A 285774-nucleotide genomic window follows, 5' to 3' on the forward strand; every position below is an offset into this window, starting at 1 on the left:
AAAAAACAAAATCCAGAAAGCTGATTTGAAATAAGTTTCTGCTGAAACGGCATCATAAAGAAAGTTGACGTCCATCCAAACGACACTCATGAGGCTGATTTAGGAGACAGGCGGCCGAGTTAATCTACTTTACGATCGCCACAGAGGAGGATCTGATGAAGATGCAGAGTAGATCTAAAGTTGATGGCTGACTGAAGTTTATAAGGGATGATATGTAAAGCGGGCCGCTGTCTGACCAGAGAAATGGGGCTACATATAGCTTTGATAGCAAACACCATGAAAGGTTCCAGCTTTGCTCAGAACGACACAGTTCTGAGCGCAGCTTGCTAATCCATAACAGATTCTGGACAGATCAGATATGCGATATGCAACTTTGTAAGGTTTACATTGAACCATTTTTTAAGGGGCCGCTGTGGCTCAGTAGAGAGAGGGTTGTGCACTAACCAGAATGTCGGTGGTTCAATCCCCAAAACCTCCAGTCTGCAATCTGAAGGGACTTTGGCAAAGATATACCCAAGTTTCCCATGACGACTCTGAACGGTGTGTGATAAAGAAGATGCTGTGTACATTTGTATTATCAAAGCACTGTATGAATGTGTGTGTGACTTGTGCTGTTAAGCGCTTTGGGACTATTTACTTCAAAGGATACAGATTGTGACATTCACAAATCCCCTAAAACTAAGAAGAGCCTACCTCTGTCATATTCCGTTACTAATATCAACGAAAACGAGTTTGGTGAAGTATAAAGAGGATGATTTATATGCATATAACTCAGAAAACTGCTATGATGTGCATGTTTTCTCAAAGGCAACAATACATCAGCACATTACCATTGTTCCAAGAACTAAGAGATGATAGCTTCAAGTACAGCAGTCAGCGTGATTGCATTTTTCTGCAACTCTGTTATAATTTGACCTAGATTTAGATGCTAGCTTTGAAATTCAGATTTGTCTTAATGCAAGGTTTTCATTTGCTCCTGACCAATAATGTGATCACTACCAAGCACCAGGTCTAAAGATGATGATTCTAGAAGATCTATGTCCAGTTTTGCATATTCAGACTCAACCAAGGGTCATCCAGAAGTCAGGTAAACACCTTCAGACTGTTTATAAAAATGTATATTGACTCCAGGTTCAGAATGTGAAGCCAATGCAGAAGTGCCTTGAGACCTACGTTCTCTTGAATGACCGTGAGAGGCTGACTCCGCTATTCTCTAAAGAAGTCTGTTTGAAAATGGACCTACATCTCACTTCGTTTATAACATCAGTGAACATACAGAGATTATGATCAATCTTTAGGTTCAAGTCTTCTCCAATACAGCAAGATGTTCAATTCACCATTCATGGTCCAGTCTATAATAAAATGGAGGATAAGTCATAGTATGCATTGGAGCTTAGTAGTGGCGCTGGCCAAAATGCCAGACTCAAGGCAATTCACAAACCAATGAGTGATGTGACTGTGGGTGTCCACTTGGTTCCCACCCGTGACCTAGGGTGTCAGCCCCAGGGTCTTTTACTGGATCTTGGTCAGATACCAGTTCAGGGATCCGTATCGTGTCCAGGCTGACTGAAGCCCTCCCCTCAAGCCAATTTGCCATAACTAGTTGTGCTGGAAGTATTAAGATTCACTTGAGTAAAATGAAATTCTAGCAAAAATAAAAATACTTAATAAAATAATATTTAATTTTGTAAACTTACCTCAGAATAAATGTTCTGATTTACTTTCCACCTCTGATAATAATGGTGAAGAGGGAGCGCAGCCGCAGGCCAAACCACTAAATCTGGCTGCAGATGAGTTATTGCTGGATCATCTCTTTGCATCTCATCTGTAGTCATACGATTCATGGAGTGAATGAGTGGTCCAGAGAATGTATAGCCTATAGACTCTGTAATGAGGTTTTCTGTGCGGCGAGTTTACTTTAACACAAGGTGAGACGCTCAGCGAATTGAGGATTACCTCAGAGTCAATCTGACGCTTTCTCTGTATTCAGCGAATCAGCCGAGATTTCAGCACGCACCACCCCCCCCCCCCCCCACCCCCCACCCCCCCCCCCGTAAAGCTGCCCTACAGGTGCCTCGCTTCTTCTATCGCACCACCAGCCAGGCACTGCTGAGCACATGCAGGAGACACAGGCAGGGATTTTGTCTGCAAGGTGACCTGTCAGTTCCTTGGCATCACCCAGGAGCTGGAGGAAATTGATGGGTAGGAGGGCACATGGAGGAAGGGCAAAGCTGGTCCACACGTTCCACTTTAAATGTCATCAGGAAAAAAAGACTGTCCTGTCTATCCCGATGTACTCAACGGTGTCTGGCGTCATAGTAACCTCACTGGACCGTAAGGAAGGTGAGTGGAGAATGGATAAAGTTATATTCATGATGTAGTTATACTGCAAGTGGGAAAACAGCACCTCCATGAAGTCTGATGAGTTTCTCTGTTATGCTGTGACACTGCCTGAGGGAATCAGAGAGGGACACTTTACAAGTCATCAGCCTTCACAATATATTCCGGTAACTTGGCAGGAAAGAAAAGTTTTTGTTGATATAAACTGCATATAGCATATCAATATATATTTGGCATATTCTGAATAAAAAACTGTATAGGTCTGTGGTAAAAATCTGTCAAGTGTGATTGCTCCACTGACTTTCAAAATAAAACCCATGGTGCCATCTAGTGACTGCACGCAGGCCCACAGCTGATTGGCTCATGTATATAAACCGCCACTGGAGGGCAGCATTTGTTTTTCAGACAGCTCTACCAAACTTTATCTGTGTATGTGAAAAGTAAAATGTGTGGAATATATGTGGAGAGGTGTCATTTACATTTTATTCAAATCAATTTACATCCACACAAAGAGGGAAACGACATGTAGACTCAGCTCCAGGCTCCTGTGGACTCATCCTGCAGCCGGTCTTTACTCGGCTCACTGCAGGTCACTATTAGAATTCTAGAAAGAAAGCTGCTACCATCATCACCACAGACTAAGTAACCAGCCCATTCCAAACAGATGTTTTTTGTTTAACTTATTGTTTAATGATGAAAACAAATTTTTGTTAGTTTATTTAAAAAACATCATTCATGTTAAAACCTTTTCAGCAGGTCTACTGTGACGTTCTGTGCATCAAAATCTTTACTAACCTAACATGGTCATTGTGTTGTTGTGAATATATAGAAAAAATAACAATAAAATACAAAGACTCTTGTTTACTTTACTTAATGAGCATAAATCTACATATGACACATCAAACATTATACTATCAAAAAAAGTTTCATCAAGTTTTCTGCAGTCTGATGAGGTTGGTGACATAAAGTCTATCCTAGGCACAGTGGCTTCGCACACTGTCATCATGTACATACAACAACAGCAGTTGGATTACCAGTTCTTTCTTTCCCTGAACAAGTGAAGCTCACTATGACTTTTAGGTTTGGTCTCAAGACAAAGTTGATGTTTTACTTTCACCTGATGAGAAACAGCATGAGAAACAGAGGTCGGCTACAGACGTCAATCAACATCTCTAAATGAGGAGTAGTGTATATAATTGGACGAATATCTCGCTCTTATTGAGGTCTTCCCCTTGTAGAGTGTCGTGTAACATACCACAGACATAGCCAGGGACACAGTGGCTAAAAGTTAAATATCAGTTTTGGTACTTTTTGTGACTCGAGCTAGTGTGAATACAAAAAAAATCAAGAAGATAACTATATTTTAAAGCTACAGTACATCATCTCAGTCATGTATGCAGACATACATATGGCTTTGTGTATGGTACAGGACATGAAAAAGTACAGTATATATCCACAGTGTAGCCATATATGACATTATTACCTCCACGGAGGAGGTTGTGTTTTCATTAGTGTGTCTGACTTTTAGCAGGATTACTCCAAAGCTACTGAACTGCAATGACCTTTTGTGATGAACCCCAGGAAACATTTGGAAGCAGAAGGGGCCCAATCCAGGAATGTTTTTGTCATTGTCTTTAGCATGATGAGATAGTGTGAGTGGTAGAAAGCAAATAAGGCCATTTTTGAGAGCAGCAACCAGAGTGTAAAGTTGTGCGACACCTGATTCGGGTCAGATTCTCATGCTGTCTACATTACGTAGGTGGAGATGTGTTTGTGCAGCATCGTTACCATCTGTTCTGAGCCGTTTAAAGGCCAGAGTTTTCTGGCAGTATTCTATTCTTTCAAACTGCGACCGTTTCGGTGCTGAGAGCGATGTCGCTTCTCACAGGAGTTATTGACCCTCGCTCTAGAATCTGGACACGTCAGGACAGCGGTGGGACAATCCGGTTGTTAATCGCTGGTTAATACTCAGTCACGCAGTCAATCAGTGCAGTATTCTATGGAGGTATTTCTCTGGGTCCCTCTCTCCTCCTCTTCTCAGTCCTGAGCCGACCCTGACTGGTCTCCCAGAAGTCCCTGCTGGGCTGTGGCCCTCACCGAGTGCCCCCGTGGCCCCCGCAGCTCTTCCTGTGGTCCCTACAGGGGAGTGTAAAAGTGGCTCTGGACTGCTGTGTGCTCCTGCCTCAGAATCAATCTCCTCTCCTGCGTCCTTCCCCTGGCCGCTTGCCGAGCTCTCCCCAATCCTTCACAACAATGATGGGTTTGTTAAAACAATATACGAATTGTGAATGTATAAGAAATATACGTTTTTGAAAGCAGCGTTTCTACCTGAGGTGATTGAAGGAGCGTAGCCAGCGTGACTCCAGAGCATCCCTCCCGCTGCTCCTTAGCCCTCTGCGGTGGGTTCGGGACCTCAGTCCCATCAAGGCCTGAGCCAGCTCAGCCTCATCTCTTTGGCCCCAAACCAGCTCGGCCCTCTGCTCCGCATCCTGGTCCCCTGCTGCCCTGAACAGTCTCTGGAGCTGCCACAGATTCACGTTGCTGAAGATGTTCCCTGAACCGGTCTTCCTGCTCCTCCTCTCGGCCAGCCTCCACAGCGGGGGGGGGCCCGCCACCCTGGAGGACGGTGGGGAGGCTGGTCCAGGATCCATCCGGAGTAGGACAGGGGGAACGTGGCATATAATGACTCGACTCTGTGCAGAAGAAGAAAGAGTTTCAGCTTGTTAGGATTGGTTTGCGACGGTGAAAATCACAAAAACAACAACAGAAGCCAGCACGCGGTGAAGAGAACAGCACTGGGAAGGTGGGTCACCACACCAGCAGGAAACTGTCACAATGAAACACGGCCAATCAGCCACAGGTCCTCTGCTCTGATTCCTTAATCCCACTTTAGGAAGCGCGATGAGCTGTGCTTCAAAGCCTCTTAAACTGCAGAAGGGAACGTCATCTCTCTTCTCCCCTCAGAAGAGTTTAAGTGAGACATGAACAGAGAGACATTAGCTGAGTGACCATCATCACACTGAGATCACTTACACAGTCGAGGACGAACCACGATTCACATGAAATAAAATAAAACTGGAGACACTGAGGATGTAAAGCCATTGATTAACATGAATGAATCTTATCATGGGATCAGCTTGACATGAAGCCAGAAGTGTTCCCATGTCTCAGATGAATTTCCCACGTTAGGATTTCTACCCAAATTCTGAAACATTTCATTAACCCAAACGTCTGCCTTGGGATTCCTCCAGTTTTGCAATTAGAGTCTTACAGCCGTGGTAAGGCCAACTTTAAAAACACTGATTTTGCTATTCATTGTATTAGGTATTACCGTATCAATGTCACATAATTGTTATTTTAAGTTTAAAGACAGATTTTTGATTCAGAGTGAAGGTTGCTTGCAGTTCTAAACTAGTCTGTGTGAGCAGAGAATGCCGAACACCTGATAAACCTGAGGTCAGTCATGTGTTATCTTTCCTCACTGTGCTCACACAATGAATAGGCATTAAACCAATGTATATACTGGACTTTTGTTATACTGCTATTGATTAAAATAATACTACAATAATTTCTGATATTGTTTTATCGCCCGGTCCAGGCAAAAATTCACCTTATTTCCAGGTTACATATTCTTTGTTAGATAAGCTTCAGCCCCTACTTTATACATTAGACCAATTTGTTCAAGTTTCATAACTGTTATGTTAACATCCCAGAATGATGTGAACACACTTCTAATATATATTTATATCTATCCAGCAATGTGAGGGAAAACATGACAATCAACCTTAAGGCAGGAATTGATACGTTAAACTGGTTATTAGATGGCCATGCTTGTTTTGTTAAAGTACACAGCCTGACATACATTACTGCATCAGAAGTAGGTTAACACACACTAAAAGTGAACGCCACGGGCTTCTCCATTCTCCCCCTCCTGCTGCTGTTTGGTCAGTCAGCTGTTGCTGTGAGAACTGTACACAAACCTAATCCCCTGCAAAAAATAAGAACGTCCAAATAATCTCTGGAATGTTGCAGATCGTTGCATTTCGATTAAGAGCAATGCACCGATTGGACCAACTCACAGTAACCTAGATACTGCCGAGTTCCATTGTTCTGCGGGTAAAAGGCACAGAATAGAAATCACGTTGGAGTCATGTGAGGAATGGAACTCACCCGATGATCGAGCGATGTTTCCAACCAACTTTGGTCCTATCGCATGGCCGCTTCTTCTCCAACACGAAGCGACGGAATAGACTCAGGAGGTCCGTGTGTTTACCTGCAAACACTTTCTGTCCTTGAGTCCTCAGTCGATCACAAAGCAGGGTCATAGAATCACCAATCAGGGGACGGCTGTCTCCTGGTCCCGCCCCTTGAGCCTTGGAGAGACGCTTAATTTCGACCAACCACGGACAGGGATTGGAGGAGGCGGGGTTTGTGTTTAACCGAGCACGTAGGGCGTGCGCGCGCTCTGCAGTCGCTGAAATCCATTGACGTCAATTGGGCCTGGGCTGGCACGAGGAGCGTCTGTCAATTATATGAGAGGGAAACATCACGTGAGCATCCTGCGCTCACAGGATGACGCACGATGGGCCCTGAACTCACCACTGCTGGAACAGAGCTCACTGTATTTTATATAGTAATAATTATGTCTTTATATTCATGTCTATTCAAAACAGCCATTACATCGATGACGGCTAAATAGAGGTAAACAAAACACCAAGAAGCAAATCAATACAATTCTGTTTTAAAAAACACAAAAATTATATTATAGAAAATACAGAAAACAATGTTTAATTGATTTGATTTGAATTATGAAAATAATCTGGCCCTCTCTGTGAATTGTGAACCTGTTCCCCCCCCCCCCCCCCCCCCCCCTAGGTGCACCACTGATATTCAGATATTGTTGCAATTTGAAATCTCAACGTTTGAACTGAGTGAATGTCTCATATAAAGTAAAAAACTATATATATATATATATTTATATACCACAGGCCTCATGTTATTAGGACACTTGGCGGATGTCACAGTGGCGGTTGTCACAGTCACTTCCCCACTCTATGCAAATGAACACCTAATTGAGCATGGATGTTGGACATTTCATTGGCCCCTCTGTGTACATTGTGGCCCCTTTATGGCCCCTGATCTAGAAAATCCTAGATCCACCCCTGAAAGTCATATATTTAATTTTTTCTTTAATAACAATATATACTACAGATTTCATGTAATTTTGACTCTTAGTTTTGTTTCACTGTGAAGTGTGAAAACCACTAACTCCGTGTTTTGTCTTGATAGACTTTCCCCATCACTTCTTACTTATTTACATAAAGCTCAGGAGGAGGGTCAGCACAGCAGCAGAGGAGGAGGAGGGTCAGCACAGCAGCAGAGGAGGAGGAGGAGGTGCAGGCTTCAAATTACAGGCCGCCCCCTCTCTCTCTCCTTGTGACCCAGCCCCCCAGCACACATCCAACAGAGGAAACGGAAAAGACGAAACACACAAGAGGCTTTTTCATTTCAAAATCCCGGGGCTGTGGAAGGAACAGAGAGTTCATCCTTTTCTTTTAAACCCAAACGTGTCCACTTTTAAGGAGGGGGGGGCTTCATCGTCCGACCTCAACCCGGACCCTTCCTCTGGCTTATTTATTTTCCCACATCTGTTTCTTTTTCCCCCAGCTGTTTGCAGCTGGCAGAGCACCCGCCCTGTTTGGGGGAAAAAAAAGAGTGATCGGAGGAGGAGAGAGAGAGAGAGAGAGAGAGAGAGAGAGAGAGAGAGAGAGAGAGAGAGAGAGAGAGAGAGAGAGATGGCACCCCAACCTCCCCAGCCTCCGCAGGTGAGGAAGAACATGCTGAAGTTCCTCCGGAGCTTCTTGGGGATCAGCCGCATCCTGCAGATCGTGTTCGGCGCCGGGCTGTGGGTCACCATCGCCGCCAACAAGTACGAGGGCTCCATCCACTTCGTGCTCTTCGTGGCCGTGCTCTTCTGGCTCCTCACCCTCGGCCTCTTCTTCATCACGCTGCTGGACAAGCAGGACCTGGTGCCGCTGCTGGGCGGGGAGCGGTGGCTGTGCACCAACCTGGCGCACGACGTGGCCGCCGCCGCGCTCTACCTGCCGGCCATCGGCGTCATGATCTACAAGACGGACCGCACCTCGTACTGTAACATGGATGTGTACAAGCACTTCTGTCTGTACAAGGTCTACCTGACGGCCGCCGTGTTCGCCTGCCTCTGCTGCGTCTCCTACCTCCTGTCACTGGTGTACGGGGCGCGCAGGAGGTGCAGCGGCGAGCAGACGGTCATCTGATGCTGGGGCTGGAGAGGTGTGCTGGAAGAGGGATCCACACCAAGATGAGGAATAGTTCACTTCACTGTAATTCAACCCAACGGCTTCTCCAAATCTCAGATCCATCCCTTTTGTCTCCCCACAGCTCAGTGATGAGGCAGCATCAGTCTGTGGCCTTATGTGTTTCTGTGTTGCTGACATGATAACATTCCAACATCTTCTGGTAAATGGGGCCTAGATACCCAGGATGAGAGTCTGACTGGAGTTAGTTGGTCAAAGTAAAACTCTTTTGAAATGTTTGTGTCCCCTCTTGCGTATTATCGACTAACTTAATGTCTCCCCCCTCTCACAGAATCATTATAATGTTCCTGTCGGGGTTTATTAGAGTGTTTATGCAGTGAGTTTACAGCACAGTGCCTTAACACGATGTGTTTTGTAGATAACTCCTGGAATCCCAGGTTTCACACTTTAGTCTCCTCAAACCAAACCGTTATCCTTAGTGATGTGACAGCATCACTCACAATCAGTCTGTGGCCTTAAAGTCAGTGTGTTTATGGGTTTGTTGACTTGTAAACAGCCAAGCAGCTTTTGGTGAAGAGTCCTCGATACCCAGGATGAGTTTTTGTTAGGAGGGCAAAGTATTCTTCTTCTCTGTGAAGGCACAAGTCTTTGTCCCCCAGTCGTTTATCATTACTTTTATCGACTAATCTAATCTCTATCCCCTCTTACAGAATCATTATAATATCCCGGTTGGGACCTATTATAATGTGTATGCTGTAAGTCTACAGTACAACGCCTTAACATGATGAGTTTTGTAGATTTGTGTTGGTACTCAGTAGTTTTCGCAAGGGGACTATTTTCGATATCTTTATATAAATATATTTTGTATCTGTTTATATGTTTTGTACGAAAGCAAACTGAAGTGAAATGGACTAATTTGCGACCATCCTGTTGACCTTGCAGCTCTGTTTTTGTTTGGTGTCACTCTGTTGCCTACAGTTTTATCAGTGTCGTCTGTTAGAATGCTGTTTATCAACAAGGTTGTGACGACAACAGACCGATAACGTGGATGGGACTGGTGCTACGATGTCTATGCTGATCCCAAAGTATTTATCATGTAAAGCCAAAGAGCCAAAAAGAGCAAGAATAAAGAGGAGTAAGTCAGAGACAGTGAGATTTTTCTTTGGCCCTGACTGTGTTTTTATTCTTATACGTGTTTCAGACAAGGAAAATGTTTTTTGAATCCTTATATAATCCTTTTATTTGACTAGAATTTAAACAAAGAGCTGGGCTGTGTGCACAGATTGTGCGTTTGGTGGCTTTTCCCAAATGAGACACAGATTTAGAGCGACGGAAGCCCTCGAGCCCTTCCTGTTGGGAGATAAAAGCCCTGGCCAATCAACACAGATCATTTATAAGATTTACCACTTAACCACATGAAAGACACAGATCCTTTCAAGTAACCTGAGCTGCAGACAAGGGAGTCGCTCACACGTGCACATGCACATGCACAGACAACGTGTACGCATGTGCTGTACGGTAGAATATTTGTCGCTTGAGAGTAATCAAACGTGTGTGTGTGTGTGTGTGTGTGTAATCTGGGAAAGGGCTTGTTCTTACCGGAACAGTCTGTTGGGGTTCTGGAGGTGGTCTAACTCGCAGCCAATGAAAGCAAAGCCAAGCAGCAGAAGATGATTCAGTGTCTCATCTATTCCAGGCAGCGTGCAGCTCTGAAGAACATACAGCAGGACACGTTGCTGTGCAAGCACCCGAAGCCACATGGTGAAGACTCCGTTTGATCACCTTCAAGAAAGTACCATTAATGTGTGTGAACGGCTGTGTGACATTGTGTGTCTCTGCTATGCACACTTGTTGCTGGCATTGGGAACAGGATTGTGGTGAAACAGGATGCTGATTATAAAAATAACAAGTGAGCACACATTTCCTTTTCGGGGCATTTGTCAGCCGTCTTTGAAATGGAGTCACGGGTTAAAGAGTTGCATTATCCCTGCTCCAGAAACACACGCAAGAATCATAGCCGGCGAAACAAGTGTGCATAAATTACATTTTAGAAACAGCAGCAATAATACAAATATATGCAAGATAAGCGGTAAGTATCAGTATAATTACAGCTGCCCGAGAGCAAAAATAGGTAATTTTAGTGAGAGGCGTAGGGAAATAAAAACAAAATACAGGCTTTGATGCTTCCAAAAATATTTGATATCATAGACTTATTTAGTTCCACATTTTAGCCTCTAAAAATGACCAAATACAGTTTGTTCTTCAGTGATTAATCATGCTGAACTGTACATTATGTCATCCTTTATAGATAAGTGATGTCTCTATGCAGTGACGATAGTAGGGAAGTATGTGTGTGAGTGTGTGTGTGTGTGTTTGTGTGTGTGTGTGTGTTGAGAGCAAAGTGACATCTGTGCCTGGAGTTACAGGAGTGGAAGGGTTAATGTCAACCAGCTGCAGCTCCACGATATAAATCTAGCACGTCTAAAGGAGGAAAGCAGCCGTCCCCCCCAAAAAGGCTCACACACACACACACACACACACACACACACACACGCACACACACACACACACACACACACACCCACACCCTTTCCCCCTCACGCACCCTTTCCCCCTTTGAGATTTCCACAGAAGTGTTGTCCGTGTCCACGTGTCGGTGTCTGCAGAGACAGCGCTGTATACAGCCAGATGGAGACGGACAACACACGATCCAGAGAGTTTGATATTGAAAGTAACCAGGGAGGCTGAATCATTTCTTAAATGTTTGGAAAGCTCACAACAATAGCATGTGCTGACAATTAAGACCAGAAAATGATTCTCCAACTTAAACCTGAAAGTCCTTCTGAGCATGCAGGCTCCTCTATGACCACAGAGGCCATGTTTGATCAGGTTTGTCAGTTTGCTCCATGAGCCCATTTCAAATTGAACACTTGAATTTCACATCAATAAGAAACTTTCACATGGGGCTGAAATCTCCTGTTGCCTCCTTACTCCATAAGAAGGGTGTGGGCTGAAAGTGAGGCTGTTTTTCCCCTCAGCGAAACACACACAGTAAAGAAAACTCTGATACTCTAAGTTGGTATTAGGACATATAGAGGCAGGCGGTTCTCTGCAGTGCCCACTGTGTCATATTTACTTTGGTTACTCAACCAAAGAGACATTTCCTGTGTGAGCTCTCCCGCCCGTCTGCAAGAGCCCCAACGTTCAGCAGTCGTTGTGACTTCTTCAAATGTTCTCACTGGCTCTCAAAGAGAATATAGCATGGATACCGTTGCCATGGATTGATGGGAAATTATAAAGAAAAAGTCAATTCGATTCAAATGTCCCTGGCAGAAAATCGAAAAAGTCAGTTGCGAGGTCTAAATGGACAATGACATGACTGTGACTCACTGCTTTAATTAAATGGCTGGCGAGGTTGAGAAATGGCAAGAATGTCTCTGCTTCTGCTCCCGCAAAAGAAGTTGTGAAAAATATTTTTCTTTTCTTGCTTCTTCCTCCCGAAATAGTACACGACACAGTATGAGCTGCAGAACAGCATCAACAGAGCTGCCAGACACAACATGTTTGTTTTTCTTTTCCCAGGACAGATGGGGGCCGTGAAAAACTTAAATAATAATGTCATACCCATACACACTGGAAGGGTGATTGACTACTGTGAATTAATCTTTTCCTAAGTGATTCCAGTCTAAGGGATGATGAACAAAATCCAGAGCTTTTGTGCCAAATGCTCTGTGTTCCGCCCAAAGATAATATGAAGCTCACAAAGTCTGAATTAGTCAAATCCACTTGGTTATTTTAATTTACAGCATTAATTTGTGCAAGATTTCCTTTTTCTCTTTCTGTGTCTACACTGAGGTCCAACAAGAAAACACTGTGTGAAGGTACAGGGGAGATTTGCTTTGAAAACAACTAAAGCCCTGTATTTTTAATGCACAGAACCAGGACTTTGGGTTTATCCCCAATCGCTTACATTGTGTCAATGACGCCATTATTTTGAGACATCTATATATATATATAGTGCTGTATAACCTGAATGTATGACTTATACTACAAATTAAATACAGGGTAAATATGTTGTGGATTGAATGATCCCTATATAATCCCTGTTTTAATTTGCTTTGTTTTCAGCCAGAGTCGGTTGTTGCACACAGTTTACTGAACCAGGTGAGTTAGTTGGTGAGAGCCCACTCAGCCATATTGGACTGGAACAGCTTGGCCTTCTTTAGGATAGAGCACTTCCACTGGAAAATACCCACCAGGAATTTGTGTGTGGGTAATTCCCAGAGGAAGTGCCCCATCCTTCCCCAGAGAGTCTGGCTGCTTTCCTGCTGAGAGTCCGTGTCTCTCATCTAGTTTTTTGGGAGGCCAACATGTAGGCACATGAAACATGAAAACACAGACGGGCTCACGCAGCAGAGCTCTGTTAACCACACTTTCGTCCCATACTGCTGAGATGCACATTCCATTAGAGGAGAGAGGGGCTGCATGGGAAAACAGATGCAGACTGGCAGAGCGAGTGAGGGGAAGATGTGCAGAAATGCTTCATCCCAGCAGGAGCTTGAGACATTTCCTGTCTGTGTAAAGGCATAAATGGGTACAGTGTTCCAGTAGTTTGGCTCTGACACTGGTCGGTTTATAGTTTCCTAACACGGTTAGTGGGATTACATATGCTCGGATGATACTTCTGAATAGGCACAGTGTTTAAAGGTCGAGGCGGCTATGGTGGTGAGAAATCATGATGGGTATTTATAGAGCCTTGAAAACACCACAGCTTCCCTCACTCTGATCATAGCCAACATGTTGAGAGTGTGTGAGTGTGTGAAAGAGTCTGAGAGAGTTATAGAGAGAGAGACCGTGGAGGGAGGGTGTGTGTTTGTGGTCACGTGGTGGATGAATTCACTCATTTCCTGTCTGACATTTAATGATTGTTGGCGTGTAATTACCACCTATCGCCACCTCTGTTATTCATCACCTGTGAGTTAAACCTCACTACAACATGATTCTAAAGAGGGAATTTGAAGTGATATGTAAAAATCAAGATGAGGCTCATGTCAAAAAGGATAAAAGTCTTTACGTTGCAGACAGTGCATCTTCAGTCCAGTGCAGACAGACACACACTGGGAAGTAAAACAAACATTCTTCCCAAGCCTCACTGTGCAGCTTCTGATGAAATCTTTCGTGGCTCTTAACTCGTTCCCAGCAACACAGGAGCCCAATTCCTCTGTTACACCGCACTGCTGTTGTAAGGCAAAACAGACAGAGGCGTATTTTCTCATGTGCATGTCCCCTTACTTTAATCTGGCAAAAAAATAAGAAAATGTGTCCACGACACTATAGAAAATTTTTTTAAAAAAGGCCTCTGTCAGGTTCATTTAGGTAAAAAAAAATTATATTCAATTAAAAAATAAATAATTGTTATATATATATTTTTTAATGTTGGATTTTATGTTGAGTTACTGTGAGTTACATTTATTTTCCTTGTGTTTACAGACTTGATGGGTGTAGAATACTTGTGATGAGTGGGTGGACTGGATGTATGTTGGTCCATCTAGGATCGATTAAACCGTTTAACACTAACTGTGAAAGTAAAAGTACTTTTAAACCTGCTTGTATTAAACAAGTATTTATACAGACAAGATATATATGATTATACATATACTTTATACCATTAATTGGAAATTCTATATAATTATTATATTGATATATAATTCTATATATATAGAATTATATAGAGTTTCCAATTAATTAATGGGCTCTAAAGATAATACAATTATTCATCCAATACATTTAATGCTATTGTGTGAATTTCTGTTCATCAAGCGACCAAAAGTTTACATGAGGCTTTCTTTTAAACACTTTTATTAAAAGATATATGTTCAAAACTCCCCACAAAAACATGTAAAACAAATTAATCTCATTTCCCAGTGGCCATTTCAATCTCTAATATTTAAAAAATGTAGAATTAAAGAATGACCCTGACTGCCCCTCACTCACACAGCACTATGCACATAGACCCACTAGAGGGCAGCCACTCATAATAATATCATTCTCCATAGTGTGAGTAAAAATGATAAGATGAGAACATGTAAAGGGATGAAAAGCCACAGAGCACACAGATGTTAAAATTACATTAACAGCATAAAATCTATTTTCAAGCGAAAACAAACTGTGAAGAACCTTTTTTAACAATTATTATATTTGGCGTCCTCTGAAAGCCTTTCAGCTCATTTACTCAAATACTGTTAATGACCTAAACCATAGAAAGGCAGAGTGTAAATTATGAATTAACTAAAATATAAATTCAACAATTTTTCTGTTCATCTGTCTTCACTCACTTTTTTTTCACTGGAACTTTTAAGCAAGGCTTTAAAATATATGTAGTAAAGTATAAAATATTTTCTCTGAAGTGTTTATCAAAAACAGCAAAAATGACACGGACACACACACGATACTTAGTCAATCTTCTTAATGTGCTTAGTTCCTCATGGCGATCAACAGGCAGTGTGGCCTAGTCGGTTTACCGTCAAGAAGGGCCAGGGATCAAATCCCACTCTCTCCCATCTTTAAGCTGGCAATATACTGAACTCTTAAACTTTGCAAAATTTCTCAAATTAATTGCAAAATATCTTACACTATCTAAATTAAAAAATAAAAAAATATAAAAACAGGAAAATTGTATTTAATATTAAAAAAATTAATAAAAAAAATGCGCGCGCAACTCCTGCGCAATGGGCTACTGCGCAGGATGTGCAATGGGCTTCTGCGCAGGATGTGCGCAATGGGCTTCTGCGCAGAAAGTGCGCAGTAGGCTTCTGCTTCTTTTTTTTTCTTTTTTTTAATTAATTTTTCTTTTATATTTAATTTTATATTTAATTTTATATTTAATTTTTCATTATCATCATCATTTCTCCGCGCTGGTTCAGGGGTAATGATGCTGGTCTTCACAGGTGACTGACCTACGCAAGCCTGTAGCCGCCACCCTGCCACAGGAGATTATGTGCTTGTGTGTGTGTGGCAACTGCGCTTCCCGGTTCTTCCCGGCACTACGCTACCGGTGCGTACCATGGTGCGAACAACCCAAGTAGTTAACATGGGCTGCTTTTCGCAGTACTTCTACCTGCGGTGCGTCCCCGGGATTAGAGGATGATGGTGTGACGTTAATGTATTGTTTTACATTGCATGTGTCACGTCATGATAAACCAGTCTCCTATGTCGCCTGTACCAGGAGCCGCCCCTGTCACTGGTTATCTTGGCTCGCTGTCTGGCCGGTAACCAGCCGTCCGGACCGCTCCGTGAAGAAGGAGGAGGAGATGTTTCTTTACTTGGAATGCGGCCACTTTATTTCTCGGATATACAGCAGGAGCAAGACTCGGATCACCTCTAGGTGCTCCGTCACTTCTCGTTAATATACACACACTTTTAGGGTCTTTTCCCACAATGCCCAGGTGCACTACGTCACACACTACAAACTTGCCTTAAAGGGGCAGGCCATACCTGCAACACAACAGCTCTAGGTCTCTTTTACAGATGGCAACAGAAAGCAGAGACGCAGACTCAGCAACTACATCCGAGATCCGATGCACTTTATTATTATCTGAGGGATTTTTACAAACTGTCTAATAAAGATTCCGACATTAAAGGCACTGGGTAGTGATGGATAAGGTTTTCTTTAACAAGTTAAGTCTTTCATTCTCACTTTCCACCTTAAAACTATGAAATGAACTGAACTATGAACTAGTTCAGAATTTAAATGGGGAACTATGAACGTGAACTATTCATGTTTACTTGTATGAACTGAACTTTGAACTAGTTCATGAGAGTTGTGAACTTGCACAACACTGATAGATAGATAGATAGATAGATAGATAGATAGATAGATAGATAGATAGATAGATAGATAGATAGATAGATAGATAGATAGAGATACACAAAAAAAGTCAATAAAAAACAACCACAGTGTGAAGGTCGAGAGCGGTCCGGGAGGTGACGCCCACCGCTCTCATTGGTAGACCAATACAATTTTGCCCGAATCTCACTGGACGTAAAAACCAGGAAGTGAGGAGGCAACCAATCTACGTTATAAAGCTCTTGACGGTTTGACAGCAGCGAGTGGACCTGACTGCTTCTCTCACCGGGAACTTGAGACTTCAACACAGGACTCATTCAAAGAGTTATTCAGATCATTCCTCACACTATCAGGATCCATCATGGCTGCCTACAAACTGGTGCTGATACGCCACGGAGAGAGCAGCTGGAACCAGGAGAACCGGTTCAGCGGCTGGTTCGATGCCGACCTGAGCGAGACCGGGGAGAAGGAGGCGAGGAGAGGTGGCCAGGCCCTCAGAGGTGAGCAGGACTCGGGTCACTTTTCATCCCGTTCTCCGATGTGATATCCCTACAAGCTGTGGACCATGCACACGTCTGTGGTTACATAACCGACCCCGCATGAGACCACAGACCGTCCTCCCTCCCCCCTGAGCCTGTAGGATCATGAGGGGCATGTGGAAACGTGCAGAAGTGATGATGTTATATGGATTCACTGGGGCACTGTTCAAACAGCAAAGGCCGGTGGTCTGCACAGGAATGTTACACAACAAATCAGTAAACTGTATTTGTTAGATGCTGATGAATCACTCACCTGCTTGTTGTTAATCAGCACAACGGGGAGGAATCAGTGAAGGAAATATACCACACAGGCCCATATTAGACCTCAATAAACCAGACTGCAATGTAGCCAGAGGGGCAAGCATTGGGTGAGAAATCGATTAGTGGATTGAAAGAAATGAAGCAACTATTATATAGCTACTCTACAAAAAAGGTCCACAAATATTATTGTCATTTCAGGTGTTTATTTATTTTCTGTCTATGATCTTACTGTCTATTTTGATCATTTTTATTTTATTAATATCTGTTTTTTATTTCTCATATGTCAGGTCGGCTATTTTACTGTTAATCAGGCATATATGAAGATATCAAACCTTATGAATACTGTTTTTCTTTATTCTCTTTTATATTTCATTGACTGATATTATAATAATAATAATATAAAGTATCTGCAAATTCATCTATAACTAAAGCACTTGTTATCTGCAGAACTGTTATATGTTTTCAGGGCTTTCAGAGCTTTTTCTTTACCCTCTTCATGGCATGATTTATATATTATTTTTAATCCAACCTGTTAATACTTGTTGCTCCCAGAAGGCGTGGTGTGGAGGAATTTTGGCTGAAAGAACACGCCACAGAATTTAAGTTGTTTTATCTACTATGGTCTAAGTACATTCAACCCCTGTGTCCCCCTCTCTCACAGATGCTGGCTATGAGTTTGACATTTGCTACACTTCGGTGCTGAAGCGGGCCATCAGGACACTGTGGCTGGTCCTGGACGGTATTGACCAGATGTGGGTGCCGGTGCACAGGACCTGGCGGCTCAACGAGCGCCACTACGGAGGCCTGACGGGTCTGAACAAGGCAGAGACCGCTGCCAAGCACGGAGAGGCTCAGGTGAAGATCTGGAGACGATCCTTCGATATTCCTCCTCCCGTCATGGGCCCAGATCATGACTACTACCCTATCATCAGCAAGGTAAGATATGGTATCTGCAGCACAGACACACAAACAATGAGCTTTGTTCACCTGTGGGGAAAAAAATGGTTTTGGACACATTAACCGACTGGATCAACTAAGTCCACATGTACAGAACAAAGAGGAGGCATGACGACAACAGATCTCTGCAGTCAGTGGCCATGAATGAATGAGACCTGAAGAATGAGAGATTTAAGGTCATGTGTCTCACTCTTTTTTGCCTGCAGCACGGTTACCATATATAAACAAATGTGTTACACCGATGAAATCTCACAGCCACAGTAAAGATTCAGCCGCATACTATTTGCTGATGCTATTACCTCATAGTGCCTGCAAGGTGAGTTAATATACAACTGGCAAGAATGAGTTCTGCAAGGTTCAAGTTCAAAGTTCACGTGGTAGTGCTCAACTGATCACATGTTAATCGCCCCTCACAGAGGCGGCAGACCTTAAGGTATAATAATCCTGTAGTGGAGGTAGTCTATCAGTGATCATGATGTGTTATTATAAGCTGATTCTTTCATACCTCCAAATGACAATGAATGAAAAAAAATGTCCCCAGCATAGACAGTGCGTCTCCACTTCCTCCTGTTGCACAAGAATAAAGCTAAAAGATCCCTGATATGGGTGCGATTGTGGAGCGGATTCAAAGTATTCAGGTACAAGCACTCGACCAATCATGAGTCAGTCTCAGCTGTCCATCATAACGCTTCATAGGATCAAATTTATAGCCTCAAATTACTAATCAAAACAATTGCTTGACATGTTATTCAACATTTTCCTCAGGTCCACTTTCCATCAGCTAACATAGACCAAGATGATTTGGCTTGACCTTTGAGAAGCTGTCATCGTGTACATCTTTATATTTTGTGTATGGTCCCCAGATTGAACATTGAAACTATTTGCTGTTTACACAATATCTCAAACACGGCTTTACTTGTGTCTCAAATACATCTCACATTTGAACATTTATTTATCTTCAGAATCACCAGCAGGACACAAATCACTAGATTTCAGCAGAGCATCTCTGTTCTCAAATAGGTGTACAATCCCTTTCTGGAGAAGAATATGTTTATATATTTACAAACTGATTGTCGTCCTGGCAGGATCGTCGCTATGCGGACCTGACTGACGAGCAGCTTCCCTCCTGCGAGAGCCTGAAGGACACGATCGCACGGGCGCTACCCTTCTGGAACAACGAGATCGCCCCTCAGATCAAACAGGGCAAGAGGGTGCTCATCGCCGCCCATGGAAACAGCCTGAGGGGGATTGTTAAGCATCTGGAGGGTGGGTGGCACTCTGATTCCACTTTACTTAAGAAGGTGTTGGTGATGGAGTTCTGTTATTTCCAGAACTGTAAAATACAGTTTATCATCATCATGTTCTTAAACTCTGGCACAGAGACGTTATATTGTAAAGAATCTTGGTAAAGAAAATGGTTAATGCCACCAACCGTTGTGGTGTTCTAGTGACATCAGCTGTATTGATCCCCACAATGTGTAACTGTTGTGTTTGTGTGCTGCCACCTGCAGGAATGTCGGATGAGGCCATCATGGAACTGAACCTGCCCACTGGCATCCCCATCCTCTACGAGCTCGACAAAAACCTGAAACCTGTGAAGCCTATGCAGTTCCTGGGAGACGAGGAGACCGTACGTAAGGCCATGGAGGCCGTGGCTGCTCAGGGGAAGGCCAAGAAGTAAAGTAATGGCAGAACAAACACCGCTCTCTGTGGGTTCGAGTACCGACTGGCCTCAGATTAGTGTTTTCGTTTCCAAGTCCTAATTTATTTTTGGATGATCTACCGTAGACTGTTGTCAGAGACGACCTCACTCTACAAGAACAGTGCAACGAGAGTATATGGTGAAGGGATTGGATATATTAGAGAGCCACAGTTCTCAGGAGATTGTAAGTAATTTTTGCCAAAATGGACGATCGTGGTTTTAACCATAAATGAGGAAGCATTGAACTGAAATCAACAGTATAACTGAAAAAAAAAGAGTTTCTTAATTTGAATACTTGAATATTTAACTAATGGCCTTAGTAAGTTAAACATTCCTGTTTGAAATGGATTAAATATTTTAAAGTATTGTTAGATAAGAAGAGTAAAATCCTTGCTGTGAACAAAGACTGGGAAATGTGTACAGAATCATTTGGGAGACATGAATAATGAATCTAACTTTTCCAAGCATGTTATTGATGCATTCCAGTGATAAAGGGACGTAATTTTCACAATCTCTTGAAAGCAAGGTCTGTTTTTTTACAGCTGTTTGTGCAACATCCTCGCGTGTTGTCACTGCCTGTGTTGTGACAATTTGTGCTCTTCTTTCTATGTCTCACCAAGTTTGGTCATTTTGAACCACTACTTCACGATCAGCCTTCCACTGCACAAGTATTTCATTTATTTGGATTCTACTCCACCTGTTAAAATCATATTTAACTGATGATTTAAAAAAGTCTACATTTACCACCTTTGGTCTGTCCTTGCCTCTTGGTGTCATGTCATGTATTCCTGTGCCTCTGCCTCCTCAAGTAGATCATTGCATCTGGCCTCACAGAATTGTGAAGCAGCAGAGGTGGTTTTAGGTGTCTGTGAATGGAGCATCCAATTACTGTGTGTCTTACAATATTTTCACTTTTCCTAAGGAAATGTACTTCCCTCTGTGTTGATTAAATGAACCCTGGAAGCTCTAATGTAATAAATGTGCACTTGTCCAATTCCAAATCAATACTTGTGTTTATCTTCTTATTTATTTGGTAATGTAAGAACAAAAAATCAATCAATCAAATTTTATTTGTATAGACCATATTCACAAATTACAATTCGTCTCATAGGGCTTTAACATGGTGAGACATCCTCTGTCCTAAACCCTCAGCAAGAGTAAGGAAAAACTACTTAAAAAAACTCTGTTAACAGGGTAAAAATACGTAGAAACCACAGAGAGAGCCACATGTGAGGGATCCCTCTCCCAGGACGGACGAAAGAAGGGAATTATAATATTACATTATAAAATGTGTCAGGAAAGACATCAAGGAATATACATCACCTTCTAATAAACGACTTAAGAGAAACAGGACTAAAGAAAATATTTAATTTTAGTTTCGTTTTGACCGCTGCCAATCTACTGCTCCATACTCTAGTCTAGAAGGTGGCGGTAATGAGAAGAAGAACACAAAGTAAACTGAGAGAAGAAGAAGAAGAAGAAGAAGAAGCAGAAGCTGGACTCCAGGTTCCATGATGCCCAGCGACCGACGGTTGGTCAGTGCGGTTGCAGGCGGGAGCAGGTTCCTGTCGTTTATTTAGATTTTAACGTTAGAGCTCTTCCTCAGTCGGTTGAAGTGTCTTGTCTGTGGTTATGGACGGACTTCTGGCTCCTCACAATGAGAAAAACAACAGAAAACCCCGGAAACGTTCGGTGAGAAGAAACACGGACTTTGTTAGCGCGATGTTCAACTGTTAGCCTGCTAGCTAAACAGCGGACTTCCTGAAACAACGTCCTGCTAACATTACATTCTGTTCAGCCACACGCTGTAAAGTAAAGGCTTGTATCTCTCCTGAATCTGCAAGCAGGGCTGGTGGTGGTAGTTCACAAAACCAGACGAGCGCGGTGAAGTTAAAAAGTACAACCACCAGCCTTTATTTTACAAACACAAACAAACAATGTAAACACGTTCTTAACGCCAGTTCGGTTGCTAGCATCACCTAGCTACTTTGCTTCTCAGTAGAATAAGCGCAGCTAACAATCGCCGTTGATGGTTTGTTATTTATTGAGGTTTTTAACTGACACATCTGAACAGTGGTGCCACCTTAAAACTGACTGATCACATTCGCTGCTGGGACTCGTGTTGTTGAAGTGACGTTACGTGTTGTGACTGGTGGGCAGGTGTCGGCTTTTTGTTGGCTGCGTCTAAAAGACTCCTCCGTCCAGGTTTGACGTCCCTGCGACATGTGTGTTTGAATCCATCTCGTGATTCTGCCGCTGATACATCGCGTGGTGACAAACACACAATGAACGGTTCATCCTTGTCTTGCAGGACACCTGCGGAATACATGTCCCCGAGGAGTAAAGGTGAGTCAAGTGTTTCTTTAGAAATAACCAATTAGTATGTTTAGTTAAAGTCACCTCATGGTGATGATCAGGCTGCATTTGATATCGAAGTAAGGATAAACCACCGATAGCAAGCTGCACTACAAATACAACATCCATGCTGGTTATTCAACCTGCAGGACTGTTGCCATGTTTGAAACTGTCATACAGAATTATAGTAATAGTAGTTTTGTCCATGTTATTTTTTTCATTGATTGCAAACACTGAATAACTATTTTAATACAATGGCATGTCTTATTTGAGATGTCAAAATATTTAATTTAAATTCTTTTGAATTCTCTGATGTACTTAACTGAACCCTAAACGAACGCAGCACATGTATACACACATGTATGTATATATATATATATATATATATATATATCTCTGCCTGGACCTTTCCAGAAAGATTTGGTTGTATGATAGTGTTGTATGAGTATGTTTCATAGTGGAAGGGAAATCTGTCACCTCCATCCTCACACATTACATCTGTACAGCACCATTAGGAGAATAGAGTCTGTGTCATTCCACAAATAATCCCTTCTCCAAGCAGAAGAAAACACAATGGCCAACTAGCAGTACAGTGTAGCATCTACACTCGTGAACTTTCATATTTAATTCAGATTCCACAGACAAAGGCACCTACTCCAACTCTTTTGCATATTTCCCTAGTGGCAAAACGTAAGGACACAATGTGATTTAGGAATTTGCATATTTAGACTTGACTATCCAATAGGATGCGAACACCTACAGGTAAAATAGAGAGTGACAGCAGTTCTAGCCGTTAATGGATGTGCTGTTGGAATGGGTGACACAGGGTGAAGGAGATGTATTGGGACGCTGTGTGAGACATCTTCAGACTTGGTGTTGACAATTGCTCATGTTACTTTGTTAACGTTGGTATATTGTTCCACCTTCTGTTCTCCTTGATGCATCAAGTCAACATTAAACTCTTCTGCATAATACATCAGCTGCTGCCTGAGTTCTCCTTTCACCAGCTTCCAGAAAACCTCCCATCACATTTTTGAACTGAAACATTCAGTACTAAACAGATTTCATCAATCCGCCATGATATTTGTCTCAGACTTTGCACTGTGACTACTTGAATTTGATATTGTAAAAGGTTTTGGAACATTGTGCGCTAAAATAATGAATGAGCATTTATTTGTATTGAAGGCATTTAGCCCCAAGTAATGCTGGAAGCGTTTCAGCTGCATCAATGTAACAGAAGTAATATCTTTGTGTCAGGCCGAACTACAAAGAAAAGTGTGCGATAGATAAGCCATAGGTGAAGGCATAATAGGCCCTGGAATGACAATCTGTTGCTAATTTTGTCACTTTGTGTCTGTCTTTCAGTGAAGGACCTCACACTTCAGCAACATTCCCTACCCCATGACGCGTCTTTTCACCAGGAGACTCCAATGAAGCCCTCTCACATGCCTAATCAGCTTTCTCACCCACCACCCAAGAGAGTGTTGCCACTTCAGAGCCCTGAGCTGTACCAAAGGGACAGATTGGGTCCACGTCAGCCCTCTTCTCATCACCTGGGACCAATCCATGCATCAGACAGCCCAGCTAATGTTGTAAACCCAACAATTAGGCCCCATCACACGCCAAGGGACCGACTGGGTTCACCACAGCACTCTGCTCAACCCCCAGGGCCCTTCTGCTCATCACATATTGTTCCAGTTAGCCCAACACACGGTGACATGTCAGCAAATAGTTCACAGCCCTCGCCTCCTGGTATCTTTCACCATGCTTCCCCTCAATTTATGAGAGATTTGAGCAATTACACTCTGTCCTTCCACATCAGGAGAGATGAATTATCTGAAGCCAAGGCCAGGTTGTCACATTCAGGGAGCAGAAATGTCAAGAATCAAGAATCAAACAAGGTATTGTTTCTTATATGTGGCCACTAAAACCTGGTTTTGCCAAGTGCCTTATTTGTGACCTGTACATTCATGTGATGCTGCATTGTTTTGTACTCGTTTAGGCTCAATCCAGTGACATGAAGAGTCCCGTACCAGCTGCCCAGCTGCACAGGCGCCCAGTGACCCCATCACTTAACACCAGAACAGCTGAAGAAGTTCTCCCACAGCCCCTCTCAGACTCAGTGCCCCGGAGTCCTGCTTACAGCCACTCAACTCCACATGGCTACCAGCCTTCTCAGAATACCCACTCTTGTGAAAGAAGTAGTTCAAGTCTATCCATCACGGACAGCCCTGCAGCCCCTTGCCAGGTTGAGTGTTTTACATGTTCAGTAGCGTCTGACATCAGTGTCATGTTGGTTTTCTGTTTGGGATGGGTCGTCATTTAGCAATTTCAGAATCAGAAGGGTTGATTGTATTCATTCCATTATCACAGATGCTGCAATGTTGTCTGCTTGGACCAGTTTACTTAATGTCATGTGGATCAAAGAACGTCTTATACAAGCAAGCAGTTAGCATTGATGTAGAGTCTGAAATAGGCTGGTTGGTCGGGCAGTCTGATACAAGTTTAAAGGCAGTTAAAGACTTAAGTCAATATACTGATACTTGTTTAACCGGTCTCTTGAAAACATGCCAGTGTGAACTGTATCAGTGGTTTTTAAATTGTCCGTTGAGCCAGGTGTAACTCTGTCTTCATAGTATTGGATGTGAGGCGTAGGTTTTGTGGCTGTTGAAAACTCACCAAAGGAAACCCTGCTTCTGGGTTCTAAGACTTTGTTTTCTATTTTAGGACCAGCAACATAAAGAAACGCCTTCACATATAAAGTTACATCCAGGTAAATTACTCATCTACTTATTCATACACAAATTCATGCATGTGCATTTTTCTGCTTTGGTAATTGTAGGTCTGTACACATTGCCTTCTACAATTAGTTTTTTTTTTGGAGTGTTCAGATGTAGATTCTTACAGCTCATTTCCCTACTTGTAAGCCCTTCATTTGCTTCTTACTCATATGTTTTATATCTGAATCGTCACATGGCTCATATTATTATAATTCAACTGCTGATAATCCTCTTGATTAATTGTTTTACTTTTGAACAGCCTCAGGTAATTGTCAAAATTGTCTTCAGTTAAATTATTCATAAAAGTGTTGTCTCTTGCTTTTTTTCTGTCTTTAGTAATCAACTGCTCATCATGGAAGAGGTCCAGAGAGCTTGAGGACTGTGACCACAATGCCAAGAAGCTGTGTATTCCGGGTGGAAAATCTGGAGAAGCACACACACCAAAACCCACTGATAACAACTCAGTCAGAACTCCCCCAGTGTCTCCATCAAGGCCGTCTTCCGCCACAGAACTGCCATTTGAAACCACAGATAACCATCAGTTATCAGAGCTGGCATGTGAAGAGCCATCTTGTTTGGAACTGTCGTCGACATTTACAACCACCCAGTCATCCGGTGCATCACTGTCGCTCAAACGACCACCAATCGGGGCAAAGCAGGCTTATATAAGTTTCACTCAGGATTCTATTTTGAAGTTAAAAGAGTTTAGGTCGCCTTCAAATCCCGCTGAAGAGAGTTTTAAAAAAAATGAAGAGGAAAACAATAATACAAATAAATTGGGCTTTTTATTATCCCCTGAGGTCCCCCAAAGGCTCACTCATAGTTTACATAATGTGCACCGCAGCAACTCAGTTTCACCAGTCAAGACAGGGAGAAGCAAGATGCACAGGAGCTCGCCCAAATCCGAATCGAAACCATATTCAGGTTATGGTCGCTCGGTAGAACGAAATAAAATTGCCCGCTCGCGAAGGCCTGTTGTAACCTCTGATGATACAGTTGAGCTCTTTACCCCCGATCCCATGACTTATATAGTCAGTGCTGCTCATAAGAGTGCAAAGCCCAAGAAAGATGGGGGAAAGATTAAATCTCCCACCTCAGAGAAAAATTGTTCATCCAGCTCTGCAGTAAATGGATCCTTGTGCCGCAAGACTCCAGAAAGTAGTTTTACTCATGCAGAGGACACCAAAATCTCTTCTTCAGGAGGTAACCCACAATTCGCCTTTCCCACTGTAGCTTTAGAGCGATTAAAACTTGAAAATATAAGCTCCTCTTGTCCCAAAGACAGGAAACTCAAAAACAGTTTTATCACTTCCTCTGGGAAGAGGCTCAATGAAGAGCCTGTTAAATCTGGTGGGAAATGCACCGTCAAGACTGAAACTACTGCTTCCGAACGAACGTCTATTTCCCATTGTTCTCAGCCTCCACCACTGGAGGGGCAGGAAAGTGAGGGGAATAGTAAGCAGGAAAATGAAGAGGATGCCGTAGATGTGGAACTGGACCTCGGCCTGAGCTTTGCATTAGATTTGGATGTAACCGAGAGTACTCATAGCAGTGAGGAGGGGTCGCTGCTTTCCCTGCAGGAGATGATGAAGCATGCTACCAAGCTTCCAGATACGCCAGAGAAGGGAGCTCTCTCAGAGCCGAGTACACCTGGACACCACAGAAGCAAGTTAAAATCCGTAAGCTCCAAATACATGTCTTTATTGTACATCAACTTATGAAGGTGTGATTATCAGCTCTAATGTCTCTGGTGCTTAAATGTCATCCGTTGTGTTTCCCACTCTGTCCCACAGCAATTACCATCCTCCACTAAGCCAGGTCTCTACAAAAACAATCTTGATCAAATGCTGAAGGAAATAAACACCAATAAAAAGTATATTATTCTGTTGTTTTTACACCCATTACATTTTCAATTTGAAATATAGTTGCTGTGTGGATTTAAATGTCTCCATGTTCTTTTTATCTATCAGAGCTAAAGAAATCGAGGTACAGCTCCTGACTGCATGTCAAGAGGACCTGTTGAGAATAGCTGAATATGAGACCGAAGAGAAACGGGAGGAGGGCATCTCCACTGAACAACAGTGAGACCACATTTTACCTTGTCATCAGGACACAGTCCTCATACAGATAAAACCTGTAATTTGCATTTCATGCTCATTTGTTTTCCAGGGAATTTCTGCAGCGCTACTCATTGACGTCCAGTGCAATCAGGGATGTTCCCCCTGGAGAAACAGTGTTCAACGTGGAGAAATTTGGTCAGATTTTCAACCAGGACACACTGCAGCTCCGACAATGCATGGTCACCGCGCAGGGGACAGCAAAGTACACTCTTCTCTGGTGAGCCATGTGTACATGTGAAGGGTCAGAGCAACATATTCTATCTGGACAACAAAATACTTAATTTGATTCGCGTTCTCATTGTCCCAATGGAGAGATTCTTTATCATTTTAGTGACCCTCGGACCTCGTTGTCTTGTGTCAGCTAAAACTTTGTACAATATTTTTGTCCAAACAAGTCTTAAAAACTAGAGGACATTTTTGGTGATTCCGAGACCTTTCTTTAAGTTTTCAGGCCACTGTCCGTCCCCTATTTCCACATAATTAATGTAAGAACCAACAATTGGCAGAGCACATTAATGCTCTCAATAAGATGAACCCATTTGGATTGACATTTGGACTCGCCTTTTGGCAACCCTCGGCACAAATGATATTTTTTATGTCCACACTGGAAACACGCGTCAACAAACATGTTAGCTCCCTCCAGAACTGTACGGTGGTGAATTTCTTTGGCATATATTTGTTGTATTTACTAAGTAATTAATTATTTGTGTCTTTTTTTTCTCTCGACTAACATTCCCCTCCTTCCTATCAGGTCCAGTCCTGCTCAACTGAGATTGCATGTGATGATTGGATTGTTCCAAGAAGCTTACAACTGTTCCTCGCCCTGTCCAGCTCAGATTACCCATTTCCTGTTCAAGGTGGGCCCCACACACCTGTAGCATTTCATCAGTATTGTCTGAATGTCTGAGCAGTGATAATGATCCTTTGTTCAATGTTGTCAGATGATGTCAGTCCATAGTGAGAGGCTGGTATCCAAAAAGATATTACAGGCCCTCTGTGACATCGCCTGCACTGCTGTTAATCAGATAGGTCAGTGTTCCCATCACCATTATGCTTTTTGTATGTCTTCTCTATAAGTTAATTAGACATGTTAACATTTGTTTTTTTCTATGTGCATAATTCCTCAGTGAAAAATGGAAGCCAGCAGTTTAAACTGTGGGTTCCAAGTTTGGCTGATGTGACGCTGGTCCTAATGAATATGGGAGTTGCTTTTGTGACTCTCTTCCCATTCGAGAATCTGCAACCGCCATTTACAGAAGGAGATTTGCTGTAAGTAGCACTCTTAAGTCATGAAATCGGACTTTTCGAATGTCTTAAATTAAATAAGAAAATATATGGAAACTATTGTCGAATAGTTTCCATATATTTTCACATTGTGTTTTTGCCTGAAATGCCTGCTCCAAATGTGTTTACTTCTGTTTAATTTCATGCAGCCGAATTTCTGTGTGTAAATGTAGGGAGGACATTTCTATCCAATGTGACATTGCTTCCAACGACAAGGAACGAGGAACTGTCCCAGAGCACAACTACAACAACATCTTGAAGGTAAGAAAAAAGTTGAACTATAATGTATGTCAGAGTTTGACAGAGACCCCAAAAATGAACTTTAACTCTGATCATTCACTACTTGTTTTTTCGCCTGTGCTCTTGTCTGCAGTACTTGTCTTTCTGTATGGGCCTGAATCCACGGGCGTACAGCGACGACGAGCTGCTGCTGCTGCTAACTGTGGTGGGAAAGGTCTGCCTCGACACGCAGCTCATCCTCCAGTCCAGTGTGGAGCTGTTTTCTCTACAGTATAAAATTGTCAACAACATCAGGGACTGGGACACCATGGTTAGTGCTTTTGTGCCACTGATTCTTTTGATTTTGCTGAAATTTCAGCAGACTGTGAGAATTAGTCTTAATATTGCCATTGGAGTACAAGAATGTATGTCTGCTACAGTAATGGCCTGCGTTATATTGCTCTTGTCTCTTTTGAATTTATTTAGTTACTGACTTTATATTTATTTAAAATCTCTCAAGTTGCCCAGAATCTGTCAGGCCCTTACTGATCTGACAAAGGACCACCACAACATGTGCCTGCTCGTCCAACTGCTGCCTGACAACACACGTGGAAAGTAAGTCTTTATATACTTCTCCTTCAGATCACCTTGTCTCTTTTACTCATAGGGAGTAGACTTTATTTATAACAGTGCACCATTGAAAGTAAAGATGTGTGTTGTTTATTTGTGAAGGCAGCTGCGTCAACATCTGAGCCTGTCTATGATCTCTAAGCTGTTGGATGGAAAACGCACTTCCAGACCTAAACGAAAAGACTTTCAGGTAACTTCTGACTTGAAATTTGTGCATTACATTTACAGTTCCTTGAAATCACTAATAGACTATTGCAAAGTAATGAATGTCTGGTGTTGTGCGTAGCTCTCCATGCTGAGGCCATACCTTCCCTCTATGCAACCATCCGCCCTTTTCCGAAGAATGCTGAGCGCCTCCATCATTACTCAGAATGAAAAGGTGGACAAGGTCACACTTGACCAACAGGTGAGCACAGGGTTAATGCCTTAAGATTCAAAATTCATGAAATTTGTTTGTCTTGTCTGAATATCTTTTTCTTATGTATAAATGAAGGATCTTATATTCACACAATCCTTTCTCATGCAAATATATTCTGTTTATGAATGTGTTTCAGTCCTACTACCTCTGCTTTAGCCTTCTGACATTGACAAGTGAAGCCTCCAACTTTCAGTTCTTCCCAGCCAATCAGAAGGTATAATCCTTCCATATAATCTTCCATATTCTATCTGATCTCTCATTTGTTGGAAGAGCTGGAGGTTTAAATGTTGACTTTTCTTTTTTTTTCTTTTTTTTCTGTCTATCAGGGGCAGCTCCTCGCTCTGTGCTCTGAACTTGAAACGCATATTAAGAGTGACATCAGAGAGAGCGAGAAATGTCTTTACCGGAGCAAAGTGAGTATGATTTCAAAAGGAACTTAAGAGTATTCCGATGTAGATCCAGATAGACACATTTTCAATGGCTAAATCTATAATAATTTTTAAGTGCTCTGTTTAGTTTCCGACTCCTCAGACTGAGTAAAAACAACAGAATTTGTACAGTAAACTTGGTCAATGTTTGGAGGATCGAGGAGATGCCAGGGTGTGATAGGTTTGGCTCAGTTCGGTTGGCATTGCACAGGACGTATGATAGAGACACAAGCAGTACATTTCTGACAGAGCAGGTAAAAATATAACCTTTTTACTGTCCAAACATTCGAAAATGAATCCTGTGGGCCTGATCTACTAAGACCCCAAGTAAAGAGAGCTAAATGACTTTGTAAATCACAATGCGTTAGCTAAATTAAAGTATTTGCATCTACTCCTCACAATATTTTGCGCACTCGGGTAGAAACGGCCCATATTGTCAATGAATGATCCCAAGCTTTTTGATCCATATAAAAGGTTGATTCCCATATCTGTGATCACTATCTGGTTTCCACTGTACATACAAATTATTTTATGTAAGGGCAGTGATTGTTTAAATGAATCTTTGCTTCCGAGATGTAGTGTGCTACATTATTCTGTCTGACAACCTCTACCTCCCTGTTCTTCCTCAAGGTAAAGGATCTAGTGGCCAGGATCTACACCAAGTGGCAGATGGTGCTTCAGAAGATCAGGCCTCTCCATGTACAGTAACATTATTGTAGTCACATATAAACTTATACTTTATTTCTATCATACAATTGGAATTAGACTATTAAAAGTCTTCCAAAAAAAAAAAAAAGTATGTTCTTATTGGCTATGCTGTATTTGTCCACTAGGGCAAGCTGTATGACTACTGGCAACCTCCGCCTGTGGATACATTGGTCTGTAGACAAGAAGAGCCGAGTGGTGATGGAGAGGGAGTCGTGATTTTGGAGAATAAACAAGTGGAGGAAACCAACCGAGCTGAAGAGAGTGAGGCCGAACTGATCGCTGAGGAGGATGAGGCCATACTGATCGCTGAGGAGGAGCAGAACATGGAACTGGGTGAAACACACGGAGGAGCTGAAGGACTCGAGCGCATGGAGGAAAAAAATGAAACAAAAGATGCATTAGGACCCATTCCTGGGGAGCTGAACCAAGAGGTAGAAGATGAGACTCTGGTTCATACAAGACAAACTTCTGACTATAACCTGGTACCAGCTTGTGATAAAGTCTAGAAGTTATTTTAAAATTGTCGAGGCTTTAATAGCTATTTTCTTAACAATATGCTCAATTTGCACTAGTACCTGTCGTCTGTTCCTCTGTTTAGATTGATTGTTGATAAAAAACGTTTATTGTATATTTTTGAAGTAAATATTTTTAAGAGAACTCCCAATGTTTCATCTGCATTTGGCAAATGCTGCACAATACAATTTTTTTTTTTTTACAATTGATGTATGTTTTTGTTAATTAATTTGTCACAGTGCTGCTGTTTTCAGATATTTAGCTGTATAACTTAATGTGTGTGTGTGGGGGGGGTGAATGCATACAACAACATGTGTTTATTCAGAGAAACCCTGTTTTCCTCCAGCATTGTTCATTTTATACAATTACGTAATGCCTCCAAAACAGTGTATGTATGAGTGTCAATGTGTCTCCCAGTCTGAGTAATTTACTGAAGTTACTCTGTGCTGGAAATCAGCTGGAAACCAAAAATATTTACAGTGCAATGAAAAAACTTTCATGTTTCCGTTGTTACAAAGTCTGTGATGTTCAACACTGGCCTGTTACAGTTATTTGTAGAGTTTTCAAAATCTTCCTGACCACGTAGTCCTTTGACTTAAAAATAGCAGCTAGTGAGGTTCTCAGGTGTTATTGTTTTGTTACCTCCAGTAATTGTCAAAAAGCTGCAGTTGGCCTTATTAGCCGCAGACTGGTCATAATTGTAAAAACAGACATTTTTAATAACATTAATGACCATTTTACTGTAACTATGACCACGACTAACTTCATTTACACTTTGTATAATTGGCAAATTTACTCTGTCATTTATTCTCATACACATTTTGTTGAATTATTTTCATGTTTACTGTGTTGAGTGTGTGTGTGCATGTTGATTTTTTTTTTATTGATTCAAAATATTTTTATATCTTTTTCCAAATGAAGAAAATAAAGTTTATTTACATGTAACAGAATTCTGTCAGAAGTAATTGTTGTATTCATAAATCTCTTAACATAAATACAATGAAATCACTGGTATATTGAAGCATCCACACAAATCCAGAGGGCTCACTCAGTGAGTTCATCCCTCTGCTGAGGCCCAAAATTCCCTTCACGCAGAAACTATTAAATTCTCTAGATCCAGAATTTTATCTGCACCAAATTGCACACACTCTTAAATATCAGTCCTTTTAAATTTGCCCCATTTTAGAATCAAGATCAATCATCTTCCCACAATGTTAAAGACAGTGAGGAAAAAAACTGATGTGCCCCCTGATCCTGATCTGCACCAAACTTTTGTGGGGTCTTCTCCGAGTCATACTGTACCTCTGCTACAAAGAAATGCAGACAAGCTAACTGATTTTGATTAGGGCGAAAAAGCTGTTGCACCAGTTGTGTCCCTAACATTTCAAAAGACAGATTCACCATCTCGACTGTATTCAGAGAATCTTTTCAAATGGAACTCCGCTGTTTGACTCATTACTGTTAAACCAGCTTTGTAACTTAATTTTCACAATTCGATCTTCAAACACATTTCACGCAGTCTTTTTAAAATAAAATTTTTTATTCATTTATCACCCAACAATTTGCAGGCACTTTTCAAAAGCATAACTGAATGCAACACTGTCTCGTCTTCCTGGGGATAACGGTGCATATTTTTCAAATGATAGCAGTCTTATAAAGTATTTCAGTTTACAGTTATTGAACTGAGCAAAATTCAGCCTATCCTGAAAAAAGAGAATATGTGCATATGTCCTGTAAAGCCTATATGATTGTTTGATAGACCTATAGATTGACTTCAAAATGGGTATTACATGCAAATACACAGGTGAAAAGTCTTTATCCTCATATCATCAGCTTTGTTTGAATCATTTTTTATAACATTTTATTAAATATACAAAATAAATAAAATAAAAATAAAATGAATAAAAAAACAACTGCCCCCAGATCCTGCGCAGAAGCCCACTGCGCAGGAAGTACGCACGCGGAGTTTTCATTAAATTTTAATTTGTATTTCTTTTTTGTATTTAATTAATTTATATTTACATAGTGTAAGATATTATACAATGAATAGGTGGATGAAATTCTGCCCATTTTGAGGAACTAAGCACACTAAGAAGATGGAGAAATTATTGTGTGTGTGTTTGTGTCATTCTATGCTGCTTTTGATACACACACAAATATTATCTACTTTACTACATATAATTGAATAGCCTAACTTAAAAGTTACTTTTATATTTTAGATACTGGATGATTTAACATGCTTTAAAGACCTATTGTTAGAGAATAACCCAGTAGTTTCCAACCATGTCTTCTGACGCCTTACAAGGATCAGTCTGTGATGTCCTGAGGCTGCCCCCTGCTGGCTGCTGGGTTCCTCTGCTGCTCTAGCTTGGTTTGTGCAGCTTGTGATTAACTAAAGTTGTCGATAAAAGAAAGTCTCTATTATCCTTCAAGGGCAATTTGATGTACAACCAGCAACCAGTGCACTACAAAAATAAACCAATATATACAATGTAAATATAACACAATATAAAAACCCTATAGACTAAGTAGCAGGGGAAAATTAGCTTTTAATAAATGAATTGAATTTTTTGAATTGAATTAAATAAAAAGAACTGTACTTTTGGAACAGTGTATTGTATATAGGTGCATCATTGGGGGCGGCGGCTCGCACAGAGTTTGCGCTTCCGCCTCAGGTGTGTCCCTGACAGACACGCTGCGGTGATAGACTGCGGTTAGAGTCAAAGATGAATAAAAAAAATATGAAATTATCAGGTGCAAAATTAATATAGCACCGCAAAGTAGAGGAGGAGAAGAAAGAACATAAAATATAGAGGTATGAATCACCCCGATTGTGGACATCATTAATGTTTATTTGTGTCGACATGACATGATATGCTATCAGTACAGCTGATTTTAGAGTCTTTTTATATTTTTTATTATATATTTGTATTGTTTTTTAAAGTTTACAATTTTGTCTGCCTGTGTGTGCATCTGTTTACAGTCCAAAGGTTCTTGGGAATGCACGGCAGTTTGCGTGTGTATGTTGGGGGGCGCCAATTTGAAATCTCGCCTCGGGCGCTGACATTAACATTCCTGGTTAAAGTGGCTGATTTCAAACGGTCCTTCTCGGATCTGATCGACGGTCAAAGGGAGGTTAGTGTGAAGGAGAAACTCACTCAGACGAACAGAGGACTCCTATTCCCTCATCCACCGTCACCCTCCTGTCTTCACCGAGGTCCGCTCTCTCTCTTTCTCTCTTTTTTTTAATCCGCTAGTTGTTGGTTCGTTCCACTCCGCCCCGATCTCCCCGGGTTGCTAGGCGACGGCAGTCAGGTGACTGTCTGCAGACAGAACATGGCTGACCTGTCAGAAGACCAATGAGGGAAAGGCCACATTTAGCATAATCGATCTCGTTTCTTCACGTCGTGTGTGAACCCAGTCGAGCGGCGCGGGCAGCAGTGGATTCAAGGTAAGAAGGAGCGCGCGTGCACTGCGGTGGATTTATGATTCTGCGTTTGCTCTCAGCAGCGGGAGCTCACGTCGGGGTCGGCTAGCTAAGTGGAGCTAGCTGCTAGCCAAACAGTCCCCCGCTCTCTGCTTTCAGACGCAGCTCTGTTCGAATGCTAAAGCTAAAGGGAGGAAACCGCATCCCGGTAACTTTACACGGACTCAACAAGTTGTCCTCCGCTCGTGTGTCAGCTTGTGCGGCCAAAGCCAAAGCTAGCTTGTTGTGTGTGGCAGGGAAACGACGTTAGTTTGGTGGAAGTGAAACCTATCTTGTGCTATTCACTATCTACAAACACACAGAGAGAGAGAGAGAGAGAGAGAGAGAGAGAAGATAGAGAGTCTCCATGAGAGCAGGAAGTCAGAGGATCAGATCTGAATGTATTCTGTCATCAGTTGGTCCAGTGACCTACAATCTGGTTTTGAAGGGAAGCCAGGTTTGTTTGTTTATCACATTTCAACACCAGAGTAATTTAAAGTGCTTTACATGATATATAAAAGGACAACATGAGAGATCACATACACTTTTATTAAGAATGAGACACTAACATACACAGTATTGCAAACTTATTGTACAACAACACATGATATATTCACATAGTGGCAGGGAAGCTCCACAGCGACCTGCTGCTGCTGTTTGCTCTCTCCAGAAACACTGAGGTGACTGATCCTGCCTGGTTTATTTATTGGAACAGAGGGCAGTAGTTCTCACAGATTGTTCTTTGGTTGGAGGCTAATACGTCTCTTATTTGGCCTCAGTCATGTCCCACATTCTATGGAGAAATGCCACCGTCCTTTCCCGGATTAATTTCAGTTTCTGGAGCCGCTCCATCACAACGTTTTATGGTTTGGCCCTTTGGCAATAACGTTGTGATTTCATATTGCAGAAGACGGCTTGTTATGTCCACGTAATGTTTACTAAATGTTCTCCAATTCATTCAGTACAATTCAGTCTCCGCAGCTAAAGCAGAGAGTGGTAAAACGTTTAAAGATTATAACAGATATGTGGGCAACATCAGAAGAAGAAGTTTAAAAGCCCTTTCAAGTCGTTCATGCCATTCATGACACCATGTGATTTGATTGCAGATGAGCGGGTTGCCTCAGGGAATGGCAAATGGCCCAAGCCGGAGTGAACACTTCGGGGAAGATGCTCAGATTTGGGAGAGACCCTGGACTCTCGAAGAAATGCGACAGAGCAGTGCCAGTTGGTCTTTAGCAGCTGACTCAGGGGTAAGTCTGAACATCGTCCCCAGCTTTGATGGAAGCCAAGTTAAATTGATTGTCTCTCGCATGGTCAGAGAAATGCCGCAGGATCTGTATTTTTAGAAAACAGAGTAGCTGAGGGGGTTGTGAAATTGTGTCCTGCTCTGGTGTGATGAAAGTAACTGTGAAAATGATACTGTCTCAATAGCAGTTTTTTTTTTTCTTCACAGCTCTTCCTGTTTCTTCAAGACTTTTCCCAGAGAATGCTGTCAAAGACCCATGAGATTGAAAAGCAGCTGGACAGTCTGATCCGGGACACCAAGGCCACAGACAGCTGCCTGAACTCTGTCTTTAATGACTTCCTTATGCTCTCCAACACGCAGTTTATAGAAAATGTAATGTATTTAATTTAAATAAGTTATTGGAACAGAAAATAGGGGCGATCAAAAAAATCCAACATCTCTCTTGTTTGTGTCCTGTTGCAGAGAGTTTATGATGAAGAGGTGGAGGACAGTGGACCGAAGCCTGATGCTTTGGAGAAACAGCCTGAACAGGTACACAGAATTCATTCTACCTGCTCTTAATATTTACCGGCATAAAAACAGAGACAGCTATTACTGAATATTGCATTTAGGTATTTAATTATTACCAGGAAACCATGTTGTCACAGTACCCCCCCAGCCTTGCATTGTCCTGTGACTGTCATTTATCTTTCCCCCCCAGGAGAAGACTCGAGAGCAGAAAGAGGCAGAGTTGATCCCTAAGATGCAGGAAGCTGTGAATTATGGTCTTAAAGTCCTGGAGTCAGCCTTCGAGCATCTGGACATTAAAGCAGGAAACTCTGACTCCGAGGACGAGGAGGCCACTGACAGAGTGGAGGCCATCCTTGAGCCCAAGGTGTGCTCCCGAGCTTAAAGTAGCACAGATTACTGCAGAAATACACGTGGTAATGCATCTTTCCATTAGTGTACTTCAAATCCTTTGTCTGTTTTTTTGTTTTTAGGATCTTTATGTGGACAGGCCTCTTCCATACCTGATTGGTTCCCAGGCTTTCATGGAACAAGAAGACGTTGGACTTGGTGACCTCTCAAGTGATGGTAATATACTTTTTGCAGCCTCCTCGCTGTACCGCACCGTCAGCACTCACACAACATAGTGTTAATTTGTAAATGTGTGTGTGTGTGTGTGTGTGTGATTCTTCCAGAAATGTCAGTTGACAGTGACAGAGACAGTGTGATCGAAAGTGAAGATGGCAAAGAAGCAGTTGTAAGACCATGTTTCTTATTCTTTCACAATATACGATTTTGATATCTGCATCTTAATCAAGAAAATGTCAAACTTATTAGTTTTTTATTAATTTGTTTTACAGCATTCAGATGAGGACTTCGATCAGGATGAAGTTGAAGTTCACAATAATATTAAGAAGGTAAGCCTGATACCAGCACACCAATGAAAACATCTAAACTGAAAAAGATTCTAAGTTTAGTTTCTCCTCACAAACTCTGCTAGAAATCGTCCATGTTGAGTTACGACGATGATGATGATGATGAGGAGGAGGAGGAAGAGGACGAGGACTCTGACATATTTGGAGACTCGGATAAGGAGGAGGATGATGATGATGATGCCACAAAGGTATTTATTGAGATATATTCTTCTAAGGGGTGTATTTTTCATTTAGGCCTGAAAACATCCAGATATGTCGCTGGGAAACAAATATACTGTGGTTGTTTTTATCCCATTCAGAACACAGGCCCATCTTCCTTTGCTGATGAGCTGGCAGCTCGAATCAAAGGTGAACCAGTCAAAAAACCGGAGGGAGATCGTGCATGTAAGTCCCCATCATCATTAAACAACTCGTGGTTTATCATGTTATTTCACTGTGGTTTTTCATTTGTTGTTCCTCCCACTCCTCATATATAGTTTAAGTAAAAGTCGAACCACAGATTTTTACGTTTGGGATTTACACTGAAAGCATTTCAGGTCTGTGTGTCATCACTGCATGTGCATGTTTATGGATATTTTCTTTCCACCATGTCATGGAAGCACTGGCATCTAAGAAGAAAAGTAAAGTCAGAAAAGAAGCCAAGCCTTCAAAGCCACAGGGTAGGACTTTCATTCATCATCAGTGCTATTCACACTTCTTGTTCAACTTTGCATCCGTTATCTCCACAATGTGCCGGTTTTTCTTAGCGTGCTGCTCAATACTGTTTATGTGCATTTCAACAGCAGCTGAAGACGACAGTGATGACATGTTCAAACCACCGAAGATGGATTACGATGATGACGAGGACGACGATGACGAGTTCTCTCCATTTGGAGCAAAAAGTGGCCTCTTCAGTGGAGGGAGAGGCCTGTTTGACGATGAGGATGATGTAAGTTAAACAAAATTACTTTCAGTGCTTCCTCTGATTAAGTCTTAATTCAACACCACATAAACTCTATAGACTGCAGCTAGATTTGAATTGATGTTGTGTTATGTTCTGCCATGCAGGGTGATCTTTTCTCTGAGGCACCAAAACCTTTTGTGCCTGAAGAGACAAAGGTGATGAATGAAAGCACAAAAAACAAAGCTCAAACTGCAGGTAAGACAGCATTACAGATAACATGTGTACAGGCACACAGAAAAAAGTGGACTAGCAGATTGTCACCTTTCTTTTCTTTACTCTCTAAGAATCTGCCAAACCTGGAAAGAAGATTCCAGCAGGGGCCATTCCAATATTCCCAGGTAGCAGCAGCAGTAGTCTCTTGTGTGTCAGCTAATGTCACTTTTTAACATTAGCTGTGTCGTCCTGAAACAAATCAAATGATTCCCTCTCAACAGATAACAGCCTGTTCAGTTCAGCGAAGGACTCTGATTCTGTGGAGAGCAAGGTGAACGGAACTCCAGCTCCTAAGACCAGTGCTCCGTCCAAAGCAGTTCCTGCAGGAGCTGGTGTTGGTGGAGGAGGGCTGTTTGATGATGAGGAGGATGACTTTTTCAATGGTAAAAGTTTGTAAGAATGACCTCAATCTGGCTACAATTCAGGTGAGATCCTCACCCTTATTATTTCATGTTTTTCCTTTTTTAGCTGGAAAGGAGAAACCCAAACCCAAGACGGCTATTGACCTTTTCAATGAAGATGACGAGGATGTTGACATATTCGGTAATAAGCACAGTGCACCAGTTCCAGCTCCGAGCAAGAAGGAGGCTGTCGTAGAGCAGGCGAAACCTCCTGAGAAGAAGGTAAAGATCAACATTATAACTTTTAATTTGGTTTATTTACAGTGTTCTGTGGCTTATTGAAGATTCCCTACATTCATAATCCATTGTTATGTTTAGATGCCAGCTGGGGCCGTCTCCATGTTTGGTCCTGGGACTAAAAGCTTGATCAGCGAGGGCCTGAAAAAGCGGCAGCAATCGACCAGCGAGGAGTCTGAGAAGTCCGAGGTCTGAATGGATCATTGCTTAACAATGTGCTCCTCACAAAATCCAATTTGGTTTGTCTTTTGACCAAACAGGACCCCACTTGGGTTCAGTAATTGACAGTGTGTGCAGGCTATCTAGCTTAAGGTTGTGCTCTACACAGCTGGCCCCCGTATTAACATAGTTACACAAGTTTTAGTGTAACTGTGTTTATCTTTTGGTTTTTGAGGTTGAGCTTGTTCAAACAGTAACTCACAAGATCATTTATCAAGCGTGGATGCCGATAAACAACCTAGTCGCAGTCAGTTCATGATGATGTTGGCTCATAGTCAAGTGCAGCATGAGAAAAGCCTGATTTATTTTTGAGTACACTGCTAAACTTTATTCCTGTTGACACTTGCTCCACACCAGCATTAAAACTGTTAATTAGATCTAAGGAAGATGTTTATTTTAAATTAAATTTTAATGAAATCTTCTTTTTCTTTTTTTTTCAGAATGGGCCCACACCGGATGTTGGGAAAACTGCTGTCAAGCCTTCTCCGATCCCCAAGACCAGAGGTCTCTTCTCTGATGATGAGGAAGATACACAAGTAAGGCTCCTTAACTTTACTGGGAGAAAATCTATAACTGACAATCCAGAATTTATTTACACTATAAATGTGTTTGTCTTCTGCAGGTCTTTCCAGCCATTCCTAGAAGTCAATCTAAACCTGAACCTACAAGTCAGAGCAAAACCAACAAGACCACTTTGTCTTTTTTTGATGACGAGGAGGAAGAGGTAACAAAAACGTATCAACATTTCAAACACAAAGCTGAATTAGGTTTGACTTTTTTTCTGCAAGTACATTACTAAAATCCGGTTCTTCATCTTGCAGGATCTGTTTGCATCTGCAACTAAATCTAAACCAAAACCGAATCAAGCTAAAGCCCCCCCACTGCAGCCCACTAATACTGTGTCCAGCTCCCTCTTCAGCGATGATGAGGTATGACATTAAGAAAATATTTTTTCTCTGATTCTTGAATTTCATTGGTAAAACATGATGGATGATTTATTTGGATAACAGGACCAATGGATCAGTTCCAAAAGTAATGCTACAAAGCCCGAGTCCAACACAGCAGGGTTAAAGCCCAGTGCCAGCGCCCCCTCCAGTCTCCCCGGTGCCAAAACATCTCAGAAGGGCAGCCTCTTTGACCACGATGAGGAAGATGATCTGTTTGCTCCAACAAAAGAGTCAAGGTATTTACAGTATTAATGATTTTGTTCATTCTGATGGAAAAACACATGTTTCTTTCTTATCAATGCTCCTGTTCTCTCTTTTCATATAGTCAGAAAAAGCCTCACAGAGTTGCACTCTTGTTTGAAGATGAGGTCGATATTAATGAAGAAGATAAAGGATCCTTCTTTCACAATAAACCTACTGTCAACTCAAATACTGCAACACCAGCTGCTGCTAAAGTGAGTGCACAATTTTATGTTTACTAGTTCACATTTGTCATGGAAAACCATCATGGTTTGAAGATTGCATAGAGAAGTGATTTGATCTTTTTTTAATAGACAGAAAAGTACAACATTTTGACTTCTAATTCATTCTTTACATTGATTATTTCGCATTATCTCCCACACTGAGGTTCAGTTCTTTTTAATACTTCTATTCATTTTTCAGACACCTGAGGTCCCCTCTCAGTCATCCTCCCAATCACAGAAATCAGAGGAGGTCCCATTTTCCCGGACGGTGGCAGAGGTCAAATCTCCACAGCCAGAGAAGCCAGACGCAAACACTCCTGAGCCACTCCCATCATCAGCAGCAGTGTTGGTGAATAGTGAAGTTAAAAAGAAGCCCGCTGGAGCCGTCAGTCTCTTTGGAGGCATTAACGTCCTCGACAACAAGAAGACAAAGAACCTGTTAGATGAAGATGAAGGTGATGACGACTTCCTCTCTAAAGCCAGCCTGCCACCACTCGTTAAGAAGGAGGACAAGGAGGAAGAGAAAGTCATGACAAAAACTTTTAGTCTGTTTGAAGACGAGACTGAAGATGAATCCAGTTGGAGCGATCCCATTTTCACTAAACCTACAGGCGGAAACACACAGAAGGTTTGTATTAACCGTGAACTTGAGAACAGTATGTAGAGTTGAATAGTTTCTCCTATAGTCAAGATATTAAAATACGTGTCACATTTGTACAGCCCCCAGAAGAGCGACCACAGACAAAGAGCACGGGTGTGTTCCAGGACGAGGAGCTGCTGTTCAGTCAGACGCAGCAGAAGGACAACGACCCAGATGTTGACCTCTTTGCCAGCTCAGGGAAAGCTGCGGTCAGTATAACAGATGGTCACATCTGTTTGTTTCTTTTCTCTTTACACGTTACATGTTTAACTCAACATCATCACTTGTTAGTAAGAATATGGGACTGTATTTATCTTTTAGAGCTCCAAGTCCAGTTCAGGGAAGCCAGCAGCAGAAGGTCTGTTTGCAGACGAGGATGAGGATGACCTCTTCAGCTCCACCAAGCCAAAAGCTCCTCCTCCGGTAGCAATTTGATTATTTTTGGTTGTTAGAATTGGATGGAATCTTGCTTCCCAGCGCCATATATAAACATCCTCTTTGTCTTGTTTTTTCCTCTACATTTTTATTTACTGAAGATTGCAGAGAAACCCGGTAAACCTGCTGATAGAGCTCCACTGGCAAGCCCAGAATCTGTGTTAGAGATTCAGGTAAGTCTGCTGTCACCACATAATGTTTTCAGAAGTGCTTTATTTTGACGCCATGAACAAACTTGCCTATGTGGTTGTGTGGATTTGATAAAAAAATATTTTGCTTTGGTAAACACATCTTCATCATAATTTACTACCATTTAAAACATGGTTATGTTTGATGATTAACCCAAACAATGCCTTTTATTGGACTGAATTTTGATCCTGCTGTAATGTGACTACACAGAAACCTGCTCCAAGCCCTGTAAAACCTAAAGATTCTTCATCAAGGATTGGGAAACTTCAAGTAATTTTTTTATTTCATTGAATCAATAGTCTTCCTTCTCTAACATTTCACTCTGATTCCTCCTGAGGACAGACTTTCCTAATCCCTCATTCAATTTCTCTTATAAGGTTTCTTTTCACGTTCCACTTCAAAACCTTTGGCTATAACTCCACAGCATGGCTATCAAAATTAAGATAATTCTCTATTGAGATTTTGCTTCACAGGAAGAACTTCCTAGCTCTTTCTTTCAGTTTCACTAGATGTTACTCTTGCATCTTGGTCTTGCCTCATTTCTCTGCGTAGTTCTGTTTTCGACATTTTTCTCTGAATGATCTGCTCCGTAGATCCACACTGAGAATCTTTATGAACAGAGATTAGCTGAAAGTAGTTTTGAGAGATAGAAATGTATAAATATAAGTAGGGATGCACCGATTTATCGGCCGAACATCGGTAGCGGCCGATATTCGCCTCGTTAACTGATATCGGCTTATCGGTAATAAACTTGACTTTCACCGATATCATTGGCCGATGTTCATATTTGTGGTAAAACCGCTGGGCACGTGCCGCGGCTGGGGGAGCAGGTACGCGGTCAGCGGCGGCCACTCTGGACGCGTGTCGGGCCCTTCTCGCGGATTACTCAGCTAAGGCGACCGCTGGGGGAACCCTCTGTTCGCGCGGGGGGGGGCGGCGTCTGTTTAAGTACTTTATTCTCATGTGCATCGGCTCTATTCATCCGTCTCATGCACAGGTAACAAGTGAATTGACAACATACGTCATACACACAGAAGCCGTAACACATCTAATAAACGGGCAATACTGCTACCGTAAATCAATGAGAAGAGCGTTCTCTATAATGATACTTTAACAGGGCTGTTTTAGACAGGGTAAAAAGGTGCTGTTTTAAATTATCATTATGTGGTATTTTGACCAAAATATGTTACAGTCATTTCATTAAGGTCCCAAGGAACCATTTCAACTTGCGGTAAAATGGGCATAATATGTCTCTGTTAAATAAAGTTTAGTTAAATCAAAGATTGTTTCATAAATCTGATTCAATTTGTGCTCATTAAAAGATAAGAGTGATGAAGGGCTGAACATTTTTTAAATAGTGCTTTTAAATAATGATTTAATTATTTTCTGGCACAAAAGGGTGAATGAATAACAACAAAAAGAAAATAAACAAGTATCGGTATCGGCTATCGGCCAGATTGTTATTTTAAATATCGGTATCGGCCAAGAATTTCCATATCGGTGCATCCCTAAATATAAGATATCTTGATTAGAAAATCAATTTAATCAGTGTTTCACACTCAGGATCCATGGTGTCTTTTTCGTCTTGATAAATATTTATACTGGTGCATCTGTGCATTTTTCATTCAGGCAAATCTGAAGATCAACCCTGTTGCATTGCTTCCTGGTGCTGCCCCTATTAAGCCAGGGACCATAAATATTCTCCCTGGCATGGGCCCCAGCTCCTCCTCTGGGGTGTCCAGCTCCAGCCTGAGTCCCAGTCCTGCCATGACTCCTGTAGGACCCCGGAGGGACAGTGAGGAAGGAGTGAGCTTTGACACCCCGATCCAGGTTTCAATGCTGCAAAGCGCACATAAGGTAGACCTTCGATTCCTTGTGTATAATATCTGTTATCTTGGATTCTTTCTGTGGAATTCATCTCCTGCAAATCTTTCATCACGCAGAGTCGTGCCAAAGGTGCGGTTCATCGCAGACCCCAGTCCAGAACGGCGAGACAGCAAGCTGCCCAGAGATCTGTGGGGGATGAAGAGGAGACAAAGAGTGTAGATGTTCCTGCACCAAACCCCCGTCCATCTGGCTCAGCCTTACCAGACAAATCCAGCCAGAAGCGAGCCAGTCCGACACTACCTGACTCATCTGCACTTCCAGCCTTGCCCACCTCCTCATCGTCTCAACCTTCACTCCCTGAAATCTCCCCAAGACCCTCTGTACTCACATTGCCAGTATCAACAGACACTGGAAAGAAAGACTCTGGTAAGAGCAGCCTCAGCACCAAGGTGTTGCCGTTGTCTGACGTGGATGACCTTTTTGGCTCCGACAATCTGTTTGAGGCCCCTTCGGTTACTAACACACCCTCCACCAGAGAAACCACCAAGATGATACAACCTCAGGCCAGTAGTGGGGTGGAACAGAAGAAGGAGAACGACAAAAGCACATTCCCATCCCTTTTTGATGGAAATACAGATGACCTTTTTCAAAAAGTCAAACCTAGGTCGACTACTAAGAAAGCCAAGGCGTCGTCCTTCTTAGAAGATGACGTTGACGATGACATCTTTGGAGCGAGCAACAGCTCCACTCCCTCGTCCACCAGTAGTAAAGAAATCAAGAGCAGCAGTAGTTTTTCAAAGCAGGACATCTTCCAGGTACCTTTGTTTTACATCGTTAGTAATACGATCAAGTTTTATCTGCGCCATCATAATTTGTTCTGTTACGTTTCCTAATTGGCTGATTTTTTCTTCTTCTTTTTTGTCCTCAGGATGAAGTAGCCACTGTGCCTAAAGTTGACAAGAAGCACAAAGAGAATCCACTTGATGCCAGCTTGTTCGACGACGACATAGACATTTTTGCTGACCTTATAGACACTTACAAACCAAAACAGAAATCCAAGACAAAGGGAGAGGCCAAGTCGATATTTGATGATAAAATGGGTAAGAAACAATAAAATGCATGCAGGCATTTGTATATTTTAATGCACACTTTTCATACTGTGTATGCTCTGGTCTCCTTTTTTTAAGCCTGGCGTATTTAACCAACTATTGTCTCTCTGTTCTTAAAGATGACATTTTCTCGCCAAGCACAATAAAACCAGTGACAAAGGCTCCCAATAAATCAAAGAAGACGTCCCCATCACAGGAGACCAGTGCAGCAGCAGATTCCAGCGACATATTTGATGATCCACTTAATGCTCTCGGTGGGAACTGAACTGTTGTCTCTGAGTAGCCCGATTTGTACACTTGTGGAATGTGGATACATCTTTTTGTCATTTGGATCGCTTACAGATTGGAACATCAATATACTTTTCATAGAGTATTTATTCATATAAATCCATATAAATACTGTGGCTCATCTTTTTGGCAGACAAATGAAAAAAGATTCCAGTCATCTTCTGGCAGCATTTAGAAAAATCCTTGTGGAATCAGATCATGTTATGTAAGAGTTATTATATACTGTTAATCTTTATTTTACATGATAGCACTTTATAAGCATACTGTATGCTTAGCCTCAAAGCCTGCAGAAATTAACAGTAAATTGTATTGTTTTGTTTAAATTGTTAAGTAAATTGTTTTGTTTTGGTTGTTTATCCTTTGGCTCCGCCTTGTTCAGATTCCATGTCTTTGGGTTTGTGCCATATCATGGTTATGAGAAATCAATGTGTTTACTTACTGTCTTAGGCATTTTGACAATGTTTTTATTAATAAGAAATTCATCAGTTTCTTAACTATGGCTGTGATGAAAAAGGAAATTCATTTTTAATAACTAAAAAGGAAACATATTTTATGCTTTTTTGTTTTAAATGTGTGTGATTATTTCTGATTCTGACTTGTTTTCATGTGCACTCTGTCTGTCTAGACTCAGATATTGATCAGTGTTTGATATGCGCAGGGAGCTAGATCTAGAGAAATTTTATTTTAGATCTGATTCAGTAGCACATTGTCTGTTTCCTTCTATTTGCTGTGGTTAGTAATAATACTTTTCTCACATATAGGATTGAAACTTTTCGCTGAAATTTACAAATTGACAACTGACATTTTGGACAGAGGCATTATTTGATTTAGAATTTATGTTTTAGTCTGCGTTTGTCCCTCTGTTAGTTCGTAATGAAGATTATGCAAAAACTATTTGATGGATTACCACGAAGATTGGTTGAAGGATGCCATCAAATTTTTGGCAAATCCAGATTAGGGGACAGATACAATTGACTGAAGTCCCTTGACTGCACAACATTTTTATTAATTTCTCAGAGAATAACTTGTGGCTCTAGATGAAGAACAGCAGTTATGTTTATATGTCTGATATTTGTGAGTGTGATCAGGGATCTAGTGAATTTAAATGTGGTTTAATACGGGCATTGGTACTTCTGTCTGTGAAGGAAAGGTTTATACCTTGTTTGATCATGTTAGAGACTGCTCAGTTCTGTTTAGGATTAAGTATTTTTACGTTTATTATTTACTTCTACGCAGAATATTGATGTATATGTATTAAGTCAAATGATTGGACCCTAAAGACTTTTAATTACTAATGAGGGGGAAAAAATGTTTACCAATTAAGCCACATATTCTTTGAGGTTTTTTTTAAGCCTGATATTTATAGTCAGAATGACAGATGTATGCAACGTTGTATTTGTGTGCATCATATTTTATATCGTACGACTTCCTGTAACTCAGCTTTGTCAACAAACTCTGCCCTGTCCCACCCACCTCGCCTCATCCGCGATGCGGGTTGGCTGCTGCGCCTGTCGATCACCCGTCGTCACAGAGGTGTTGTTCGGCAGGTACGATGATGTCGCCAACAATGGAGCAGCGGAGACCGACAGTGACAGACGGTCCGGTCCGCTCCGGGTGCAGGTTCTAAGGGGATGAGTTCAGCTTTGGCCGCAGCGTTTCTCTGGATAGCTGCACCGGACGGGACGGGACTGAGAAGCCTTCTGGATGTAGCCTAGCAGCCTGCTACCAAAACCACCGAGAAGCCTAGCCATTGTTTCGGTTGTCGGCTAACATGGCAACGAAAGCTAGCGCTAGCAGCGTCAGCTAAACGGGCTCCGCCGCCGCCGTCGTATAACTGCAGAAGTTCTCGGTAAGCAGGCTCCAATAGCTACTGAGCATCTTACGTCGAGTGTCTCATTTAAAGTGTGAGGTTTAAATACTGTGTGTGAGTCTGCCTGTGCTAACGTTAGCCGCTGGAAGTGTGTGGAGACATTTGTCAACTCCATTCATCCCCGTTGTCAGGCAGCTAGCGGCTCACCTCTGTAGCTCCGGTGGGGTTAGGGTCAGTGTATTGTGATGTTACACGTAGCCTCGTTTTTTACTTGACAAGCTAAACGTCTTCTTCAGAGAATGGCCTGTTCTCACATCTCCTCGGTCTCTGGATGGGTTCACCTCGGGCCTCGTTCACTAACAACACAAAGCAAACAATCACCAACTTGATCTTCAGTGCTGTGAGTTCTTACAGATCCGTCAGGACCCCGGTGAGGTGGGATATCTCTGTTCAGAGGAACAGTGTGTTCCCAGTGTCCTGGACTCAAAGACACTGGGAGTCAGGGTGACATAGAGTAGCCATCAGACAATACACACTTGGCTCCAAGGAGGAACACAGGACCACAACTGAACATCTGTTGTTTCTGTGTTTAAGTGATAGAAGCTCATGTGCACTTAAATCAAACAGTCCAGGTTTAAATGACCCAACATGAATTGAGATCTTGAATCCATCTTGTCTTCCTCCTTCAAAAAGAATCACAATCAGGGTTGATTTCTTCGTCGGTTTACCCACATAAGGAATTTGTAGAATTGTGTGTTTGTGCATAAGCACAAATTGAAAAGTAGGGAACAGCATATGAATATTTAGAACCCCACACAAAGATATTTACAATAATAACTTTAAATATGTACAAGTTGAACGTTTGTACAGGACGTATATGCATTGAATGATGGGTCCCTTGAAACCGGCTGCAGTCAGAAAAATACTAATCTTTTCGTTCTGAGTTTCGGTCAATTGGATGAATTTGCCTCTCGTTCAGATTATATTTTATATGAAGTTGGTGAGTGATGTGACACAGGAGGTGATCTGTCAGACACAGGACACCTCATACCGCCGTTGGGCTTATGTAACACACCTGATCTTGAATTTTGGCCGGGGCCCTTAAACGCTGTGCTGAATGTTTCATTAGATGGTTACACATGTCCGCAGCAGCCGATGCATGTCCCTGTTCCAAGCAGTTTCTTATCAATTTTCAGTTTACTGTATTAACTCAATCTCAAGGACAGTTTGTATTGCCCTCATGGAAAACTAACAGAACTACGTCCGCAGGTACATGTCTAAATTGTTATCTCAGTTATAGAAAGTATATTCCCCACAGTTTTATGATGGTTCCTGTATTTGGAAGTTGTACAATCTATCTAATTAGAATATTCACCCTCCCTAAAATAAAAAATTGCCTAAATTATATCGCACTTTTCACACACACATTCATACCGTGCATCTATGTGCAGCATTTTCTCTGTCATACTCTGCTCATACTTTTGGCCCAGCAGTCGGGGGGAGTTTAGGGCTCTCTATCTTGCCTGAGGATACTTTAGTGACACAGAATGAGTTTGTGTCTGCAGTTGAATACATGGTTTGATTGAATTGTCAAAATTATGCATTCATGTTCAAACCAAATGACTGGCCACCAAAAGCTTTCTTGTGAATACTATGCGATTGCTGAGTCAACTTGTAAATGTCAAATTTCAAACTGTTGGATTGTTGAAAATATATTCTCAACAGTTGGGAAGCACATAGTTAATGATAATCATGGAATGCCTCTGTTTCTACTTAACAGCTGTGGTCATCCTGCAGGATGTGTGACGGTCGTGAGGCCAGTGAGCAGTGCCTGTCCCTGCCGTCTTCATCCTTGGCCAGTTCTCCCATTTCACCATCTCCCTGAATCTGTCCACCAAGATGACCGACAGGAAGGAGCCGCCCTTCTTTAATGACGACAGTGCGGGAGCTTTTCATTACAAGATCCCTTTCTATGACACTATGGAGCTCTTCATAGAGACGTTGACGGGGACCTGCTTTGAGCTGCGCGTGCTGCCCTTTGAGGCTGTCATTTCAGTCAAGGCAAAGATCCAGAGGCTGGAAGGTACAAAGCACACTGATTTGTTGTTTCCATGTTGTTCAGTAATAGTGACCATATTTTTAAAGCAAGGATATATTTCACAGACTATGAAAAACTATATTAATGATTTGATAGACTTAGAAGGCTACATAGAGACCTCCCGTGGAATACTAAATATTATGTAGAGCCTATCATACTATTTGTTTTGGGTTATTCAGTATCCTGAGGTTTGCTGCGTTGCATACATCTGCTCTCAAATGTTTTTTATGTCTGCGCCGTTGACTGTGATCAGAGTTTCATTCTTGGCTGAATTTAGCGTAAAGAATATCATAAATAAAACTTAGATGCATCGTCCCTCCCCACTTTGGTCAGTGAGTAGGTGAGAGGTTCTTTTTTTATTAAAACTATTATCTTTTATTAAAAATGTAAATATTCCATCTTTAAATGAATTAAAATTCAGTGGGTGAATCACTACAGGACATGTGTGTGCTCAAGCAGTGGGTGCTCGTAAAATGAACCAAAATGACTCTGACCCATAGCACACATTGCTATTATTGTTCTCTTGGTTCATACAAAATGGAGGAAACTGGTGACCAATGCTGAATCACAGTCTGAAGTAATATGTTGGTGGATTTTGGACGAAACTCACAGAATTGTGGAAATAGATAAGTTTGCTGATTTTATGTGAAATGCAGCTGCCTTTGAAGAGAACAACAACAACTGGTCAAATCTGGACTCACATGTTGGCTTGTCTCCCAAAGGAGTCACAGGAGGCAAAATCTCTTGGACAGTTTAGTTTAGGGTTGGAGTGTGTGGGTTGTTTTGGAAATCAAAAACCTTTTCTTGTTTATTTTGACCTTGGTAATCCTCTTAGGTTGCTTTGTTGACGACCAAGATGACCTTCCACATCTCAGTTCTGTGCAGCTGTTTTTGGTTTTGGTCAGAACGGCCTCTCTGTACTCTGTGTGCGGAGGTGTGTCAGCCAAGTGTGTGTGTTTGTGATGGAGCATACCACTCTGCGAGGAAGGGACCACTGCTCACTCACCACACTGGCTCCCCTCCAGAGCCGGGTCGGAGAGTTCACTCACTGTGGGCACAGAGAGCTTCCTGACTATGCATACACTGCATCTCATTCCAAGGAGGAGCTGTTGAGAGCCTTTGTGTTCATTAGGCTGTCTTCTCTCTCTACTGAAACCACATTGTTTCCATCTGATTTGCAATGTTAAATACAATAGATGGCGTAGTCCAATCCACCTCATTTTTTTACACTTTTAGCTGTAGTAAATGTACTTAGTCATCACATTTTTATTTATTTTAGCTATAAGTGCGTGTCTTCTGTGATTTGCCGTTTTCCAGCAGTAACATATTTCTGTCTTTAGGGGGCAGACATGAATCATCTTTAGCGGCTGTTTCTGTTGTCAGCCTTCTCCTCTCACCCGTCTGTCGGATCAGAGAAAGTAGTCCATGAAATATGAACAGCTCCTTGTCAACTTTGGTTGTTTTCTTTCTCCCTCTCACTGTCTGTCAAGGTATCCCTGTTGCCCAGCAACATCTTATCTGGAACAATCTGGAGCTCGATGATGAACAATGTCTCCATGACTATGGGTAAATCTATTCCTCTGACCCTTTCTGTCCTTCAGAGCATTGACACCAAGGCGAGTTTACACATGGCTTGTTTGAGCAGTTACCAGCGACGTTTAAAACCACGTTCAACACGTGTAGCGTAGTTTGCATGTGATCTTTAAAAGCCTTCCTCCATTGGCTGGGACTCAGCCTTAATTTAACTCAGCAAGCTGTAAATGAGCCAGGCATTTAGAGATGGATAATCCATGTGACACACTGATCACATTTAGAGAGCTCGTCCCTCCACTCCTGTCACCTACTGAGAAACAGACCTAACCCTCCGGTGCACCGCCGGCTACAGCTGGGGGTATTGTTGTGAATGCTTGTCACTTAATTTTCCACATGAACAGCCCCGGTGACATCTCGCCTATCTCTCTGTGGCCTTTTAGAAGCAGAGGGGTAGAGTAGGCAATGAAACGTCTGCTCACATGAAACTAATGTTGCAGTGGAATTCTCAGTCGTGCACAAGTTCATCTGGAAATCAACCCGGCCCTCAGAGAGTTGTTTGCTCTAGATCCGAGCCTCTCAGAGGCAAAGAAATTTACCATAAATGTAAATATGTACTGTATGTCGCCTACTGATACTTCCTTTGCCCCTTTTACAATATATTCGCGGTTGAGTGGGTTTCAATACCGCTCACTCATACTGCTTTTTGTGTTTGCAGCATTGCAGAAGGCTGCACTTTGAAACTGGTCTTAGCTATGAGGGGAGGGCCAATCAACACCAGGAGAGGTAAAAAATACGCCTGCACAGTCACATTATCACAAGGCATTCGTGGTTTAACATCAAATCAAAATCTAATCTTTTGGCCAAATCTCCAAACACTTTTCGAAAATGTATATTTTAACCAACAGTAACGATAGAAGATCCTATCAAAGAGGTGGCTGACTTGATGGAGAGCACCAAGGAGGAGGGTTGGGAGAAGAGCACGACCAACAAGCAGGTCACGTTTGTGGTTTATCGAGAGGGTGACCAGCTAAGTTTCTTCAGAGTGGTCGACAGGGGGGATGGTACTCTGACCCCTTTGTCTGAATCGCTGAGGTAAGGATATTTTCTGAATTATCTGCCATATCGAGGGATCTCACGATACCAAAAATGTATCATGAAATTTCCACGATTCTCCATAACCAATAAAATACCAGGGGCAAAATCAAAAGAATAAGTCCCATTTACTTCAATCCATTTATTAAAATATTTGAACATACAAAAAACAACAGTGGCTATGCAGCCTTCAAGTAATACATTCAAAGAAAAGACTATTAACATTATAAAACGAAAAGTGTCGTGTAGAAAAATGGACTTTACATTTATCAGGTATAACTCAATGACTGTAAGAAAACAGCAGAGGCTGCACACGCAATGAACTACCACACACGCACACACACCCCTATATACTCAAGTGCCAGAACCTCTGACCAGTGAAGGTGTCCACCGCAACGTGTAAAGTGAGTGCAGGTCAGTGGGTTTATAGACGATGCAAGAAAAAAATGTTAACACCAATGTTAAACCGAATTAATACGTATATTAATATAACTAAGCATTCAGTGTTGATTATTCAGTGATGGCTATGGATCGCTGCTGCTTTTTTAAGTTTGCTAATTGAGTGTTTTTCTCTCTCTCATATCTTCCAGTGGTGGATCAGTGTACAATGTGTATGCAGAGGAGGAGGAGGATGGAGAGAATTCTTCAGCTGCAAAGCAGAGCCTTGAGAACTCCATCACGATGAACAAAATGAAGCTTCTCAAAGCCAAGATGGAGGACATGAACCTGAACAAGAAAGTAAGCGGCTGCTGGCGTCGAGGAATCCGTTTTACCGCCTGTCAGCGAGCAAATGTTGCCCAGACACCCTATTCGTTTTTACCCCACTTTTAAGATGTAGACACATAGAATACTGCTCCAAATAATCATCGAGTAATATGATAGTCTGCAGCCATTTTACATTATGCATGGATACTTCACAGAACACTAATTTGCTGGGTTAGTGTTTGTTCGAGGAGAGAACTTTTCATTACATTAACTTCACTGGCTCTGTAGTGTTTTTATGCTCATAATTTATTTATACAAGCGTCTTCATTCAAGAGATGAGACAACCCCTATCATTTCAGAAATTTTAAAGGATGAGGAATTGCGAAAAATCTCGAGTACATTTGATCTGATTATAATATGAACGCCTGTGTCTCTGTTCTCCAGCCGAAGAAGTCAGCGAAGGTGAAACCGCGCCCCCCTGTCGGCCCACATCCCTGCGGCGGCTCCCTAGGACCTTCCAGCACACGACACCATCATCGCCTCTTTCGCTCACTCCCCCAGACCAACCAGCCTCGGCAGTCAAATGCACAACTACCTCCAATTGCTGACCATGAAACCACAGACCCCTCGCCCTCTGCTGCAGCAACTTCAGTCCACTTATCCATCCCTAGACGACCACCTCCCTCTTTTACCTCGTCCTCTTGTTATATGCTTCAGGAGGAGGAGCCGTGGGAGACGTGCCCACCATTTGCAAAAATACGGCCCCCTCCCAAAGTTTCCCGGCTGGACATCGGCAGCACCAGATTGATGAGGGACTGTGTGTACCCTCAGCTGCCTCCACTGTGTACAAGGGGGGCACCTGAAACCATATTGGACCCAGCTGAGGAGGCAGGGGAGGCAGTGAGGCTGGGCTTGTTAGATGAAGCGACTGGGGTGGTGACACCAACACAACCTGGAGCTCCATTTGGGGAATTGTCAGATTCTATGAGTCTGGATGTGTCCGCCCATCCAGAGGGAGGTTGTCTGTCCCTCGAGGTTGGCGCTCAGCACCAGTTACCCCTCTCACCCTCCCCACTTAGTACCTGGACACTTGGGACAAGTGATACTCTCACCAGCAGAGCTGATAGGACACAGCGCAGCACATCTTTTCATATCAGCCCTCCCTCTCCATTACCCACATCCCCTTCTACCAGGCCACTGCCTCAGCCTTTCGATACCACTCTCTCCTGTTTACAGCCCAGCCTTCAAGCACAATCCTCTGCACATGTGAAGTCAGGGAACACGTCCCCTCACGCCCCCACCTTGTCAGCTCATCCCCCGCGCCTTCGTGGTGTTATAGTGGAGTCGTCTGCAAAGAGGCCAGAGCTGCTCTCAAACAGGGAAGCAAGAGGCATCACTAAGTTGGCCAACCAAGCCTACAAGGAGCCCCTGGGACCTCTGAACAACTCCGAGCTCTTGCCCTCTCTCTCATCAAGGGCCCCAGACAGCAGCAGCGGCAGGGATGACCGTGGAGAGAGTGTGGGACTTGCACTGGCACTGCCCTCTGCTTCTGCCTCAGGACAGGGCAGTCATGGCTCCAGGCTGCCATCCATCCCAACTAACCGGCTCCTTCAGGATGATTTCATCAGACAAATGTCACCGTTGCCCCGAGCAGCTGCCTCTTACATGGTGACATTGTTTGCTGTTATTATTTGTATTGCTCACTTTTGGCTTTGCGCTTTTTGAAGTGTGCAATTTCCTACAAATGGTTGTCACTTTAACTTGAACTTATTGTGTCCCAACCTGCAAATATAGCAGAGGCTTTAAAACAAAGTAGAGGGAAGCTTTGTTAAATATTATCTTACAATATTATATTTTTTATGATATTTTTTATAAAATTCTCATGTAAGAGATCAGAACTCTAAAAACTGTCATTTATTTGGTTGGACCAAAATATAATAGATATTCAGTTAGTAAATAGAATGAAATTATTTCTAGTGAATTTTACTAAATTAAACGGGCAAAATACACAAAGTAAAAAAATTGAAATATTAGTCATCATATTTAGAAAACTGCTATGGAAGAACTCCCACACACGGTCGGACTCGCCATGATTTATCTGCCACGTTTCGGCTTCTGACAGAGAGAAGCCATCTTAGGTGGGGAGTGGCTGTTGTTTTGCAACCAATTGCATTTCTCATGCACACCAGGAAAGATCAAATATCAATTGGCTATATCACATTCTCTTGTGCATTACAGAAAAAGAGCTAAATACTGTGTATAGGATGTTCTGAATATAGAAAACCGCTCGAATATCAGAAATCTGAGGTAGTGACTTTCAATCATTTTTAAATCAGTCTTTGTTTTGTTCTTTCCTTATATTAAGTGAACAGCTTCCCCTTTACCATATCAGTACTTTGACCATCTCTTTGGCTCTTACAACTGTTTATATATAGAGTTAATGAAAAGAATGTACAGACTTTTCTTACTTGGTCAGTTGAAAGGCACTAAGCTCTTTTACATCAAATCTAATTTTCTTGAGAGTTGAGCACTACAGGTTGTTATATTGATTTGCTCTGTAACATTTCGTGTTGTTTTCACAGACCACCAACACTATTGCATCAACTGGAGGAGTCATGGCCTCATTCGGGAGAATAGGTGAGGGAGACGCACGTACACCTCCATGTTAGGACTAGAATCCACTGTGAGGAAAGTGTTGCATCGTGGTGGTTGGTTTGGATATTTGAGTTTTGGGAGAGAGTTATTGTATAGCACTGTAGTTTTAAAGTGCTGTTAGCCAAGCCAGAGTGCATACATTACAGCCATTCAGTGCCATGATGCGCTTGTTGACATGTTGTCAAGTGAAAAGCCTAAAGTACATGTTGTATGAGGGATACAACAAAGCACCAGGGTTTTAAATATTCAGTATTTCTACCACTGCAGAAGCAGCACAAACAACAGAAGGCCGTGAGCCTACACACCAGCACTCATTTATTTATGTGAGCCACTGATACGCTCCGATTGGTCACAGGGAATATAGATAAATACACACAGATCAATATATAAAGTCATGAGTCATGACTCTCCATGTTCCTCTATTACTATACATTTGTTTTGCAGCAGCAGTGTTTGTTGGAGGTGCTCCAAATTTACAATAGGCTCCATTCAAAACTGAATAACCCAAATTGTACCTCTTTAAAACCAAAGGTTTTTTAAACAGCTAAAACAAGGTGATTGACTCCCTTCTCATTGGCAGTAGAAGAGTTTGCTTCTGTGTTTTTTTTTCCACCAGTGAGTAAGGATCTACGTCCCTGCACTGAAAACAGAGGCGCTCGCACATCACTGTCTTGCCAAATTAGTGCGTTCCCTTAGCCCATTAGAACCTGTGTCCACTACAGAGTAATTTGACCCGGGAGTAAATGACCTGTATCGATTCAAATAGCAGACAAAAGGCAGCTTTCCAGCCAAAGAGAACTTGGCTGGATAGTCCCTGAATTAAATGCGATCAAATTCAACTGAAGTCCATTCCACAGCAGAATGTGGGAACATGTGAATGGTTCTGAATATATTTGAATCCACTGCATGCCTGTATGGCAGCAGATTAAAGTGCACAGAACAAATAAAAAATCCAATCCCACGCCCAGCTGCTTGACAGAGAGCTTTGTGTACCGTCATCACAGAGCTGTCAATTCTATCTGTGTGTTCCCGTTTCCTCGCGGCTAACCAACCTAGCTGAGCCTCGTGCTTCCACAGACACGATTATCATGGGTATGATCTGACAAAACCAGTGTTCCCTAAGTTAGGAAATGAACTCGGCACGGCTGGCAAAGCTGTTTTCCTGAACACTAACGTACGTGACTGACAACTTTTGGGGAATTTTCAAGAGTTTCACCAATATGCTACAGTTGGATCCACTTTAATTGACTGCTCCTATAAAAAAAAAAAAACGGTGTCATAAACCAAGCTTGAACTGTCAGAGTTCACAAAGAAACTCTAGATAATAAGACATGAATGTTGCAGTTCTAGACTCTGTGGGTTTCACCTGATGGATGTTAATCAGACAGAGTACATAGTATGAAAACTCTCTGACGTGACAATGAGGTAGAAACATGGACACCATGAAGTAACAGGTTTCAGAGAAGTGCCAAGAAACTTTTAAGCAACAAGCAAACACTCCAGTTCGTAAATGCCTGAACATTTTCACAGTTGGTGAAAATGGCTGCTTCTGCTCAAAGAGAAGTAGAACATGACTCTTAAGTGCTCAACGGAGAGAAATCCTGTTTTACCTCCATTAAGTGATTCGGTGTTGATATGTCCCTAATATCTCCTCGGCTGTGTGCAGACACCACAAATACATAAACGTATTAACTGTATGATTTAAAGACGAGAACCTGCTACAGGACGATGAAGATTCTTTTCAGACATTAGTAGAAACCTTTTCATGCCATCAGTTATTCCACACTGGCTCCCGTAAAGGGACTAAAAATGTTTCCTCCCTTCTCTCAGGCACTTCAACCTACCAGCTACCTCCAGTCAAGGCTCCCAATGGCGGCAAGAAGAAGAGCTCAAAGCACTGCTTCCTCTGTGGCAAGAAGACCGGCCTGGCCTCCAGCTACGAGTGCAGGTACAACTGCCTCCAGCGTCTCTGCCTGCACTCACTCTCTGATTCTTTGTCTATTTGTCCTCGGAGTTGGAGTAAGAAGTGGTTTCTATCCGGCTCATCATTTTGTCTCTCGGTGAAAACACCCCTTTGTTCACTGCTTGTTCTGCCACAAGTTATTAGCTTTATCAGAGTTTCTCTCCACCTCATCAATCCAGATCACCTCCCTCTCTGGGTTCTGTCCAGGGCAATACACTTTGGATCTGATGCAACAATGTGTAAATCAGGTGTCTTAACATTAGCCCCTAGAAGAGGTTGAGGCATTTAAAGGATGAAGCTTCTATTGTGTTACCTAAAAGATGAACAGATACCAGAGAAGTCAAATGGTTTTTGTGTTTTTGTGTATGTAAAAGTTCTGCAAACGTAAAAAGCTTGAAGTCTGCAATAGGGATGCCGCACTAGTCAGTGTTACACAGTGTTCAGACACAGACCCATTATACAACTTGCTCACCGCCGACTCTGTCTCTTTCACTTTTATAGACATAAATTATGATTGGTTCGTTTTTGTGTATCGGTGGTAGTGCCCACGTCCCCAGTTATCAGTACTTAGTCTAATGCTGCAGTCTGCAAGTGTCTGTGCTGCACAGAAGCAGGGCCCCTCTGCCCGGCAGCTGTTTACATTTTTCTGTCTGTACCCGCTCCGACTCGTCACGTCAGATTCAGGTCAGGTTGTTATGTTCTGCAGCAAAGTCACATCACACAGTAACTGACTTCTCACACGAGGAGAGGAGAGTTGACCGGTGATGAGGATTTTGGTGTCAAAATATATTTGAACACATTTGATCTGGTTTAACCATTTAACACTAGCGTTGTCATAAGTTTATTACCCGGTGCGACATTTTCCACACCGTAGCATCCTAGACTGGGTTTTACCGGGAGGGGGGCCTTAAAGAGACAGGATCCAAACCAAGCGTTTAAAGAAAACCGCTGAAGAACCTGCAGAAGTGGACAGTGTGAAGAAAGTGATGTGTTTTCTGAACATTAGAGCATATAAAGCTTTCCAAGTATAACCGGGATTTAATTATGAATCTGAATATGGGCAGAATATGTCTCGTCTAAATTTCTAAATTTCCCATGGAGGATATAATATGTCTCAACATTCAGTCTCGGCAGAATAACCACATGATTGAGCAGGTGATGTTTGCTTATAGATCCATTTAATGTTTCATTTGCTGACTGTTAAGTTTTGAGAGGAGTACTATTTCCACATCAAATTTCTTTATATACCTAACATAGCGACATGTGTGTTAAATATTTCAGGTGCAGTCACAACTTCTGTGCCGCCCACCGCTACGCAGAGACACACGACTGCACGTACGACTACAAGAGCTCTGGACGGCGATTTCTGCAAGAGACCAACCCTCTCATCAGTGCTCCCAAGCTGCCCAAGATCTAGAACCCACAACCCACATCCCAAACCTCTAACCGGGGGATGACCAAAACCACCACAGGTTAAAACGACTGAACAGAGGAGAATTTACAGACATTTTAAACAGAAACGAGGCGCTTATTCACCACCGTGTGCTTTTTCTTTTCAACAGCCAAGTTTGCTTAAAAATGAAAAGAAGATATTCTGTAAAGCCGAGTGTGAACAAACAAAAGGGGACTGAAGTGGCACAGAACTAATTATCACCTCTTGACAATGTGAACTGTTTATCCTTTTAATCTGTTACCTTGTTCCTATTTCCACTGCGTGAAAACAAAACAAAAAAAGAACCTGTGCATGTAAGTAGGTAGTTTTTTGTTTTTGTTTGGGCTAAATATATCTGCTGCACGTTCAGACATATCTATTTTTAGTTTTTGTAAACCTTTTTTTAAACGAAATAGGACCACTGATGACTTCTCATTCGACAAGTCTTTGACAGATGCACTTTAGAACTATCATATTTATACATTTACTTTTCCTTATTGTGAGGGGGAAGGATACTTATATCTCCGTTTGTCTTATGAAGGTGTTGTCGTCATCATCAAGATTTTTATATTCTGCGTTTTTCTTACACAGGCACATATACATAACAACATCACTTTCTTAAAAGAGTACAAGACACCGACTTAACAATGAAATACTTAATATTTATCAATGAATTCTACTTATTTAAATTCCAGATTGGTTTTGAAATAGTAAGTATGCAATGTGTGTAGGTGTGAATGTCAGTTGTAATCCACATGCCTATCACGTGAACTGTATTAGGATTTGGGGGCATGGTTATGGTATTTATGATGTGTCTACAGTACAGTGGTTGCCATAAAAAAATCTTTTGTAAGTCTTTTTTATTGCTCAGCTGTTGCAAAAACTTAAAATGCTGTTAAAGTATCTACAGGGGTTTGATCTAATAAAGTCTCTTTTAAGCGTTTGGATCCAACACTTGTCTGAGATAAGATTTCCACCGGATTTATTTCTGATAAGGAAAAAACCAAGTTCACAGTACTCTTGGTTGTGCTCTAATTTCCTCTCGCTCTGCAGCTTCCTGTCCTCGAGGCTTCTCATGCTTCTTCATTATTTACTCACTGAGGGTTTGACTTTTCCTGCTGCTCGACCCTTAATGGCTCTCATCTCATTGCTGTGAAGAAGATGAGAAACGGATTCTGTTTGCTATCACGAGCTCAATCTTGTCACTTTGAGCAACAGGTCCCCCCCGACACAGACTCTTGTCCAGTTCCTTAGCAACAAGCAGAAAACATTAGACCCCCACTCACTGCCAGGGAGGTTGTGTGTTCATTGCTGTTTATTTGTTTATACAGGCATATTTCAGGGCCTGATATCTCCGTTTGTGTTCAATTCGTTGTGGATGCAGTTAAAGTAGATGTAGCTCCAGATGTAGTAGATTATATTGTTTCATAATGGGAATGTTGGGCTTTGGTGGAGGTTTGTGCTTAAGGTTTGTGAGCAAGATTAAACAGAAACTTGGTGGAAGGATGCAGTTGGGGTCAGGGAAGAACCCACTATCCGGATCAGAAAAGGATCCGGGGGGGGGGGATTCCTCTTCTACATTCTGCTTCACACTCTTCTAATCCAAATGACATCAGGGATCTAAAAGACTGACAAAACATAACATACAACTGTCAAAGTCTCTCCCGATAGGATTTTTTTTTTTTACTGCAGTTACACTAAGTCCGGATAAACCTGTGATCTTCTTACTTAGCTACCTATCTGCTAATGTGTTATTGGGGGCGTGTGTGTTTTTTTTCAATCATTACAAAAACATCTCTAACTGGAAAACATGAGCAAATGTGTGAACTGGTAAATTGCTCTCTGAGTTTATTGCTTGAATGCAAATGTTAAGGTATCGCTTAAGAAAAACAAAAAGCAGGATCTTTCTGCTACTGGTTCACATTTTCAAATGCACATTAATAATTGTGTCGGGGAGAGCACTTCAAAGCTGCTTCAAAGTTGTTTATTTACACACAGACAGCAGCAAAGTAATCCTGGAGACTTGAGTGCAAAAAACACATAAACAAACACTAAACACGTTCGTCTTTTTTTGCTGGTGAGTCGCTGAGAGGAGAGCTTCAGAAGTGGAGGCAGCGCTTATTATTATTCACTTTGCTTTGGCCCTGGATGCTCTTCCTGTGAGCAGACAGACCCTGACCCGACTCACGTCTCAGTGTTTTCCACACTTTTCCTCCTTCATGTTATCTGGCTTTGATCCAAGATAATTGGGCTGTGCAGCAGATACAGCTCCAACGCTTCTTAAATTCTCTTGACAGAGAAATGATCCACAACATGGAGATGGATGAATTTAAATACATAGTGTTAATTTAATGGGCGTTAGCTGAAATATACATTTAATTGAAGTCCTCAGTGAAGCAGCTGGAGGTTTTTGTCAAATAGGCTACATCTCTATATGTTTTTGTTAAAATAGGTTTTAGATATTTGGGTCATGTAACCTATAAAAGCTCAATAGGCAATATATATTCTTTTAATTATAGTGGGAGCACTCAAAGGTAGCGACCGTTTATAACCATGGAGACCATGGACTCTATATAAAGATGTACAATGCGACTACACTTCTTCACACTCTAGAAATTAATCCAAATATACATATGTATATCATCAAATAATCAATCAATACCAAATTTATAAGAAAAATGTACACTTGTACAAACATCATTGTTGTACAAGTTGTTGTACAAGTTGACTTTTTAGTGTGGTCCATGTCTCCTCTGCTCACATGGAGGAAGCAGGATTTATGACCTATACTGCAGCAGGCCACCAGGTGGCGCACAGGATGCTTTGGCTTCACTTTTGAGGAGCTGTCATAGTCATCCATCTTTAAATTCAGTCCTGGTGCACAACAACACCAGATCCAGTTTGTCCGGTATTTTTGCCTTTGTGTTGATCCCTATGTTAACCCTATGTTACAACTGTTACAAAGTGCACAGTGTAGTTTTGTTGAGTGTTGTACTGATTTCCATGTTCTACTTAGAGTTCTTCCTTTTTCACATAATATCCTCAAACGCTTAGCATCAACATCCTTTAACCTTCACTACATATTAACTTTTAAAACACTGTTTAATCTATTGAGGGATTTAAACCATAACTCCATAACTCCCGACATTGAACACTAATTTAAAACTGCTGCCTGCATTAGTATCTTAGAGAGTGACCCAAAATGTATGAAAGTGCACAACTGGATCTCTTTCAAGAGTGGTTTCTTTTTATTTTCATAACCGTGATCCTTGTGGGATTTAGTATTTGATTCGGTTTCCTTCAGTCGCTTCTTCAGTGGAACAGCCTTCCACTGTGGCTGTGCTCCATCTCACATAAACACACCAGCCAAAGGCCTGTTTTCTGTCTCAGGATTATTCAGCTCACCTCCTGCAAACTCTGCCAAAGACTGCGAGTCTATATTTTGCACAGACTGGAAAAACAATGCTTTTCCTTTCTTCCTTTTTTTTTCTAAACATGGCTTCTGGGGGGAGAAATCCTGCTCAGGCAAAGTGGCAGTGGACACGAAAGGGACACTTTAAAACATCAATTACAGCTTTCTGACAACTGTGCAATACAGTCTGACATTTATGGGTGGTTTTTCAATGCTTCTAAAATTCAAAACCACACAGCTACATTATTCTGTTCCAGTATATATGCTGGGGTTTATTCTCTTGTGTTAGATTTGATGTCTGCAGCCATTACAAGACAGTTTCCTAATAAAGCAAACACTTCTCAAACTTGTTCACCTTTGCATGCACAGGCAAAATGAGGAACCATGATCACAAGATGATACCACTGAAATGTGAACACATTTACAGAACGTGGACTGAAATGTGCTAATGCGACAGAATACGATACCTCAAAGTCATTCATTGTGTATTCATGGTAATTGTTTCAAAGGTGTCTGCACACAAACATTTCATCACCGCTCTGGTGGCGTGTTGTTCTGAATATCTTGTATCCGAATCTTAAATAACACCATCATCAACACACAATGCTGAGCCATATGTCCTGAGGTCTACTGAGGCCAGGGATCCAGCACAAGAGGATCAGGCACAACCAGCTTGACAGGTTCATTGTGTCAGGTAAGACAAAAGGAACTATCACACCTATTTGAAAACACAAAAAAAAAAGACTCAGCAGATTGCATATATACCTCCAAGGCCCAACAGTCACTTTAAATTAGAACAGTGAAAGTGTTGAATAAAGAAACAATTCCTGGATCTTTTCCCTGATCCAGATCTGTGCCAAAGTTGAATTGCGGAATCCTTCCACCAAGTTATGGTAATCTGTCCAATTGTTTTTGTCTAATCGTACTTACAGACGAACCAGACAAACGGGGGTGAAAACATAACCTCCCCGGTGGAGGTATAATCAGATCGTTTACCACCTCCTGACCTCCTGCACTGAGCTCATCTTCGTCTACCTCTCTCTGATTCCGGCTTTGTTTTTCACCTGCTTCTCCTCCCTGCCTCCTCTTTGCGAAACTTGTCTCGTTTACTTAAGGAGATTTCTTCATGTTGACTAACTGTGCTCCCATTTAAACAAACACAACCTTTTCTTATCCGTTCAAGTGCAACGGGAGAAGTTTGTCGGCAGTGCTGCATAGCCCAGTCAGACCCAGAGTAAACACCTCTCTCCGGCGCCCCCCCCCTGTTTTGAAGACCAAATTTCGGATTTCTAAGGTCCTGTTAAACGTTGGGAAAAAGGCCGCCTCGCCAAACATTTCAACACACGTCGTAATCGCTCCACGCCAGGCGACAAGACGGCCTGTATCTCTCCAGCGCACGCGTGACAAGTTGGCAGCCGCACTTCTGAGGTGCCCACTTTGTCCAGACAGAGCACAGAGGCTCCGTTGTCCGACCGTGAAGGGCCCAGTGGCAGACTGTGAATCAGTAATAAGCTCAAACACAATGACAGGTTTCACAGAGAAGGAGCCGAGGCTTCAAGGCAGCGGAGGATTCAGTCCCTCGTTTAACAAGTGATCCTCTCCTAACCGACTGTCCTGGGATTGATGCGGAGTTGCGGCACATGAGTGATTCACCCCGGCGTCATGTACAGTACACTGCAGGCCATTCATAATCTGAAATAATGACTTCTGCACCAGAATATATGAATACAGGCAGAATGGAGCTATTTCCTACCAGTTGTTTTGTATGGGCTCACAATAAATCATATAAGAGCTGACGGTATAAAACAATTATAGAATAATAAATAACAGAAATGGTTATATCTATATGTCGTTTGGGGGAAACCTGTTTATTCATCTTCTGTCAGAGAGTTTGATAAGAAGATTGATGCCACTCTATTATCTGTAGATCACAGCACCAGCCAACACTCTGTTAGCTTAGCTTAGCACAAACCCTGGATATAAGCCAGGGCAAAACCAGGATAGGGCCCATTCTCCAGTTTTTGTGCCCTGCTAAGCTAGAGCTTCACATGAAAAGATATGAAACACAGTAAGAGTGATATTAGTCTAATCATCCAACTCCCCAACAGCAAGCAAATAAACAATTTCCCACATAAGCTTTGGCTTTAAAGTTGCAGAGATTGATTAGCCTTTGTAAATCAAGATGGCTGCTCTGAATGTAGGCTAACATGAGACTATTGCCGCATTCCATTAAACCTCACCACCCCAGACTTCGAAATCCGAAATGTCTGTAGTTTTTACTGTCTGTTAGCACTTCGGTCATTAAACCTATCATACACATAGCACTGTCCAATTACTGTCTGTGGACGTTTGACCAGGGCGTTAGCATACGTGGAATGCTGCTTAATGCTTCATTATTATGGACTGTTTGTGCTAACGATGGCTAGCTGGCTGACGGGAACATTGTCGCCATCAACTCAGGTTATACTGGGTGTGAGGGCCCAGGTGTAATGGAACCCTAGTCCAGTGAGTGGTTCAGGATGCGGCTGATAATCTGAGACACAGCCCAGTCCCTACAGGCGGCACCTTTAAGTCTAAACCACACATGGGTTCACTTTTAATTGAAAAACACTGATGAGTGCAGCTTTAATATCACAATCATCTGTCACCATCACAATCATCATCATCCTATTAGCAGAGTGGGCTCCATTTCCCACCATCATCATCATCATCATCATCATCATCATCATCAACAACAACTTCTTCGTCATCCTCGTGCACAGCCCTCTCTGTGGCCGCGTGCGCCGCCTGTCCTTTAAATTGATTTTTTTTTTTTCGCTCTCTCTCCATCACGCGGAAGTCGGTGACGCACCATCGCGCACAGCTGCAGCCGCTCAGCGGAATAAACACGGCGTCGTCACTCGGCGTCAGACAGCGGTGCGAGCCGGTGAGCGCGTCCCAGTCCCAGGTCCCAGTCCCAGGTCCCAGTCATAGGTCCCAGTGTGTCGGTTCTGTCAGCGGGAACATGGAGCAGCCTTCAGTCCTCTGCAGCGGTGCGTCCGTCCACACCGGGGCTCCCGTGTCTCCGCGGCTCCGCTCGCTTCATTGAGTCCAACCGGAGGCGGCTGGTGGTCAGAGGGACTGACGGAGGGACTGACGGAGGGACTGACGGAGGGACTGACGGAGGGACGGACCAACGGACTGCCGGGCGTCTGTACTGAAGCTGTGTGAGAATTTGTTTGTTTCCCCCATCGCGAGAACCGAGGGTGGAGAGACCCAGACCGCAGCCTGTGGTGATTCAAGGTATGAAAATTCATTTTTTTGGTGCGCTCTGCAGCAAAACGCCTGTGTGTGTGTGCGCGCGTGCGTGTGTGATTCAATGATGCCCCCCCCATGTGTTTGTCACTGGTGGCTGTGTGTGCGTGTGGTAGTTTGCTCCTCAGCCAGGTCGCACTGATGGGACACCCTGGGTCATGATGAACATCCAGCCACAGGATGAGATCTTTCCCCCTCTGCTGCTCCAGGAGGTTTTCTCCTGATGTCAGCAGCTGATCCATCACCTCCGATCTTATCACAATGGATCCCTATTGATCGGGATGTTAATGGTCCAGTGTGCTTGAAGCAGACTCCACACGCAGCCCCGCTTTGTGTCCACAGATTCCCAGGTTTGGCTCCAGGTGTGAGGTGCACTGTCCTGCAGATGTTTCCTTATCATGAATCAGAGTAAATCCAGGTGGAGAAGCCTACATGGCCTCACTGGTTCCACTGGCTACAACCAGAGCCCGACTGATATACTGTTTGGCCGATATCAGCCTTTCACGTGACATATCGATTGGCCTAAATGATTTTTGGAACATTGGATAAGATGGCGACTAAGATGATCAGTTGTCAACCACCAGCAGGTATTAGAGACCACCAGCAGACATATCTTCAGTTGCGTACCTTAGCGTCAACGTGTGTTTTAATCACAAGTCACCCTCTGTGAAGACAGGCCCACCACAGAGGGATCAGACCCGTGAGTGTGTTCTCCTAACACGTTTGGGCCCATTCGGTTCTCTCTCTCTCCTCCTGAGCCAGCGGCTGCAGCCTTCTGCCATCTGTCATGTTTCTTTAATTTATAGAGAAAACAATGCAGAATGTTTCTTGGTTAAACTGTAAAATATCAATACTCGCCTACATTTCTTTGTCGTTACGGTTTGTTACAGACCTTGAGAATCATTTCTGCTTTTTTTAAAAATATATATTTGCATCCTGATCATCAGCTGATTAGTCCCACAACACTTGGATGACACAGTAAAGTGCTGCTATGCCCTATATAGTGTTGTTGTTCTCGATGTTATGATGGATCTCACATTACACCGTCTCCTATAGCTGCAGGATCAGCTTTCCTCTCCTAGCTGGAGCCTCCTCTAGGCACCAGTCCTGTTGTGTGTCATCATACCTGCTTCACAACATTGCATGTGCAGCTTTGTCTACGTGTTTTTAAACCGATGCCAACAATGTGTGTGTTTGTGCGGTTGTGTGATAGCTTTCAGTTCTTATTTCCTGCCTGCTGTGGTATTTGGCTTGTCACTGGGAGGGTGAACCGCTCACTCATCTTCATTTTGAGGAAGCGGGTCCTAGTTTCCTGTCAAACACAGGTTCTTATAATACCACATGCATGATGAAGATGATGATGATGATGATGCTGCTGGCTTTGCCGTGGTGCTCAGCTGTTGTTGGGGCGAGATGAAGAAGAAGCAGCTGCGTCTGTCTGTGCCCGTTACATCACTGTAGCCTTTAGTTATGTCTTAGCCAGGGCTGCAGAATAGTGAGGGCTTGTTGCGATGAGGAGCCTCATTGTGTTGCTGCTATCTGTGGAGAGTGCATGCATAAACTTGCAGATAACACAATGCTTATTCTCTCCTGCTGTCCTGCTGTGGAACTAATCCTGCCTCCTCACATGGGATTACTGCGTATGGTTTCCTTCTTCTCCACACGAACACTGAAGGCGTCTGACGCAGCCGAGTGTTTGACTAGTGGCGACGGACGGTGGCCGTTCCGTGGGCCAGCAGCCTGAGCACTAATCATGGTTTCCCACTTGAGCAGAACAAGGGAAAATCTTGGCTTGGGGGGGGACAGCGTTTTCCTGTAGTGAGTGTGCAGATTTGATATGATTAGTTGAATTATAGCAATGATATCAAGTGTTCAGGGCTGAAGTGAAAAAATAACTAGGACACCACATCAAATGTATCTTTCTTCAAATCCATTTGAAAAATGAGGGAACTCACAGAGTTAATGGGAGAACGCACACGCTACACGATCCAGTCGAGATGCAGCACCACAACCTGACGTTTAAAACGTTTTCTCAATGGCGATTCCACACACCCGGGAACTCGTGTGGTCAAATATGATTTCACTTGCCCCATGTTTGTCCCTTTTCTATTGTCAACCTGGCGCGGGAAACAAAAGTCTGGTTGGTGATGCTTCCCACTCAGCTCTCTCATTGGCTGTTGCGGGTTTCCGCTCACCGAATACCAAACATGTTTGATATTGATTATTTGGAACCGGGGGGGCTAGAATTGAGTCAGTGATGTTGAGGGTGCTTTTCAGACTTTTCCTTTTACTCCGAACCAAAATAAAAGGTGTGAAAGGTGACCAATATTGAGCCTGACCAAAAGAGACGGTCTCCGGCCGGATTAAACAAAAATGATCGCTCAATTCATTTGCATCCGTAACAATTCAGAAATTGGACCAATTGCAGAAAGTGGGACAACACAGAAGAAGAAGAAACAGAAGCGGCTCCCCGGATTATTTGAAGTCTTTTTCTTCCTCATTCAAAAAGAAAAGACAACTTTTTTTCTGTGCACGGAATTCAAAAAGGTCGGTGAATACAACATCCGAACTGACGACACACCAACATCAGACACACGGCTCTCCGCCTACCACTCACTTTTAAATACAGGCAGATGCCACCCACGTAGATGACGACTGGACTTATATCACATGAAATTCTTTAGTTCCCACCCTAAATTGCAATTTGAAATGTGCCCTGTTATCGTCCAGTGTGCAGGAGACATTACTAGTATAATGTTCTTTTGGTGGTCGTCTGATCACGTCACTCACTTAAAAAACCGTCTGCTCCTCCCTCTGCTTTCCTCTCCCCTGTCCTGGTCTCCCTTCATGACCGGCTGACTCTGTGCCCGCTGACAATGAGGGATTTTGCCGGTAGCAACAAGCAATCTGCAGTTATGAGAAATTTCATCCCTCCCAGAGTCTGGGCTGTCACCGGACTCTGAAGTCGTCAGTCGTCCTGACAGGAAAGGCTACAGGAAGAAATGAGAAAGTAAAGCTTTAATCATGATTCCAGACGGGAGGGAGAGGGCGACTGAGTCCAGACACTGTTAAGCTGCTGAAGCTGCCAGCGAAGGAGCCTGCGGTCTTAATGAACTGGGCCATTGTGCACTTGCAAATTAACTCATACTTTGTATCTTCAGAGATGAGTTCTGAGGAGACTAAATTCAGGGCGAAGAAAATTTAATCAGAAGTATCTGAAGGCTCTGATAGTAGAGCTGCGCCAATTAACTGCCGTCATTGTTTGACACCATCGGCTGCGATTGTGATATTTGCCTTCAGACGTTTTTTACACAATGGAACAGAGGACGGATTTGACAGCATCTATTGTGCTGATCTTACATTTTCAAAGAAATCCATTTTAACAAACATCTTGACTTGTGAAAGAGTTTTCCGAGAAAGGTTTTTTATGTGTGCGTTATATTGTCCTCATAATTAGTTTGTTCCAAGTGTACAACAGATGTTCTTACGCATCACTCACTGCATGTTTCAAAAGGCGTACAGCTGAAAGAAAAAGGCAAATATGGCTTTTTGTTGCCTTGTACAAATACCATTATTATGCAATAAAACATTTTTGATTTCGGCCCATATCTAACATGAATGCAGTTACTGATACTTCTGTGGAAGGCTCACATCTGCCAATTAAAAAAAAGGAATAAATAATTCAAATTGTTATGGGTCAACCAATTATTCGTTCGACTCTTGTGTTGACAAATTTTGCAAACCTAACAGCGTAAAATTGGTGAATCCCGTCATACAGATTTTTGAACTGTGAACAATGGCCGCCATGTGTCACATCACACCGAAGCACACACAGCTCTTTTTTTATGCTTTACTTCCTGTACAGCAGTGTTGGGGGATGTGATAATGTTCTTGCTAACCACTCCACTTGTGATCGTGTCTAACCAGAACTTATCTTCATCCTAACATGTTTAAGTTTTAGACGTCCACCTGTTTTAAAATGGCAGAATGTTGTTCAGTGACTCGTGCTGCATCTTCGTGTCTGCTGTTTACCCCTGTGTCCTCACTCTGGTGGTTAATCCTTAAAATCCTATTGACTGCGTTCTGCAACAAAACGAGAACTGAATCCCGGAAATCAGTCCAAACATGTATCCTGTCCAGTTTGACAGGAGCACGTACACATGCATTATTCAGGATGTGGATTTCTCTGGACTCCTGTGACGGTGAGGAAGCTGTCAGTCATCACCACTGTTTACCAGACTTCTACTTTTGCGAGTTTCACTTTTGATGGGTCTTCTGCTGAACTAATTAAAAGTATATTAACAACCCTTCCACCATATGGCAGCTGCCAATGCACAACAAGCTTCCCAGTACCCTGTAGACTTAGTGCACCTGGCTCACACTGCCTTTGTTACCTGAACTGATCATATGACCGTGTCCCCTGCTAGTCTTGTTGCATTAGCTTCAGCCGGTCTGTAATGTAATGACTTAATAAAGGTATCACACTGTGTTGTTGCTCTTTGCCTCCCGTGCACTAACTCAGCCCTGGCCTGCGCTGCTCCGGTGTGCCACTGTGGCTCGTCTTCATCCTCGGGGAAAAGAGTATTGATCCAATCTAATGACTTCCTCCTATGGATGATGTCATACTCCCTCGTGAATTCAACCTGACTGGACGGATCGTTATATGACAGTAGTTGAATAATGTAGGTGATGGGACAACAGGATGTTGCCTGCAGATCTTAACCAGCCCTTATCATTCACTCTTATAACCCATCCGCATGTGCAGCGGCATATTGGTATGTTTGTGTGTGTGCAATGAAATTATAATGTATGGGATGTGAGGGGGGGGAGCGCTGGACAGCTGCTATACATCAACCGAGCAGAAGTGCTGGCTCAGCTGAACGGATCGTGGGATGGCACCGCTGCATGTGGCAGGCAGTGGTTGATGATGTCATTAGGGATTTCATGATCTCACAAGGTTTCTGTCGGCTTGTCCAACGAAACGGGGAGAGGGCAGTGCCTCGTGTGACTTTATAAACAACACGAGTCTGCGTCTAATTCAACAGTACTAAAGTAAGTTATAGCTACATGGGTGTTAGTGTTACCGTGAAATTTGTATCGGTTGAAACTGTCGGCCATTTTGGAGGCTGCAATTTGTGGCACCGTTTAACTGTAATGTCTTAACGTTTATTTATGCTCAACGCTAGATATGGTTCCACAATACTTGTTCCATTTGTTTGCTAATTATGAAATGTGTTGGTGATACTAAGCAAATGATCAATGGAGACTGCAAAGGCCATAGAACAAAACACACATCTATTTCATATGAATCCTCTCTAGGACCCTTTGTGTGTTCTTCACTTTAGAAAAAAACTGCATTTATCTGCATTTATTAGTTCATGGATGAAAAGTGTCTCAAGCTGCTCGGTTAAGGACAAAGGCTCAGTGTGTCTCATTCATATGGATGTCTTTCATAAGTGTCTGGCCACTGTCTTGCCAAAGGCAATGTGACAACAGTATATTTAGATGTGCTGTGAGTAACCTTCTTCCTATTATAGGCCATTTCATTTTGCTTAACGTCCATCATAAGTTATACTTAATGACTGAACACACACAGACCTTTATAATGCGATGGTTGGAACTCCTTCTCTTTGGTGAAGTCTGATGTCAGATGGTAGTGATAATAATGCTACCTGCAATACAACGTGCAAAATAGTCTGTCCTTGGTATTGTTATGTCTGATCTGCAAAGACAATTATTCTTTAACGTATATATGCACTTAGTTGGCTGTTAGTTTGTTTATGTTGTTTGATCAAAGGCCAGAGGGAAAAAAACTAAGAATTTCTTGCAGTGTCCTTCACAGTTTTTTTTCAATATCTCGTGCCATATGTTATATGCTTTGTGATGGTTCCTCAAGACCAGCAAGCACTTTATAATAATTCTACTTTGTCCAGTTCCAGGCAACACAACACTTCCCCCTTCAGAATAAGGTTTATATTTTCTTAGCTCACTGATAACAAATCTTGCCTGTGTGATCTTGTAAAAACTCGTTTAGCATGTTTCCAACTGTAATGACTCATGAGAGTTGTCTTAATCCGCAGTACACAGTGTCCTCACAAACTAGACACAACTGCTTGTCTTATATTACAACAGAAATAAATTTCTCCATTTCAACCATTTCTCCTGGAAAGCCCCAAAGTTTTGCATCTACTTTCATTTTCCCTTCTTTTCTTCTCTTGACGGTGATGACATGCAACAGCTCTATGTAAAAGTTGTTCACCCTGACCTTGACCTGACAAGTAAACAGCCAGAAAGTTCAATACAGAGGTTACCCACAGTCTGTCACTTTAATGCAGACTGTTTGCATGACAGTATATCAAATTATACTTGATGTAGTTTATCTTCAAAGTTTTTGCATTGTAATGAATCAAGCATGGCAAAGCAGAAACCATACGTTTTTAAGTGTGTATAGATTCTTTTTTTCAGGATCTGCTAATAAAGTTTTTACAGTAATTTAAAACTTTTTGAACCTGACTTGTTTTCTTTAACTTTAAAATCTAAGATTAAAACCTATAATAGCTCATTTTCTCTTTTAAAGTAAAGCAGTGCATCGCAAAGTGCTTTAAGTCACTATCGGCAGTTTTTTTTTCTGAAGGCCAGTCAGCCGTCCGTTTTCATTACTTTTGCTGGAGAGAAAAAAGTCAAGCCGCAGAAACTGGTTTGGTAGGTAATCCATCACAGCACATGCTTCCAAATTAAGTTCTGTCAAAACCTCAACTTTATTGATCCATGAATTGATTGCAAAAGTCTTTACGCCTACTGGTGCATTCATGTGGTGGTGAGACCCTGACAAGTGGCATGTGCACATGACACATGTTTGTCAGTAAGTCTTTTGAGCGAATTAGAATCAACATAGTAGTGATGGTATATTATCAGAAACTACATCCTGCATCAGATCACATTGATTTTAAAACCTGTCAGAAATGCAAGAGAAGCAGAGACTCCTTTGTTCCCTGTGCAATAAAAATGCCCAATTTTTACATTCTATATTTTATATTAGGCCGGCTCAGTGGTTGGCACTGTCGGAGCTAAAAGGTTCCTGGTTTGAATCCCAACGTGGCAAACGTATCTTTACTTTTGTATTTATGTACACTTATTATATAACTGTTATAACTACTGTCCTGTTTTGTTGTCTTTTATCAGAACCTGACTGCTAGCCAAGTTTCCCACCAGGGATAGTAAAAGACTGAATACTGAATATAGAATCTGAAGCACTATATTTAATATTGTAAGTTTATGATCCGTGCAAGAAGTTGCAGAAACCAATATCTGTCTTTCTAAATCAACAATCTAAACAAGTCTGATACGCTAAATAATTGTCTGTGACCTTTCTGGTTAAATGGATGTTTTTTTTACTATTGTCTCCCTGATATATTTAGCAGCAGTGACTAACTCTGTCGGCATCTCATGACAGATTATTTATTTCCTTTTAAATGTGCAGGACCCCAAGCTGTGTTAAATCTTGAATTACTGGAGTATAAACCAGAGCAAATTGTCATGCACTCTTTGTCAATCCGCCATTTGTGTGTAATGTAAACAGTATGGATGTAATCAACACTGTTTAATGTGGAGACAACCACAAAGAAGGTTCCCATCAGCAGATTTTGTTTCTACTGTCATATTGAAAATGAAATGACTATTGCTATTGACTTTTCCCCTGTTCCCAGTCTTGCTGCTGTTTGCATTATTACTGGAAGAGGTTTGTAGCTTGTAATCTTTACTTAATTGTATTCATGCTTAAATCTCATCCATGTCTGAGTGTCCCCCCCCCCCCCCCCCCCCCTATACAGCAGCAGCAGCTCTGCAGTAAATCCCCTTTCTGCCTAAGAATACCCGGCGACTCTTTGATCATTTCCATTCAGTCCCGACTGTGTTGCTATTAATAATAGTGATTTATTTGAATAATCCATCCCTCCTGCCATCGCCTGTACAGATTGGCCTTGTGGTCACTGAAGTAGGTTTGAATTGGTTTTTGAAGCACTAAATGTGTTTGTTTGACAAATTAATTCAGCTGTTTGGAACTGGTTTGGATGGTGACATGAATTGTTGTGGTCTGGTAGGCTAACTGGATTTACTCCAACATTTTTGCATAATCTGCTGTGCAGGGAGGGATTAAGATACTGTAGCTGTTCTGTCAGGTGTCATAATAGAGTGAACATGACTCTACCTGCTGTTTGTGTCACGGTCAGGACTGTACACAGGCAAATGTGGTAAGAAGGGTTATGGAACTAGTTTTAGTTTGACAGGTTTTGAGCTAGATATTTGGAGTGAGAAGTCTTGTCACTTCATTGCTTGTTTAACCAACACATTTGTGTGTGTCACATGCAACTTGTGCAGATGTTGTCAGTCACACGTGTTTAGTGTTGTCAGAAGGTGAAAAAACTCAAAGGGTTATTTTGGATCCTTGTACTTTAAGTCAGATTACAAAGAGATGAAGAGAGTATGAAGAGCAGGCTGGGTCTCTTTGTCAAAGCAACACAACATCTTTATTTGTTCCATTACCTTGGATGTGAGTGATGTGAGGGACGAGGCTCTAAATCACGACGTCTCTTTGTATTTTATAGATTGTATGATGAATAACCACCTCTCCATATGTGCACCGTGATTCCTCATCCACAGCACCCGTGTCTGATCTCTGGAGAGGTTTTCACTCAATACCCACATACTATGAAAGGAGTGTCAAAACAATCGTGTCTAATTGTGTAACTGTTTGGAGGATGTGGGAGCAACAAGGCTGCATCCATGCTAACCTGTTTTCATCATATATAGACAAAGATGGATGACGTCTTCACTTCATGCCAGTATCCAGTCTAGTCTGCACAGTAGTGGGTGATGGTTCAGCACTAGTGAGATCCCCTTGATAAACAGTCAGTATCAGCTGTCTGTCATGATGTTTCAGACCATTTGTATAATCAAATAACTGATTCAAACCAAACTTGTTGGAAAAATAAGCCATTAAACAAACATCAGTGTGATCACAACAACCTAAACCAACAGAAACTGTTTTTGTAGTTTGCTGCTAAATGTGAATAAAACGTTAATACATGACCTCATGTGTGTGCACAGTGTGCATGGAAGCCTCAGGCGCAGGTGGAGCCACCCCGGGTGCAAAACTTGGTGGAAGCAAATATTCCAACCAGAACGTTTTATTGTTTGTATTGAGAGACCTATAATGGCCAAAGTTACAAATATGGGGGGGTGTTTAAGGGGATGCGAGGATTTGATACTCTGCTTTTGCATTCATGAATGTGAAGTTTATATTTGGTTGTTTGGAGAAAACAAGTTATTTGAAATTGTCGCCCTAGCACATGAGAAATTATTAAATATTTGTTTTATCATTGATATAGAAAATAGCAAAGTTATTCAAGAAAATTATTAGTTTGTTTAATTGTTGATTCAAATAAATGCTATTTTTCAGTGTGGTGTTGTTCTCAAAGCATTGAAAACTTCTCGCAGGCAACTTGAAGCCGCCTGGACATATTTTCCTTTTTATTAGATTGAGGAGAATCGTGAGTTGACAGGAAATGAGGGGGGTGGTATCATGGAACAAAGTTCCCCGGCTGCAAGCTCGAACATTGCTATTACACGATATGCCTTTAAACCCCTGGGCCATGAGGATGCACTGAAATATATCTCTAACACATTATCCCTTTAAAAAAACATCAGTCGTCAATGGGAAAATACATCTCAATTGCTTTGTTTTTAATGTAACACGGGCGAAGAGACCTTTCTAGATTAGGATTGATTTAGATTTAGTGTTGGCAGTTGTTTGTATTTTTGGTCGAGTGTATTAGCTGGTTAACTGCGGTGTGATTGAATGCTTGAGGGCACTTCTCCTACTGTCCGCCGCTCTGTCACACACTCATTTGGCTGCTTTCTGCTGCTGCTGCCGAGCCAACCACCGGCCAGACCAGCAGCTGCTCACGCTGCCTCTCAGTGTGGGGCTCGCTGCAGCGTCCACACACTGAGCATGCACACACAACCACATAACGTCTGCTGCAGCTCACAGACTTGGGTTATTCCCTGAGGTGTTGGGAACATGAACACTTCCCTGAGGGGCGGTGTGGTCATTGTGTTGAGGAAACGCACACTTACCAGTAATAGGAGCGTTAACTGGTACTATGAGAACAGATTTCATGAAAACACTGTCAGTTTCTGTTCTGCTGCTGAGTACAGTTCTCATTTCCTCATTCCTGGAGCAGCGCACAGCACAGTACCTGTTAGCAGCAGCGTGTGCCATTGTCTGCGAGCTGCACGTTTGTCAACCTTGACAACATTAACCAGCTTCAGTGTTTGGAGGGGCGGAGACGCTGCCGCCTGTTTTTGAGCCGTTAGTGCTGCGTAATTTCTAGTGAAACTGAGCGTTTACAGTTTTGATTACAGGAATGAAGTGAGGGAATTCTTTAAGACTTGACCATCTATAACTGTCGGTCGATATTATTGGCCAGACGGTTATTGGCCATATACTAAAATTGAAAATAAATGTGCATCTATACTAATACAGCTACTAAGTTTGTAGCTGTATCTGCATGTATTTGTACCAACTATTTAACAACCTTGATACTGGTGTTTCTCCTTTGGCTGCTACAGCTCACTGTAAAGACTCAGACTGTAAATGTGTTTGCTTTATCTTAAGATATAGTGTATCTAGGATTTGGTTATGTGCATGAGAGAGAGCTCTTTTAAAAACTAGGCTTTCTTCGTCTGCATACATTAAAATCGAAAGGCTTTGAGTTCCTCTATTCTGTGTTTTACTTCCCTCTCACAGTATCCACTGTAGCAGAGAGATTACAAGAAAGCTGCACTGTGTGTGTGTGTGTGTGTGTGTGTGTGTGTGTGTGTGTGTGTGTGTGTGTGTGTGTGTGTGTGTGTGTGTGTGTGTGTGTGTGTGTGTGTGTGTGTGTGTGTGTGTGTGTGTGTGTGTGTGTGTGTGTGTGTGTGTGTGTGTGTGTGTGTGTGTTTCGTGAAGTGTCTCAACATTGTAAATTACTGCCCTGTTTAACAATTTCACTTCCTGTCTCCACATTCCGAAGTTTTGATGTGTTTGCACTTTTCTCCCTGCTCCTGTTCTCCAGATACTGAATATAATTCTGCTCTTCCAGCTAAATTAGCATTTTATCCACCGTCTGTTTACTCCATCTTTCTCTCTTACCTTCCCATCACACATCAAAGAACTCCGCAGCGTCTCGTGCAGCTTTTGAAGTTATCAGACAGAGAAGAGAAGAAGATTCCTCTCTGGACAGAACAGATTGTTATTCTTGGAAAAATAACAAGAGTGCTACTTTTCATCTTGACTTGCAGCCGTACAGTCGTCTGGCAGAAACATTTCTGAAAGCTATATTTACCTGTAATGGGAAGGGATAGCTGCTGAGCCCGAATCCCTGAATCTATTTAGGTTCAACGTTCGCCAATTGTTCTACTTAACAAAATTTCAAACACTCATCTGAGACCTGTGATCACCTTTTGTGGGATGAGGAGGCAAAAACAGCCCAGTGTTGAATTCCTAACAACAGTACCTTTTCAGTTTTGCCTCTGGGTGAGGTACTAAGGGAATTACCATTAATTAACAAAGGCTTCATCTGATATAATCTGCTGATGGCAATATTACTGATTTCCACCACTAAAACTTTAAATAGTGAAAAAATAAATGCAGGGCCTGTTACCTGATTTGATATTAAAAAGAGAGATAAAAGGTAAAAGAGGTTTGTTTGAACTTGATTTAAGTTTGAATTAGAGGTTTTATTTGCATAGTCACATAGTTTTACATCAAAAGCACATGAGTCACAAGTAAAATGTGTTTTCATGTGATCTTTTTGTTATCTCATTGAGAGAGGATGAGAGGATTAAGGTCACACACACACACACACACACACAAATGCAAGCCAATGACGATCTCCTGCCGAGGCGAATTGGGTATCATCGCTTGCTGAATGTGGCCAGTGCAGACTGTGATGCACGCGGAAATCAGATGTGCGATCTGTTGGTGAGGAAGAGGCGATGGGTTGTATCCGACAAGAGGAGGATGTGACGTCAATGACAGCCAAGTGGGGTCAACCACACAAACGTTGTTGCTATTGGCCGAGACTGCAGATTTGCTTCGCCGCACTTAGGGAATGTTTTATTCGCTTGCATAGAATAAAAGCGTTTATCATCGCCACATTCGCTCATGTGTGACTGTGCCCAAATACCACTTTCATATAAATGGAGTTGGTCCAGATGTCTCGACTTCCTCCCATTGTGCAGAAAGGAAGTTAAAATATCCTGGTTACATGTCATTTTCCGTCATTTGGAGCCAGAGTCATTTGGAGCCACAATCATGACATTTCACTCATTTTTTCAAATGACTAATTAAAGCAAATTTACTGGAAAACAAGCACTCGAACAAACATTAGTGTGAAAAGAACTTCCTAGAAATGACAGACACAACCTCTTGTGAAAAATGTACCAACTTGTACTTTAATTAGGAGGCAGGGTTTATGACCTATACTACAGCCAGCCACAAGGGGGCAATCAAGATGATTTTGCTTCACTTCACGCACTACTCGCTGCACTTTTTTTTAATCAAATTGAAGCGTACAAACGACACAGTTGCTTTTACGAGAAGTTAACGGGAAGCAGTGTCTCTGCAGGTTGTCACTGTCAAACTGATCCTCCATGAGAGAAAACGTTTCACACATCACAAGCTGTCACAATGTCATTTCAAACTGACTTCTAACCAACTAGATGAAACCTATTTTTCACTCAGAGGCATAACATCATTTTAGGGCTCAGTCTTTGTTTGCATGATAACCAGAATTTTTATTCTGAAAGTTATTTCTGCAAAAGGTAAAATAAGAGTTTGACATTAAAAGGGTCTAAAAAGACATTTATATTCTAACATGTTGACTTCAGCAACAAGGTGAAAGTCATTTCATGTAATTTCAACTTGAAACAGTATGAATGAACCTGCTCTTCTCGGGGCCTGTTGGGAAATCGATGGCAAGTGGGAAGGTTGAAAGGGAGTTCAATATATATATTTTTTCCATTTAATTTTTTTGTCTTTTTGATGCATCTGACATTTTAGTGATAAGAGTTTCCTCACATCGCTGCTCCTAGCCTAAATTAAGTGTTTGACTGAAGATTAAATGTTTCACTTCTGTGTATCCAGGGAAGACGCTATTCTTCCAGCGCTACAGAAAATGAGACATATACTGTAAACAGATCCTTCTTCATTTGTTTTAATGCGGTGAGATTTGCTGGAGAGGAAGTTTCATATGGTGTTGGTTTGTGTGTTAGCAGCTTTCTATTCTCGCCTCGTTAAAAGTGCAAAAGTTGTTCAAATTTAGGGTAATTTTTGGTAAACGTTGACAAAATCCCAGAGAGTTTTGTTTGTTTATATGAAGCATTAGCTCTTTGCATTTCCCAGACAAACACGTCTGTTTATCCCAGATGTCTGCTCAGAGCTCATTTCACCAACCACCCAATTAATCACATCCAACTGGGACTCATTAGCATATAATCAAAAGGGACAGCTAATGTGACGCTTGAATATCCTGGATGCTTTTGATCAATCTGGCAGGAAGGTTACTCTTGCAATGTACTGCTACTGATAAGTGATGAGGTGACATTTGTTTAAAAAAAAAACATATTTTATTCCCAATATGTTATGACACTCTCGTTTGTGTGTATATTTATCCACTGTCAGTTAAAATTGAGAAGTTTGATATTTTAATTTAATCATTTTCAGATAGTCAATTGGTTCTTGACATTTTACGGACTTTGCCTTTCACATATCAAAAATGCAATGGGAGATTATCTGGGTCAGATGTGTTCACAACAACAGGATAATGTCAGGAACATCTAGTGGAGGATGCACTTGTTTTGACACAGGCGTCGGCCCTTATTTCGCCCTTATTGCCAAAAGCTCTCAAAACTATTTGTTTTTCCAAGTTAACATCTCTGTCTGTGTCTTCTACATGTATGGCTCCTCTTCAATCAGGAGAAACTCCGGAGCAACTGACTAGGACATTTGCTTTCTCAAGGATAATCACGGTCAATTTCAGGAGAATATTCAGATTTCATTGCATGTCTCAAGGAAGCATTAGTTTAAACCTTTATTCAATTTTACAAACAGTACAGTGCAAGGTCTTTCTCATTTGCCGTGGGTGTGGGTGTGAGAGGAAATACGCTGGAGCAGGTTTTATCAGAGGAGTCCATCAGGTTTTACTGACGCTCTGTTAATCTGTGTGTCTGGGAGTTCTGGCAGGGTTTAAAGTCCAATCCTCGCTGCCAACACGGCTATGGCATCTGTGCCTTCGCTGCTGTGACTCGTACTTTTCAGCAGTGGCACCAGTCGAGTACACAGACGTACTGTTTGTGTCACTTTGTCATAAAAATGATTTAGTGACTGTGATTGCAGGTAGGAACTAGTAGGGCAGTAGCAGAGGGCATACCTCCATTGAGGCTAATGCCCTTCCCCACCATGATAAAGAAAAGAACCTGATAATCTTGATTTGCACGATATTTTAACGGCTTCATCCTAGGATCATTCTCCACCCCACTGCAAAATTTCATGAAAATCAGGTCGGTAGTTTCTGAGCGATATTACTGATAGATCTTCAAATTTTTTTAACCAAATTATACACACTCATATGTATCAGTTTGCTAAACATGTTAGTTTTTAGATATGAAGGTCCTTGAATTATTCCTTGTTAAATTGGTAAAAATGCCAAACGGCCTATTTTGCAATATTAAAGAAAGAGGCGGAAAAAAATTGTGTGCAGCAATCCTCTCAAAAGGATTTCTTCACTCCATGGAGTATACAATGTGCAGGTCAAAAGTATAAAGCTACAACGTCTTTAAGATCTGATATGTGTTGTAGGTCTCTTTCATAACCCACCAGTCCTCGGGGAAGACGCCTCTTCAAATATAGACTGTAGCTGTAGTACAGTAATGTTAGGACTGATTGATACAGCACCTAGTTTTTCTGCCTGGTTGAACATCAGAAGTGAAGAACGGGCTCTCAGCCACGTCTCAGGTCTGATTTGACAGCAGGGACACCGAGGGGCTTCTTGGCAAACTGAGTAAGAGCAGAGCTCAGCTGAGCAGAACGGGGAGGAGACGGGCCTGTGATTTACCAGGAGCACGGGCAGAGAGATGGACTGTGTTTGATTTTTCTTTGACATAAATGGACTTCATTGGGATAATGGAGCTGGATTAATGACACAATTGTCTTGTCTCTACACAGAGCCTCTACTGGCGTTATATTAAAAAAAACAACTTCAAAGCAAACCGTCAAAAACTCGTCTTTAGTTTTTAAATACTAAGACTATTAATTTATGTCACAGGATTTTTGTTAAACATTTAATCTGTTCTGGGCGGCATTGTGGAGCAGTGGTTAGCACTGTCGTCAGGAGACAAGGGTCTGAATCCTGGGTTTCAGCCGGTGTCTTTCCTTGTGGAATTTGCATGTTCTCTCCATACCTGCGTGGGTTTTCATCAGGTGCTCCATCCTCCTCTCACAGTCCAGAGACATGCAGATTTGGATGAGGTTAATTGTCTGTTTATGTTTGCCCTGTGATGGGCTGCTGACCTGTCCCGGGTGTACCCCACCTCTCGAGCCCTTGTTAGCATCCGAGGTGTAGATGTATGGATGGATAACCATTTCTCCTCTAAAAAAATGTATTAATAAACTCATAGCAATGCATACATATTATTAAATAAAGCATAATAATAGTGATGACTTCAGCACCGGAGCCGGTTGCATCAAGAAAGTTCAAACTCAGCCTTGTACTAAAGTGAGTCTTTACTAAGTGGAGTTTTACAATTTAAAAAAGACCTGCAACACAAACCAGTTTTCATGTAGCGGTTAGTTATGTTTACACAGTCCGATGTAACTGTGTAACGAACGGGAACACCTGACAAGAAGCAATTGTTAGCTCTTGGAGGGACAGTAGACATATACAACGACTGCTTGATAATTTTTTTCCTCTTTATTCACAGTTTTTACTCCGTTCTGCTTTTCCAGCAGAATCTCTGGTCATCCAGCTTGAACCGTATCCTGTTTACCCGGTCTGGTATCTTCCCATTACACACCCTTACTAAGAATTCAACCGGCATTGCCCAATGCCGTTTTTTTCTTTTACACAGATGTCAGTCCAGCTTAGTAACTGCCTTGCCTTCTGGCTTAAAGGCGGATCAACAATGCCATTTCCCCCTCTTCTGTGTTAGTTCCTTCACAAAGAATGGCGAGGCAATTAGAAGGCGCAAAATTCTAGCCCTGAACAGCGTCGCTGTCTCTAAACTATCCTAGTACCTCACTGAAGATTATAATCTTTCGGCCACTTCCTGATTTGTATGCGGTAAACATAAACAAAGATGGCAACTTTCGAGAAAATCGACAGTTGTCTATGATTAAGACAGAAAAAGCCACGATCGCATTCGCAGGTGGTATATCAGACACGCTGTGAAAACGGCGAGCTTACTTCTGTTATTCTGCCCACTTGCCCTGTCAAAGACTGCTGCCTGACCTTTATGTGGGTATCGAAGACGACAAAGAAGATGTCCACTTGAGATTTCAAGGATGTTGGTGATACGGGTCGACACCGGTGTTGATGTGCTGTAAAAAAAAAAAGGGAATGTATACCTAGACATATCCTGCCTCCTGCATGCTCTACCCAGATTCATCCCCACGCCTGAAAGCTCCCAAGATTTCCCTTTGAGCATTCGTCTGATCCGAAGGGAGTTAATGTCGGACAACAGTCATAGCGTTTGCTGTAATTGCTTATTTTATAAATGAGGTCTAAAGTGCAGTACAATGAAGGACAACCACTTTTAGGGATTCTGTAGACGTTTGGGTGGGTGGGTGTAGGTGATGGTATAACCCCGGCTGTCAATCCAGCAGATCTCTTGACCCATTACTGCGGCCTCTCAGTCCAACAAAGACCGTGGGCTTGAAACACACAACCAATTAAGAGAGGAGAGGAGAATCTTACTGCAGTTGTTATTCTTTGGTTGTCCACTAATGAGCCGGCTGCTTCAGCTGCCCTCTCTGTTGTGGCCACAGTGATGGATGATGCTTGTTGTTTCATCTGACTACCGCAAAAAAAAAAAAAAACTCTTGAGCGAACAGACGCCCTTGAAAAGTAGCACACAAACCAAACACACGACACAGGCCATCTCTTATTTACTTCCTATCATAGCTCGGGGAGAACGCCTGCTGTGTTATTTATACAAACATTTGTGACTGAAATGAAACGAGGCTTTAATGATACCATGTGATGATGCCCTCCAGCGGGTAACGTTGCCTCCTGACTCGCGCTCATTAGCTGGAGCTCAGTAGCCTCACATGCTCACAGTGACCTGCGTTCTGCAGCCGCAGCTCAGCGACACAGTGACGTCACATAGCAGAGGATGATACAGACGCATCGACTGAAAGGGTTTTAATGACTTAACTGCTGCATTCAAGTCACAAAATCCTCTTGACTTGGCTTCAGAATGAAGACGTGCACACGGGCGACAGGTAGCGGCTGCATGTAAACACACAATCCTGTTTTTTTTAATAATGTCATCCACAGCCATAACAGGCTTTTTAAAATGCAAAATGGAGGTCCACGTTTGGGTTGAACGCTCATTGAAAAAGATGAATCATCTTTGAGCAGACAGCCGAGGAACTCGCCATCTCCTTGACCGACTTGACCTCGTCTCGTAGCTCGGTAAATTCTGCAGTGAAATATAAATTGTTTTTTTCCGTCTCTGAAGCCGGTGATGTGCAACTCTTTTTATGATTTCACAACACACACAAGCACACACACTCTCCCTCTGGCTCTTTGGGAGTGAATCGGCAGTTAAAGACAGAAATATCACTCCTGAGTGAACTCTGCTTCTGTGAGTATTTTTTTTCCACACTCTGGTGTTGAGTCAATCTTACTACTGTAAAAACTCATATAACAGGCTCATCAAGTAGGAGCGGTTAAATCTCACTGTGTGAGATCAACTAAGGATGTCTCATCGTCTGCGTGGATAAACAGCGGGAGTGCAAACCTGGTGACATACAATATTTATCATATGACCAGAAGGCACTGCCTCCTATAGTAAATCAGATTTTCAAAGGGAGATTTTTGACAGTTGTTGTGGAGCTATGATATGACTCAAAGTTCCTGCCTGAGGTCAAAGAGCCAGGTGCATGCTGGGGAATATAAAATGAGGGGAAGTAAAATATTGAATTTTGGCAGCTTTTCAACACGGTCGGTGTTTGGAGCAGCAGCAGCGACTGTGACACAGCTCATAGAGAAGGGCTTAACAGAAAATACAAAATATTAGAAGTAATCAAGGTTTTTTCTAATAAAGCAACACAGGGCCCAGATAAAATCAAATAATCATTTAAATATTTATTCAGCAACAATAAAATGTAAAAGTTATCACGTCTCAATAGCAGTTGCAATCATTGCCTATCCGCCCCTTTAATCAATTTGTTTTCACATCTGAAATTTGTTTAACATTTTACTTCCTTTTGTTGTCATAACACAGTCGAATCTGAACAGACAGATTTTTTTGTAACCTTCACTGCCTGTTATCAATATTTCAAAGTCAATCTTGAGTTAATGAAAGTAAATACGTTTGAAGAAAATGCTCTTTATTCTTTTAGATTTTTCCCGACTATCATTGTTTTGTTTTTTTCTTCAGTTTCAAAGTTGTGAAGTGATATTTGTTTGTAAATCTGGATGAACATTGCAATCATGGGCTGTTAATGGCTGATTTGTTTCCTCTCTATGGTGCCACAAAATTAAAGCAAATAAAAACGGGGCCCAAGTTGTCGCCCGCAGCAACCATTGACTAAGTGACTCCATGTGGTTCTTCCTGTTGACTGCCCCCGAATTCATGAAGCTGCTGATCCAAAAAACACACCATGATTATCCCCATACTAAAGATGGAGACAGAATACTAATGACAATGAGCGACGAAGGAAACAATTCTAATAATAAGTTGAAACAATTAACGTGGACGAAGTTGTGCCTCGTGTTTGTGAGTTCATACTAGTTTAATCACCACTGACAAGTCAACGTGATAACAGACACAGTGCAGTGATGAGCTGAGGGAGCGGCTCTGGCTATGTGCTGGTGTGTGTCTAAATCTTCTCTCCTCTGCTCCCTGAACCTGTGTGGCATTCTCAGTCAACACCCCCAACCCCCCTGTTTCAACACTGGTTTTTCATTACTGTCATTTAACTGACCTTCCATCTGTCTCCTTGCCTTTTGGTTCCTTAATCCTGTCATTTTCTTACTGCGGACCGTGAGGGATTGCTTGGCAGACCGACAGGCGGTGCAAAAAACTACATGCGGCCCAGGGATGAGAAGGAGTTGATGCTTAAAGGCTGTCGGCGGCTGTGCAGATGGCTGCATTAACCAAAGTTAAAATGACCCATTTGTTAAAACCTCTTGTGTAACTTGTGAAGGAACTCTGGAAATAAAGAGCAAACTAAGAATTTGTATATTTATTGAGAAGAAGCTTTTTGCAAAAGGATCCACCCAGGTCTCTGCACAGCTCACTGTCAGAGTCGATAAGAAACAGTTCCTATTACGACTTACAATGAGAGAAATGACCTTGGATAAAGCAGGTGGTTTCACTACATGTCATAACGATGGGAGACCAGATAAGAGCTTACTGGAGTAAACAAGTTGTACCAGAAATGTTTTTGAGAGTAGCTGAAAGAGAGAGGTGATGTCAGGGGGAAATTTCCATGACCAGCCACCACAGGATGCAGTTTCATGCTGCTGCTGCTTTCACGGTCCTGTCCATCATGATCTGTCAGAGAAACACACGCCCAACCATTCGGTCTTAAGTGGAAATCATTGTCCAGGTCTTTTGTGGGGTGGGGAAATAAGGAAAATCTCAGACACAATGGATCATCTGTAGTGATTTATAGCACTGTGTGCTGGTGCTATTCCGAGACAACCTCCTGCTCCTGTGAAGAAGCATCACCTGTGCTTTGAGAATAGACCAAAGTTTTTTTAGAGTGCAGTGTAGGTCAGCGCAGAGACAAAGTCAGGAGACTGCAGTTTAAATCCATTTTAAAGACTCAACTTGACTAATTTAAGCACAAAGTCTGCTTCAGTATAACTCTTTTAGTTTGACAGCATGATGAGTGAAAATACAAAGCTGTCAAGCCACAAGAAAAATTATATTATAGTTAATCTTATAGCAGTTTAGGGTTGTGAAAATGTTTATTGCAGACGTCCTTATTAGAAACTGATTTCAAGTCAACCCGGGCTCTGAAAAGGCTTGAAGTGGCTGAAGAGGTCAGTCAAGTGGAAACACACTTCAAAATGCAGCTGTAATGCTTCAGCACTTCCATTTCTTTTTTTTATCGTGGCCTCCGTGCTCCAGTGGTTTCAATGATTTATAACTGTCTGTCTTTCCCATTCTTGTAATAATAATAATAACAATAAAGAACTTATGTTCACATAGCACATTGCTAATATAATGCCATTGAAAATCAAAGATGGCAAATTATATGGGAACTCGACAATTTAAGAACGCCTTAATGGAATTTCTTTAAATTTGGTATAAATATTCAGTGAGACTAGGAATTCTAATTGGGTGGTTGAAGGTCAAAGGTCAAGGTCACAGTGACAAAGCAGATTTTTCTGTGTTATGAATGCAACATCTCAGGAACACCTTGATGAAATTGCTTCAAATGGGGTTAAAAAATTTGCTTGGACTTAAAGATGAATTGATTCGATTTTGGTGGTTGAGGGTCAAAGGTCAATGTTACCTCACTAATCCTTTTGTTGCCTTGTGAATGTGTTCCCTAAAGAACGGCTCAAGAGAATCCTTTCAAATGTTAACTTAGACTCACTGTTCAACTTGTTGACCTGAACTGCACTGGTTGTCGGAGGCATACAACCAGAGGGCAGTAACTCTAGCTAATAATGTTGTATTCCCTTGTAGCTAATCTCCATATGTCCTCTGTGTGTCCTCTGCAGGGCGCTGTGGGCCAGGTGTCGCAATTCAGACCATCATGCCCCTTGCTCTGGCAGCGGGACAGGACGTGTGTGTGTGAGCTTCCCTGGTCGGCTCTGCTGGGATGAACATGCCACTGCACCAAATCTCTGTCATCCCCCGTGATGTCACCTCATCACGGGTGTCGGGCAGCGGTAAAGCGAAGGACAAGGACAAGCAGGTATGTGATGAGTTAAATGGCCATTTCAGGTCACGCTGCTTCAGGTTTAGGACACAGCTGAGGATTATGGGGCAGTTTTTATCCTACAAAGTGTAATTTTGAATCCTACATTAGCAGGGCTGAATTCTCATCTCAGCACCATAAACAGATTTTCAGACTAATGTCCCACATACAGGATATTTAAGGCCGTGCATTTAAGCCAATTAAGAGGAGAATCGGAAAGTGAGAATATGGAGTATAAGGTTGAACATCAAGTTTATGGTTATTGATAAAACCTTCTCCAGTGTCTAGGATTTATGAAACTTGTCCAGATAAGGAAATGGTGAGACAGTGTTTTACAACTGTCTGACTTGCATCCGTGAGACTTGTTTGTTTCTGTTCCTTATGACAGGCAGTGTTCTGTCCGTTTCTTTTAAGCACGACCACTGTCGTCCTCACACCAAAGCAACAAAGCTAATCTCACTCGAGTCAAGTGTTCCAGGCTAAAGCTAACCAAGCTGTAACCAAAGTGTAACAGATTTATTCACAAACAGTTATTTGTCATGGATTTCAAGTAGAATCTTTGTCTTATCCTGTCAATAATTGTATCATAACCTTCCAGTATCAGGTAATTGGTTGCATTTGAAAAAATTATATTTAAATATTTAAATTTTTTTAAAAGCTCAGTTTGGTTTTATTACAGCGTGTTTTATCATTGATCTGGATTGATGTTTATTTATTTTATATGGGAACTGTATTAGGTTGTTTTCCATCACAGACACCCACAGGAAGTAATGTTTGCTGGAAGCGTTAAAACATTTAATATATATATATTTAGAGGCGGTGGACTAGTGGCAGAAACTTGGACTATGGGCAGAAAAGGTCTCTGGTTCGACTCTAGAGTCTAGAGATCTGGTTCAACTCCGTGGAGTAGAACCAGATCTAGTTCAACTCCACGGAGTGAAACCAAATACGAACCTGGATTTATCTGTCCAAAAATCCAAGAGGATTCTCCCTACCCTGTCTAGGGCCCCTGAGCAAGGCACCTTACTCCCTCAACATCTGCTCCCCGGGCGCTGTACATGGCTGCTCACGACTCTGTGTGTCCTGCACCAGATGGTTTAAAAGCAGAGGCTAAATTTCCTAAAACTGCATGAGTGTGTCTGTGCATGTCTGTGCATGTGTTTGGGATAAATAAATGGATCTTAATCTTAATCTTAATTTAAATCTGTTCCGATATATTTATTAATTGAATTATTGTTTTTGTGTTAACAAATCAAACTAGAAGAAAATACAAGAACATGCTGAATGCATTGCAAAGTCGTCTGGATGCAGAAAAGAAGCTCAGTGGCTTTTATGTCTAAATGAGAGTGAAAGTGTGTCGAGGTGGCCGGTAGAGAAAAGGATCCTGCAGATTTCCCATAGTTATTCATCAAGAACTCTGTAACTCTGTATAGCTGCATTCAGACATGCACTGAACTCTGGAAAATCTCCTGACATTCTCCATAGGGACATTATATAACTGAGTCAGAGGCTCCAGATATTTTCTGGAGTTTCTCCTGCAAGCGCCTGAGTAAAGACTCTAGACGATGACAGAGTGTGATAAAACAGGATTCTTCTTATGTCTGAGTTTATTTTTTAAATTAAATTTGTTAGTAATAAAGCAGAATCCTCTTCTCAGTTCCACATGTTGCTTTATCTTCCCTCCTCTCTGTGTCTGTACCGCACAGCAACAGACACGTCAACAGTGAAGTGCTCTTAGAGTGCAGTTCCTTTATTTGTTGTTGTTGTTGAGCTATCAAACCAAGTGAGGTGCTAAGACAATATGTCCGTGGCGTGTCTTTCTCCTCTGCCTCGTCTTATCACAATAGTAAGTGCAGCAGCCCAGGTGTTCTTGAGAGGCTTCTTCACGCTGCATATGACGCTGTGTTTCTATGGAGTTTCTTTTCTGTCTGTGTTCAAGAACATGCACTCGTTCACTTTGAATTATTTATTTATTCATGTTCAGATTTTGAAAAGCCTCAACTCAAAATCCGGAACTCTTTCAATCAAGTTGAAGTACACAGAAGCTGTAAATCGACAGTGGTATATGTATTATTATTTGCACACCCACACACAAACACACATTCACACCTGATGATCTTTTTTAAGCTTCACCATAAAGCTCAAAATCCGGCCTTGTCATTGCAGAAGTGAAAGAAAAAGCTGTTTTCATGTTGTGCTGTTAAATAAAGGTGTGTGTTTATTCTAGATACATACAGCTTTTCAAACTATGCATGCTTAACAGGATAAAGGGGTTTAAACTCTGAGGGCAGTCATAGCAAGGTTACATTAGTCTGCTGGGGAATACAAAATGTAAACTTTAGCATGTCCGTGGGGGAATCTGGTCTCCTTTGCTACCAAGAGTGCAGAGATCGCGCCCTGCACCTCTGCGGTCAACACTACTCTGTCCCTCTGTCCGTCTCCTGCTGGCTAAGCCTACTTTCCCCCCCCTGGGGAATAAGAGGATAACAGCAGCGAGTCCCATCCTCCCTGTGGGACCATCAGCACATAACCGAGTGGAGGAACAGGGAGAGGAGCATTTACTGTGAATGCTGATCAGCTGGAGGGTCGTGTGTGTGTGTGTGTGTGTGTGTGTGTGTGTGTGTGTGTGTGTGTGTGTGTGTGTGTGTGTGTGTGTGTGTGTGTGTGTGTGTGTGTGTGTGTGTGTGTGTGTGTGTGTGTGTGTGTGTGTGTGTGTGTGTGTGTGTGTGTGTGTGTGTGTGTGTGTGTCCAAAGCTTAGTCACAGAGCCCAGGCCCATCTGGCCCTCTCGACAACACCACTGGTCTTTTTGCACCTCGAGAAAAAAATAAAAATCAGAACTTTCCTTCTACTTAGAATTCCGAGTTAGTCAGCTGCTCCTTTAGAGAGCAACAAATCTTTAACTGTTGCCGGCCCCTCTATGGACGCTCTCCTCTGAGCTCCACTCAAGTTTATTTGTCTTCCTCGAAATCCTCTTTGGACATGTGCTTGTGGGCATTTTTTCCACGCGCGGCCCTCTCCCACCTGAGGACTCATATATTGGTGGATATATTGAGGGTTAGGAAATATTTTTGGAGAGGAAGACTTTGATTTCTTGCAAAAAAAAAAAGGAGAGACAATTTAAATTCCCATACAGTTCTCAGCTGTGGAACATAATACGGTTAGATTTGCTTGAGTCTGGGCTTTTTGATAAGGCGTGCAGCGAATGGATTATGCATGAGTTTACAATAAAATAAGCCGTGGCATAGGTAGCGAAAGAGAAAAGGGCTAACTTATTTAGCTGTTTGAGGTTTATTGGTCTTGTGTAGTTTCTGAAATGAGCCGTCTGTGTTTGTTTGCTGATTATTGTGTTTCTTTAACCCCATTTGCATTGTCACTCGCTACTGTTATTTACATGAGCAGCTTGTTATAACACCCAGCTTTTCACAGTAAAGCTTTGGCGGACGCAGCTGCAGCAGCTTCCCTTTTCACAGGCGCACACACCAACGACCAGGGCCTTGCTCACGCTAGTATTCTATTTAGCAGTGTACATGTGTGACCGTGTGCACACTGAACACTGTGATACTTGATATCCACCGCTTTTGATGCTGCATGTATTTTTTATGATAGCACAGAGCCCTGGGAGCTTTGTCCTTCAGTAAGTGTGTGTGTGTGGGAGTACAGGAGGACAGTAGACTACCTGTCTCCACTCTGATGTTTGGCGGTTTGAGCTCCTGGACTCTGATAGAGCATCTCTGGGCTTTGTAGAGGCCGAGATCAATCACTGACCGCCACAGTGAAAAGTCCCAGTCGAGCCTCCGGGCGAAAATGGGGCTGTTTTGTGTGTCTGTCTTTACTGATTTAACAAAGCAGTTCTAATACAGTGACACAACCTTATTTTGTTAGTGCTTCTCCACCACTGAATCTGCATTCTTGCAGGTTTGCTGTTATTTGAAGTATTTTGGCTGAAATAACAGCGTCCTGTTTAGCACTCAACTTAAAAATGTTGGTTTGATTAAATTCTACAAATGTGTTTAAAAAATGCTAGAAAATATGTTCCTCAGCCTTGAGGCAGGGACACATTTTCCAGACATTTGGTGGATCTAAACTGTCCAAATCCTTCCCCTCCAAATTGTGCTGCCCAGGGGCAAGCAAATGGAAATACCATGACTATTACCCAGAAAGCCTCGGGGCTGGGTAAACTGGGCATGAAATCCTGAATTATCAGGAAAAGGGAGTGTTGGAGTGTTGTGTGACTGAAATCTATAAAGATTTAACCCAATCTGGTCACAACATGTTGGAAGCAGAGAATGTGATTGGTTGATTCTGCATGGATTACAGGTGCAAGACTGTCTTTTTCCAAATATGTGTTTCCTCTGGGATATACATACACGCACAAATTGTCTCCTTCTGACACAGACACTGTACATATGCTACTCCAGTTAATATTAAGGTCACACAAATGCACATGTTTTCACTCACGTACATCACATGTAACCAGACATACAAGCACGAGCCCCTGCGTCCAGCCTGACACACACAGCAGAGGCAGGGCAGAGAAGATAACTCACAGGCTGAGTGGGATTCTCTCCATATTGGTTGCAGTTTTTATAGAGGTATAAATGTTGTGAGTCGGCAAACTGACCTACTTCACATATGCCACTGGTCGAATCCAGAAGAATTTCACAAATTGGTGAACATCTAGATTGAAAATACAAATTACTGTCTGAGAAGTGTTAGCTCTGTGTAGTGGCAGTATTAATTAGGTATTTTATGCCAGAGTTGGGGTATTTTAAATTTGAGTAAACTTTGAGTAAACCTTTCCCCTTACCAGAAGAGGAGTTTGCCTTTCACAAACGTGCCAGAAGCTGAGCGGTTCTCCCCTTGCTGATTTGCCAAAGTACTGTGCTCACCAGAGTTTCACATGTCCATCACAGAGCCGGGACTGAATCCTTATCGTTAGTGGGTTTGTTGACCAGTGGAAAAACGGGCTTAGGTTGATGTGATTGATTCTTTTTAAAGCGTCTGAAGGATCTGCTATATATTTTTTAATCATATTTTAGTACATTTTATGTCAAAACATAATGAAATCACAAGTTCTCAAAGTCACACGTCCCTGTTTTATTCCAAAACCCAAAGATTCTCATGACAGATATCGGAAAAAAGCAGCAATTTATTATATCTGAGAGTCTGAAGCCATTTGTCATGTTTTGCTTGATAAATGATTTAAACTCCGGACTTTTTAGTATTTGATGTATGACTCACTACCCAGAATGTCTTCACTGCGGGCTGTAAAGCTGCTGCTGTTATTTTTCTGCCTCCCGTCTCTTTCTCTCTTACTATTTGAGTCTCTCATGGATGTGCCCTCATCTAGCAGGTACACACACACACACACACATGCACACAGACACACAAACAGGCCAGAATCTGGTGTTGTTGGCAAGCGTCTCCCAGAGGACCCCACTGTGCTGCGTCACTTGAGGTCGAAGTGCTGAAAAACATAATTAAATGTGGAAGAGCCGACATGGTGCCAGGGCCTTTTGAGGGCCTCGACTGCTGTGAGGAAGGACTTTGCCTCACTTTGTTAAAGATTACATTCCATTAGCTCCTGTGACGGCTCTAGGGTTATTTTACTTTCTTTTGATAGCTGTGACACCCTGTGTTATGTAAAGTTGTATATACCGTATGCGATTACAGTTGACCCATAGCAGGAGGAAATGATTATCCCCCTCAGCTGCTCTGTATGCGAGCAAGTGCAGAGTGGAAAGAGTTTTCTTTGTCTCTGGTGTGAGGGGGCGCAATCCTCATTGTGTGGATATCAGCTATTAGCAGTGAGACGTTCAGAGGAGACCATCTTTACTAATGAACCCCCAGCTCATCACCCTCCACTCCCTCCACCCACACACACACGCAGCTATATCCTTGTTAGGACTTTGCACTTTGCACTCATTATGGACAACCTAAAACATTATTCCTAACCTTAACTGTTTCCAATCCATCCTTAACCTAACCACAATTCACAACTTGCCCTGATTCTTAACCAGGACCATTAGAAATAAGTGTTTTCTGTCATTAGGATCAATCATTTTTTTTGGCTTATGGTTTTACCAGCAGCAAAATGATCATCCTCATTGTTAAAACATTACATCATCCGAGGCGAAGGCTACAAGCAATCCTGTGAGCCTTCTTCTTCTAATGTTTAAGGCTGTCTCAACTTCATGCTTTATTGGTGTGAAAGTCCGAACCATAAAAACTGCAGAGGATCTGGTCTGAGGTCTGAGGGACCTTTTATACTCTGGTATACTTTGGTGTGAACTAGACTGAAAAGTCTGAAGGTCTGGACCAAACAAAGCAGGTGTGAAAGAAGGTGTTTTATACTGGGAAAAAAATAGGGTATTCAAAATGAGTATACACACACGCATACATAATAAAACTTAACTGTTAGACTCAGCAAGTAAATATATCTTTATCTCTCTTCACGGATGTTCCCTGTGGAAAAACACATTTTCAGATTTTATAATTTACATATTGTGTGGCCTGTACTACTTTGACAGATATATGGCTATTAACCCACTAGCCTATGGGGATTTGCTCAGCCTGTCACAAGCGACGGGAACAGAAAGTGCACCTGAACTCGAAAAGCTCTCAGCTGTAAACCACCAATTTCGCCATAATGCATTTTAAGGAACTGATCTAATTTGTTTTGTTTCGATATTTGAGATTTTTATATCCTTGTTATAGAAGTGACTCTGCACAAAGACTCAATTGAAATTGATAACCAGAAACTGTCGGTGCAGACAAACAGAGATGAGATGATTAGTTGAGGGAGACGTGAAATCACCACGTGACATGTTTAAAGCTGGTTTACTCTGTGGCTCCAGTCTCCGCTCAGTTCTCCATCCAGAGCTTTCCGTCGCTCTCCGTTCTTCCTCGGGTGTATCCGAGGACACTGTTTAATTGCCTGTGACACCTTTGAGTTGACTCCTGTGACTGACACGGCCCCGAGTAATCAGCCACTTCCGGCCAGATCGATGGTGGATGCTCTCACACAGAGCCCAGATTTCTCTTCCTGAGGAGATGCTGAAGATGTGTCCCTCGCTGGTTGCAACCCGTGCTCTGGTTCTGTGGAGGCTGACACTGCGTGATGCAGTCTTCAAATGGAGCCACACGACCCCAGGTGTATAATGAAAGTGCGATAGCCCTCACAGCTCGGTCATACTCTGTCGTGGTCACCAGTATGTCGCTTGCACGGCCCCATAATTAGTCTCCTGTGCACCAAGTATATGACGGTGAGCAGTCAGATGTTCGCCTGTCACAGAGGATATAATAATGAGAAAGTTGTAGGTCATTTGGAGGGATCGTTTATTTCATTGTCTCCCACGCTGCAAGGCTGCGTCTTCCCGATTCTCTGATCCTCTTGATCCAGCTTCCTCCACCCCCCTTTTATTTTCATACTCCTCCATCATCATCTCATGGTGTCATCCAGTGGCAGATTAGTGTGGTTAAGCTCTGGGTCTATGGACTCATACTTGTGACCACACAGTGAACTCCTCTTTGTTGGTGTCTGGCTGTCTGGGGAGGCAGACAACTGAAGACATATCCACTTGTAAAAGACAAACGCTACGACTGCTCATACTGTAAATCAGCATCTCAGATGGGGATAGAGGTCATAAACCCCTCCTCCCCAATGTTAGTAAGTGGGACATAGCCAAAATTACACAATGAAGAAAGTCAAAATACACATTACGTATTTTTTCTCAAAGATTTTTTGTTATTTTAGCTTTTAAAACACTGATGTTTGTCCGAGTGCACATTTTTCTGGTGAGTTTGAATTTGTATTTGTTTTTTGATGCTATAAAAATGGGGTAAAATGTCATGATTGACAGCTGAGACTGACTCATCTAACAACAGGACCTCGATACTGCGGCTGCACACCATGATCACGACTGTGCAGATTCAAGATCATAAGAACAAGATGGCTGCACTGATATTTTATCAACATTTTTGAACAGCTGGAGCAAGTGGGGACTTGTCGTCCATCTTTATTAACACTATGGTTAGAATTCACAACTATAGCATGTGTCAGCTCAGATTCGAAGTAGAGTGTTGGTTCAGGGATTATTAAAGGTGTTTACAATCCTTTTACCCTTGACTTTTGTTTCCTCTGACTCATTTCTGGTGACGTCCCCATATTCCCTTAACTTCTTTGGGGTGAGTGCAATGTTATTATAGAAGGGAATGATGAGCAATACAATTAAATAAAACTCAAGTTCAACAAATCTGGTACATTGACAAAACTGCTTCTGTCTTTATGTGTTTGACCAAAGCAAGTTGACTTTCACCTTCCATGACTGTACTTAGGGCCTTAAATGGCAGCGTGAAGTAAACAGTCATTACCTTAATTTAGGCTTGGAGAACTTTTTCTCGGGATGGAGCCTGTGGCCCCGTGTATTTCAGCTTTTCATAGTGTAGACAGAGGAGTCAAAGATTTGAGGCTGTAATAAGCGTGTCCAGAGTCAGTCTGAGACACTGGAGTTAGACATATTTAAATTTGAAAGTATTGGTTAGATTTAGCCCGATATAAATCCTGTCTTCAAATTAAATTGCCACGGCACATTGTGTATGTGTCACATTACCCACAACATGTGTCAGCAGGATGAATGTTTTCAAAAGTTAAGGTACAGTTACAATCTGACGTATGGAGATATTTTAAAATTAAAAACCATTTGTTTTATTTGAACACCCAGTTTTTAGAGAGGTGGTGATGAAGCTACTTACAAGTTTTCATCTGTCACTGGGGAAAGAAATCTGTTGTTACATAGATTGAAGAAAGGAAATCAAAGATTAACAATTTGTACCTGTTTTTGTTTTAGGATCTAAGTCAGCGTTTCGAAATCTGTGACATTTTGATGGTTTATGCTGTTCCAGAAAAAATAAAAGCATCAAAGCTGCAAAAACTGCAAAACTCATTGAAGCACATCTTCAATAAACTGAATATCTGCACATTGCAGCTGTGCGATGTGGGGAATGGAAATCAAATGAAAACATGGTATTGGAAGTTGTTGCAGAATGAAATGATCTGGATCAGAATTGATGTAATTTCTCACTATAACTACCTGCATGTACTGTAGAAGCAAACAAAATCTTGTATTACTGATTCTTTTATACGCTTAATTATGTTTGTCTTTCTATTTATTGTTATTGGTCTGCATATATTTCAATTCTTGGCTGGAGCGACTGCAACAAAACCCAATTTCTCCCCCATTGGATCAATACAGTATTTCTGATTCTATTCAAATCAAAGATGAAAAGTCTCTTCTCAGATATTTGCTGCCCAACTGGTGCCGCAGTGATTCTGTATCAACGTGTAACAAAATGTTTAAACCTTGTGAGATCACTTTTCGTCATAGACGAGCTGCACCGGAGCCAAATTAGGTCACAAATGCTGTTTTGAATCAAACGCTGGAAACATCAGTGAAAACCCAACAGCCATGTTTCGAAATCAGAGTTGGAGTCTGGGGGGGGGGGGGGGGGGCAAATCTGCTGCTTTAGCCTCATTATGCTTTACTGCTCGGGGAAGAATCTGGGCTTGTTAATGTTTTAAAAGAAGTGCAGGATATACAAACAGCTTCTATAGGCAGAGTGAAATACCAGATGTTTGCTGCTTGTAAATATCTACTGTCTGAACGTGTTTTTAAAATCTTGCAGTCGATCTTAAGTAGACAATACAGCTTCTCAAAATATCTCAGCAAAGCTTCATCCTGTACGGCTTGTGCAAAGTGATAAAATCTACTCGATCTCCAGGTTGTGTCTTAGCCTGAAGGTAGAGGACATTTTTTGTCACACACGTGAAAAGTTTTATAGAAACTATCGGCTCTGAGAAGTCTTTCTTGAAGGATTTAGGACACTTGGTACGTTGTAAATAACACTCTATTATGCCTTTGCATATATTGCCCACTATCTACTAATATTTATCATTTCTTTGCTACTATTTATTACACTTTTTGTACAGTGTAAATAAAGAGCAGCTGATTTGCACTCACTAGAGTCGTGGTGAATTAATTTACCATCTGTCAATATTTGTTTATATTGTCTATTGTTTAGTGTTTTTGCACTATTCTTTACTTAAGTTCATTGAGAGCTAAACCAGAGTCACATTCCCTGTATGTGCAAACATACTTGGCCGAAAAGCCAACTCTGATTCTGAACACATGTTGCCTCTTGATGATTCCATTTATGGACGACTTGATCAGTTTCGAATGAGAGCAGGTTACAGATAATAGGCAGCGTGAGTCTTGATGACTCACGGGTCATCTGCCACTTTTAAATCTGTGAAATCATGTTCTCATTGCTCATTTTGTAAATCCCCTGCCTGTGGATGATTCAGCTGCATGAAGCCAGAAGTACCTGGTTTCCTGATGAGGCATTGTAATGGAATTTTTAGTGTCCTGTTCTCTTTCTGCTTACTTAAGAGAGAGAAACTGCAGGGGGCTGCCACAGAGTTGACCAATGCTTTGTAAGTACAAACAATCATTAAATCATTGTTTGAGCGGCCTTATCAATGCTCAGGACATCTGGTTTATCTCCAAGAGCATAACAACCTGAGAGAGATGGTGTCCATCTCTGAAAGACTGTTTCTTTATTGATTCCTTTGCAAAGGTTTTAAGCTTCTTATAATGATGGGGTACATTACATACAGCACATCTAATGCAGTAGTCTTAGAGTTCCACATTATAGAGATAAGAAATAAAATAAAGAGGTGGTGAGGGTAGATGCTCAAGCACAATGCACTCAAAGACGGATGCATTGAGTGCACAGCTACATTCACACACATCACCAAACGACAGGTGTTTCGATATTTTCTATTGCACACACACATAATTGAGTACATTCAAATAACGGCCACATGCAGACGCCTCTATCAAAATCTTTCAGTAAGTGGGCAACTCTTTCCATATGTATCCTAAATAACCTCCCAGCCATGTCCTCCCTTAAGAAGCAAGTTGGTTTCTGTTCCTTCCAGTTTAGAAACATCAAAGTTTCTTATTAACTATCCAGCAATGTGCTACACTAACTAGTCAGTAATTTACCATGAAGACACTGGTTCCCTCCGCACCATCGTCTGCTCAGCTGTGATGCGTACTCTGCTACGTGTGATTCAGTATTGTATTGTAAACAGAAGAGTTGATGCTCTCTGCTGGACAAATAATGTGACGACATCAGCCAACATCGTCCTTTTCTGTAAAAAAAAAAAAAAAAGTCATATCAGACAACATAAATGCCAACACCAACATATCTGATAGGCAAGTATGACCTGATGAAGTCTGCTGTCTCATATCGGTCAGGCTCGATGCTCTGTGGTCCAGCACTGACTCTACCCAGAGGGGAAATGTAGAGCAGGTTCAACACGCACTGAACAAGGCCCAGAGACCGGCCAGGTACGAGCATAAGAAAGATAAGGGGAACGAGAGAACAATTATAGTCCGCTGTACACATGAAGAAAGCAAGAGAGATAGGAGCATGCTGTTGCCGTAGAAACGGAACCGGGCCTGAATAAGAGCACATTAGCCGGAGCGACGCAGCAGAGGCAGAATGTAGAGGAACATTCGTCTGTCGCTCACCGCAGACGTGCTCCAGCTTCTGTCAGAGCTGTCAAATGTTGTATGTGCCAGCCGTGCTCAGAGTATTATGGGTAGCGGGCTCTGCGAGGAAGGAGGGTGTCCGCTGTCTAACTCCACGTTACTCATCTCGAGACTTTTTTGCAAGAGCTCCGCGATTCAGAAAAAAAGTGTCTTCTCTGTGAAAGTAAGAGCAGGAGGAGTGGATCCTCGCTGTCACCCCTCTGTCGTTTTGATTGATGTGTTCATTCGAGCTCATGGCACCTGACACACGAGCCCAATGAGGCTGGTGGCTGCTCCGTTATCCATCGCCACAGGTCACGCTGCCAGCGCTGACGGCAATCAGGCCGTTTCTTTTGAATGATGTGTATATGTATGAAGAAAGCTTTACCCCACTGTCCTCCGTCCTCTGTCAGGACTGTGGCCTTCCTCTGGCTTTTCAATAGATTATGATGCTGCTGTTTGTGAAACGTGAAAATCTCCGGACCGTGAAACAAGACGAGCATTTGGGGACAGATGAGCCATCGCCATGGAAACCACCTCCCAAGGACTTTGAGCTTTTTCCTAAACCAGAGTTGTTTTTGTCTTTTCACGTCACTGCACAGGGACTCCTTGTGTGAGTGTGGAAGGATCAGACCCTCCTGTCTGAAACACCATTATCTAGTTTAAGGTTAGCAGGTTGATATGGACAGCAACCATCAATGTTGTGTGTTTCAAAACAGTATTAGGGCCTTGTTGAAGAAAGGAAAAACTAAGCTAACGTGAATAGAGTAGTTCTTTTACAAATTTGTAATATTATGTTATTATTATTAACTGTCTCGCAGGCGCACGTGATATCTGTCAGACCATCAGCTTCCTAGGTTTCCTAATACGAACTGAAGGAAAACCATTGGTCTCTATGAAAAGCAGGCGAGAACATTTAGATTGTTTCTCGTGCACACCATTAACTTTCCGGCATGCACAAGTCACCTTTATCTTTTTTATTTTTATTTTATGCTTATGTAAGATATTGACGCTATGACAAGAATAGAGAACATTTTTATTTGTGAATAAGCATAATGAGAATCCACTCCTTCTGGATCCAAAATCTCGAACCAACAATCTCATTGTGAAACTATTATAATATCACGCAGACATAGCCAGGGGTAATAGTCGCCCAAGACCAAAGGTCAGAGTGGACTCTTGAACGTGATATCTCAAGACCAACTGGAGGGATTTCCTTCAACTTTTTATCATTTGTCACTCAATTCGGATCAACTGATGAGATTTCAGTGGTCAAAGGTCAAAAACACCTTATATGACACTGAAAGATGATGCAGACAGAAACTACCCTGTTTGATGGCGGCATACAACTGCAGTGCAGTATTTAGTTGTTTGTAATCACTGATTTTTAAATTGTATATTCGATTTGGGAGAGATGAGTCACCACAGTTGTTGACGCACAGAGCAGAGGCTGCTGCGTTTCAGGCTGCACACACGGACAACAGGCAATGTGCAGATCTGGGCAAGAGAACGGTTTCAAACTTCACCTGGCAGCAAACCCTCTGAGCGATCTCGCAGGATCGAAGTACAGGGAACAAATCAACCACATGACTGAAAGCTGAAACTACTACGCTACGACACACAAAGATGTGATGACACAGGGCTGGGCCAAGACAATGGTGTATTAGTGGCCGGTGGAAGAGGATCTGATGCGTTTCTCCTCGTGAACCACTCTTGAGTACTCTGGTTGAATACAAAACATATAGGCCACAGCTGATCCCCCAGGGAGCGGGATCACTCCGCTAAACAAACGGCTGAAACCCGAGCTGCGAAAAAAGGGAGCGCTTTGTGTTTATCAGGAGAACTAGTTCAGTGTCTGTTGTAAAGATGCCTGTTTGGAATGGGCTGTTTACTTGGTCTGTGGTGATGCTGGCCGCAGCTTTTTTATTTCCTGAAACTGTAAAAGTAACTTGCAGTAATTGAGCAGAGTAAAGAATTCAATCTGCAGAACCCCGAAGCTGCACCAACGCTGCTGCACTAAGAGCCGTTCACCTGTTTATTCGAAGTTTCCAAAAAAGTTCGACTCAGTGGACAAAACCCTGGACCAAAGAATTAGTTACTGTTGCTGTGAATACTCTGTTGCTGTGATCGAAGAATCCAATTACCTTAATGAGCCCCTGCTGTCGCTGCTAAAGAGAACTGGTGACCTTTTTATTCAAAGTTCATTATAGTTGAACAGATCGCGGGTCTAAATTTGCATCAAATTCAATACTACACTTTATTGGTCCCTTGACTAACGCATGCCAAGTGTGAAACCGATAACATAAACATTTCTTGAGATATGCGAGTCACATGGAGAAGGACAAACAGAGATTTCTGGAATTATCAAATAGATATAAACGATGATGCCACGTCTTATTTTTACGAACCAGCTGCCCTTCTCCCTGAGATGCCTCACATACCTAAATAGGGCGTTATGTCTCTGAAATGTGCAATAAAAACACCCATTTCAAAGAGGAATGAATATCTAATCACCAGCTAATGATGGTGATGTCTGTGCTTGTGTAGGTAGCTGCCAGAGACTTCCCTGTATACACGCTATACGACTATAGGCTGAGATAAAGGAGCGAGCGGCTCATTAGCTATAAAAACTTTAAGGAAAGATTGTTGTTGTAAAAGTGTGATGAGAGAGGGAGGAGGAACGAGCGGTGGAGAATTGCTGTTTAAGCCAAAAGATGTCATCGGGAAAGCTTCACCATCTGCTCCCTGTTTGAGAGTTGATTTCGGTCCCATTTCATTTGGAAACTCTGCTCTTTACCGATGACATTTTCCGAGCTGACCGGGCAAATGTAGACAGGGTGGAGGGGCAATCGGTGCAGCGACTGGAAGGAGGCTTGACTTAATGGTGCGTTGGTGGAAAATGTTGATGAAGAGAGAGGAGGTAGAGGCGGATGGGGAATAGCAGAACACGTTTCAGATGTGGGAGCTAAATGTGCGCCAGCTGGGAGCGATGGGATTTTAACTCCATGTTTATCATCTCAGACACTATTCACTTCACGCTGTCTCTCTCCTCCTAACCTGAGGTGGAGTGGATGATTTCAGAGAAAGCGAGGCCTAATAGTTACGGTGTGAAATGCTTTGCAGTTTCCTTTCACCGAGGCAACCTTTATGTCCTGGGGAGTTGGAACGCTGCGTGCAGGCCTCCGCTCTGCCTTCCTCTCTGCTTCATGTGAGCGGCAGCGGTCACGGAGCACAGCAGTTTTGTAGTGTGACATTGTTGCTGTTACAGTAGAAACAGCCCTCCAGGGGGGGAGAAGTCAATGAAAAATACGCTCTATGTAAATATCACTTTGCGCCTCTTATCCATCTTGTCTCGTTGTGTCGTAAAAAAATTATCTGATGCAAGTCACATCAGCTTCCTGCCGTCTCATTGTGAGCTGTGTCATGTGACGTGGAACAATCCTGTGCCATTGAGTCCACATGGAGAGGAAATGGAGCAAACGCGTTGACGAGCAAAGAGCTAGTTAGCAATAGAAACCGCGACCTTGTCTCCTGTCGATCCAGCATCACGTCGGAGGTGACGATCTTCATGAGAAGGTGGAAGGATGTTGGCGGCTGCGTTCAGAATAGGGGAGGGACCTGTTACCTTGAGGTCAAGGTCACAGGGTGTGCAGGGAACCGTCACATCTCATGTGTTGTAAAGATGTCCCCATGACTCACCAGAAACCCCCGCTGCTGCGTTTAAACTCAAATACCTGAAAAACACTGCGTTAATCATTGCATTGCACTGTTTTGCTTGGCCGTGTTATTGCTGCTCATACTTTGATAAATGCCCAATAATTAGTTTGGAGGAGCAAACTTTTTAATTTGGTTGTAATTATAAGGGAAATAGAGGCAGTGTAATTACGACAGATGCTGCACTTCCAGTTCATTTCCAAATGCTAAGATAATGTAACCATTAAAAAGAGTAAAACTATTCTAGGCAGCCAGTGCACAGCAGTTATTAGACAGTGTTTAAAGAACACACACAGTGTCTACGTTATTAAGAACAGTAAAAAATTGAAATTGCTATGCTTCAAAATTTTTTTTTGCACTGATAATAATCAAAACACATGTCTTTCAACCCTTGTTACTTACTGAAAGAGTCTGTATGCCCAATAACCTTTTATAGGAAAGAAGGATCCAGTCCTTGGGTCTCTTGAAAGTTGTTATATAAATTCAAGCTGTTATTATTCACTACATAATGTGAAATATTCATTAAATCACATTTGATGGTTGATCATTATTATGATGGAGGTTGTTATACATTTCGATATACTGCATGTCTACCCTGGTGGAAGAAGTTGGTGACTTAATGAAAAGAGCAATATAATAGTAATGCATTATTATCATAATAAAGATGATGATTATTGTTCAGGGTGTTTAATGAATGGCTATCAAAGGCCTCTGCCATGCGAGAGAGTTATTGCCGTGCGACATATGGAGCAAACTTTAACATAATGCATTTAGAGATGTAGTGAATATACAGTTTTCACTAGAGAAAAATGCATCCTTTAGGTTTTTGAAAGGAAATTGTAAAATGAAGTGTTTACCCCCAAGAAAAGTTTTTCTTTTTAAGTTGAGTTTAGGGTATGTGCAGGAGTATGTCAGCAGGGGGCAGTAGAGATGAGACTCGCTGTCCCTTTATTGCAAATGGATTTAATGCTTCTGATGTGTTTGTCACAACATTTACATTAATTTAATCTGTGTTGTCTCTCAACCTTTTGGGTAAAATAGATGGAAACCTGCCTTTAAATCAGTCCTTCAGTCCTAATAAAGTTATCTTGAGAGCTATTGTCCTTTTTGTTTCCTCCAATAATTGATAATAAGTGATCTTCAATCTTAATTTGTTTTTGTCATTGCAAACAACTATAGCATTTATATCCTAATATATCTGAGCTCCCTGTTTTCTCCCTCTCATTGACATTTCAAGCTTGTGGGTTTGAGCCTTCTCAGCTATTCAGAATGCAAATGTGAACCTCTCAATGAATTGCTGGCACAAGCCAAGTTAAGACGAACAGCCTTTAAATGCAAATTGCTGCCGCTACTGCTCCGGACCGTGTTTATCCGGCAGCCAAATGAAACTGGACCTTTAAAATGTGAATTGAAGTGGGAGGGGAGGACAGATTCATGGCCGCATCCTTCATCCATCATCAGTGCGTGCAGGTGGGTGTAGAAGAGGCTGCACATAAATCCAAGGTTACTTGCTCCAGGTAGCTGCAGTGGAGTGAATAGCTGTGGATTCCACTGGTGCTTGGAGCGTCAAAGCTTCTAATGCTACAAAGAGGCCGAGTTGAAGAAATGAAACTGTCTGAGGAGTTTGTGTTTGCTGTAGCCTTTTGTTCACTGGCACCACAACACACCGCTGAGGAAGCTGTTCCCCTGATGGTCGGACTAACAGGAACCATTCATACTTCCTCTGGTCTTTCGTATGAAGCTACATCAGAGTGAAACCAGTTTCGAGTCCGTGCCACGTCCACGTTCCATCACAACTGCCGCTAAAGATGGGCTAATACTTTTTCTACGCATTGTAACTGAGGTCACTGGCCCATGGTTTGAAGGCATGGACAAAGGTTGAGATGCAGGAGAGTTGGCACTTGTGACCTCAGGGGTGTTTGTTTGCCAGAGGTGCCCCCCCCGCTGAGAGTTCTCTTCCTACAGGGAAGCTGCTCACGACCTGATCAGATCTCTGAGGGGAACGTAGATTTCTAGGTGCAGCTGCGGCTGAAGAGGATATTGTTGTATTTCAAGTGTTTGCATGTGTTTCTAATACCGCCCCAATCAGTGTATTTGCAATGCAGACCTCTCCACCTGTCTGGAGGTCACTAATGGGGCGCCATCTGTTCAGCAGCAGGTGATGACTGATGATGTCATAGCTAGTGGCCTGAAAGGAGCGAGGTGGGTGGAAGAAGGGATGCATTTGTTTTAATATGACATACTGAGATCCTCTCTGCAGGGATGCACATGGAAAGCATAAATTCAACATAGATCTAAGGAGAGTTTTTAGAGAGATGGCTGGATGTTTGTGCAGCCTTTGAAAAATCCTCCGTCCTGCTTTCCAGCAAAGCCTGGGAAAGTCTGAGAACTGGCCTCAAAACAGTTTGTGCTGCCGTCTCATTTGAGAACGACATGATCGTATTCTTAATTACCCTCTTCAGGCTGCTGATGCTTGTAGGAGACAGCTTAGACTCTGCATTGATTTTACTTCAGACAATGCATGCAGCCGTTGTAATTACTCCTCATGTCAGGAAGCGAAATTAACAGGTTATATTTGTGGTCGTTAAATTTACATCTGAGCAAAAGAGGAAGCTAGAATGGCCAAGAGTTACCCCGACATTCATTCAGGCATTCACTCAACCTTTATTTTAACTTGGGAAAAACTTATTAACAGCACAGCACAGAAGATTAATAACAAAATTCCAAGACATGAAGGAAACACGAATAAGAAACAGAACGCAAGTGAATCGAGGAAAACAAATGGATCAGTGCAGTAAAATAAGATTAAAAACTGAAATCGCCTCAAGGATATAAATTTGTTGAATTAATGATGTGCAACACTGACCTCACTGGAGACTGGTATAAACATGCAGATGCTACTTTGATCCATATGTTTTGATCAACACTCCCTTTTCTACATCCATTTTGGATACAAATACACCCTGAGCAAAGTTTTCAGCGATTTATACACATGGATTGGAAACTTGAATTAAATAAAAAGTAGAATTTTGCTCAGGCCAATCGTCTGATGCCAGAGATGTCAGATCGTCCAGGTCGAGACTCGATTGTTTAAAAAGCACAACGAGCTCGGCCGCCGTGACTCTGCGCCGCTGTCTGCATCAGCTTCATGATAATAAGCTAAAAACAGACTTAATAGCCTCAGATGACTCATCTCGTCCAGCGCACACTCACATGGAGGTTTGATGAAATTGAAGAATTTTCTCATACTTAATCCTGAGAAGCATTCAGCATTTATTCATCCGCCCTGAGTCTGTCGTCAGCTTCCTGTGTCGTCTGCCCTGCTGAAATACTTATCTAATTTAGAAGGTTATCACCGGCCCCAGGTGCTGATGTGGATACAGATACAGTTAATGCTTAAGCCTGCACTGTAATTGCTGTAGGTGCTTCTTCTTTTTTAGACCATTTGTCCAAAGGCTGATAAAAACCTGACTGAATAGACATTAAAAGCAGACATGAAAGAGAAGTGCTGTTTGGCTGCTGGCCCGCACATTTCTCCAAGGTGAGGTGTGTGTAGGACTGTGGATGTTTTTTGCACATGTGATAACAAACATGAGCTTGCATCGCAATGAGTGAGGAAATCGCTTACGCCTATAATTCATTGTTTGCCCATTTATCCATGGAGCTTCAGCCTCCATTGTCTTTATTTGTTAGAGAGGCAGGTTTGTGATGGGAGAGGTCCACATTTTTATCCCTGAAGCAACAGAATAATTCTTGATGTTGCCTCTCTTCTAAAACTGCAAAGTACTGGTTAAGGACAAATCTGGGTGGAAATGGGTCATTACTGCTTATGTGGAAAATAAACTTGCACTTCAACTGTGGTTCTCAACAGCCGCAGTTAAAGTAATGAGCCTTGATCATTGCTGGATGCTCCAGAATGAGGTGAACTCAAAAACTAGACTGGACAAGAGAGAGGACATTTGTATGTGTGTGTGTTACCCAACCTTTTATTGTGTAGTGGTGAGATCCACAATAGCAGTTTATTGAATAATATCTATCCGGATGAATGTATTCTTCTGTATTAAATTAGCCAAACACTGTGTACTTCCTTACTTTAGTGAACACTGTCATTTTTGCTCATTTAGATTTCATTAACAGATTGTACAGCTCAGTAACACACAGTTTCTCCTCTGTTGTATTGTGCTGTAACTGTTGTTCTAAAAAAGGCGCCGTGACCCTTTCTATTACCATATTTACTTTAGGTACAATGTGTTCTTCTCTGTGCCATAACAGTGAGTCACTCACTTTAGTGATACACAGCTTTTTCTCCTCTGCACTGAAGTCTGCAGCCGGAAAAAAAAAATTCTGCATCACGACTGACGTTTGTAGATTACGCCGCTTCAGAGATGAACACTGTGTTCATGTTTTCATCAGCGTGGACAGATTGGTTGAGAATTCAGTGAATAAAATTAAACGTGTCTGAAATAAAAGTGGTAGCTCAGACTTGTTTAAAGGAGACATTATGATTTTTTCAGTTTTTCTTTTTCCCTATAGGTTTTTTGTTTATGTAAAAGGCAATGCAAGGTTACAAAGCCCAAAGTAAACAAAACCCTGTACTTGAGGCTCATGAAACGCAATGAAATGAAAAATTAGGGTTAAATAAGGGCAAGTAAACCTTTTCAAGTAAAAACCCAAATCAAAATGATGAACCTGAATATGAGAAGAACATGTCTCCTTACAGTAAACACAACTAGGTCTTTGGATGCTAGTCCACCTTTGGACATCCAGTTTTATTTATTAAGCCTAAAATCACAAATTTATAATGGAAAAACCTCACATCATTTAAAATGGCAAATTATAAAACCTCAGTAAAGGACAGTGCTTTTTTACCTGTGTGTTTGTCTGTTTTTGTTTCTTTTTTAGCAGGATTATGTAAAAACTATTCAACTGATTTCCATGAAACTTTTTGAAATGGTTTGAGACTTGTAAGTGTGCAGCTCAGAGTTGTTGTTGTCACCAGTGTGAAAGTCCTATGAAAGAGTTTAGTATGTCAAACACAGCCGTCCAGATCCCTGTTGGCAGCCTCACAGATAACTAAAGATAAGAGATAACTGTTGCCCCCAGAAAGAGGTCACTTTAAAGTGTGACCCCACTCTACGCTTCGGCTTGAGGGCCCTGTTGATGCCAGCATGTGCTCCCAGCAGGAGCCCCCCCTCACAAATCTCCATCATCTCTCACAGGTCGAGATAGATGAGCTCTATTGGGTGTCAGAATTGAAGGGATGGCCAGATAGGGGGCAAGAGGACAGTGGGTGTTTTCAGGGAGCTACAGATCAATAAAACTGCTTCAGTCAGCCACAGAACAGTGATGGTGTTATAGCGCGGACGTGCTGCCGCAGTGACGCCCCACTTAATGTTTGTGTTTGTGTGTTCTGGTCTGAAGCATAAATATACGAGTCCCGGATGCCATCCTCCAGTGCATTACAGAGATGTAAATGACAAGGCAACGCTCCAGATCAAAGCTGATGTGCTCACACTTACAGCAGATAAGCAGCGAATGATTCCAGTGTCTGTAATATAAATAAATTCTCAAGAGTGTCTTTCATTTTGCTTTTAGGCCATCAGTCCTTCTTCCTCCTTCACCATCTTTTGCTCCCTCCTTTTCCATCCCTTCCTTCCTTCTAATCCATCTCTAGTCTCCTCCAACTCTCCCCTCATTCTTCTCCATTTATCTTTCTCCTTCTCCATCTCTTCCCTCCTTTTTCTCATATCTCCCCCCCTTCCTTTCCATCTCTCCATTGCCTCTTTTCCATCTTCCCTCCTTCTCCAACACTCTCTCCACTCACTCGTTCTCTTTAATTTGAAGTAGATTTGATTTTAAAGTGCAACAGGCAGAAAAGCTGGAGTTGTACTTATCAGTATGCATGATGACTGTATTTGAATATAAACTGAAAAGGCTATTACAGCTCAATTTCACGCCCATGGGATATCTGACATCTCTCTCAGACTGTCAGGTCTCTCTTTCCTCTGTCTGTCTCTGTCCCTTCACATTTAGCCTCAAATTTCTGGTTTCACCCACCAACCAATCCTGCAACAATTTCTTTGTCCTCTCAGGAGACGTAGCCCCACTTTTTGCATTTAATCAGGACAGGTTTTCACTTTCCTCAAGTGTGATATATGATTTTTGGAAAAGTCTTGCAAAGTTAAAAAACCCTAAGGTCCACAGTTAAATTAGCTCTTCGCCTCTACAGAAAACTCTGGAGCTTCTGAAACGCCTCATCAGTTGTCTGGCTGAAGGTTCTGCATCATTTTCATGTCATGTGACATCACATTTGCATAATACAGACCTAGCCACTTTTTTCATTGCCGCCCTAACAATTCGGCTGCATTTCGTTATACAAATATAAATAGGTGCAAAATACTAATAAATTTACATTATAAAATCATATAATAAATAAAACTACAATTATTTAACATTAAGTTATTTTCAGTGTTTGAAGCAGTTGACCAATCACAACAGAGTAGTCCAGCTTGGCAATCAGAGTAGACTGGGCTTTATCGGGTGGACGGCCTTAAAGTGTAGTGGTGTACAAGTCTAAAGTAATCTACCTAAACTAACTATTGTAATTATTTACACCGGTGAGCGTTGGATAAACCTTGTGTCAGGTGATGAATGCTGTTGCTGTGGCGGTGGTGGTGGTGTTATGATAAGTCCATGAGATCCGGGCTAGTGAACCTGCTCTTAGTCTTTATTTAGATGCTAAAGATGTTAAGCAGTGTTTCTCAATGAAAGTAAAGTGCTGCTCAGCTCATTATCCAATGGAAAGGGCCTGATGTGTCCGCGGTGTGTAGCCAGAGAACACTGTGTCTCAGTGCTTTATCAAAGATTTCCTCTGTGACTTTAACAACACTACCACACTTATACACCCTCCCACACTCGCACCACAAACATGGTGCTAGTTGTAAGAAAAATAGCAGAATATCCACAGATCTATCTCTCTGATACGTCTCCCTTTTTTAAGCTTTTGTTCTCAAAGAGATATGACAGATATACACAGAACATACAGTCTGTCATCTGGATACATTTCATAATAGAAACATATACAAATAAAATGGGTGTGGTCTGATAACAAATGATTTATATGCTAAATTAAATGGGTTCTTCCAGGTCCAGGCTCCATCCCTCTACCAAGTTTGGTGGAAATCGATTTTAAATAAACACGTGAAAACATAACTTACTTGGCGGAATTTAAAAAGACAAACAACAAAACATTATATACAACATATATATCAGTAATATATCATCCATTGTTACTACAGAACTTTAACTCTATATAAAGATGGATTACATCACAGCCCCCAAAAGTGAAACCAAAGGGTCTCAATCACCGCCTGGTGGCCGGCTCCGGTATAGCTCATACACCTGCCCTTCCAGCTCAATGTTTTCCTAAAATATAGTTTCTGTTAATTCGTACACGCATGGGTGTTCAAGTGCTCATGCTTCTTTTTCTTGTTTTAAGTTAGTTATTTGAAGCTGTAAAGCACAGTATGCATCCCAAAAGTTCCCTTTATTGTTGATATTATTATTAGCATAGCATTTACCTCTGGAGGCAGACTAATGAGGGATTGTTCACATACAGTACATGTACAAACCGTGTGCCGATGACAGGCCAGTGTCTTGCTCCTTATTGTCATATTTTTAACAAACAGGCGTCATTGTTGTTAGTGAATCACAGCCTCGTTAAAAGTTTTAAATGCAGTGTTTACTAGCGAACCTCAGCCTGCAGAGTTGTCCAGCACTTGAGTGATCATAGTTTTGTCCTTGAGTACAGTTGTGTGGATGTGTGCAATAAATAACCCGCTTGTCAGTTCTGCTCGACCTCACATCCCTCAGAGTCTGCAGGGGATTGGTGGAGACTGCAGTAATGTCCTCTCCGATTGGTGGACGCTGAGAGTGGGTTAGAAGAGGTTCGGCAGCTGCCTCTTTGTCCTGAAACAGTCTCAAATTCAGAGCGAGGGGCCTGTGTGTGGTGTGAAGTCATTGCAGGACAGGCTTAGATAGGGTTAGGAGGAGGTACTTTGAGGTTAAGCCGGGTGTGCAGAGCAGAGTGGGTCTATTTAAAGGACACCACCTCCATCTAATGAATGATTCAACAACATGCAGTTTGCCCCTCCCCCCCACATCTCATCAAGATCAGCTGGAGGAAGTCGTAGCTCGGCCAATGGGATTACAGCACCGGATTGACACTGTGTGTGTGTGTATTTGTGTGCTTGGCTGTGTGTGTGTGTAAGCCTGGGCAAGCAGCAGCAGCAGCTCTCTGTGTTTGTATGTGTGTGTGTCTGTGTGTGTGTATGAAGGAAATGTAGGGCAGTCGCTTGCTCTCCCTCCCTCAGCCATCTCTCTCTCTCTCTCTCTCTATCTTCTCCACTGTCTTTGTTTCTGTGCTGCGCTGCCGAAGCTGCAGTCGCCACGGTGACGGCTGCCTCTTGCTCTGCTTCCGTATTTGCAGAGGCTCCTCTCTCTCTCTCTCTCGCTCTCGCTCTCTCCCTCTCTCTCTCTGTCTCGGCTGACATCAAGGATTTACAGAGGGGGCATGTAGCCTCCCTGACGAACCATTGTCTGCGTGACGGTGTATGTGTGGGTCTATTTGTGTGTGATTGTGTGTGTGAAGGAGAGGTGGAGGTGGCTTCCGGATCCAGACATGAATTCCTGCTGGAAAATGAAGATTCAGGTACAGAATTACCGCTCCTGATTGTTGTTGCTGTGCGGTCGCTCGTGTTGTATCTCATTGATGGTGCTGTTGTTGATGTTGTGGTTATTTAAAGCGTTGCAGCCTGCACCCACCCAGAGATGTATGCTCTACGTCCTGTATAATACCCATGCCTGCATTCTATCTACATGCTTAGATGATCGCATTCAAGACGTGTGCAGGGAAAAGGGGACGATATTAAAAGGAACAGGCGGCTCATCGTAGTTTCCATTCAGTGGTTGTTATGGTGAGGCCTTCTGTCTCTGTGGTGATGGCAGTGAGCTTCTGCTGCAGTAGCCGAAAGATGAAAGAGTTGCCAGGAATGTGTGGTTTTGTCTTTTAATATGTGTGTGTGTGTGAGTCTGAGAGCGAGCAGCCGATAAATGGACAGAGACAGTCAGAAATGATGTGTCTGTACATCCTGTCAAGCAGACAGTATTAGAAAGTCCCAGACATTACTGTGTGTGTGTGTGTGTGTGTGTGTGTGTGTGTGTGTGTGTGTGTGTGTGTGTGTGTGTGTGTGTGTGTGTGTGTGTGTGTGTGTGTGTGTGTGTGTGTGTGTGTGTGTGTGTGTGTGTGTGTGTGTGTGTGTGTGTGTGTGTGTGTGTGTGTTTTGCAAGGCATTTCGTTTGTTTTCCTGTTATCTCCCTTGCATTCTGCACCTTTCATGTTCCTTGTTATGTGCATACATGACATTTTCCGTGCAATGTTGGTTTGTGTGGTTCAGAGAAGCATCTGCCACCTCTTCAGTGTGAAAGGTTGACCCACTTTCTCCTGTGCCTCTGCCCTTTGTTCAGAATGAGTGGGGGGGGCTGTGCAGAACTACTGTACATCATAGGCAAACATAAGCTTGAACTTCCTACAAACACTGTTATCGTGAGTCATTTCCTCTTTAAATGAACCCTCTGTGTTTCCTCTCTTCAGGCATGTTGTCACAGTGTGTGGGTATAGATCACTGCCCTGCACGAGATGGTAATATACCATATCTCATCAGATTAAGTGCATGTAAACTCAATCACCCCCCTCTGCTCCCTGCTCACTCACTTAGCCTCTTTGGTGCGAAAGTGCAAATGGAAGCAGCGGCTCCCACACAGGGCTGCTGGTGCTCTGTTTGTTTACCAACAGATGCACATAGACTCATATAGAAACACACATTTTGACCACTCTCAGTCCACGGCTTAGCATATCGCATCATCGACTGATGCACCAAATCACAGAGCTTTGTGTCAAATCTGCAGCTGGGAGGGAGGGAGGGGGAGATTAATGCAGTCACATGTCATGGAGAAGCTTAAAAACTGTTGGACAGGGGGGACGAGGAGTGGAGGGGGGGGACAAGGTAGAAATGAGGGAGAGATATGGAAGAGTGAGATGATGGCAGTTGCACTCAAGCATCATCGTCTCTCCTTCAGTTTCTTGTTCCCATGTGAAAAGGCCTGTTTTTAACCTATTAAGACCCAAGGTGCCTGATAAAGCACATTCCTAAACCTAAGTGTCGTCAGAATACCACAGATAAAGCCCTAATGGTCTTCTGAAGACGTAACAGAAATGAAAACGTTAACAAAAACTTTAATATCTCAGCCTGACATTGAATCAAAACATTTGGCTTTCATCGCCCAGACCCCCCCCCCCCCCCCTTCTTCCTTCTCCTCCTGCCTAAATATCTGTCCTACCACTTAGACTGTCATAATCGAAAATACTACTTTAAAAACGTTTCTTTGGCTAAAAAAAACATTTTCCATAATGTATCAGTGAATCATGGAGTATTTTATCATTCACATGTCTTGCATGACATTATTGACACAGGGAAAAGCTTGTAAATGTAAAGCTATATACGCGTTTATGTCGCCTCTAAACATTCGACAGAGCTGATAGCTGAGGGCTCATGCAGCAACTATTCATTTCTCACGAGATATTTTGTTTCAAATGTTGAGATAGTGTTTTTTAATTCCCAGATGGCAACAAAGCTGATGCTCCCCCAAGCAGCTGCTAAGTGCTACCAGCTATAAAGAAGCTATTTGCTGGACTCAGGCATCAAGCTGTTATTGGACCCTTGTCTTTAGAGTCTGCACTACAGTCTGAGTTTCCCCATCTTGACTACAGTTTCCCTGGATAAATATTTTATTCCAGTCCTTCAATAAAAGCGCTGGTCGGTATTTCTCTTGTTTCCTTCGCTGAGGCGACGTCTTGGATTCTGCGAGCATGCGTCAGCTCCTGTGAGCCTGCGATTGAAGGATTACATCACAAGGGACCAAGGGTTCACACACACTAATGACGCTGCTAATTAGAAGGCACTGCGCCGTACTAATTATCTATAGCTTGACTTACTTCACACAAACCGTAAATAAAACCTTGTGTCATGTTGAAGACTGCAGCTAACGAGAAAGTCTGGTTTAACTGCACAGTCAGACAAAATGTATCGGCGTAGCTTTGGATCTCCTGCCTGTGTGGCTACTCTCCTTCATATTTGACTTTTCCTTAATCGTGGTCCAAGACTGACCTCTGGTGCCTCTCGCTGTAGGTCTCATTGATCACTTTATTAAACACAACAGTCAGAACATGATGACGCCATGCACATGGTCCTGCACTGAACATGATGGTCACTGTCACTCCTGGCCATATCCTGTTTGGACATGTTGATGTAATTATGGCCAAGATGAAGAGATATGAGGGACAGACTGAGAGGAGGAGGAGGATGATGAGGAGGAGGATGATGAGGAGGAGGAAAAGGAGGAAGAGTGGAAACCACAAGCTCACATCCTGTTGATGAGCGCACAGAGAGACATGCATGTTCACACAGAGGCTCATGTAAAAGCTCGATTATGCACAACCACAGACTCTGCAGGTTGCCTGCCTCTCCTGAGGTCTCACTTTACATGACATACACGCACGCACAAACACACACACACACACACACACACTAACACACACACACAGATACAATTTTCCCTATTTGGGCTCTGCATTGACTTCCATTCATTGTGGACAATCTAATCAAAACCTTAGCCCGAAACCTTAACCATGACCAAATAATATGGCATCTGCAACAGATGGTGAACAATGAAAAACACCCTCATTTTGTGCCAATTATTACACACTTCACCTTTAACAGTATTTAACCAGTATTCCCATCTTATCCCTCTAACATTCACCAGTAGCTGGTTTGCCTCAGGCTTTGGTTCCCATGAGATGTTACGGGCTGACATTGTGGAGCTGCTCTATTTCTAATTCCTATTGTGTAAAGGAAATTACCCTCAAATAAGACACAATGCCTTGTTGGACAAAACTCTATCTCAAAAGAATCTCAAAAAGGTGGTTAAGTCTTAACACTTTTGCCCATTGGTTTAAGTGCATGACCTTTCTGTGTAGCATCAACCTTTTCCTCTCCAGTGCACAGTTTTCCTCTAGGACTGGTGAGATGTCTGTGTTCATCCCAGCTCTCGACTGATTGTTCTTATCGTGCATAGTTGAGATTTCTCATCTGGTTCTGGTCTCCTCCTGCTCAGCTGCCCACTCACACGCTGCCTGCATTTCCTTCTCAAGTGGCCACTGGATGCTGACAGAGACAGGAAACCACTTACAGGCCGACTTCCTCTCCTGACAGTGGCATTCTGATATTGCTTTATTAACACGGATGTCTGGCTGTCACCTCTAAGGAAGGAGGAGCCAGTAAATGCATTGTTTCCTCTGACATCTTTCCGTTTCTCTAATATCCCTTTGTGAGCATGTCTCTGAACGGCAGCTGTATTTTTCATGTTAACAAGTGTGTTCGTAATGACCCACTTGACATCGCTGGCATTTGATTTGTGTGATTCGAGAGAGATTTCTCTGAGGAGTTGTGGCTGTGCAGAGGAATCTCAGTCATCTCTGTCAGGAAAGGAAATGTTGTGTCGGTTTGTCTGCAGCAACTTGTGCGTTTGAAAAAAGAACACACAAAAAACAGTGGCCTCATTTTTAGATCTGAAGGATCAGCCCTAAGCAGATCATGGGACGCTTATGCCATTTATTTCAGGGAAAGCTCTTCACATGTAAACACTGTCCTCTGCCATCTTCCACAGGCTAAAGCCTCGCTCGCTGTTGTTGTACCTGGAGATTCTCACGATTTCATTCCCCCTTTCGTTGCTCTGTGGTTATTTAACTGAAGACAAAGTGGTTATGGTTGTGGCTGCTCTCTCCTTCTTTCCTGTTTTCCTTTCTATTTGTCTACTCGTGCTGTCAGGAATGGCAAAACTATTCTCATAAGCACTTCAATCATACTGCTCATTTAAGAGTAAAGCCTTGAATTAAAGATGTGGGCTCTGAGTGCATGCATGCATATGTTTTCCTGACACAAGAGAACATAAAAGGCAGCAAGCGGTCGGAAAGTGAAATCTGGCGTGCAATGTAAAGCCCTATTAATGGTTTCATACCAAGTAAAAGCCGACATGATTTGCACACGCCCCTCACCAGAGAAACAGAGGTTCCTGAAAGTTACACATTGATTTCCAGCAAATGATCACAGAAGTACAACTTTCCACTTCTGTCACTACAGAAATAGCTCAAAGGCTCCGTGCACCTCACAGAGGATTGTCACTTGCCCCAGGTGATTAGATGTCGCTCAGGTTGAAAGAGGGAAGAGCTATCGGTGGTCATTATATAAGGTCACCAGACTCCATGCACTGATAAAAATGACAAACGTGGAACAGGTCCTAGCCTGGCAGGTGCAGCAAAGCTAAAAGGAGAGTGAGGACAGAGTGTGCACAGGGCCCACACACTCCTGGAAGAGCTTTAATCATCCAACATTAATACAATCATGTGCGTGGGTGTGCGGAGGCTGTATCACAGACATGTTTCAGCTTTCCATGCTTCCAGATGCTCTTCATGTTACATAGAAAACTCATATAGGCAGGTTTCGCTATTTGACAACTACTGCGGGTAGTTATTTTGAACCACAACAGGACTTTCAGTGGTCACCGGGCATTTCAAACTAAATATTTAAAATCCCTATTCAAATCTAATAATAACAGCTTACAAAGTTTGCTCAATTTGTCCGATAATAAGCTTTAAAACACTTTTTTTTTCTTCCACTGTGCCCACACAATTGTCCGTATTGATACCAGTGCAACAACATGATAATTGTGTGCAGCTCGGTTGTCACAAAGCAGAGTATTGATTTATTGGGGGAAGGGGCTGGATATGTGTCATCCAACTGCCCCCTTTTTTATGTTAGACTTTTCTATTCAGGATTGACATCGATTCTCATATAACTGCTCTGGTTGCCTGTACATGCACAGTATGAATGTTTTTATGTATATTTGCTCTGTTTACTTTAAGATTTGAGTGTTTTCACTTCTGACTTTATTTTTTTCAAGTTTTCAACAAAGTGTATCACCCTGTTCAACTGTCGGACTGGTCCCAAGTTAGAAAGATAGTATTTTTTGTGTTTCAGTTGTGTTCTGTTGTCTCAATTGTTTCACCATTATTTTTATGATAGGCAATCAAGAAACTTATCAATTAATTAAAACTCTATAATAACACTTTCATATTAATGCAACCTCTCACAGCACTAGACGTCTCTGAAGGCTGTGTTTGCACCGCAGTAAAACTTGGGTAAAGTGTTTGGTATCTAAACTATTTATCCTTTAAGGGTTGCGCGGGGTTAGCGGAGACAAATCCAGCTGACATTGGGCGAGTGGTGGGGTAAACCCAGGACACAGACAAACTATGAACATATGCAGCATAAGGGAACCATGAACACAACAAACAGCCCTTGATTCTGCAGAAGCTCTTACGGACGAGGTTGCAGTTAAGCTGCCGTACGGTCAACTGTGATGATTAGGGAAAGAAAAAGCTTCTGTTTGATGGAAGAGTTGTAGTATGTAATGAAGTTACAGAGAATAAAGCAAGAGAGGAAAATGGAGAGGGGGGAGTTACACACACACACACACAGAGACTCAGTCCTGTGTTCATTAATTTCACTGATTTAATTCCTGCGACAGTCACCTCATTACCACTGTCTGATAGACATCGTTCATTGGCTCGTCGGTCTCTTGCTTTGTGTGTGTGTGCCTCTGCAGAGTACGAGATGATACAGTGAAATGTTGGCCTTTTTTCAACAGAGTCAATGCCATATAAAACAAATCTCAGTGTTCAGTAAACACAGCAGAGGGCTTCTCACTGTAGAAAACACCTGAATGTATCTTATAGCTCAGTGAAGATTTGTGTGTTTAGCACTGACTCTACACAGGAGCCAATGCTTAACATCATTTGTGTTGGACTGAAGCCGTTTTACCAAAGTCTCTGTTAAAAAGCAGTTTATTGCTCTGAAATTATTTTGACTGGTTCTACCCGTCCTTGGCCCTGCTTCTGTTCTTCCTCCACCTCTCCTGCATGATTTACCCAGTTGCCATCAGCTTAATATACTGGAATCTTTCCTGTTGTTGTGAACAGAAAATCTACTGCTGGGTTCTGCAAAAGATAAACTCTTTAATGTCTGGACCCAATTTTTCCAGACATTTTCCAGTGTTTATGTCTGAAAACAGCTCATCACTCTAAACATAAACATCTTAAACATGTACATGCATATATAATCCAAACAATAAATATTTATTACACTTAGCAATCTGTCATAAGTTCGTTAAAACTCTCAATCTCATGAGAAGAAAATGTTCCAGGTGAGGGGTTCCAGTCTTGGCAAGCAGCTCTCATTTGTGTCCCTGACCCTTTGTGTGAAATCCAATTTCACGTCTGTGCCGGGACACAGAGTGCTGCTGGTACAGGCGAGCACAGATGGTGCTCTGAGCGGCCATGTCTGACGAAGAGTCTCAGGTTCATACTCTGAGAAGCTCTTGTCCTTAAAACACAAACATATCTTTATACTCGGCCTCTGGCATGACGCTTGTGTGAAATGCCGAGAGGAAGCATCTGTTAACAAGAATTCACTTCAATAACACAGAATGAGTAAACAAGATAGGGCTTATTTAATTGAAATAACACATACATTGTACATTATATGTGGTTACATTTAGTGTTTTTATGTATAATCATATAAATAATATTAGTGTCCCGGCTCTGAGTTAATTAATCAGTTTGTTGATTCGCAGAAAATGTATAATAATTGAACATTTTCAAAAGTTTGCCTTTCACGTATGAGGAACATAGCAGAGTACTGATCGGGTCAGGTGCATTCAAAACAACAAGGAAATTGTCTGGAACGTTCAGGCGAGGAGTGGCATCTGGGTAGAGCCTGCAGGAGGCAGAGCATAAAATCTGCTTCATGCAAAAAGCTCTCGGGTCTTGTTGTCTTTCCAAGTTGACATCTTTGCCTGCATCTGCTATAAGTCTCTTTCATTCTGAGAAACCATTTTATTATTTTTCTTTGTTTTGCGTTGTTTTCCGACTTATAATGAGAGAAATGACCTTGGATGAAGCAGGTGGTTTCACTACCCGTCATAGGGGGGGAAGGGACACCAGATAAGGAACGAAGAATCTCTACCAAAGAGTCTTTTGAGACCAGCTGAGAGAGAGAGGTTACATGAGGGTGAAACTTCCATGCTACTTGGACATGCTACTAGGGGTCTGGCAGGAAAAGTTTCCGAAAATATCAAGCACAACTGATTTAGACATTTGCGTTTTCACATACAGCCCCAAGGAAAAGGGATTTAAGTGCATGTCAAAGCATTTTTCCAAAACCATCATATATTTATGGATTAATCAGAAAATATACTGCACAGTCCAGTTGATAGAAGTGATATGAAGAACAGACACATTTCAAAGAGTTGAGGTTAAATTTCACAAAGGTTTTATCTTTTGAGATTCTTCCATGGAAGTAATCGTCCCTGTGGGCCGAGAACAGAGCCCTGAAGGACAGAGGAATCCCTCTCACTGTGACCTCTCCTCCTCTTTCGCTCTCTACTAAGCTCCTTTTTGTTCTAAACTTCAGGTCTTCTGGGTCCAGTCTTAAAGTTGTGTTATCCAAGGCTTGGGCTCTTAACAGACCCTCCGAGGAGGTGGAGAAACCAGACTGTGAAACCAGAGCCCTTCTTTATCAGAATTATGCATGAGCCCAGAGGAAAATACAGGTCCTTTATAGTCTACAGTCCCGGTGGCAGCGAAGGTGACTTCCAGACCTCTTACTGTCGTTAACACACTTTGGGAGAGAGGATTTTTTGAAAAATGGGGTTAGAATGAAAGAGAGGACACATGGAAATGGTGTTGATCTATAGTCCCGCCTCATCTCCTGTAATCTGTCTTCAGCCTCTGCGTTCTAATCACTAGTATCTATGAAAGTCATCGGCCCATTTGCGACCTTGTTATTTCCAGAAACCCTCAGTCTGGGCAAATCTGCTTGTTAGTCCAAATTTTTTTTTTAAATCATTTTTCCAAGAAGGAAGGATTAAGGGCAAGGATCATCAATTTGGTTTTATTCTTTAGCTGAGCCTGTTATCCCCGGCAGTCATCTCCTGTGAAAAGTCACTTTTCATCTTCTTTGGCAAACTGACAATTGGTTTGCTGCACAAATTGCACCCATTGAGAGCTGCATTTATCATTTTGTGACATTGTACTGAAGACATTGAAGATACAATGGCAGATATCTGATTCATATTAATCCAGTATAGAACGAGGCAGGGATTGGCTTCTCCTGGCTGTCTGTGAAAGTAAGAGTGACAAACTTCAGTGGTCTTTATGCCTCAGGCATAGTTTTTCCTTTCCAATCTTGAACACAATATCTCACAAACACCTGGGGCGAATTCCTTCCAATGAGGCACAAACGTTCAAGGATAAACTAGTTCGAATTTGGTTGTAAAGGTCAAAGTGACAGCAGCCTCACAAAGCAGGTTTTGGGCCAGTACCCAAAGTTGAATATGCCAATTATAAATAAATTGATACAAATGTCTGAAATGGATAAAATTATGATTTGGAGACATTTAATATCCAAACAATCAAAGGTCAGATTTACTTATCATAATGATCTGCAAAAATCATTGTTGAGCTGTTATTCAACAACCTTACTCAGAAATGATGATTACCAAATTTCCTGCAACTTGACTGGTTGGTAGAGAAATAGAAGCACAAGGCAGTAATTCAATTTTTTATTTTCTATTCACATTTATATACTTTTGCTAGCAAATTCATGTTTCATCAGAAGGTGTACTTTATTAGATGTTGGCAGATTCAAACATTAGAAGAATATAGTTTGTGACTGAAGAAAACGTCCTTGCATCTGACATGTTATTTAATCTAAGTGGCGGGGAATTGCATATAGAGATTTATTCAGAGATTTGTTTTCCTCTGATAAAATGTCAATGCTTCACCTCATCAGATGCTGGAAACCTTTACTTGTTGAGGAAGCTGAGGTGAGGCATAAGCGATGTCTCATGTGTGCACACATTAACAAACATGCATGCACATATTTATCGCACTGAAACTCAGAGGCCTTTTGTGAGCGCTTCCTGTGAACTTGAATCCTCTTGTGTCTCTCGTCTTGATTTCCCATCACTGAAATAACTGATTGACTATTGGATGGATGATCACAAAACTTTAGTACAGATATTCCTGCTTCCCCTGGGGGGTGAATTTCACTCCTTTCGGTGATCAGTTGAAAGTTTTAACTTGTTTTTGCTTAATTACAAAATACCTGAATTTTTCTAGCATGGAATTCCCAGCAGCTCCAGGCCCGAGTTTGTGTTTAGCGCCAATTAGCAAATGTTAGCATGCGGAACTTTAAATTTGGATGTTTACATTGCCACTGTGTTAGAATGCTTTGCGCTTTATGAAGAGGTGAAAGCCCCAACAGTTAATTTATGCCCAATCCTGGTGTGATCCCAGCATTATGTAATTAGGATTGATCACTTATAAAAGAACCACACACGGCTTTAATACCAGCGCTGGATGTATCACAACATACCAGTGACTGTTTGCAGAGAGCACTGAGTGGGAATTGAGGATCATTACAGCCTCACAAACCAAATTTTCTTCGCTGAATTCCCACAAATATTGTGACGCCATTGGATTTGGTGTTTGGTCGGATGTGTTATGTAATGTCGCTGCTCCCTGAGATATGATGTGCTCATTAGACGGCATGAATCAGTCCTACCTTTCCCTCCTACAGCCTATATTCAGATTCCTTAATTTGTATTCATATTTTGACACTGTTACGATCCAAACTGAACTCTATTTGACTCACTAGGCCGATTCTCAGGTAGACTCCATGACAAGGGAGGTTATGGATCACTAAAGTTTTCAGTCGTTCCAGGCTCAAAGCTTGGCCAGCTGAGACGCTTTCATATGGTTTCAGTTGAGAAGTCATGGGGGAAGTGCACCTGTGCAAAGTGACAAAGTGTAGTGATTAGAGTCCTTGCTCTATGTGGCTGGATCCAAAGTTTTGGATCGCTCCGTCTTGTTAAACAACAAGTAGCAGCTAGTAATTGAGCAGGACCAATCATTACAAATAAAATGCAATGCAGATGATAATTATAGGGCTTATGTCAGCATTTACTGTGGAGGACGCATGTGCAGATTTCCAGCAATTCTCTCATGCTTCTGAATGTTTTCACTCACTGGAGCTTTGGTTTGTTTTTCTCTTTTACAGAATGAAAAGCCTCTGGGTCATTCTGCAAGCAGGTCCAGCAATATATCCAAGGTGAGCAAAGCACAAACACAACACAAGTGGAAAAATTACAATCTATGTTTACTCTGGAGGAAGATAAACAGATAGAAGTGCAGCTGATAGACCCGCCTGTCTTGCATCAGAAAGCTGCCTCTTTGATCGACCTCCAGAGAACAGACGTGCCTTTCATACCTCAGCTCTTCAGCTCAACACTCGCTCTCAGACACACTGTACAAACTGCTGTTCTCTCTCACTCCTGTCTTCCTCCATCTTTCGCCCTCCAGGAGGCGAAGCTGGTGCCTGTGTCAGTCCTTGTTCTCCTGAGCCTCTTACAGGATAAACCCTTTACTTGTGCTAATAGATGTCAGGGTCACTTCATCACCATGAAGCGCTCCAACAATAATGTTTGATCCACGAGCCGGCCGCACTTAAATAATAGATGTGTAGAAAAAGTGATGACACTAAGAATGGCTTTCATTTGTTGACTGAAGACATTAATATCATTTACAGTGGGGTCCAAAATCCAATAATTTTAAGTTGTATGTCCCTTCTCGTGGACTGAGACATTTAATATAATTTAATTCAATATTAAAACTAAGATTTACAACTGAATGAACAATAAACGACTTTACAGGAATAGTTTTACATTTTGCATCATATGGTATCTACTACTGCTTTTTATTGTTAGCGTTAGCTACTGTTAGCAGTCAGCTAACCTTGGTTTGTCAAAGATACTTAAAGACATTTATGCCTCTGCTAACAGGTGAGCAAGCACTCGCCCTGCATATGGAGGCTTTAGTTCTTCTGCAGCAGCTACAGGTTTGGTTCGGAATAATTATCGTCGGCTCGTATCAGATCAGACTGGGACCAGCCATACGAACACTGTGGTTAGAGAAAATCAAAAGCATATCTCAGATGCATCTCAATCAGAGTATTAAGTATATACTGTTATATTTCGAGTTTTATTTAGTTAATCTAGCTATGGTTAGCTAGCCAGAAAACAAGCTAGCTAGCTCATATTTCTCTTTCTCACTAGTAATGGTTTGTAAAATAAGACTTACATGCATCAGATGTGCAAAGCAGCTGTGTGAAATGAATGGTAGGTGTTCCATAGTGAATAATTACTGGTCTTTTTTGGCCCATGTGTGCAAAAGTCAAAATTCATAATTTTCATTTGTTTATAATGGAAGGAAGGGAAAGGGAAAATATTGATTTGTGGTAATCAAAAATTAATGAATACTTAAAGAGACATATACAGAAATAAACAGAATACTAGGGCTACGTTGTAGCACTTGCGGGCCCGAGCACCCGCACGTTGAAGCCTGTTGCGGTCGGTGGAGAGAGCGATCGATGACCAAGCGCACATCATCGATCGAGCATGCACTTCTCCACGTTGCATGCGTTTTGCGCTCTGCGGCAGTAGGTTTGCCAGTAGGTGGCGCCATCACTATTATTACGCACAGACATATAGATCTGTTCAAGTAGGCGCTCTGATGTAGCGTGAGAAATTTTGTGTCAATTGGACAATGTTTCCGCAACTTAATTTTCACACTGATCAATAGGTGGCGCTATGATCCTGAACTAATATTCATATATGGAGCTGTTCTATTCAGGATTGTGATCATAGGTCAGTAGTTTGGAGCCGGTTGGATAATGCAGAGTGGATTAACAAAGTACTTCCTGTTTCCTGGCGAATCAGTAGGTGGCGCTATGACACTGAGGAAATATTGACACATAGAGCTGTTCAGGCTTGGACTCTGACCATGTGACAGAAGTTTTGTAGTGATAGGACAATGCACAGTGGAGTTATGATAACATCGTGTCCTTTGGCGAAGGAAAATCCTTCGCCGCACATCAATGTTTACACGGTTTGAGGAAACGTCACAATTCTGACCATGATCTAATGACTTGACTGATCTGATTTGAGCTGTATATTGTAAATCAGCCAGGAGCAGTTCATCAAAGTATAAAACATGTCACTTCCTGTAGCCACCAGGGGGCGCTGTAATTTCAAGTCATAATTTCTGTGTAGATGTCATCAGGATGGCACCCTTGTCTTACATGTCTAGTTTGGACTCGATTGGACAATGTATGTCCGAGATACAGAACCTCGTGTTTTGATGGCGTTTAATCAAACTCAAGACGCCACGCCACGGTCACACGGTGTGACGAAAGGTCAATCTCTTAATCACTTTTTATCTCCATCTTGTTGTGATGGCACTGATCTTAATTTGAAGTTAATCTGATGAAAGCCCTGGGACAAGTGCATCAAGTAAAAATGTGGAATATGGAAAAAAAATGGCCACTTAATCCAAAATGGCGGCCTCCCTGTTTGGTCAAGCATACCTATCCAAGATATTTTTTTGTTTGTTATGAAACGACACATGTCCCGATAGATTTGTATAAATGTCGGCCATCGTAGTGCCGGGGTTGCCCTATAGGGGGCGCTGGTCAGTTTTTTTGCCACGCCCATTTCTTAAAACCATATGAATATCTTCAGGGGGGGGCTGTTGTTACACACATGTAGTTTGAGAGAGATAGAATCATGAACACTGAAGTTACAGCAATTTCGTGTTTCACGGCGAGTTGATGAACTTTAATGCCACGCCATTCATATGGCGTTTGACGAAAAGTCACGGTAATCTTATGTCTTCATTGTCAATGTCTTGGGACCCATTTGATACAGTTTGACATGGTTGAGGTCAGTGGATGAGGAGAAATTCATCCAAGTGTAAGACAAGCAAAAAACAAGACATTTCCTGTTGCCACCAGGGGGCGCTGCGGTTTTAAGTCATCATTTATGCATAGATGTCATCAGGCGGGGACTATTGTCTTACATGTCTAGTTTGGACTTGATTGGAACATGTATGTCCGAGATACAGATGCCCGTGTTTTGATGGCGTGTAACCAATTTTTAACGCCATGCCACGGTCACACGGTGTGATAAAAAAAAAATCCCTCAATCATTTTTTATCTCCATCTTGTTGTGATGACACTCATCTGAATTTGAAGTTGATCTGATGAAAGCCCTGGGACAAGTACGTAAAAGTAAAAATGTGGGATATTGCCAAAATGGCCACTAAAAGCAAAATGGCGGACTTCCTGTTGCGTTTTTCATAATGCTCCATGAGACTTTTTTTCATGACTGGTCACGATACACCTATATCCAGATTTTGATGAAAATCCGTTATGTGGAAACCTAGGGGCTGGTTCCAGGGGGCGCTGTAGAGCCATTTTGCCACGCCCAATTCCAATTACTCCAGAATACTAAAATATCCGCAGACCTTGAATTTCCAGCAAAGTTTCATAACTTTTTGAGCATGTCTAGACCCTGAAAAAGCCCCCCAAAGGGAAATAATAATAACTAGGGCTACGTTGTAGCACTTGCGGGCCCGAGCACCCGCACGTTGAAGCCTGTTGCGGTCGGTGGAGAGAGCGATCGATGACCAAGCGCACATCATCGATCGAGCATGCACTTCTCCACGTTGCATGCGTTTTGCGCTCTGCGGCAGTAGGTTTGCCAGTAGGTGGCGCCATCACTATTATTACGCACAGTCATATATATCTGTTCATGTAGGCGCTCTGATGTAGCGTGAGCAGTTTCGTGTCAATTGGAAAATTTTACCACAATGTAATTTTCACACTGATCAGTAGGTGGCGCTATGACCCTGAACTAATGTTTATATATGGAGCTGTTCAGATCAGGATTGTGATCATAGGTCAGCAGTTTGGAGCCGGTTGGATAAGGCAGTGTGGATTAACAAAGTACTTCCTGTTTCATGGATTATCAGTAGGTGGCGCTATGACACTGAGGAAATATTGACACATAGAGCTGTTCAGGCTTGTACTCTTATCATGTGACAGAAGTTTGGTAGTGATAGGACAATGCACAGTGGACTTATGAAAACATCGTGTCCTTTGGCGAAGGATGATCCTTCGCCGCACATCAATGTTTACACGGTTTGAGGAAACGTCACAATTCTGACCATGATCTAATGACTTGACTGATCTGATTTGAGCTGTATATTGTAAATCAGCCAGGAGCAGTTCATCAAAGTATAAAACATGTCACTTCCTGTAGCCACCAGGGGGCGCTGTAATTTCAAGTCATAATTTCTGTGTAGATGTCATCAGGATGGCACCCTTGTCTTACATGTCTAGTTTGGACTCGATTGGACAATGTATGTCCGAGATACAGAACCTCGTGTTTTGATGGCGTTTAATCAAACTCAAGACGCCACGCCACGGTCACACGGTGTGACGAAAGGTCAATCTCTTAATCACTTTTTATCTCCATCTTGTTGTGATGGCACTGATCTTAATTTGAAGTTAATCTGATGAAAGCCCTGGGACAAGTGCATCAAGTAAAAATGTGGAATATGGAAAAAAAATGGCCACTTAATCCAAAATGGCGGCCTCCCTGTTTGGTCAAGCATACCTATCCAAGATATTTTTTTGTTTGTTATGAAACGACACATGTCCCGATAGATTTGTATAAATGTCGGCCATCGTAGTGCCGGGGTTGCCCTATAGGGGGCGCTGGTCAGTTTTTTTGCCACGCCCATTTCTTAAAACCATATGAATATCTTCAGGGGGGGGCTGTTGTTACACACATGTAGTTTGAGAGAGATAGAATCATGAACACTGAAGTGACAGCAATTTCGTGTTTCACGGCGAGTTGATGAACTTTAATGCCACGCCATTCATATGGCGTTTGACGAAAAGTCACGGTAATCTTATGTCTTCATTGTCAATGTCTTGGGACCCATTTGATACAGTTTGACATGGTTGAGGTCAGTGGATGAGGAGAAATTCATCTGGCTGATTGTAAATCAGCCAGGAGCAGTTCATCAAAGTATAAAACATGTCACTTCCTGTAGCCACCAGGGGGCGCTGTAATTTCAAGTCATAATTTCTGTGTAGATGTCATCAGGATGGCACCCTTGTCTTACATGTCTAGTTTGGACTCGATTGGACAATGTATGTCCGAGATACAGAACCTCGTGTTTTGATGGCGTTTAATCAAACTCAAGACGCCACGCCACGGTCACACGGTGTGACGAAAGGTCAATCTCTTAATTACTTTTTATCTCCATCTTGTTGTGATGGCACTGATCTTAATTGGAAGTTAATCTGATGAAAGCCCTGGGACAAGTGCATCAAGTAAAAATGTGGAATATGGAAAAAAAATGGCCACTTAATCCAAAATGGCGGCCTCCCTGTTTGGTCAAGCATACCTATCCAAGATATTTTTTTGTTTGTTATGAAACGACACATGTCCCGATAGATTTGTATAAATGTCGGCCATCGTAGTGCCGGGGTTGCCCTATAGGGGGCGCTGGTCAGTTTTTTTGCCACGCCCATTTCTTAAAACCATATGAATATCTTCAGGGGGGGGCTGTTGTTACACACATGTAGTTTGAGAGAGATAGAATCATGAACACTGAAGTTACAGCAATTTCGTGTTTCACGGCGAGTTGATGAACTTTAATGCCACGCCATTCATATGGCGTTTGACGAAAAGTCACGGTAATCTTATGTCTTCATTGTCAATGTCTTGGGACCCATTTGATACAGTTTGACATGGTTGAGGTCAGTGGATGAGGAGAAATTCATCCAAGTGTAAGACAAGCAAAAAACAAGACATTTCCTGTTGCCACCAGGGGGCGCTGCGGTTTTAAGTCATCATTTATGCATAGATGTCATCAGGCGGGGACTATTGTCTTACATGTCTAGTTTGGACTTGATTGGAACATGTATGTCCGAGATACAGATGCCCGTGTTTTGATGGCGTGTAACCAATTTTTAACGCCATGCCACGGTCACACGGTGTGATAAAAAAAAAATCCCTCAATCATTTTTTATCTCCATCTTGTTGTGATGACACTCATCTCAATTTGAAGTTGATCTGATGAAAGCCCTGGGACAAGTACGTAAAAGTAAAAATGTGGGATATTGCCAAAATGGCCACTAAAAGCAAAATGGCGGACTTCCTGTTGCGTTTTTCATAATGCTCCATGAGACTTTTTTTCATGACTGGTCACGATACACCTATATCCAGATTTTGATGAAAATCCGTTATGTGGAAACCTAGGGGCTGGTTCCAGGGGGCGCTGTAGAGCCATTTTGCCACGCCCAATTCCAATTACTCCAGAATACTAAAATATCCGCAGACCTTGAATTTCCTGCAAAGTTTCATAACTTTTTGAGCATGTCTAGACCCTGAAAAAGCCCCCCAAAGGGAAATAATAATAATAACTAGGGCTACGTTGTAGCACTTGCGGGCCCGAGCACCCGCACGTTGAAGCCTGTTGCGGTCGGTGGAGAGAGCGATCGATGACCAAGGGCAAATCATCGAACGAGCATGCACTTCTCCAAGTTGCATGCGTTTTGCGCTCTGCGGCAGAAGGTTTGCCAGTAGGTGGCGCCATCACTATTATTACGCACAGACATATATATCTGTTCATGTAGGCGCTCTGATGTAGCGTGAGCAATTTTGTGTCAATCGGACAATGTTAACACAACTTAATTTTCACACTGATCAGTAGGTGGCGCTATGACCCTGAACTAATATTTATATGTGGAGCTGTTCAGATCAGTATTGTGATCATAGGTCAGTAGTTTGGAGCCGGTTGGATAATGCAGAGTGGATTAACAAAGTACTTCCTGTTTCCTGGCGAATCAGTAGGTGGCGCTATGACACTGAGGAAATTTTGACACATAGAGCTGTTCAGGCTTGTACTCTTATCATGTGACAGAAGTTTGGTAGTGATAGGACAATGCACAGTGGACATATGAAAACATCGTGTCCTTTGGCGAAGGATGATCCTTCGCCGCACCTCAATGTTTAAATGGTTTGAGGAAATGTCACAATTCTGACCATGATCTAATGACTTGACTGATCTGATTTGAGCTGTATATTGTAAATCAGCCAGGAGCAGTTCATCAAAGAATAAAACATGTCACTTCATGTTGCCACCAGGGGGCGCTGTAATTTCAAGTCATAATTTCTGTGTAGATGTCATCAGGATGGCACCCTTGTCTTACATGTCTAGTTTGGACTCGATTGGACAATGTATGTCCGAGATACAGAACCTCGTGTTTTGATGGCGTTTAATCAAACTCAAGACGCCACGCCACGGTCACACGGTGTGACGAAAGGTCAATCTCTTAATCACTTTTTATCTCCATCTTGTTGTGATGGCACTGATCTTAATTTGAAGTTAATCTGATGAAAGCCCTGGGACAAGTGCATCAAGTAAAAATGTGGAATATGGAAAAAAAATGGCCACTTAATCCAAAATGGCGGCCTCCCTGTTTGGTCAAGCATACCTATCCAAGATATTTTTTTGTTTGTTATGAAACGACACATGTCCCGATAGATTTGTATAAATGTCGGCCATCGTAGTGCCGGGGTTGCCCTATAGGGGGCGCTGGTCAGTTTTTTTGCCACGCCCATTTCTTAAAACCATATGAATATCTTCAGGGGGGGGCTGTTGTTACACACATGTAGTTTGAGAGAGATAGAATCATGAACACTGAAGTTACAGCAATTTCGTGTTTCACGGCGAGTTGATGAACTTTAATGCCACGCCATTCATATGGCGTTTGACGAAAAGTCACGGTAATCTTATGTCTTCATTGTCAATGTCTTGGGACCCATTTGATACAGTTTGACATGGTTGAGGTCAGTGGATGAGGAGAAATTCATCCAAGTGTAAGACAAGCAAAAAACAAGACATTTCCTGTTGCCACCAGGGGGCGCTGCGGTTTTAAGTCATCATTTATGCATAGATGTCATCAGGCGGGGACTATTGTCTTACATGTCTAGTTTGGACTTGATTGGAACATGTATGTCCGAGATACAGATGCCCGTGTTTTGATGGCGTGTAACCAATTTTTAACGCCATGCCACGGTCACACGGTGTGATAAAAAAAAAATCCCTCAATCATTTTTTATCTCCATCTTGTTGTGATGACACTCATCTGAATTTGAAGTTGATCTGATGAAAGCCCTGGGACAAGTACGTAAAAGTAAAAATGTGGGATATTGCCAAAATGGCCACTAAAAGCAAAATGGCGGACTTCCTGTTGCATTTTTCATAATGCTCCAATAGACTTTTTTCTATGATTAGTCACGTTACACCAGTGTCTAGATTTTGGGGAAAATCGCTTATGTGGAAACCTAGGGGCTGGTTCCAGGGGGCGCTGTTGAGCCATTTTGCCACGCCCAATTCAAATTACTCCAGAATACTAAATTGTCCGCAGACCTTGAATTTCCTGCAAAGTTTCACAACTTTTTGAGCATGTCTAGACCCTGAAAAAGCCCCCCGAAGGGAAATAATAATAATAACTAGGGCTACGTTGTAGCACTTGCGGGCCCGAGCACCCGCACGTTGAAGCCTGTTGCGGTCGGTGGAGAGAGCGATCGATGACCAAGCGCACATCATCGATCGAGCATGCACTTCTCCACGTTAAATGCGTTTTGCGCTCTGCGGCAGTAGGTTTGCCAGTAGGTGGCGCCATCACTATTATTACGCACAGACATATATATCTGTTCATGTAGGCGCTCTGATGTAGCGTGAGCAATTTTGTGTCAATTGGACAATGTTAACACAACTTAATTTTCACACTGATCAATAGGTGGCGCTATGATCCTGAACTAATATTCATATATGGAGCTGTTCTATTCAGGATTGTGATCATAGGTCAGTAGTTTGGAGCCGGTTGGATAATGCAGAGTGGATTAACAAAGTACTTCCTGTTTCCTGGCGAATCAGTAGGTGGCGCTATGACACTGAGGAAATATTGACACATAGAGCTGTTCAGGCTTGGACTCTGACCATGTGACAGAAGTTTTGTAGTGATAGGACAATGCACAGTGGAGTTATGATAACATCGTGTCCTTTGGCGAAGGAAAATCCTTCGCCGCACATCAATGTTTAAACGGTTTGAGGAAACGTCACAATTCTGACCATGATCTAATGACTTGACTGATCTGATTTGAGCTGTATATTGTAAATCAGCCAGGAGCAGTTCATCAAAGTATAAAACATGTCACTTCCTGTAGCCACCAGGGGGCGCTGTAATTTCAAGTCATAATTTCTGTGTAGATGTCATCAGGATGGCACCCTTGTCTTACATGTCTAGTTTGGACTCGATTGGACAATGTATGTCCGAGATACAGAACCTCGTGTTTTGATGGCGTTTAATCAAACTCAAGACGCCACGCCACGGTCACACGGTGTGACGAAAGGTCAATCTCTTAATCACTTTTTATCTCCATCTTGTTGTGATGGCACTGATCTTAATTTGAAGTTAATCTGATGAAAGCCCTGGGACAAGTGCATCAAGTAAAAATGTGGAATATGGAAAAAAAATGGCCACTTAATCCAAAATGGCGGCCTCCCTGTTTGGTCAAGCATACCTATCCAAGATATTTTTTTGTTTGTTATGAAACGACACATGTCCCGATAGATTTGTATAAATGTCGGCCATCGTAGTGCCGGGGTTGCCCTATAGGGGGCGCTGGTCAGTTTTTTTGCCACGCCCATTTCTTAAAACCATATGAATATCTTCAGGGGGGGGCTGTTGTTACACACATGTAGTTTGAGAGAGATAGAATCATGAACACTGAAGTTACAGCAATTTCGTGTTTCACGGCGAGTTGATGAACTTTAATGCCACGCCATTCATATGGCGTTTGACGAAAAGTCACGGTAATCTTATGTCTTCATTGTCAATGTCTTGGGACCCATTTGATACAGTTTGACATGGTTGAGGTCAGTGGATGAGGAGAAATTCATCCAAGTGTAAGACAAGCAAAAAACAAGACATTTCCTGTTGCCACCAGGGGGCGCTGCGGTTTTAAGTCATCATTTATGCATAGATGTCATCAAGAGGGGACTATTGTCTTACATGTATAGTTTGGACTTGATTGGAACATGTATGTCCGAGATACAGATGCCCGTGTTTTGATGGTGTGTAACCAATTTTTAACGCCATGCCACGGTCACACGGTGTGATAAAAAAAAAATCCCTCAATCATTTTTTATCTCCATCTTGTTGTGATGACACTCATCTGAATTTGAAGTTGATCTGATGAAAGCCCTGGGACAAGTACGTAAAAGTAAAAATGTGGGATATTGCCAAAATGGCCACTAAAAGCAAAATGGCGGACTTCCTGTTGCGTTTTTCATAATGCTCCATGAGACTTTTTTTCATGACTGGTCACGATACACCTATATCCAGATTTTGATGAAAATCCGTTATGTGGAAACCTAGGGGCTGGTTCCAGGGGGCGCTGTAGAGCCATTTTGCCACGCCCATTTCCAATTACTCCAGAATACTAAAATATCCGCAGACCTTGAATTTCCTGCAAAGTTTCATAACTTTTTGAGCATGTCTAGACCCTGAAAAAGCCCCCCAAAGGGAAATAATAATAATAATAATAATAATAATAATAATAATAAAAATCCTTACAGATTCAATAGGGCCTCTCACCATTCGGTGCTCGGGCCCTAACTAGGGCTACGTTGTAGCACTTGCGGGCCCGAGCACCCGCACGTTGAAGCCTGTTGCGGTCGGTGGAGAGAGCGATCGATGACCAAGCGCACATCATCGATCGAGCATGCACTTCTCCACGTTGCATGCGTTTTGCGCTCTGCGGCAGTAGGTTTGCCAGTAGGTGGCGCCATCACTATTATTACACACAGACTTATAGATCTGTTCAAGTAGACGCTCTGATGTAGCGTGAGCAGTTTCGTGTCAATTGGAAAATTTTACCACAATGTCATTTTCACACTGATCAGTAGGTGGCGCTATGACCCTGAACTAATGTTTATATATGGAGCTGTTCAGATCAGGATTGTGATCATAGGTCAGTAGTTTGGAGCCGGTTGGATAATGCAGAGTGGATTAACAAAGTACTTCCTGTTTCCTGGCGAATCAGTAGGTGGCGCTATGACACTGAGGAAATATTGACACATAGAGCTGTTCAGGCTTGGACTCTGACCATGTGACAGAAGTTTTGTAGTGATAGGACAATGCACAGTGGAGTTATGATAACATCGTGTCCTTTGGCGAAGGAAAATCCTTCGCCGCACATCAATGTTTACACGGTTTGAGGAAACGTCACAATTCTGACCATGATCTAATGACTTGACTGATCTGATTTGAGCTGTATATTGTAAATCAGCCAGGAGCAGTTCATCAAAGTATAAAACATGTCACTTCCTGTAGCCACCAGGGGGCGCTGTAATTTCAAGTCATAATTTCTGTGTAGATGTCATCAGGATGGCACCCTTGTCTTACATGTCTAGTTTGGACTCGATTGGACAATGTATGTCCGAGATACAGAACCTCGTGTTTTGATGGCGTTTAATCAAACTCAAGACGCCACGCCACGGTCACACGGTGTGACGAAAGGTCAATCTCTTAATCACTTTTTATCTCCATCTTGTTGTGATGGCACTGATCTTAATTTGAAGTTAATCTGATGAAAGCCCTGGGACAAGTGCATCAAGTAAAAATGTGGAATATGGAAAAAAAATGGCCACTTAATCCAAAATGGCGGCCTCCCTGTTTGGTCAAGCATACCTATCCAAGATATTTTTTTGTTTGTTATGAAACGACACATGTCCCGATAGATTTGTATAAATGTCGGCCATCGTAGTGCCGGGGTTGCCCTATAGGGGGCGCTGGTCAGTTTTTTTGCCACGCCCATTTCTTAAAACCATATGAATATCTTCAGGGGGGGGCTGTTGTTACACACATGTAGTTTGAGAGAGATAGAATCATGAACACTGAAGTTACAGCAATTTCGTGTTTCACGGCGAGTTGATGAACTTTAATGCCACGCCATTCATATGGCGTTTGACGAAAAGTCACGGTAATCTTATGTCTTCATTGTCAATGTCTTGGGACCCATTTGATACAGTTTGACATGGTTGAGGTCAGTGGATGAGGAGAAATTCATCCAAGTGTAAGACAAGCAAAAAACAAGACATTTCCTGTTGCCACCAGGGGGCGCTGCGGTTTTAAGTCATCATTTATGCATAGATGTCATCAGGCGGGGACTATTGTCTTACATGTCTAGTTTGGACTTGATTGGAACGTGTATGTCCGACATACAGATGCCCGTGTTTTGATGGCGTGTAACCAATTTTTAACGCCATGCCACGGTCACACGGTGTGATAAAAAAAAAATCCCTCAATCATTTTTTATCTCCATCTTGTTGTGATGACACTCATCTGAATTTGAAGTTGATCTGATGAAAGCCCTGGGACAAGTACGTAAAAGTAAAAATGTGGGATATTGCCAAAATGGCCACTAAAAGCAAAATGGCGGACTTCCTGTTGCGTTTTTCATAATGCTCCATGAGACTTTTTTTCATGACTGGTCACGATACACCTATATCCAGATTTTGATGAAAATCCGTTATGTGGAAACCTAGGGGCTGGTTCCAGGGGGCGCTGTAGAGCCATTTTGCCACGCCCAATTCCAATTACTCCAGAATACTAAAATATCCGCAGACCTTGAATTTCCTGCAAAGTTTCATAACTTTTTGAGCATGTCTAGAGCCTGAAAAAGCCCCCCAAAGGGAAATAATAATAATAATAATAATAATAATAATAACTAGGGCTACGTTGTAGCACTTGCGGGCCCGAGCACCCGCACGTTGAAGCCTGTTGCAGTCGGTGGAGAGAGCGATCGATGACCAAGCGCACATCATCGATCGAGCATGCACTTCTCCACGTTAAATGCGTTTTGCGCTCTGCGGCAGTAGGTTTGCCAGTAGGTGGCGCCATCACTATTATTACGCACAGACATATATATCTGTTCATGTAGGCGCTCTGATGTAGCGTGAGCAATTTTGTGTCAATCGGACAATGTTAACGCAACTTAATTTTCACACTGATCAGTAGGTGGCGCTCTGACCCTGAACTAATATTTATATGTGGAGCTGTTCAGATCAGTATTGTGATCATAGGTCAGTAGTTTGGAGCCGGTTGGATAATGCAGAGTGGATTAACAAAGTACTTCCTGTTTCCTGGCGAATCAGTAGGTGGCGCTATGACACTGAGGAAATATTGACACATAGAGCTGTTCAGGCTTGTACTCTTATCATGTGACAGAAGTTTGGTAGTGATAGGACAATGCACAGTGGAGTTATGATAACATCGTGTCCTTTGGCGAAGGAAAATCCTTCGCCGCACATCAATGTTTACACGGTTTGAGGAAACGTCACAATTCTGACCATGATCTAATGACTTGACTGATCTGATTTGAGCTGTATATTGTAAATCAGCCAGGAGCAGTTCATCAAAGTATAAAACATGTCACTTCCTGTAGCCACCAGGGGGCGCTGTAATTTCAAGTCATAATTTCTGTGTAGATGTCATCAGGATGGCACCCTTGTCTTACATGTCTAGTTTGGACTCGATTGGACAATGTATGTCCGAGATACAGAACCTCGTGTTTTGATGGCGTTTAATCAAACTCAAGACGCCACGCCACGGTCACACGGTGTGACGAAAGGTCAATCTCTTAATCACTTTTTATCTCCATCTTGTTGTGATGGCACTGATCTTAATTTGAAGTTAATCTGATGAAAGCCCTGGGACAAGTGCATCAAGTAAAAATGTGGAATATGGAAAAAAAATGGCCACTTAATCCAAAATGGCGGCCTCCCTGTTTGGTCAAGCATACCTATCCAAGATATTTTTTTGTTTGTTATGAAACGACACATGTCCCGATAGATTTGTATAAATGTCGGCCATCGTAGTGCCGGGGTTGCCCTATAGGGGGCGCTGGTCAGTTTTTTTGCCACGCCCATTTCTTAAAACCATATGAATATCTTCAGGGGGGGGCTGTTGTTACACACATGTAGCTTGAGAGAGATAGAATCATGAACACTGAAGTTACAGCAATTTCGTGTTTCACGGCGAGTTGATGAACTTTAATGCCACGCCATTCATATGGCGTTTGACGAAAAGTCACGGTAATCTTATGTCTTCATTGTCAATGTCTTGGGACCCATTTGATACAGTTTGACATGGTTGAGGTCAGTGGATGAGGAGAAATTCATCCAAGTGTAAGACAAGCAAAAAACAAGACATTTCCTGTTGCCACCAGGGGGCGCTGCGGTTTTAAGTCATCATTTATGCATAGATGTCATCAGGCGGGGACTATTGTCTTACATGTCTAGTTTGGACTTGATTGGAACATGTATGTCCGAGATACAGATGCCCGTGTTTTGATGGCGTGTAACCAATTTTTAACGCCATGCCACGGTCACACGGTGTGATAAAAAAAAAATCCCTCAATCATTTTTTATCTCCATCTTGTTGTGATGACACTCATCTGAATTTGAAGTTGATCTGATGAAAGCCCTGGGACAAGTACGTAAAAGTAAAAATGTGGGATATTGCCAAAATGGCCACTAAAAGCAAAATGGCGGACTTCCTGTTGCGTTTTTCATAATGCTCCATGAGACTTTTTTTCATGACTGGTCACGATACACCTATATCCAGATTTTGATGAAAATCCGTTATGTGGAAACCTAGGGGCTGGTTCCAGGGGGCGCTGTAGAGCCATTTTGCCACGCCCAATTCCAATTACTCCAGAATACTAAAATATCCGCAGACCTTGAATTTCCTGCAAAGTTTCATAACTTTTTGAGCATGTCTAGACCCTGAAAAAGCCCCCCAAAGGGAAATAATAATAATAATAATAATAATAATAATAAAAATCCTTACAGATTCAATAGGGCCTCTCACCATTCGGTGCTCGGGCCCTAATAATAAAAATCCTTACAGATTCAATAGGGCCTCTCACCATTCGGTGCTCGGGCCCTAACTAGGGCTACGTTGTAGCACTTGCGGGCCCGAGCACCCGCACGTTGAAGCCTGTTGCGGTCGGTGGAGAGAGCGATCGATGACCAAGCGCACATCATCGATCGAGCATGCACTTCTCCACGTTGCATGCGTTTTGCGCTCTGCGGCAGTAGGTTTGCCAGTAGGTGGCGCCATCACTATTATTACGCACAGACATATAGACCTGTTCAAGTAGGCGCTCTGATGTAGCGTGAGAAATTTTGTGTCAATTGGACAATGTTTCCGCAACTTAATTTTCACACTGATCAATAGGTGGCGCTATGATCCTGAACTAATATTCATATATGGAGCTGTTCTATTCAGGATTGTGATCATAGGTCAGTAGTTTGGAGCCGGTTGGATAATGCAGAGTGGATTAACAAAGTACTTCCTGTTTCCTGGCGAATCAGTAGGTGGCGCTATGACACTGAGGAAATATTGACACATAGAGCTGTTCAGGCTTGGACTCTGACCATGTGACAGAAGTTTTGTAGTGATAGGACAATGCACAGTGGAGTTATGATAACATCGTGTCCTTTGGCGAAGGAAAATCCTTCGCCGCACATCAATGTTTACACGGTTTGAGGAAACGTCACAATTCTGACCATGATCTAATGACTTGACTGATCTGATTTGAGCTGTATATTGTAAATCAGCCAGGAGCAGTTCATCAAAGTATAAAACATGTCACTTCCTGTAGCCACCAGGGGGCGCTGTAATTTCAAGTCATAATTTCTGTGTAGATGTCATCAGGATGGCACCCTTGTCTTACATGTCTAGTTTGGACTCGATTGGACAATGTATGTCCGAGATACAGAACCTCGTGTTTTGATGGCGTTTAATCAAACTCAAGACGCCACGCCACGGTCACACGGTGTGACGAAAGGTCAATCTCTTAATCACTTTTTATCTCCATCTTGTTGTGATGGCACTGATCTTAATTTGAAGTTAATCTGATGAAAGCCCTGGGACAAGTGCATCAAGTAAAAATGTGGAATATGGAAAAAAAATGGCCACTTAATCCAAAATGGCGGCCTCCCTGTTTGGTCAAGCATACCTATCCAAGATATTTTTTTGTTTGTTATGAAACGACACATGTCCCGATAGATTTGTATAAATGTCGGCCATCGTAGTGCCGGGGTTGCCCTATAGGGGGCGCTGGTCAGTTTTTTTGCCACGCCCATTTCTTAAAACCATATGAATATCTTCAGGGGGGGGCTGTTGTTACACACATGTAGTTTGAGAGAGATAGAATCATGAACACTGAAGTTACAGCAATTTCGTGTTTCACGGCGAGTTGATGAACTTTAATGCCACGCCATTCATATGGCGTTTGACGAAAAGTCACGGTAATCTTATGTCTTCATTGTCAATGTCTTGGGACCCATTTGATACAGTTTGACATGGTTGAGGTCAGTGGATGAGGAGAAATTCATCCAAGTGTAAGACAAGCAAAAAACAAGACATTTCCTGTTGCCACCAGGGGGCGCTGCGGTTTTAAGTCATCATTTATGCATAGATGTCATCAGGCGGGGACTATTGTCTTACATGTCTAGTTTGGACTTGATTGGAACATGTATGTCCGAGATACAGATGCCCGTGTTTTGATGGCGTGTAACCAATTTTTAACGCCATGCCACGGTCACACGGTGTGATAAAAAAAAAATCCCTCAATCATTTTTTATCTCCATCTTGTTGTGATGACACTCATCTGAATTTGAAGTTGATCTGATGAAAGCCCTGGGACAAGTACGTAAAAGTAAAAATGTGGGATATTGCCAAAATGGCCACTAAAAGCAAAATGGCGGACTTCCTGTTGCGTTTTTCATAATGCTCCATGAGACTTTTTTTCATGACTGGTCACGATACACCTATATCCAGATTTTGATGAAAATCCGTTATGTGGAAACCTAGGGGCTGGTTCCAGGGGGCGCTGTAGAGCCATTTTGCCACGCCCAATTCCAATTACTCCAGAATACTAAAATATCCGCAGACCTTGAATTTCCTGCAAAGTTTCATAACTTTTTGAGCATGTCTAGAGCCTGAAAAAGCCCCCCAAAGGGAAATAATAATAATAATAATAATAATAATAATAACTAGGGCTACGTTGTAGCACTTGCGGGCCCGAGCACCCGCACGTTGAAGCCTGTTGCAGTCGGTGGAGAGAGCGATCGATGACCAAGCGCACATCATCGATCGAGCATGCACTTCTCCACGTTAAATGCGTTTTGCGCTCTGCGGCAGTAGGTTTGCCAGTAGGTGGCGCCATCACTATTATTACGCACAGACATATATATCTGTTCATGTAGGCGCTCTGATGTAGCGTGAGCAATTTTGTGTCAATCGGACAATGTTAACGCAACTTAATTTTCACACTGATCAGTAGGTGGCGCTCTGACCCTGAACTAATATTTATATGTGGAGCTGTTCAGATCAGTATTGTGATCATAGGTCAGTAGTTTGGAGCCGGTTGGATAATGCAGAGTGGATTAACAAAGTACTTCCTGTTTCCTGGCGAATCAGTAGGTGGCGCTATGACACTGAGGAAATATTGACACATAGAGCTGTTCAGGCTTGTACTCTTATCATGTGACAGAAGTTTGGTAGTGATAGGACAATGCACAGTGGAGTTATGATAACATCGTGTCCTTTGGCGAAGGAAAATCCTTCGCCGCACATCAATGTTTACACGGTTTGAGGAAACGTCACAATTCTGACCATGATCTAATGACTTGACTGATCTGATTTGAGCTGTATATTGTAAATCAGCCAGGAGCAGTTCATCAAAGTATAAAACATGTCACTTCCTGTAGCCACCAGGGGGCGCTGTAATTTCAAGTCATAATTTCTGTGTAGATGTCATCAGGATGGCACCCTTGTCTTACATGTCTAGTTTGGACTCGATTGGACAATGTATGTCCGAGATACAGAACCTCGTGTTTTGATGGCGTTTAATCAAACTCAAGACGCCACGCCACGGTCACACGGTGTGACGAAAGGTCAATCTCTTAATCACTTTTTATCTCCATCTTGTTGTGATGGCACTGATCTTAATTTGAAGTTAATCTGATGAAAGCCCTGGGACAAGTGCATCAAGTAAAAATGTGGAATATGGAAAAAAAATGGCCACTTAATCCAAAATGGCGGCCTCCCTGTTTGGTCAAGCATACCTATCCAAGATATTTTTTTGTTTGTTATGAAACGACACATGTCCCGATAGATTTGTATAAATGTCGGCCATCGTAATGTCTAGACCCTGAAAAAGCCCCCCAAAGGGAAATAATAATAATAATAATAATAATAATAATAATAATAAAAATCCTTACAGATTCAATAGGGCCTCTCACCATTCGGTGCTCGGGCCCTAATAAAAATCCTTACAATTTCAATAGGGCCTCTCACCTTTCGGTGCTCGGGCCCTAATAATAATAAAAATCCTTACAGATTCAATAGGGCCTCTCACCATTCGGTGCTCGGGCCCTAATAACTAGGGCTACGTTGTAGCACTAACGGGCCCGAGCACAGGCAATTTCAAGTCTGTTGCGGTCGGTGAAGAGAGAACGTTCAATGAGAAGCGCTCGTCTCTGCGTTGCATGCGTTTCGGCACTGCGGCAAGGACTATCGCTTCACTTACTGTAGCCAGCAGGAGGCTCTATGAACTAGAGGTAAGTAACCTTGAAACTATACTACAACAAAACCTATTGCTTTATCTATCATCATATGCTTACATGCCGCAAGGCTTTTTTAATATAAAACTGTTATAAAAGTTACCGTTTATTTAACACGTCTAATGAACAGATTGAAGCAAGTTAGCTGCAGGGTCGTATGTTTGGTTGAGACTTTATGTTTTATTATAATAAGTTAATATCAATATGCTACACGTGTAAGTTGCATGTGATAGTAACTATGTTTCACCATTATTCTGTTGAAGGCTGGTATATCCACCATTACTATTCCCACCGCGTTTATTTAGCCTGTCATGGAGTTTTAAAGTGAATATGACAGTTTAGATATGATTATAATCTCCACACATCAGTGTTGTAAACAGTTCTCAAATTAATTATATAATTATGTTTTCCAACCGAGGGAAGTGGAGAGACTTGATGTGGACTGTTATCAATAGCTCTGTGGGAGATTATCACCTTGAATATTACAGATGAGGTAGAAAGACATTTTATCTATTTTTACAATGTTGTATTTCTTTCAGTACTTTTATCAAAAGCGACTTAAAATATGTGCATTTAACCATTAGGATACAAACCCAGACCACAGTACAACGGTTCTATCTGAAATCTGTTGTGCTTCATACACAACTCAAAACATTCTTTAACAGTGCGTTTCTTCTCTTTATAGATGAGGAACTGCAGCACCTGATGTCGTCAGCAGCAACATGGTGGTCAACACGTGGACGACTGCATCATCATCAGAAGCTACACAACACTTCTAAATTCCTCCCTTAAATAAAGATGGCCTGCAACTGTTTAGTGGTAACAGTCATTGCTCATTGTCATGGATAACAATTCATTTCTATCTTTATTATGGTTGGTTAAAATAATAAAAACTTATTACAACAATGTGTATCTTTTGCTTTCTGATTTGATACACTTTAGATAAGAACCCAGTGTTTAATATTTCTGCTTTGCCATAAGAGACAAAACATGGTCAATTGGTCATCACAGCTGTGTCCTTCAGGCTCGTCCGTCCCTAATAAAATGAGAGGAAACATAAAAATAATCAGATCATAATCATTTCATCTTAGGAAATAGGTAGTGTACATCATTTTCAAATTCTCTATGAACACTGTCTGTTCTAGTAAAGTTACAATATATTATATCCACCATTACTATTCCCACCGCGTTTATTTAGCCTGTCATGGAGTTTTACAGTGAATATGACAGTTTAGATATGATTATAATCTCCACACATCAGTGTTGTAAACAGTTCTCAAATTAATTATATAATTATGTTTTCACACCGAGGGAAGTGGAGAGACTTGATGTGGACTGTTATCAATAGCTCTGTGGGAGATTATCACCTTGAATATTACAGATGAGGTAGAAAGACATTTTATCTATTTTTACAATGTTGTATTTCTTTCAGTACTTTTATCAAAAGCGACTTAAAATATGTGCATTTAACCATTAGGATACAAACCCAGACCACAGTACAACGGTTCTATCTGAAATCTGTTGTGCTTCATACACAACACAAAACATTCTTTAACAGTGAGTTTTTTCATCTTCATAGATGAAGAACTGCAGCACCTGATGTCCTCAGCAGCAACATGGTGGAGATCTGATTTGATACACTTTAGATAAGAACCCAGTGTTTTATATTTCTGCTTTGTCATAAGAGACAGAACATGGTCATCACAGCTGTGTCCTTCAGGCTCGTCCGTCCCTAATAAAATGATAGGAAACATGAAAGTATGTCATAATTATAGAGAAAGAGTTACATATGAACAAAGTGTGTATTCTTATTTTCGGTGGATATTCAACTATGTATTTGAATATGCTTTTGGATTAAAACGTGCACTACCATGACAATGAATGTTTAGTATGGAGCTATTTCACATTAAAAGTATTGCATTATAATTTAACACATTATGTATTATGTGCAATACTTTGTAAGTAATGAAAACAGGTCTGTACCTGGAGTCAGTGTTCAGTCTGGTTGGATTCAAGTTGTGTCTCACGCTGGACATCCTAGAGGAACATTGAACACAAATACACAGATATGTTAAGTCATACATGTGCCATGTTATCTGCTTAACAGACTTTTACATGGTAATAATAAAATATTAATTCAAAGTTAATCAGATCATAATCATTTCAGCTTAGGAAATAGGTAGTGCATATTAGCCTACAATTCTGTATGACACTGTCTGTTCTAGTAAAGTTACAAGGCTATGATTTACTCATATTTAACAAAAGAATTCAGTGAAGTCTGTCTGAGATTAACGATTTAAATACTGAAGGTGGGAGACACGGTTACTTTTCACTGTAACACGTTACAACACTACTCTGAAGAAAGAGCTTTAGGACACGTAATGCTCCTTTGAACAGCTGCTCTTGCAATGCAGATGTGACTTTAAACACTCAGGTTTCTCAGGTTTCAGTTAGCATCGCTAGCCCGCTAGCGAAACTAACTTACAAGCCGACAAACAGTCTCCTGTCTCAGAGTCATCCGCATAAAGTAACGCTTATATCTGCTGGGTGGACCCGCTCATGTCGTTTCATGTCGGTGTTTGTCGGTAATAACCCCAATCGAATCGAAGAACAGTTACTGCACCCATGCGAAGATATTCTTAGCTTGCTTGTTAGCGAGCTAGTTAGCCTCCGGCGCTAGCGAAAAAGAAGCCGACACAGTCTCCTGTCTCAGATTCATCCTTATAAACGAACGCTTATCTCTGCTTGGTGGACCTGGGTTCATGGCGGTTGTTTCGGTAACAGCTGGCATTCGCATCGAACCCGTTGATATACACTGAGCTGGTATGTAGCTCCCGGATTAGCGTCCCTTAGCTATCACGGCTGATTCAAAGGCACCCTGCGAATCACATCGAAATAAAATACTTAACGTGACTTACCACAGAAACGGAGGCGAAGACATCGTTACCGTGACCGTCAGGAGAAGGAGCAGAACATCAAAGTGTGTAATTTACCGGGTATGTGGGTGTAAGCCATTTCATGAGGCGTTCACTTGTAACTGGTTAAAGCCAAACTCACAACACACCGCACAGCTTACACTGTGACGTCACGTGAATTTCAAACATCTATATCGCTTAAACGAGGGAGTTAAAATAAAATACACCCCCCTCAGAGTTGTCATGAAGGAAGAACTTAGCGATTGAGACTAAAACCAAAGTTTGAGCAATGCTGTAAAAGGTTTAATTCTCCTCTAAAGTTGGCCACCCTGTAAACACAGTCTGTTAATGCATAGATAACACAAAGCATGGTCTGACACTGCCATCTAGTGACTAAATATTGCAGCACATCTGCCAGATATAGATGTTTTCATTCCTCAAACTGGAAGCCACACCACGGTCACACAGTATTATGAAAAGTTGCAATTTCGTTAACTTTAGATCTTCATCTTGTTTTGAACACATGCATCAAATTTTTACGTTGATTTAATGAAGGCCCTACGAGTAGTGAATCAAACTGTAACACATAGAAAAACAAGACATTTGCTGTTGCCACCAGGGGACGCTGTGATTTTAAGTCACGATTTCTGTACCAATGTCTTCAGGTCGCGACTCTTGTCTTATGTGTATAGTTTGGACTCGATTGGACAAAATATGTCCAAGATACAGGAGCCCGTGTTTTGATGGCGTTTAATCAAATTTTGAGGCCACACCACGGTCAGACGGTTTTGCTAAAACTTAATCCTTCAATAACTTTAGATCTCCATTTTGTTGTGATGACGATCGTCTAAATTGTAAGTTGATTTGATGAAAGCTGTAGGAGGAGTACTTAAAACAAAAAATATCGAATATGACCAAAATGGCCACTAAAGTCAAACTGGCGGGCTTCCTGTTGCGTTATTCATAATGCACTGATGGACTTTTTTGTGCATCTAGTCATGATACACAATAGTCTTTGTTTTTTTTGAAGATCGGTGAATGCTAAATGAGGGGCTTTTCCGTAGGTGGCGCTCTTGAGCCTTTTTGCCACTTCCTTTTCAAAATACTCCAGAATACGTAAATTTTCGCCGCCTTCGAATTTACTGCAAACTCCTACAACTTTTTGAGCACATTAAAGCCCTCAAAAAGCCAATTCATTTAAGCTAAGAAAAATAATAATAATAATAATAATAATAATCATTTCAATTTCAATAGGGCCTCCCACCGATTTCGGTGCTCGGGCCCTAATAATAATAATAATAAAAATCCTTACAGATTCAATAGGGCCTCTCACCATTCGGTGCTCGGGCCCTAATTATATGATTGAATACATTTATTTCAATCATATAGCAAAAAAACACTCGTGCATGAAATTGCACAGAAAATTAATGCGGGTCATTTTTGACCAATGTTTTGCATTAGAAGGGTAGTAAAAAGATGTTTATTCAAAAAGTAACTAAGGACATTTTTTAATATGGATTTGTGATGATCAAAAACAAGTTAATTGGGGATTACCTGAAAAACTGAATGATGAAATTCATTTACTGCAAAGATCTAGAAACTAAAACTGAGCAAGGTCACCTTTGACCCATGTTGTGTATCGAAGGGTTAAGTTTGACAGCTTTAATTAATAATCCACAGTCTGCCTGTCAGCTGGTGTTTCCTGCTACTTGCTAAAGGGAAATAATGCTGGGAGTCTGAGGTTAAAGAGAGATTTGAAGCACTTGACCGGTTTGAACCAAGTGAGAAAATAAGTCCTCTCAAAGGTCTGGAGACATTGTCAAAGACTGAAACCTCCAAGAATTAACAGTGAATTATGTCAGATGTGTAATATATTTCCAGGAATACACAATCTTCCACTTTCCCTGGAAGCTGCTTGATTCTGAATGTGATCTGTGAGACTACAGGAGATGTTATGCATATAAACACATTTAAAAGTTTCTTTGCTGCATCGGCAGCATGAGACGGAGGATTTTCGTATTTCAAGCAGTGACACAAATATTCATTTTTTGCTGAAAGAATATCAAATGTAGGACAAGTTCATTATCTCCCAAAGCTTAAAAATGAAAGATAAAAGACACTTTATGGATCATAGTAAAATGCACATCTGATAAGATATTCACTTGATGTGTGTGTGCACAGCTGATGACTGGTTTAATGGAGCATCTTCTCCTATTGATTTCATTTATTTTCACATGAGAATGAAAAGAAGGACACTAAAGCAAACCCACTGCTACACGTGGCACTGATTCAAGCTGATTCACATCGGCTCGTGTCAGATCAGATAAAAAAACAAAAGTGCACGTATCCAATTGTTGACCCATTTAAAAGATATCTCTCCAAATAAATAACCACAGCATCAGCCCGAGAGGAATATTTCATATCGTCGGCAGCTTGGCAGAGCAACACAGTCTTGTGCGTGTGTCTGTGTGTCTGTGTGTGTGTGTGTGTGTGTGTGTGTGTGTGTGTGTGTGTGTGTGTGTCTGTGTGTGTGTGTGTGTGTGTGTCTGTGTGTGTGTGTGTGTGTCTGTGTCTGTGTGTGTGAGAGCTCAAGCCTTCGCAGAGTTTGTTCATTCTGTCAAAGCACCTGCTCCAGTTTTCTCTGAGATCCTGGCAGGATACTTGTCATCCCTTCTTCTTCTCTGTCTTTCTAGCTTCTGTCTTTTTTCGTGCAGACTGTCGCTGAGCAGACGTTTGTTCTTTAATTTAACAGAGCTGTTCTTTTCTGAGGACGACTCAGAAAGAGACATCCACTTTCTAGGTATCCACTCCCACTTGGACACCTGTCATGAGACACACAGCAGTCATATGGTGTAACAAGAGGAAAACAAGCTGCAGCATTTAGCCAGTGGGTAGATTGTTTCATAAAGTGCTTGTCACTGTCAGGGGTTTAGTAGTAGTATATAAATCTAGATGTGAATCCAAAGTAAAAAAATGTCTTCGTCTGTTGTCTGCTTTGTTGGTTAATTTCTGAAGAAAGTCTTTTATCGAGCGGCTTTGAGAGATATCGTGTGATTTAGGAAAGAGAGGTGGAATTCAGGCCAAATAATTAGCATTTGTTTGTGCTGAAAATTGAAAAGCAGTTGTGTTTATCTGAGTGAGTGCGAGGATCGCCTGTTGATTTGGTGCGAGTCAAGTTTCCGCTCGCAGAGGTCAGGAGGCTTAGCTGGAGCTGTGTCTCTCCGAACCACGGTGCCAGGGAGCCGTGAGATAGATGCCTCCCACACTGTCTGGGGAGGAATTAAAGTATTACGAGTCCTCACAAAGACCAGAAGCAGTGACCCGTCTCTCGGTGCATCTTTTTGGTTTTCGGCCAAACATCTGGCACTCTCAAATTCGAGATGCTGCCGTTTTGCATCGTCTTCCTCAGAGCAGAGCCCGAGTCTGTCCTCCACATCTGAGCAGGACCAGTTCCATTTAGCTCTTCAGCTTTGGCAGACCGCTGATGTTAAAACCAGGCCCAGAGCCAAACCACTATTCAACAGAAAGTGAAGTTAATTGTAAATTTCTTGGAACACACCATATTTTAACGGTTTTCTTTGTTAGATTACTCAATCTGCCAGCATTGCTCTTTTTCTTTCTGCTGAAGTTGGCTCTCGTCCTCGGAGAAACAAGACTTGGTGGTTTCATTGTAAATTGTGTTTTGATAGAACGTGCCATTATTATTGATTTTTCTGTGCAAAATTATAGAACAACACCTATGGAGGGAAGGCAAAACAATAAGTGAAATATAAGTATTGAGATATACCCTGTATAATTTCTTAGAGATCAAGACGCTTATGATAAAGGTAAGAAGTTGCTCCTGTAAGGCCTTTACCCACCAAGTCTGCATTCTTCAGTCCGAATTGTTGCATGTTTATATATAAATATGTGCTTGTGTGTTGTCCATCAGTTTTTAAACACAACCACTCTGACCGTCATTCAAGGTTTTTGTTTTTCAGTTGCTTTCACTTTGCAAGGTTTCTGTTTAGTCCTTAAGTCTGACCAACATCCAAATCCAAACACATTCAGTTTAATTCATAGGTAGTCCCACAATATGTTAAACTAATCTTGTTTGACTCTTTTTTGATCTATAATCAAAGAAACGTTCCTGTCGAAGCTGCTCCTCCCTTTATTTCTTATTAGACTTGAAACAAGTGAAGTCTCTTTAAGCTGCTGATTGTTGGAACGTTGTTTAGCTATGATGAAGTGCTTGCAGCTGAATTGTAATGCTGCAGCAATCAGGAGATGTACATTATCAGTACGATGTGATGGTGCCGTGGGCTGTTTCAAAAATAGTTTAGTCTCAAAATGTGAAAATATTCCTTTAAAGTGCTTTATTGATTTTGAAAATAGTAGTTTTTGACAAAACCGTCCTACCTCAAGGATCTCTGACCGAGCAACATATCTTAAAATCAAAAGTGATGTTGACGAGGAAACAAAAACTCTGCGGCGTCTCGGGGTCGTTTTCAAGGTTTACTACAACCTTGGATGTTTATTTTCCGTTCTGCTTTATTGTCAACATCTGGCCCGTCCCCGCCGTCTGTTCAGAAATGTGTCCATCTTGTTAGAGGCTTCTCATCAGGGGTAGGTGATTCATTGTTCCTGTTAGATGTTGAAGGTTATTCCTTGATCGGCCCCGGTGGCTAAAAAAAACAAGAGCCTTATTACTCCCCCCCCCGGTAGAGGAGGTAGAAGATGAATAGAGGCTGAGGTGATGACAGATGTGAGAGAATAGGTGTTAGAGGGAGACGAGGACAGTAAAAACGTGGATAAAAGGATCATTTATGCACCGATGAAGGATGTGTGTGGTCGGTGGTGGTGCTCAAGGAGAGAGGTTAAATAAGTGTTTATAAGAATGATAGATTGTGAGACATTTCACTGAGCACAATAAAAAGGTTATTACAGTGACAATATGCTGTGAGGGTTGAAGACGGCAGATGGGATTAACAGCTGATTCTCCAGTTGAAGGTTCTGGGTACTGAGTGACGCTTCAGGGAACTTTGGATACACAGGTGAACAGCGGTGGTGCAGCTTCTGGGCTCTGTGGCCTGAATCAACAGGTTCCTGCTCGTTCAATTACAGCACGTTCATTTGACCGTTTCAGTAAGAGCTGCAAGCAACTGTCCGACAGGTCAAGCAAGTAGCCAATTACAAACAGGAGGGTTTAGAACAGGCGCTGAAATAGAATGTAACAATTCTTAATTCAGATGTCTAAAAAAAACTTGATCTCCTTATATTGTTGACTTCCAAATGTTTACAACAATATTCAAATCCAGAGAAATCCAAGATTTTACTCAAGGTACGTCACCGTCTTGTTAACTTTTAATTGCGTAATATCTGCTGTGCCCGTAGCTGTGACTTCCAAGGCAAACATGTGATGAAGGAAAAACACACTGTGAGCTGGTTAGCCAATCAGCTGTTTGGTCCCCATGAATCGAAGTTAATCGAAAAATGACCTCATCTGTGTCTTTTAATGTTTCCCACGATCCCACGCTGCTTCACAACATCATCGAATTGGGTTCTTTTGTTAATGTTTTGATTGAGAGACCGTTGGCAGCTGGAGTTGCATATTGTACGTTAAATGTCGACCTTATTGCTAATGAAACACTCAGATTTATATACCTGTGCTGTGACACCATTGCAGCCCTCTTCAACCCATGATGTCTAATTAGCAGCTCATGATATGCTTCTTAACACAGTCGATAGTTTCTAAAGTAAAAGACGAAAAGTGTTGAAGCATCCAACTCGAATCATCATCATCAGCAGTCTTTGAAATGAAAACAGATTAAATAGTTTCAGGTTATCCATTAAACTCAGAGACTCATTTAGGTCAATCAAAGGTCCTCGTCTCAGGCGAGGCTGCTTTTAAAAGGAGCTGTGTGATTGAAATCTGAAGAGTCACACAGGCTTTTAGGAAGTTAATCAGTACGGTTACGACTCCGTTATCATCGTGTCTCTCGGAGCCAGAGGGGGTTCTCTGTTGGCCAGCTCTCATCAGATGATTAACAGAGGCACGGGAATATCATATTTACACAGCTGTAATAAAATATAAGGAATCAAGATGCTGTCCAGTGACATGAGTGCAGCCACCTCTGATTTTATCCAACTATTCCAGTTCAGGTTTCACTCATATGAGGCTTTAGCTTGTGTGACATACATTTATTTCGTTTTTAGTCGAGCTGGGGGATATAGCCAACAATTATATCAAGAGCCAAAAACGTCATATCAGCCGTCAATTCATGTCAAGTTAAATTATGTTTTTATTATCCGTCCATAAAGTTTATGACTGAATGACCAGAGGGGAAACCAACAGTGCAACATAAAAAACAATAACACAAACCCAGATTTCTGTTATGTTTAAGTTTGCTCCTGAGTGACGGTTGTGTTTTTAAACGGAGGACATTTAAAAAACAGTAGTTTCTATAAACTGTATTGTGTTTTCCTCCTCACAGTGCTTGCACAACGCATTAGCAAGATATCGATACATATTGGATTTTTGTTTTTGCTATCAAGGAAAATTATATTATATAATTATATTGCCAATATTACTGATATAGTTTTAATGCCCAGTCCTAGTTTTCAGTTGTTGCAGTGTAACTGTAGCGCTCGAGCAGCAAGTTTCACCTCAGTTGTGCTCCTTGCAAAATAATAATTTATTTTTCCTGTGATCTTATCTATCACTTCTCCGAGCTGTCTCTTCTTATTACATTTATATCCCAGGCTCTTGTAGCAGCTGCCACCTTAAATGTGAACTATAAGAGAAGAAAAAAATGAACTAATACATTTTAGAGAAACGTGTGTAAACTCAGGTTACAATGAGCAGAGAGAAACTGTGTGTGAGAGAGAATCTCTGCTGTTCATGTAGAGTCGGGAAAACCAGGCTGAGGGGGGGAACAGCAGAACATTGAATTCTCCATTGATTTCTGTCTGGCCATGAGCAATACATTTCCCCATAGTTAGAAATGAAATCGATAGATAATTAGTTTCTCATTGGAAATGCCATCCTGCGCTGTGTCTTTACGTTAGCAATCCAAACAGTATCTGATCCCATTCTTTATGTCCCTGTCCAAACTGTAGCCGTCACTGAGGGGAACAGCAGCCGGACGTCATGACGGGAGAGTTTGACATTTAGGAAATAAGCTCATTCACTTTCTTTTTGTGAATTAGCTGAGAAGAGTGATTTTATTATTTATATGAAGCTAGAATCACATGATGATTTGCTTCGGTGTTATTTTCTTCTAATTGTGACCATCATTCGCGTTGGTTATGATAACAGTGTGTGCACCATGTTAACTGCTGAGATCTGGAAAGGGAAGTGGTCAGACGATTGTACCAGAGCTCTGCAGAGACCTTTAGAGCAGCAGATGCTCAATGTTAAAGAGGCACTGGACCAAGATATTAAATCACCTTTCATCAACAAACACATTATTCCTGACATCAGAACTGAAAGACAGAGAGACAGCCTTTGTTAATTATGCCACAGAACTCCCTGAAGGGCTCGAATAAAACTGTAAGACACATGATTTTATTTTTAATATTTAAACTATTTCCTTTAGCTGAATTTGCTATTTCTATTCAATCTTTTGTCTTTTATGTGAAGAACTTTGTGTTGCATTGAATGCATTTATTGTGTTCTATAAATTAAGTTTATTATTGTTATTGTAGTCATTTTCAGCATAACCTTTTGAATTATAGATGCCCATATTCAATAATTAAACATGAAATATTACAATAGACCACATCATACTTACTTACTTAGGCTGCAACAGAATTTCCCCTTCTCGCTCTGAGCTCATGAAAGATCATGTTGTGACGTAAATGGGCCGACGGCAGTCAGGTCATTTTATTTACAGCTAAATTGTTGTCAATAGTTAAATGATCTTATAGATGAAGGCTACGTGCAGGCTCCCAAAGACCCCATCTGCATGTTCTGGATCATAGACACACAGTCACAGTTTAAATCAGATTCATGCCCGATTCAAGCATCTTATACTTGTAATTCCAATTGGGAAATATCTCCCACTGATTTAAAACAACGACACTAAATGAAACACCAACCCGATGGTAAAACTGACTGAAAATCCACCATCGGTGGCACTTAAATCCAGTTAAATCCAATATTAACACTTAATCCAATTGTCTACACAACATTAGTATCATGCATGGACGTGTGAGTTGCAATAATAGGAGGTTTTCACTCTCAGCTTCATCACTGTGTGCTCCAGCCACTGTTGACTTGTTTCCGGTTTCCTCATCAGACGTTTTCATAGCAAAGTGGTCGTGTGGCAGGATGTCAGCAGTAAAATATGATCACGTCCAATAGAAATTACAGTCAAAGGTTTCTTAAATAAAACCCAAGTGGCAATAAACCTAATGTTTCCCTTCATCTCATCCTTTTGTTCATGGTATTTGTATCATAACGACCTTGTACCTGCAGGAGCATCTGTTAAAAAATTCTCCTTGGAGGTTGAACGGGTCTCAGGCCTCACATCCTCCAGCTGTGCCTTTCTTAGCGCCTCATTCTTCATAACTTGTCCCTGTGTCTCGCAGCCTGCCACCCTCCCTCCTCTGCAGTCTTGGTGTTTTCCGCTGCTCCACCACACGCTGACAGATTTCGCCCGGCATTACTTCAATCAGATAGATTAACCACCAGGGCTGTGGTCTTCCTTTTTATCTCCCGCTGAATCGGTCTGTGACATGTTTTTACTCTCTGTCTGTGAAGACCACATTCAGATGTTGACAGCCTGATGGTTCTCACTGAAAACAACCTACAATGTGCCTGGACCCCGTTTGTTGAGAATAGCACTGGGATTATTTCACCTCAGGGTTTGACTTGCATGTCTCGTTTTTTTTTAATGTTTTCTATCCTAACCGTAATCCTTTTGTGCTTTTGTTGTGTTCCTCAGGCGGGTAGCCCGACTTCTGTCAACGCTCCGTGCAGTTTCTCCAGGACGTCGGTTTCCCCCTCCAGCCAGGACATCTGCAGGTACGACCCCCTGCAACATCATTTCCCTCTGAGCGACACATTGACATGTACACCCGAGGACAAATGTTATTTATCAGTCCTTTAGTGAAGAAGCTTATCAGTGGTTAATGTTGGTTTACCCTCTGGCAGCTCACTGTCACTCTGTGGAGGAGCCTCAGTTGCGTGTAATCTGCTGTAAAATGGATTTGATTGTAACATGGATCATCCAGTGTTTCTTTTTTTGCCGGCAGAGCCTCTGAAATCATTCTTTTCTCTAAATTTCTTTTGGTTTCAAACACATGATCTCTTTTCCATTTTTCTTTCTTTGCCCTTTCCCGTTCCTCCTTCTTCTCCCTCATCTCCGCCATCGGTCACATGATCCTGTCATAAACGCACACTTTCGCACCAGCAGTCATGATCAGGACGGTCAGAAGCAGACCGCTGTGGTTCTGTTGAATTCGAATGGTAAAACCGGTCAAGGCTCTGGAGGTATTTCAGTGACCACCCTCTGTGCAGACGCCAGTCAGGCCTGCAAACATGCTAAGCAACTTGACTGGCTCTCTCTGCTCCGCCCCTCCTCCGTCAACCTCCGACCCGCCAGCTCGCTCAGGTTCTCCATGTCTCTGAACGACGTGGGCCAACGCGTGGACAGTCTCTGCCGGGGCCTGCACTTCATCGATCGCACCTGCTCGGAGGGAGAGCTGGAGCTGAAGCCCGAGGCCGCCCAGCCGGCCAGCTTGAATCGAAAGGCGCACACGCTCAACGGCAAGCTGTCTGCATCACCCCCGACCCCACCCCCACCCCCAAATCCTTCGGCCTTCTCCACAAGCACCCACACCCACCTGGTCCCTTCCTTCACCAACAACTACAAATACATGCAGGGAATCCCTCCCGCCGATTGTTTTACATCTGATCCTGCCATCGTGGCACCTCCTCCTCCACTTTCCAACGCCCACCCCCACCCGCATCACTCCCCAAGCGCCAATTTCCTCCGTCTCCTCCTCCCGTTTTCTCGATCCTCTACCTCGGCCAGCCTGCAGTGCTCCGAGCTAGGCAGCTATGGCTCTCACCTCCACATCACCAAGTCCTCCAGCGTCATGCTGGAAGCCAGCGAGACAGGGTTTCCCCCCCAGGATGCACTGGGAGATGACAGCATGTGTGAGGCGGCGTGGTCCAGTCCTGCTCTAAAGGGAACAGGCAGGCTGGCTACCCAAGATGCAGTCACAATGACTGGCCCAGGCGCACTTCTCGCCCCACTGTGCTACATGGATATGGATGAGGACAGTGACTTGGACCGCTGCACGTCCCCTTTGTCGGACAAAACTGTGCCACTGTCACGCTATTCGCTATCTGAGGACTGCTGCAGGTGGGTGACCGTCTGGATGGTGTGCTCCACACCCACCCTTACTGTGACTTGGTAGAGCCCAGACCACTCCCTGACCGTTAACATGGCAGTCAACCCCCCAGAGCTCTGTGGAGTAGTGGAGAGCTTCTCATCCTGTAGTGTAAACACCCAGCAAAAAGCTTACACCCCAGCCGTATTTGTCCTGAAAACCCAGCTCTCAGTGGAACCATTAATCAGAAGAACCTGAAACTTAGACGCAACCCAATAAACCTCCCTCCAGCTGCCCTGATTCAACCCCTCCTGTGTGTCTAGAGCCGAAATCTGGCTTCATTTCCCTGGTATCTCTACCCTGTTTAAAACTGGGTTTTACAGCTGTGTGGTTTTTAAAAATTTTTTATCAATGATGAATGCAAGTGTCTTAACATATGCTGCAAAGATTCATCATTGATTTCTGGCTACAAGCTTTTAAACTTTGCAATAAACGCAGGTACAGAGGCCATGAGCAGCAGAAGTTACTGCAGAAAATGTATTAGCATTGAGAGCCGGAGTCTGTTTCTGTCTGAGAGTGAGTGGAGCAAAGGCAGACGAGGGATAATAAATGGAAAAGGCCGGACACAGTCTGTGAGATTGGGTCAACAGAGCCATCACAAGTGTTTATCACTTGACAGTGCGTGTACAATCAGAGCCATGGTGCGTTAGGACGGACTGATAGTGAGTAATGTTTGATTATAGACCATGTCATGGCTGCGTATGATGCTTGATAGCGGTAAATTGCCAAGAAAAGGAACGTTAAGATCTCTCAGATCACTGGACCCCTTTTGGTCTCAGTATCTATGTCAGTTTAGTATAAAACACAGAATATGATCAGTTCCATAGGTCTGCCCCCGTTGTCTCCTCGGCTGTGGTCTGTGCTCGTACTCTGCTCCAGATTATGCATCTTACATGCGTCAGTGGTGAGCTGATAGAGAAACATGAGCTTAGACGTGGCAAGGTGAAGGCCAGAGATCAGGAGGGAGATTATTGGCTTCAAATAGCTTTTGTAGTCTCTGACTGCACAAACACACACACACACACACACACACACACACACACACACACACACCCACACCATGTCAGGTGGCTAGAAACGTGAGCTGTGCACAGTAGTAGCTGACCTCACCTGTGACAGTGCGTGTGTGTTGGCGGTTGTTGTTTTCACAGACGAATGACGTGTTAATTATCCTCCAGCTCGTTTATTGAAATCACTTCAGAGTGTAATGGTAAAACGTCTGATACGATGTGACCTGCTCTACTTCCTTATCAGAGATGTGACCTTTGAGAAACACCGAGAAACAAACTAAATTATGTTTGCATTCAGTGTTTTTCTACAACATATATAGAATGCATTTTCCAAAGATGATTTATTTTTATATTTTTGAAAAACTTTGTATTAACTTCTACTACAAGTTTGCATTAATGTCTGCTGATATGAGTAACCATGCAGAAAATAATGATAAATTTGGTTTATTTTTATTTTGAATCTAGTTCCATACAATAGTTTGTATTTGTGTATTCTTTCAATTTATAGAGATTGATGCTATAGTTTATGGTTTAGCTATAACTGAACCATTTCTTTAACACAAGGCTGTTTTACTCCCTAATATCCATATGAGCATTTGCCCTAAAGCATCCATATTGGCCCTGCTCTTGTTTCCAGGTTCAAGTTTCCAGATGCTTTATATTCTTTGACACATAACTGCTATATGGTTTTGATAAGGAGAAAGCCAGATAAATGATGACGAGATGTCATTTAGTAACAAATTGCAGTTACAGTCAGGCTTGTGTCTCTTTTCTTTGCCTTTTCACCTTCTCCGGTTCTTGATTTGCCCCTTCCAATTATTTTTTGGTGCTCTGATTGCTTGCACTCTTTACAAATTTGCACTGTCTTTCTCATGAGTGTACTGGTAGAGTATTAGCTCTAAACCAAATATTGCTCCAAAGAGCCTCTCGTATTGGAACACCTCCACAGGGACCCTTTTGAAGCTTCAATATGCAGTGTATCGTTGGTGTATATTTAAAACAAACAACTGGAGTCCATGTATTTCCTTAACATTCCTCCAAAAGTTAAGTGAAGTTCCTCTCAGGAAATTCAATATTCTTTTGAACATTTTCGCCCACACACAGAGAGAGACAAGTAACCTCTTCAGACATGCAGAGAGGGGTGAGGAGGAACAAGGTAGACGGCTCCCGGTCCTGCTGCTGCTGCTGCTAATTCAATTGTGTTCCTCTGTGATCAGCGTGTCTCTGGCAGATTGTCGAGCTTAAACTGCTCCGATTGAAAACAGGCTGAGAACAGGAGGAAACAAAACGCCTCAGATGTCCCACTCTGCCCCATATTACCCCTCTGAAAATCTGTTTAGCAGAAATACCCAGGAAAAAAAAGCAGATTGGTGCTAAAAAATTCATTTGAGAATTAATATCCAAGCATCTCCGGATGAGGGCAGAACAAGGAATAGCTGGAGGGGAGGGGGTTTAAAGTGACACGCTGCGAGAGAGAAGCGAGGCCACCGGAGAAAAGTATGAGGAAACAGAAACAAACATGATAACGGGGAGAAAGTGAACGCGTCAGCCAGGCGACCATGTTTCCCTCTCAGCTTGTGATTTTCCCCGACTCTTGTTTTGCTTCCCACATTTTAATGGTGATAGACTCTAACGGCCCCTTTTACCATCTTAAAATGACTGTGAAACATGGGAGTGATTTGACTGTGATGCAAATTAAATTTTAATTTCAGCCTCCCCTTCCTAACAGCGCTGACACGGATACACTTGATTTAGCTGTAAATTTGAACTAATCTGTTTAATATATGGATGTTTGCTATGTTGAATTTGCTGTTTGCTCATTTCTGTCATGAAAGTGCATTTTCAAGCGATATCCAGGCTGTTACAGCAGAAAAAAAGAAAAAAAATTCATGACAGAGGAACAGTCTCTTGCAGTCATGTTGTTCACTGATCATTTTTATTTCCACCCTGGCTCCATGTGGAGGTGTAGGGATTTTTCTGTGGTTATCCCGTCCTACGCTTTAAGAAAAAAACACATTAGCATTAGAACAATTAGTTAAATCTGTCCATTTCAGCCGGCGCCAGTTGTTGATGCGAGCACCGAGAGAGTTCAGGTCCTGAGGCTGATTTTTAAGAGAGGGATACAGAACAGTGTGTGCGATGAAAATCTGCAGTTCATCTTCAGATCCATACAAACAAACAAAACAACCCAGCCATAAACAAACCAGACGGGAGAAAACACCCTCTTCTCAAGATGTTAATTGTGCCTCGTCTATCCTTTAATCCCCCAATTCTTCTTCCACTCCCTCCACCTCCTCCTACTTTTTGAGCAACGCATAGAAAACGTCCTATTTTTATCATCCCGGTTCACTGGGTCTCTTAATCTTGTAATGCTTTGGCCAGATCAGCGAAGTCTGAAAATAGACGTTATCACGCTTGCTTACTTTCTGACACGTGAGTGTGGTCATGTGTCCTCACCCCCACACACACCTGAACCGTGATAAAGACAATCCCATTTGAAAAACCTGCTCTCTTGTCCACCAAAGCCACCGCTGTCTGTTTTGAACTCTGGGGAAAAGTCTTTGCTGGTTGGAAAGTCGTAGAAAAAGTGGATTTGAAGATATAGGTTGAAATACTCACCCCCCTCCACTGTGCTTCATTTATCTGTGGAGCCTCTGCAGGGAAATCATGTGCACTTTGTTCTACACTGCAACCAATTCTCCTCCGAGAGACATGAGCCTGAACTTTCATCAAAGTTTAGTTGTGGTGAAACAGACAGCAGCAGATTTTTGGGGCTTATTGCTCATTTACTCAGGACCTGAACATCAACAACAATGTCAAAGACCTGATACTTTAATTGTCAGCCTCTGCTTCCTCCAAGTAGGTGTGTTTGTGTGTGATATTTACTTTGTGTTTGAATCATGTCCCTTTCTTCTGAAACTAACTGAACTGAGTCTCACTCTTTTACTTGTTAAAGTGTGTTTGTATAGTCAGCAGCAGATACACAGACACACACTCACTCACACTGAACAGGCCAACGCCGACCAATATAGTCGTCCTTTGTGTGGGTGACTAATAGCTGCTATCCGCCACTCTGTCAGACAGGGTCCGATATATGTCATCGTTTGGACGAGAGGGGGGGGGGGGGTTCTGCTTCACTCTGATATTAAAAATCTCTCACTGAGAAAAAAACCTGTCCAACAGACACCTAATAAAATGTCCCAGTTTTCTGCAGCTGTGCCCAGAATACAGAACAGAGCAAACCATATTTCACAGTGTTACAATACGCATCCTTTTCATTCATCCATTATCTTATATAAGGCGGGCGACAGAGGAGCTGGAGCCAATCCAATTAGACGAGAGGCCGGGTGCAGGACATGTTGCCAGCGTATCACGGAGCTGACACACACAGACACAAACAACTGTTACATGCACTCGTTAAAGCTCATGCACTTGCAACAAATAACAGATTTAAGCTTGGAAAATTCACAGAACTAATGTTTTGAATGCAACTCTTTCTTTAACTGATTCTTCTACTTACAATTAGCGATCGACTAACACAATGATCATTACCGGCAATCAGTTCTATCAGTTCCCCCGGCGCTGAACCAGAGACTGCTGCTGCCACGTCCTGCAAAGTATCTCAGATTAGACGTGCTGTGTTAAATTTTATACTCCAACGCTGCAAGAACACGGAAGATTGGTTTCTGTAAATGTTATTTTAGTTTGTAAATTAAACACTCAATGAGTTTGTCTGGATTGAGTTTATTAATGGGACATGTATTGATTCTAATGAAGTAGATTCCCATCTGCAATGTGTGTGAGCATTTCCTAAACACCAGATATTCCCCTTTCTCTAGCTTGGGGAAATATGTGTCAGCTTTTCTCCGCCAACTCGTCTCTTTCTGATATCTCCTCTCCCTTTGTATTTCTCCTGTTAAAGCTGTCTTGCCTCTAGCTTAGTATTGACTGTATCTTTTTTGTGGGGGTGCTCCCGTAGGATTTGTCACTGTGAAGGGGATGAGGAGAGCCCCTTGATCACACCATGCCACTGCACAGGGAGCCTGCGCTTCGTCCACCAGTCCTGTCTCCAGCAGTGGATCAAGAGCTCTGACACTCGCTGCTGTGAGCTCTGTAAATATGAGTTCATCATGGAGACCAAGCTCAAGCCGCTGCGCAAGGTGAGACACAGACTGTGTGGGAACATATTTGTCTGAAGCTATTGTTAAGCCGTTACACATATTACTTAAAGGTAGGGTTGGTAATTTGTTTCTGAAAACCTTTTTTTTTTCCTTATTTATAGAACTCCTCCTTATAAATAGCAGTTAATAAATGAAGTTGTCTGGAAAGTGTGTATTAAAAGTATTAAAAGTACTTGCAAAGTGTAACTTACTCCCTAATGTGACGGAGTACTACATCAGTATGGCTGAGTCTCTGCGGGGACCTCTTCCTCTTACAGGTGTTTCTTCATCAGTGCTGCAGGAGGCGGAGTCTGTTACCCGCCCACTCTGATTGGAGCATTGGACCAATCACACGCTTATTATTGAGAACATAAAGAATGTCGACATGAAACGCTATGCATTGTAAAAATGTAGTTGAGTGGAATGTACAGATAAATGCTGAAAGAAGTAGTGGATGAATTTTAAAAGAAACATGAAAAATATATGTATTTGTTACATCCCACTGCTGGTTACTTTGTTACAGTTCAGCTTCAGTTAATAAATGCAGACCGTCGCTGTCACTCTTTAGTTATGAAGCTGTGAGCTCCAGAAGCTTTATCTGATCCATCTTAACCGAAGCATGACACTGAGCTTTGAAGCAGGACTTTTTTTTGGGGTGGGGGGATGCGATTCATTTCAAATGGTTTAGAGGCTGTTTGCTTCCATTTAAAGCTCTTATCAATCATTGTGGCCTGGAGATAGCAGGACACTCTAATTAAAATCCCTCCACCCTTCATTAGCTGCACAAAAAGGCCTTAAACAAATGCTGCGCCGGTAATAGCCTCTGAATCCCACGGGTGAACATCGGGGCTGCTCGTGTGTGAGCGTGCGGTCGTAGCGTTCATCAAGAGCCAGTACAACTTGTATATGCTGATGTTGTGTTTTCTGGGTTTTGTTGAGCTCATTTCCTGGTGTGTTGTGTTGTGTCGTGCAGCCAGCGGCAGACAAGGTGCTACAGTGGGTTAGCTGAGCTGGCTGGCAGGCGGCAGGGCGCCACTTTTCTTTTCTATCTTACTTCCAAGAAGCACTTTGTCGCACTGGATCCCGATCACAGTGGCACATTCAATATTTAGCTCACGCTCAGATCTGCTCCGGGAATCGGTCACGATAGCCAAGAGTGTTAAGTTTTCTGTATTCTTGTGTTTGGTGTTGACCTCTCGACCTCCTCAAACATCCTCCCTGTGTCCCCTCTGCCTCAGTGGGAGAAGCTACAGATGACGGCCAGCGAGAGGAGGAAGATCATGTGCTCTGTGACCTTCCACGTCATCGCCATCACCTGCGTGGTGTGGTCGCTCTACGTCCTCATCGACAGGACAGCAGAGGAAATCAGACAAGGTCAGCGCAGACTCACACATGCACACACACAACCACACACGTGAGGATGATCATGACCACACCGTCTGGTGTTTGATGTGCCGTTCGTCCATTCATCCGCAGTTTCCCGCCGTCTCCGGATCATTCATGCATCGTGTTTAGTGACAAATCTGCATAAGTGACGTGTTATGTGAGTGGTGAGTGTGAAATGTTCCCTTCGATTGGAATATACCTGGGTGTGATTCACATGCAGGAGCAGCAAAGTCACGGCTGAGACCAAACAAATGTTTAGAGGGGTTTTTCAGTCTGTGAGGATTTTCAGACTTTAACTTCAATTCAGTTCACTTTGAAAGCGAAGGTTAAGAGATGAAAGAGATGAAGGAAAGAGATTAAAACAGACTTTTTTTTATCTTAATCAGATCTCCTTTTAGATTGAAATCTCCACAGAGGTTTTAATTGCAAAGTGAGGTGATGTTGGTTCACTCTTACATCTTGAAAGGGGGTTTGATCAGGTTGCTTGTGTGTGCTGGGAATTTCAATGACAGTCAGTTCATGGTAAGTCTTTTTTTTAAAGAATATCTAATCCGCACAAAGTTGTATTGTCTGTGTGCTTGTGTACATGTGCACGTGGGTTTTTTCCTTCAGATAAAGAGAAGAAAAGAAAAAGATTGGTACCGTTCTCATGTCTAAATATGAGACAGCCTTGACTTTCTCGGTCCAGTTAAGATAAGTTGGGCTACCAGTAAGGTTAAGCAGCAGTTTCTAGATTTTGAATAATGCGAGAATTTAAAGGACAAAAAATGTCAGTCCCTTCCTCCACTTTCAGCTGCGCAGAAGTAACCACAGACCACCAGAAATAAACCACACACAGACTGGGCATTTCGAAACGACATTTCAGCAATTGTGCAAATGCAATAACTTGACACTAACCACCAGTAGCAGTTATGGTTCAAAACAAACATTTCCACTGCCTCATCACAGTCATGGGAGGACCGCTGCTAACTGGGATATTTGTGTGTTTAAATTTAGTCCCTTTTTACCGTTCTGCCATGAGGTGTTTTTTATTAATATAACCGGCTTCACACTGTGGCTTTGTGTTGAGTTAATATCTCATGATAGTGGTATCAATCTCCTTTAACACGAGGACAGAGCCCATTTCAACAGAGTCCAAAAGTGACAAAGTGTTCTTCGGAGGAGGCTGTGGCCACTTTTTGATGAACACATAGCCTGCAAGGTCACGGAGAAGATGGCTGCTTTGTCCCATGATAAGCTTCCAGACTAACTAATTTTCACATTTATATTTGCCAACCTGTTGCTGAGCATGGATTGTAAAAGCCACAGGCAAAACCAGTCAGTAGGTCATTGTGATCTTTAAAACCTCCAAATAAAAAGAACATTTATGCCGAGGAGTTTAAAGGCCTCTGTAGCGGCCCCTAGAGGCTGTGCTGCTTCTGGCACAGGGTTCAGAATCACTTTGCCACAGAGCGATCGACAGCACCACCGTCTCTAGAGCCCCGCGGTCTCACCCTCCGGCTGAAATCGGACTCTGCAGTTTGAACGATGAGCCGCTGTGACGCCCGATGGCTCGTCGGCCGCTGCCACTCTTTCCTCTCTGACATATTCGCTGCTTCTGAGACAGTGTGCAGATGGAAGAACAGCCTGTGCCTGTTAAGCCCAACCTGATGATTCAGACTTGTTAGCATCCTTCAGGGCTGTCGGGTTCAGTCACCATGGTAATGCCAAATCGTTCCTCACCAGTACCGGTTGTCCGTCTGCAAAATCACGCACAGCCACAGATCTGTTCCTTGTTTACTACAGATTAGCTGGAATACAACTTGAAATGTATGTTCTATTGTCTTCTTTGATGGAATGTGTGTGATTGTAAGATGCATCTGTAATATCTGACTTCTGGCTTTTCTATCAGTCTCTTTGTGTGTCTTTGGTAATACATGATACTAACACTCTCTCTACACATGCAGCCGGAAGAATCCCAGGTAAACATTTCACGTTTGACCTTTTGACCTTCAAATTGTGTTTTCCCTGTCAGCCAGTTCTTTCCCCACCGCACCTCACACCCTTTTTACTTTACCCTTTTCTGCCATGATGTCAGGACAGTACCAATATTCACACCACCTCACTGAATGTTCCAACCCAACGAACGCAGACAGATACAAGGGCGAGGGGCACACTGTGATTTTCTATTATTACTTATCATTTATAGTTATATTGTCTTTTAAAACGTCATTCAATTTAAATCTCTCAGACATATTCGGGTACATAAGAGGAAACAGGTGCAATGGTTCATTCGGATGCAGATAAATAAAAAATAAAAAAGAAGAAAGTGAAAAGAATCACCTCATGTATTCACCTTCAAATTCATTTATTCACTGTGGATACATGCTGAGAAATTCACGGACATATAAGACACATTCAACTCTTTCATTCATACATGAATCCACTTGATATATAAAAGCCAGAGTTGCAGCTGTTCAGCCTTGTAACTTTTTTCTGTTTAATTTTTGAAGATCCCTTTCCTGCCTCTTTGTTTTTGTTTTGAACGAGGCTGCCACTTGTTATGAATATTTACACTTGCTAAATTTGCTATTTTTTTTTTTTACAACCCTTGCTTGGAGCCTCATATTTCAGGGGTTAGCTATTTGCAAAAAGGCTGGAACTGCCTCAGGGGCCGTGGAAATGTTTTTGCACTATTAAGCAAATTAATGAAAACTCACAAACTGCACATTACTGCTAATCACTTTGTAATGCTTGCTGTTGAACTGTGTTTTTTTTTCATCTTGTTCCTTTATTTCTTATATTCAGTTAGTTTGGGGGCATTTTGTGCTTTTATCCAACTGTGTCATTAGAGACATGTCAGGGACTGAGAGGGGAGAGACAAGCCCAGAACGTGGGGCGATGCTGAACCCCTCGGGCCACTAGGCTGCCCCCCCCCCCCCCCCCATTCGTTTCTATGCATGTCATTTAAACCTACTTATGTTAGATCGCTGCACACTTAACACCCTGAATGATCTGACATACAGGGATTGTTTTGCTCTGCACAATATAGATGAAATCCTCCAACACAATAATTGAAAACTTGTGATCTGGATTTCAACGATTAGCACTTTATATTTGCCTGATATTTTTTCATGAAGATATTTGCATAATTGTTTGAGAAATTCACAAAACTGTCAAAAGCTCTATCACGCAAAGAAAAGAAAAATCCTGGACCTCCCGCCTTAAGTGAATAAGCTCCAAAGATGAATAAGTTCTACCATTAATAAGCTCGTACCCCGCCCCCTTCCACAAAGTTTCAATCACATCAGTTGTGTAGTTCTTGCATAATCCTGCTAAAAGTCAGAAAAACCAACAGCATGAGGAGGAAACTAATTCATATTTCTCTTATGGCCCAACGTGCTGCAGTGCCACAGAATAATAATACGGGTCAAATCTCAGGAATATTTCAAATACTGCAGAGATTTCAATGAAAAATAGTTCTATATCATAAAGAGAATAGTATAGTGAAAAGGGGGTTTTCTATAATATTACATATTCTGTGTATCATGTTGTGAAACATCAATGTGAACATTCGCCTGCTTCTTTAATATGCAGCACATTGAAGCACTGTCCTGTAAATTTATCCTCCATTCAACATGTGTAGTGTATTGTGTGATAGCCCCTCCCAGCCACATACCTTCCTTGTTAAAGTTAAATGTAGTTCAAGGTTAATCTGTTCAATGATTGACTGAAGCACCTTTTAAACTCGCAGCAGCTTAATGAGCCATTCTTGTCATTCCTGGTTTTGTTCTGACCTCCTGAACCTAGCAAACAGAACCTTCACGTACGAGACTGTAGACTTTCCTTCACAGGCTGGTCACTGATTGACTCGTGCCCATGTGTCCCTCTGTGTTTGCCCTCAGGGATCCTGGAATGGCCTTTCTGGACCAAGCTGGTGGTCGTGGCCATCGGCTTCACGGGCGGACTGGTGTTCATGTACGTCCAGTGCAAAGTCTACATACATCTATGGAAGAGACTCAAGGCCTACAACCGGGTCATATACGTGCAGAACCGGCCGGAAACGTGTAAAAAGCTGGCGCTGGAGAAGCCGCCGCTCATGGAGCCGAGTCTGGAGAACAAGGAGGCGCTGGTCCCCACCCAGTCGGACACAAACTCCTCCCAGTACACAGAGACAGAGGACTACAGTATGGAGGTGCTCCATGTCTGACCGCTCAGACGACGCCATTGGTTGTCCCTCGAATGAGACACACACACAAACATGCCCACGGTGACGCTGGAAGGACCAGATCCCAGACTGACCCGCTGTCGTCTTCTGGTCTTATGTTTCTGTAGAGACAGACAGACGGACTATGACTGTCCTCCTTTGTCCTCACCCCTCCATCCTCCTGCACCCTTACTCCACACTCATTTCCCAGGACTGGACTGTTTTTACTCAGTTCTGTAAATGTCTGGAGAGGCCTGGAGTTTACAAATCTACACACACACATACGCACACACACATATGCACACATACGCACACGCACACACACACACAAATTCTTGTCTGTACCTCTGGAGGAGCAGGACTGAGACAGATGGACTCACAAACGGCTCCGGAGGTTTACACATCTCTGACCCGTGGTTTCTTCGCTCGTGGGTTTGTTAGATTTGTTCCTTTTTTCCTCCTGTCTGTGATTCTACTTGGGCTCACCCTCTGTGGATCAGTCTGTAGTGCCACGCATCGGATCTCTGGAACATTCCAGCCACTGCCGTCCCTGTCGCCGTGGTCTGTCAAGTCCACGCTGGTCTGCTGATCCGACCAGCGACTTGATCTGGACACGCATTGAAGCACTTTTCTTCTTTTCTTTCTTTAGTTCCTCTTTATTTGTTTTTCTTTCATTTTCAAGTCTTATACATTGTACGTGGGGGAGAACATACTCACACAACCTTGAAAATGTTTCCTGTATTATTTGACGTTGCATTTCTTTAAACGCACATACACGTATATATATATATATACGCTCCTGTGGATGGCAAAAAGGAATTGGGGTTGAAAAATGGAACCAAGCTGAAAGAATCGTGTGAGTGTTTTAGTCGATACTGAAAAACGGGTTTTCATTATGAAACGTCAGGCTCATAGCTCTAAAGGAGATTATGGAAAAATCCAGCCACATGACTTCTCTGACCCACTGCGACTTTGTGAAGGCTTTGAGAATGTAAACTTTTTAAATAATGGTTAAAATAAAATATAAAACATTTCAAAAAAAAATTTTTTTACCGGCCACAGGAAATTGTGGGATAATTTCCACATCCCTCACAATATAATGTCCCTTTGGGCAAAACCAACGTCGCTTTTTTTTTTTTATCATGTGACTGAGACAGTATTAACAATGTGATATTCCATGTGCAGGTTTCAAAATGTTTGCTTAGTCATGGGATTTGCTTTGAGAAATTTGCAGCTGCCTGTTTTCAGTCTGTGTCGCTTAAATTTTAAATAACTATGACTGCTCTAAATTGGCTTTTTGCTCTGCAGATCTAGACACACACACACACACACACACACACACACACACACACGTTCAGGATCATTACCAGCGCATGTGGGATGAGCAGGAATCTCATTTTCAGTGAAAGTGTCTTGTCTCTTCTTCTTGGCGTCTCTCACATGTCGGAGGACGTCTATTTTAGTACTAATCACACGGCGGCCGGCATGTTCCCGTTCATTTGATTGTTTTTCTCACTTCTGGCCTTATGCGGTTCAAATGAGACAAGTTGTTCCAACACCTCTTTTTTTTATTCCTCTGCAGAAACACAGCTTAAACAGTGTCGCTGTGTTAGTTTTCACTGTAGACATTTATTTTGCATTAAAAAGCCATTATAAAACAGACCTAGGTTTTCTTCCTGAGCACAGTCAGCCTCATCTTTCATTGATGAGCTGACTGCAGCGCCACCTGCTGGTGCGCAGCTGGAGGCGCAGTCTGAGGCAGGCGGCTGCTGGTTTCTGAGGGGGTGACGGTTGTTGTCAGGGCTTTTGTGTACGTGGGAGCACAGTGATGCCAGGGCTCATGTTGAGCCTCATAGCCATTCCAGCAACACACACACACACACACACGCACACATTTTTAAAAACTGTCTTTGATACCTGTGTACTGTCCGTGAACAACGAAGGTCCAAATATACCTGACGATTACTGCTCAGCAGCAGCAGCAATAAAGGAAATCAGCGCTTTTTTGTTTTTGGAGACAGTGCATACTGTACCTGTGTATATGCCCCATGGTGACTTGAGATCTGGAGTGTAATATAATTCTGATATTAATACGAGCCAAGGGAGCTGTTGTGTGTCAAGTTGGATTAAGACCGAGGAATGAGACGCTCAGTACCCACGAGGCTCAGTGCAATTAGACAGATAAAAAGTGCAATTACCCCTTTTCTTGTTCTTCTATTCTATAGTTCTGTACTGGTGTTTAATGTCCAGGGAGTCTTCTGGGTATGAAAAGATTAATTTTTTTCATTTTGTGTTGTATTTATTTTTAAAAGAAACAGAGTACAATTTTGTTCATTTAAAAAAAACAAAAAAAAAAACTTCATTAGTAATTTTATGCAATTTACACTTATTCCCCCCCGGCATAAATACCAGAAAATCACTTGCACTCATGTTTAGTCATTTTTGATATGAGGGTTGTACAAAGCTTAACGTGGGAATCTGCTCCAGCTTTTATTGCTTTTTAAAATTGCTTGTTGAAATTGGTTTTAAAAATGCAGAATAGACACGTTTAACCACAGCATCATATTTGAATTTTCCACAACAACAAAGAAGAAAAAACATTGGATATTTAAACATATAATTTCCTTGATCTGGATGGTTAAAAGTTGGGCTGTATATTGTGCATTTTGTTATTTACCACTCATAGGAGCTGGCTCCTCTCATGAAGTCTGACACAGAAGTTTTGATGTGGTCCTGATGAAGATGGAAGCCTCTAAAGGGCACTCGAACAAGCAGACACGTTTCTCTCAGAGCAGCTTCTTCTTTCAAAGTGTCTATCGCCATGAAATTATTCTTTTTTTCCACTTCACGATCCCACTGAGCAGGAAATCAACTGAGAAGAAAAGGTACTTCTGTTTTTCTTCCTCTTCTCTCTTCGATTCTCTTATGTCTGGGAATAGTGTAACTTGCATAAAGCTACATTTGTTTACTACTGACTGGACTTGAACATATATGACTGTTCCCCTGTCTTATAATATCATTCCACGAGTTTGTCTGTGAATTTACTTTGGAATAGTAACTGTAAAAAATTTGGTAAAAGTACATATGTTTTTAAAAGAAATATTGATGTGTTTTCAGTTGAAGTTCCCATGTTTGAACAAGTATGTAGAGTTAAAAAGAACAACCAAATAAAAATTAAGTTACTTTTAACGCTCCGTGTCGTTGTCAGTGTTCAGATATTTGTGTTCTGGATTTGAATTTAATTGTCACAATATTTTTGACACTGTTACAAACTGTCAATTTTGCATTAATGTAATCAGTAGCACAACATATTAGTTTTGCACAATGCCTCTTCACTGATGACAGCCAGCGGTCGGAAGCATTATGTTTTCTGATTGTCTGTACGTCCGTCCCATCCGTGTGAACATGATATCTAAACAACACCTTCAGGGAATTTCTTCAAATGTCTTGCAAACATTAAAATCATTTTAATTTTGGTACAAATGTTCATTTACACTCATGAAGTAACTGATAAACTCTGGGTGGTAGAAGGTCAAAGGTCAAGATCACAGTGGCCACACAAAACGTGATTTTTGGCATTTTGAACATGATATATTCAACCTGTCTTTGCAGCATTTCTTCAACTTTTGTCCAGCATGAGTCTGGAGAAAATGTACGGAAACTTCACTGGTTGGTGGAGTGATGCAACTATAGTGAAGTAATTTTAGTTCTCTCCGTTTTGCTCTCCTAAAAAGGAGCAGGTAGTTGTGCACACTCTGAAGATCAACATGAATTTAAATTTTTAACCTGAAGTAACATTTATCAACTTGCACCCAAAATAAAGGAAGAGGTTTGAAAACCTGGGCTTATGTTGTCTTATCTGAATTTCCATATACAGTATCATTAAACTTGTATGCTCTGGTGACAAAAGCATATTTGTACAGTGCAGGAACATCAGCAGAGCCTCAATGTGCTATTTGTACAAATATTACACAGAGACGTGTGTGTTTTTCCCCTCAAACAGCGACGCTGTTGGGGATTTTGTTAGGGGACATGTTGTAGTACGGCAGCTTCTTTCCCTCGTTCCTCCTCTTGATGGAGCTGGTGATCTCTGCCAGCCGCGTCCTGAACTTCTCCATTGCCTCCTTCACCGGCTTCTCGATGAAGTGCTCGTCGGGATACATGCCCAGGTAGAGCTGTGGAGGGCGAGAGAGGGGAAGGGTCATTCAGCCCGGAGGCACGGAGCAAGGTCACAAGCACATGTCGAAGCAGAGGGAGGCGTCAAAGAGATCATTGGTTTGTTTGGTCCTCAAAGCAACACAATCTTTAATGAGACCTGTGTGTGTTTGTGTTTGGACCTGTGGCCCCTTTCGTACCTCGCTCTCCTGGTACTGGCTGAGGGCCCACACGGCGCCCAGGTGCCAGCTGGAGCGTCCGCGGTCAGGGAGGCTGTCGAGGATCAGGTTCACATCTGCCACGCCCTTCTGGTTGGGCGGAGGCTTCCTCATGGTAGAAGGAGCGTTGGGGATCCAGGAACACCAGTCAAACTACACAACACACACACAGTGAAACCATATGTGCGTGTCCTAGACTTACAATTCTGAGGAGCATGTACTTTTTCTTCTCCTACAAAAATCTACTTCGCAACAGTTTAGTCATTGTACTTGAAAAATATTTGTTTGTTTTTTATCTCCTTCAGAGGAACTGGAGGTTCTGGTGAATCTGAAGTGTTCCAGAAAACCCATTTCTCAGTAAATATGTTGAAATACACCCTAATCCTCAACCTTTAAGGAGGTGTAAGATTGACCTCCTGATCCGGATCCACACCAACTTTTAAGGGGTTATTTTTTTACCCTTACCAGACGCTTCCACTAAGTGTCATGGTCATCTGTCCAGTAGTTTTTGTATATTCGTTCTCACAAACAAACATACAATCCAACCAACAAACACATTTAGAGGGGAAACATAACTTCTTTGGCGGAGGTTCAAAACAAACCAATCACAGGATATTTCAAATACATTTTGCGTTGACATGTGTAGTATAGTTTAGTTTGTTGTGGTTATTTTTAAGTCAAGGAGGAGCCCTGCCTCCATCGCTGTGTGAAGAGGATCATAACACATGACAACTAATCTATAAGAATCCATCCGAAAATCACGTGTATTTCTGTTTAAATCAGTTTTACAGGATGAAGACATTGAGTGACAGGTTATTTTATATACGGTGTATTTATCTATAACTCACTTGTCCAAAGTTGACAGCCGCGTGCTGCGATGAGGCGGAGAACACAACGACAGTCAGGTACTCTGACAGCTCCTCACGTGTTTTCAGGGCCTTGGGAAACTCTGGGCACAGACAGACATCACAGTGTGCTTCAGTCTTTAAAACAACAAACCGTGCGAGGACCCTTTCACAACAGATGCAGATATGCGGTGGTGAAATGCAGGAAGGATATTAGAACACAGGGCCTCCGTCAGTGACACCTTCAAACCACTCGTCTGTGTCAGATCTGAATTTATGATGCTCTCTGTTCCCAGTCGTACCTGACTTCTGCAGAGGAACCCGGAACTAATGAAATACTGACGGCTGGCGAGCTGCTTGTCTCCACCAAAGGGGAAGCTTATTGGTTAGCTGCTGCAATTTGTTGTGCCAGAGTTAAGAAGAAACATGTTGCAAAGAGACGAGTGGTGTAACGTTCTCACCCACCACAGTGATCGAAGTCCTGCATCCCGAAGCTGGACGCGTCTTTGACGAAGGCCTGGATCTCCACGTCCTGCTGCACCGTCTCGTCGCTGGTGTAATAAATATGCACCACATCGGACAGGAAGCTGCCAGAGGAGAGAGAGGAAACAGGACAGCAGTCACGCACAGAGGAAACGTGAAATGCTCCAACTTCCACTACCTTGGAAATTCTGCCACTCTCAGGGCAGCAGGTTTCACCATCCATGTTTCTTCCTCTCACTCAAACACACACCAGCCGATCATCTCCACAAACCTCTTGGTGGCCTCCCACACGCTGTTGCCGTCGTCCCTGAAGAAGTAGGTGGGCAGCTCCTCCTTGCTGTCCATTCCACGGGCCTTGATCATGTCGGGGAAGCACAGAGACCTGAAGGTCAGGGTCTTTGTGGCCTTCTGAATCAGCTGCACGTGGCCACCTCCGCCTGTCGCGTTGGCCTGGATGAGGACGGGGAAGAAGCAGCATCATCACCCATTGCTCTGGCAGCATGTGGTCTTCACCTCTTATTTGCATGTGGTGTCAAAAAACTGAAATATATGCATACACAACTATTTGTTTTTGGAGCTGTTCTCCCTAGAACATTATTTCCATGTGATACTTAAAGGTGCAGTGTGTAGAGGGGTCTTTTGGCAGAAACCGAATATAAAATGATCTTAGTGATTTTTTCGATAGTGTTTAATCATCTGAACTGTTGTTTTCTTTACCCAAGAATTATATTTAAATGCCTTAAACTTACATTGTGAGCAGGTCCTCTCTATAGAGGCCGCCATGTTTTTTCAGTCATCCAAACTGGACAAGCAAAACACCTTTTGAGTTTTAACGACACCTGAAGGTTCTCTTTGATGTCTGGAAGACTAGGGTGAGGTGAGGGGTATTCAGATGTAACATCCATCTTCACCACTAGATGTCACTACATTCTACACACTGAAGCTTTAATGTCATTTGTTTGAAAGTGCGATACAGATTAGCAGGTTTCTCTCTGCTTTTCATTTCCTCGGTCATTTCCATTTGTTCCTATTTATTTGCATCTTTTTTTCCTCTCCCATTTAATTTGAAAAGAAATAGTAAATCTACTACTCTCCTCTCCATCCACGGACTCACCTTGTCAAAGATGCCGTGCTCATTGATGAGCTGGTCTCTGGCCTTGGTGTTGATGGCGATAGTGAAACGAATGTGCGGGATAAGAAGCTGAGAGGAAGGAACATCAGCCAGTGAGCTCACCGGTCAATCCACTTGATCAATTTGCCAATAACTCAGCAGGAGCTTTACCTTATAAACGGGGTGAACCGCTGGGAGCTGCCTGAACATGGCGATCGCAAACACCTCTGTTATGAGATGTGTCCTGAGCAGGTGCGTGATGTTCTGGTGGTACTGGAAATCAGCCGAGCGCACCCAGATCTTTGCCAGCAGCCAGTCATACTTAGCGTCAGTGGGCAGGAAGATTGGGGTGTCTTCACCTGGAGTCTGCCCAAGCTGGAAAACAATTGTTTTGTGCTAAATTGTAAATTGTAAAAGGCAACATTAACTCCATGAAAGAATACCTGCTCAGCGTCACTGTACCTGTATGGCTATTGGCAGGATCTTGTTGAGCGTGTTCTTGTAGAGCAGACAGAGGGGAGCTGCCAGGTACTGCAGCGTGCACGGGTCTGTGCAGTTCGCTTTGATGCCATCTAACACCTCAAAGTCCACTATGTAGACGTTACCTGCCTGGAGCCAGAGCATCGCTTTGTCCATCAGAGGGAGCGTTGGAGGGGGACACAGCATTGACACAACAAAGACAACAAGACATCAGCCCGTCTGTACCTTTATTTCCTCGTCCAGAGTCAGCTCCCTCTCCAGGCTGGAGGAAACCATCTCGTGGGTGACGGGAAACTTGTCGGGAAGTTTGGTGCATTTTTGGATCACTACTGGGTTGCAGCCGTTCAGAAACTGGTATCCAAACATGAAGTCCTCCTTCCAGTGTTGCATCACATACTCTAAATGATATTAAATTATATAATATCAATATTATATTATATGACAAGTAATACGACACAAATGAAATACATCATGCTAATAATAATAATAAATATATATGAGGCTGACCTGAGATTGTGTTTTTGATTCTTACAAAGATCTTCTCAAAGTCAGCAAATTCGGTCCAGGAGGACTGGAACATGTGCATGAACTGGTTCACACACAGATTCTCTATCCTGGAAAACCAAAGTTACACCATCATAATCACATTTGTCACAGGTGTGTCAACAAAAAAGGTAATAAACGCAAAAATCTGGTGCAATTTTGTGTAATCTGTCAATTAAACACTGCAGATTCTGGGAAACAAAATGTAAATATATGTATCTGCGATCATTTATTCAGCAAGAAACTGAGTTATACATCATTTGCCTTCTTTCGAAAGAGCAACATCCAAACTGTCCTGCTCAGTATCTGCTTTGCATCGTTGCGTGCTGGTTTCACGTCCGCATGAGAGGCGGATGCAAATGCCCCTGGCGACAAACAATTACGCGTCTGTCTTTCCAGGTAATCCACAGGTGCAGAAAACAGAAGCATGTTTCCAGCCTGAAGCTCAACATCTGATCACGGCTTCATGACGACTTTCCACTGAAGCAGTGCACGTCTCCCCTGACTCACTCCGCTCTGTCCTCAGGGGCCTCCAGCTCTACTCAAGCAGCCTGTTAGAGGGGAGCACTTACGCCTTAACGTAGTTCAGCACAAAGTCCACTCCTTTCTCACTGTCGAACTGGATGTCTCGAGGCAAATCCTGGTGTCTTTCGGCATCTATGCTCATAGGAAAGCCCGGCTGCCACTCCTTCCATCTAGAGGAGACAGCAGAGTTATTACTGAGCCGTCCCAGCCTCCTGCAAGGGCCAGAGAGAAATTACACGTGGAGAGTGAACTCGCCTGTAGGTTTTTTTCCTCATATTCAGCTCTTTTTGTCTGTGCTGTTTGACCAGGCCGATCTTATCATCCTGAGGCAGATGTGCTACAACACACACAAGACAGGCGCTGCAGACTCTGACTGATGAACATGAGGAGTCAGGAAAACTGGGAGGCAAACTCACAGATGAGCTGAAGTCTACTCATGTTTACTTACTGGGTTTTATTTCCTTTTTATTTCCCATTCATTTTATTTGGTTTTATGTTCATTGTATGTCCCAAAAGCCAGGGGCGGATCCAGGAGCAGGGCCAGGGGGGGTCAGAGGCCCCGGCTAATTTCTGATTGACCCCTGATGTGCTCGTGTCCTGTCAGTAGTCTGTTTTTAAAGAGACTTACTGACGATACTAACAATAAATGTGACAGTTTTTTATTTTTCAATAAAGTGCTCAAAGTTATTGAACAAGGAGTGACTTAAACGTGCACCTTGGACATATAATTGGCTCCTCTGTGTAAAAGGTGGCCCTTTAACAACCCCTGATTTAGAAAAATCCTATATCAGCCACTGTGTAAAGCGTTTTGAGCTGCATTTCATTTATGAAATCAAAAAGTCACATTAAATCATGTTTATTCTTATTCTTACCTCGTCCGTCCCGCAGCACCACCTCCTTGTCGCCCACCAGCCAGCGGAAGCAGGGAAACTCTAAATAGTCTCCAGAGGCGGTCTTGACCGTGATGTACTTGCAGTACCAGTCGTCCTGCACCCAGTACTTCCTCTTCTCAATCTTCACCAGCACAAGCTCCCCTAGGTCCTCCTCAACTCTCACCTCATAGGAGTCTACCTGCAATTTAGTTAATGGCTAAATAAAGAGAGCGTATACTGGGGGAGAAATGTGTACTTTACTGAATCGGGGTGTGACATTATTTCAATTTCACCTGTAAGTTTGGGGTTGAGCGATACCACATAGCAAAGAACATGAATCAAAAGTATTATTATTTCATTGATTTTTAAAGGGCTCACTTTTTCTTAGTCACATGGAATGATGTATACGTTGTAAAAAGCTAAATTATACGTAACATGCATGATGTAATAAAAACGTTTTTTGTCAGAAGTGGCTTCTTACTGACAGATGTACAGAACTGGTGTGTGTGTGTGTTGTTCGATGGTTTCTGTTCCTCTTTTTGTGAATTGCTTACATATCGTTTTGCTTGTTTGCATAAATTGCCGTTGATATTTATAGTGATACTATTCTTATATTTAGTTTTTTATAAATTGTATAAAGAATAGTATAAGTGGATGTAATATTTTATTTAGAAAACTCTCTTAAAATGCAGCTATGGAAAAGTATTTTTACTAGACCTTTGATTTACTTATCTCTAAAGTATTTTATTTTTATAGTGTGTATATTATATGTGTTTCCCTTTACTGTGAAACCCTGAGATCTGATCTAGAAAAAGTTTTATGTAAGTTAACTCAAATTTCATTTCATTTACTTCTAGCTGATTATCATTGGACAAAATTTGTAATATGAAACAAAAAGTACAGATTAACATGATGGCATCAGTTTGAGAATGAATGTAGAAAGACCTTGGATTCATTTCCACACCACTAAACAGTGCACATTTTCTATTGAACAGGATAACTAAGGGCATTATTGATTTTTACTTTACTTAAAAAATCCTATTTATGTGTCTATTTGCAGGTATTGATGCTCATCATCCATCATAAGCTGAAGACGACCTCCTCACAGCTCTGCAGCAGCGCAGCCTCACTTACCGCCCCCCTCTCAAAGTCATTGTACAGAGGTTTGTCCAGCAGCGTTCTGCTGCTGCATTTCTCCGTGCCCACCAAGGTGATGTAGATGTAGTCGTCTGTCCCTGCGAACCACTGGTCCCCTGTGGCAACAGTCACCGTATAAGAAGGCATGTCGAGGTCAGACAAATGTCCCCGAGGACCAAGAACTCTGCAGAAGATCTGTTCTGCTCCCAGCCACGACAAGTTCAGGTTGCAGCTGAGGCAACTTTCCTCTTCTTGCTCAAAACTGTTTCACCAACTGTGTAGAGGACAAATACCACGATGTGTAATCAGGCAGAAGAGGGCGGTCCCGGAAGGACAGCAGTCAGTCTTCCATCGGCGATACGAGGGATTTTTAAGCGTTACTCTGTGAATGAGGTCAGAGTACAATACGTCCATGCTTCCCAGGTGTGTTATCAGTACAGACATGAATGAAGGAGCAGGAGGGGAGATCATATTCGTGAAAATGATATCAAATGAACAGAGGGACGTTTTATAAAAGAAACAATAGTAAGAATCCCAGTGATAAAGACAAAAACAGAGAACAGCATTTTCATTCGGGTTAACTGTATTTCACAGATGATGTGGTGATGAAATTCATCAAAGAACATTTGTACGTACATTGTTTTGTTTACACATCACATTTACAAGTCAAATCTGTGTGTGACATCAGGCAACATAAGGTAGTATATTCCAGCTGCAGTGAAATTAATGCAAATGCTTTATCGTCCGTTAGTGGTTGTAGAGTCCACCGACATTAACAGGGGTTTGAGACACAAAGTGTGAAATGCATCACTATGTTTTTCTCTCGGATATTATTTTTCTAAAATCCAGGTTACTGCACCTTCTCGTTCAGTAAAAAAAAAACGATGGTAAGATCATTCTCATATACAAAGACAAAATAAGGATGCAAGGCTTGAAGTTGTTTTTACACATGTAAAGTCACTGAAACAAAAACTGGCATTTTATCAAACAGATAATGAAGCTGTACAGCGACATAATGTATGTTTCTACGTGTGAATGTATTGAGCATCCCTCGTCTTATAAAACAATCTGTTTGAAGCAGCAGGAACGATACGAGACTGTGCAAATTTACAATTACAATGAGAGACCATGTATTTGAAACCAAACACAGAAATCGATGAACAGTGAGTGTAAGCTGGTGTATACAGCACTCACACAAAAGTAATGATCTCCTAGGCTCACACAGGTGGAGAGCATAGTCGGATGCTGCAGTCCATTTGCTACAGTTAGTTACATACGTCTGCAATGGACATTTTCATTTGACTGGTTTGAAAGGTCATTCGTGCCAGTTGCGTCAAAATGTGAGTATGGTTTTTTTTAACTGCTTGATTTCTAATTCTCCTCCTAAGTTTATCGGGATCAGATGTAGGTTGTTTTTTAAAGCAGTTTGATGAGTTGCCTTTGGACTGAGGAGGGCCTGAAGCCTTTTTCACACCAAACCTCTTCTACAGAAAAAAACTTTCGATGCATGTCTGTGGGAATTCTCTTTGTATTTGTATGATCTAAGGTAGTGGTTTCCCACCTGGAGGTCTCGACCCCTTTCAATGGGTCACACAATGACAACTGAGTGGTCACAATATGATTGAACAGCAACTAAACTGACCATTTGAGCTGCTGTGGCTCAGGGGAGAGAGTGGGTCGTGCACTAACCACGAGGTCTTCGGTTCAATCCACAGGTCCCCAGTCTGCATGCGGAACTCCAAATTGTCCCTGAAGGTTGTGCAGATGGTGTATGAATGTTGTGTTAATAGTGTCACAGGCCATACAGGTTGGAAACCACAGTTCTAAGGCATCTACACCATACAGCCATATGAAGGCTGAAGCAGCAACTGAAGCATGAGGATAAACTCGACCTCAATCACTCCGGCGAAGTAAGAGGTTAAAGGAGAAGAAGGCAAGAGGCTCCAAAAATGAGGCTGCTTGTTCAGAAAAGTGATGTGAACACACAACACTCTCATTCAGTTCATGTTCAGCAATCCTAAATGCAAACAGTGTTTTAGCTGCAAATGTTATGTTCAATATCTGACAACCTTCTTTGGTTAGGCAAAACCCCAAAAAACTGAAAATGAATCTTAAATAGCCTAAAGTGTATTTGATAAGAGAAGATTGAAATATGTGCGAGTGTTCTATCAGCTCTGATGGTAAACAATTCAATATATATTCAATACTGCCACCCGGTGGCAACAAGTCCCCAATGAATAAATACACAAAGAAACAGCAATGAAGGGCAAATTTCTCCTGAGATCCCTCCAGACATGTCGGAGCTACATCCATGTCAAAACATCTGAAACACTCTCAAACAACTCATTCTGATCACAGCTACACACTGAACATCGGAGAGCAGCAAAGTAAAACACTTACAGTTGGTGCCCAATGCAATGTTTGGCAAATAAAAGGGAAGTTGCCTCGAGAATAAAAACTGAAATCATGTGCAACACAGGACACTGCTTCTTTCACATCTTTAACCCTGAAGCTAGTGTTTTATATTCATCTTGTTGAAGACAAAGGCAAAGACTCACAAACAGACTCTTCTCCAAACATTACAGTTATCTCAAATTCAAAAATATAGCAAACCACAAATAAACAAAACATTATGACACATCTGAATATAATTACTGTCACTATTATTATTTATGATTATAGCATAAGAGCCAAGTCCGTAAAAATGAAGACACATTAAACAATAAAGACAACGTGTAGCTTTAGAACTGAAGTGTTTACTATTTAAATAAATACATATGGCTAAACTTTGGGGTGAGGTGAAACCGATGGAAATAATTAGAAAGAGAGGTGTGTGTGTGTGTTCGTGTGTGTGTGTGTGTATGTGTGTGTGTGTTGCTGATGTCTGAATGAGGAGGGGGCTGTTACACAATCAGAGGGATGCTTCTGTGTTGTCGGCAACATTGTTGAAGAGCAAATCACTGCCTCAAGCCGTCCAACCAAATTCAAGCCACTTGTCGTGTGGTTGAGTTAATCAACTCTTAAGAGCTGGCAAGTCACAGGAAGAAAGAGGGACTGGAACAGGACAGACACGGAGTACCTTAATGTTTGATATCCGGTTTCCTTCGTCGGCATTAAGTGACTTCCCTGGTGCCTTCAGTGAACTCAAGGAAAAAGGCAAAGCCCACTATGAAGAGTTTAAGATGTAGCGAGCGAGTCTCGGATCACCCTGTGAAGGGAGCATTGAGGCTGAGCTGCTTAATGTCTCGGTGCGGGCCCGGGCGCAGGGTCTGCAGAGCTGGACGGTTTTAAAAACAGCGGCTAGTTCAGGTGGAGGGTCTGCTTCATGAACTCATAGGTGGTGAAGGCCACAGCTTGGGAGGGGACACAGCGGATGTAGTTGAGAGAAAGGCCTCGGTACAATCCCTTCTTGACCCCGTACCCATTATACACGTACTTCAGGGTCTTGCTCAGTGATCTGTGCGATACAAGATATTACACATGCTTTAGAATAACAGAGAAAAAACAAATTTGATTAAATAACAAAATGATGATCCTGAATATGAGCATAATACGTCTCCTTTAAAAGAAAGTCATATTTTGTTGTTTTAATGATCCAAGTTAATTTCTATTAACTGTGTTGAGATAAAGTATTAAATCTACAGGACAGTTCTTATTGACATAATCGGTCTTGTTTGTTGTTGATGCCTGTCTGTGCTATGAGGAACTAAAACCTTATGGACAGAAGCCATTCTAACATGAAAGAAGTCTCCTGGACATGGGACAAATTACCTTGTATGGTGTTGATGTAGTGACTGGACACATTCTTTAAAAGAATCTTGAATGTTTAGGGAAAGCAGGTAATGCAGGAAATGAGCGATGCCTGGACTAGTTTAATGTGAACTTACACAGGTATAAACAGTATGTTGCTGAAGTCATACAGCTGGCCTCAACCTTTTCTCCTTAAAGGCTTTAGTATTTTATCTAATATAAACAGCTCTCTTAGCTCTGGAATTCGCTTTTCCTTACTTCCAAGCCAAATATTCATCAAACTCTGCTTTCACAGCCAAAAGTGGAATCGACTACTTTAAGTGGAAACTCGGACAAAAACTTTTAGAGAGGAGCAGAGAGCAACCATGACTTATTAAGGAACCAGAGTGTGCAGACCAACTTGCCTGAGGCAACTATAAACAGGTTCATTTTTAAACAACTCCACCATTTAGAGACACAGGCCTGAATACTAACTGATTCTTCAGCTTGATGAGCACTCATAAATCAGTAATCAATCAACTATCAAAGAACTCTAAAAGTCAAAAATGTGTCTAGTCTTTATTTTATGACACACACTGCACAAACTGATCCATGTAATTGAAAGCAGAGCATCATTGTATAACACAACATTAAGAGTAAGAGCATAGGTTCTACTTACGTGCATTTCTCAGAGTCAGGAAGCACGGCTCCTAACTGCATTCTTCTCCGAGCCACATCCAACGGGTACCTGGTGAGAAGAAACACAATACGACACGTCAACTGCCAAATAAATCACACTAATCAATAACACGCCCGAGCTGTGAGCCACAAATTAAGCAGCCACATCGTCAGCTCATTAGTCATGTCGTCTCGGAGCTCGTTGTTTGCCAAGTAAGCGGTGTGCACACTCACGATATTGTCTGAGCGATGGCACCAGCAACGCCTCCGCAGAGCAGGTTGACGTGGGGCTTCAGGACCAGGACGTCGGGGTTGTCTGAGGAGGGGCGTCCCAGCCGCTCTGGGAAATGCTTCAAGCCGAGGGTCTTCAGGGTGCCGTAGGTGAAGAACGAGAACCCTGGCGGAGAGAAGGCAAAGAGTAAAACTACATGAAGCGACATGAGGTCAATATAAAACAGACACTACCATCAGTCTATGCAAAACAATCTCAATGGTCACCTGCATAAGGGGCCATTCCGATAAGTGTTGGAGTAAGTCCCCTGTAGAAACCCAAAACGCCCCCCTCCTGTATGGAAAAGGAAGGAAAAAGAAATGGCATGGCAATTAAAATCTGAATATTTGATTTAAAAAAAAAAAAAATTTAAAGCCATCAATGTCTGCAAAGATCACCTTAAGGTAGATGGTGTGGAAGGCGTTGGCAATGCCGGTGTAGCGATGATCTCCTGTCACCTGGAAGGCCAGTCGGGCTCGGATCACATCCAGGGGGTAGGTGAATATCACCGCGGTCATCCCTGAAAACACGGTAGAAGGATAATAATAATAAAGTTATTGCTGTGGTTATGCTTCATTGTGATTCAACAAACATATCTTAATTCAAGGTTTAATAACCTCATACGGTGTGACTTTTAAGCTGATATCAGACTTGAACTCCCAATTTTACAGAGGTTCCCTTTTAAATTGGAAGAACACACAATACTTCAAGTTGATTTGTCTGCTTTTTCTCAGTGTGTATGCGTCATTCTGTGTCAATCATCAAACCTTAGGGCTGCACAGAATTAAATATGAAATTTTTGGCGTGCTGACTTGTTCACATGAGAAACATCCAACCGAAATTTGAAGTACCGCTTCTATCTCCCAATTACGGGAGATAGGGGCTAATGAAGCTTGATCGTGTTGGGGGGACTTTGACCTTATCTGTGAGAAATGGTTCCCATATCGTTGTTAAGTTCTTTTCCAGCTCCTATTTGTCTAAACAGTATGCTATCCTTCAATCCAAAAACAACCCTATTATGAGTCATTATAACAGTTAGAGGGGAATTGCAAAAAAAAACTATATATAAAACAAAAAGTTTGGTGTTTGGTCTTTGAGTCGTTGCTGAGATATCATCACCTATTAGAAATTATTCTTAACAATGTAACTGAACAACAGTTACTGATCAGTGGCATGTCACACACATTCAAAATACCAATGCACAACACTGTTGCCACTCGATAGTGTGTTTGAAGAAATACAAGATCTAAGGAATCTGAATTTTTTAAAAGATAAATGTTCATTCATTTGATTGCAGAGCTACACTTAAACATCACTGTATGAATGTTGAGAAATGAGAACATTTGCACTCGGGTGACAAATGTAAACAGTTTGTGCTCAGCCAATAATCAAATGGATGGAAAAGTTGCCGGTGCAGTACATGACATCCAGCCGTAATGGAGTGAAAAAGGGAATCTTATCACTCTGGAAGATGAATTACCTGCCATAGAGCCGGCCATGAGGCGGTGGATGTGTCCAGAGATTCCCATCTGTTTACGTAGCAGCTGTAAATCAACAGGGAGGAGACAAGGGTCAAGAGGTTCACAAATCAAAAGTAACAAAACCCACTGCATTTCACTTCAGATGTAGCAGAATGTTTCTATAACCAAAAACACACCCAGTGACGACTTTAAAGCAAATCACGATTCTATAAACAACCTCTGTCTCTTTTGACACTGTACCTTTTTGTATTTGTCAAAGGCCATGAACTGGATGGCTCCATACGGAAAAATCCTGACCATCATTGCCCCGTTACCCTTGTACAAGCCAAGGAAGCCTTCTTTCTTTGGCACAGCCTTGAGAGTGGAAAACACTCCTGCAAAGACACAACCAGACGTTCCGCTCATGTGGCACAGACGTGTGAAACTCACTGGCTTTTCCATGTTTGCCTGCTGATCTTTTACCTAGATGTTTGTAGTGGGGGTTGTGGGCTTGGAGAAGAATTTTGACCCTGTCCAGAGGAGCGATGGTGCTTTTGGCACAGCATCCTGCCACACCTGAACAAAAACAAAAACAGGAACACATGTATTATTAAATGTGTGGTGACACTGACTTAAGTCGACATGAACTCTGGAGAATTTCTCCACAGTCGGGTGCAGACATATTTTGAAGTTTGCCTTTCACATATAAGGAACACAGCAGGTTATTACCCAGTTTGGATGTATTTACAACAGGAAACTGTCTGGAGCGTTTAGGTGAGGTGTGGCGCCCAGGTCGAGCAGACAGGAGGCAGGACTTGAAGTTTAAATTCCTCTGTGGAAATCAGGTGTTTTTGTTTCGAGCATTTCATCACTGCCTTCAGCCCCAATCACCAAAAGCTCTCGAATCTCGTAGTCTTTCTTCCACATGTATAGCACCACTTTTTCATCTAGAGATAATTGTATTTAATATTATATATACATTTGTATTTTTGAGTCCGTCCGAGTTAGGCAGGCGTGTCGTCATCATTTGCTCGCAGTGAATCTCCAGACATAGTCAAGCTGTATTCTGACTAGGAGAATATCCAGTGTTTTTAATAGGGAGGCTGGCCGCAGGAAATACTCTGGAGAATGTCTTCAGCAACTGACTCGAACCTTTGTATTCTCACATACAGCCCCTGCAGATCATTTCAGGAGAATATCCACAGTTCAGTGCATGTCTGAAAGCAGCTAAAGACATGAGGCATCTAGCCTCCTGGCATTTTTATAAACAAAGCTTCTATCAAGGCGGACATCAGATTCTAGGTCACACGGTAAAGCAGCGGACAGAGAAGCAAAGGAGAAAGTGTCTCCACAATAAAATTATTAAGTCCTGCAGACAGAGTGTCAAATTCCAATGTTGTGTAAATCCCTGCAGGCGTGACAGTGATAGTACAGACTGATGAGTCAGATCATACCTCCAGCTACGAAGGAGCGAAGCCAGTAGTAGTCCCTCTTGGCGGGTGTGCTGCTAATGGCAGCAGGTGTGGAGACCGCGGCCTCTGATGTCATCCTTTCTGCTCAGGAATCTGCCACATCCATGACTGCACAGTGTGGGGGAAAAGACAGTTAAGGCACATTTGAACATGTAGCCTATGTATTAATACAAGTATCCAGATCCTTGAATAAAAGTACTAATAGCACACTGTCATTATAAGTCATGTATGAGTAAGTATTAACATATTACATGTACTTGATCACATATAGATCCATTATTACTAATATATTAATGTGTAAGCCGCATTCTACATGTTCCAACTCATATCGACACTATTTTATATGGTGCTGCAACCAATTACAGCTTTCATTGTGGTTTAATCTAATAAATCTGTAAAGCACTAGACCAACCAAGTGGTTTTTAAATGAGCTATAGAAATAAAGGTGACATTGATATAAATCTGATGACTATTGTCTTAATTATTGGTGCTTTTGTTTATTTATTGTTTTATTTAAAAAAAGAGGCAGAAAAATGAATCAGCCATTTTCTGCTGATTGGTTATCTAATCAAAGTCATCACTTCACCTCTAACTTCATATACTGCTGCATCGCCCACACCAGCATATAATGAATGCGCTATGGATATGTGCTATGTGTATAATCCTAACTAGTAAAGTAAGAGCTGTGCAGTGTTTCCCTCTGTAGTGAAATGGAGTAGCGGTATAAAGGGAATGAAAATACTAGAGTCAAAGTACAAGTACCTCAGATCAGTAAGTAGATCTAGCTCAGAGACAGCAGTTACCCCAGGCTGTGTGTTGACAGCAGATACTCACAGTACAAAGTGAACGGTGTGTGGATGAAGAGGAGGTGAAATCTGTTTCTCCTTCGCACCTCAGCTGCAGCTCCTCTGGCTTCCTTCCTGCTTGTCTGTTCCAACGTGGCCTCATGGACTCCGGACCAGACCCTGTCCCTGTTACCTCTGAAGGAACAGACCGACAGAGAGAGGAGTTTGGACTCAGTGTGACTCTTAAGAGGCTGTGAGATTCATGCTCTTAAATCAGTGTCCTTCGCTACAGAGTCGACTGACGGCTGCAAACAGTCGCGTGTTACTGACGTAGGACGACGTCATCAATGTGGGTGTGTGCGCAGGTCTTTCTACAGTTATGGGCCAATTTTGCGTCAATACCGTCATTGTGAGGACATTTTGTCCGTTTGAGGGTTAAGACTTGGTTTTAGGGTTAGAATTAGATTTAGTGTATGCTCTTTATTATTCTGCATTTCGATATGAGCTGTATTATTCTGTATATGATCTGTATTATTCTGTATTTTCTTCTGTATATGATCTGTATTATTCTGTATTTTCTTCTGTATGTGATCTGTATTATTCTGTATTATTATCTCTGTCATTCTGTTTTCCCCTCTGGAATTTATCTCAATTGATTTAATGTAGAATGCCTATATCTTGTCTATTCTTTTTCTATTCTTTCAAGTTTGCCACTGATTCTAACGGTGATCATAAATTGTCTTAATTATGACCTTTGTATTGTAATTGTTTTTACTACGGTACATAGTCAACTTTTTTATACACTTGACAATTTGATGAAATCGGTGTTTGAACTTTATTAAGGGTCACAATGCTGTCAAAAAAAATAACTATGTACATTGTTAATATATAAGGATACCATTTTGAGACTATAACGTTCAATTAAAGCTGAATGATCTTTGATTACCAGTTCTTTCTGAGTGTTTTCTCACAGGGCTGAGAGAAAACGACATAAATGATCTAGTTAAACAGCCTCCACTTTAAGAAACACAGTCTAGCTGGCGCCCGTGTTGTGTTGAGTCAGGTATATACCAGTCATTACGGTAACAGCGCGTAAGAATAGATTTCACACTAAAAGCAACATCCACTCAATTGTTGGACATTCTAATGTAGTATTGAAAGTATTGTTTCCTTCTTAATTCAATAAGAATCCAAATGAAATGTTTCAAAAGTCCAATTTCACTTTTGATTAGTGATTATGATTTACTTATCTGTAACTACTTATGGAAGAAATGTTTTTTTACCCTGCATAAAAGTTTGAATATTAGAAAAGCATTGTGCAATTATTTCAATGCTAATACAAATACTGAGTGGAGCATTATAAGTATCTTGAACTACTAATGAAAGGAATGAGATTTACTCCACATTAAAGTTAGAAGATCGGACAGAATTTTGCTCAAAAAAGGGACTTTGACATTGAATTTCTCCAAAACTACTCAGTAATCTTTGTAGCAATGGTGCAATGGTGCAAGTATTCCAGTGTCTTGAACTATAAGTGGGGATATAAACTATATTATTCGTAATCTAGAACCGTCTTGAACTAGTATCAGACTTTAAATCACCAAGTTAAGGTTGTGGAATTCAAAATCGCAATTTTTCTAAATTAATGCGGTAAAAACGCTTATGTTTAGTCGTTGTTGTATACATGGAAAACGGGTGACACAGTTTTACACTTAAATACGTGAAGCTCATGTGAATGTAATACAATGTCATACCTAGCACTCTGTCTACATCAGAGGTCTTCAACAGGTGGTCAACAGGTTGATTAGACAATTTATTTTTAATTTTTCCCAACCAATTTTATTTCCACAAATTGAAATGCCTTTTAATACACATTAGCATGAATCCAACATATTGTAGCGAATGGATAAATGGAGGCAGTAGACTATCTTTTAGTTAGCAATGCACATATTCAGTGGCCCACGGTAGCTCTCTCAAGCTGGGCAATGGATCACTCACAGCATGAGACTAGCGTAGACCTTTCACTCCAAGCCTCCTGTAAGCAAAGAGGAGGACCTCTTAAAATTGTGTATAAAAAAACAATTTTATACAATATATAAAGTAGGGGTCCCTGCTCCATGTCTTCATCAGTTTGGGGGACCCTTGATCTATATCATATATCATTTTATTTTGAAAGCCGGAAGCAGTCGTTTTCTTATCCCATGGCTGAAATATATTTAAAGTTCATTGAACTTGTCTTGTTTGTGTTCGGGGGACGCACATATTGCTGTTTCCTTCTTTTCAGAGGAGTTTCCTCATTTAGCGACACGTGTTTTCAGAGAGTGAGAAAAATAAATGGCGGCTAAAGCAGTGCTGTCAACCTGTACCGTAGAACTCAGAACAAGGGCGCAGTCGGGATATAGGGGGCGGCTCGTTTTGGACCACGCAGGGATGACGGCTCTCCTAACCGCAGTCCGGGTTTTCCAGCGCACCCTCCTCCCTCCCTCACTCCCTCCCTCCCTCCGCAGCCGAGGACGGGGTTCGTGTCCAGCGGAGACCGAGGGCTTGCGTCTCGTGGAGGGAGAGAGAGTGAGCGGGGGGGGCTGGCCCTTGGGTGGATTTGACACAAGAGGGATTTGCGTGTTAAACGGGTGTCGCGCAACGCTATTAACAAAACGAGCGGCTGGGTGCGTGTGGCTCTTCTGTGTCATGTCCGTGCGTCAGCGTCGAGAGAGCAGCGAGCTCGGTCTATATTTGCCGAGGAGGGAAGCGGATCCACGGTGTCGCTGGTGTCCGGCCGGAGCGGAGTATTATTAGCAGCTCGCACCGTGTGTCTCTCGCTGGTATGTCAAGCATTTGTGCCGTCAACGCGTGTGTGTGTGGGGAGAAAACCTCCCGGGCAACAACACAACACGCACCAAAGTCAGGTTCCCGCTGGTTTGTATCCACGCGGCGCTTTGAACAATAGCGGTCAAGTGCAACAACAACAACAACAAGATAATAGCAGCAAGCAGCGGCAGCGGCGGTTTTTACACGGTAATAACCTTCTTCTTCTTCCGCCAGTCAGAGACACGAGACCAGGATCCGACCTCCGGACAGAGCCCGCTCCTCTACGCGTTTGCCCTTTAAACCGCTGCAGCCACACTGGAAGCTGCGGGGTTTTTATGCGCTTATTAGCATTTAATAGATATATTTACTGTTATTATTTTCTCTACAGACATATTAGATTGTGTTTTCGACGTTTAACCTGCAGCACTTGCTTGGCCCGATGATATTTCAGGCGGGGCGAAAGTGTCATTCACCAGCAAAGTCAAGAGACATTGTGTATATTCAGCGTTTTAGGTTGTACTACAATGTTGTCAAACCTCAAATTGAACTTAATGTTTTTGAGTAACACTATTAACTTTAACGTTTTGAAGTTGATTTATGTGTTAATTTTGAGTAAACTACAGTTATTATGGTTATTACTCCAAATGTTTGAGTCTAAAATACATTTAAAGGTGCTATTTGTGTTTAAAATGTTGTCTTATTTATTCATTCTGAGTAATGTAGTTTTTGTTATTATTACTCTAAATCTACATTTTTAAGAAACGATGGCTATTTGTAGCTATTGTGTGTTATTATTTCTCTGTTTATACATTTAAAGGTGCTGCGGGTATTTGTATTTTTGATTGTTGTCTTTTCCCCCCTTCCTTTATAGGTCATGCACAGTAATTACACACCAACAGAACCATCCTGTTCTTGAGTCCAGGAATAAAACCCACAAAAAAGGGAGCTTTAAAAAAAAAAAAAAAGGAGGAAAACAAACTTGTGTGCTGACCAAAAGATTATTATTCACTTGGCTCCCATGCTGGCTTCCAGGAATCCTCTCCTCCTCACCCTCAGCCATGCCGGCCACCACCAAATCCGCCAGGAGGCAGACACCTGCTCAGAGAAAAAATGCCCAGAAAGTGATCAGTACTAAAAGGAGAACCTGTAACTCAAATAAACCCCAGGGAGCAGCGGCAGAGAGACCCCAGAAAACACCTGCAGAACCCAAAAGGACAACACCCAGAGCACAGGCCCAGTCAGGCCAAAGCACCCGTGGAAGAGGAGTCAGTGGGCCTGCTGGCCGTGGTCCTGGGGGGTCCCCTGGCAGAGTTAACTATGCCCTGAATAAAACAGGATCTGCAAGGCTTAGACAGCAGAACAATCTGCCCGACCTGTGTGCTGAGGTACAGCACCCCCCAGGGCGAAGGGCATCTCTGCGGGGCGCACGGCTGTCCGTCCCTCCCTGCCAGCCCCCTAAACCTCGTGGAAAAGGGAGGAAGAGCAGGGGGGGTGCTGGGAGAGGAGCAGCATCCCAGCTGAGGAGCACAAGAAGCCGGCCCTCAAGCACCAGCATCAACGATTCAACTCCAGATGAGGATGAGGAGGAAAATCTGAAACCGGACACCTTTGATGTAGATGAAATCCTTCCAGTGTCTCTAAAGACGAATTTTGAAGGTCCTGCGAGTATCAAAGATCAGGGTCCAGTGGTCAACAATGCAAAAGAGGGCAGCCCTCTTAAAGCTGACTCACCACCGTGTCACGACACACTGGAGGATTGTGTTCAGGGCAGCTGTGACAGTACTAAAACCCAGCAAGACAAAAAGACTGCAGATGAGGGTGACCTGCTGTGCATGACTGTAGAACCTGTGTGTGATGATGTTGACGGACAGCTGAAACTCTGCGATGATGGAAGTAAAGACAGCACCTCCGAGCCCTCTGTGCTAACCAGTACTGGCTCACCAGGGGGGCAGGGGGGCAGCGACGGAAACGACACTTCACTCGTCGTTGGACACAAGATTGATAATCTTGGCAGCGATGGTGAGCAAGATGATGCGTTTACCATCCAAGAGGAAGGTAACACGTTGGACTTGAAAGACAACAGGGCAGGTGAAAGAATGATAGCTGTCACAGAGAGAAAATACGAGGGAGGAGAGAGTTTCCAGGCAGATGAAGCCTACAAGAGACTTGATGAGACTGTGGAAGAGATGGAGGAGGTCGTTGAGAGGCTGGGGAACGGTGTGGGAGAAGAGAGCGGGATTAAAGAAAAGGAGAATGATGTATCTGTCAAAGCTACTGACCTCCACTCCGGCACTCCAGCCTCTCAACCTGTAGATCCTCCTTGTTCTAACAAAGGCCCGACAGCGCTGTCAGAATCACCTGCAAGTGTGCTACGAGTCTCCAACACAGCTACCTCAAATCCATCCAAAGCCCCCCCCTCCACGTCAGACTTCCTTGATTTAGAAGCTCTGAACAAGGGAAAGATAGACATGCAACCTACCACTTGTGGTGCTAAACCTTACATCCCAGAATCCTCTGCAGTCCCTGAAACCACCCTGATGTCGCAGACTGTTGTTGTGAAGAGAAACACGCCGGTTATTATCCATAGTGACTCCCTTAAACCAAGAAGCTTGAGGGATTTGAGTCAGGGGGAACCACATCGACTGCAGAGCCTAGACATCCCTCTTCCTCAGGGAGAAAGACGAGTGTGCACACCAGCGGAGATGGAGACCAAAGATGGTGAATCCAATCCGGAGCCATTGGATTTCAGCAGCCAGAAAGGGACATCAATGTCCGTGGTTCCTCAGTCGAGACCGGGTGACCTCACGGCTGAGTGTGAATCAAACCTTAGCAAAGGCGGCGTTGTGGCCGCAGCAATGGAGCCGGACCCGGTGCCAAAGATCTCAACTCCCCCTCTGGACAGTAGCTCCACCTTGTCCTGCAGCTCGGAAAGCACTCGTTCCTCTTTTTCATTTGACACCGAATCGGACGCAGGGTACGGAGAGCCCAGCCCCTCGGTTCTAGGCAGATCGTGGGGGCCAGATGGGGCCTGCCTGCCCTCCTGGACTGCTCCTAAACATCACCGGAAAGAGCGGCAGAAGCGCAGCAGGTGTGGGATGTGCGAGCCGTGCCTGAGGAAGATCAACTGTGGCCAGTGCAGCTGCTGCCTCAACCGCAGGACCGGCCACCAGATCTGCAAGCTGAGGAAGTGTGTGGAACTGAGGAAGAGGAAGCCTTCATCTCCGCTCACTCTCTCTGCTGCACAGGTGAGGCCTACATTAATCTGTACTGGTGAATTTGAATTTCACTTAACAGGAAGAGTCAGAACCTTGGTTGTTTCCCACAAAGGGGTACATTTAGTCAACAGTCTGAGCATGACTACACTGGAGCTCCCTTGTGCGTGTGCAAACAGCTGATCTGAAGCAAGTGAAAAGAAGAGCAATTGTTACTGTCTGACATCATTGCTTTTGAAGTCTTCCCAGTTGTTTGGTGTTAGCAGCTATAATCGAGTGAGTCAGAGGCGAAACAGAGGTTTTCACTTTCACAACGTGAGTCCTCTCGGTTGGTTTGAACAGAGGCTGCATACTTTACTTCATAGTGCCTTCCTGTTATATGTTGATATATGATGTACGAGTGGAGTAATGAAAGGGGAAGTACTTAAGTCTTTGTGTGTGTGTGTGTGTCCCATGTGAGACTGGAAAGCGCTGTCACATGACCGGCAGCAGGTCAGCATGTGTTGAGAGTAAGAGGCTGTTTGTGTTAGTGTGGATGGGCTTGGCCATGTAAGCAAATTTGAGCCTGATGTTTTTGCTTGGTGGCAATGAATGTCTTTGTGAACGCATATTTTACGAGACAACCCAGTAAGACAATTAACATCCATGACCCTGGTTTAGTTTCCTCGGAGTCAATTTAAAATCTGCTCCACTTTTTTCTATCGAAAGACGATGAGGCAGTGTCAGTGTGACCGCGTAAAAGGGGACTTTTGTAGTAATGAACCCAAAGACAATTATCACGTGAATCTGCAGCTTCCCTTGGCTTTAGCTGTTTGAATTATAACTTATTGGTTCACTCTCACTTCTCCCAAGCACCAGGTTTCAGAGAATAAGATCCATAAACCCAACATAAGCAGAAGTAGCGTCTAGCTGGTGGAGCATTTAGTAGCTAAAAAACTGATATTCAGTTAGGTAAGAATGCTGCTCCCTGTAGGTAGCACGTGTAGGAAGGCAACTGTCTGCTTTTTAAATATTTTTAAATGACAGACTATTGTTTGGAAATGTTTTTTGGGGACTCTGTGATTGTCAGTTGGGAGTTCTGTCTGGTTTTTGTATGTTTGTTGGTCTGTATCTTTGTCTGCAGGATTACGCAAAAAACAACAAATGTATTTCCGTTTAAAATTGGACATGGATCCGGATAAGGGGGTGGATCCATCCTGCATTCTTTCCTTCGCTAAAGAGGTTATGTTTTCACCCCTTGTATTTTGGTTTGCTTAATTGTAAGCAAGATTACACTAAAACAACTGGACATATTACCACAAAACTTGTGGTATGGATCAGAGAAGAATCCATACAATTTTGGTTTTGGATCTGGATCAGGGGGAGGATCCAGGCATTTTTATCATGGCTTTCTTTAACATTAGTTTTTTTTTAGGGGGGGGAAATCTCTTTCGCTGATTTCCCAGGGAATAATTAACCGATCTAGATGAAAAATTATATTATATAAATATTTAGGGAACTGATTTCAAGTGTATGCAATTTGGTGCAGCTTGAGTGAATTTTAGGGGACTGTTGTCACATTTAATTATGCATGGGACTATAGGAAGTAGCTTTTAAATATTTTAGTTGCTTAAAGCATGTGCAGTTTCTGGTTCTTTATCTAGTACATACTTGTGTATAGTCAGCACACAGCAGGCCAAGAGGGATTTTAGAAATCATTTTGGTCGGTGGGAATAAGGGTTTCTCAGGCAGCTGCATGGCAACTCGAGCTACATAACCATGTACATGTGTTCACTGGTGTCCATGTGGCTGGGGGAGGTATGTGTGAGTGAGGGTCCATGTGGCTCTACAGCCTTGTGTGTGCAATTGTGCATGCATCCACTGGCAGAGCGCTCCGAGTGCTAGCAGTGGCAGTAGCAGATTAGGGTTGATTGACCTTTGTGCACTATTTCTGAGCACACAAGAGGGCGAGGAGGGAGAGATCAGGATGGCCAGAGATTTACAAACATATTATTTGGAATAGCCTGGACTGTGGGTCAGTGTGTGTTTGTGTGTGTGGCTCAGACTCAGACACTTTTACACTGCACGGCATGTGGTTGTGACTTTAGACAGTGTGTTTGTAGGCTGCTGTTAGAAAGACAGACAGGGTAAGACAACTAAACTTCTGATCCACTATCCTTCACACAACAGAGCCTGCTGTCACTTCCTCATTTGTCTTAACTGACATCACGTTGGTCTACACTAATATGTAGCAATAACATATTTGTGGTCTGAGAACAGGTTTTTTGGTTGGATTCTGTCTGTCTAAGTGCAGGGTTAAAGCAGGTGCTGTCAAGACAGATGGTACGATGCTGTCTGGCAAGTCCTCAACTTCATCCTTTGCTTACTTCTCTGATGCAGAACAGGTAGAGCAAGGTTGCCTTTTGTCTTGTGTTTAAATATATAAGTTAAGACAGCATGCTGTCAGTGTATGTGGGTTACCCTTTTGTGTACTTGTAGTGTGAGTATTACGTTGACTTGCAGGCCAGTCTTGCTGCTCAAGCTCACACACCCTTCAGCGAACGTTTATAGCTCTAGGAGGATTTTTTTTCTTCAAAAAAGTGCAAAGGCCAATGAGGAGATAACGTAGTGGCACATGAGTTGTGTTTCTGGTTTTATAGCAGTGAGTGAATGAGCAGTCACACCAAGATTTGTTGGTCATTAACATATATTTCAGATTCAGCCGTGCGTGAGTATGGGCGAAGCCGAATTCCAAAACCACTCAGAACTGTTTTGATTGTGTCTGTGTGTAAGAAAGTGAGTGTCAAACACACTGCGATTGGAGCTTTCCCTTGAAAAATGTCTGGTTTCACTCATGCTTAAGGCCCCCCTCATGAACTCGCATTGTATAGGGGCCAGGACGACAAGGCTGAGATGTAGCCCTGAACACAAACAAACACCATGTGTTGTAGTGGACGTGATACACAAGTACAGACCGTATACCTACGAAGAAGGTTTCTGGATTTCTGTATATCCACTTAAATACTGGGCAAGGGAAGACATCGTTTTACTTCCATTAATAAAATTCTCCCTGTGTACTTCAATGTTGCGCATCATGGACCTTGGTGTACCACAATACTACAATAAATTAGCCCGCTGAAAACACACACACGGCCAGAACACACACATGCACAAACCCTAACAGTTCACAGAGTGCAAAAGCTCCTGTATTTGTCAATTGAATTTGACTTGACATGTTTAGAGCTCAAGGCTGAATAACTGACTCTATTTGTTATGGACTCACTATGGTTATGTTAGGATACATAGACAATCTAATTAACACGTCCTTTTAATACGGTAAAAACAAACATATCAAACAACACACAACCATTATTAGTGTTTGAACACTGAGGATGTGACCCGTTGTTGCCCCTCAGTCAGCCGGCAGCTCTTTTGACTTCTATAACCAGTCAAGGTTTAGCGTTATATATATATATTTGAAAAAATGCAAAAGGTTTAGCACTCATAGTTAGCATTGTTAACTATTATCTGTGCATGCTGCTGTCTCCTTATCACTGTATTTATCAAGAACTAGTGAGGTGCACTTAAGGTGAGGTTGAGGTGCACCACAATTACAAAGCAAAGCTCAGTTCAGGACAACACAACTGCAGGTGCCATCTACTTCTTACAAATAGTCCCATGCATACTTGTAGTCAGCTCAGCTCAGCTCCTCCTGCGAACTAATTTATCTTCCGCACTTCTTGCTCTATTACCTTTTTTTATGCTGCAGTGCGTTTACCAGAGGAGTAGCCAGCTGAGATCACACATGCATCAGGAAAAAACTCGTGGGTCCCTCAGACAGAGCTCTGGTAGCCAGGACCGGCAGCCTGCAGCACCCAGCAGTGACTGTTTACTTTGGCAGTACCGCAGATATTCAAAGCGATGTGTGTGTCTGTGCTTTTTTGTGGAAGTTGGGTGTTCACTTATATGGCTCTATAAATGTATTTTTTTTGTTGCCTGTAGTTGAGACCAGCATGCAGCAAAAACACCCTCATTGTTCTCAAATGGATCCAACTTAACATAAGTGAGAGTGATTTTGTCCCTTCAGAGGTCCCTTGTCAGCTCTGAACTCCGGTCCCCTCTCTCGCACACAAAGGTGGAGGTCGTAAGCGCCCGCGGTTGCCATGGTGACCTCATTGTCTGCAGCTGACCTTTGACCTGCCTCGGTTGTCTGATGGAGTATTCTCAGGGTCGTAATGAGGATTAGTGGAGATAACCAACGGACACACACTCTTGTGGGTTTAAGGCTCTGAACTTGGTAACCTGCATCCAGGTATTAAGGTTAAACTGCGCAGGTTGTCCTGCTCGTGGTGGCTTGGCAGGAAGCTGTCTGCCCCAAACTTCACATTCAGTGACATTGCCAATTGCTAACTGCCCTAATACTGAATAAAAAGTACACATGAAGACACATGAATATTTTGATGTGCTGTTTTTTGATATTCTCAATGCTCTACTTTTACATTTGTTATGCAGTTGCATTGTCACTATGTTATCATGTTGTGTTTTGCTGCAGTGTGAGCAGCTTTATCCCAAACAACAAACTGAGCAATGACATTTAACGATCTTGAACATTGATTGATAGTGTTAATCCAAATTATTACAAGATGCTGTAGCCATGTTCTCAAACAAACACACAAATCAAGTATTTCACTGAACATAACAAATAGGCGCCCACAATAATATCACCGCAACACCAACACGTATAAAAGAGGACATCATTTTGGGTTTGATGCAATATCTCGCTTAAACATGATTCAATTCTCTTTAGGATGATTATCATTCTAAACTGAAGGGAAATGGGACACTTGGAATATAAGAAACAACAACAAAAAATAACTCTTTCTAAATCGTGATAGAGTTTTGTGCGTCACTGTGTATTCTGTTTGTCATTGAAAGAGAAATCATATCCTTTCACAAGAAGGAGTCCAGGATCCCCCACATACGCACGTGGGTACATTGGCAATGAGCTGGGGACCGAGGTAGCGAGGAAGATTCGTGAAATGTCAGAGATGCTGCCAACATTTGAACAGAGCTAACTCATTATGACTGAGGGGAGTGTTTGTTGTGTTTCTGCCTCCTCTCCCTCTCCTCGGACTTCTCCTCTTCTTTGGCACAAACACTTGTTTTATGACATGAGCCTGCCTCTGATGAGGGCTGCTTTGTATTTTCTGTTAACCTGATCCACACCAAATAAAAGTGAAAAGACCCTGTGAGGTAGTTATCTGTCATGGCTGCAGGGTTAGCTGGGGATTGGCCCAGAAAAAAAAGGAGAAATGTCTCTTTTATTTGATTTAGTGATCAGTTGCATTGCCAGAGCTCACTACATCAGAGCAGATCTAAGACCCAGACTGTGCCCAGCTGAAGTTTTACATCCAACCAGAAACGGCCATTTAATAACATGGGAAGTCACGAAGATGCTGCTTACTTTAATGTTTAAAAAAATATTTGGCAGTTTGTGTGTTTTATCTCTGCAAAATGTGTATCCCTACATATGTTTATAGAGTTAAACTTTAAAACTGTTAGAGGTCTGCTCCTAAGACTTTGGGTTTGTCCTCACTGTTGTAAGGCTTTAAGTCCCCGGATAAGCTTTGAAGTCGTGCCACTTGGTTTCTCTGGGTGAAAAAAATTCTCATTTTGCCCCCTAAAAGAAATACCACTCAAATCCCAGCAAGGGCACACAATGGCCTCCATTTGGAGAAACCAGAGGTTATTCATGCATCACCCTGACTTAGCCTGTGCTCTTGAAGAGGATATAAAATCTCTCATTGCCTTGTTCCTTCCTGTCAGTACATCCAAAGGATCTGCCCCAGAATGCCACTCAGTCAAAACTGATTATTGTCTCTATGTTGCACGCACTGCAGCTTGTGAGCAGTCTGCAGACAAGTATGCCGATGTGTGCGTGCATACACACGTGTCAACATGCTTACTCAGCTTGTTGCATTAGCACAAACCCAAGTACGGCTCTCGTACTACGACTCAATGTGTTCAAAGCAGCAAGAGCCCAACTCTTCGCAATACTGGGCATACATTGTATAATTTCAAACTCATACTGTCGGTAAATCGTCTGGGATGTGACATCGAAGCACATTTTGTTGAATGAAGGTTTTAAGTTCATCCCTCCCCTCCTCGATGGGTTAGGGACGTCAAAGTTGGAGTGACCCAATGTCCTTACATATTGACCATCAGTGCTGGTCCCTAAATCAAGTCCATGTGGGTTTTGGGTGTGGTGTTGAATGGTGCACATTTCCTGCCAAGAGTGGAACTGTAGTATGTTACATAACGGAGTCTGTGTTTATGTGTGTGAAATGGAATTTTGAATGTGAATCCATTGTGTCCTTAAAATAGCCTCATCTGTGGGCTACACACTATCCATACAGGAAGTATGGGTAGGTGGGTGGGTGTGTTTGTTTAAAGAGGCAGAGAGTGTGCAGAGGAGAGTGCGGAAAGCTATGTTGTGGACATGTAGATGTTTTGTTGTAAATGAAATTTGTAGCCTCGAAAGTTTGCTGAACATGGGCCTCAGTGCTGCCTCCTCTCAGGTAACACAGACTTTATGGTTCCAAGGTTCTCCTCAAGGCCCACACGACCTCAGTCTGGCTTCATTAGATCCAATTGTAAATGTGGTTGTTTGCATGTAGATTAGTACCCATAGTCTCTAAACATTGGTTTGTATTTGGTCTTTAATCTGTGTTTGAGTTTGAGATTGAGTGAGAGGTTGTGCATGCATGGGCTGGATGTGCAGCATGAGGAAGGCTTCAAGCATAGAGTCATGTTTTCCCATTGTTGTCATCACTTATTGCAGCACCTTATACCAACAGGAATTTTAAGATTGATACCAATTCCATTCACACATTTCACACTCAAAGTAAAAGTTCTCATTCAGAGCGCTCCCTACTGGACTGAGTAGTTTAAACTGTAATAAACACATATCTTTGGCTTATAATTACCTAGATTATATGTTGCTTATTGGCTGTTATTAAATGTTAATATGGATTTATCTGCAAGCAGCCTAAATTGGGCAATAAAATCAGCCCACCAGTCCCCCCCTCCCCTCACATGCACACACGCACACACACAAACACCTCTTCTCTGAATAATGCAGCTTGCTTTTTCTTTATTTGACGCTTGCAGGATCATCATCATCTACCTTTAACTGACCATGAGCGGTAGAGAGTTACAACTTTACTAGAAAACAAACAGCTGTAACTCACGCCAACTAACCGCCAGAGATCTGTTGCTTGACCAAGCAAATGAGGGACAATTTTTCATTAGCGTTGGCAGTGAAGTCAATTATTGGCAACATTTGTATTTGGCACCGCTCCATCACTGGAGCCGGTCTCCAGTGGGTCAGCCTCCAGATGTGTCACAGACAGTTTACGACTGTGTTGCAGAGTGACTCTCTTTACCTCTTTGCCTGCACGCCCGTGTACTGTATAGCCGCAGGTGATTAATGCTCAGACTACTTGTTTCTAACGAGAGCTGGGAAAACTCGTTTAAGGGGGAAAACATATGGTACACTTAAAGAGCAAATTAGGGTGTGGTGAAATATTGTTGGTATTTGGTCGTGGAGTATTTTCGGATGAAGGAATGGAGTGGCTTCAGGAGGAGGAATATTGAAGCTATTGCACTTTATATATATTTACATTTGAAACAATGTTTTCATTCTGTAATGCAGGTTTTTTGAATGTGATAAAGGTAGTTTAACATTGTGGAATATTGTATTTTGTGCCTTTTAATACCAGATTTGATAAACTGCAAATGATTTGTTTTATGTATGTTTCGTTATATATTGATATTATATATTTCATATGGCCGTTGTGTAATCCAAGTCCTTTAAACATGGTAACCCTATTAATGCCTCAGTTGAAATGACAGTGGTTGGTAGGTGTGTATACACAAGGTTTGTGGTTATTGTTTAAGTGGTGTAACCTGTTTAACGGTAGTGTGTAGGCTCCATAAACGTCTAACCTGTAAGACTGCCTGTGTCATTACCATTAAGAGAATATCTTCCTATTAACTGCCATAATGAATCTGAAAACATTTATGACAACTCAGGTAACCTTCTCCCCAAGTTGGTGAAGCCCGGAGAATGGCCACACAATTGACTTTTCCTTAGCTATATGAAAAGTGTGTTGAAATATTTACACATTACATCTGTGTTTGTTTTACAATGTGTCAGGGAAATGACTAAACATTGAATATGAGCATTATTAGATGCAAACAACATCTTCACCTACCTGCTTTACAAATGATGTGATATCTTTGAACCTTTACATTCAACAAAATCAATCGGACTGAATTAGAGACAGACAGTTTTACACTTCAGAAATGCTGGGCATTTGTCCAAGGCACATACACTCCTGATCAAAATCTTAAGACCAGTTAAAAAATTGCATGAATTCGCATTTTGCACTGTTGGATCTTAGGAAGGTTCTAAGTAGAGCTTCAAAATGCAAAAAGAAGAAATGGGAACAAGAGACTAAAAGTTGTGAGCAGGCAATTTATTGAAAACAACAATTTAACTCAAATAGGCTGTTCATCAGCTGATCAAAAGTTTAAGACCACAGCCTTCAAAAGCCAAAATCTTTGCAAAAATTAGCTGTGGTCTTAAACTTTTGATCAGCTGATGAACAGCCTATTTGAGTTAAATTGTTGTTTTCAATAAATTGCCTGCTCACAATTTTTGGGCTCTTGTTCCCATTTCTTCTTTTTGCATTTTGAAACTCTACTTAGAACCTTCCTAAGATTCAACAGTGCAAAATGCAAATTCATGCAATTTTTTAACTGGTCTTAAGATTTTGATCAGGAGTGTATGTATGAAGCCACACCATGCAGGAGCTTGACTGAGATAAGCTTGAAGTGTCTAACTGAACAATTGACTGTTGAACTCAGTCGTTTGATAAAGACAGTCGTGCAAAAATGGGAGTAAGAACACTAATCTTTAACATACTTAAAAAAACTGCAACATGGTGTTTCAAAACACTGTGGTTACTTTTTCAGATTGTGACACCCAGGAAATTGTTCTCATGAACTGCATCTCCCACCATGACCTGCTTTTTCCCCATTTGTTTCCTCCTGAAGTTTGCTTGCTGGACAAACTACACAGTTACATGTTTTCATTGTTGTGTCTGCACTAAGCCCCACGCTCCCTGCTTCCACAATCAAACACACGGTTGACGTTGGTTACTAGAACAGGCACTGGCTTGGGCTGCCTTCATGTTTTTGTGTCCTGGCGTGACCTCAACGTCTTGGCCACATGGTTGCCTTTAAAACAGGGGGAGTGTTTTACTCACGCTTAACATTTCTCTCTTGCTTTCTCTCTTCTTGTTTTCTCTCTAACCGCAGCTTTTCTGCTTTGAATGAGAGGAAAAGGTTTTTTTGGGGGGCGGTGGGCGAGAGATGGGTGATGTGAGAATCCATCCATACTGCTCGATCATGTGTGTGCTGCAGAAAATCATGGAGCCACGCGGATGACAGTGTTTGTAATTGTTTAAAAGGCGGGGGCATGATGTAACACGCTTCACACCGTGTCTGTGCACCGCTTCCTTATAATGTAATAGATCACATGCCTTACAACTGTGGGGGGGACACACACTCACAAACATCTGCAAACTGGCTAGTGTCACCGTCATGTGATGTGTTGGTCTCTGCTTTAACAGAGTAAGTGTTTTACTCATGGCTTTAAAATTTGTTTATATAATTTATTATCTGTTGTTTTTTTTATTAGCTGATGAATTGTTTTTTCTTTAAAATTGATGTGTAAAAAGTTCTGTATTTCTTTTGTTTATGTCTGAACAGCAGTCTAAAACCCCCAAAAATGGGATTTACGTTGATATAAATAGATTTTTTATTTTTTTTATAGGATCTATAGAGGTTTGTGTCAGTTGTGTATAGTTTTCAGAGAAAATCTCCAAGAACTCGGAATACGTGCTGGTGAGCACCTTCAGGGGTTAATATCTCAGTGGTGACGGATTTGTTTTCCTCTGATCCCGATCCAGCAAGTGTGCAGTATCCGCTCCACAGCTTGCCTCCTGTCCATGTGCATAGGGCTGGAGTAAAAAGCCCACATAGGGGATCCTTTGTTTAGGAGAGTCTAGGCATGGAAGATAATTTACAAGCCGCTAAGGTCCTCACGCCATTGGCTGATGAGGCTCTGTCTGCGTCTGCAAAAGGCATCCCGTATGTGTGTGTGTGTATGTGGGTCTACATGTGTGTGTGTGTGTATGCACGTCTGCTGTAGCAGCACTTTGCTACAGCGGCTCACAGTCTCCCTAGTCATGACACCAAGGATCTTGCCCTGCACACGGCTACTGTAGCCAGCGTTTTCTTTTGAGGGCTAAGGGAAGCCACAGCAAGATGGCCACCAGCACCTTTTAGGGATATACTGCCCTAAACCAGAGGTGGAAGGGGGGGCTTCCTCTGAGGACAGACAAGGTAATAGCAGCCGGAGCATTCACCCTGGGGTCTTTTGTCTCGCTGCAGATGGTTCAGCTTTAGCGGAGCTCATCTCGAGGTTATCATCTGTTGTCTGTCTGTCTCTCTCTCTCTCTCTCTCTCTCTCTCTCTCTCTCTCTCTCTCTCTCTCTCCACCACCCTGGATTTAGCTGATTGGAGCGCTTCATTTAGAGGCTGGTGTTGTTATAGTTACTACTGAGCCACTGAGGAGCCGGGCTTCTGTGTGTGTTTGTGGCTTCTGTGAGTGTTTGGCTTGTCTTTTCCAGGTGGGATTAGAGGATGTGACAACAAAGTCATCAACAAAGAGGTCAGTCAGTTTCCAGGGTAACAAACATCCCTCTTCCATTTTTCCCGTCGCAGATCCTTTCTTGGCTGTTGTGTTGTGTGACGAGCCCCTTCGCGCCCCCTTTTCGTCCTTGCAGTGTTTTGGACAGCCATATTTATACACCTGCTGTTCTGTGCCTCACAGAGAAGTGGAGCGTGCGTAAGCTTTGGGTCCTAGCTTGTAATTTGGCCGGCTTTACTTGTGTGGCTGCAGAAGTGACGGTGTTATTGTTATTGTGCAGTTTGTGTAGAGAAGTTCCCGCTGGTACTGATCTGGCACAGTCTTTATCTGTGTAATTTTATAGTTGCCTAAGCTCTAATTCGTGAGCCAGCTCCTTCAAGTTTGTTAGGTGTAAGCTGTTGAGTATGTTTTGTGTTGTTAGTCTACTCTGTGTTACGTTGAGCGCGATGCACACAGGAAACGCTCTCTGAATGAATGAAGGAAATGTTCACGTGTTGAGAGAAACCGATATAAACCACTACTTACACTCAGGAAGGAAGCATGTGCCTATTCAGTGTTTAACTGTGAGGAGACGCAGATAAAGGTTGTGCATGAATAAGGGGTCTCTCTATTTTCTGTTTTTGCACAAACTGTGTGTGCAGATGTTTTTATTTACTGAATACGAGCGTGTGTTTCCTTTGAGAGTGGATACACACTTCTTCAAACCCCCACAGAGATTTATCTCCTGAGAGAAGGTTGTTAGGATTCAAGTGACGGTCACACTTCTGTTGCCATGGCAGGTCTCTGAACGCTTAGCTACACTTTCAAGCATATGTTTTGTTTGATTTCTTTCAAAGCTTTGACGCGCGCTACAGACGAGCACGTGTTTGACTCGCACAAAGGCAAAGGACAGCGTTTGCATTTTAAAAACGCCATGGTGCAAGCGTGAGTGACTCGAGACGCCCTGAGGCAGACACAGCGCGCACAAACACAAAGACACAGCCCTAACACATCACAGGCCAAGCGTCCTCTCCCCCCAGAGACCTGGGGACTAGATGAGATCACGTGACTTTGCATTTACATTCTGCATTAGGCTTTTTGCTGCCACAAGATTAAACGAAATGCATTCAAAGAGGGGCTGCGTTTTGACGTCGGCCTCAGATCATGAACACTTGAAAGGATGCGCAGTCAGTCACACGCGTACGCATGCATAGAGACACGCGTGTGTCTGGTGCAGTGCTGGAAGGCGGCCAGTGGCGCTTTGTCACTGAAAGCAGTTTATTGTGACAGAGACACTGCCTCCCCCCCTCTCTCTCTTTCTCGCTCTCTGCTCCCCAACTTATTCTCTCTTTATCTCTCTGCCACATTTGAACTTTAGGGTGCCTCATGTCCACGTGTTTTGCAAAGCAGGTATCTTGATGCCTGGTTGTATTGGTAACCCCAGTATTGCTTCAATCTGAGCTTTAGATATCTGTTGCATCAGCAAAGTGTTTCTAGTAGTAAGGGGCTGTCCTGGCAGTCATGGATAGACAGTGGAGTGGGGAGAACGAGCCAAGGATCAGAGACAGATCAGATCAGTGAAAAGAACCTTAAAGTAGTAATCGTTTTATTGATCATGAACAGCTCTATGTCACTGCAACTCTCGCTTGCATTGTCAAACAAGAGCTGAACTTAGACCAAATATACTCCCTTCTGCTTTTTAATATTCTTCTTCTAAACACTGTCAAGTGCATTCCTGTGAATAACAGGCCAAGAACATACAAAACAATACAGCTACACTGTAAGTTAATTACATTTTCAGCTACGTATCTCTTGCAAAAGGCATAAATATACTTTTTTCCCTCTGGCTTTAATCAGTTTAACAACATATTGTTTTTTTGTTCTCTTTCCTTTAACATGAAGAATCATTTTGTTCACTTTTTTGTCTCTACATTTGTATTCACTGAATTCACACTACAGCTTCTTGGGTGTTAAATCTCCTTATATTATACAGTCTGGGATCTAGAGTCAGGAGATTGTTCGGTATTAATCCTCTTAGAACTCAGCGCTGCCTTGACACCTTTTATTTTCCTAATTCAGTTAAGTGTTTTTTGCTCTGAACTACTTTACCTCTTATGTTTCAGTAGCTTTTTTCCTCACAAACCAGAGTTTATTCCTCTGCTTCACAGGCCTTGATTCTTTTCTCTTTGCATTTGATGTACTACATATCTATCTACTAATTCCAGTAACCCCCGTCTGGCTGTCTTAACAACCGCTCATCTTATCGGCTTCACACCTGGCATGTCTATTGTTAAGTGCCCATAGTAGTGCATTGTCAAATTTTGTGCGATTAGGCACAAAGCACAACGTGTGTTTTGTCGCTGCATTGCTTTATATTGAGCTTAATTACAGAGCTTTTATTTCGAAAATTTGTGAATATGGGTCTTAAGACCTCTGAAATAGCTGACATACATACTTTTATGAAAAAATAAGTAAATACTTCAGACTTGAATATAAGCCACACACGTCAACAGTGGAAAAGCTATTTCAGTTTTCGTCTTGTGAAACACATTGGGTATATCTGAAGTAGCTCTGGATCGCTACCACAGGCAAAGCAAACAGCCCATTCAAAACAGTCATGTTTATAACGGGCACTGCTCTACTGCTTGAAATTCTATTTTTTTATTTTGTCTGAGATATTTCAGATCTCTCAGAACTGAGTTGGTCAGTTAATTTTTTAGCAGTAATGTGACTTGGTAGTTTTAATTTATTATATCACAGTAATAAATGTCCAGCTGTGCCACAGGAGGCAGAGGAGCCCTGTCAGTAGCTGCAGGGTTCATGGTTCAGTTTCACAGGTGTCCTTGCTCCCAAAGGTTTGGCCTCTGCCTTCCATGTGCACACTGCTGCCATGTTTGTGTGGATTGGAAAATTAGAGACACTTTGGATAAAAGCTACTGTTCTGCTGCTGTAAAATATACTTTTCTTCAGTCAATACAAACAGCGTAATGTTATTGCTCCAGTGTAACCTAGTTCATGTCTGATGGAAAAAGAGTACAAAGTGACCAGAGCACATGTTACTGATAAACTCAAGTGTTTTCTGTTTGGTCTGTGGCTTCACTGGAGTCTGGCTTATAATGAAGTGCTGTTGCTGCTCTTGATCTGTGAAGTCCACATCTCCTGCTGTACAGTGCATTAAAAGCAGTGTCAGTGATGGAGTTTAATGAATGCTTCTGTAAGGTAAACAGCGATAAAGAATGTATCTCCAGCTCCCCTGCGGTCACGTTTGTTCATTAGAGGGACTGAGACACATGCAGTCTCAGTCATAAACATACAGTACACACAGATCACATTAATGCACACATGCCCTGCAGGTCGTGCAAACAATTTTGAGATACTTTTGTCAGCTGAGTCCTGGCACAAAGCACTGTGCTTTATTGCCATGGGGGGAGACGTTGTGTTTTCCGGCTGTCAATCCATAGGTACTTATATCTGTGGTGAGCTTGATTTCTCAGCAACACTTTGAAGATATTCCTTCACTTTTGACCTCAAGTCTGAATGGACGTGATGTGACTGTCCTGTTAACACAACAGCTCCGCAAAACCAGGGAAAGAAAAGGGGACAGTCTGAGAGCGCATAGCTCTGCAATGGCTGATTGGCCACTTTAGCATTATATTCCATATGTATTGCGATGGGATACATTTGGATCCGCAACTTATTTCACCCGTTCATAGATATTAGCACTCTCCACATGCCTGATTTTGGCTTATTTATTCAGAAATGCCCTATCTTAGAATGTTAAAGAAAGTAAAAAGCACAAAAATTATCTCCTTGTTTATGACAAAAATTCACGCAAATATCTGAAGGGTAAAGTCATGACATCTTATATCCAAAAGATCAACAACTTCACACCTTAATGCTCAGCACAAACACTTTTCTGTTCGATATTGAACACCATAAACGAAGAACAGATTGGGATCATATTCACCATCATCACATTTTACTGACACTAATCTTTGGTGCCCACCTTGAAACTGTGTTGACTGTGTTCAACTACTGTGCTGCCAGGTTGAAGATGTCTGTGTGTCATCCATGTATTCAAGGTTGTAGCTTCTCTGCTGCAACATCTATATTTGAAGCATTGACTATTCATTGTGACTTATCAGAATCAGCTTTATTGTCCAAGAATATGAACACATAAAATAAATTTGACTGTTTTATTATCATCAGGATAAAAAATGTATTAAATACTTTTTAATCAATCTGCCTTCACTTCTGTTTTACCCTAATGACTAATGGCTATGAGTCACTGATGGGGTGATGGGGTTCTATCACTATGTCACCAGTCATGAGGACCGTTGGATGGTCTTAGCTCGACTGACAGACAGAATCCGTATTAGCCTAAAGGTCAGGCAATGCTGTAGCGCAGCTCTGAGTGGATAAGAACCCTAGTAGGTTAATCACTGAGTCAGCTGTGTGAATAATCACATATGCTTGCATGCACACACATGTATGCCAAGGAACACACCTACAAAACCAGGTATATGCACGTTGCACTAATGCCCTCAGTGACCTACCGGCAGTGACGCAATATTGAACTGTGCATGACTCCAAATGTTTACTCGCTCTCGGCTACCTGTGGGTCTGTGGCTCTCAACGCTCCACAGCACAGGCAGTAATATGCTCCTGCTTGAAGCCTTGACCAAACTAACACTGTATTTATTTTATTAGCTCTGTTTAGAGATCAGTTTCTGCAAGATTTATCGAAAGCAGATTCTTTGTTTTCACATGTCATAATATTTCGGCAGTGGCTGCGGCAGATGCTCAAGCCATGCTGGGAGGCAATCTGTTGTGCTGTATGCCGTGACTGCTTAGAATAAGCTGAAGAAGCTGTATACTGCCAAAGCTTGTTGAGTCACTTCTCTCTTCTTGTTTCTCTTTCTGTCTCTCCGTCTCAGGTTGTTCCAGAAAGTGGGTCGTTAAATGGCAAAGGCACAGCACAGATGGATGATACCCACGCGGCAGCAGAGGAGGATGAGGGGGAAGAAGGCCACATACCTCATACACAATCTCCACCCGTCAACCACCTGCTCACCCACAACCTGGCCTCGGACCAATTTGGACGGCCGGCTGTTATTAAACAAGAGCCCGGGGTGGAACTGCCCAGCTTTGCCCTTCACCAACACGTTAACTCTTCTGTGACTTTTCAGAATGGTTCTGCTCAGAACCTGTCGAAACCTAACGGTGCTAATATGACCACTGGGTCAAACTCTGATCTGAAGCCTGCATTTAAAAGAACTATAATGGCATCAGAGGCTCCAAGAACTATAATAGCCTCAATTCCTAAGGTCTGCTCTGAAAACGGACCCAAGACGCCTCCAGATGATATGTCAATTCCGCTAAAGAAGATCAAGCTGAATGAGCCATGGATGTGGATCACTGAACAGGCCACCACACAGCTGAGGGATGAAGAAGAGGTCTGTGAAGACCCGCTGTCCACGCTGGCAGCTGTGGTGTGTCTGTCGGTAACAGAGAGGAAGGGACTGGAGGAGACACTCTTCTGCTCGCGTTCGTCCATTCTTCGCACCATCAAAACCGAGCCACCAGATTTGCACTTTGTCAAAAAGGAACCAGAGGACTTGAAGAACGACTTGTGTCAGAAAAGCACTCCTGTTAGCCTGCAAAGGACTCCACAACCTATGAAAAGTGAACCTTCTTCTAGTGTCTTGCTACCAAGTGTGCAGTCTTTGGCAGAGAGGAAAAATCTAAGTTTTGATCAGGCAATTGCTATTGAGGCCTTGACTCAACTGGCAGCTATACCTGACAGCACCCTGAGGTCCATTAAAACTGAAAGTAAGTGTGAACATCCCATTTCTACTTTTGCCCCATTTTCAACCCCTTCTACAAATACAACCTCGCAAGAAGCCAAACCAACTGGGGCTATCCACTACAACAAAGTCTCGGTCATAAGCTCACCACTACACCAGACGTCAGTCATCCGCCCCCCAGTGGCCAGACAAGGGAATGTCATCCAGTGCTCTTGGGGGACAAACTCTTACTCAAAGCTGTCTCTGCAGGATCTTTTAGAGGCCAGCTCAGACAGTCATAAAGTGCCCTGCGGGAGGACAGAGCAGCGTTTTGGTTCTCACATCATCAAGTCTGAATGTAGCTATAAAGATCCCTGTGAGATGAAGTTTAGTAAAGAGCGCGAGCGCTTGTTTGGGGACGACAGAGACAGGGTTGGTAAAGCAGGTAGAAACAGAGATGAAGAGGAGGTGGCAGCACAGCTGGCAGACTTGGCCTTCATCATCCAGGCACGACACAGCCAGCGGTCAGAGAACAACCCCCCGAAAGGAACACCTGTGTCAGCAATCAAATACAACTACAACTCCCAGATGACCCCCACTCAGAAAAAGACCCCGATAAAAAAACCAAGGGCTACACCCGCCAAACCCAGAAAAAAGAAAGTAACTGACGGACAAAATGAGGGAGTCACTCGCAGGACCCCCCTCTCAAAACGCATGGCCAATGGAGAGACTCCCCAGAAGGGCAGAGGCCAGAAGATTCTGCCACAGGGGAAATCAGGCCTTCACCATAAGAGAAACCTGTTTCTGCCTCAAACTCAAATTGACCTGAAGAGATACTTGGCTGAGGCTCAAGAGGAAAGGAGGCAACTCATCCATCACAGTAACCCACACAGTGCAGCCCTCATAGGGCCACAAACCCCAAGCTACAGTAATCTCACAAGGATCATGCACACTAGTGTTCAAGAAAACCAGCCGTGGTCCCACTCAAATGGGTCATTCCCCCAACATCATCCATGCAACGGTCACACTGCAGGACCGGAGTGCGAAAGGCATTTGTTATCTCAGGTAGCGCAGCCCTGTGGTGGGCTGCAGCATGGCGCTCATCCTAACAACAGCCCAGCCAATAACGCTTTCCTCAGCCAAAGCACTGGGCACCATGGTCTGGTTAATGGCTTCTCAGGGGCGCCGCAGTCGCCTCCTCCAAGCCAGCAGGGCTACTACAAGCTGGAGAGGTCAGGACCTGTCACTGTCCTGTCCACGGCTACTGAAGCTGATATGGGCCACTCTGCAGAGTCGACTCCATCCAAGAACAGCATCAACAGCTTCCTGGAGTCTCCAGTGAGTTTTATGGATACCCCGATCAAGAACCTGCTCAATACACCTTCCAAAAAACTGGCTGATCTTCCATCATGTCAATGCATGGGTGAGTTGACTCCCTAAGATTTTGCATGTGAAATCAAATCTGGTCTCATCCGGGCCCATAACTATATGACCCACGACCCTAACCATCACCTGTGCTTAAACACACATGCTACGTACACATTCACTCACATCAAAAAGCTTATGGCCTCTTTGTCCTCCTGTTTTAGAGGTTTGTTTTGTCTTTGGAAAATTACGAGTCATTGGTTTCGGCACCTTTGCTCCTGCAGCTGTCAGTGTGTTTCCTCGATGTTGACGGCTTGTGGCTATCGAAAGCAAAAATTTGGCACTATTCACAAGCAGCAGAGCCAGACTTTGTCCGTATGCTATTCATTCTACCCAACTAGTTTGCTATGACAGAGGTGGTGTCAGAGCTGCTATTGTAGGATTTCACATTAAAATAAATCTTTGCGGCTGACTGCACAAACATTGGAACTTTGGTTCAGTTTTACCTGTGCCTGTACCTGTGAATTTCTTTGAATTTCTTTTCAAAGCATTACACAACTTTTATGCAGGTACCCAACCTGGTGCAGGACTAATCTGCACTGGTTGCACACTGGATGTAGGCCACATAGTGACTAAATCTGCTCTTACACGACCGCAAATTGACTTTCATTTTCAATTTTTGTCTTTGTGATGGAATTATACGCATACACACACACACACACACACACTAGCTGCGTCCTAATTCAAGGGCCAATTCATGCAAAAGGAGGTTGAAATTCTCTGAAATTTGTGTAGCCTTGTAAACTGATATGATCTAGTTGGTCTTGAAATTTGGACTAAAATTACTGCCAAAACGTACAATACTCTGACTTAGTTATAAAAGAAATATGTGTAATCTGGGTTCATTTTGGTCATTGTGCTATTTGTCATAAACCCTATATCTAATATATCTTTTTGTTTTATCCACAGAACAAATCATTGAAAAAGAGGAAGGCCCTTACTACACTCACCTTGGGGCAGGACCTAGTGTTGCTGCAGTGAGAGAACTGATGGAGAACAGGTAGAGCGACTACTACCATCGTATGTGTGTTTACTACCAAACATGAGAGCCTGCTAGTCAACCACAGGCTTGGTGGAATGGGGTGGGTCACAGCCCGAGAGTCTGTCATTAAAAGGAGGCATGGCTGAGCTAGCTCAACACGTGCACACACACTGTCTCAGCTACACGCATGAACACTCACACACACTCACACACACACACAAAGCATGTTGAAACAGGAAACCCCTTGAGCTGAGACGAGGGGCCCGTAAACCCGAGATGACAGCCTGTTTAAAACAACTGGAGGACCATCACAGTCCCTCTGACAGCCGATCTTAACGGAACAATTCCATTCTGCAGTTAATGGTTTGCCATTTACACATTTATACTGTACGGAACAGCGTGGAGTACGGAACAGCGTGGAGTACTATGCTGTGCTGGGGTGCATGTTAAGCACTTATTACACAATTATAGTTTGTGAATTTTGCTAATATCTTTTGTGGGCACAAATGTTGGCTCAGTTAGTAACAGTTTAGATTAAGTTCATCCATTTAGCACATACATAAACATTTAATACATGGTTTAGAAAACACTATAATGTAGTTGTAATCAGCTTTCAAATCAACTTTTTTATTAATGTTATGACAGCAACTGTGTTTTACTATTTTGTTTTCAATAGCCTCCACATGTGAGTTAAGCTGGACGTTATACTGTTGTTGCTAAATACATGAAAACATAAAAACTACATTATAGTGTTGGAAACCCCATATTTATTATTTCCTGCTGATAAATGCTACATAAGGGAACATAAAATACTGGACTGCTCATTTGTTAATGCACCAGGATGTGTGTTGCCATTAGGTATGTGTAGAAAGAAAAACTATAAGATTTGTGTTGTCGGTGATGTGTTCTCCGTGTCACTGGCACAAATTAATGCTTTAGCTTTTGTTTGTCGTCACAGGTACGGTGCCAAAGGAAGTGCAGTGAGGGTGGAAGTTGTTTCTTATACTGGGAGAGAAGGAAAGAGCACCCAGGGGTGTCCAATCGCTAAATGGGTACGTGGCTGCTCTTTGTGCTAGAATCCTAAATATATATTTCTCTATATTGTTGTTGATCCCACTACAGTATATTTCAGGGCAGAATTCAGATTCTCACCCTTATTCCAACCACAGTAAACTCTTATCTGCCCCTCGACAATGTCATCATAACAATATACTGATTTCCAACATCACACCTTAACAAAGATGTCAAGGTCTTCACATTAACATTTACCCTAACTGTTAATGATTGTCTTAAAACCCTATCTCATGTTCTGTGTGTATGTGTGTTTCCAACAGGTGATCAGACGTGGCAGTGAGGAGGAGAAGCTGCTGTGTTTGGTCCGCAAGAGGCCCGGGCACTTCTGTGACGCTGCCGTGTTGGTGATCCTCATCCTGGCTTGGGAGGGAGTCCCCCGGCCGGTGGCGGACCACCTCTACCGGGACCTCACCGACTCGCTTTATAAGCACGGCTCCCCCACCAGCCGTCGCTGCGCCCTCAATGAAGAGTGAGCAATTCTTGTTTTGCAGTGAAATTACCTATTCCCTTAGCTTTGTTCGCTTTCTTTATCTTACTCCCTCCTGTTCATCTCCACAGTCGGACCTGTGCATGCCAGGGTATGGACCCAGACACGTGTGGAGCTTCGTTTTCCTTTGGCTGCTCCTGGAGCATGTATTTCAACGGCTGTAAATTTGCCCGCAGCAAAGTGCCCCGCAAGTTTCGACTGCTCGGAGACTGCAAAGAAGAGGTGAGGGGGGGTCAGCGTGAAGAAATGCTCAGTAGCAATCAATCAAATTATGTTTTGCTTAAAATCAGGGCACTGTTTGAGACATTTTATATTGTATTGACAAATGTTTTCCTTGTGGCAATTGTTGAATCACTGTCTATAAAATGAACTATTCTCCACCCCAAAACTCTCAAATCCATCTTTTAATTCTAGGAGGAGAAAATAGAGAACAACCTACAAAGTCTCGCCACCGACCTGGCACCTCTCTACAAAAGACTGGCTCCTGAGGCCTTCCAAAACCAGGTATGAAGCATTAAACAGCCACGCTTACCTCTGCTTTCCTTGGCTAGTATTAATATAATTGAAATTTAATTTCCTCTGACTGACATTTTTTGTCAGGTGGAGCTTAACTCAGTTGTTCTCATGAGTTATGTTCAAGTGTTTGACCTTTTACTTGTCACAGGTGGATTTCGAGGAGTCAGGGGACGGATGCCGGCTGGGAATGAGGACGGGACGTCCCTTTTCCGGAGTCACTGCCTGTGTGGATTTCTGCGCTCATGCTCACAAGGACACTCACAACATGAATAACGGCAGCACTGTGGTAAGCCAGTGATGAATGTGACACCGTGTGGTCTACTTCTTGTTTAAACGCACCCCCAACCAATTTCAAAGGTCATTGCTTCTAGTTTAGGTTCAGTCTCTTGATTTATTGATTGAAGGCGGCCTTCTGTTTGCTTGAACAACTTTCCCTTTGTCTGTGTCGTTTTTTCAGGTTTGCACTTTAACCAGGGAAGATAACCGTGCAGTGCGTAGCATACCAGAAGATGAGCAGCTCCATGTTCTGCCACTCTACAAGATCTCTGACAGGGATGAGTTCGGTCAGGCTTATGGCCAGTGGGCCAAAGTCCAAAGTGGTGCTCTGCAAGTTCTGTCTTCCTTTCCCCGAGAGGTGAGGGAACAGGAGAGCAGCTGTGGCTATTTGTTATGTTGTTTTTCTCTGTTACAGAGAAAGGCAGAAAAAAAACAAGAATGCCGATCATGTATAAAATCATTGACTTTTGATATTTTTGTATTTATCAGGTGCGTCTACTGGCCGAACCAGTGAAATCGGCCCGTAAGATAAGACAAGAAGCTCGATTGAAGTCTCAAGCAGATAAAATGAACAAGAAGCTCGGGCTGACTCCTCTCACTCCTGCGAAAGTGAAAAGCGAAACCCCCAACAAAGGTAGTAAATCTAGTTAAATTATTTATGCAATGCTAGAATGGCAATCGATAGAGCGCATACCTTCTCCAAGCTCCCCTGAGACTACATCCATATGACGTTTCAAAACGACTCAAGTTTTGAAACGCTGCTGGCACCATTTTAGTCCAGTGTTGCGAACCCTGTAGTCTTTGCTAACAGCTGCTCTGCAGTTAAACTCTGCATTCTTTCTCCATTGCAGCTTCTCGTTTGTAGCCTAGCTCTTTCTGCAGCAAACAACCAAATGCTTCCTGGTTGTGGCGGCTGGCACATGCCCAGTGAACATGAGTAGTCTCATGATATTTGTTTTCAGGCGTGTTAGAATGGATTTATCATCGATGTAAGTCCCCTAAATATGCCGGATTTTTTTTAGATATTAATTAAAGTGAAAAATTAAAAATCCTGGATCCACACCCTGATTCTTCACCAAAATGTTATAGTTCTCCCCTGACCCATAATGCATCCTTCCACCAGGTTCTGTGGTAATTCATCCTGTGGTTTTTATATAATCTTGCTAACAATCAAATAAACCAACCAACTGGACAGGGGTGAAAACATAATCTCCTATTTTCTTCCTCCACAGAACCACAGGGCTACCTCAGCTCATGCAGACAACCCCCCAGACCTGCCAGCGTTGGAAGATATCTACCGGGGGATAGCCAACACAGCACTTACAGCCAGAGCACCAGCAACTACCCCGCTCCAGGTGCAGGGGTCACCCCACAGAGGGAGGTTATCCACCCCGGCCTGCCTGGGCTCCGGTTTGGACAGAATGGCCCAGTTCTCAATTATAAGACAATGAGTGACGGCATGAACGGTTACTCCCAGACACCTGGTGACCAGAGTGTCCAGTCAGAACGTATACCTCTACATAATGCCCTTAGTGACTACCCCTCTACCTTTAAAGCTGAGCCCAACGATGTGCACTGCTCTCCTCTGCGCAGACCCTCCCCCAGTGGGAGTGCTCCTCCTCCCTCCTCCTTCTCGCCGAGACCTACCTCTGAGGGCCTCTTCAGCAGGCTCAACGGACTCCACAGGGCTGCAGGAGATGTCGCGGCAGAGGTCAGGGGTCATGGCTTTCCTGCCCTCTCAACTCTCCCCCTCCCCCTACAACCTCCCCAAATTGAACCAGAGGAAATTAAGCAGGAGGAGGTGTGGTCAGACAGCGAGCACAACTTCCTGGACAATGACATAGGCGGAGTCGCCGTGGCACCGTCGCACGGCTCCATCCTGATAGAGTGTGCGCGGCGGGAGCTCCACGCCACCACCCCTATCCTCAGGCCAGACCGCAGCCACCCCACCCGCATCTCACTGGTCTTCTACCAGCACAAGTCTCTGAACGAGCCAGGCCACGGGATGGCCATGTGGGACGCCAAAATGGCCAAGAGGGAACGGGAAAGGGAGGAGGAGGCAGAGAGATTGAGGATGGAGGAAAGTCTGGGGCAGAATGGCAAAGGAGGTGGGGAGCTGGAGGAGGAGACGGGGGAGGAGGCAGAGGAGACGAGGAGGACAATAAATGTCCCCACACGCCGAGCACTGACTCTCCCGAGGGACGGGGTCATCACCGTGTCCCCCTATGCTCTTACTCAAGTGACAGGGCCGTACAGCCACTGGACTTAGTCGACATGTTTTTAAACACACACACACACACACACACACACACAGAAAACTCCCTGTGCTTCTGCCTTACCTCAACCAACTTCAAACTGCTACTCTCATTTTTACGTTGTTTTCATTGTGCTTTTTCTAATCTCCGTTTGTTCACTTTGTCCTTCTTCTTCTTTGCATCCAGAGTGATGGAGAAGACCAAAGTCTGTCGGCTTTTTAACTGTGAGTTTCGGTGTCGGTTTTTATTATAAAGGAAATGGTGCTTTGAAGCATTTTAAAGGCGTTTTTAAAAATGTTTTATATACATGACTAAGAACAAAAAAAAAAGATGTGATTATTTATTGTGATCATAACGATTTCTATTTAATTCCTGGTGCAAGCCTGTTTACTGCAAGATGATAACCTGCATTATTATGTGTTGGCGCTCAGATTTTATGTTTTCACAATAAGACTACGCTCTTTATTTCAGCCAGTAGTTCTCTTCCTCTGGCTTTTACATCGGTGCCATGTTCACTGTAACCTTTGTTAAGCAAACTCATTACACCACATCATGTAGAGAACTAATATTGTCCATATATTTACTACAGAGTGTCACATGTAGCATCATGCTTTTCCCTCCACTGCCGCCGACGTCTGCCGGCAGCGGAGGAAGGAAATGTACTTGTTTGGTTTGTTGTTTTTGTTTATTTCCTCTACGTCTGGATGGTTTGTCTTTTATTCACAGACATGTATGGCATATTAAGAAGCACTTTTTTTATTTTCTTAACTTGAAAAAGGTCCAAATCCATAGGCCTGAATATGTATGTACAGATAGAGATATATTGACACTTACGCATGAATCCTGTTTCATTTTCTCAGTTTTCCTGCATCCATTAGATTTTTCATTCATTCGGCTGAAAATGGCATTTAGGAAAAATTTTAACTTAGCAGAACAAGGAATCAGGAAATGCTGCAACAATGAGGTGCTTATCATTACTGGCACTTATGTTAAAAGGTCTTTCACAGAGCACGAGTGGGATTATAGGATTTCAAGAAACTGTGCTTTTGAATGGTGCTAAACAGACATCCATATCTTCACCAGGTTCTCAGATGTGTTAACAGAATATTCTTACGTCCATCCTCTGGATTTGAATTTGTACAACTGTGTTAGCCAACGCTGATTCATCAAACTATTTTGTTTCCTCTGTTTTGTTAACCACTCAAACATCACGATCCCACACGGACACTTACCTAAGACGATTTCGGGTGCTCGGCCCTCATGAAGACTTTGTTTACAGATATCTTTTTGACAGGGTCTGAAAAAGGGGGGTTGGTGTCAACTCCTCGTGAATCAGGTGTTTTTTATTTTTACCCATGAATCTTGTCATCAGTGAAATTTCAGCACGAGAGATGATGAACTTTTCACTTGTTGTCACGCTAGAAAGCTGTGGGCTTTTAAACACTTTGACTTCTTATTGGTGCTAATCGGACAAGATGTCAAGGTACATGCATTTCACATGGTTCTATTCTGAACAGTGGTGGCGCGGTGCTTTTTAAAATAACTCGGCACTCACTGATTTGATATTTTAATGAACACAAATGTAGTTTTGTCATTTCTCTGGATGGTTTCTCAACATTAATCCTGTTTTTCAAGTATCAGTCTAAAATTATTTTGCAGATTTGCATCTAGAGCTCAAATGTCTTCCACAGATAAAAGCGACCCTCCAGCAATTATCAGAACTCACAACACAACTGAAAATGAATGTAAACACTTTTTTAAGATCAGTTTATTTAGAAGGAATATTTTGGAAAAGTTACAGTTTTGAATCTTTCTTTTTATTTACTGTGTGTGGAGCAGTCCACACACAGTAGAAACTAACAACTAGCACCAGCATTCAGAAATCTGAAAAATACAACAAGTTTTAATGAGTAGAAAATGTGCAAATATGTAGGTGAACCATATTGTTTTTACTGTACTGTTAATGGTGTTTAGACAATGGATGATCTTGCTTATTTTCAAATGGAAATACTGTATGTTACTGAAAAGTATATCCAGTTTAGACTTGAGAAGAGACTCAATTTAGCATTCCTTCTACGGATGGCTGATCTCTTTTGGGATTGTGAAATAAAGTCATATTTATATTTTGGACCTGATCATGATTTTCTCTGTCCTGATTTATCGGTTTACAAACAGCATGAGTGTGTGATAAAGATGAAGAGCCAGGTAACGCTTGACTTCAGGCGCAGTATATGTGTGGGCTTTTTAAAGGGCTGTTCCTCTCTGACAGCTGATTATTTGATCTGTTTTTATCCACCTGAAGATGTTTAATTGTTTATTCATCCGACAAGGGTGTTTTATTTTAGTCTGAGTTTGTTTGAAAGTTTGTTAGCAGGATTACGCAAAAAAAGACAGAATGGATTACCACGTGGGAGGATATGGAATGAGTCAGGAGAGAATCCGTTAAAGTTTGGTGTGGATCCAGATCAGTGGGCGAATCAAGGAATTTTCTTGCACCTTCTTTTACATTGCTTGATGAGGCATATTTCAACATCTTCATTGATTACTCAGAGAATATTGAATTGACCTTGATAGAAATAAAAAAAATCTGGTATTATTGAGGGGACTGGTATATATGAGTGTGTGCTATTTATTGCAGCTTGATTGAATTTAAGGAGACCGTTGAGCCTTGGCGCAGGTATGTGCCATTCTAGTTTAAATTTATATTCTTTTTTATTTCTCGACATCCCATAATATTCACTGTACGAGTCACTTCTGGGATTTCTGTTTAATAATGTAAACTTAGCCAAGATGATTCACTGCTTTTGCACAATTTCCATCCAGATATATTAACATGAATGTGTTGTTTTTCTCTCAGATGACATAGAGGGTGTCAGAAAATAACTCACTCAGCAAGATGACTCACTTAAGTTAAACAAACACAACAGAGCATTAGATTCTCTGGGCTATATTTGAAACCATTATCTCACAACTCAAGCATTTTTGAGAAATTGCATCACCATGCTGAGCTCCACCTTCTTACTCTGGAAAGTTTTCAGAATTTTTCCTATAAATTTTAAGTTTTAATGAAGCTCCAGTCATTTAAATTTTAGCCACTTACATACTATTACCACATCTGCCTGTCACTGCTGTGGGTCTTGGCTTTTTCCTCCCGGCCTTTGCTACTTTCCCTGGCCCTTAACAAACAGTGCGATGCCTAAAATTATGCAGATACAGGCCAAGAGCATCAGTCAATGTTTACGTCAAACAACAGGGCGTGGGAACATTTGATGTCTCTGGGATTTTGGCTGTGACTTTTTTGTCAGTGTGAGACGGGCTGGTCTGAGTACTGTATTTCTGACACAGCTGATCTCCTCACATTTTCACACACAAGTTTCTAGACTTTACTTTTACACTTTCTGAGCTCAGAAGAGAACGGTCTGACTGGCCGGGCCCTTTTTAATACCACTCAAATATCAACGCTTATTTGAGTATTGTTGCCGACCATGTTCATCCCATTCTCGTCACAATTTTCCATCTTCCAGTAGATACCTCCAGCATGATAATACCCCATGTCACAAAACATACATTGTCTCAAACTGGTTTTTGCTCACTTTACGTCAGTGGCCCCACATGAATCCAGGAGATCACTTGTGGGATGTGACAGGGGATTGGCAGCTGACAAATCTGCAGAAATTATGTAATCAATGGAATCCATGCCAGAAGACCTGAGGCCTGAATCAATATATGATATAATATTGGTATGGTGTTTGTAACAATGTGCTGGGTGTGTGGGTGACCTCTATAATTACTCTAAAGCAGGGGTTTTCAACAGGGGGTCCGCGGCCCCCTGGTGGTCCGCGACAACATTGCAGGGGGTCCGCTTTGATATTTCAACACATTTCCAGAATACTCTTGAATATCGTGAAAAATATCTAAAATGAGAAAGATATGTCTAAAATAATATAAAGGTGATGAGGGGAACCTTGAAACCGGCTTGGGGCTAGAAACTGCCAGTTGTTTCCCCCTGTGCATGCGTGTTGAAGGTAGATGTAGAAGAGCGGTTGAGCTAGGTAGAAAAACTCTCAGGAGGTGTTGGAGATGTAGTTTGTATGATGGGAATTTCTATTTTCCCAAATTGAAGGCCCAAAAGGGCAGAATTAACAATGAAAATATTAAATAAAACAAGAGCGAAAAATAATTACTTTGTAATAAGAACAAATAATTTGCCATAATAGCCAAAACAATTAATTGTAATAACAGTCAACTATACCACGTTCACTGGTTGAGAAACAATTTCTTAGAAGAGCTCTAAGCCATTTGTGACATATTCTGCATTACTTTGTCATCTTCCCTCTTCAGTTGTAGCCCCCATAGTTTGTTGATTGTTATTGATCACAGTTACTTTAATGTTCTCTCAACATGTCAGCTACATGTCTGTAAATTTAAGTCATGAACGTTATATTTTGATGTACATATGGTTCTGAGATGAAGTACAACTACAAACTGCATTTTAATTTTGTTTTCAATTCCTAAGCACTTAAAATCAACCGTTTTTGTTGTTTTTTACACAGATTTTTCTAGATTTGTTGGAGGTTTTTAAGTAGATATATCTAGATTTGGTTTTGAGGTTTTTAAATAAAACCAACATGGAAAACCAAATGTTAAAACTTCCTTCTATCCACATGCACGCACGCACGCACACACACGTAGGCACGCGCGAGCGTAGGCACATCAGTGGGCCGTGGATTACTTTCTAGTCAGAATGGTGGTCCCTGGGACAAAAAAAAGTTGAAAACCCCTGCTCTAAAGGTTAAACCACAGCTCTCATGTTCAGCCCGGGATCTCTTTGATTACAAGATAGTAAAATGAACAGTGAATGAACAGTAGGTCTTATCAAATAAGTGATAATAATAATAATGATTATGATGATGATAATAAACTTTATTTTGTAAAGCACCTTTCATAAAAGACTTCCATACAAGAAATGCAGCTCAAAGTGCTTTAAATACAATATAGATTGAAAATAAAAACTTGTTGATAAAATGTTGGTAATGGTAATTCATATAAGGGAATTGATTTTAAATAACACAAGAACACGTAAAATTGACATTTAAAAGAAATAAGATTGAATTGAAAAAATGCTTAAAAACAGAATGTCCTAACATGGCAATGTGTTTTTAAATCTGGAAAACATTTTTCATTGCTGTTTAAGGTAAAGTTGAAATTCCAATAAAATACTTGAGGGCTCTGTTTGCCTAAGGGAACATTTTATTTGTTGTAGTTGTTATAGGTTCAGCATAATGTGAGTGAGTGAAAATGTATCTTGGTTTTGTTGCGTGGTGGTGTCGACACAAAATAAGTGATGGCAAGGCAAAAAGCACATTTTGTTACAAAAGAGAACAATTGGGAGATAAACATGGCAGATATTAGATGTTCTTCATATTCAATATTGGTTCCTGATTTGTCCCACTTGTCACGAATCAGTGATGTGATTGTGTCGAACACAGAATAAATTCAGCGATGCTTTGTTGAGATGCTTCTTGGTTTCAAATGGTTCCATGGTCTCTCCAGCTCTAACGTTGGACAGACGCGGCTTCCGTAGCAGTGTGAGTAGTCGGGCGGTGACGCAGACGCGCTGAACGGGCAGAACATTTCTACTGTCAAGATGGCGACATCGGAGCCGGTAAGAGAGACAAGAGCGCGGGGGGAGAAAAGCCCCGAGCAGCGTGCAGGGAGGGATGGAGCCGGTCTCCACCGGGTCTGCTGTTCCCAAGAATCGCCTCCGTGGAGCCGCAGATTCCTGGTGGAGACGCCGGGCTCCTGGTGACTGATGCGCCGGTTTGGCGTGGATCACAGTTAGCGTTAGCATGCACGGCAATGTGATGCGCGAGTCTGTGTCGGCAGGGAGGGACTGACCGGCAGCACGTCGGTCATCCAAACTGCCTGTGATGCTTTTAACCGCTTCGATGCGAGTCGGTAACACGTCGGTCGCTCAGTAAACCGTCAGTGAGTGTAAATGCTCCCAATGCGACTTTATTAATGGTGTTTTTTCACAATCCGGACACGTGTGTATCTCGCTGGGAGCTAGCATAGCTCAGCCCGGCTGAATAAACTAATGCTAGCAGGCGTTAACTCATTAGTCTGAGGCTAGCTTCGATTTCACTTAGCCCTTTTGTCCCTTCTTCTGTGGTATACGAAGCTTAAGCTAACTGCTAGCATTCTGTGACCTGCTTCACGCTTTAGCATCAACGTTGTGCTGCCACAAATCGATAGTGTTTCACGATGTTTAACAGTGTGTCATCGTCACATAGATCTGTGATGTGGCTGCAGCACTGATGCAGCTCCCCGACTTGTCAACGTGACCTGAAGACACCGCACAGGACCTCATCTGCACTGTGATAGTAATAGAGCAGGAGAATAAACGGCGATAACTGATAAAAGGCGATAACTGATACTAAACATATTCGTGTACGTAATTAACAAAGGGACAATTGAAATCATGATCTTTGCCTCTGCACATGTGTATTTTTTGCAAGCTAAATTATTATGTATTGTATAACATAAAAGGGGATGCCATATTTATGGATATAGAAAATGATTATTAGTCGTAGCCCTGTAAATGTAACCATCCACGGTCAAATCATGACACTGATAAATGTTCATATGTCTCCCATCATCTCCTCTTTGCTAAAAGCTGGTCCCCTTCTCATGATCAGCACACAAAGTACATAGATGAGACTTGAAGTATTTTTTCTATATATACATCTAATATGTTATACGCTGTGTTTCTCTCTCTACAGAAAGCACCTGAAACTGAAGATCAACCGACTGAAAGCCAAGTCGTTGCAGATCCCGAGCAGTACGTCAAACACCCTCTGCAAAACAAGTGAGAATATACAAAAACACACACAGCTGCTGGGTTTGACAGGATATTGCAACTGAAAGGTTTTGCTGCCAACATCTGCTGCAGTGTTCTCATATTAGTGAAGTTTAAGACTGCAGCACAAAGACAGATCCTTTATAACACTTGCTCAACTAAACACCAATGCATCACAGAAATAATGACTCAAACTAGAATCGCACACTGAAGAGCATTTACTTCCGCCAAGGCCCAACAGTTCCTCTATGAAACCGCATTTGAATTCACTAGATTGAGTTTTATGTGACACATACATTTTTATTTCATCAAGATCCATGAATGATTCTCTGAGAAATCACTGGAAATGATGAAAACATTTTAAGTCTCTGGATCTCCAACAAAATTTCATGGGTTCTTCCCTGATCCGTACCACATCATTCCACTTAGTGTCGTGGTAAACTGTCCTCTAGTTTTTATGTCATCTTGCTGACTAACAATTAAACGGACTGGGTTGGGGGGGGTTATAACAGGAAGGAAGAAACAATGAACCGAACACAACATGGAGGAAAGTCTAAAGTCTAAAACAAGCTATGCTATGATAAAAACCAAATAGCTCTATTTAAAAAAAAAACATGTAAAATGACTTGACTTCAAAGAGAAGAGATCTTTGTCTTGTCTGTGGGAAGGTCCTCACTTTTTTCTCTCAGGCTTTGACCCAATTCAGACGTCCTGTATTAATATTGAAAGTTGTAAAGTTTGTCACTGCCATGTAGTTTTAACTTAAGTGCTTCAAATGATTCTGTGCAGTGTCTGTGTAGAGGATGATGCTATGACAACAAAGTCAGATAGCTTCTCTTTAGTTACTCTTGTGTGTTACCTGAAACGTGCTCTATATTAGTTTATTTTTTAACAATCGTATCGAGTGAAAATATGTAATATTGCCATAAAAATGAGAAGAGTCAAAAATGTGTTGTTCACCATGTTCTTTTAGAAACACTATCATATAGTTCTGTGGTGGCGACGACCTATTCAGGAGCATTGTTCAGTTGGTTTTACGAAATGCTGAAAAGTCCCTTTCTAGGCCATTCTGCTTATTCAGCCCAGCTTCACAGGTCAAGGTGGTCCCCTCCTCTGCTGCTCTCATCTGGCCCACGTTATCCTCACATTGTGCTTGTATGGGCCCAGGGTTTATTGAGAAATGTTGTGGTAGTGATGCCCTTAATGGTGGATGACTCAGTTGGAGGGATGATGTCGCTTCTGTCTTGCTTCATTGACTATTTAACCACAAGGAAAATATTAATTTAAAACATGTGTTGTAATGTTTGACGCTCCGGCAGTTTGCAGGAAGAGACATGTTCTTTAGTCAGAAAGCAACAAGCAGCAGTTTTCAGTCTGAAGTCAAAGCATCACTGCTTCTGTGTTGATACATGTTTACATGTCGCCTTAATTTCACAACACAAGCCCACAAGTAGCTGAAGTAGCTACACCTGTGTTTACTTATCCACTTCCCCGCCCACGCCTGAATATAACCATTAAACTGGATCAGGGTTTGAAACTGTTCTGTCATTTCTTCTAGTCTGGCAGTATTGAGTAACTTGTGAGGAGCAGGGCTCACCCTAAATCCTTCGCTGACTCTTATCTGCTGACCGCCATGTTTGTTGACATACGAGTCATGTATACACCCTGCATGCTCAGCCGGGGTCACCAGAGGAGAGCCAGCTCATATCTCCACCTACGTTGTGGAATTATGTCAGTGGAGCAGTCTATTTTTATCCTCTGTTTGGTTGAGTTTATTAATATCTGTGTTTATGACATGAGGGTCCGGCTGATGGTTGGTTACTGCTGGGTGATGGCGGGGGGGCTCATGGGGCCACAGGGTTTAGCTGTTGTCCTCTCATTGCCCTCGTCCGTCCCCTGCTAGCCCCTTCCTGGGAATAGATGAAAGAATTATAAACAAAGGCTGCGTTTGTGGTGCGTCCGATGGCCACCATTCACTGTTCTGTTGCACTGATAATGTTTTGTGACGAGCTGTAGTGTTTTGCTGTGTATCTGTCATCAGGACATTTCATTCATTCACATCTCATTCTACTGAAACTTCCTGTTTCTTCATTTTTTTTTCTCGCTTTCCAATATACTCGCATGGTTTCCGACAAGTAAAGAAATCTCTATCCTTCTGTTCTCGAGTCATTTCTCTACAATCCTGTGAATACTGACCGTGTTGTGGTTGTTGTCCTCCTCTCTCTCTCAGATGGGCGCTGTGGTATTTCAAAAACGACAAGAGCAAAAGCTGGACAGAGAACCTGCGTCTCATTTCCAAATTTGACACAGTGGAAGACTTCTGGGCGTAAGTTTGCTCTAATTATCCTGCAATGGTTATCTCACTTTATAGAGGTTATAAGTGTTTGCCAATTATAAAAGTAGTTGTGTATATCTTACACATGACAAAGCCACATGTAAAGTTACTTTAAAATGATGTGGGGACAGCATGAGTTTGCAATATCTTTGTTTATGCATCTCATTTACCTCTGTCATCTGCACTTCATTAATTGCATGTTCATCTGCAGTATATCGTATTGCTAAAGCTCTGCAGCCACGTAAATTAGAGGTATATAAATTATATGACGCATTAAAGAGTGTACGAAAATATAAACTGGGCAACTTTAGAAGTGACTGACACCTTCTCACACATGAAATGTAAAATGTTGGAGATTTCTCAGATTTAAGTGATTCACTGTGTCTTTTAATGTGATGTCAGATGAAGCTAAAGTCATGTTTTATTCTGTGTTTTCTATAGATTATACAACCACATACAGCAACCTAGCAAACTTGGCTTTGGTTGTGATTATTGCTTATTTAAGGTAAGAGTTATCGGTTTTTGTTTGTTTTTTATAAAATCTGCCTTTATTAAGAAAGTAGAGTTGACAAGAAACCATTTTCTGCTCAACTTGTTTTTTAAAGAGATATTTAATAACCGTCTGACTTTGTGTGGTAGGATGGGATTAAGCCAATGTGGGAGGACGACAGGAACAAACTGGGAGGTCGATGGCTGATGACTCTCAATAAACAACAGCGACACAATGACCTGGACCGCTACTGGATGGAGACGGTAAAACCACTGTTTTCATTGAGCAGCTAAACAAACCAACATTGTCCTATGAATCCCGGCCCCCCAAAAAAAGATACTTAATGAGTCACATTTTGTGTTTTCCAGCTCTTGTGTTTTGTCGGTGAGTCGTTCGATGAGGCAAGTGAAGACGTGTGCGGTGCTGTGGTCAACGTCAGACCCAAAGGTGACAAGATAGCCATCTGGACGAGCAACTGCCAAAACAGGGATGCCATCATGACGATAGGGTAGGTAGTGACGTCACCCTGTTCACAGGAGATAATACACAGAGTGCTGACTGCAGCTGACCACTAGATGGTGACTCCAATTCACGCAGCATTTAACTCCCATCTTTCTTCCACAGGCAAGTTTATAAAGAGCGCCTGAGCATTCCCAACAAAGCCATGATCGGCTACCAGTCACATGACGACACGTCCAGCAAGAGCGGATCCACCACCAAGAACCTGTACACCGTTTGAAACCACCCCCCCGAAACAACCCCCTTCCAACTTGCTGTAGATTTAATCAATTACCAATCCGCATCATCACATTAATAATTTTTTGAGTTGTCAACTACTGTAGTGTCCTTTTCCTTTTACTGAGAAGAGAAGTGTTCATAGTGTGTACAGTTGGAGCTTCCCCCATCACCAGAGATCCGTGGAGCAGTTTTCATAAGTAGAGGCCGCAAAGAAGAAGAAGAAGACGTCGTACATGAGCTTCAGCGAGAACACAACGATTTTCTTTTTCGAATTGAAACGTCATAATACCCGTGACCGCCCCGAGCTTAGATGAGATCAAGCTTTTTTTCTGTACTTCACGGCTTTAAGTTGCAAAAACGAAAGTTGCTTAATGAAAAGGCCTCGCGTCGTTCTCGCTCCTTACTCGAAGTGTTCCTCGCCCCACAGGAAAAGAAGGTTGGCAATTTATCATGTCACTGAACAAATTTTAAGGGCAATTTTTAACTTGATTTATCCAGTGTTGAACATACGTTGGACTTTCAGGCGCACCCGTTTGAAGAATCTACAGTATCTTAAAGGTTTGTTAGAGCTGTGGTCACACTCCAAAGTGTATGGTTTGGATTGAGGCCACTTATTGTTTCAGCCATGCTGGAATTGTGGAATATTGCTTGTAGTACTATTTGAACTTTTTTTCCCCCCTTTCCCTTTACATTTATTTATAATGTATGCATTGCAGTTTGAACTACTTAGTTAAAACAACCATGGAACTCTTGTTTTTTCAAATTGTTTTTCTTTTCTTATTATCTCTCTTTTTGTTATTGAGGTTCATGTGGACTACTGCATATAGATGGCTTTTTTTTTTACAGTGTATCATGCAGTAAAGATGCTGACAGACTTAGGTGTGCTTTTCACTGTTTTCTTCCTAACAAAACAACTGTAGATAATGTTGCACTCCTTTCTCGGTTGATGCGAAGGAAAGATGATATTCATTGTGAAATGACTGCTCATAATGTATCTTTATTATCTGTAATTCCAGGATGTATATTACCTTCTTTCAAGTAAAGGTTAAGTGCTTTGCATTAAAACCAGAGACCACGTTGCCTCGTTTTGTGTCTGTAGTGCAATGATTTATTATAAGGTACTTTATTTACTTTCCCTCCAACGCAGAAATCAGCAAATATCTACTTTCTACTTAACTTCATCTTTACCAGGCATTGTTACATGTCCACATTGTTTTAAAGTAATCAACCATTAGAGAGGAATTGATCCGATCAGAGCAGGTAACATTAGACCCCGCCTCCTGCAGCAGGAGCATCACCGGTGAAGTAAAAATTGACAATATGAAAATGAAGTATTTACAGTAGCGTCATCTGTAGAATTTCTTAATATGGCAGTCTATCATTTTTGTATAAAACCAAATATACATTCGGCACAGTTTATGGTGTTGTAGACTTTCGCATTATAGGAGTACGCTACACTTGGCAGGTACTTTTTATACTTGAAGTATATTTGAAAGGTTTAGGGTTAGAAAATGCCTTGAGTACATGTTTTTCTTTTTACTTCTGCAAAAAAAACTCAGTACTTTCACCTTCAACAGTGTAGAATCACAGTGGGGCAGTGGGAATAAGCACAGTTTCAGGTGATATGGTGAAGTTTGTATTTTTATTTACACATCCAGCTGCATTCTCTCTGAAGCTCTGATTTCTGTGGTAAGCAAAATAATGAGGAGACCACAACTGCAGAAATACCATAACTTCAGTTGAAAAGAAGCAAACCTGCTCATAATTCATGTTGGACCACATAGTTGCAGAAAGAGAAAGATTTTCAGGGCCTTTGAAGCAACTGTATATAAAAGCACCTTAAATTATTTGTTTTATTCTTACAACCACTAAAATACATTAATAGATCACACCTTAAAAGTAGGACAGACAACCCCCACTATTCTGTACATTGTCACTGCTGCCTGGCCTTAATACTTATGCAAATAGCCGGTTTAGTTTTCTCCCTCGTTTTTAGTGTGGATAAACTGTCCAATCATATTTTTCTGACTCATCACTCTTTAATCATTCAGTCAAACAGGATCTTTTGCGCGCATGGGAAACTTTAACTCTAAATATTTCTCAATTACTCACTTCCTCCTCCCGCCTGTTATGAACAGGACCTGTCAGTTTTTACAAGTGTCATGATTTCCTTGAAGTCCCAGAGCTCAACGTAAGTCCTTACATCCAACCTTCATCTTAAGAAACGATCAGAAATGATGATAGTCTCCACAATAATAAATTCTTAGGTCATTGCTGATTGTGCCAAAATCCATAAAAAAAAACAATGTAAACAAGGATATCAGAGTATGATACCCCAGGTTAGTTGAACTTCGGCAGCGCATCAACATCGCTTGGAAAAAAATAAATAATTGCATCTGATGTTCTTTGTTCATCCCGCACAAATGATCTTGTTCCAATAAATAATAAAGGTTTTACCTATGCAACAGATATACCAGGTGAGTAAAATCTAACTATTTCACACAACAGTTTCCAGGGGGAGAAAAATAAGTGCTCATCTATAAATGGATTAAAAATCCATCTTTGCAGGATGATGAAAAAGATAATTCCTGGTTCCCCTGCCATGTCCCAGTCACTGTCTTGCCTTAAGTCCATCATTTGCCTGTGGGATTCAAGTGATGCCTCACATCAGGGCATCGTCATCATCAGAGGCTTTTCTTCTTCTCGTTTGTTCAGCAGGTTTGAAAGCATGAAGGACGAGAAGAAGTAAAACTCCACGGCGTAGCTGAACTCAAACAGCTCCAAGTTGGCGCTGATCATCCACTCAAATATGGCAGCTAGGTGGACGTAAAAGTAATCACTCTGGGGAAACAGAATCAGATCTGAAGGTGTGCGAGTTAAGGACATTTGGAACAGTTAGTGACAGAGTAGTGGATTTCTTTTGAAGAGACTGAAGATCACATTAAAACTACTGAGGACATTGAAACACATGTACGTCAACAAACCACAAATACAGATTTATAAGTCAGAGGCAGTGACAGGCCTCCCTGTGTGAAGAAGCCTTTTAGGTGCTGGGTGAATATCCTCAGGAATGTAATGCAAATCTGTCTACTCAATCTTTTTGCTCTCATCCTATGACCTAAATGAATATTCGCAGACACGCGTTTAGCCCAATGAAGTGACTTTGCGCTCATTTGTGAGGAAACGTGAAAATGATTTTACCCCCTGAGGAAGCATGAGCTGCAGCTCATCCTGTAACACAGAACTTCACCTGCTTGCACATAAGGGGGGAGAGCGCTTCGTTTAGTATTCTCCATTCCAGGGGTGGAAGTGCCCTTGGGCAAGACACTGAGAGAAACTGGTGTATAGAGATACCCCTGCGGCTGTGCCAGTAGTATGTGATCGTCATTGTACGTAAAGGCACTTTAAGAATGTGGGTGTGAAGTGGCCATTAAGACTGTAACAAATATAAATACATTTACTTTTGGATGTCCGCAACTCAGTGTTTCTGAGTTTTACATTAAACACTGTAGCTTCCACATGTCAGAGTGGAACATGTGAAGCCAAGCGATACAGGAAAACACTGGTTAAAGATTGATGTGGCCATAAATGCCACTTATACATTCTTAATCTGCTTCATTCAGGTGGACTGTAGTGGCCAGTCCCACTTTGTCAACAGAGCAGCCGGCCGGATCCAAGTGCAGCACAAAGGGTCTGTGGTGCTGTATAAAGCAGCTGGAGAGTGTTACACAGACGTCACTGCTGAAGCAAACTGTCCACACCCCCTGTATGAAACCCCACCAATAATGTTTACCATCCATGGATTATGAAAGGATACAGCAGAGGGTGACGATGGCTTGAATCACGGTGGAGGTGATGCGGAATGGGTAGAGGACCTTCTCGTACCCAGTCAGCACACACTTCTTGGTGAGGACAGTGAGCAGGATAGTGTAGAAGCAGATGCATATGAAGCTGGTGGCAGCTCCGAAGTAGTGAAGCAGTGACAGGTAACCAGGCTGTAGAGGAACAGTCAGCAGGTCCCAGGGTCAATGCATGAACACCAGGTAGAAACATTGGGCACAGATCGTTATAAAGACTATTATAGGTGTGGATCTGTGTTCTGGAGTTATATCAGCTGAGAAAATATCTTTTGTTTTTTAATGGGATAACCTTAGGCGTTCGGGGGGTAAACAGCCTCAGTAACATTAGGGTAAAAAAACACAACTTTAATTTAATTCATTCTAATCTTTATACATTTTATAAATTTGAATAGTTGTCTACTCTATAGTTGTTTGGAAGGGACTTTTTAAGTAAACTTGGATTGATTCACTGAAAGTTAGAATTTGTCAAGTGCTGCTGTTGCTATGGGCTCTTGAACACACTTGATATTATCACTTTAATAGAAATCGCTCAGTTTACTTAGCTTCTCTAACATTATGTTAAAACACTGGATGGAGCATCCGTGCCAACCTGTGCCTTAAAACAAACATTGAGACATCTTGAATCTCATGCAGCAAAAACCCATCGTGCAGGGAGAGCAGCACTCACGTTGCAGTTTCCAGCAGCGAAGGCCCCCATGGACGCCACCGCACCAAAGACCAGCGCAAACTTGCTCAGCATAGAATGACATGCGTGTTTCTCCATAACATGTGCATGGTGGAATATGCAGAAGAGCAGAACTGAGGAGGAAGTCACAGCTGTCAGGGCTACAACATGGCACTCATATCATGTGTGTGAAGGTGTTCGGCCTTAAGCAGGTAAACTCACACAGGATGGATGCAGCGTTGATTGTGGCTGTAAAAAGGGAATTTTCTGGTAACAGGGTTCCACTTGAGCTGGAAACAATTGTTCAGATTAATTATCAGAAATAGTTTCATACACCAAGCTGTTAGGAAGCTAAATTCTATCCCCTCACTCCCCCCAGCCATATCCTCCAGTCTGATTGGAAGCTGAAATCCCCCCCCCCCCCCCCCTAAAAACACTCAGGACTCTGCAACAAACTGTCTCTTGTACATTTTGTACTTTTTGTACTTTTTGTACTTTTTGCACTTTTATCACTTAATCACTACGTTTACACTTTAGAGAACCTTATGCTGCTGTACTAAAAAATCTGTATGTTTACTTAGTGTTAGGAAATGTCTTGTTATCTGTTGTGCCTGTGCACTTTATATGTTTCACTGTGGGAGAGTGGGAAACGTCCTTCCTTGTATGTTTTGAACATGTTAAGAAATTGACAATAAAGCTACTTTATCTTTATCTTATCTTTTATCTTTATCTTATTTTCACCTTTTCAAGAACAAATGAAAAAAATGTTATGACATATAGTAAACTGTATTCTTACCTTATGGTAGGAACTCTGCAACATCCAGTGGAATTATCCCCTGTGCAGAAGTTGCCTCCCTCCCTTAGAAAAGGTTCAAAATGTTTTTTTAACAGAATCTGTCACATCCAGATGTTGATGATGACATTTTTGTATTAACAACACACAACTTACCAGTCACTGAGGGAGCACACGTGTTCATTGGAGAAGGCCAGGCCATATCTGGATAAATAAAAGAGAAGCAAAGATAAAGTGACACAAGTTGGGTTCTGTGACATAATTGATATGACGGGGACCAACATTGAACTGCATGACTGGATTTTTTGTATTACTGATGTAACACTGCATCAATATTATCATCACCTTTCACTTTTTTCAGAATTAGGTGAGATCATTATCATTATCAGCTCATTCCTGTGGACCGCGTCAATTTACAATCAGTTGGCTCCCGTTAGTTTTTCCTGTACCTGTAACATTTGGATCAACACCTGATCACTTCCACCTGGGAGCTTATGTTTTCACCGCAGGCTGTGTTTGTTTGTCAGTGAACTAAAACAAAAACAACCAAACAGATTCCACTGAACTTGGTGGATGGGTTGGGTCAGGAAGGAACCCAATGGATTTTAGTGAAGAGGTCGATGCATTCTGTCACTTTCTTTAACACTCCAAGACAGTACGTTTATTTTGACATATGATAAGTTTCCCAAAGTGATATTCGTGAATCTTAACGAAAACAATCAGGCTATGTCAGAGAACTCCTGTTTATGAGTTTGTGAAAGAGCATTTTGATTGAATTCAAGGGGACTGTACAGCCTTGGTGGAGGTATGTGACAGACCGGGAGCCATAGTTCTCTCCTGCAATTTAGCTCAAATCTATAAAGGGTAACATCTCAATATGAATACATATATATATATATGTATATATATATACAGTGTAACGTGACATATGTGTGATGTATGTCAATAAAAGATATTCAGTGAAGACTAAAAAAAATCCCTGCATATGAGTGTTTTCACAGATGAGGAAGAGCTTGAGTAACTCAATGTGACAGCATGTTTTTATGTCTTTGTTTTTATCCATTTGGTGTTTTGTTAAACCACAACTGTCGTTGTTCACACCCGGCAGCACAGAGAAACTTGACAGATCACATTTTTCAAGCTATTGAGTTCGCTATTCACAAAATGTTAAGCAACAGGTGAGTTTTCAAAAGCTTTCAGTTCAAATTGAAAGACTGCACTGACCACCTTTAAATAACATGACTTAAAAGTTACCTCTTTGGCTTTTAATGCGTTTTTTTTTTTTTATTTGGCTTTCACTGTTTTTCTTTGATTAACCAATGTAAAGAATGTCTAAAACCATAAAAAGGGACAAAAAAACCATAATAAGGTAATTATTGTATATTTTCCACTGATGGCCCATATAAATAGGTCAAATATTAAAATAAAAAACAAAAAAACATGAAAAGCAATAGTCAATAGTGAGACATTAACTTATTCAGGATGTTCATAGATCAAATGTAAAAAGTGGCCTGGTTCACTTACACACTCCATGTTCCTATGAATGACACCAGCGAGAGCGCGATGGGGAGAATGATCCAGAGCACCATGTCTTGTTGATGAGGACGAGAAAGTTAAAAGTCAAATTAAATCAGGGATTTCTTGAGTCCTTGTTCCTTTCACACCCTCGAACAGCAGACTTGTGAGTCGTGTCCTTGTGGAGTCCGCCCTATAGCTACATACCAAGATCAGGACGAAAAAAACAACTGCCTACCCTAATGATGTAAAGGTTGTTCAGGTTCTTCCAGTACTGACTCTGCTCCTGACGTTAGTTTTGACACCACCGCCTTTCAGAATGAAGTTCCTTTGTGAGAGAGTCACTCATTCTATGCCACTCCTCTTAGTCACTATCTTCTGCTGTCAGAAGAAGTGTTGGGAAACATGGGGTTGGACAGCTCGAACCTGAGCGACAGTGTTTGTTTTGAAACAAGCAGACTCACCTTCATGCGCCACTGCAACTGAAATTCCTCATACTCGATCAGGTCGGTCTGGATTTGTTAAAGCGACGGTTTAAATGGATTACTTGAGATGTACTTTGATTTTGAGATACATCAGTTGCTCTGTAATCAGTGTTCCGTAACAAATACGGGACAAGCTTCCTTATTTATTTTACATCAGCTGACACACTCAACTGTGTCAGCTGGACACTGTTTTTATGGCCCTTTATTTGACAGAACAATACAAAGCCAAACACAGTCATTCTTTCTAATTGCACGCTATGGTCCAAAATCAGGTGTGTCCAACACTTACCAGGATTTGTTATTCAAACAAAATGTGGATCCACTCAGGAGCCAAAGAACAAGGCACGGAAGTCCGATTTTCTTCTGGGTTCTGAGTCATAAACTGAAGGTGTCTGAGGAAATGAAAAAGTGCACATAGGAGCTAAGCAGGCACTTCATGAAGTAAATAACTATTCAAAGTGAGGTTATAACTGAGAAAATGACCAAAGAAGATGTGTGATCAGGATTTTGTTTGTTTGAGGTGGAATATAATGATCACAATGATGCATTCAGACTTTTGTTCAAGCTTCCAAGTTAAACAAGTACAAGAAACAGCAATGTCCACATCCTTCTTACTGTGCCGAGGACTTGTATGTATAAATGTGTGTCATGTAAACTGTGATGATTCCATTTCTATATCATTGTTCTGTATTTTTTCATTTGAGTATTTAATTTACCTGCGGATGTTATGTTTTCGTCTCTGTTTGTTTATTTGCCTGTTTGCATTTTAATTATCAGGATTAGGCAAAAACTACTGGATTGATTCACAGGACTGCTGGTGTACGGATCAAGGACGAACGTGTGAATAATGGTGAGGATCCGGATCAGTTGGCAGGTGGAGTTTTTTTTTAATACATTTTCACTTTCTTTAACATTGTGAGAAGGTTTTCAACATTTCTAAGAGAATATTTCACGGATCAAGAGGAAAAAAATACAATCAGGCATATTTAGGAGACTGATATTTATGAGAATCAAAATCCAGATCTCGTGAACTTAAAAGTAGAAACACCACATGCAGGATGGAGATGGAGCGTAAACAGACAGGAAGAGATCAGGCAAAAACCAACTCAAATAAATCACTGCATTTGACTAGAAGGACAAATAGAAGCTGTGACATCATCAAACAAACAAACACGAAGCATGTTACTTACCCACACATGGCGCTTAAACTATCTTCACTTCTGTAGATTATGTTTTTTTTTTAAAGATCTGCAAGATACGGGCAATATGACGTCTCTATATCACTACAATGTGTACAAATAATAATAATATTGCTGTGTTTGGTCTGAGGACAGGATGAGAAGCCCCCTGTCGACCACACGAGGTCCTCATTTTCAAAACAAACAAAATGGCGGCGCACATGAGATGGGGTCTCCTCCAGCTGTTACGAGCCAGGAACAAGAGTCACATCAGGTTTGAGCCTCTGCATAGATGTGACATGTTAATGTGTACGACGGTTATTACATGTTCTACTGCTCGTGCGTTGCATTATAAACAAACGACGTGTTGATGCGATGCTGTTCGTTAGCTAGTTAGCTAACAAACGAACTGCGACGCTGGGCAACAGTCCGTCATTTATCCGACCCAGGGATGCACATGTGGACACATTTAACAAAACTTGTTTAAGTTATTTTAGTTTAGCTACTCTGGTGTTTTAATACCTTTTTATTTCATTGTATGTGTTCCTCGTGACCCCTGTAAGCATTGTGTTAGCAGCTAACGTTAGCCAGCTGTACTCTTCTCTATCGGTAAAACGATCAAACATCTCTGTAATTTGAAATGTTGGGACAAATCCTTGAGTTTACAGCCAAACACGTGCTTTCAGACATCGCGTCGACCGTTCTGTTCAACAATGTCGGTGAAACGTGGATGAGCTGAAGTCCTGTGTTGATCCACAGACAGTGTGTGCATCACTTCTCTGTATATATAATAGGTTTCCAGAGCAGATCAGGAGCTCACATCTTTCCCAGTGCACGACCCGGAGCTCCAGAAGACTTGAGTCTCATCGCAGGACAGCAGGAGCCACGTTCTTCCAAAGTAAGACCAGTGCCTGGACATCCTCAGTCAAAGCCCAGGGCCCCTGGATCCACAGATTTATTCCATGTTGTTTAGGTCTAATATAAGATTAGATAAAACACACCGGAGGAAATCGGGAGCACCCTAACAGCCTATTTTTAAAAGTCACATACATTTCAATTCTGGGATCTAGTGGAATTCAAAATCGACAAAGCAAGTACAGAGCAAGAAATAATTTACTTCCTGGCAATGTGCAAATAATGTGGGGGGTTATAGATTAAACATTTAATCTGTTATGAATTAAACATTTAAACTCTGTTTTTGCACGACTCTGAAAAGCAGGGGCATATCAATCTGTGGGTGATTTTGTGGAATGCACTGGATGATGAAAGCAAACAAAGAATATGAGTTTACCTTACCATAGAACCTGAGGAAATTTATATTTAAGTGAGGTAAATTGTTGAACTTTATTTTTAAAATGACAAACACCTACTGAGCGATCAGAATTCTAAATAAAAAAATATTAAATTGATGAAAAAGGTCGTTTTCAATTTCTTGAATGAACAACTTACCATTCAGCTAAAAACTACTGGTCGGTTTCTTGGTGCGAGGGGAAATTATATAACTCGCATGCACAATGGGGGTCAACAGGTGTATTGCATTCAGATCACAACCTTAATAGATCAACTAAAACTCTGTAATCTTGCTCTATAATAATTCATATATCGTAGAAAAGACTAACACACAACCTATTAAGAAATATTTTTTTTGTGATATTTTTCAGTGAGATACTTCTCCATCCAGACTCAAGACACTCCAAACCCCAGGAGCTTGAAGTTTCTCCCTGGGAAACCAGTCCTAGGAAGTGGGACACTTGACTTTCCCTCTCCAAGCTCAGCGGAGTCCTCCTCTTTAGCCAGGTTGGGTGTCAAGTTTACTGTCATACTTTGTCAAGCGGACGTTGTACAGTTTCTAATTTAACTAAATCGATTTTAATAGAAACATCTGTCTCACTTAGGAAAGGGTTTGTGTATGTATGTGCTGTGTGATTCATATGTGTGTCAGTGGAATGAACTCTTTGACGTCTACATTTTTTCTTCATGACGTAAGTGACGACATTTTGGGGGAGGTGCGGTCATCAGGGCCGCTAAGACCAGCACAACCGGATATTGTTAACACTGAATGAACGCCAACGAATTCCGACTTCTAACTGTCATTGTGTGTTTTTTTTCTTCATTTTTTTAAACATTAACATGATAAAGTGTTTGTTTCAGGGTCTTGTTTGAGATTGAAGGAGTGAAAAGTGTGTTCTTCGGCCCTGACTTCATCACAGTCACTAAAGTGAGTATGAACTGTAATTTTAACAGCTTGTCTATGTGATTTTATTGCTATGAAATCCTGGTAGAGAGACAACATGTCCATGAGATCTTTGCTGTCCTCTCAGGCAGATGAAGATGTGGAATGGACAGACATCAAGCGTCATGCTTTGGACGCCATTACTACGTTTTTTGAGAGTGGTGACCCGATAACAACAGGCACAGTTAACAATGAAAGCAGTGAGTTGTGAAATGTGGCCATTTTGTTTATCTCGACATTCATGTATATTCTGTCAGTAGAATTGTGCAAAAAGTAAACAGTGCATTTTCTTTATTGTAGGTATTTCTGAAGATGATGATGAAGTTGTATCTATGATAAAGGAGCTTCTGGACAACAGGATTAGGTACAAACAAGTTTACAGCCTTTCTGCTGGTTTTTGTAGTGTCTAGCTGTTTTCAGACATGCACCGAACTCTGGATAGTTGCCTGAAATTTTCCAGAGTAGCTTTAAGCAAATGTCTGAGTTAATTGCTTCAGACTTCTTTTTGTCAGCCCCCAAGACTGAGAAAAATGTCCAGGAAATGTCTGAGTGAGCAAATGTGAGAAAAAGGCAGGAAATTGTTGGAAAACTTCACAGCAACCAAGTGATGACCTTTCTAACATTAATGGAAGCAACACGTAGAAAACGAAGATGTCAACTTGGAAAGACAATTAGATCCAAGAGCTTTTAGGGATAAGGGCAAATGCTGGTGTTGATGTGCTGTCAACAAAAACATTTTTGATTTCCATAGCAGAATTTATACGTCATGTACGTACTCATGCACGCTCTACCCGGGGGCTACCACTTATTTAAATGTTCCAGAAATGTTCATGTAGTTGTGAACCTGTCTGACCTGGAGAATTCCCGTCAGTGACTTTCATATGTAAATTCCAGAAAATGTCCAGACCCCATTTTACAGACATTTTACAGATTTCATGTCTGAAAACAGCTTATGTAAGCTCCTGTTTGATAAATGTTTTATTATTTCAGGCGATGAGATATTTCCTTAATAAGATTGCTCTGCTCAGAATTCTGTAGTGCTGAGACATCAGTCTTAACTCTCTATCCTTTCTGTTGTTTTGTTCTGTATCACATTATTCAACAAGGCCGACGGTGCAGGAGGACGGAGGCGATGTCATCTACAAGGGTTTTGAGGACGGCACAGTCAAGCTGAAGCTGGTCGGTTCCTGCACAGGGTGTCCCAGCTCTTCAGTCACACTGCGGAATGGGATTCAGAACATGCTGCAGTTTTATATCCCAGAAGTAGACAAAGTGGAACAGGTGATACTGAAGTTCTACTGTGTAGTTTTGTAGCTGAGCAGAGATTTATGCAGTTTTATTTCCTGATTTGTTCATTCTGGGATTTATCTGAGAGATTGCCTTATGGATATTTAAATCTTCATATACAGGAGATTGTTCCATAATCAAATCCAAAAAATATGTTGGACCCTCAAGGCTAAATAATAAGACCAGACTGGAATTTTTCCAATCTGTGTGTATTTGCTACTATACCAAGTCTCGCTTTGTCGTGGTTTGAGACGAAGTAGAATACTGTCTGTCTTTGCAGAGTTTTATGTCCCATTCATCATATTGTCCCATATCTTTGTTTGCCCAGGTGGAAGACGAAGTGGATGAAATCAATGCAAAGGTCTTCTCAGAGCTGGAACGCAAATTACAAGAATGAAAAACCTGTTCAACCAACGCACTCATTAACTGTTTTTTTGCTGTTAAATCAAAAACATTCATAATTTCAATATAATATTTCACATAATACTAGAATGAAGAGATATAAGCAATTTCAGCTATTTTATATCATTTAAGTTTTGAAGCTGTGTTGTCTGTGTACATACTGAATGTCCCTGTTACTAAAGAAGAAATTTATATTGTTGACCTATATATGGAAGATACAATAATTTTACTGGCTACACAGAAATGTTATGTGATGGCTATAAAAGTGATGTTGTATTTATTTCTTATAAATAGTGTATATTTTGAAATACTGTCATATTTTCATAGATTGTCGAGTTCTTGACGATGTGCAATGGTCGAGCAGAATGAAGTTTGGATAAGATGTTTGCTATTGAAACTGAACAGAAGGTTGTTTCTTGTTAATACATCAGCTACAAATTAAATAAAATGCCACGGTTAATAATAACACCGAAGTAAGTTTCTCACCCTAAAATACCTGTATGCTATTTATGTGCGTTGCGCTGCCCACATACGATTTATTGTATCGCATTAAACAAAGTTCACAGTTTGAAACCTCATCTTTGTTTCTGATCTCCTTTTTAAATTATTATACTGTTATTTGAATGCAAGTGTGACTTATGTCATTGTGTTTTGTGTGGGAAGAGAAACAAATTAGGCATCGTTTCTCATTTAGTTGTTACAGGAATAATCAGAATCATTATTGATAAGTATGTTTACGTATGGAAGCTATATGACTGGCTTCTAGCATCTCTCAATGTATTTATGCAATCGACACCAATAACACAGTTTAAATGAAAGAAATTAACATAACTTCATATACTATCACTTACCTTTGAGAGCTAAACTTATCGTATACCTTTTATTTAGCTTAGTGCACCTAACAAACTGACCAGTGAGTATTAGCAAGTAAGTGAAAAATTATATACACAGTGTGTTTATGCAGCTTAAACGGTGTCTGGATACAAACCTTGAGTGATGAAAACATTGAATTAAATATCAATTTCATTATTAAAAGCTAATTTTCCTTTGCTACTTAGTCTATAGGGTTTTTATATTGTGTTTCATTTACATTGTATATATTGGTTAATTTTTGTCGTGCACTGATTGCTTAGCCTGGATGCCAGACGAATTTAGCCCCGCCCACAACATTTTTGGTCGGGCAGTTCGGTCTGGAGTTAGCCTGACGTTGTCAGACTCACAATTCTAGTAAGAATGTGAGTCTGAGACCGCTCCATTGGGCTGTGATTATGGGGCGTGTTTCAACTGACCAGGAAATAAAATTCCTCTTCGCTCAATTGGATAGACCTACAACCAATCAGAGCAACGTAGTATGTGACGTATGCTAAGCAACGCACCGGACGCTTCAGCGCAGCGCCAAGCCTTAAATAACAGCTGGCTCCCATCCACTCCCATGTTAAAACTTTGTGCCGGTCACACCGGAGGCTGAAGCACCGCGAGGCAGCCTTGGCGCAGCGCGGTGCTTCAGCCTCCGGTGTGACCGGCACAAAGCCGTGCAGCGATCTACTGGATCAACGGGTGATATTATTAGCGCTGCCCGGCGGTTCAGCGTCGCTTCAGTGTCCGTTGTGAACAGCCAAGCGCCGGGGCGTTAGGGATTAGCGCGGTGCTTTGGCGTCGCCTCCACGTTCTGTGTTCCTCTTTCAAAATGAATGCGCTGTCGATGTCTTCTAAAACAGACTCAATGGCAGCATCTACACATCTCAGCTCGCCAGCGGCAGGCATGTTTGTTGAAAACGAATTCAACCCAAGGGCACTTTGATGACGTGGTTGATTACGTTACCGTTGATCATCTGTCAATCATCGTATAAAGCCCGCCCTGACAATCTGATTGGCCCGGTCGGGCATAATTTTTCCTCAACGGAGCGACTCCAGACCGAACTGCCCGACCAAAAATGTTGTGGGCGGGGCTAAGTTCGTCTGGCATCCAGGCTATAAAATGCCAGTTTCTAGAGTAAGAAAACCATAATTTGTACAATTTTATTTTATATTCAATTTCTGCGAAAGTTTCAACTAAATCTTACACACTGGACCTTATTATGAACACATTATTGATAGTTGCTCCGGATCAATGTTTCATGGTCAGGACTCATCTTGTAGCTGGTTGGCCTGGTTCCATACTTTAAACTCTTCAGATTTTCTGAAACGTCAGTGGAGAAAAGGAATCAGACATTTAGCTCTGGAAAACTAGAAGCTTAATGAAAGTGGGCGATCACCAACAGGAGAGTTGAAAACCATTCTTCAGGTTGGACTCAATCCCCACACTGATGAGCTGTACCTCGTGTCCCTCCCTCAGGGCACACTAGTCATACCCATAACCTCCCGACTCACCTGGAGAGCAGATGGAGCAGCTCACTGCCGTCACTCGTTTCTTTTTTCCGTCGAGTCGCGATTGTTCCTGGCTCATCATGAGAGGACGGTAGATGTGAGTGGGACATGGAGGAGCTGGGTGGCTCCTGGTCCGAGCCCCGCTCTCCTATGCAGGCTGCGGCGGGGAACGGGAGCTGGAACGGGGCGGCAGGACCCGTGGTGTCCGGGTGCTGATGTGTTTGGGCGCAGTGACAGGTACACGATCACCTGGTCACATCTCATTGAGCTTCTAAAGCGGCAGCAGCACATATACAAGGCGTTACTCTTTTAAAGGCCTACTGGAGATTTAGCATTGCATTTTCAGAATCTGAAATATTTGAAAATGATCTGACTTTCTGAACTGAAATTAATATCAACGTTCTTGTAATGGAATATTTATTTGTCGTCAGTTATCTTTTCCAACCACTTTAAAGGTTACCTGATCATTATAATAATATAAATGTAATTTTTTTTGTATGACCAGTCAGGCACAATAATTAAAGTGGAAATATTATGAATATTATTAAGCATGTTGACACTTTACTGTGTAGAAATATGTGGCAACACATGTTTGTATATGCAGGTTATAAATAAAGTGGAGGTGAGATTCAGAATTTCATCTAAAAGATACAAAAAAAACTGCAGCATTTAAGTTGAATTTTAAACCACATTATGATACCTGGTTGTTGCCTAAGTGTGAAAATCAGCTGATCATGAATACAGAGTACAGTACAGATGGATTTGTGTGTACAGTATTATGTGTCTGTGTATTTGAAGGTGCAGACAAACAGTGGATCAATCTAGGGAATCATTGAAATGGTGAAAGGAGATAATAGACATCTTTAGTCCATCAAAACATTTTATTTGGTTTCCATCTGTTTGCTAATTCTTGACCTGACAGAGATACTTTTTGAAATATATTTTTCATCTCTATCTTTGCTGAAGTCTTTACCAGTTATTTACTGTTATTGAAACCACACCCCTTTGACCGTCACACGGTCTTAGCCAATCTCGAGGCCACGCTCTCACCTAACAGGGAATAACTATTGTGCTTGCAGGTATATATAGAAAACTATAACTCACACATATCAATACAAAAGTGTCAATGCCCTTGTGTATTGATGTCTGGCAGGTCCCAGATGACACGCATGCGGGACCTGCCACTGGGCTTCAGCTCTTGGCTCAATACCTTATGAGATCCTGGTTCATTTATATGGCTTTTAAATCCTCTTCGGGAGATCTCATCAATCTCTTTTGTATTTTGGTGGTGGCAGAAAAAGCAGTTTTCAATACCTGAACAATTTAATGTAATTTAATATAATTAACTGCATTGTACCTTGGACTCTTTACATCGTGTCTGATTTATCTAACAAAGGGTTCTCAGTAAGGTCATGAGGTCAGTATTATGCAATACTTAATAGTATCATAATCAAGTTTTTAATACTTGTTTCCTCTGATCATCACCAGTTGTGAAGTCACAGTTTTACTACTCAGTAGATATTGTCTCTATTGCTTTTTAACAAATAGAAAATGTGGTACAGAGTCCAAACTGTCTGACCTCTCAGTGTGTGTATTTGTGTTTTGTTGTAGGTAATATTCTTGTCATGGCGATTGTGGCTGCGACCAAGACTTTCCACTCTGTGGCGTCGGTGCTGATCATGAACCTGGCCATCAGCGACCTCCTGGTGGGCGTCGGAGTCATGCCGTTTGTCGCTCTGTCCATCATGAACCATGGATGGGTTGATTTCTCTGTACGTCACCTCTGTTAAGTGTCACATGTCCCCCTCAGTGTCTGACATGACCTGAAGCTGACCTCTCATGTTATAACACCTGTGTGCTTTTGTTCCGTGAGGGTTCACATGTTGACGTTGTGTCTCTCCTGTCTGACAGCACCTCTGTTTGTACGTGGGTTACACCTCCTCTGTGTATTGCACAGCCTCCGTCCTGACACTAGCTGCCATTGCTCTGGACCGCTACCACTCCATCATCGACTGCCTGCGCTACAGCTCCCGCTGCACCCTGTGGAGGACCGGTGCTGTGGTGCTGTGGATCTGGCTGCAGGCTCTGGTCACCAGTTGCCCTCCCCTGCTGGGCTGGAGCTCTGTCAGTTACGTGGTCCCCATGTACAGCTGTGCCGTCAACTGGGCCAGCAGTCCCAGCTACACGGCCTCTATGGCCGCCCTCTCCTTCCTCGTACCTGCGATGGTCATCCTTCTGCTACGTGAACATTGTCAAGGTGGCACGCAGCCACGCCAGGAGGATTCATACCTTAGAGGACGCTGTCCAGCGAGGTAGGAATCAGACCTCTGCCTTCGCTTCACCTCAGCTGCATCAGTGTGGGAAGCTCCACAACCCCTGTTCACTGATCTACCATGTGAGTGGCCAGTTTGTGCCTGATGTCACTAGAGAAGACGGAAGCAGTATCAGACCTACTCTCCCTAATTCTACTGCAGAGCAGAGTAACCCTCTTTGCAGACGTCTGGTCTCCATCTTGGCTCCCAGCTCCTCCCAGCCTCCCCCTGAGAACTCCCAGCAGCACCATAACCAACACGGAGTGGTGCGTCTCTTCCTGGTCATCTCAGCATTCTTCTTCTGCTGGACACCTTACGTGGGTGTGGCCCTCGTTCAGGCCACGGAAACTGCAATTTCTGGCCAATCCAGTCTTGTCCCGCCCTCTGCTGTGACCTTTTCATACTGGCTGGTGTTGCTGAACTCTGACATCAATCCTATTCTGTATGCTCTGCTTAGCAAACGTTTCCAGGGGGCCCTTCAGGGACTTAGGCAAAAAATAAGAGCACGTCTGGGAAGTGTGTTGGGCAGGGCAGGGGAGGTCAGAGCCGAGGGAGACGACTACAGGAGTAGCGACCCGTGCAGTCTGAACTCCATCCCCATCAGCCCACCGTCCAGCGCGGAGAGTTCAACCTGTGATGTCTCCAGGTGTTCCCCCTCCATCCTTCCTGTCTGCATGGACCTCGAACATCTTACTGACGAGTTTCTATGCAAAGTGTGTCGGACTGAAAACACATCCTCATCTCCAGAGTGTGGTGGCGACAGGCGGGCGGACAGGCTGCAGGTTCCCCCTCGGCCACAGAAGGGCAAAAGACTACCATTCTCTGCTCTGACCAGGGAGCGTCAGGCCACGTTCCTCTACGGCCAAATAACAGTGAGAGTGGAGCATGACGTGTGTCAATGAGGCGTTAGTGATGCAGGAACAGTGTCTACCACATCAGACTGTGACTGCATCTTCATTATGTAGCAATGTATTTTATTCTTTTTAATTAACTGAAAAAACTTTCGGCCCATAAATAAAAAAATTAATAATTTTAAATGCCCAGAAAAATACTTTGAAACCCAAGTTGGCATAATCATGATAGTCATAACAGTCAGTTATATTTTTTGTTTTTTTGTTTAAGAAAACTGCTGAAATAAGCAACTTATTTAAATTGGAAAACAAAACACCGGAAAAATAAAACTTGTTAGATGAGGTTTTGTCCTTATTTTCTATAAAATTTTAAACTGTAATGACATGAAAAGAACACCTCGACTGTGATTTTCTCTTAAGAGGAGCTAAATGTTTCCGAAATGACACTCTGCGCTGTGTGTGGGGAGGTTGGAGAGTGAGTACTGTACTGTACATGCAGGTCCTTGACCTTCATCGTCTGGTTTAAGAGCTCACCAGCACGTAGATCATCCCATAGAGATAGTAGAAGAATGACAGGAGATCGAAAGCCAGTTTGCAGCATCCCTCTTTTTGACAGTAAGCCAGGATGTCAGCGTTCATGATGGTTGTTGGGTCGTAGAGTCCTGGTGCACTCATAATTGAAAGATGTCCTGTTTTTTCCCACCAGATAAACCAATAAAGTTTGTCTTTTTTATAAAGATACAGGAAATGCTCATCCCTGTTTCCCAGTGCTGGGTATTGACTATTCCAATGTTTCATTTTGTCTGATCAACACTTCAAAACCCTTCCAATTATTTGATGACTTGCACATAAGACAAGCAAAAGCATCAAATGTTGGCATTTTGCTTGAAATATGACTCAAATTATTACAAGACAACAGCAATATCCGCAGATAGATAATATAACAATCAATTAATCGACTAATCATTTAAATGTTCTGTTTTCTCATGGTCTTTTACATTGCTCAGTAATTGGAAGGAACAAAGACTGCGACACTGAGGAGGTAAACAAACCCGGAGAAGCGAGTTTGAAAAGAATATTTTATGTAGTACATGTGATTACTATTGACATACACCAAACACCAAACACATAACACATACACATATTGACATACACCAAACACATAATACATACTCATATTGATACACCACATATATTCCTTAAACCATACTCATAGTCAACACTTTATATCACACATCCCAGCTCCCTGATTCAGTTCGCACAGAGACAGTGAGTAGACCTTGGCCCACAATCTCTCCCAGATAGCACACTAACGCAGCTGCACTGATACAGCAACATTATCACCTCTGGTAACCACGACAACGGAGTGCACGTACGACATCTTCATCACGCGTCATTCCAAGAGGATGAGGCACTGTCCCGTCTAGATGCAGCGGCCTCCATCTAGTTTTGACCAATCCAAGACGAACCCCAGTCACGCCCAATATAACAATATATAATCTATGTGCGCACTCTGTTTAAGCGTCTTTCTTCCTGTGCAGCCTCCTGCGTAGAACTAGAGACCCATGCATGTTCAATTGCTGGACACCGCGTTTTCCTGACCTGTGACCTCTGAATAAACTTACTTAACTTCAACCTGAGAACGACGACTCCTCTCCTTTGATTTCCACCCCCAACAAATGGTAGCAGAGGATGGTTTTAGACGATTGAAAAGAGCGGAGTGGAAATCAACCAGTCGGGGAGGAGGTCGTCTCTCGGACGGGAAAGAACCGCCCTGCGTGGCTTGTCTCTCCTCGGGAACCTGATCAAAACAGCGCTGTACTATTAAAAGGTAAGCAGAGCCTATTTAATTGAAATCTGCATATTGTCGTGATAGGAAATAAAACTAAATTTTTGATCAGTAGTACTGAGGGTGAGTACAAGTTGCCTATGCTAAATTTAGAATAGTAATTGCAAAGGTCTGAAAACGCTGTGTATTTAGCAATTGTGGTTTTATATTTAATAAAGAGATACCGGCAGCTTACACTGTAAAATATGACTAAATGAGTTGGTGTAAGAGTAGCCGAGAGAAAGAGATACCGGCAGCTTACACTGTAAAATATGACTAAATGAGTTGGTGTAAGAGTAGCTGAGAGAAAGAGATACCGGCAGCTTACACTGTAAAATATGTCTAAATGAGTTGGTGTAAGAGTAGCTGAGAAAAAAAAAAGGAGTTAAAATTCAGCCAGACCCATGTTGTAAAATAGCTCCACGACGGTGGTTGATGTGGGGGTTGGCGTGACGACACACACTGTAAAACAAAGCACCTTAACGGGTTTGTGTGTGGGACTATCGCTACGGATTTAACTCACAGGCCCTCCAAATCTCGCAAAAAAGGGAATGGAAGGGCCTAACAATTGGACTATCAAATATTATAATTAGAAAAAGTGACTGTGGGGGAGACTTCTGAGGAGCAGCCCTTTTGCGGTCTCTGCCCGTGTGTTAGCATTCCTACACACTGATAGCAAAGCGCACACACATCCCCTCTCACTGACGGAGCAACACACACACAATTTCATAGACTGACTGAGAAAAAAAAAAAAAAAAAAAAAATGGAGGATTTTGGGGAATATGTGACCGCACAAGTGAGAAATATGACCGCTCCTAAGGAGTGGAAGAGTAGGGAGGAAGTGTGGAGCAAGATTTTGATCGGGTGGCGGAATAAAGGGTGGATATTGCCAGGGAACATAGCCCCAACCCGGAAGGTGATTGGAAGTATGAGAGCCGCACTGCTCTTAGCAGTGGACGAGGCGGAATCAGCAGAGAAAGCAGCTAAATGCACTCTGTTCACCAACCACCATGTTAAAACTAAAATGGCTAAATTGGAATTGGAGATAGGCTCACAGGCTCTGGATGTTTGCTTGCGGGTTGTGTTCGGTATGCCGAAATTCGGAGAAGGGGCTGATGGCTTGGGAGTGAATGTCAAAACTCCCAGTGGGGACAAGGAGCAACTGCAGGAAACAGCCAACGCCCTTGCAGTGTCAACCCCGGCCGCTGTGCCATCCCTATATCCCCAAATGCCCCCTCCTTACGGTGTCAACACAGGTGTAATACCTCTGTCTCCCCAGAAGAGGGAGACAAAGAGGGCTCCAACTGAACTTCCACCAAGTGCCTACACGATGGCGCCAGTGCGCGTAGTAGAGGGAGGAGTGCTTCATGGAGTCATGCAATTGACAGGAGGACAACTTACGGTGAAAGATGATTCACTTTCGGAGGCAACACAGATCCTTACAGGAGCAGTAGAAACAGTCCAAAGTGAAATCAGACTGCTGAGAGAGGAAATGGCTGCAATGACTGCTGCGGGGACAACTGAAGGAGACCAAGATGGAGGGCACGAGGGTCACAGAAGCAGAAGAGAGACACCATCGTGCTCCGCCAGTGGATCGGTGAAAATGCATCGCTCACCGTCACCAGATGGGGCTAAAGGAGGGCCGGCCTCTGCCCACGCATTTGAAGGGAGGATCAGAGAGAGGAGGTCCAGCCTTGGAGACCACACTCCATGGGGAAAGGGGTACACCTGGACAAGGTCAAAACAACATCCCACCATGACACGCACTCTGTTGCCCCCAGAGCGATGGGACCTCTCTCGTCCACCTAAAAAGGGGGCGCCGGCTTTCCATCAGTCGGATGACGACTGGGAGAAAGAACCACATGATTGTGACAAGCACCAGTATAGGTCGAGCCAATCAGAAGAGGATGACGACAAAGGGGAGGAAAAGGAGGGAGTCCACGTAATTAGCGGCATCTTACATGGCAGTACCACACCTATGAGGACGAGAGGGCATCATGAAAGGATGAAGGAGGCCCAGAAGAGGGAAGAAGCAAGACAGGAGGAGAGGCCTGCATACTCGCTCCCCTTGAGACAGGCACCTGGACAGTCACCCGGCATGTGTGATTTCCACCCATGGGGATTTGCTGATATGACTGGCCTAATTGAAGGATTGCCCCCTCTCACGTCAGGAGCCACTCCCTGGATAGAGGCGTTTGAAACCCTCACCATGGGGAACAACCTGGCCGCTGGGGACCTCCGCCCGGTGTTAGCTCGCTGCACAGATCCACATCGTGCGGCCAAGCTGCTACAGGAAGGAGAAATCACTGCATCGGTCCCCAACCATGCATCCTTCAACCCCTACCAGAACCCCCTGTGGACCGCCCTGAGGCGGAAGTACCCAACCCCACTAAACAAAGGTGCTCTGAAGGCCTGTAAGTGGGATGGGAAGGTGTCCCCTGCAGAGTTCGCCACAGACACAGCAGGCCTGGAGGAAGGCCTACCTTGGACCCCACGACTCCTCAGACCTTACCCTATCCATGTGGAGAACAGCTACCGTTCAAGGACTTCCACAATCAGTACAGACTAAGCTGGAGGATTGCGTGGGCCTGGACGAAATGGTTGAAACTGAGTGGCAGGCTCAAGTCACTCACCACATGAACAAGCACACTGAAGCCCAAGACAAATATGATGATGAGATGAAGGTGCTGCAGAGAAGGCTCATGGTGGCTCAAGTTTCTGAATATGAAGGCACCAAGACTGAGAGGAAAGCAGCAGCGGCTGCCAAGGTAGTGAAACCTCCCACGGCTGAAGAAGTAGCGGACCTGGTGGTTAAGCGGATGACAGCCACACAGCCTCTTCCTACGCCTCAGCCCCAGATGCAGACTCCTCCCCTCTACTATGGCCCGCAACAACAGCAGCAGTATGGCCAGTATCAGCAACCACAAGGCCCGTATCAGCACCAACCCCAAGGAGGAAGAGGAGGTTGGGCACCAGGAGGAAGAGGAGGTTGGGCACCAAGAGGCAGAGGACGTGGCACAGGAAACACCACGTATTTCTGCTATAACTGTGGAGGACCAGGGCATATAGCCAGAAACTGCAGGCTGGAACCCCAGCAAATGGGGCCCCCACGTGGTCAAGGCTGTGACCAACCCAGAGAACCACCTTACCAACCACCCCCTCAGAGACAAGCCAACATCCCTTACCCAGTCCCATATGATGTGGACGCAGCCACCCAGGCCCCCCTGAGGGAGTGGAGGAACCAATGAGGATGCCCGCCACCAGAAGGGGGACTGATGCGACACTTTGGACTCAACACCGAACCACTTGTGTCGTGTGACATCGATGGTGTCCCTCATCTCATGCTGGCAGACACTGGAGCAACATACTCCTGTCTGCGGACCACACAGCCACTTTCAGAAAACTCCACTATGGTGGTGGGAGTTACGGGGTCCCCAATTAGACAGTCCTTCACCCAACCCCTCCGTGTGACGCTGGGAAGCCACACAGTTTCTCATGCATTCCTCTCTGCCCCAACATGCCCGGCCAACTTATTAGGACGTGACTTGATGTGCAAACTCAAGTTGAAGATTTATCTCGATGAAAAGGGGGTCCAAATCTCCTCTGAAGTCCCAGAAACCACAAGACAGCATCCAATTCGTATCCTATTCACTGGAGAAACACCCCAACCGCAGGATCAAGAAGTGTTTTGGCTCAGATTGATGCCCACTGGCCCCTCAACACCACACATCCAGTTCCTGTTCAATACATACAAACCTAAAATGTATGCCTTACACCCATACACAACTCCCCTCTCACACATACACTGCACTCTTAATGTCACCTCGAACCCTGATGAACAATATGAGGAAGACTGGGACGAAAACATGGCTCATCTACAACCCAAGATCACATGTTCAAGTATAGTGTGTGGCAAGGAAGGAGTCGCTGCAGAGGTTAAACTGGATGACTTTGCTGAAGAATGGTACCAGCTCACAGAATCTGCTCCACATGTAACACTAACTGTGGGATTTGGCTATGAAGCTCGCAGTCTAGGCCCCATGATGAAGAGAGCACAAGGTTTGACCTGGATTGCCACTACAGACCCAGAAGTTCTCAAGGCCGCCACTGAAGACATGTGGAAGTTCAACATCCCTGCCACCACGGAAACCACACTCCCAGAACACTTGCCCATACCAAGACATCACGGTTTGTCCTGCACTGGCCACACCAGACTACACCAAGCCATTTCATCTTGATGTTGCAGAGATGGGTGGTGTTGTGAATGCAGTATTATTCCAAAGGCGTTCAACAGACCGATGTGTCCTCATTTACCATTCCTCCAAACTCGACACGGTCGAGACAGGACAAAGTTTGTGTGCCCGATACGTTGCAGCTGTAGCGAAAGCCATTGACAAAACCAGCCATGTCGTCATGGGACATCCAACTCAGATTCACACCCAGCATGGAGTTGCCGCTTTCCTCCAGAGCAAAGAGTTCACCTTCAGTGCAGCCCGGAAGACCAAACTTCAGGTCCAGTGCACTCAGTCACACATAACCTTTGTTCCAAGCATCAACAACATGGCGACCAACATTACAAGTGGAACACCCCATGTGTGTGGAGAACTTGCGATCAAGGAAAACAAGCTCAGACCAGACCTGAGTGCAGATCCCATTCTGAATGCTGATGCCTGGCTGTACACGGACGGTTGCTGCTACAAAGGAGAAGATGGCAATGTGGCCGCCTATGCTGTAGTGCAGCAACACCCAGATGGAAGTCACACCACCTTGGAAGCTGCAATCATTCCTCAGCCAGCTTCAGCTCAGTTAGCTGAAGTCACAGCCCTCACAAGAGCCCTAGAGTTGGGGCAAGGGCAAATTGTAAATGTCTACACTGACTCTGCATACGCACATGGTGCCGTTCAGCTTGATGGCCCGTCCTGGATGAGACGAGGCTTCCTGACTACCGGTGATCAACCGATCAGACATCAAGTTCCAATGAGACGCCTCCTGAGTGCAGTTCTGTTGCCCAGACGCCTGGCTGTCATGAAGTGCAAAGGACACGACACCAACCAAACCAGAATCAGTGCTGGAAATAATGCAGCTGACCAAGCTGCCAAGGAGGCAGGAGGTTACACGCCGCCTCAGATGGTCATGGCATCCCCCAGCCCAGCTCAGTTCACGGAACTCACTGAAGACACGCTCATCCAAATACAGGAAAAAGCTGGACCGTATGAATGGTCCACATGGAGACAAAAGGGGGCCTTGAAGTCTAAAGAAGGCCTCTGGAGGTCCCATGATGGACGCATCGTTGCCTCGGCAGAACTTTGTGCCATGTTGCTCAAAGAAGCACATGGCCTCACCCATGAAGGGAAACTCAGAACTTTCCAGAGAATTTCAGCCCTATGGTGGCATCCACATCTCGAGAGCATCTCCAATCTATTCTTCGACGAATGTTCCATTTGTGGGAACCACAATCCTAGAAAACCTTTCCAAACACCCATGGGATCATATCCCGTTCCTGCCGTCTGTTTCCAAGACATCAATATAGACTATACAGATATGGGTGCAGACATGAGAGTGCAGGGAATGAGATACATGTTGGTAATGGTATGTAGGTTTTCTAGATGGGTTGAAGCCATCCCCCCCAGACGGGAGGATGCAAAGTCAGTGATGAAGTGGCTGCGGAAGGACTTGATCCCCCGTTACGGGGTTCCACGGTTCATCTGCTCAGACAATGGCACACACTTTAACAACACACACCTAAGAGAGGTAGAGGCTGCCTTGGGCATTCACCACAAGTTTGGCTCAGTGTATCATCCACAGTCACAAGGCCTTGTAGAAAGAGCCAATCAAATGTTGAAAGCCAAAATTGCGAAGGTTTGTGCAGACACTAAAATGACAACGGTTGAAGCCCTGCCATTGGTGTTGATGACAATGAGGTCGTCCCCAGGCGGTAAGACACACCTGTCGCCACATGAACTGTTGACAGGCAGAGTTATGCCTGGTCCACCCAGGGATGGAGGTCACGTGCCACCCCTGGATGTACATTGAAATGTCAAGTTATATGAAGGTTTTAACTGCTGTTACTGTAGCTCTCTCCAATCAGGTCTCCAGGGCCCTGGCGACTGATCCGGAGGAAGCTGCAGGACCAAAGGTAAAAGTCGGTGACTGGGTAAGAGTTAAGGTTCACAAAAGAAAGTGGCCAGAACCCAGGTGGACTGGACCGTACGAGGTGAAGGAAATTACTTCACACTCGGCCCAGGTCAAAGGTAAATCAGGCGCTCCTTGGCACCACCTGACACATTGTACCCCAGCACCTTCAACTTCCCGCCCATTGGCTGAAATTAGAACTAATTTGAAAATGGAGAGGGTATAAGTTGTGCCTGTGTTACTCCTGGACTGCCATGGAGTCCTGTGCTTCTTCTGGTCGTAAAATTACTCCCAATATTAAGACGAGCACAGCACAGGATGAAAAGGGGGAGGGCCAGAAGCCTTACAGCTTACCACTGGCGTTAAACATCACAAAGAGACGTGGTTGTATGATTGTATGTCTGTTTGTTTTTATTTGCTTCATTCAGAAGTAAAGAATTCCCAGTTTGGTAGCAATTTGTTGTTTCAGATTTTTCAAATATATCCAATCCATTAGAGGAAAGGAGAAACGGTTTAGGCCTCCAAATTTCTACAAAAAATCAGATCATTTAATATCTTATTTTATTTTAACCTGAAACAGCAGGGCTAATAGTAAAGACCATTTTAATACTCCACAAGTTACTAATAGGATTCGTAATATAAATTCAAGGATGAGTGATTCACTACATCACATTAAGGTGTCCTTTTAAAGCCCATCTCTAAGTACAGTTTATGTGCAAAGTTTTTCCTTCTCTTTCTCCGTTTGTATTATATTTAAGCCACTTACACCCATTCAAAAGTTTCATCCGCGACTGTGGCCTTGTGAGAATGAGATAACAATGTTTTTTGTTTTTAGTCTGGTGAAGTTGCTGCTCCGATGAAATGAGCCCAGTGAAAGTTCAATAACAGCTGATCTGTTCTGCAATGCTCAGGTTTGATGAGAAGGGAAATCAAGCTCTTCTCTTTGGTTGTTGAAAAGCTGTTTTATTGACTTTTATTAATTTTGTTTTGCTGGCTGTGATTCTTTTAATCACAGCTATGTTTTGGCATTAAGCGCTCCAGTTCCCCAAGCAAGCACACAGAACTTGGGAGACACAATACTGATACAGCCTGAAGTGCTAGCAACCTCTCAGAGCTACACCACACCCCCTCTCACACACTGATAAAGATCCTCTCGGCGGGACCTGCGAACCGACACCGGAGTTTTATTTTTCCTTATGTTTTCTATTTTCCTATTCATTTTTGAGCATTTAACAGAGTCCACAGTGTCAGAGGTTGATTTTGCTTTTTGTGTTACATTTTCTCTCTAAATCCACAGTATCATGCATGTGTTTTAATTAAATAAGATATGATTGCTGTGATTCCTTTAAATCACAGCTATGTTTAGACAATTATTTATCTATAATTTTCAGTTTTGAATTTTTGATTGATTGCTGTGATTCTTTTAATCACAGCTATGTTTAGACAATTCTATATCTATAATTGTCAGTTTTGAATTTTTGATTGATTGCTGTGATTCTTTTAATCACAGCTATGTTTAGACAATTATATATCTATAATTGTCAGTTTTGAATTTTTGATTGATTGCTGTGCTTCTTTTAATCACAGCTAGGTTTTGACAATTTTATAAATGCAATTGTTAGTTTAATCGTTTTTGGTTTTAGTAGCTGTGATTCTTATATCACAGCTATAAGTTGACGTTTCATTTTTGTATAATTCCCCTTTTCCTGCCCTTTGCCTTCCCTGTGATGTCCACACCTATCAGGTGTGGAAAGGGGGATTTATTGACATACACCAAACACCAAACACATAACACATACACATATTGACATACACCAAACACATAATACATACTCATATTGATACACCACATATATTCCTTAAACCATACTCATAGTCAACACTTTATATCACACATCCCAGCTCCCTGATTCAGTTCGCACAGAGACAGTGAGTAGACCTTGGCCCACAATCTCTCCCAGATAGCACACTAACGCAGCTGCACTGATACAGCAACATTATCACCTCTGGTAACCACGACAACGGAGTGCACGTACGACATCTTCATCACGCGTCATTCCAAGAGGATGAGGCACTGTCCCGTCTAGATGCAGCGGCCTCCATCTAGTTTTGACCAATCCAAGACGAACCCCAGTCACGCCCAATATAACAATATATAATCTATGTGCGCACTCTGTTTAAGCGTCTTTCTTCCTGTGCAGCCTCCTGCGTAGAACTAGAGACCCATGCATGTTCAATTGCTGGACACCGCGTTTTCCTGACCTGTGACCTCTGAATAAACTTGCTTAACTTCAACCTGAGAACGACGACTCCTCTCCTTTGATTTCCACCCCCAACATTACACTTGAAGACACAGTAGATCTCACAAACCCGTCATTTATTCACGCTCATAATGATCTCTTCCTCCAATGTGATAATCATATGTTGCATCTCAGTGTAAAAATCGTCATTCCTTACAAAGGTTTACAGTAATGTCTAGCAATAATTCCAGAGGAATACAATATTATTATTTATTGTCATAGAGAATGACAATGGGAAACGGTGTTAATGTTCTCTATAGCAAAAACAAAGAAAAGGCAGTGAAGTGGACTCGTCAGCTGTTTCCGCTCATACAGTATGTGCATGCTCGTCTTGTAGCTGTTTCTCAAAGTTAGCCAGAGAACAGATGCAAAAAATATTTGAAAAAAGGGTCAATGACGCGTCAAGTTTGTTTAAAAAAATGCATCACGGTTAAATGAGGAGAAGAAGGATAGTGAGTATCTCTACAATAACCAAAAAAACTGATAGTGAGCGTGTGTGGTTCGAGTGATGGTCGTACATTCACAACAAGGCAGCGTTTCCACCAGAGCTCCCCGGGTCGTTCATCTCGGTCGCCTCATGAAACGCCACAGAAGAAAAACAGATGCTGTGAGACTTCGACGAAGAGCAGGGGCTTCTCCTCGAGCTGCAGCGTGACCGCTCTGTTACTTTGCCCTAGAAATGAAATCACTTCACTTCGAACCGTCGCAAATCAGATTGTGAGCGTGGAAAGTTAAATGTGACGGGAATTCAAAGAGAGGCTCAGTGACGGCTGTGTCTGATGTTCAGAGTTATTAAAGGAGTAATTCCAAGTGTTCATGTTTTATGAGAAGCTGTCAAGTGCTTTAAGTCTTCCTTAGATTTGGATACCTGAAGCATTGCTTGAGACATTTAGTAAATATTTGAATTACCTGCCAGGTTAATTTTTGTTTGCTGCCAGCGTCTCGGTAACAGGAGACGTGAGGCAAACGCTTCAAGGATGGATTGATGACCCTAACCCTCACAATCTTTTGACAAAGCTCAACCATGTCATGCATTGAAAACATATGAAACACTGGCTTAAGATCTGTCGTGACCAAACTGCAGAGCTGAGCGATGGGTGTCGGCACTGACAGAGCAGGTCAGCCCCTGGAAAGCACAGAACCACAGGCGGCCAATCAGTGTGGTCAGAACGGACCAGAGCTCTTTTCCTGGACGTGCAGGGCGAGGTGTCGTGAAAGCTTCTCTGGCTCAGATTGATCCTCAGATGTCCCGACAGGTCCTTTCACACCAGATGAGCCCATCGATGCGCCACATGCTCCAGGACACAAGAGGTGTGACACACAGCTATGTACAGTGCACGAAAGGCAGGTATTTGTCAGAAGTTTACACCTGAGGGGCGCCGCTGCAGGGCCTCCCCTTTTTGTTTTCAGGCATTCAGCATTTTTAGGCATTCTTCTTTGGATCTCGAATGTGTGCACTAGTGTGTGTGTGTGTGTGTGTGTGTGTGTGTGTGTGTGTGTGTGTGTGTGTGTGTGTGTGTGTGTGTGTGTGTGTGTTAAAGCCAGCGAGTCCACAAGGTGTGAGGCCGTCCTCGAACAAAATGTATGTCATCAGGCAAGTTGGCAAGTTTTCCCAGGCGCAAGGGTGTAGTGAACCGATGGAATGATTTAAGAGGTACAGGAAAATACACACATGACTCAATCAGATGTTACACCCGCTGTTGTAATTCGTTTGGGGCACAAAGGAGTACAATAGATATGAGTCCATGCACCAGCTCGGATACGCTTTGAGAGGAATGGACGCCAAATAAATGATATGTAATTAATTCCTCTGGCACATGGGTACATGCCCTCTACCTGACTGTTCTGTGTGTGTGTGTGTGTGTGTGCCTGTGTGTTTGTGGTTCACACATTCAACTACCACTTGTTATTGACATTCCTTTGGGTGTCATGTACACAGACTCTTTTCATTATCAACAATAAACTCAACCTTTGTCAACTAAGGCAATGACAGACAGTGTGTGTTTGGCACAATGAGCATTTTTGTGTTAAATATTGATTTGCATGCTTCATTAAAATAATAAAATAATTTCACTTAATACCTTCAGTAACTTCAATCTAATAAAAGTTAGATCAACATTATAAATAATAAGTATATTTACACAAATGTTGAAAAACATAAACAATTTGGAACTTTGTGTATTATTCTAAATTTAATAACAGCAATTAATATGCAAATTACTTTCTTTGGACGGCTGTTGTTTGGTTTGTTAACGTCTTGTTTATTATAGGTAAGAGTTGTTTATAGCCTGGATTGTACAACCCAAAAATCAATATTTCATCCACTTTGCTTTTTGTGACCTGTACCCGAGACTCTAAAAATACAGCACCTCCATTTGTTTCTCTGGAGAAAGCCGCAGTCAACAAAAACTGCAGGTGTGCCCGAAGTCGTACTCACCCTGACGCCCATGAATCGATCTCTGAGTACAATCCAGGAGAGCAGGAAGACAAAGGCCTTGTTACAACAGAAGAGCGCCGACGCGTCTGTTGTGTTGATCTTCCTGAGGTCCTGCAGGTACAGGTAGTTGGTGAGGATCCACAGGAGGCCGAAGGGAGCCACCTTGGTGAAGGGGTCAGCCCGTCGTCCCCGAAAAACCTGCTGCACTCCCTGTGCAGAAACACAACACATAGCAGAGTGTGAGCATATGGTGCAACCATTTTTAAGAGGTGATTTATACAGAATTATTAGGGCCTGATGCTTTAATCAATATTTATGAATATAAGCAGCTTGGAAACCACAGGAGTGAGTAAAGTTATTCCCACAACGACAGATACATCTTAATGGGGATTGCATCAGAGGGTGTGTGGGATCAACTTCACTCTGCTGGAGGAATTAGTACATGTTTATGAACACAATCAGATCTGCCATGAGGCACTGAAGGGAAATGTTTCTGACCTTAAATTCATCTTTCTCTGTTAATATAAACCAAATTTGTTATTCTCTGGTCAGTTGGTTTGTATAGTTCCATCGAATGATGTAACAACAACATCATAGCAATATTATTAACCGTGGAATAATGTAGCTGTACGATGTTTTCTAGTTGGTCAAACCTCAGACACGAGTATGAGACACAACTGCAGCAGACAAACACATTAAGCTTGATCGAAACACAAGGACACACATAAGAAATCGATAAAATGCTGTTTCTGGTGTTTATGCATATTATGATGAATACCTGTGGCAAGGTTGTAAAGTACTCAGTATATAAGGAATCCTGGTCAACTCTGTTTTAATGAATCTGGGATGCTGTTTGAACCTGTTGCGGGCGCCGTCCTCATCGACCTGAAGAAGCTTGTTGGTGACTTTACAAGGCTGTCTGCCCACGTGTGTATGTCAATGTATACCCTCTGATGTTGATCGATCCCTGGACACACTTTGAATAGCAGCCCCCTCTTTTTGAAAGATCTTCTCTTCTATAGACTTTTGATATGATGCACCTTTAACTTATTTTAAATTCTGGTTTCTTGCTCTGTGTTTGGTTATTTTAGTTCACTTTTGAGTTCTCCGTTTCCTGTTTTATGTGAAACGTCTTTCCTTGTGTGTCTCTCTTGCTATACTCTCTATCTTTGTCCTCTGTCCAGCCCTTGTGATCCTCTTGTCTTCATGTGTTTCACCTGCGTTCAGTTATCCATGCCTCCCTTGTGTATATAGTCTCTGTTCAGTCTGTTCAGTTCAGTTTGGAGTTTTGGAACAATGGACTTTGATTGCCTACCTGCCTTAAACAACCATGATAGAAAAGTCTGAAGTCCAGCAACTAATATTCAAATCTTGCCAGACAACTAAAACAAAAAATATAGAAATACAAAACACAATAAACAACACAACAAAAACAAACATAATCAAACTCGTAGGAATTATACTTAGTTATCTGAGATCAGAGGATCAAAGTCCCTTTTCCAACATACTTTGAGGCCCTCCAACTATGAAAATTGTATATAAATATAATCATAGAATTTAGATGCTCCCTTATTTTTGTGCTCCATCTTAAGTGAGAGATCTTCAATTCCAGTTTTACCTTGAAAATATGTTTATTTGAAATAAAGCAATGCCTAATTTAATAACCAATACGTAGGTACACTGAGTGGAACTAATGCAGTCCCATACAAAATGCCATATATTATATAAGAAGAAATTTTACTCCAAAATTGAAAAAGTTGAGATCTCAAATTTCCTTCAAAATTAAGACAAACACAATCAATTTACACTGTATCCATTTACGCTGATAGTAAGCAGCAACTGTGACTCTTAATTTTATCTGAAAGTTAGATGATTACTATTGCTATTTGATCACCAGTGTTGTGCAATAGTAGGAGTAGAATTGACGTTGGCTAATTATTAATAATCATGAAATATGATTATTAAAATAACAATTATTTCTTAAAAATAATCAAAAATGATAAAGCTATTAATTAAGAAATGTAACACATTTAATTAGAAATGATACGGTTATCCATTAATAATAGTTAAAATAATTAATGAAAACAATAAAATTATCAATTAAGAATAATACAAATCTGTAATCATTGCTTATTGTCGCGGGGCACCACCCTGGTTACAGGGACCAACGATACAATCTATAAATATCAGTCTCATAATGATAAATGTCAAATCAATAATCTCAATATTTGATATTAATAATTATTTAATTAACAGTGAAGGCTACTAAGTTCGAGCACAGGCAATCATAATCCAGCTGCAATCACATACATATGTACAAATAATCACAGACTACAGATACTTTAATTACAAAAGCATTTATTAAAAAGGGGAAATAAAGTTATAATGTTATTCAATGATTCATCATTTTAACAAGCTCCGATATTTCAAAGATAAACACAGCAGCAGCACTTATCACAATTCAGAAAATACATGTAAAACCGGCGGTCTACCTATGTATGTCTGTCTCGGTGTGTGTGTGTGTCTGTGTCAAAGTGTCTCTCTGTGTGTGTGTGTCTATGTGTATGCATGTGAAATAAAGTTAGTGTTATTTAATGATTCATCATTTTAACAAACTCCCATATTTCAAAGATAACAACAGCAGCCGCTTATCACAATTTAGAAAAACACATGTATTCATCTATGTGTATCTGTGTGTGTATCTGTCTGTGTCTATCAATGTGTGTCTGTGTGGGTGTGTCTGTGTGTGTGTGTGTGTGTGGGTGTGTGAGAGAGCGAGAGAGAGAGTGAGAAAAAGAAGGGGGCGTGGCGATGACGCAGTCACTTGGTGACGTCACATCTAAGATGGCGGCCGATCATGATTCGTGGAATCAAGGCCTAAAAACTCTCAAAATGGCGGATTGACTACAAAACAAGATGGCGGAGCCGTTATGAATTTAGGGCCAGAATGGGAAGAGAGGGAGAGAGGAGGCGTGGCAATAATAGATTCAAAATGGTGGTTTAACTTGCGTTATCCAAAATGGAGTCTATGTTAATGACACCATGTGGCCGGAGCTCACACTGGTGGTCGTCACATGAATTACACCAAGGGATTTTCAGACAAAGAGAATTCTTTGTCTCTGCTTTGGCGTTCGGCCGCATGGCTTCCAGATGTGTCCAGCCTCTCTGAATATAGATTTAACTATGTTACATGAACTGTATTCTAAATACAGATCGGATGTGTGTATAGGTCGGTTTAGAAGGAGAGAGAGAGCGAGAGAGAGCATACAAGGACAGAGCAAAGCTCTTAAAAGCACCGTCAGAGACAAGTTACATTTACTTTACCACTCAGCACCCAAGTGGCGTTGTGTGCTGAGGTTTGACCGGTAAAGTCTCTTTAAAGTTGTTCAAACGGTCACAATGAGCTGGAGACGCTGCTCACGGCGCTTAAAAACTGTGGCACAAGGCCGTAACCGGAAACCGGAAGTGGCGAGTCGCCGCTAAACATTAGAGACTCGGCGGTCTCATACAAAACAAATACGTTCAATTATTAAAACAATACGCTACGTATTATATTAACATCTGCCCAGACAATAAAGCCTCTTACTGTACCACCCTCGCGGTGTGCGTGCGCGTCGGGCCAGTGAATCACGTGGTCTCTCAAGCGGTCTTCGGCCGCTGGACCGGACAAACAGCGGATTTGCTCGTGCTGCTTCGACGAGATGAACGTCGTCCTTCTTCTTCAGGGATGTGGAGCTCGTGTTCCTCAGCGGAATGAATCTCGCGCTTCTGCAGGGGATGAACAGCGGTAACGCCGCTGTGGATTTGGAAAGAAAGTCTGTGATGCTCGACCGGCGAGCGAGTTCCTGTGCGCGGCCTCTTCAAGTTAAAAGAGCAAAAGTCCTTTTGAAAATAAAAACGTCGACTGAATAAAGAAATAAAAGAAATGAAAATAAAATAACTCTGGTTGATAAACTAAAGTTAAGGTTGCCCCCGTTAGCAACTGAATCAGCTGAGAGGCCCCGAAGGGGGCCTGGTGTTGTCTTCAGAGCAGGGTAAAAATGGCAGCGATTATTGGGGTCTCAGTGGTTTTGTTCTACCTGAGAGGTCCTCCTCCTTGAGGAGTTGGTCATAGGATGATGCTGGCTTTAAGCCAATTGAGTGTCAGAAATGGATCTGAGTGGGCGGGGCTTGGAACTGAGCGGGGGTTTCTGGGAAAACCCCAGGACATTTCTCCACCACCAGGGGGAGATTCTTGAGCCTGCAGGAGGATGTTTCCCGCCCAAAGTTTAACAACCCTTTGTTCCTCTCGGCTTCAGTGTCTGGTGGCCCCCCCGCTGGGCTCTGGCCCAACACCAGCCATAATGAGGTTATTCTCCTCCGCCTTATACAGCTTTTGGGAGCTAAGTTCAGGTGAAGGTGCCGATGTTTGATGAATGAAAGGAAGAAACTTGCACTGGAGAAACAGTGAATTTTCAGGTGGTAAAACAGCAAACTTTTACTCTGAGTGGAATAAATACTGAGAACAAATAAATCCATTTTAGAAATTTTATTCATTTTTATAAATGTTGGGATAACAGGAGCACTTTGAGAAAACCCATTGCAAAACTTTAGGCTTAGTAAAAGCTAGGTCAGGCTGGATAAATCCCTGGACTGAAAATTATTATGGGGGCACATGCACCACAGAGGATCAATCAGCCCAGTTGAGAGCTGTTAGCTGATTGGTCCTCACACTGAAAAGCGAGTCACTTTGTTATTGTGTTAACTTTGTGTGTCCACGTGTGTGGTGTACAATAAATCATGTTTAAAAGCCAATATTCCGTTTCTGGCTTTGTGTGGGAGAGCCCCGTGGCAAGCACCACTGCCACACTGACATTTAAAAGTGAAGCTATCGGCGTGACATCATCCACCTATTATCTCCTGAAGAAGGAAGAGATGCCTGCTCTGAGAGAGGAGAAGAAGCCAGGCTTTTTGCACAGGCGTCTTCTCACAATGGAGATTATTGATATCTCAAGTTCTGGATCTCTTCCAAGAAGGGAAGACATTAGTATCTCTGGAGAAGGCCACTTCTTACACAACTCCTTGAAAATGTCCTTGTCAAGGATTCTTCTTGGGTTAAAAGTTGTGTCAATGTCTTTGACCTCGGCCCATATTCTCTCCAGCAGATGACGCCTTGAGTCATCATCAGTACAGGCCACCTTCGCCTTTCTATAGATCCGTGTGACGAGCTTGTCCGAGAGAACACTGATATAAATTTTATTTTTGACCTCTGCGTGGATCTTTTTAATCTTCTCCCTGGCCTTCGTGTCTGATGAAGCGGGGTTCTCACGTTCTTTGCTGACTTCTGATGATGAAGTCTGGTTTGATCTTTTCTTCCCACTGCTGGTGACCAATGCTGGCGTTGACTTCTTCAGTCTTTCATTCCCTCCGCTGATGACTTCTGAGAATGAGGACTGGTTTGATCTTTTCTTCCCACTACTGGTGACCACTGCTGGCGTTGAATTCTTCAGTCTTTCATTCCCTCCGCTGCTGACTTCTGAGGATGAGGACTGGATTGATCTTTTCTTCCCACTGCTGGTGACCACTGCTGGCGTTGACTTCTTCAGTCTTTCATTCCCTCCGCTGCTGACTTCTGAGGATGAAGACTGGTTTGATCTTTTACTCCAGCTGCTGGTGACCACTGCTGGCGTTGACTTCTTCAGTCTTTCATTCCCTCCGCTGCTGACTTCTGAGGATGAAGACTGGTTTGATCTTTTCTTCCCTCTGATGGTGACCACTGCTGGCGTTGACTTCTTCAGTCTTTCATTCCCTCCGCTGCTGACTTCTGAGGATGAAGACTGGTTTGATCTTTTCTTCCCTCTGATGGTGACCACTGCTGGCATTGACTTCTTCAGTCTTTCATTCCCTCCGCTGCTGACTTCTGAGGATGAAGACTGGTTTGATCTTTTCTTCCCACTGCTGGTGACCACTGCTGGCGTTGACTTCTTCAGTCTTTCATTCCCTCCGCTGCTGACTTCTGAGGATGAAGACTGGTTTGATCTTTTCTTCCCTCTGATGGTGACCACTGCTGGCGTTGACTTCTTCAGTCTTTCATTCCCTCCGCTGCTGACTTCTGAGGATGAAGACTGGTTTGATCTTTTCTTCCCTCTGATGGTGACCACTGCTGGCATTGACTTCTTCAGTCTTTCATTCCCTCCGCTGCTGACTTCTGAGGATGAAGACTGGTTTGATCTTTTACTCCAGCTGCTGGTGACCACTGCTGGCGTTGACTTCTTCAGTCTTTCATTCCCTCCGCTGCTGACTTCTGAGGATGAAGACTGGTTTGATCTTTTCTTCCCTCTGATGGTGACCACTGCTGGCGTTGACTTCTTCAGTCTTTCATTCCCTCCGCTGCTGACTTCTGAGGATGAAGACTGGTTTGATCTTTTCTTCCCTCTGATGGTGACCACTGCTGGCATTGACTTCTTCAGTCTTTCATTCCCTCCGCTGCTGACTTCTGAGGATGAAGACTGGTTTGATCTTTTCTTCCCACTGCTGGTGACCACTGCTGGCGTTGACTTCTTCAGTCTTTCATTCCCTCCGCTGCTGACTTCTGAGGATGAAGACTGGTTTGATCTTTTCTTCCCTCTGATGGTGACCACTGCTGGCGTTGACTTCTTCAGTCTTTCATTCCCTCCGCTGCTGACTTCTGAGGATGAAGACTGGTTTGATCTTTTCTTCCCTCTGATGGTGACCACTGCTGGCATTGACTTCTTCAGTCTTTCATTCCCTCCGCTGCTGACTTCTGAGGATGAAGACTGGTTTGATCTTTTACTCCAGCTGCTGGTGACCACTGCTGGTGTTGACTTCTTCAGTCTTTCATTCCCTCCGCTGCTGACTTCTGAGGATGAAGACTGGTTTGTTTTTTTCTTCCCTCTGATGGTGACCACTGCTTGCGTTGACTTCTTCAGTCTTTCATTCCCTCCGCTGCTGACTTCTGAGGATGAGGACTGGTTTGATCTGTTACTCCCACTGCTGGTGACCACTGCTTGCGTTGACTTGATTCGTCCGTCTGTCTTTAACGCCTCGCAGGCATAACAGATCATCTTCTGGACTTTAGCGGGGTTAATGAGGCGGGCTGGTGTAGTCTTCTCAGAGCTCACACAGATGGAGCTTGCAGACAAGCGGGAGTTGACAGTCTCCGTCACCTCCTCTACAACCAAGTCTGTTAGCTTATCCAAACTCCCAGACTTTGTTGTGCTGCCTGGTGAAAGACTGTTATTGAGAGTGTCGCCCAGAATGGACCGAACTTTATCCTCAGAAACGGGCGCACGGGGACGTCGCTTTACAATGGCATTTGAAACCGACGTCATTAAGTTCAGCAGAAGTTCTGCCAACATAAATGTAGTAGCTTCATCCGGTTTGCATAACTTCAACCTCTCCCACTGCTCTGCAGTGAGCTTCGTAAAAAAGTTGTCAAAGTCTGGGCGGACAGTCTCTGCATTTATATCCATTTGTTTTACTTTCTGAGTGAACTCCATTGCGACTATTCTTTTTGCTGTTCGAAGTATGTTTTCAATGAAAAATCTCGTATCTTCTTTGTTCTACCAATTGGCTGGTAGTTGCAGACTGATTCTTCAAGAATTGAAGGAAAGGGGTTATGCCTACTAGGAATTGCTTCAAAGGGGGTTAAAGGAATTGCTTCAAAGGGGGTTAAAGGAATTGTAGCAAAGGGGGTTACAGGAACTGTAGAAAAGGGGGTTAAAGGAATTGAAGCAAAGGGGATTAAAGGAATTGAAGCAAAGGGGGTTAAAGGAATTGTAGCAAAGGGATTTAAAGGAATTGAAGCAAAGGGGGTTAAAGGAATATAATGGGACTAATAGATCAATGGAAACACTGATGTGACAATAAGCCACACCCCTCAACATTGCCTATAATACAAAAATAACTCATTGAACTATTATATCCATTAGTCTGGTATTAGGCTTTTGGTTCAAAGACAATATTTGTGCTTGCGCTTTCCACTTGGATTGACCTTGTATTGCAGAGCCTCTAGGAACGGTGCCCCAACCCAGTAGATGGCGGTAATCAGTTACCTGATCCTTAACACAGATTTGTAAATGTCTAAATTACATTTCTTTTTCCTTTTTTTCCTTTTTTTAAAGAGACTGTGAGTCTGTTCATACAATTAAAACAATTTTCTGCCATTGTTTGCACTTGCTTGCATTAGGGACTACCTTGTTGTAACGTGACATGCAAAAATAAGTAAAAGAATGAGTTGTTTCCTTTTTGCTGTTTGAGTTCTGCGTTTTGGAGAAACGGACTTTGTTTGCCTACCTGCCTTGAACAACCATGACAGAAAAGCCTAGGTTCAGCAACTAATATTCAAATCTTGCCAGACAACTAAAACAAGAAATGTAAAAATACAAAACACAATAAACCACACAAAAAAAAAATACATAATCAAACTCCTAGGAATTATACTTAGTTATCTAATGAGATCGCAGGATCAAAGTCCCTTTCCCAACATACTTTGAGGCCCTCAAACTATGGAAATTGTATATAAATATAATCATAGAATTTAGATGCTCCCTTATTTTTGTGCTCCATCTTAAGTGAGAGATCTTCAACTACAGTTTTACCTTGAAAATGTGTTTATTTGAAATACAGCAATGCCTAATTTAATAACCAATACGTAGGTACACTGAGTGGAACTGAGTGGAACTGATGCAGTCCCATACAAAATGGCACACATATAAGAAGAAATTTTACTCCAAAATTGAAAAAGTTGAGATCTCAATTTTCCTTCAAAATTAAGACAAACACAATCAATTAACACTGTATCCATTTACGCTGATAGTCAGCAGCAACTGTGACTCTTACTCTGAAAATATCTGAAAGTTAGATGATTACTATTGCTATTTGATCACCAGCCATAATGAGGTTACTCTCCTCCGACTTGTACAGCTTTTGGGAGCTAAGTTCAGGTGAAGGTGCAGATGTTTGATGAATGAAAGGAAGAAACTTGCACTGGAGAAACAGTGAATTTTCAGGTGGTAAAACAGCAAACTTTTAGTCTGAGTGGAATAAATACTGAGAACAAATAAATCCATTTTAGAAATTTTATTCATTTTTATAAATGTTGGGATAACAGGAGCACTTTGAGAAAACCCATTGCAAAACTTTAGGCTTAGTGAAAACTGGGTCAGGCTGGATAAATCCCTGGACTGAAAATTATTATGGGGGCACATGCACCACAGAGGATCAATCAGCCCAGTTGAGAGCTGTTAGCTGATTGGTCCCCACACTGAAAAGCGAGTCACTTTGTTATTGTGTTAACTTTTTGTGTGTCCACGTGTGTGGTGTACAATAAATCATGTTTAAAAGCCAATATTCCGTTTCTGGCTTTGTGTGGGAGAGCCCCGTGGCAAGCACCACTGCCACACTGACATTTAAAAGTGAAGCTATCGGCGTGACATCATCCACCTATTATCTCCTGAAGAAGGAAGAGATGCCTGCTCTGAGAGAGGAGAAGAAGCCAGGCTTTTTGCACAGGCGTCTTCTCACAATGGAGATTATTGATATCTCAAGTTCTGGATCTCTTCCAAGAAGGGAAGACATTAGTATCTCTGGAGAAGGCCACTTCTTACACAACTCCTTGAAAATGTCCTTGTCAAGGATTCTTCTTGGGTTAAAAGTTGTGTCAATGTCTTTGACCTCGGCCCATATTCTCTCCAGCAGATGACGCCTTGAGTCATCATCAGTACAGGCCACCTTCGCCTTTCTATAGATCCGTGTGACGAGCTTGTCCGAGAGAACACTGATATAAATTTTATTTTTGACCTCTGCGTGGATCTTTTCAATCTTCTCCCTGGCCTTCCTGTCTGATGAAGCGGGGTTCTCACGTTCTTTGCTGACTTCTGATGATGAAGTCTGGTTTGATCTTTTCTTCCCACTGCTGGTGACCAATGCTGGAGTTGACTTCTTCAGTCTTTCATTCCCTCCGCTGATGACTTCTGAGAATGAGGACTGGTTTGATCTTTTCTTCCCACTACTGGTGACCACTGCTGGCGTTGAATTCTTCAGTCTTTCATTCCCTCCGCTGCTGACTTCTGAGGATGAGGACTGGATTGATCTTTTCTTCCCACTGCTGGTGACCACTGCTGGCGTTGACTTCTTCAGTCTTTCATTCCCTCCGCTGCTGACTTCTGAGGATGAAGACTGGTTTGATCTTTTACTCCAACTGCTGGTGACCACTGCTGGCGTTGACTTCTTCAGTCTTTCATTCCCTCCGCTGCTGACTTCTGAGGATGAAGACTGGTTTGATCTTTTACTCCAGCTGCTGGTGACCACTGCTGGCGTTGACTTCTTCAGTCTTTCATTCCCTCCGCTGCTGACTTCTGAGGATGAAGACTGGTTTGATCTTTTACTCCAGCTGCTGGTGACCACTGCTGGCGTTGACTTCTTCAGTCTTTCATTCCCTCCGCTGCTGACTCCTGAGGATGAAGACTGGTTTGTTTTCTTCCCTCTGATGGTGACCACTGCTGGCGTTGACTTCTTCAGTCTTTCATTCCCTCCGCTGCTGATTTCTGAGGATGAAGACTGGATTGATCTTTTCTTCCCACTGCTGGATACCACTGCTGGCGTTGACTTCTTCAGTCTTTCATTCCCTCCGCTGCTGACTTCTGAGGATGAAGACTGGTTTGATCTTTTCTTCCCTCTGATGGTGACCACTGCTGGCGTTGACTTCTTCAGTCTTTCATTCCCTCCGCTGCTGACTTCTGAGGATGAGGACTGGTTTGATCTGTTACTCCCACTGCTGGTGACCACTGCTTGCGTTGACTTGATTCGTCCGTCTGTCTTTAACGCCTCGCAGGCATAACAGATCATCTTCTGGACTTTAGCGGGGTTAATGAGGCGGGCTGGTGTAGTCTTCTCAGAGCTCACACAGATGGAGCTTGCAGACAAGCGGGAGTTGACAGTCTCCGTCACCTCCTCTACAACCAAGTCTGTGAGCTTATCCAAACTCCCAGACTTTGTTGTGCTGCCTGGTGAAAGACTGTTATTGAGAGTGTCGCCCAGAATGGACCGAACTTTATCCTCAGAAACGGGTGCACGGGGACGTCGCTTTACAATGGCATTTGAAACCGACGTCATTAAGTTCAGCAGAAGTTCTGCCAACATAAATGTAGTAGCTTCATCCGGTTTGCATAACTTCAACCTCTCCCACTGCTCTGCAGTGAGCTTCGTAAAAAAGTTGTCAAAGTCTGGGCGGACAGTCTCTGCATTTATATCCATTTGTTTTACTTTCTGAGTGAACTCCATTGCGACTATTCTTTTTGCTGTTCGAAGTATGTTTTCAATGAAAAATCTCGTATCTTCTTTGTTCTACCAATTGGCTGGTAGTTGCAGACTGATTCTTCAAGAATTGAAGGAAAGGGGTTATGCATACTAGGAATTGCTTCAAAGGGGGTTAAAGGAATTGCTTCAAAGGGGGTTAAAGGAATTGTAGCAAAGGGGGTTACAGGAACTGTAGAAAAGGGGGTTAAAGGAATTGAAGCAAAGGGGATTAAAGGAATTGAAGCAAAGGGGGTTAAAGGAATTGTAGCAAAGGGATTTAAAGGAATTGAAGCAAAGGGGGTTAAAGGAATATAATGGGACTAATAGATCAATGGAAACACTGATGTGACAATAAGCCACACCCCTCAACATTGCCTGTAATACAAAAATAACTCATTGAACTATTATATCCATTAGTCTGGTATTAGGCTTTTGGTTCAAAGACAATATTTGTGCTTGCGCTTTCCACTTGGATTGACCTTGTATTGCAGAGCCTCTAGGAACGGTGCCCCAACCCAGTAGATGGCGGTAATCAGTTACCTGATCCTTAACACAGATTTGTAAATGTCTAAATTACATTTCTTTTTCCTTTTTTTTCTTTTTTTAAAGAGACTGTGAGTCTGTTCATACAATTAAAACAATTTTCTGCCATTGTTTGCACTTGCTTGCATTAGGGACTACCTTGTTGTAACGTGACATGCAAAAATAAGTAAAAGAATGAGCTGTTTCCTTTTTGCTGTTTGAGTTCTGCGTTTTGGAGAAACGGACTTTGTTTGCCTACCTGCCTTGAACAACCATGACAGAAAAGCCTAGGTTCAGCAACTAATATTCAAATCTTGCCAGACAACTAAAACAAGAAATGTAAAAATACAAAACACAATAAACAACACAAAAAAAAAATACATAATCAAACTCCTAGGAATTATACTTAGTTATCTAATGAGATCGCAGGATCAAAGTCCCTTTCCCAACATACTTTGAGGCCCTCAAACTATGGAAATTGTATATAAATATAATCATAGAATTTAGATGCTCCCTTATTTTTGTGCTCCATCTTAAGTGAGAGATCTTCAACTACAGTTTTACCTTGAAAATGTGTTTATTTGAAATACAGCAATGCCTAATTTAATAACCAATACGTAGGTACACTGAGTGGAACTGAGTGGAACTGATGCAGTCCCATACAAAATGGCACACATATAAGAAGAAATTTTACTCCAAAATTGAAAAAGTTGAGATCTCAATTTTCCTTCAAAATTAAGACAAACACAATCAATTAACACTGTATCCATTTACGCTGATAGTCAGCAGCAACTGTGACTCTTACTCTGAAAATATCTGAAAGTTAGATGATTACTATTGCTATTTGATCACCAGCCATAATGAGGTTACTCTCCTCCGACTTGTACAGCTTTTGGGAGCTAAGTTCAGGTGAAGGTGCCGATGTTTGATGAATGAAAGGAAGAAACTTGCACTGGAGAAACAGTGAATTTTCAGGTGGTAAAACAGCAAACTTTTAGTCTGAGTGGAATAAATACTGAGAACAAATAAATCCATTTTAGAAATTTTATTCATTTTTATAAATGTTGGGATAACAGGAGCACTTTGAGAAAACCCATTGCAAAACTTTAGGCTTAGTGAAAACTGGGTCAGGCTGGATAAATCCCTGGACTGAAAATTATTATGGGGGCACATGCACCACAGAGGATCAATCAGCCCAGTTGAGAGCTGTTAGCTGATTGGTCCTCACACTGAAAAGCGAGTCACTTTGTTATTGTGTTAACTTTTTGTGTGTCCACGTGTGTGGTGTACAATAAATCATGTTTAAAAGCCAATATTCCGTTTCTGGCTTTGTGTGGGAGAGCCCCGTGGCAAGCACCACTGCCACACTGACATTTAAAAGTGAAGCTATCGGCGTGACATCATCCACCTATTATCTCCTGAAGAAGGAAGAGATGCCTGCTCTGAGAGAGGAGAAGAAGCCAGGCTTTTTGCACAGGCGTCTTCTCACAATGGAGATTATTGATATCTCAAGTTCTGGATCTCTTCCAAGAAGGGAAGACATTAGTATCTCTGGAGAAGGCCACTTCTTACACAACTCCTTGAAAATGTCCTTGTCAAGGATTCTTCTTGGGTTAAAAGTTGTGTCAATGTCTTTGACCTCGGCCCATATTCTCTCCAGCAGATGACGCCTTGAGTCATCATCAGTACAGGCCACCTTCGCCTTTCTATAGATCCGTGTGACGAGCTTGTCCGAGAGAACACTGATATAAATTTTATTTTTGACCTCTGCGTGGATCTTTTCAATCTTCTCCCTGGCCTTCCTGTCTGATGAAGCGGGGTTCTCACGTTCTTTGCTGACTTCTGATGATGAAATCTGGTTTGATCTTTTCTTCCCACTGCTGGTGACCAATGCTGGAGTTGACTTCTTCAGTCTTTCATTCACTCCGCTGATGACTTCTGAGAATGAGGACTGGTTTGATCTTTTCTTCCCACTACTGGTGACCACTGCTGGCGTTGAATTCTTCAGTCTTTCATTCCCTCCGCTGCTGACTTCTGAGGATGAGGACTGGATTGATCTTTTCTTCCCACTGCTGGTGACCACTGCTGGCGTTGACTTCTTCAGTCTTTCATTCCCTCCGCTGCTGACTTCTGAGGATGAAGACTGGTTTGATCTTTTACTCCAACTGCTGGTGACCACTGCTGGCGTTGACTTCTTCAGTCTTTCATTCCCTCCGCTGCTGACTTCTGAGGATGAAGACTGGTTTGATCTTTTACTCCAGCTGCTGGTGACCACTGCTGGCGTTGACTTCTTCAGTCTTTCATTCCCTCCGCTGCTGACTTCTGAGGATGAAGACTGGTTTGATCTTTTACTCCAGCTGCTGGTGACCACTGCTGGCGTTGACTTCTTCAGTCTTTCATTCCCTCCGCTGCTGACTTCTGAGGATGAAGACTGGTTTGATCTTTTACTCCAGCTGCTGGTGACCACTGCTGGCGTTGACTTCTTCAGTCTTTCATTCCCTCCGCTGCTGACTTCTGAGGATGAAGACTGGTTTGATCTTTTACTCCAGCTGCTGGTGACCACTGCTGGCGTTGACTTCTTCAGTCTTTCATTCCCTCCGCTGCTGACTTCTGAGGATGAAGACTGGTTTGATCTTTTACTCCAGCTGCTGGTGACCACTGCTGGCGTTGACTTCTTCAGTCTTTCATTCCCTCCGCTGCTGACTCCTGAGGATGAAGACTGGTTTGTTTTCTTCCCTCTGATGGTGACCACTGCTGGCGTTGACTTCTTCAGTCTTTCATTCCCTCCGCTGCTGATTTCTGAGGATGAAGACTGGATTGATCTTTTCTTCCCACTGCTGGATACCACTGCTGGCGTTGACTTCTTCAGTCTTTCATTCCCTCCGCTGCTGACTTCTGAGGATGAAGACTGGTTTGATCTTTTCTTCCCTCTGATGGTGACCACTGCTGGTGTTGACTTCTTCAGTCTTTCATTCCCTCCGCTGCTGACTTCTGAGGATGAGGACTGGTTTGATCTGTTACTCCCACTGCTGGTGACCACTGCTTGCGTTGACTTGATTCGTCCGTCTGTCTTTAACGCCTCGCAGGCATAACAGATCATCTTCTGGACTTTAGCGGGGTTAATGAGGCGGGCTGGTGTAGTCTTCTCAGAGCTCACACAGATGGAGCTTGCAGACAAGCGGGAGTTGACAGTCTCCGTCACCTCCTCTACAACCAAGTCTGTGAGCTTATCCAAACTCCCAGACTTTGTTGTGCTGCCTGGTGAAAGACTGTTATTGAGAGTGTCGCCCAGAATGGACCGAACTTTATCCTCAGAAACGGGTGCACGGGGACGTCGCTTTACAATGGCATTTGAAACCGACGTCATTAAGTTCAGCAGAAGTTCTGCCAACATAAATGTAGTAGCTTCATCCGGTTTGCATAACTTCAACCTCTCCCACTGCTCTGCAGTGAGCTTCGTAAAAAAGTTGTCAAAGTCTGGGCGGACAGTCTCTGCATTTATATCCATTTGTTTTACTTTCTGAGTGAACTCCATTGCGACTATTCTTTTTGCTGTTCGAAGTATGTTTTCAATGAAAAATCTCGTATCTTCTTTGTTCTACCAATTGGCTGGTAGTTGCAGACTGATTCTTCAAGAATTGAAGGAAAGGGGTTATGCCTACTAGGAATTGCTTCAAAGGGGGTTAAAGGAATTTCTTCAAAGGGGGTTAAAGGAATTGTAGCAAAGGGGGTTAAAGGAACTGTAGAAAAGGGGGTTAAAGGAATTGAAGCAAAGGGGATTAAAGGAATTGAAGCAAAGGGGGTTAAAGGAATTGTAGCAAAGGGATTTAAAGGAATTGAAGCAAAGGGGGTTAAAGGAATATAATGGGACTAATAGATCAATGGAAACTCTGATGTGACAATAAGCCACACCCCTCAACATTGCCTGTAATACAAAAATAACTCATTGAACTATTATATCCATTAGTCTGGTATTAGGCTTTTGGTTCAAAGACAATATTTGTGCTTGCGCTTTCCACTTGGATTGACCTTGTATTGCAGAGCCTCTAGGAACGGTGCCCCAACCCAGTAGATGGCGGTAATCAGTTACCTGATCCTTAACACAGATTTGTAAATGTCTAAATTACATTTCTTTTTCCTTTTTTTTCTTTTTTTAAAGAGACTGTGAGTCTGTTCATACAATTAAAACAATTTTCTGCCATTGTTTGCACTTGCCTGCATTAGGGACTACCTTGTTGTAACGTGACATGCAAAAATAAGTAAAAGAATGAGTTGTTTCCTTTTTGCTGTTTGAGTTCTGCGTTTTGGAGAAACGGACTTTGTTTGCCTACCTGCCTTGAACAACCATGACAGAAAAGTCTGAAGTTCAGCAACTAATATTCAAATCTTGCCAGACAACTAAAACAAGAAATGTAAAAATACAAAACACAATAAACAACACAAAAAAAAATACATAATCAAACTCCTAGGAATTATACTTAGTTATCTTATGAGATCGCAGGATCAAAGTCCCTTTCCCAACATACTTTGAGGCCCTCAAACTATGGAAATTGTATATAAATATAATCATAGAATTTAGATGCTCCCTTATTTTTGTGCTCCATCTTAAGTGAGAGATCTTCAACTACAGTTTTACCTTGAAAATGTGTTTATTTGAAATACAGCAATGCCTAATTTAATAACCAATACGTAGGTACACTGAGTGGAACTGAGTGGAACTGATGCAGTCCCATACAAAATGGCACACATATAAGAAGAAATTTTACTCCAAAATTGAAAAAGTTGAGATCTCAATTTTCCTTCAAAATTAAGACAAACACAATCAATTAACACTGTATCCATTTACGCTGATAGTCAGCAGCAACTGTGACTCTTACTCTGAAAATATCTGAAAGTTAGATGATTACTATTGCTATTTGATCACCAGCCATAATGAGGTTACTCTCCTCCGACTTGTACAGCTTTTGGGAGCTAAGTTCAGGTGAAGGTGCCGATGTTTGATGAATGAAAGGAAGAAACTTGCACTGGAGAAACAGTGAATTTTCAGGTGGTAAAACAGCAAACTTTTAGTCTGAGTGGAATAAATACTGAGAACAAATAAATCCATTTTAGAAATTTTATTCATTTTTATAAATGTTGGGATAACAGGAGCACTTTGAGAAAACCCAATGCAAAACTTTAGGCTTAGTAAAAGCTAGGTCAGGCTGGATAAATCCCTGGACTGAAAATTATTATGGGGGCACATGCACCACAGAGGATCAATCAGCCCAGTTGAGAGCTGTTAGCTGATTGGTCCTCACACTGAAAAGCGAGTCACTTTGTTATTGTGTTAACTTTTTGTGTGTCCACGTGTGTTGTGTACAATAAATCATGTTTAAAAGCCAATATTCCGTTTCTGGCTTTGTGTGGGAGAGCCCCGTGGCAAGCACCACTGCCACACTGACATTTAAAAGTGAAGCTATCGGCGTGACATCATCCACCTATTATCTCCTGAAGAAGGAAGAGATGCCTGCTCTGAGAGAGGAGAAGAAGCCAGGCTTTTTGCACAGGCGTCTTCTCACAATGGAGATTATTGATATCTCAAGTTCTGGATCTCTTCCAAGAAGGGAAGACATTAGTATCTCTGGAGAAGGCCACTTCTTACACAATTCCTTGAAAATGTCCTTGTCAAGGATTCTTCTTGGGTTAAAAGTTGTGTCAATGTCTTTGACCTCGGCCCATATTCTCTCCAGCAGATGACGCCTTGAGTCATCATCAGTACAGGCCACCTTCGCCTTTCTATAGATCCGTGTGACGAGCTTGTCCGAGAGAACACTGATATAAATTTTATTTTTGACCTCTGCGTGGATCTTTTCAATCTTCTCCCTGGCCTTCCTGTCTGATGAAGCGGGGTTCTCACGTTCTTTGCTGACTTCTGATGATGAAGTCTGGTTTGATCTTTTCTTCCCACTGCTGGTGACCAATGCTGGAGTTGACTTCTTCAGTCTTTCATTCACTCCGCTGATGACTTCTGAGAATGAGGACTGGTTTGATCTTTTCTTCCCACTACTGGTGACCACTGCTGGCGTTGAATTCTTCAGTCTTTCATTCCCTCCGCTGCTGACTTCTGAGGATGAGGACTGGATTGATCTTTTCTTCCCACTGCTGGTGACCACTGCTGGCGTTGACTTCTTCAGTCTTTCATTCCCTCCGCTGCTGACTTCTGAGGATGAAGACTGGTTTGATCTTTTCTTCCCACTGCTGGTGACCACTGCTGGCGTTGACTTCTTCAGTCTTTCATTCCCTCCGCTGCTGACTTCTGAGGATGAAGACTGGTTTGATCTTTTACTCCAACTGCTGGTGACCACTGCTGGCGTTGACTTCTTCAGTCTTTCATTCCCTCCGCTGCTGACTTCTGAGGATGAAGACTGGTTTGATCTTTTACTCCAGCTGCTGGTGACCACTGCTGGCGTTGACTTCTTCAGTCTTTCATTCCCTCCGCTGCTGACTTCTGAGGATGAAGACTGGTTTGATCTTTTACTCCAGCTGCTGGTGACCACTGCTGGCGTTGACTTCTTCAGTCTTTCATTCCCTCCGCTGCTGACTCCTGAGGATGAAGACTGGTTTGTTTTCTTCCCTCTGATGGTGACCACTGCTGGCGTTGACTTCTTCAGTCTTTCATTCCCTCCGCTGCTGATTTCTGAGGATGAAGACTGGATTGATCTTTTCTTCCCACTGCTGGATACCACTGCTGGCGTTGACTTCTTCAGTCTTTCATTCCCTCCGCTGCTGACTTCTGAGGATGAAGACTGGTTTGATCTTTTCTTCCCTCTGATGGTGACCACTGCTGGCGTTGACTTCTTCAGTCTTTCATTCCCTCCGCTGCTGACTTCTGAGGATGAGGACTGGTTTGATCTGTTACTCCCACTGCTGGTGACCACTGCTTGCGTTGACTTGATTCGTCCGTCTGTCTTTAACGCCTCGCAGGCATAACAGATCATCTTCTGGACTTTAGCGGGGTTAATGAGGCGGGCTGGTGTAGTCTTCTCAGAGCTCACACAGATGGAGCTTGCAGACAAGCGGGAGTTGACAGTCTCCGTCACCTCCTCTACAACCAAGTCTGTGAGCTTATCCAAACTCCCAGACTTTGTTGTGCTGCCTGGTGAAAGACTGTTATTGAGAGTGTCGCCCAGAATGGACCGAACTTTATCCTCAGAAACGGGTGCACGGGGACGTCGCTTTACAATGGCATTTGAAACCGACGTCATTAAGTTCAGCAGAAGTTCTGCCAACATAAATGTAGTAGCTTCATCCGGTTTGCATAACTTCAACCTCTCCCACTGCTCTGCAGTGAGCTTCGTAAAAAAGTTGTCAAAGTCTGGGCGGACAGTCTCTGCATTTATATCCATTTGTTTTACTTTCTGAGTGAACTCCATTGCGACTATTCTTTTTGCTGTTCGAAGTATGTTTTCAATGAAAAATCTCGTATCTTCTTTGTTCTACCAATTGGCTGGTAGTTGCAGACTGATTCTTCAGGAATTGAAGGAAAGGGGTTATGCCTACTAGGAATTGCTTCAAAGGGGGTTAAAGGAATTGCTTCAAAGGGGGTTAAAGGAATTGTAGCAAAAGGGGTTAAAGGAACTGTAGAAAAGGGGGTTAAAGGAATTGTAGAAAAGGGGGTTAAAGGAATTGAAGCAAAGGGGATTAAAGGAATTGAAGCAAAGGGGGTTAAAGGAATTGTAGCAAAGGGATTTAAAGGAATTGAAGCAAAGGGGGTTAAAGGAATATAATGGGACTAATAGATCAATGGAAACTCTGATGTGACAATAAGCCACACCCCTCAACATTGCCTGTAATACAAAAATAACTCATTGAACTATTATATCCATTAGTCTGGTATTAGGCTTTTGGTTCAAAGACAATATTTGTGCTTGCGCTTTCCACTTGGATTGACCTTGTATTGCAGAGCCTCTAGGAATGGTGCCCCAACCCAGTAGATGGCAGTAATCAGTTACCTGATCCTTAACAGTAGTGATGTGTCCTCCCGTGTCGAGGCTTCGAAGCGTGTGTCGAGTAATCCAGGATGAATTTTATGAAGCGCGTATCGAGGCGTGTGTCGATGACGTATGTGATGACGTTCGAAGCCTCGCGAACCGGCCGAACCACGTGACTGATTCAGGAAATGGTTTGCGGGTTTGGTGTGCGATTCAAAATAAAAGGGGTCGCGAACCGCAATGGATTCCCCCCTGTATTTGCCAATACATTCAAACTTCTATTTTTTGCGATGGAGCCAGTGAGAACACTTTGACCTCATCTCTCCTGATAAGGTATGAACATGGTAATAACAATTAGTGAAATATACTGTAATAATATGTGACAACACAGCGTATCGCTTGTTCTAATGCATTTCTTGTAATTCCTGGTATTTTTAAAGGTGAAGTGTCTGTTGTGTGCCAAAGAACTTGGATATAACAACAACACCTCATCTATGCTGAGCCATTATAGAGCCCTGCATGAGCACATGGAGACCAACCGAAGTGGACCAAGCTCAGGTAAGCCATTTCAGGATGCTATGATATAAGACAGTGTACAAACATAAAATGGAATGGTACGTTTTTATTACACACCATTAACAAATGTGATTAATGACTGAGTAAATCTATATAGCCTTTTTTTCTCATCAGGTCTGAAGAATGATGTGGATGAGGCTTTGGTCAATATGGTCATTGAGGATTCCCAGCCCTTCACTATTGTGGAGGACAAAGGGTTCAGGAAGCTTGTTCAAGCTTTCAACCCTACCTATGTTCTCCCCACTAGGCAGGTGTGTATGTGAGTACATGAAGCAATGTTTCCCCATTTCCTCATATTTGCCATTCATACAGTCTTCTCTTCTTTTCTTTAGGCTTTGAAAGCCATGGTTGAAGAGAGGTACAAGGAGTCCATGAAAGAATGAGAGAAAGCCAAAGCCATTGTGTTGAAGGCTTCGGCAGTTGCATTGACTTCTGACATGTGGACCTCACTCAACACAGACGCCTATTTAGCTGTAACTTGCCATTTCATAGATGAAACCACCTCTTTGCATTGTGTTGTGTTAGGGGTGCTTCATTTCCCTGCCGCGCATACTGCAGCAAATTTGGCAACAGATAAATCAGCATTGATGTCACATTGAGGTCTGACAAACAAAGTCACTTGTCTTGTGACTGATGGCGCAGCAAATATGGGTACTTGCGCCAGAGAGCTTCATTTGCGTCACACAATTTGTGTGGTGCATACATTATATTTACTAATTAAAAAGGCTCTGCAGCAAAACTCTGTGTTGTCTGAGATCCGTTTCAGCTCTAGACGTATCGTGGGCTATTTCAAGAGCAGCACCACAGCAAAGGTGAATTCCTTCATATAATTGCAATATTCTAAATGACACTGTTTTGTGTAAGTTGCTGCTTCAGTGACACATGAATGACTCACTGTTTGTTGGCAAATTCTATAGGAGAAGCTGACACAGGTGACCTCAGGGAACCTGTAGGAGCAGCTTTGGCCGGCCTACACACTGATGTTGCCACCCTGTCATCAGAACAGTATGCCATTATTGCAGCATGTCTGCAAGTGCTGGCCCCATTTCATGCTGCCACGGTTGAGCTGTCAGAGGAGAGGAGAGTGTCTGGCTCAAAAGTCATTCCACTTTTATCAATGCTACACCACTCACTGGAGGAGGAGGAAATGGGAATTGTCAAGACTCCAGAGAGCACAGAAATGGCTGAGAGTCTGAGGAAACAATTAAAGGAGAAGCTGCAACTCTACAATCTATGAGCATAATGTCACTGGCAACTCTGCTCGATCCTAGATTAAAAAAGATAGGCTTTTTTAGTCCTAACAAGGCAGCAGATGCCGTGACAAGGCTCACCAACGAATGTGTTTTGGTTATGGGAAAAAGCGCGTCCTCCTCCTCCTCCTCCTCCTCCTCCTCCTCCTCCTCCTCCTCCTCCTCATCATCATCATCATCATCACAACCGCAGTCATCAGAAGCTTCTCAGCCTGTGACTCAGGGTAATGGATACTGGATACATTCTAATTGTATTATTGTATTGAGTCACTTACACCTGGTTTCTCTGTCTTAGGTTGCAAACTGTGGCAGCGGTTAGACACCAAAGTCCTGCAGACGAGGACACAAAATGTCACAACGGATGCAGCAGTAGAGGTCCAGCAGTACCTAGCAGAACCAAATATTGGTAGAATGGAGAATCCCCTGGAGTATTGGGGGGAAAAAAAGAATTTATTTCCTAACTTGTACAAACTAGCCGTTGCTTTGCTTTGTACTCCAGCTTCATCTGTGCCCTGTGAAAGGATATTTTCTAAAGCAGGTGAAATTATTTCTAAAAAAAGAAACCGCCTGAAACCCAGCACTGTTGAGAAGCTGTTGTTTTTAAATAAAAATGGATAAACTGTTATCCCTATTGTACGTGTTACATTTTGTCCCCACACACAAGCACAGTCACAAACCAAGTAACACAAGCACATTCACATCACAATCCTCTCACTAATTTCTTTCCTGTTTCCCTTTTGACCCCGCCATTGTTTCATAGAGACAGACACCATATTCATAAGTTCATAATGTATTTATTGGCATCACAAACATCAGTCATTTATACAAATCAAAGCTTCTGACCCCAGAGCCATGGTCTCATTATAATTACATTGACATTTACATTTAATGTCCACTTGATGGCGCACTAGAGCAAATGAAGCACCATGAAGCCTCGGCCCATTAGCGAACCTATTGGATGGAAAGCTTCAAAGCTTCATGAAGCTTCATCTCGCCATCACTACCCATAACCCACCCTGCAAGAAGAAAGAACCCCTCACCATGTTTTTACCCAGCCTCACACTGCAACCCGCACCCGGATAGATTTACAATGCATCAGCCACATTTACAAGCACACATTGCCCAGCCTTTCTTAAACCCCATCTCAGTTGAGCGATTATGTACAGTTAAGTGGTGAACTGTGACGCAGGACCTTGTTGTTTTTGTCAGAGACAGTTTTATTGGATATATAAACTGTGTGTTAGTTGATCTCTCCCGGATTTTCTGCCCCCTGCTGCGTGGCTCTGAAGCCCGCGCATGCGCAGACTGTGTGTACATCGGCCGGCGTAGGGGACAGCGGTAAGCACCGACGATAATGTCTATGTTCGATATCCTGAATATTTAATGTATATTTGAAGCGCAGTCGATGTTTGCCGTGCAGGAGAGATGCAACCGGCGGTGACCGGGTGTTTTTATTCTGCGTGGCGCCGGTCAACATTAACTCAGGCCTCGCACTCGACAACAAACCCAGCACGAGGCTAATCTGGCAACAAAGCTAGCGACGTGCGAATGCTAGGGGTTAGCTTAGCCGTGTGTACAGCTCCTGTGCTACAGCAGCCATGTTGTGTTTGAATTCTGATGTAGCATCTCGACGAGGAGATGTTTCACCCTGTGGAGACGAAGCCATAGTTCCTCAACTTAAAGAACCGGCAGTCAGCTGCTGCGAACAACAACAATATCAGCATTAGCCAGCGCTAGCCCTCTGTCAGCTGCAGGCGCTAACACTAGCCTCTACGCTGTGTCAGCACTAATCGGACTCTAATCCACGGAGTTAGACCTATCTGACACGACATGTTAGATAGGTCCATGTAAATTCACGTCTTCGTGTCGTGTTGAACGTACCCTGGTGCTGCCTCTTGTGTATTTTGATGTTGAAGTGCATTTTGTTTTGGTACGTCACTGTCTTCCTGCACTTTGATCCATACTGACACAGGGTTTGTTCAATGATAATACGCTGCATGGGATTCATGTTTTTTATGTGATCTAAATACTCTGACCCCTGTTATCCTCTGGACTTAGCTCTACTTGACCTAATTGTACATTTTGTTTTTAGTGGCGAGCATTGGTCTGGTGAGCAGAGCTTGCCCTTAACTTGAATGAGTCATGGCCCAATTTGGGGGACAGAAGAATCCGCCCTGGGCGACTCAATTTGCTCCCACAGCGGTGTCCCAGCAGGGCCACTCTCAGTCTCTAGACCTCAACAGCCTGCACTGTAAGTATAGCACACCAGAGGGTCAAAGCTATTTCATCTCCTATTTCACCAGGCACTAATTACTCTAATGAAAATGTGTAACTCTTGTGTGAAAATACTTAATCTCACTGTGTCTTTTACATAATTATCACATCATCTCTCCCATGGATTTTCCCACATTTCTCTGAATGTGGTGCCTTATTTTCCGTCTCTGCAGCTATGGGTGTGCAGCAGCCGTCTATTCTGGGAGCATCTCCCTCCGTTTACTCTCAGCAGTCAGCCTTGGCTGCCGCCTCTCTCAACAACCAGTCCGCTGCAAACTATCAGCTGTCTCAGCAAACTGCTGCCTTGCAACAGCAAGCCGCAGCAGCTGCTGCAGCAGCAGCACTACAGCAGGTCAGTCATAGCATGGTAGTCCAAAGCAGCAGCAAGCTGTGCAGATTGTAATGTTCACTTCTCACTGTTTGATCAGCAACAGCCTCACTCGTGTACTTTTATTTCTCTATAGTCGCAGATTAATTCAGCGCTACAGCAGTATCAGCAGCAACAACAGCAGCAACAACAACAACAGCAACAGCAGCAGCAGCAGCAGCACCAACAACAACACCAACAACAACAGCAGCAGCAGCAGCATCAGCAACAACAGCAACCTCCCCAACCACCCCCTCAACAGCAACTGTACGGTGTACCTCATCAGGTAAAACATGCTCAATACGCCTGTCACACTTTGCCTTAGATGTTCTCTTGCACATGCAAACCTTGGACAAATGTCATGGTTCTCAAAATCAAGGACATAAGCATTGGGCTTAATATTTAGACATCTATTCGATCTTTGTATACATTTAAATGTCTCAACAGAATTGAAGACTTAAGTTTGTTGGTAAAATAAGCATAGGTTACCTTAAACACTACTAAATGTAAAATCCCCCCGAAATTGCACTCTTTCATACTGAGGTTAAATTCAGTCCTGAAATCATTAGCATAGATTTTTTTTCACATCCTTAGGGTCTGAATATACTTTGGCAGCTGAAAAGGTTTGTTCTGAGGCAGATCATGTGAATGTAAGTGTAATTTGAGACAACTTCTGATATGACTGCCCCTTTTACATGCAGCATTAAAAGATCTTGTTTCAACCAGCAAATACCCTGTGGTTCTACCACTAGAACAAAATGTTTAGTCCTCTGTTTTGTCTTTTCTTCGCAGCTCCCACAGCCTCAACAGGCACTGCTTTCTCAGGTAATGTGCAAAAAAACATGCATCTGCCACATATTGTTTACTGCTTGTCTTTTCTAATGTAATAATCCTGTTGTGCATTTGGGGTTAAATTAATTGCGTTACACAATGCTCTAATTCATATAACTTCTATCTAATTTATTACTACATGTATATTACGATAACATAGACATGCAGCCAACATGTTTTTCAAATAGCTGTTTTTTCATCTTTCTCTTTATTCCTTACCTTCAGCCCCCCGTCGCCATGTCCACCAGTTTGAGTCTGTCTAACCCCCAGCAGACAGCCCAGATTACTGTGTCCTACCCAACACCACGTTCAAGCCACCAACAGCAGACACAACCACAGAAGCAGCGAGTCTTCACTGGTGTCGTCAACAAGCTACACGACACATTTGGTTTTGTAGATGAAGATGTCTTCTTCCAGCTAAGGTAAAGTAGTGTAGCATCTCCCAGACATTGGCACTTCTTAAAACATGTTCAATTGAAACTGAGGTATTCTGACATTTTGAGATGGACAGATATGCATTTATGATCAATGTATGATTGTTTTCAGTGCTGTGAAGGGGAAGACCCCCCAGGTGGGCGACAGGGTCCTAGTGGAAGCTGTGTACAACCCGAACATGCCGTTCAAGTGGAACGCCCAGCGAATCCAGACCTTACCTCAGCTAGCAAACCAGTCGGTGAGAACTCTTAGAGTTTGCATTAATTTACTCAAGAAAGAGTGGATCTCATTCTTGTTCATCTTTTATTGATTGTTGTTTTCTTAATTTCCCTCCTAGCATCAACAACATCAACAGCATCAGCATCCGCATCAACATCCGCATCAACATCAACATCAGCATCATCAACATCAGCCTTTACCTCAAGCTTCTCCACAGCTCGGCGGCCTTTACAATGAGCCCGGGATGCAGCTGCGCTACTCAGACATGCACTCTGCTGTGGACAACAGACAAAATGTAACCACCATCCCCTGAATCTCACACACACAATCATCTTTATAGAGGGATTATTTATATATGTTTTAACATATATTTATTTATTTATATATAAATTTTTATTTTTATGTTTTGTGGTAGATAACAGCTTCTTTATCCACATTTTATTTATTTAGTTTGGCAAACAAACTAATGTGGCCTTACTTCTGTTTTAAGGTTGTTAAACTGAGGGATAGGCTGCTATGATAAAGAATATTTTTTTAACCTATTTCAGATAATGGCAGCAACAGTATACAGCGTGAAATTAGCAGTTCTATTACACTGTTCTGTTAATTCCTACAACTTAAAAAGAAACTGTTAATTTGCAGTAATCCTTGGTGTGAAGATTTGTTTTGAAGTACTATGTACATTCGAATCTAACCAACTGAATTGGTGCAATGCCAAGCAGTGTGTTGTATACAGTTTGAATAATGGTATATATAGTTGTGTGTGTGTGTGCGATATATATTTCTGAATACTGTAGTGGACTGGCCTTTTTGGTCAAGTGATTAATTCAAGGTTAAGATTCAGTTTGATCTGAATGTTGCCAAAATTAAATATAGAATTATTAAAAATATTAGGAAGATGTTTTTGGCTCTTTTTAGTCTTATTTTTGAATCTTTTTTTGCTTCTTTTTTATAGAACCAGCCTCAAGTTCCTCAAATGATGAAAGCAGGCCCCACCATGCTTCAGTCTCTACCTCCCCCAACCACTTTCAGTGTTCCGGTCCAGGCTCCCCCTCCTTCCCTCCTGCAGGCCCAGCTTTCTGCTGCCTCTTTGGCCCCACTCCTCCAAAACCCTCCTCAGCCTCTGCTGCCACAGCCGCCACCCAAAGGTAATATAACTTGTATCGGCAATAAAGTGGTGACGATCAAACGGTTTCAGTGCAACGTTGACGACGGAATCAAAGCTGTGTTCATGGCATAGATGTGATTTTAAACAAGCAGGTCCTTTGCTGTTTGTGTTTTGTTTCTAGATATTTTCTCCGGGGGTCTGCTTCAACCCCCAGTTAGGATGATGCAACAGCCACAACCTGTTCGACGAATTGAACCTCCCCCTCGTTTCCCCAACCGCAACGATCGAGGCCCCGAGCTCATCCTCAGGACAAAAGAAGAACGCAGGTGGGCTAATATAATACTTTTTCCAAAATGTTGGCATTGAGCTGCTGCTTTTGTTGCTTTCCTATAAATCTATTATTTGCCTTTACTTAATTCATTAGCCGGGACAGAGATCGTGAACGCAGGCGGTCGAGAGAGCGCTCGCCCACACGCAAACGCTCCAGAGACCGTTCCCCGAGACGTGACCGCTCGCCAAGACGGCCCCGAAGGGTCGTGCCTCGCTATACCGTCCAGTTTTCCAAGTTCAGCTTGGATGGGTGAGTAGAGTTCTTTTTAGTTTTTCATGCTGTGAAGCTGAAAACTGATCCAAGTTTTCACATGCCAGGACTATGGTGTAAAAGACGACAACATGTCTAGTATGAGTGAGGTAGAAACTGTCCTCTCTGTGTTCTCCAGCTCCAGCTGTGACATAATGGAGCTCAGGAGGCGCTATCAGAGCCTCTACATTCCCAGCGACTTCTTTGACGCTGTCTTCACCTGGGTGGACGCTTTCCCTGTGACACGCCCCTTCCAGTTTAGTAACGCCTGTAATTTCCACATCTTGCACAAAGAGGTTGATCCACTTGTCAAGAACACAGCTGTGCTGGATCCCCCCGATGCCAACCACACCTATAGTGCTAAGGTACGAGCCTCAATGATAAATACACTGCACTAGTGTGACACTCACCCTCAGTACAATGCATATGGCAGCCAGAGACAACAGCTTGATGTGAAGAAAAGTTGTCAAAGCAATTATCAAATTACAATCAGAATTGGAAACAAGAAGATAATAAAAGAGTAAAGAATCCCAATGCTAATATATGGCCCAAAATGTATATTACATTTTAAATAACTATAATTAAAAGGAAAACATAAATACAACCAATTAATAGAAGTTGAATTTAGAAAATAATTTAATTTCTTTAAATGAATGCACATCTTCTCATCCAGTCAGCCAGCAGATATATCTGTCGGGCACTTGTTTGGTTTGTGTGCTCAATTAATGTTGTGTCTTTACGGTTCAGGTGATGCTGCTGGCTAACCCGAGTATAGAGGAACTCTACCACAAGTCCTGCGCTCTGGCAGAGGACACCCAGGAAATGAGAGACACCTTCCAACACCCTGCCAGACTCATTAAGGTACGTCTCATCTGTTCCCTGCTTGTACCACACGCATGAGCTGACAATAATGTGATGATCCTTTTCTATTGCTGAGTCTTCATAATGCGGAAGGCAACTAACTGATGTTGGCTGCCATGTGTAAATAACCCTGGTGTCTTTATATATTGTGGTGGTGGATCCTCAGAGGTGTGACTGTTCTAACATGCTACTGACCTCTTTGCTTCTGTATCTATCCTCTTTTATTTCGCTCTTCCCACCCCCTACACCCCTTTATCCATATTTCCAACTAACCTTTTCTGTGTGACTCGCGTTTGTACCCACCCATCTTTTATTTCTTCCCTCAGTTTTTGGTGGGAATGAGAGGTAAAGACGAGGCCATGGCCATCGGTGGTCACTGGTCTCCCTCTCTGGACGGAGCTGACCCAGAGAAGGATCCCTCAGTCCTCATAAAGACAGCCATACGCTGTTGCAAGGCACTCACAGGCATAGACCTTGGTCTGTGCACTCAGTGGTAAGAGCTCACGTCTCATCAATATCTATTTATCTCACTGTTTTTGTTTGTCTTTAAATTCTGTTGTTACTAAAAACCCAAGTATCTGTAATGTGCTGTTAATTTGACTATCTCTACACTAAATCTCATCCTGGACGTGTTGGGTGATACTGTTTTGTTTTCCAAAGATTATTGTGTTGTTAATTTGCTGCCCATTATTTACTATTATTATTATTTATTGTGTGTTTAATGTTATTTTGGCCTTTTGTGTGTGTTGGCGTCTTGGCTCTCTCTTTCTGTCACACTCTGTACAAACCTGCGCATATTTCATTGTGATGAAAAACCAAGCGCATGGACTTTGTGGCTGGAAGCAGTAGCCTGGACCAGAAGACACGTTCATTACTTTCTACTTATTTGTTCTTTCTGTTCTCTCTGTTAAATATCTTACATATTTAACTGGCTTTCACTTTCCCGTTTATCCTGTCTTCTCTAATGTAGTGCTTTAAGTGTACCCGAGGTTAAGCGCAGAGCACTCATTCATAATTGGCTGATGTTATGATGGGGATGTACTTCTGGGGGGGGGGGGGGTGAATTTTAATTTTGTGTGATTGTCTTGTCAACTTCTCAAAATGCCTGGTGTAACCTGTGACAACAGTTGGAGAGCTGCAGACCGGGTCCATTTGTCTATGCTCTGTGTTTTATGGGAGATGGGTCACTGTAATGATGTGTACGATCATTCAGTGACCTCATGGGAGGGAGTGGCTGTAGAAGGCTCGTCTTAGCAAGGCCTGCCTTTTATACTGTGCCCTGACCAGAATGTTTCTTTCCAATGCACCCTCTTCCTTTGCGACAGGTATCGTTTTGCAGAGATTCGCTATCATCGGCCGGAGGAGACTCACAAGGGGCGGACAGTCCCTGCTCATGTGGAGACAGTGGTTTTGTTTCTTCCGGATGTTTGGCATTGTCTTCCTACCCGCTCAGAGTGGGAGGTGCTGTCACGGCGACTCCGGGAGCAGCTGGCTGAGAAGCTGTCGGCCGAGCGAAAGGAGGCGGATGGAGAACAGGCACTGAACCGCTAATCCCTCTCTTCTCATTTCCGCTTCTCACAGGAAGGCACAGGAATTACAAAAAATAAGCGCCAGTTACACACCAGACACAACGCACACATCACCATTCATGCACACAGACACCAACGCAGGCAGAATATTGTTTCGCCAAAACTCACCTAGGCTTCTTCTGTTTACTCCTCCACCCTTCCCCTTCTCCTCAGCTCCAACTCCTCCATCAGCACTCCCACCTTCCCTCACATCCAGCAGACACACACAGTGGAAGCAGTGAGACTAGGTTGTGTTGTGTAGGCCTTGATCGCAACTGATAAAACAGTTTCCAGCTCTTCGCCTTATTAATTGGTTGCTAATCTGGATGTTATCACGTTAATTCTGGAATTTTGTAGAGCATTGCTTTGCACCATACTTAATTAACCGGTTTTAATCTTTGGTGTTTGCAATTTGGCTTAGTAATGATCTCAAATAGCTTCTGAGATTTGAACCTTTGGTGCTTTCCAGCCCTTGAATCTGTAATTCTTTTCTTAAATCTGGAATCTGTGGAGTCAGTTGCGTGGAAATGTGTAATTTTTTATGATTTTTCACTTGTTCGACTTCAGAAAAGAGAACCTCCCCAAGATCTGTTTCTTGTCTGTTCTTGTTGTTGGATTCTACACTCTCGTTTGGACTATATGTAGAATTTGGTTTTTCCAGGGCAGTTTGTTGGACAGAAGGACAGAGGGCTCCTATCTGACATAGATGTATAAATCCCATAAATGCCAATACCCCAGTCATAGATCATGGTAGGGCCACCCTATCCTCACTCCGTTCAGAGTCCAGCTTCAGTTCACCTGATGTACCTACACTCCTTTTCGACACACTCTCATTGATTTTTTACCTTTTTTGTGTTCCACAGATTGATTGATTGGCAGCTGGGGGGCATTTCTGTTGGTTTTCATAAGTGCTAGAAACCTGTGTACGCTTCAGTAGCAGTGGACTTAAACACAGTCGAGAGCTCACTAGGACGAGACAATGAAAGACAGATGTGACCTTGCTTCTTGCACGGATCAACTTTAAAGTTCACAGAGGCCTTGAATGTGTTGCTGACGGTTTTCTCTCCCACCTCTCTCTGTCTCTCTGCCTGTCTCTATCCTAATGATTTTCCCGTCAAGGAGGAAGAGGAGAAGGATGAAGGCGAAGCGAAGGACGTTTGTATTCCTACTCACTGGACTAAACTTGACCCGAAATCAATGAAGGTGAGGTTCAAAGAGAACATCTCCACACTCATAGTTTGATGTGTAGCTGAATTATCTCTGTAGAGCAGACAACGAATAATCCCTTAACATATTTTAAAAGAATACAGCTTTTTGTATATTTCGTGTGTAGAAATGAGCTTGAATCAGTTCAGAGCAGATAGTTAGGTCACCGTCATAGCACAAAGCATTAAGTTTCTCTGATTTCTCTCCCTTTAGGTAAATGACCTGCGAAAGGAGCTGGATTGTCGCTCTCTGAGCTCGAAGGGGTTAAAGTCGCAGCTGATCGCCCGCCTCACAAAGCAGCTGAAGGTGGAGGAGCAGGTGGAGGAGTCCAAAGAGCCTGAGAAACCAGAGAGCAAAGTGGCAGAGGAAGAGGAGCCAACTCGCACCGAGGAAGACCGAGAGGTACAGAGAAATTAATTCATTTTAATAATTAATTCTGTGGAAAAGAATATAAAAGTATCCAAAAATAAATGTTTGTTATTGTGGCAGCGTTGATGTGGATTTGTCATTTAGATCTTACCAAACGTCTGAAGTTATTGAGGGACAAGAATTACATTTCGTTACCTTTTTAGAAACTAGATTTATTGTACATTCCATCTGAAGTGCTTCTCTAACTGCCGTGTTCTTCCCTGTTAGGAGGAGGAAAGGAAGAGGCTGGAGGAGATTGAACGCCAGCGCAGAGAAAGGCGCTACATCCTCCCTGATGAACCCACCATCCTCGTGCACCCCAACTGGGCAGCCAAGAGCGGCAAATTTGACTGCAGTGTCATGTCCCTGAGTGTGCTACTGGACTACAGACTGGAAGACAACAAGGAGCACTCTTTTGAGGTGAGACATACTGTCATTTTACACGTATTTGAAATATGTGAACAATTGCTTTATAATTGTTTTGGTAGGCCAATAGAGTCAGTTTTGATTGTCATTATCAATTGTTCTCTTAGAAGTTGGTAATACATCTTCCTCTGTTTCTGTCCAGGTCTCCCTATTTGCAGAGCTGTTTAACGAGATGTTACAAAGAGACTTTGGGTACCGCATATTTAAAGCCCTCGCTGCTATTCCTGCCAAAGACGAGAAGAAGGAGAAGGACAAGAAAGCCAAAAAAGAGGCAGAAAAGAAGGACCCGGAGAAACGTGAAGTCAAGAAAGAAAAGGAGGAAGAGAATGAAGAACCAGCCATCAAGAAAACCAAAGAGGATGAGGAGGACAAGAAGAAGGTCAGCCCTTCACACCTGTCTCCTGTTTTCAGTCTGTCATTTGCTCAACCAATGATGTGTGTTTTAATGAATTTGTGTTTTTAATCAGTTGGATGAAAAAGCTGTGAAAAAAGAGGAGTCTCGTGATGACGAGGAGAATGAAGACGAAGGCAGCACGGCCAATGCTGAAGAATACGACCCCATGGAGGCTGAAGATGCAGATGATGATGATGACGGTACTAACCTCTTGTTTATGAATTTGATTTCCCACAATAAGATT

At 42.5% G+C, this 285774-nt stretch overlaps 17 protein-coding genes and 1 long non-coding RNA gene across 27 annotated transcripts in view; 13 read left to right on the top strand and 5 right to left on the bottom strand.

Moving 5' to 3' along the window:
• Positions 1-3186: 3186 nt before the first annotated feature.
• Positions 3187-10487, bottom strand: LOC128453405 (arginine vasopressin-induced protein 1). Its single transcript, XM_053436296.1, has 4 exons — positions 10236-10487; positions 6511-6861; positions 4669-5033; positions 3187-4583 (listed from the first exon to the last, which is right to left on the bottom strand). The coding sequence occupies exons 3-4, from the start codon at positions 4989-4991 to the stop codon at positions 4325-4327; spliced, it is 582 nt and encodes a 193-aa protein (XP_053292271.1). The 5' UTR covers positions 4992-5033; positions 6511-6861; positions 10236-10487; the 3' UTR covers positions 3187-4324.
• On the top strand, positions 7710-9796 carry marveld1 (MARVEL domain containing 1). The gene has a single exon (XM_053436297.1). The coding sequence runs from the start codon at positions 8136-8138 to the stop codon at positions 8634-8636; it is 501 nt and encodes a 166-aa protein (XP_053292272.1). The 5' UTR covers positions 7710-8135; the 3' UTR covers positions 8637-9796.
• Positions 10488-16684: 6197 nt separating the features above from the next.
• LOC128453569 (phosphoglycerate mutase 1) lies at positions 16685-20946 on the top strand. Its single transcript, XM_053436536.1, has 4 exons — positions 16685-16982; positions 17944-18218; positions 19325-19505; positions 19751-20946. Exons 1-4 carry the CDS (start codon positions 16844-16846, stop codon positions 19918-19920), a joined length of 765 nt encoding a protein of 254 aa, XP_053292511.1. The 5' UTR covers positions 16685-16843; the 3' UTR covers positions 19921-20946.
• Positions 20947-21422: 476 nt separating this feature from the next.
• slf2 (SMC5-SMC6 complex localization factor 2) lies at positions 21423-32346 on the top strand. Its single transcript, XM_053436535.1, has 22 exons — positions 21423-21633; positions 22253-22287; positions 23662-24016; positions 24119-24197; positions 24299-24544; positions 25024-25069; positions 25413-26755; positions 26870-26949; positions 27047-27157; positions 27246-27413; positions 27948-28053; positions 28138-28225; positions 28324-28465; positions 28654-28741; positions 28854-29030; positions 29220-29314; positions 29432-29519; positions 29616-29735; positions 29884-29961; positions 30074-30160; positions 30806-30874; positions 31009-32346. Exons 1-22 carry the CDS (start codon positions 21599-21601, stop codon positions 31387-31389), a joined length of 4017 nt encoding a protein of 1338 aa, XP_053292510.1. The 5' UTR covers positions 21423-21598; the 3' UTR covers positions 31390-32346.
• Positions 32347-34625: 2279 nt separating this feature from the next.
• Positions 34626-45999, top strand: washc2c (WASH complex subunit 2C). 3 transcript variants are annotated; one of them, XM_053436538.1, is made up of 31 exons: positions 34626-34847; positions 35969-36112; positions 36316-36480; positions 36571-36639; positions 36809-36982; positions 37089-37182; positions 37290-37351; positions 37455-37511; positions 37595-37717; positions 37829-37913; positions 38129-38188; positions 38315-38457; positions 38577-38667; positions 38757-38810; positions 38907-39068; positions 39154-39308; positions 39405-39512; positions 39983-40078; positions 40165-40266; positions 40364-40471; positions 40553-40725; positions 40815-40944; positions 41153-41581; positions 41674-41802; positions 41915-42016; positions 42130-42201; positions 42428-42487; positions 43847-44074; positions 44161-44859; positions 44973-45144; positions 45273-45999. In XM_053436538.1, the coding sequence occupies exons 2-31, from the start codon at positions 35969-35971 to the stop codon at positions 45416-45418; spliced, it is 4392 nt and encodes a 1463-aa protein (XP_053292513.1). In that variant the 5' UTR covers positions 34626-34847; the 3' UTR covers positions 45419-45999. The 3 variants fall into 3 exon arrangements, with proteins under 3 accessions (XP_053292513.1, XP_053292512.1, XP_053292514.1); XM_053436537.1 differs by having other exon boundaries at positions 34631-34847; positions 38312-38457; XM_053436539.1 differs by lacking the exon at positions 42428-42487 and having other exon boundaries at positions 34631-34847; positions 38312-38457.
• A 140-nt stretch (positions 46000-46139) lies between these two features.
• On the top strand, positions 46140-59681 carry zfand4 (zinc finger, AN1-type domain 4). Of its 3 annotated transcripts, XM_053436542.1 has the most exons (11): positions 46140-47290; positions 47548-47651; positions 49032-49334; positions 50840-50915; positions 51598-51665; positions 51788-51974; positions 52565-52712; positions 53124-54347; positions 55262-55316; positions 57165-57282; positions 58579-59681. In XM_053436542.1, the coding sequence occupies exons 3-11, from the start codon at positions 49151-49153 to the stop codon at positions 58712-58714; spliced, it is 2196 nt and encodes a 731-aa protein (XP_053292517.1). In that variant the 5' UTR covers positions 46140-47290; positions 47548-47651; positions 49032-49150; the 3' UTR covers positions 58715-59681. The 3 variants fall into 3 exon arrangements, with proteins under 3 accessions (XP_053292517.1, XP_053292516.1, XP_053292518.1); XM_053436541.1 differs by lacking the exon at positions 47548-47651; XM_053436543.1 differs by lacking the exon at positions 47548-47651 and having other exon boundaries at positions 49049-49334.
• A 5350-nt stretch (positions 59682-65031) lies between these two features.
• Positions 65032-167034, top strand: marchf8 (membrane-associated ring finger (C3HC4) 8). 2 transcript variants are annotated; one of them, XM_053436758.1, is made up of 7 exons: positions 65032-65423; positions 86438-86634; positions 121246-121296; positions 151651-151730; positions 158093-158273; positions 159512-159647; positions 163544-167034. In XM_053436758.1, the coding sequence occupies exons 2-7, from the start codon at positions 86539-86541 to the stop codon at positions 163846-163848; spliced, it is 849 nt and encodes a 282-aa protein (XP_053292733.1). In that variant the 5' UTR covers positions 65032-65423; positions 86438-86538; the 3' UTR covers positions 163849-167034. The 2 variants fall into 2 exon arrangements, with proteins under 2 accessions (XP_053292733.1, XP_053292734.1); XM_053436759.1 differs by lacking the exons at positions 65032-65423; positions 86438-86634 and adding an exon at positions 110170-110660.
• LOC128453711 (uncharacterized) lies at positions 140661-142295 on the bottom strand. Its single transcript, XR_008341538.1, has 2 exons — positions 141792-142295; positions 140661-141540 (listed from the first exon to the last, which is right to left on the bottom strand). It is a non-coding gene; the product is annotated as an uncharacterized LOC128453711 (long non-coding RNA).
• alox5a (arachidonate 5-lipoxygenase a) lies at positions 166300-174557 on the bottom strand. The gene is made up of 14 exons (XM_053436753.1): positions 174212-174557; positions 173078-173276; positions 172461-172542; positions 172253-172375; positions 171645-171751; positions 171363-171535; positions 171120-171266; positions 170829-171032; positions 170661-170747; positions 169818-169996; positions 169529-169650; positions 169067-169167; positions 168201-168371; positions 166300-168020 (listed from the first exon to the last, which is right to left on the bottom strand). Exons 1-14 carry the CDS (start codon positions 174359-174361, stop codon positions 167841-167843), a joined length of 2025 nt encoding a protein of 674 aa, XP_053292728.1. The 5' UTR covers positions 174362-174557; the 3' UTR covers positions 166300-167840.
• Positions 174558-174706: 149 nt separating this feature from the next.
• Positions 174707-182944, bottom strand: slc25a16 (solute carrier family 25 member 16). Of its 3 annotated transcripts, XM_053436754.1 has the most exons (11): positions 181807-181932; positions 181332-181527; positions 181082-181184; positions 180836-180928; positions 180614-180747; positions 180373-180436; positions 179291-179412; positions 179120-179186; positions 178856-179018; positions 178623-178691; positions 174707-177671 (listed from the first exon to the last, which is right to left on the bottom strand). In XM_053436754.1, the coding sequence occupies exons 2-11, from the start codon at positions 181377-181379 to the stop codon at positions 177515-177517; spliced, it is 1020 nt and encodes a 339-aa protein (XP_053292729.1). In that variant the 5' UTR covers positions 181380-181527; positions 181807-181932; the 3' UTR covers positions 174707-177514. The 3 variants fall into 3 exon arrangements, with proteins under 3 accessions (XP_053292729.1, XP_053292731.1, XP_053292730.1); XM_053436756.1 differs by lacking the exon at positions 181332-181527 and having other exon boundaries at positions 181082-181299; XM_053436755.1 differs by lacking the exons at positions 181082-181184; positions 181332-181527 and adding an exon at positions 182659-182944 and having other exon boundaries at positions 174780-177671.
• Positions 182945-184916: 1972 nt separating this feature from the next.
• Positions 184917-214303, top strand: tet1 (tet methylcytosine dioxygenase 1). Of its 3 annotated transcripts, none has more exons than XM_053436084.1 (12): positions 184917-185624; positions 186289-188662; positions 204305-206576; positions 207488-207578; positions 208519-208612; positions 208895-209103; positions 209193-209343; positions 209536-209625; positions 209786-209923; positions 210095-210271; positions 210403-210547; positions 211146-214303. In XM_053436084.1, exons 2-12 carry the CDS (start codon positions 186476-186478, stop codon positions 212180-212182), a joined length of 6591 nt encoding a protein of 2196 aa, XP_053292059.1. In that variant the 5' UTR covers positions 184917-185624; positions 186289-186475; the 3' UTR covers positions 212183-214303. The 3 variants fall into 3 exon arrangements, with proteins under 3 accessions (XP_053292059.1, XP_053292061.1, XP_053292060.1); XM_053436086.1 differs by having other exon boundaries at positions 184917-185431; XM_053436085.1 differs by having other exon boundaries at positions 184917-185177.
• A 3455-nt stretch (positions 214304-217758) lies between these two features.
• eif4e1c (eukaryotic translation initiation factor 4E family member 1c) lies at positions 217759-223670 on the top strand. The gene is made up of 7 exons (XM_053436020.1): positions 217759-217833; positions 218951-219036; positions 221258-221353; positions 221804-221867; positions 222002-222115; positions 222221-222360; positions 222477-223670. Exons 1-7 carry the CDS (start codon positions 217816-217818, stop codon positions 222589-222591), a joined length of 633 nt encoding a protein of 210 aa, XP_053291995.1. The 5' UTR covers positions 217759-217815; the 3' UTR covers positions 222592-223670.
• Positions 223671-224213: 543 nt separating this feature from the next.
• Positions 224214-229762, bottom strand: si:dkey-228d14.5 (uncharacterized protein LOC796266 homolog). Its single transcript, XM_053436018.1, has 7 exons — positions 229432-229762; positions 228064-228111; positions 227911-227973; positions 227337-227404; positions 227118-227248; positions 226408-226585; positions 224214-225451 (listed from the first exon to the last, which is right to left on the bottom strand). The coding sequence occupies exons 1-7, from the start codon at positions 229494-229496 to the stop codon at positions 225258-225260; spliced, it is 747 nt and encodes a 248-aa protein (XP_053291993.1). The 5' UTR covers positions 229497-229762; the 3' UTR covers positions 224214-225257.
• Positions 229763-231231: 1469 nt separating this feature from the next.
• On the top strand, positions 231232-235585 carry zgc:110319 (uncharacterized protein LOC796111 homolog). Its single transcript, XM_053436017.1, has 8 exons — positions 231232-231359; positions 231880-231983; positions 232747-232882; positions 233237-233303; positions 233407-233518; positions 233619-233682; positions 234425-234599; positions 234934-235585. The coding sequence occupies exons 1-8, from the start codon at positions 231295-231297 to the stop codon at positions 235000-235002; spliced, it is 792 nt and encodes a 263-aa protein (XP_053291992.1). The 5' UTR covers positions 231232-231294; the 3' UTR covers positions 235003-235585.
• A 1532-nt stretch (positions 235586-237117) lies between these two features.
• LOC128453836 (5-hydroxytryptamine receptor 1D-like) lies at positions 237118-241191 on the top strand. The gene is given in 5 exon segments (XM_053436930.1): positions 237118-237127; positions 237531-237611; positions 238986-239146; positions 239286-239605; positions 239607-241191. Coding segments are annotated over 5 exon segments (1554 nt in total). The 3' UTR covers positions 240589-241191.
• Positions 241192-245640: 4449 nt separating this feature from the next.
• Positions 245641-246603, top strand: LOC128453586 (uncharacterized). Its single transcript, XM_053436561.1, has one exon. The coding sequence runs from the start codon at positions 245641-245643 to the stop codon at positions 246601-246603; it is 963 nt and encodes a 320-aa protein (XP_053292536.1).
• Positions 246604-246613: 10 nt separating this feature from the next.
• On the top strand, positions 246614-248505 carry LOC128453837 (uncharacterized). Its single transcript, XM_053436931.1, has 2 exons — positions 246614-247575; positions 248454-248505. Exons 1-2 carry the CDS (start codon positions 246614-246616, stop codon positions 248503-248505), a joined length of 1014 nt encoding a protein of 337 aa, XP_053292906.1.
• A 27627-nt stretch (positions 248506-276132) lies between these two features.
• ccar1 (cell division cycle and apoptosis regulator 1) overlaps positions 276133-285774 on the top strand; it is a 12937-nt gene continuing 3295 nt past the window's right edge. The window contains exons 1-20 of the mRNA XM_053436124.1: positions 276133-276191; positions 276946-277104; positions 277301-277479; positions 277592-277780; positions 278287-278319; positions 278551-278747; positions 278872-278998; positions 279098-279274; positions 279935-280127; positions 280269-280413; positions 280512-280667; positions 280807-281032; positions 281415-281528; positions 281855-282021; positions 282854-283064; positions 284216-284299; positions 284516-284704; positions 284939-285130; positions 285279-285515; positions 285604-285730. Of these exons, the coding sequence (XP_053292099.1) occupies positions 276996-277104; positions 277301-277479; positions 277592-277780; positions 278287-278319; positions 278551-278747; positions 278872-278998; positions 279098-279274; positions 279935-280127; positions 280269-280413; positions 280512-280667; positions 280807-281032; positions 281415-281528; positions 281855-282021; positions 282854-283064; positions 284216-284299; positions 284516-284704; positions 284939-285130; positions 285279-285515; positions 285604-285730 (3052 nt within the window). The 5' untranslated portion in view covers positions 276133-276191; positions 276946-276995. The remainder of the gene's footprint in view (positions 276192-276945; positions 277105-277300; positions 277480-277591; positions 277781-278286; positions 278320-278550; positions 278748-278871; positions 278999-279097; positions 279275-279934; positions 280128-280268; positions 280414-280511; positions 280668-280806; positions 281033-281414; positions 281529-281854; positions 282022-282853; positions 283065-284215; positions 284300-284515; positions 284705-284938; positions 285131-285278; positions 285516-285603; positions 285731-285774) is intronic.

This window comes from Pleuronectes platessa, chromosome 12 (assembly GCF_947347685.1).
Source record: "Pleuronectes platessa chromosome 12, fPlePla1.1, whole genome shotgun sequence".
In the NCBI taxonomy this organism is placed as follows: Eukaryota; Metazoa; Chordata; class Actinopteri; order Pleuronectiformes; family Pleuronectidae; genus Pleuronectes; species Pleuronectes platessa.

Coding starts and splice junctions, on each gene's coding strand:
- marchf8 (XM_053436758.1), top strand. CDS start 86,539: ATGAACATGCCACTGCACCAAATCTCTGTCATCCCCCGTGATGTCACC. Junction 121,297..151,650: donor GGTCCAGCAATATATCCAAG/GTGAGCAAAGCA, acceptor TGTGTTCCTCAG/GCGGGTAGCCCGACTTCTGT. Junction 159,648..163,543: donor AGCAGAGGAAATCAGACAAG/GTCAGCGCAGAC, acceptor GTTTGCCCTCAG/GGATCCTGGAATGGCCTTTC.
- marveld1 (XM_053436297.1), top strand. CDS start 8,136: ATGGCACCCCAACCTCCCCAGCCTCCGCAGGTGAGGAAGAACATGCTG.
- zfand4 (XM_053436542.1), top strand. CDS start 49,151: ATGACCGACAGGAAGGAGCCGCCCTTCTTTAATGACGACAGTGCGGGA. Junction 49,335..50,839: donor AAAGATCCAGAGGCTGGAAG/GTACAAAGCACA, acceptor CTGTCTGTCAAG/GTATCCCTGTTGCCCAGCAA. Junction 51,975..52,564: donor CCTTTGTCTGAATCGCTGAG/GTAAGGATATTT, acceptor CATATCTTCCAG/TGGTGGATCAGTGTACAATG.
- LOC128453586 (XM_053436561.1), top strand. CDS start 245,641: ATGCGACACTTTGGACTCAACACCGAACCACTTGTGTCGTGTGACATC.
- LOC128453405 (XM_053436296.1), bottom strand. CDS start 4,991: ATGGATCCTGGACCAGCCTCCCCACCGTCCTCCAGGGTGGCGGGCCCC. Junction 4,584..4,668: donor CGCTCCTTCAATCACCTCAG/GTAGAAACGCTG, acceptor ATTGTTGTGAAG/GATTGGGGAGAGCTCGGCAA.
- LOC128453569 (XM_053436536.1), top strand. CDS start 16,844: ATGGCTGCCTACAAACTGGTGCTGATACGCCACGGAGAGAGCAGCTGG. Junction 18,219..19,324: donor ACTACCCTATCATCAGCAAG/GTAAGATATGGT, acceptor TCGTCCTGGCAG/GATCGTCGCTATGCGGACCT. Junction 19,506..19,750: donor GATTGTTAAGCATCTGGAGG/GTGGGTGGCACT, acceptor TGCCACCTGCAG/GAATGTCGGATGAGGCCATC.
- slc25a16 (XM_053436754.1), bottom strand. CDS start 181,379: ATGATGACGACACGCCTGCCTAACTCGGACGGACTCAAAAATACAAAT. Junction 179,413..180,372: donor CATGGCCGGCTCTATGGCAG/GTAATTCATCTT, acceptor CCGTGTTTTCAG/GGATGACCGCGGTGATATTC. Junction 179,187..179,290: donor TCCACACCATCTACCTTAAG/GTGATCTTTGCA, acceptor TTTTCCATACAG/GAGGGGGGCGTTTTGGGTTT.
- zgc:110319 (XM_053436017.1), top strand. CDS start 231,295: ATGGCGGCGCACATGAGATGGGGTCTCCTCCAGCTGTTACGAGCCAGG. Junction 233,304..233,406: donor ACTTCATCACAGTCACTAAA/GTGAGTATGAAC, acceptor CTGTCCTCTCAG/GCAGATGAAGATGTGGAATG. Junction 233,683..234,424: donor CTTCTGGACAACAGGATTAG/GTACAAACAAGT, acceptor TTATTCAACAAG/GCCGACGGTGCAGGAGGACG.
- tet1 (XM_053436084.1), top strand. CDS start 186,476: ATGCCGGCCACCACCAAATCCGCCAGGAGGCAGACACCTGCTCAGAGA. Junction 188,663..204,304: donor TCACTCTCTCTGCTGCACAG/GTGAGGCCTACA, acceptor TCTCCGTCTCAG/GTTGTTCCAGAAAGTGGGTC. Junction 210,272..210,402: donor TGTCTTCCTTTCCCCGAGAG/GTGAGGGAACAG, acceptor TGTATTTATCAG/GTGCGTCTACTGGCCGAACC.
- alox5a (XM_053436753.1), bottom strand. CDS start 174,361: ATGCCTTCTTATACGGTGACTGTTGCCACAGGGGACCAGTGGTTCGCA. Junction 171,752..172,252: donor GTGCTGAACTACGTTAAGGC/GTAAGTGCTCCC, acceptor TTGGTTTTCCAG/GATAGAGAATCTGTGTGTGA. Junction 168,021..168,200: donor GCCAGTACCAGGAGAGCGAG/GTACGAAAGGGG, acceptor CGCCCTCCACAG/CTCTACCTGGGCATGTATCC.
- LOC128453837 (XM_053436931.1), top strand. CDS start 246,614: ATGGGTGGTGTTGTGAATGCAGTATTATTCCAAAGGCGTTCAACAGAC. Junction 247,576..248,453: donor ATACAGGAAAAAGCTGGACC/GTATGAATGGTC, acceptor CTCTCCAATCAG/GTCTCCAGGGCCCTGGCGAC.
- slf2 (XM_053436535.1), top strand. CDS start 21,599: ATGAGAAAAACAACAGAAAACCCCGGAAACGTTCG. Junction 26,950..27,046: donor GAAATAAACACCAATAAAAA/GTATATTATTCT, acceptor TTTATCTATCAG/AGCTAAAGAAATCGAGGTAC. Junction 27,414..27,947: donor GCAAAGTACACTCTTCTCTG/GTGAGCCATGTG, acceptor CCTTCCTATCAG/GTCCAGTCCTGCTCAACTGA.
- eif4e1c (XM_053436020.1), top strand. Junction 221,354..221,803: donor ACAGTGGAAGACTTCTGGGC/GTAAGTTTGCTC, acceptor TGTTTTCTATAG/ATTATACAACCACATACAGC. Junction 222,116..222,220: donor ACCGCTACTGGATGGAGACG/GTAAAACCACTG, acceptor TGTGTTTTCCAG/CTCTTGTGTTTTGTCGGTGA.
- washc2c (XM_053436537.1), top strand. CDS start 35,969: ATGAGCGGGTTGCCTCAGGGAATGGCAAATGGCCCAAGCCGGAGTGAA. Junction 38,458..38,576: donor TGTTTGACGATGAGGATGAT/GTAAGTTAAACA, acceptor TCTGCCATGCAG/GGTGATCTTTTCTCTGAGGC. Junction 40,079..40,164: donor ATGATGAGGAAGATACACAA/GTAAGGCTCCTT, acceptor TGTCTTCTGCAG/GTCTTTCCAGCCATTCCTAG.
- si:dkey-228d14.5 (XM_053436018.1), bottom strand. CDS start 229,496: ATGGTGCTCTGGATCATTCTCCCCATCGCGCTCTCGCTGGTGTCATTC. Junction 228,112..229,431: donor TTCATAGGAACATGGAGTGT/GTAAGTGAACCA, acceptor TTATTTATCCAG/ATATGGCCTGGCCTTCTCCA. Junction 227,405..227,910: donor TGCAGAGTTCCTACCATAAG/GTAAGAATACAG, acceptor AATTGTTTCCAG/CTCAAGTGGAACCCTGTTAC.